The 279,227-nt window shown below is 44.7% G+C and overlaps 8 protein-coding genes and 1 pseudogene across 28 annotated transcripts; 4 read left to right on the top strand and 5 right to left on the bottom strand.

The window, feature by feature from the left end:
* Positions 1–8,639: 8,639 nt before the first annotated feature.
* LZTS3 (leucine zipper tumor suppressor family member 3) lies at positions 8,640–18,876 on the top strand. 6 transcript variants are annotated; one of them, XM_042980809.1, is made up of 5 exons: positions 8,640–8,716; positions 13,111–13,336; positions 13,853–14,329; positions 14,648–15,511; positions 15,852–18,876. In XM_042980809.1, exons 3-5 carry the CDS (start codon positions 13,871–13,873, stop codon positions 16,548–16,550), a joined length of 2,022 nt encoding a protein of 673 aa, XP_042836743.1. In that variant the 5' UTR covers positions 8,640–8,716; positions 13,111–13,336; positions 13,853–13,870; the 3' UTR covers positions 16,551–18,876. The 6 variants fall into 6 exon arrangements, with proteins under 6 accessions (XP_042836743.1, XP_042836741.1, XP_042836742.1 ...); XM_042980807.1 differs by having other exon boundaries at positions 8,659–8,716; positions 12,406–13,336; XM_042980808.1 differs by lacking the exon at positions 8,640–8,716 and adding an exon at positions 11,834–12,487.
* A 1,562-nt stretch (positions 18,877–20,438) lies between these two features.
* FASTKD5 (FAST kinase domains 5) lies at positions 20,439–30,545 on the top strand. Of its 5 annotated transcripts, none has more exons than XM_042980798.1 (2): positions 20,439–20,526; positions 27,791–30,545. In XM_042980798.1, the coding sequence occupies exon 2, from the start codon at positions 27,831–27,833 to the stop codon at positions 30,273–30,275; it is 2,445 nt and encodes an 814-aa protein (XP_042836732.1). In that variant the 5' UTR covers positions 20,439–20,526; positions 27,791–27,830; the 3' UTR covers positions 30,276–30,545. The 5 variants fall into 5 exon arrangements, with proteins under 5 accessions (XP_042836732.1, XP_042836734.1, XP_042836735.1 ...); XM_042980800.1 differs by lacking the exon at positions 20,439–20,526 and adding an exon at positions 20,540–20,922; XM_042980801.1 differs by lacking the exon at positions 20,439–20,526 and adding an exon at positions 20,934–21,100.
* Positions 20,450–57,667, top strand: UBOX5 (U-box domain containing 5). 6 transcript variants are annotated; one of them, XM_042980803.1, is made up of 7 exons: positions 22,702–22,790; positions 23,204–23,298; positions 35,179–35,248; positions 49,321–49,415; positions 51,064–52,264; positions 54,373–54,534; positions 56,930–57,667. In XM_042980803.1, exons 4-7 carry the CDS (start codon positions 49,362–49,364, stop codon positions 57,136–57,138), a joined length of 1,626 nt encoding a protein of 541 aa, XP_042836737.1. In that variant the 5' UTR covers positions 22,702–22,790; positions 23,204–23,298; positions 35,179–35,248; positions 49,321–49,361; the 3' UTR covers positions 57,139–57,667. The 6 variants fall into 6 exon arrangements, with proteins under 6 accessions (XP_042836740.1, XP_042836736.1, XP_042836739.1 ...); XM_042980804.1 differs by lacking the exon at positions 22,702–22,790 and having other exon boundaries at positions 22,797–23,298; XM_042980806.1 differs by lacking the exons at positions 22,702–22,790; positions 23,204–23,298; positions 35,179–35,248 and adding an exon at positions 20,450–20,526 and having other exon boundaries at positions 56,935–57,667.
* Positions 57,668–71,176: 13,509 nt separating this feature from the next.
* Positions 71,177–73,217, top strand: LOC122236987 (arginine vasopressin). Its single transcript, XM_042979733.1, has 3 exons — positions 71,177–71,420; positions 72,604–72,805; positions 73,039–73,217. Exons 1-3 carry the CDS (start codon positions 71,301–71,303, stop codon positions 73,215–73,217), a joined length of 501 nt encoding a protein of 166 aa, XP_042835667.1. The 5' UTR covers positions 71,177–71,300.
* A 10,222-nt stretch (positions 73,218–83,439) lies between these two features.
* OXT (oxytocin/neurophysin I prepropeptide) lies at positions 83,440–84,252 on the bottom strand. Its single transcript, XM_042979732.1, has 3 exons — positions 84,133–84,252; positions 83,773–83,974; positions 83,440–83,495 (listed from the first exon to the last, which is right to left on the bottom strand). Exons 1-3 carry the CDS (start codon positions 84,250–84,252, stop codon positions 83,440–83,442), a joined length of 378 nt encoding a protein of 125 aa, XP_042835666.1.
* Positions 84,253–105,951: 21,699 nt separating this feature from the next.
* On the bottom strand, positions 105,952–107,929 carry MRPS26 (mitochondrial ribosomal protein S26). The gene is made up of 4 exons (XM_042979729.1): positions 107,664–107,929; positions 107,419–107,565; positions 107,202–107,325; positions 105,952–106,470 (listed from the first exon to the last, which is right to left on the bottom strand). Exons 1-4 carry the CDS (start codon positions 107,873–107,875, stop codon positions 106,336–106,338), a joined length of 618 nt encoding a protein of 205 aa, XP_042835663.1. The 5' UTR covers positions 107,876–107,929; the 3' UTR covers positions 105,952–106,335.
* Positions 107,930–108,034: 105 nt separating this feature from the next.
* On the bottom strand, positions 108,035–110,231 carry LOC102950818 (progonadoliberin-2). The gene is given in 5 exon segments (XM_042979730.1): positions 108,035–108,273; positions 109,042–109,121; positions 109,124–109,177; positions 109,318–109,478; positions 110,178–110,231. Coding segments are annotated over 4 exon segments (327 nt in total). The 5' UTR covers positions 109,472–109,478; positions 110,178–110,231; the 3' UTR covers positions 108,035–108,234.
* A 4,741-nt stretch (positions 110,232–114,972) lies between these two features.
* Positions 114,973–273,878, bottom strand: PTPRA (protein tyrosine phosphatase receptor type A). 7 transcript variants are annotated; one of them, XM_042980793.1, is made up of 23 exons: positions 273,826–273,878; positions 229,204–229,287; positions 188,966–189,044; positions 188,058–188,399; positions 180,441–180,467; positions 165,247–165,331; positions 163,978–164,051; positions 163,615–163,751; positions 150,329–150,419; positions 149,336–149,412; positions 140,462–140,498; positions 136,635–136,732; positions 135,392–135,511; positions 134,468–134,634; positions 133,832–133,967; positions 133,020–133,169; positions 131,764–131,857; positions 131,388–131,464; positions 130,785–130,919; positions 122,184–122,309; positions 121,953–122,104; positions 116,005–116,140; positions 114,973–115,272 (listed from the first exon to the last, which is right to left on the bottom strand). In XM_042980793.1, exons 2-23 carry the CDS (start codon positions 229,228–229,230, stop codon positions 115,198–115,200), a joined length of 2,442 nt encoding a protein of 813 aa, XP_042836727.1. In that variant the 5' UTR covers positions 229,231–229,287; positions 273,826–273,878; the 3' UTR covers positions 114,973–115,197. The 7 variants fall into 7 exon arrangements, with proteins under 7 accessions (XP_042836727.1, XP_042836728.1, XP_042836730.1 ...); XM_042980794.1 differs by having other exon boundaries at positions 229,204–229,281; positions 273,826–273,872; XM_042980796.1 differs by lacking the exon at positions 229,204–229,287 and having other exon boundaries at positions 273,826–273,873.
* LOC122237249 lies at positions 140,805–142,990 on the bottom strand (annotated as a pseudogene).
* Positions 273,879–279,227: the final 5,349 nt, after the last annotated feature.

Below are 279,227 nucleotides of genomic sequence, written 5' to 3'. Positions count from 1 at the left end.
GGGCGTAAAAATAATTATTTCTTAAATAAGTGTTTATTTTATTTTTTTAATTTTTTTTTTAATGTTTATTTATTTTTGAGACAGAGAGAGACAGAGCATGAACAGGGGAAGGTCAGAGAGAGGGAGACACAGAATCTGAGACAGGCTCCAGGCTCTGAGCTGTCAGCACACAGCCTGACACGGGGCTCGAACTCAGGGACCGCGAGATCATGACCTGAGCCTAAGTCAGCAGTTTAACCGACTGAGCCACCCAGGCGCCCCAATAAATGTTTATTTTTGAGAGAGAGAGAGAGTGCGAGCTGGTGTGGGGCAGAGAGGGAGACAGATGATCTAAAGTAGGCTATGCACTGACAGCACAGCGCTCGATGTGGGTGGGACTCGAACTCACGAACCCCTGAAAAATCATGAAATCATGACCTGAGCCAAAGTTGAACCAACTGAGCCACCCAGGTGCCACTAAAAGTAAAATATTTTTTAAAATAACACAATGAGCCCTAGATGGCTTCATGATCCTTGGCTCAAGATAAACTTCAGAAAAGGGGCTAAAAAAGCTGGACCCTGTGAGGCTGCCAGTAGTCCCTCCATCGACCTGGCAATTGGCCCCCAGGCTACACAGTGGCACCAGTCAGTGCAGGATGCATGTTGGATCTCTGTAACACAAAAGTTATTTAACACATTCAAAGTGTGTGTCAAAAAACTAATAAACTATGGAGAGCCTACTGAGTATGAGGCAAGATGCTAAGCACCCCAGGGAACTGCATTGAGCAAAACCTGGCCCCATCCACAAGTGGCGGATGGGGCAGTGGTGCTAATCCACCAGGGAGACCAGTCGGCCAGCCAGCAGGTGCATGGCCAAATCCTGTGATATGCAAAAGGGACCAGTAGCTTACAAGCAAGGCCTTCTGGGCTGAGTGGAGGACAGGTGTGGGAATGTAATGAGCTGTCAGCACAGAACCTGATGCAGGGCTCGAACTCACAAGCCATGAGATCATGACCTGAGCCAAAGTCGGATGCCTAACTGACTGAGCCACCCAGACACTCCGAGTAACTCATTTCTTAGCCCTTCTTTGCAGTCATCTCATCCCACAAATCATCGTTACTCCTATCAACCCCTCCCTGTACCAACTCCACTCTTCACAAGTGCTTGCCCCAGACATCTCCAGTCCCAAGTCCCAGCCCCAAGATTGGAGATGACTATTCCACTGAGGCTGTGTTTCTCAAACTTATTTGACAGTATCTCTTAGTAAGAAATCCATTTTTCATTAAGTACATGTTCGTATGCACATGCATAGAGAGACCTGAAGCTAAGGTGTCCTAGCAGTGCTTTGCTTAGTGTGGTTGATGCATGTTGATATTTGCTTCTCTGTTCTGTACCACTGCTGATGCTGACTCCATTGATTTCTTAACCCACTAACTGATTTGAAAAATAGGGTTCTAAGGAGCCTGTTTCTTTTACATTGAGGACAGGGCAAAGGATCAATATCTAGGTGAAGAGTTGTGTAATATATATAACTTGATAATCACAGGGTTGTACCAAAAGCAATTTAGACTACAGTAGTGACATTGAAAAATAGTTTTACTTGGTTTATCCTGACACCATACATAATTTTTGGCTTATTATATACTACATTATTTTGTTACGCATTACAGCAAAAATGTGTAAGAGAATGTTATGAGAACCTATTAAATACCAATACTGTAACATTAACTTTGTTTAAATATAATCTTTTGCACATAACATGCTAGATTTATTGGCTGGTTGTAGTCATTTTAACTTTACTTTCTTGACTTCTATTTCTAACCTGTACAAAAACACATCCATCATCATCATCATCATAACGCAAAAACTAAAACTAGTAATGCTCCAACTGTATTGTAACTGAGTAACTGAGATTTAATACTTCTGTTACTTTATTTTCCTTTAACTATTTCTCATCAATGAGGTACTTCACGCCATTTTGTTGTTGAGCTAAACCCTACAGTTTATAGAACAATGCAGTTGGGTGGATACATGCTTGATGTCTACTCTGGCAGTTGTCTTTATGTATTTTTTTTTTTTTTTAGTTTGTGCATATTGCCTCATATCAAAATAGACAATAATAACAAATATGAATATATGAGAAATTATTGAACATATAATCCATCATTGCTGGGAAACTCATTTTTCCACGTCTCAGCTACTGTCCCTGCTGGATTGTAGTAACTCAAGAGAGGAAAAGTTGACAAATGGTAAGGGAAGAACACATGGGAAGTTTGGGCCCCAAAGACAGGTAGTATAAATTTTACCTAGCCATCTCATCTAGTCTGCAACCATATCTGCAAATGTAAAAAGTTTACAAAGAAGGCTTTCTGCCAGACACATGGACCCCAGCTTTTACAAAAATTCTATCTGGTAACATTTTTGGAGTCTGCATGTTTCCATAAAATTGATTAAAGTTTTGGTATAATTATAATTCCATGATGCAATAATCATTATTATTCTGCTTGGGGCTTTAAGAAGAACAACATTCTTCACAAACAGATGTGAATTCATAAAACTCTCAATGGTGGGTGGTGGGGGCAGTGGCTTATATTGGTTTATGCTTTGTTTCTAAATATCTTGCAATGAGGTTTACACTGTTTAGATACAGATAAGTCTCTTTGTTAGTACTATATAAACAAAGTATCAATTATGTAAAAACAAAAGAAAAATGTCAGGGACCCTTGTGAACATAAAAGCAAAAACCATCTTCTATTGGGAAAAATGGGCAATGAGTAAAGAATAGTGGTTTTAACGGTCTAATAAGTTTTTAATATTTTTCCCTTTAACTTTTATTTTTTAAGGGTCCAGTGTGTGTGTGTGTGTGTGTGTGTGTGTGTGTGTGTGTGTGTGTGTGTGTAAACATCAGCTTATAAAACCACATGTTAAAGACCCCAGCATATTTGGATCATAAACATTTCAGTTAGTTTTATATTGGTCTGGATAACCCCCAAGACCTTTACTAGTCATTCTCAGGAATTTTTGGCCCAATTCCAGAGGTTTTTATTTCCTCATAAAGCAAGCAATAGCTGTGAAAAACTTTAGTGCCAACATCCAAACTTAAACATGGATTTAAGTGCTTTGTCTGCCCTCCAGTTTGGCATTTGGAGGTCACTGCTCAGTCACCCCTAAGAAGCCCCAAGCCCCCTTCTGGATAACTTGGTGGGTAGGACCCCAAAGGGTCACAACAGTCTTTTGATTGGTAGGTTTTTATTTGCATCTCTTCAGTATCAGCAGGGCTGCAGATGTTTTCAGTTGCTTGTTGGCCATTTGTATTCTGTGAATGATCTATTTCTCTTTTATCCATTTATCTGTAGACCCAGGGTTTTTGCAGTTTCATTCACCATTCAACAAATGAATGTTAAGTATCCATTATGTGCTTGCACTCATTTTCTAGTACTGCTGTAACATCCACTCATTTAGTGACATAAAACAACACACACTTACTATCCTCTAGTTCTGTAGAAGTTCAACATGGATCTTACTGGGCTGACATCAACCTGGAGTTGTTTTCTTTCTGGAGGCTCTATTCTGTCTTCTCCTTGGCTGTGGTCCTTTTCCTCCATCTGTAAAGCCAGCTATGTTGCATCTCTAGCCTTTTTCCACAGTCATATGCCCCCCCGCCCCTACTTCTGCCTTCCTCGTCCACTTTTAAGGATCCTTATGATTACACTGGGCCCACCTGGATAATCCAGGATAATCTCCTTATTTTATAAAGATTTTTGAGTAATCACAACACTCACATGGGGCTCGAACTCACAACCCCGAGATCAAGTCACATGTTCTACCAACTGAGCCAGCCATGCACTCCTAATCTCCCTATTTTAAGGTTAGCTGATTAGAAACCTTAATTCTATCTACAACCTTAATTCTCCTTGGCCATGTAACCTGACATGTTTACAGATTCAGGGGATTAGGACTTGGATATCTTCTGGGGTCCATTAATTCTCCTTACCAGGGTATTAAGATGGGGATATGGAATTTTTTTAAAGTATCCTGTCAAAAAAAAAAAAAAAAAAAAAAAAAGTATCCTAACAGATGCTAAAAGTTAGTGGGGAAGACAGATGATTAATCAATCACAATTTTCTTCTTTTATGTTATTTGTCAGATTTTGGCATTAAGATTATTCTAACTTTATAAGATGAATTAGGGAGCTTTTCATCTTTTCCTAGGATTTAGAATGATCTCTTAATAGATTGGGTAGAACTCAGCTGTAAAACAGTCTAAGGCTAGTGCCATTTAAAAGGGTAAATCTTGAACAATGTTTAATTCCTTTTGTAGTTACTGATCTTCCTAAAACCATAATTAAAATCATGTTTAAGTAGCTTTTTCTTTTTGGAAGCTTTAGTTGGTGCATAAAAACACAAATACTGAAAAAGAGCTCAGTTTATTGTAGATAAAATGATCGCATCCTGGAAATCTCTAGATTTATGCTTGGCTTGCTCCCCTACCTCCAAATCTTTAACTTGTCACTTCCTGAGGGAGGCCTTCTACCCTATTCAGAATTGGGATTCCCCAGCAATCTCAACTTCTCCTTAGTATTTGCCACTTTCTAACCCACTGTATATTTTACTTATTGTCTCCTCCCTCTTCAAATGCAAAACCCCATGGAGGTAGGGGTTTTTGAGCAAATATTTAGTATATTAATAGCCTGCTGTTGCTACATTTTCAGAGCTTATTCACCTGTTTATTCTTCCAAGCAAACTGCGTTATTTTTTAAAATATTTTTTTTTACAAAAGTAATACATGCTTGTTGTTTTTCAAAAAATTCAAACATTACAGAAGTGCCTGGAATCTTCTCTCTGCCCTCCTCCCTGCAATCCCACCATCTCAAAGTAGCCACTGTTAATAGTTTGATGTGCATTTTTTTTTTTACTTTTCTGTGCATGTACATATATATTCTTACTAGAATAATACAAGAATCAGAATACGCATACGTAAGATTCTGCCCCATTTTCACTTAATGTAGTCATCTTTCTATGTCCATACATAGACACCCATTGCACTGGATGCACTCAGATTCATGTACTCAATCTTCTATTAATAGATTGATGTATTTAGGTTTAAATTTATTTTTTCTATTGCAGTCAGTGCATCAGTGACCACCTTTGAACATCTATCATATTACTTGTGATGGCATTTCTTTCCAGAATGGAATTACTAGGTCCAAGGATCTATATATTTCACATTTTTATAGATTACCCAATTGTCCTCCCAAAAGGTTGTACCAATTTATACTCCCCAAAACATCATGAGTTCCTGTTTCCTACAGCCACACCAACATGGGATATCATCAGTTTTTAATTTTTGTCAGTCTGATACATACATATTTTTTTATTTTCCCATCTTTATTGAGATAATACACTCTTGTTTTAACCGCCTTCGATTTGTCCCACTGGTGAGGGAGGGGTTCCCACCCTTGGGTTATGGGGATGGTCAAACACAGTACCTGACACTGGACAGGGGAGATTGACAGCAGTTTATTGGGCACCTATATCCTCACAGCTCAGCGAAGGAGGACACCACAGGTCACACAGGACCATCCAGGTGTCGCACTCAGAAATACAGTGTACAACCAGAAGCTGGGCAGGACAGGCTTTGTAGCAGCAAGAGGGTGAGGTGAGCCCATCATTCCTGCAGGGAACGTGATTGGCTTGTTTGAATGATTCCACAGGCTGACAGAGAACTGAAGCCTGCTACTCAGAGATAAGTCAAAATTGCACCTGGCCGATTTGATAAGGAGGCTTGTTTGGTGAGGGCAATGTTCACTTAGGCCATTTGAGGCACTCCTGATTTTACCACCTGTTGAAGCACAAAATATTGAATCTTAGTTTCAACTCTTCCTGGTTAATTATGAGGGTTCTTTTGGGGTACCGATTTTTGAATGACTTTTTGGCATATATGATAATGATTGTTTTCCCATTTAACAAACATGGATCAATATCCTATACAAGAATATTTAATTGTATTTCCTTGAGTTGTAGTTAAGAATTTTTTCCCCATGAATTGATAAGTATTGATTGGTTTGCAGTTTCCTTTTTATGCTATATTAGGAATTAAGGATAATTGTAGCTTTCATAAAATGAAATTGCTTTCTAACTTTTCTGGAGTGTAATGCAGATTTACTGGGTAAGGACTATCTATTTGCTGAAAGTTTGAGAGAATTCTTTCATTTAACCACCTGAGCCCAGAGCCTTTTTTGGACATGTTTCTTAGATAATGTTTTCAACATCTTTCTTATTTTTGTAATTTTATTTCTCAGAAAATGGTCCACTTTATCAAGGTTTTCATATGCATTACAGCAGAGTCAGCGATGGTATTCCCTTGTTTTCCTGTTGTTCTTCTTAAAATGCAAAACTACATTCTCTATGATTTGGAACAGAAACTAAAAAGAGATTAAGGCTGAGATCAAGACACAGGTAGGGTGGAAACTGGCTAAAATCAAAGGAAGATAAAACAAGCAGAATTAAATATCTTACTGGAGAAAAAGAGTTTTCTTTGACCTTGACTCTCAAGAAAATTAAATCTGTGATGTGGAGGAAACATGAGATACTCTCCCAGGACGCAGAGAAAAAGGACAAAGATTTCATTGACAGTGGTGATCCAGTGTGATAATTTTAGGGGAGAAGAAAAAAAACCAAAGCAACCCTGTTCAAGAAATGGACAGGAACATTAGAAGAAAGCTTTCTAAGCTGAAAAGACCACTTCTTTTCTGGAAAATTAATACTTATACTTGCAAAATATTTGACTTTTAAGGATGAAGAAAATCCCAACAAGCACCAGGCAAATTGCTCACCTAACGCAGATCAGACCAGCTTTCCTACCTTTTTTTTTTTTGGGGGGGGGGGGGGTGGGGGTGGGGAGGATATATAATTGACATATTAACGTTATATTAGTTTCAGGTGTACTTGCTACCATCTTGAGACCCAAAGACAATGGGATAAGAACAAGAGAGCCTTGAGGGGTACAGTTTGAGACTCAAGAATTCCATAAACAGTCAAGCCACAACATTACATTAGTGTGTGAAGACAGTAAGTAGAAAGGCATTCTCACCTAGGGCAAAGGCTTAGGAAAAAAACATTCAGTGGTCCTCCCTGAAATCACCTGTAAAATGAGAGATGAGTCTGAATGAGAAATAGAAAAATTAGAGCATAAAAAACTGGCAGGACATTGATAGCAATTAAACAAAGAGTTGGCAAAAGCCTCTTTTCCAAGAGGATTTTGTGGCTTGAAAAAAAAAAAAAAAAGACTGGGTCTATCATCCTGGATTAAATGGACAGATATAAGTAGGTGTGAGGGCAAGAGGCCTAGAGATGGAAAGGCACATTCAATTTTTCATTACAAAAAGAGGAATATAAAAATGAATGATTTGTCATTGATTTTAATATTTGTGAAATAAAAACTGTTTTTACTTGATGAACTCAAAGGCAACCACTAGGAGACTTTAAAACAGAATTTCTATCTTGCAGAACACTATAGAAGATAAAAGCAAATATGGAAAAATACAGAAAACAAGAAATAGCAAGTACTATATACTATAAAACAGGATGTCTAATGACTAATCAGCTCTAACAGCAAAGATATAACGGGTTACATTCAACTAGACTGGAGGCGTTGCAGTTTTTAGGACAGACCCTTTGTAGCTCCAGGCTTTTACTAATGCTGAACCCTAGGCCTGGCTTGCTTCCCCACCATATTCGCAGTATTCGAGGCTAAGACCTCCAGTACAAGCCGGCTTCCTCCCGGCAGTCCTCCAGGGCCAAATCCCGGCGCAGAACGCAGCACGCGCGTGCGAAGCTGATACTTCGAGTGAGGGACGAAGTCCTGACCTCACTCCCTCTCACCCCCTAATGCGGCGTGGGGTTCGGGCCGGACCTCGTGCCCAGTGCAGGACACCGAGTGAGAAAGCACTCGCACCCTGCACGATTGTAATGTAGATCTTTTTCCTCGTCGCCCTCCTTCCCCCCCCCCCGCCCCCCCGCGGGCAGTGCGCCTCTGCAAACAGCAAGTTTCAAACGGGCTCCGTTTGCTGCCGGACGTAGTCGCTGCCCCTCGAAGCCTCCCACACGCCGGCCTGCGGGCCGCTTGGATATACCCTCAGCGCCGTCGGATCCACCTGGGACAACTCGCCCTGCCCCCACCTTGCAGACTTGCAGTCTCAAGCCCTCCGCTGGGAGGCCGCGTCCGGAAGAGCAGGAGTGGGAGAGGAATGGGGCTGGGGTCGGCATCTGGGACCCCTTCCCCAAACCCGAGGGTCTCCTCCCAGTCGCCAAAGATGTGGTGGAGGGCGCGGTCCCACCGCATTTGTTACAGATCAGAGATCAGAGCCTGGGGGCCGAGCCCAAGGGGCTTGGGGGGTGGCAGGAGACGAGCAGAGGGGCTCGGGACCGACTTACGCAGCCTTGGAGAAGGCGAGATAGAGGGGTCCCAAGCGCAAACCTGGACGTAGCTACAAAGGGGTTAAGGCATTGCGCCCCGCCCCAGCCTGGGGATTGGCGGCCCCGGGGGGCGTGGCCGGAGGGCGGGCCCGCGTTTGCCGCAGCCGCGGGTGGGCGGGGCCCGGGCGGGGAGCGGGAGGGGCGCGGAGCGGAGCCGGGCCCGCGCCGCGCGCCCCGCCGGGCGGGCTTCGGGCTGCGCCAGCGAGCCGGGCCGGTGGCGCCCGCGCCGAGGACCCCGCGCTGGACCCCGAGGCAGCGAGTAAGTGAGGCCAGCCCACCCCGGCACCCCTCCCGGCTCCGACCTATCGCCGTGCCCGCTGCACCTAGATGCTCGTCCGGCCGGACCCGGAGCTGGGGAGGGGGCGCGTCCCGCTGCTGGGGTCCCAGGGCGGGGGAGGGGAGTGGAGATAAGGCCGATGATGTCATGGATGCTTCACCAGGCCTGGGGGGAGGTGGCGGCCGGAGGGGGTGCGGCCCGGATTATGTCACCTCTTCCCTCTGCGCCCCGCCCCCCGGGGCCACACGCGCTGGTAGGGAGCAAGGGGAGGTGCGAGAGGGATTTCCTGCACCACAGAGACCCTAAGGCACCTCTTCGGGACAGCCTGTGGCCGGGGTCTCCGAGCTGGCGCTGCGGGCCGTGGTCTGCTGGTGAATGGCGAACACCCCCACTTCCCTGCGCGGAAGCTCGTGTGTGCGCGCGTGTGTGTGCTGGGTGGGGGGGGGGGCGCCGTCAGCCCCCTCAGTCCTTAAACACCAGCTTCACCAGAGCCAGGATCTAGGAGATGGTTCCCTTCCCCCGTTTGTGCCAAGGGAAGGTGGGTCTCTCCTCACACATCCCAAAGAAGTTCTGAAGACCTCTGCACCCCAAAACCCTTACAGTGCCCCTAATCCCCTTTCTCCCTCAGTCCTTCTTCCCGGAAGCCCTTCCTGATTTTTCTGTTCGGATTCATTGCCTCTCTGCATTGCTCATAACATGCATTCCAACATGCACTCTCTCTGCATCTCCTCAGGGTCAGGGCCCGGAGACCCCCAAGATTCTGCCATCTGTGCCCCAGGGCACCCACAGGCCAGTCCCGGGGGTAAGCCTCAGAGTGAAATCTCCCTGGAGTAGCCTGAGCCAAGTGCCCCAAGGCCCCTGCTCCCCTGGGATGATCAGGGATGCTGTCCTGGGAGGCAGCATTTGGATTGGTCCTTGAAGGATGCAGGGTGGGCATAGAGATCTGGGAAGAGATTTTGTGTGGAGTGGAGAGGGGCTCGGGTTAGGGGGAATAGGATGGGCAGTAGGAGATGCCTTGGAGGCCCTGCCGCAAGCTCTGCTCTGGTTCTGGGGACTGAGAGAAATGCCAGGCCTTTTACCCATAATACATTTACTTCTTAAGATTCCTGTAAGGTAGGTGTGAAAACCCGAGGTGAAATAACCTGCATGCGTTCATCCCTAATCAGTTCAGCTGGGATTTACACTTGAGCTGATGCCTCCAGAACTCCTTCGACTGTTCTTGGTGCTGCTCTTGGAAGAATTTAGGCAGAGCGGGGACAAGATCAGTTTTGCCCTTTAGAAAGAGTCCTCTGGCAGCTGTGTGTAGGAGGGAGTGCAGGGGGAAAAGGCCAGTAAGGAGCCCCCAGCAAGGGTGCTGGCAAGAGGGGCTACTGAAAGCTTTAGGGGGTAAATGGGTTGGTATAGGAGCCTCTGAGACCACAAGAGAAGGGTGGAGTGTTCTTAGCTTTAGGAAGGACATAGGTAGGGAGGGGTTGAGTGGTCATGGGGTTGGAGGGATCTGCCCATGCAAACCCCAGATATAGTTCATTTGGCCCCTTTGCGACCATCAATACTGTGCATAATGCCCCAGGCACTGAAGGTTGATGGTACAGAGAGGCAGAATTGGGCAACCTGTCATCTCAGGTGCTCGAGCTGATGCCATGAGGCTGCCTATGCAGACCACACTCAGCTACCTGGGCCAGTTCAGGACCCGGACCCATACACGAAGCTCAAACCCTTCCTCTGGGCTCAGTTTCTGCCTGTCAGGGAAACATATGCCCCTCTTTGTCCTGCCAGCTCCCTGCTGGGGTTTTGAGAAAAGAAGCTGCAGCAGTCCAAACTTGGGAGAGGCAAGGGGCAAGGAACATTTGCATGGGGTTGATCATGACAGGTTAGAAATGGCAATTCACTCTTTGGGGAATGAGGCCCCAGGGAGAGCTGCTGTGAGTTGACAATCAAAGATTCCCCAGGTAGAGCAGGAGATGGTCCCAGGAGACAGTCCTGGGAACACCTCATTTCCAACTAGGTCTCTGGGCATTGAGCTTGTCTGGAGACCACACACATTCCAGGGAAATAGTGGGGCAGAGTGGCATACAATCAGCCCCAACCTATGGCAGGTTCTTCTTCCCTGAATCTCAGAGAAGGTAATACTGCATGTTTGTAACGCACTGTACAGCTCATAAAGCACCTTCGCAAACATTATCCTCTGTCACTGTCATGATCAATGTGATCACTTCTGAAGTTTGCTCCTGCCCACATCCAGGCATCTGGTGTAGCCCCCTTGCCTAGATCTCTAATCTCACTATTGGCACCTTCCTTCACCATATCAACATACTCAGGTTTCTACCATGCTTAATTTAAAATTAGAAAAGAGTCTTTGGATCCCAAACCACCTTAAACTACTGTCTTCTCTGGCCTTCTCTTTTAGCAGAGAACTCTCCCGTCTTTGCCTCCAGATCCGTCTACTCCTCTAGTCTGGCTTTGCTATTCACCACTTTTCTGAAGCCATTCTCTCACAGACACCAGTGAGGTTTCCACCTGCCAAATCCAGGATACACCTTCCAATCCCAATTTTACCTGGCCTCTTTTTACTACTGGGAGCTGCTCCCACATTCTTGAAGCCCCCCAGCTTGGTTTGCAGGGCCTGTCTTCTTCTGGCCTCCGTCTTGAGTCCACACTGCCTCCCAGACTTCCGGGGCTCTGCTCCCCCTAGCTCGATGCTGGGTTCCACCCACACCACCCTTGAATGCTGACCACCCCAGTCTCTCTTTCCATCCAGTAGGTGAGAGAGATCTTTCTCTGGTCCTTCCCAAAGTACCTGTTTCCCCAAACAGTCTCCCTCTGTTTTGTTAAGGGTGTCACATCCACCCTGATGCCCCAGCTGAGATTCCTCCCTTGCCCCCACCATTGAACCCCATCTCTATGAAGTTTTGCCTTTTCTTCCTCCCAACCCTGCCCAGGCCTTCCCACTGGTTTCGGGCTTCAAGCTACTCAGCCTTCATCCTTCTAGTCCCCAGCTGCTCCCTACACTGGACCCAAGGATGCTGAGAAGGGGGTCATGCTTAGGGTGGGAGGGGGATTTTTGAGTTGAAGGGTAGCTGGGCTGGAGTATGTGGGGAGTGGGGGCAGTGCAGGAACTAGAGTGAGGCATGAGAGGTAAGAAGGCACTCACTCTCAGGGTCCTGCATTTACTGATACTGCACTTAAATTACTCACTAGGTGCATCCCTGACCTCACCCTAGTCTCAGCCCTGCATGTGGGGACAGACTGGCTCTAGGCAGGGAGGTGGTACAGTACTCTTCTCCACCCCTGGGGGGCAGATGCTGAGAGAATGGAATTTTACAAAGGCAGTGGGGACTGGCTTGGTGGTGAACTTCCCAACCACTTAAAGCTGTAATTCCAGGTGTGGTAGCCAAAAGACTCCTGAAGGGCAAGATTTTTGTCAGTATCCCCTGGTCTGGGGCCTAATAGCAAGCGCACGGCATGAGAATAGGCATCTGGGTAGAAGACAGTCTGAGGGGCACTGAGGTGCCACCTGGACCCCTTCATCTTCGTAGAGAAGGAGGGCTCCTTGCCTGGTTTCTCATGGGAGTAGAGGGTAAAAGCCTGAAGGATGCCCCTGCCACCTCTGACAAACGTATTTGAGGGTCAACATCCACGGCTGGCACTGCCTGGTGCCTTTGCCTCGCTAGATTATGCGGATCTCTGGGGCAGGTGTTTCCAGGTGTGGATTTGAGACAAAAGAACCAGGAAGCGGGGCCTCCCAGAGCACAGGTAACCCGAGGCCCTGTCGCCCTGCTTGCGCTGCTCCCCCTGCTCTTGTGGGCTGGCCTTGGGGGGTGGGGGGCGCACGCTCACGGAAGGGCTCAGAGGACTTCGCGGTTCAAGGTCCGTAGAGAACGGGGGGAGGGAGTAATCCAGGAAGTCTTCCCGGTGGCAGTGAATTCTTAGTGGGGGATCGGCCGCGCAGAATCCCCTGCGGGCGCAGCTGGGTGCAGAAGCCCCGCCCCTCGCCCCGCCCACCTGTGGGAAACACTGGCCCGGAGGGAGGCAAGGCCCGCGCCCGCAGCTGGCTGCACCTCGTCCTCTGCCCCGGCCTCAGCCAGCGCCCGGGCTTCTGCAGAGGTACTGACCGTGGCAAAGGGGCCCCTCGTGCTGCCGAGTTGGGGAGACCTCGGGAAGATCCCTTCGCCAAGCGCGACTGCCGCGGTCCCCGGCCGTCTGCGGGGGGTGGGGCGTGCCTGAGGTGGCGCCCACAGGCGACCCACGGGCGCGCGGCAGCTGCAGCTCCCGCCTTCCCGCACCGAGACCTCGGTCCTCTCCAGCGCCCGCCGCCTCGGGGCGCCTGACACGCGGCAGCTCCACGAGGTAGGTCCTTCATTCCTCCCATTTCGCAGAGGAGAAAACTGCAGTCCGGGATGGCTCAGTCGGCCCGTCCAAAGTCGCACAGCTGGTTCGGGCCGAGCCCCGACTGCGAGAGTGAGGCACATGGCCCCTGCAGACCGGGCCTCGGAGGGTCCCAGGCTTGAGGACCCGTCGGCCCCCCACCCCCTTGGAAAGGCAAGGAGAGGAGCCTGCGCTGGTAGTGAGCCTCCACTTCTTCCCTTGACTGCAACACCCTAGGTTAGGGGCCTGGGAAGGATCTCCCCCCCCCCCCCACACACACACAATATTTGGATAGGGGTGGGTTCTCTCCCTCTCTTAATTTCTGAGGGTCCCTGTTGCATTTGGGTATTATTGTCCCCTTCTAGCCTCCTTTCCCCAGCCCATGCGGTTGGGTCGTAAGTGCCCAGACCCAAGGTCAAGAACACCTAAATTCTGAGGGCTGCAGTGAAGAACTAGGGCTCATGGAGGAGGTGGGGTTGAGGCAGGAGCTGAGTGGAATGCAAAGCTGGGAGGGTATGTGCATGGTGCCCTGGGGCCTGGGCTTCATCAGGTGGGCAACAGGCACCCCGTTACCAAGCTGTCCTCTTACCCCGGCCCCACTCCTTCACCCTGGATGTCTGGGAACCCTTGTGCCCATTAGAGGGAAGGGGACACCAGAGGGTGGGGGGCAGGTGGTGCTGGGGCTGATTTGGCTGGGGTGGTGGGAGTGGGGGTGGGACTGACCTATCTTTGCCTTCCCACCTGTGCCCACAGTGCCCCCTTGGCTTAGTCATGGCGAAGCTGGAGACACTGCCTGTGCGTGCTGACCCAGGGCGGGATCCTCTCCTGGCCTTTGCCCCTCGGCCCTCTGAGCTCGGACCCCCAGACCCTCGCCTGGCCATGGGCAGTGTGGGCAGTGGGGTGGCCCATGCCCAGGAGTTTGCCATGAAGAGTGTGGGCACCCGCACAGGGGGTGGGGGCAGCCAGGGCAGTTTCCCCGGCCCCCGCAGCAGTGGTGGTGGGGCGAGCAGGGAGAGGCCAGGCCGCTACCCCTCAGAAGACAAGGCTCTCGCCAACTCCCTCTACCTCAACGGCGAGCTGCGGGGCAGTGACCACACTGATGTCTGCGGCAATGTGGTGGGCAGCAGTGGTGGCAGTAGCAGCAGCGGTGGCAGTGACAAGGCCCCACCACAGTATCGTGAGCCCAGCCATCCGCCTAAGCTCCTGGCCACCTCTGGCAAGCTAGACCAGGTCAGTCCCCAGGGCCCTTTTCTGGGAGATGGGAGGCTGTCCAGAGAGGAGGATCAAGTGGGCCCTGGAGGTGGGGTTGCGGGGGCCAGAGGTTGGGCTAAGAAGCCATGGGGAGGGGTCTTGAGGGCCAAGTCTAGCTGGTGGTCCCAGGGCAGAGACTTGGTTTTCAGGTAGCGTGAGGTGGAGACCCAGCTTCAAGGGACTCCGAGGATGGAGATTAATTGGGGGCGGGGCTGAACGTGTCTCAGAGGGAAGAGGCTGGAGCCAGGGCTAAGGCCCCATTCTGATGCCCACTCCCCCTTGCTTGCTTTTACTCAGTGCTCAGAGCCGCTAGTTCGGCCTTCAGCCTTCAAGCCCGTTGTACCCAAGAACTTCCACTCCATGCAGAACTTGTGCCCCCCGCAAACCAATGGTACTCCTGAGGGGCGACAGGGTCCTGGTGGTCTCAAGGGCGGACTAGACAAGTCTCGGACCATGACCCCAGCGGGCGGGGGTGGGGGCGGCCTCTCAGACTCCGGCCGGAACTCACTCACAAGCCTGCCCACCTACAGCTCCAGCTATAGCCAGCACCTGGCGCCCCTCAGTGCCTCCACCAGCCACATCAACCGCATCGGCACTGCCAGCTACGGTGGTGGCAGCGGCGGCAGCAGCGGTGGTGGCTCGGGCTACCAGGACCTGGGAACCTCCGACAGTGGGCGGGCCTCCAGCAAGAGTGGGTCGTCCTCCTCCATGGGTCGGCCAGGCCACCTGGGGTCTGGGGAGGGTGGAGGTGGAGGCCTGCCCTTCGCGGCCTGCTCACCACCCTCGCCCAGTGCTCTGATCCAGGAGCTAGAGGAGCGGCTGTGGGAGAAGGAGCAGGAGGTGGCAGCCCTGCGGCGGAGCCTGGAACAGAGCGAGGCCGCGGTGGCCCAGGTGCTGGAGGAGCGGCAGAAGGCGTGGGAGCGCGAGCTGGCTGAGCTGCGGCAGGGCTGCAGTGGGAAGCTGCAGCAGGTGGCCCGCCGCGCCCAGCGCGCCCAGCAGGGCCTACAGCTGCAGGTGCTGCGACTGCAGCAGGACAAGAAGCAGCTGCAGGAGGAGGCAGCCCGGCTGATGCGGCAGCGGGAAGAGCTTGAGGACAAGGTGGCCGCCTGCCAGAAGGAGCAGGCTGACTTCCTGCCCCGGATGGAGGAAACTAAGTGGGAGGTGCGGGCAGGGGGCTTGGGCTTTCCCCCTCTGAGTCTCCTTCCTTCTGTCCCTCCAGAGAAACCCAGAGCTGTGGCCCACTGTCACAGGGGAGTGAAGGGGAGGGAGACAAAAACGATTAGGAATGTCTGTGGGCACCAGAGCGGGCCCAGGGCTGTGTGAGCTGAGCCAGGTGTGTCCTGAGTCCGAGGAGGGCCCGGTGTGTCCTTCCTGAATGTCCCATGAGCTGACGCTGTGTCTGGGCATGCTGTGTGCCTCTGGGGCTGGATGTGGTGGCTGTGGTGCCAGCCAACAGGGCTCTGCCTTGACCCTGGCCCTCCTCGCCTCTGCCCCTGCGCAGGTGTGCCAGAAGGCAGGGGAGATCTCCCTCCTGAAGCAGCAGCTGAAGGACTCGCAGGCCGACGTGTCCCAGAAGCTGAGCGAGATCGTGGGGCTGCGCTCGCAGCTGCGGGAGGGCCGGGCCTCGCTGCGGGAGAAGGAGGAGCAGCTGCTCAGCCTGAGGGACTCCTTCGGCAGCAAACAGGCCAGCCTGGAGCTGGGTGAGGCCGAGCTGCCCGCGGCCTGCCTCAAACCTGCGCTGACCCCCGTGGACCCGGCGGAGCCCCAGGATGCCCTGGCCACGTGCGAGAGCGACGAGGCCAAGATGCGCCGGCAGGCCGGGGTGGCCGCCGCCGCCTCGTTGGTTTCCTTGGACGGGGAGGCGGATGCTGGCGGGGAGAGCGGGACGCGGGCCCTGCGGCGGGAGGTGGGGAGGCTGCAGGCCGAGCTGGCGGCCGAGCGGCGAGCCCGGGAGCGCCAGGGAGCCAGCTTCGCGGAGGAGCGCCGCGTGTGGCTGGAGGAGAAGGAGAAGGTCATCGAGTACCAGAAGCAGCTGCAGCTGAGTTACGTGGAGATGTACCAGCGCAACCAGCAGCTGGAGCGGCGGCTGCGGGAGCGCGGGGCTGCGGGGGGTGCCAGCACACCCACCCCGCAACACGGCGAGGAGAAGAAAGCCTGGACGCCCTCCCGCCTCGAGCGCATTGAGTCCACAGAAATCTGACCCCCCCCCCCCCCCACCAACATGGGCATGTGGCCTTTTGACAAATGCCCTGTCAAAGGCCAGAGTCCACAGTGTCTCCTCCCCACCTTCTCTCTTCCCCATGTCCCCCATGTCCCCAGACCAAAGAGGTTCTCAAAGCAGCTGTGACCAGACCCCTCCCCTCCCCCCACTGGGGGCCCTCCGGGCCCTATGGCTGGGCAACCCACTCGGACCCTCCTCCCAAGGAAGGGATAGAGGGAGGCAGAATGAGTGGGGGTTGAGGGGCCCAGGCAGCAGGGGAGCCCATGCTCCCCTTATTAGTGCTGCTTTGTTAGAGATGGAGATAGCAGGCCTGAAGTGCCATGAGGTGCCCCCGTCCCTTGGTAGGTCTGGGCTCCTACTGTTGGCCACCCCGGTGTCCAGTGATGCTCTCTGTGGTCACCTCCTAGGCCATGTAGCCTGAGAGGGCCTGCATGGGATCTGCTGAAGCTGACAGACCTTGGGCTCCTGGCCTCTCTCCTTCCTGCTCTATTACCCCTCCCTGGGCAGATTGGCAGGACAAGTGGGAGCAGATGGCCTGTCTGTGGTTGAGAGGGCTACTTGGCCAGCCCCTCCCCCGCCAAGGTCTCTTGGGCTTAGGCCTCAGAGCCTGGCCTGGTCCTGAGTGTATGTCTGTATGTGCGTATCAGGCCGGAGGGGAGGCTGGGGTGGAGGTTCAGTGCCCGGGGAAGATCTGCCCTCCTGTACTTGGGAAGGTTCGCCTGGAGGTTTTTTAGCTCTACCCCACCCTTCTGGCCAGGATCCCACAGGGTGATAGCCCCATCTGCTTGGCTCACCCCACACCCAGGGCCACTGTCCTGCTCTAACTACAGCTAGTAAGTGCTACCTGCCTCTCAGGCACTCCCCTCACCCAGTTTCTGAGGTCATATGAGTGTCTGTGATGTCTTCCTGTGTCTTCTCCCACTCGATTCCCCCAGCCTCCCTCTGCTTTCACGCTCAGAACATCTTTGTCCTAGGCCGCCTCTTCCCCCAAACCTCACCTTTTCTTCCAGTAGAAAATTCTGCTTGATCTTTGGTGCACTGCCCACTTCCAAGCTCCAATGGGCCCAAGCCTGAGCCAGAGGCCTTTGTTTTGGGGGGCGAGGGGGATGGTTGTGATTGCCCTTGAAGGACAAAGCTGACCTGAGAGGAATACTGACCCCTGAGTTCCCAGGACCCTGGGTTTGCCCAGGGTAGGCCTGCATGGCCATCAGTGGGGGCTGGGACAGCAATGTCACTTCCCTCTCGGTATCCTCTCAGAGTCTGTCTCCGCAAGACAGGAAGGGAAAGGCAAATTTCTAATTCACCAGCAATAAAAATTAGAGGAGGCTTGGCCCTCAACCCTTGTATTTCTCTCTTTTCACTCTCTTCCTCCCACCCCCAAGACTGGGTTTGGAGGGCAGGGTGGAGAGAGCTGGCAACTACTGTGAGCAAGTTCCCCAACCCCTGACCAGCCTCCTCCCATGACTGGTGACTGTTTAATGAGCTGTGCGTCCCCCACAAAAACAAGAGTGCCCCTCTGTGTGGCCTCTGTCCCTCTGCACAGCCCCTTCCCGGTGACCCTCACCAGATCTCTGAACTGGTTGGGGGAGCCATCCTGGTAATCACTGCCCATTCCACTCACCCCTCACTACACCTGCCCCAGAACCTGGGCCTAGGCCAGAGGGGCAGGGGGAAGAGAAGGCATTAGTAGGAAAAAAATAGAAAAAAAAAAAAAAAATGAACAGACTCAGCTTTGGGACTTCCAACCACAAAAGAAATTATATATAAATATATATAAATATATATCTCTACCATATGTGATGGAAAGACTTCGTTTTCTTTTCCCAAAGAAATAAAATGGAGAAAGCCTCTTGAGTGGCATTCTTTGGCCTGCTTGTGTCTTTGCAGGTTTGGGAGGTGAAGCTGGGTTAGGGGGGTGTGGAGGGCAAAGCTGGGGTAAATGGATTTCCCAGAGGAGGCATAAGTCCGGAGGTGCTCACTGGGCCATGCCAGAAGGTTGGCCCAAAGCCCAAGCTCCTCCATGTTGCCCAGGAGGAGTCGTGGTTCCAAGTTTCTGCCCGTGGCTTTCTCTTCGGCTAGGATTGTCACCCTGAAGCGTTTCTAGGTGGGTCCAACTCAGCATCTGGACACCAGGCTGCTGCTTGGAAGGTAGGTGATGCAGGACAGCTAGATGTAGTATCCTGAGCCATGTTACAGCGACTGGCCAAAGTTTGAGGTCAGAATACAAAAACACGAAGGCTGAGAACGGACTTGTAATTAGTGGTGAGGCCCCAAAGACAGAATGGACCCAAGAGTGCTGCGAGCATGGAGCTGTCCTTTGCGGGTAAGTGCTGTCCTTTATAATTGCTTCTGTCATCTTTACGGAGCCCCCCCCCCCCCCCAGTCAAGAATGCATCCTGCTGCAAATAACAACTTGATTTACAAGAATTTAAAGGCTGGTTTATTTTTCCTTACCTGACAATTCTGGTCACAAGCATCCTGTCATAAGTATTGTTTCAAGGACATAAGACTTAATGTTCCTACTCTCCCATCCATAGTATGTAGTTCTCTCCATGCCACAAAGTGGCTGCCACAGCTCCACGAAGGGATTGAGGCCGTACTACTTTATCATGAAGATAAAAGTTTCCCAGAATCCTGCCGGTAAATTTCCCTTTAAATGTTGATGGGCAGAACTGAGCGGCATCCTCTTCTCACTTCAAGGGAGGCTGGGAAACTGAGTATTTGGCAAAGAAGAACAGGACCGCCATGGCTGCTTTGGAGCAATCTGGTTCATACCCTGGGGATGGGCCCTCTGCTCTCTCTGGGTTCTTCTGGCAAAGAGAGTCCTAATCAGCAAGAAGGAATATATGCTCTGGTCTGGCCCTAGTGAGAAAACCAGGCAAACAGTGCCCTCCGCAGAGCTCCAGAGTTGGGTTGCCAGGCTTGCCCCTCCTTGCAGTGAAGTGTCCTCGCTGCATTGGTTTTTGTCTCCCGGACAAGATGGTACCTTGGAGGGAAAGTCAGTTCTCAAGTCTCCTTCACAGCACTTAGGATAGGTGGACTAGCAACCAGGGCACTGACAAGGTATGACAAACCCAACCAGCAGTGCTCAAGTTTTCCCCAGAACGGCAGTGTTGGGTCAGGCCCTCTCGGAGGGTCTCTTCCTTGCTTAGGTGCTGATAGCAGCTCAGGTGTGAACCCCTCTACTTAGGGAGGTGAAGGATGACCCTGGCTTCATCTACTATATAGCACTGGCCTCCTCCAGCTCTGGCCCCTCATATCCATTTCTCCTAACAGGCTCGGCTTTTCATCACTAACTCTTCTCCTGAGAGCACTTCACAGATGCCTCTATTATTGATGATTACCCTCACCATACAGATGAGAAACTAGGCTTAGTCAGTTAATGTGATTTCTCTAAGGCTATAAAACCCTGGGTGGCGGGGCGCCCGGGTAGCTCCGATAGTTAAGCATCCCACTTCGGCTCAGGTCATGACCTCTAGATTTGTGCTCTGTGCTGACAGCTCAGAGCCTGGAGCCTGCTTCGGATTCTGTGTCTCCCCGTCTCTCGGCCCCTCCCCTGCTCATGCTCTGTCTCTCTCTGTCTCTCAAAAATAAATAAATGTTAAAAAAAAAATTTTTTTTTTTTAACCGTGAGTGGCGGTCTGGGATTCGAACCTGTATCTACGCTATTTAGCGACTTCCAGAGAGGTTCATCCACGGCGCTGTTTCGCCTCCGCGGGTCCTAGACTCCCCCGGCCTCTCGGCAACGTCCTACAATGGAAAACGTCCTTGGAAAACGCTGACAGAGCCTTTTGAGCCTCGGCCGCACCCGTCACCGGCGCAGCAGGCGGAAGTAGCGGGCAGTTGGCCGGAAGTGGAGCTGTGAGGTCCGGGTGTTGCTGGTGGAGTGGCGGTGGCGCGGAAGCTCGCGGGATCCAGGGTCTGGTGTTGCGGCGCCCGTGTTCACCAGGCTCAGGTGAGTGGCGGCGGCCGCGGATGAGGACTCGGCGGCCGCTCCCTGTCCACCTGGGCCTTGGCCGCCTCTCCCGTCCTGGGCGGCGCAGGGCCGGGCGCTTCCGGGCCCGGGCTGCGGACTCCTCTCGCAGGCCCGTTTAGGCAGAATGTCGGCGACCCCGCCACCCCAGAGTTCTGTGACCTTGGACAATCGGTTCGTCTGAATCTTGACTTTTCCTCTGTGAGACGGAGATGATCACTGCCTGCCTCACAGGGCTGTTGTGGGAATCCAGTGAGGTGTTTTGCGGCACTTCGTTACCACACTTAACACGTGCACGCGACCCACTCAGGGATCTGGAGATGGGGTCTGTAGGTCTGGGGTAAGGTTCGAGATTACGCATTCCTGACCAGCTTCCAGGTGAGGCTGATGCCGCTGGTCCGCAGGCCCCTACGGTATTTTGCTTAGTACCCGGGTCAACTTGAGCCTTCAGTAAATATCAATACAGTGTATATCCTGTCCCCGTTTTTAACAGACGGTTTCTAGTTGCACATACCTAAGGTCGTTATTGATGTCTTCCTCCCTTTTCTCTCCAGAGGTAAGAAAAATAATTGCCCTTTCTCTTTCCGTACAAATCATGACACAGCTCTTCTGTCCTGACTCAGGGAGCTTTGGGCCCTCTTTAAACCAGTTAAACTCTTCCACTTCCTCAGGTCATGCTTCATTGCCTACTCACTGTAAACCCTTGGACAGTGAGTGCTTCTTCCTATGGAGCTGGCAGCCAAGTGCTTTAGCACCAACGTGTCTGGTGTTCTGTGCTCTAGTCATTTGTTGCAGCTGGAATGTGAATTCCTATTTTCCGCACTTGGCTCACACTTGGTGAGTAGTAAGAAAGCCGCTTTTCCAGAACTAGATTGTACAACTCACTGCTCTGAATGGCCTCAGGCAAGCTCTGGCTTGATTTCACTACTGCCTGGGAGACCAAAATGAAATATGGAGACTCAGCGTTGCATAATGCAACAGAGAAGGTGAGGCCTTTGGGAGTTGTGCAGGTCTAGTTTATTTGACGGTATGGTTTTCTTCCCCATCTGTTGCTTTAGCAAACCTTTAGCAGTTCCATTCACATGGGCTGAGAGGACCTGAGTGTCTGCTCTCTGTTGCTATACCCAGAGATTTTCTTTTCTTTTTTCTTTTTTTCTTTCTACCCAGAGATTTTCTTTTCTCCTTCCTTCCTTCCTTCCTTCCTTCCTTCCTTCCTTCCTTCCTTCCCTCCTTCCTTCCCTCCCTCCCTCCCTCCCTCCCTCCCTCCGAGGGAGAGAGAGAGAATCTCAAGCAGGCTCCATGCCCAATGCAGAGTCCAACACATGGGGCTCAATCTCACCACTGTGAGATCATGACCTGAGCTGACACCAGGAGTCAAACATTTTACCAACTGAACCACCACCCAGGTGCCCCACGTACCCAGAGATTTTCTAAAAACAGAGTGTGTGGAATCCTTTAAGAGCAGCGGCTCTAACAGTCATCTGTGGGGCCTTGTCAGACTGTATCTACTCAGGCCCTTCTTGCCATTCTGATAGAGGAATAGCAGAGTCTTAGAAGGGGAGGAAGGGCTATATAAACTAAAAAAAAAGTTTCACAGATAATTGTGGTGTGCTGTTTTCTCTGATAAGAGTGGAAACCAGAATGAAGTGAAGGAGATGGGCTGTTAGAATTGAATTTGGTTTGGCTTAACTCTGGGTGATACTTACGTTGACCTAAACACCTTAGCACTGGTGTTTGACCTTTGTCGTGGCAGTAGTAGTAGATCCCTGTCTTGTAGGCTCTGCTCCAGTGTGGAAACTGAAGCACAGAAGAGTCTAGCCCAGTTAGCATTTGCATTAACAGCTAAGGGTCCTTAGGTCAGTCACTAAGCCCTCACCAGGAGCATTAAACTTGGTAGACTCTTAACACCTAGAGGAAGTTAGTTTTCTGTTTTTTTTTTTTAATTCTCCGGGTTGCTCAACAAATTATTTGCTAAGACAAGATTAGAGTTTGAAGTATTCATTTATTTGTGGCAATTTTACCAGGACATAGGAGGGTTAAACCTTTCTAGCAAAAGGACGGAAATCAGAATTAAGAGAGGAGATCTAGTAACTGGTGAATTAAATATGCTGAGAGTGTTATATACTTAATCTACAGTTAGCATGGCTGTCTTCCACCGTCTGGCTCCCTTTCTCTAACTTCTGGACTATAGTTTAAAATGAAGCTATTCGGCCTTGCTCAGACCTCTGTACCTGGAAGGTGGAAAGGTAAGATTCCTCACTCCTTGAAATTACATCATTTAGGGTGGTTGGACAGTGCCAGGGGTCTCTGAGGCTCCATTCTGGTTTGTTAGGAACCCTAAAGAGAGATGGGGAAGGGGATGTACATGTGGCACTTAAACTAGGAAAGGAGCTTTGTGCTGATGTCACATGTCTTTGAACCTCTAGAGAACGTGTCAGGCATTATTGATTGGGCATCTGTCTCATACCATTCCCTTTCCAGCTTTTTTCGGGATTCTCTGGGAGTCCTTAAGTAAGGAAGAGCTAACTCTCTCAGCTGTGCTTTCTCTATGTAGGCAACACATCCAGACAGCCTCTCCTTCGCAGTGCCTTTTCTCCTCACTGTTTTGCTTTATTGGTTCTGTATCTTCCATGTGTTTCTTTCCCTTTCTTCCCCACAGCACTCAAGACCAGACTTCCAAAGTCATTATATTTCAGGCATATATTTGTAGATATGGTGTCTATACAGTTACACTAAAACTTGCAAGGTGAAAAAGTAAGTAGCTACTGTTTGCCATTTGCAGTTGGCTCTTCATGTCTCTACGATCCTTTATTTTGTCATCATTTCTGTTACTGGGCATTCATAAAGAAATTCGAGGGGCGCCTGGGTGGCTCAGTCAGTTAAGCTACGGACTCTTGATTTCAGCTCAGGTCATGATCTCACGGTTCGTGGGTTCGAGCCCTGCATCAGGTGTTGCGCTGACCGTATGGAGCCTACTTGGAATTCTCTCTCTTTCTGACCCTCCCGGCTCGCTTGCTCTCTCTCAAAAATAAACAAACGCTTAAAAAGAAAACAGTAGTTCTATAGACAGTAGGAATTACTTGGGCTAGAAAAACTTTTCAATGTTTTCCTTGAAACTTCACATTACTTTCTTTGAATACTGATTGTCTTCTTGAAGAATACCTTAATTTCCTGTTAGTACATGCATTTTGCAGATTTAATTTTTGTCAAAGTTGTACATGATTTACACAGTCACATAGTTTGATGGACTTATAACACTAAATATTCCCTTTCTCCATTTTTTTTTTTATGGTGATCTGTGATCAGTGATTATGTCATGCTGAAAGCTCAGATGATGCTTAGCAATTTTTAGCAATAAAGTATTTTATAATTAAGATAGGTGTGTTTTTTAGATATAATGCTATTGCACATTTGACAGACTGCAGTATGGTGTAAACATAACTTCTCTGTGCACTGGAAAACCAGAAAATTCCTTTGACTCACTTTACTGTGACACTCACTTTATTTCAGTAGTCTAGAACTGAATAGCACTATCTCAAGGTAACACCTGTATTAGAGGTGAGAGGGGCTTTTGAGTTCACCCAGTTCAAACGCACCAGCTCCCTGGCATCTGGAAACCCTGTAGATGGGTCAGGATCCTCCCCACTTCTTTGTCTGGAATTTGACTCTTCTTGGCTAGAGTACACACCAGCAATGTGGGTTTGGAATCAGACGATCTTTGATGTCAAACCCCACTCCATCCCTTAGCTGTGTAACCGTCAGCAGGTTCCTTAACCTTGTGAAGTCTCCTTTTCCTCATCTACAACATGGAGACCACAAAACCTACGTTACAGAGAGGTTGTAAGGATTGGAACTATATGCAGGTAAAAACCTCATAGTAGGCTCGGCACAGAGGAGGCCCTAAGATAATTGTGGCTGTTGTTTTTTCCATCTTGGGACTTAACCTGTATTTTAGCATTTCAAAAAGAACCACATTAATTCAAAATGCAGACTCTCTATCACCGAAACAGAAACATTAATGTTCAAGGAAATGGTTCTTTTTTCATTTGAGGAGCATGCACAGTAATTTTATTCATTAAATACACTTAGGTAGTATTAATTGAAGTAGTTTAAATTATTTAATGTACTTTTATTTATTTATTTATTTTTAAAAGTTTATTTAGGGGCGCCTGGGTGGCTCAGTCGGTTGGGCGTCTGACTTCGGCTCAGGTCATGATCTCACAGTTCGTGGGCTCAAGCCCCGCATCAGGCTCTGTGCTGATAGCCTGGACTGCTTCAGATTCTGTGTCTCCTTCTCTCTCTGCCCCTCCCCTACTCACGCTTTGTCTCACTCTGTTTTTCAAAAGTAAATAAATGTAAAAAAAACAAAAAAACAACAAAAAAAAACACGTTTATTTATTTTTGAGAGAGAGTGCGTGTTTGCAGGGGGAGGCAGAGAGACAGGGAGACCAGAGAATCCCAAGCAGGCTCCATGCTGTCAGTGCAGAGCCGCATGTGGGGCTTGAACTCATGAACCATGACATCATGACCTGAGCCAAAATCGAGAGTCAAGGGGTGCCTGGGTGGGTCAGTCGGTTAAGCATCCGACTTCGGCTCAGGTCATGATCTCACAGTTCGTGGGTTTGAGCCTCGCGTCGGGCTCTGTGCTGACAGTTCAGAGCCTGGAGTCTGTTTCAGATTCTGTGTCTCCCTCTCTCTCTGCCCCTCCCCTGTTCACTCTGTCTCAAGAATAAACAAAAAAAAATTAAAAAAAAACAAACAAAATCGAGAGTCAGATGCTTACCCTACTGAACTACCAAGGTGTCCCTAATGTGTTTTAAAATTATATTGTTTGGGATGCCTGGGTCACTCAGTCGGGGAAGCATCCGACTTCAGCTCAGGTCATGATCTCACAGTTTGTGGGTTCAAACCCCATATCGGCTCTGTGCTGACAGCTCGAAGCCTAGAGCCTGCTTTGGATTCTGTGTCTCCCCCTCTGTCTGTCCCTCCCCCGCTCATGCTCTGTCTCCCTGTCTGTGTCTCTCTCTCTCTCTCTCTCTCTCTCAAAAATAAACATTAAAAAAACTTTTTTTTAATAAAAAATAATATTATATTATTTATCGGGATGCATGGGAGGCTCAGTCGGTTGACTCTTGATTTCAGCTCAGGTCATGATCCCAGGGTTGTGGGATGGGGCCCCATAACAGGCTCTGTGCTGAATTTGGAATTCTGCTTGGAATTCTCTTTCTCCTTCTGCACCTCCCCTCTCTCCCCCTTCTAGGGCGTGTGCGCACTCACTCTCTCAAATAAAAATGAAATAAAAAAAAATTATATTATTTATAAAGGTATTTGTTAAATTCATATACTCTTCTGTATTAACAGTTTCAATGCCAATAAAGAAGGAAAAGTTAATTTATATCAAAGATATAATGGAAAGTCTCCCCACAAAGAAGTTACATAGTTCCTTTCCTTTCATATAAGTGTATTTTAGGTGATGGCACTCATTTGTGTTCTGTTTGTTCCACTGAGTATTTGTATGTGTGGTTTCTCGTGTTGATGCTTGCCACACACTTATCCTGTAAGCCAGCCCCCTCCTTCTGGATGGACACTTATATTGTTTTCAGTTTTTTGCTTTTTTTTCTTAAACATTTTATTTTTAAGTAATCTACACGTAATGTGGGGCTTGAACTTACAACCCCAAGATTCAAATTGCACACTCTGCCGACTCAGCCAGCCAGGCACCCCGATTTTTTGCTTTAGAGTAGCACAGTTATTTTGTTAAAAAAAAAAAGTTTTGTTCCTTCCCCCCCCCCAGTTATTTCTTCCGAACTAGTTCCCAAGGTGTGATGAAGGTCTACAGATTTGAACAGTTGGTTGAGCATCCGACTTTTGATTTTGGCTCAGGTCATGATCCCAGGGTTGTGGGATTGAGCCCTGTATCAGGCTCTGCTTGGAGCGTAGCACCTCCTTGAGATTCTCTGTCTCTCTCTCTCCCTCTCCCCCTCTCCCTCTCTTAAAAAAACAAAAAACAAAAAACAGAGGGGTAGATTTGGGCTCCTGGACCATAGTTTGCTGACACCTGGTCTGTAACATCTGGACCCATAGATTGAAACTTGGTAGACGGAATGGTCCACAAGGTCATAGTAAAGATGTAAGCGTACAAAGATTTCATGTGAAAGAATTCTCCTCTGGTTCACAAAGAAAGTAGAGCGTACATTCCTACCATCCAGAGAAGCCTGTGTAGCTCACAAAGCCACTGGCCTGCCCTTTGGTCACCTGGTTCTCATGCTATGGGCTCTGGAAGGAAGAAGAGGTTGACAGGGGAGTTGGGCAGGTATTTCAGAAAGTCACCCTTGCGCCCTCAGAACCCGCAGGGGATTCTGTGCAGCAACAAGCCTGTCAAGTCCACATCTTGGCAGCTCAGGGCTCACTGGGTTTTGCTTGTCAGGCGTTGGCATTTATCAAGTGGGAGGAAAGCTAAAAGCCTTTAGAGAAAGCAAGAGTATAGCAGAGTCTGTTTCGTAGGCTCTCCTGGTTTCTACCATGGGGGAAAGTGGGACCTGCACTGCTAGAGGCAAGATTTCAGCACCTGACTCCCTGGCAGCATTGCTAATCAGCTGCCTCCAGAGGAAAGCTGTGCTGCTCCCCTTCCACGTCAGCGGGGCAGGCGTGTGAGTTGGTGTTTCCTGAACCGTGAGCCCAGCTTTGAGATGCTTTTTGCTTCCCACCCATGAATTGACAGCAGAGCTTCAGGCTGCTGCCTTCTGCCACCAAAATGAGTTTTTGAGTATACGTCCTAAATGCGTGCCTCTCTGCGATAGTGGTTCAAAGTCTGTGATAAGTCGCCTGGACAGGAGAATAGGCATCTTCTGGCAGGTGCAGGAGCAGCATCAGAAAACAGTTGAGTAAGGTGTGGGAAATGAGCATTAGAAAACAATTCTGTAGTCAGAAGTTTTATGCTTAGGAACAAGGAGGGTTATTGTGGGTATAATGAATTAAACTTTACATCAGGTCCCGCTTTTTACTTTTGCTGTTAGCGCAGCAGCTTTAACCAACTTTCTTATTCTCCCAAGTGGGCCCTTTATGCATTGATATCAAGGAGAAGCAGTTTGTAGCCTTGATGTATGCTGTCTTGTCATTTGGGCATTCACTAGCATTGAACTCACTTGAGTGGACAGCAATGTAGTTTAATCCATTTCTTATAATGTGTAAATTTTGGTATTGTGATAGGTGGAAGCCACTTATTCTTCATCTACCCTTTTTTCAGTATCTGGCACCACCAATTCTGGCCCAGTCATTTGTGACCCATGGCTCTTGCGATATGCCGAAGATTTCCAGGTAGTTTCTGTGGAACGCCTCCCTGTCCAGCTCTAATCAAGCACCATGTAAACAAGAAATTGCCTGGACAAACCTGTAAGGACTGTGTTCTGACTGCCAAAACGATCAGTACTGACACCAGAACAACAGCCACTCTCAAGTTGTTAAAACCTTTAGGATATCGAGCGTTTTGCAGTCCTTTTGCCTACAGCACAGCCCAAAGTGTGACATATTGGAATGTGGGAAGCTACACACAGCCGAGGGGACAGGAGCCTCCAGAACACAGCGGCTTCTGCCATCCTGCCAAAAAAGTTGAGAACATTCATAGCATTTCCTCCTCTCAGAGGATCCTGACGACCAGCAGTACCTTCCCAGGTTTGGAATTCAGCAGGACTTCTGCCTCTAAGGCCAGCACGTTGAAGCCAGGCTCACACAGGGCTGCGGGAGTTGAAGACAATATAGAAATTTTTGATTCCTTTGAAGACCCCCGAGGTTTCCTACAGCTAAGACCAGAGTACCAGCTTCACAGCTATAACAGATCTGAGACTTGCCAGCCCCTGTCTGTTTCGGAAGGTGAATTAATTTTGCACAAAGTCACAGTTCATCAAGATAATCTCCAGCCTCAAGTCATTGCTGATTATTTCTGTAAGCTGAGCTCTTTGCCTGCAGAGCAGCATCCTGTTTTGCTGTCCAGCACCAGCTTTGCTTTGCTCTGCCAGCTGAGTGTGAAAAACATACAGTTCTTTGATGTCCCGGAGTTGATCAGTATTTTGAAGGCCTTTGTCAGTTTGGGAATCCCTCACTCGCATTCAGTGCTAGGTGTGTATGAAATCAGATTTTGCAGTAAGGTGTGGGAGATGAGTCTGGATCAACTTCTCTTGGTGGCCGATCTCTGGCGAAACTTGGGTCGCAGAGTACCTCGGTTTTTAAAAATCTTTTTTAGTTATCTTAATCTGCACTGGAAAGACCTATCCTTGTCCCAGCTGATTCACTTAATTTATATTATAGGTGAAAGTCGTCACGCACCCCAAGACCTAATGCAAAAACTGGAATCATTGATTCTCAAGTACATAGATTTTATCAACTTAGAGGAGGTTGGTACAATCTGTTTGGGGTTCTTTAAATCAAGTAGTAATCTCTCTGAATACGTCATGCGGAGAATTGGAGACTTGGCTTGTGCTGACATGCAGCATCTGAGCAGTTATGCCTTAGTGAATATTCTTAAGATGTTCCGTTTCACTCACGTGGATCACGGAAATTTCATGAAGCAATTTGGCCAGATTGCTCCTCAGCGAATCCCTTTTCTAGGAGTTCAGGGTGTCATGCACCTGACTCTTGCTTGCTCAGCCTTACGCATCCTGGATGAAGGGATAATGAATGCTGTGGCTGCTTCTTTGCCTCCAAGGGTGGCATATTGCCGAAGTAAAGATGTTGCCAAGATTCTGTGGTCATTTGGAACTCTGAATTATAAGCCACCCAATACAGAAGAGTTTTATTCTAGCCTGATAAATGAGATTCACAGAAAGATGCCTGAGTTCAGTCGATATCCAGAACACCTGCTCACCTGCCTGCTGGGCCTGGCATTCTCTGAGTACTTTCCATTAGAGCTCATCAATTTTGCTTTGAGTCCAGGGTTCGTCAAGTTAGCTCAGGAGAGAAGTAAGTTTGAACTCACTAAGGAGCTATATACTCTTGATGGTACAGTTGGCATCGAGTGTCTAGATTACAGAGGCAATCGTCTTAGTGCTCACCTTCAGCAAGAGGGGTCGGAAATGCTGTGGAATTTAGCAAGGAAGGATATGTGCTCAAAGCCTGAATTCCTGGAAGCTCTCTTTTTACTAGAGAACATGTTGGGTGGGCCCCAGTACATCAAACACCATATGATTTTGCCTCATACCCGATCTTCTGACTTAGAGGTCCAGCTTGATGTTAACATGAAGCCATTACCCTTTAACAAAGAAGCCATACCAATTAAGGATGAAGCCAAATTAAGGCTTAAGCATGTGGGAGTCAGCATTACAGATGATTTGATGAATCAGCTACTAAAAGGGAAATCAAGAGAATGTTTCCAGGGAGAGATTGCATCAGAGACTGAACAGCGGAAAAGGGAGTTAGAGAACGCACCTATACCTTCGGGGACCTCCCTTTGCAATGTGGCAGACAGATTGGGGGCTATGGAGATGGCTGGCCCTTGTCCCCCAGCTTGCACGCAGGCCCCACAAGTGAAGCTGGCTATTCAGTTGACAAATAAAAACCAGTACTGCTATGGTTCCAGGGATCTGCTTGGACTGCACAATATGAAGAGGCGGCAGCTGAATCGGCTTGGGTACCGTGTAGTAGAGGTATCCCACTGGGAATGGCTCCCACTGTTGAAACGAACTCGCTTAGAAAAGCTGATGTTCCTCCATGAGAAAGTGTTCACCTCTGCTCTCTGAAGGGCTTTCAGGGACATTGTTACTCATAAAGGCTATCGAGGTATACTATGCAAGGTGCTGGGAAACAGTTACGAAAGCCAGCATGTAGGTTTGGTAATAAAATCATCTGTTGAAGAGACTTAGTTGTGCTCTTGTCAATGGCAGAGTGACGTTTGTGTGTTACATGAATTAATTGTAACCTGGCCCCATTGTACAAGTTGTTGCTAATTTGTGCAGGTAACTAATAAACATCGTAAATTCCCTATTTTCAAGTAAGTCCTGTCTTATTTTTCTTCCTCTGTTTACTGGCCTTATCTCATGATTATTTTGCATTTGTAAGATAAAAGGGTAGTCAGACATTGTCAAAGCTAATTTTTAAAAAATGGTTTTCATATACTTTATTTTAAAATAAGAATCTTTTGGGGTGCCTGGGTAGCTCAGTCGGTTAAACATTCGACTTCGGCTCAGGTCATGATCTCACAGTTGATGAGTTTAAAGCTCCATGTCGGGCTCTGCGCTGACAGCTCAGAGCTTGGAGCCTGTTTCAGATTCTGTGTCTCCTCTCTCTGCCCCTCCCTTGCTTGTGTTCTCTCTCAAAAGTAAAAAGTAAATAAATAAACATTTAAAAAAATAAGGATCTTTTACAGCTTAATTTACATTTCAAGATTCCCCCCCCCCCACACACACACAACCAACCATGTTCTCTTCACACCCTTTAAAATTAAAGTCTCATTCTCCTTTAGATTTGGTTGGTTGTCCTTAGTTGCTGGTTCTTCCTGTTTTAAACAGCCAGGATTAATGTCATTATCTTAGCTTAATTAATGTCATTCTCTTAGCCCCCCTTCTTCTGCATTTCTACTTCTCTTGAATAAGTTCTCCCTCTCCCCACCCTTCCTCTGGGATATTGTCTCTCTAAAATTGGACTTAGAAGAGTAGAATTAAATGACTGCCTGTTGGGCCATTGATTCCCAAATCTGATGACCGGGCAGAACGTTGTTCATGACAAGTAACTCAGACAAGAAGGAAATGCATTGCCTCCCATGAGGTGGGCTTCAGGTTTGGTTGCATTAGAGTTGCAAGCATAAAGAGATTGTATACATAGACTCTGTATATTTGTATGCAACTTAGTACAAGTAACCTTTGTAAACATTTGGGATCTGTGAGAATTTTAAAAAGGATCCCTGCCCCCATTATTTAGGCCTCCTCTCAAAGCCCGCTTCCCTGCCTGTGCTAAAACAGTACTCCCAGTGGCTTGTGTTTGTGCTCTGTCATCTTCAGTTTCATTTTCCTCACCGCACTCAGCATCAGAAATTACTCTTTATGTGTTTACTTATTACTTTCCCTGTTGGAAGGTGTCCCTTTGAGTTAACTTTGTCTAGTTAACTAGTTAATTTGTCTCCGGTGCCTTGAATGGGTCCTGGCACAGAGATGATAATGTTTAGTGAGTATGGTGTGGGAATTTAGAGTGGCTGGGCTTTGCTGGAGAGTTGGGGTGGAAAGAAGGCAGAGGGTGAGGCTAGAGAGGTAGAGCAGATCTGGGTCACAACTAACGGCATTGCTAAAGAGCCTAAGTCTGTAGGGACTGGTTTTTTTTTAAAGGAGTTTTAAGTCAGCATAACTGGGCAGATTCATGTTGTAGAACGGTTAGGTTAAAATAATAGAACTAGATTGGGGGTGGGGGTGCATGAGATACATCAGAATATTTCACAAATGTGTGCAACAGCTCAGGTGAGAGATAATGAGGGCCAGAACTATGGAATGGCAAGTCTGAGTTTCAGAGATGTTTGGAAGGGGAAAAAGGCAAGACTTGCTAATTGGGTGAATTAGGGGATGATGATTTTGGTGCCTACATTGATACGGAGTCCTCAACTAAAATTGGAACCAAAGCAGGAGAGGTGTTTGGTTAGAGGGTTAATCTGTGCTGGTCATGCTAAGATGAGCCTCCAGGCAGAAATCTCCAGGCTGGGGTCTCAAATGGGGATGAGGACAGGTGGCTGTCAGAGCCACAAGTGAGTGAAGTTGCCTGGGACAGGCGGGAAGGAGGTTATTGTGGGTTGGGGAGCAGGGGAGAGAAGATACCAAGAATAGAATACCAGCATTCTGGTATTCTGGTAGGGAGGACCAAGTAAAGGGGACCCAGTGGTAAAGATAACAAAAGAAGATATAATTAGACTTCAGGAAAAATGGTAGCATAGAAGTTTGTCAAGGGTCCCCAAACCACCCTCACTAGAAGGATTCACGGAACTCAGGAAAGCTGTTACATTTACAGTTACAGTTTAATTACAATGAAAGGCTACAGATTAAAATCAGCAAAGGAAAAAGACGCATAGTGTGGAGTCTGGGAGAGACCAGGCACAAGCTTCTGGTTGTCCACTTCCGGTGGAGTCATGTGGACAGCTCTTAATTTCATCCCAGCAATGATGCCAACATTTACCAGTACTGCCGACCAGGGAAAGCTCACCTGAGCCTGCGCAGGGTTTTTATTGAGGGGGGTCTGTCATGTAGGCATGGAGTACCCACGTGGCTGACCTCATTTGGTCCCCATCCCTCTCAGAGGGCCAACTGATAAAGCATGGCCCAAGGCCCCCACTATTGGTATAAACTGTCTGGTATAAACTGAGACCCAAGGTCTCAGGTGTATGCAGACAGTCTTAACATGAAGGATGTTCAAAGAGTTTAGAGATTATCCCTAAGGAGCTGGTGAAGGGCCAGTTTTTTTGGAATGTGCAGGATTTGAACAGACCAAACCTGCTGAGTTAAACTTTTGCTGCACAGAAGCCAATGGGAAAGGAGAATATTGCAAAAAGGAGACGATTTGCACCATGTCAGTTGCTGGGGAGAGAGCAGTTAAGGCAAGAACCAGAAATCTCCAGTAAATTTGGCAACTTGGACATCACTGATGGCATTAACAATAGCAGTTTGAGTTGGATTGTTAGGGCAAAAGCCAGACACTCCTGTTGAATAATGAGAGTTAAGGAATGGGTTGCAAATGCTGACACAATTCCTTGAGAACTTTTGAAGAGAAGGGGAACCTTGAGCAGGATGCACAGTGAGACTAGGATCGCCAGATGAAACACAGAATGTCTAGTTAAGTTTGAATTTCAGATAAGTAACGGATAATGTTTTGTGGTAAAATACAGATAAAATTGGCCATTTTGTAGAAAAGTGTGTCATTCAGTGACAGTGCATTGATGGTGTCGTGCAACCAATCACCACTATCTAGTTCAAGAACATTTTTTCACCCCAAAAGAAAACTCCATACCCATTAAGCAGTGATTCCACACACGCCCCCCCCACACCCACCGCACCCCCAGCCCCCACCCCAGACCCTGTCAATTACTAATCTGCTTTCTGTCTCTGTGGATATGCCTATTTTGGATATTTCCAAAAAGTGGAATTATATAATATGTAACCTCTTGTGTGTGACTTCCTTTACTTAGTGTAATATTACCAAGATTTATCCATGTTATGGTATGTACCAGTACTTCCTTACTTACAGCTGAATAACAGTGGGTTGTGTGGGCATACCCTGTCTTACCCATTTATCAGTTGATTGACACTGGGTTTTTCTACTTTTTGGCTATTGTGAATAGTGCCGCTGTAAACATTTATGTGCATGTTTTACTTGAACACCTGTTTTCAGTACTTTGGGTATATACCTAGGAGTGAAATTGCTGAGTTATATGTTAATTCTATATTTAACTTATTGAGGAACTACCAGACTTTTCCACAGTGGCTATACCATTTTACATTTCTAGCAGCAAGGTATTAGGGTTCCACTTTCTCCACATCTTTGCTAAACTTGTTATTTTCTGTGTTTTCTTTTTTTTTTTTTCTTTTATTTTTGAGAGACCGAGTATGAGTGGGGAGGGGCAGAGAGAAAGGGAGACACAATCAGAAGCAGGCTCTAGGCTCTGAGCTGTCAGCACAGAGCCCGATGCGGGCTCAAACCCATGAGCTGCAAGATCGTGACCTGAGCTGAAATCAGAGGCCCAACCGACTGAGCTATCCATGCACGCATGTGTTTTATTTTTTAATAGCCATCCTAGTGAGTGTGGAGTGGTATGTCATTGTGGCTTTGATTTGTATTTCCCTAGTGACTAATGGTGCTTATCATCTTTCCCTCCCTCCTTTCCTTCCTTCCTTCCTTCCTTCCTTCCTTCCTTCCTTCCTTCCTTCCTTCCCTCCTTCCTTCCTGTCTTTCTCCATGCCCAGTGTGGGGCTTGAATTCACGACCTTGTGGTCAAGAGTCACACACTCTACTGTCTGAGCCAGCCAGGTGCCCCTAGCATCTTTCAATGTTACCAATACCGAGTCTCTAGTCCATGAACAGAGATGGCTTTCTATTTATTTTGGTCTTCTTTAATTTCTTTCAGTAACATTTTACAGTTTTCAGTGTAGAAGTCTTGTACCTCCTTAGTTACATTTATTCCTAAGCATTTTATTCTTTTTAGTGCTATTGTAAATGGACTTTTTGTCTGTATATCTTTATGAATTACTTGTTGCTAGTGTTTAGAAATATGGATGATTTATCCTGCATTTTTGCCTAATTATTAGCTATAAGAGTTTTTGTGTGTGTGTTGATTCTTTAGGATTTTCTACGTACAGGATCATATAATCTTTGGATAGAGAGAGTTTTGCTTTTTTCTTTCTACTTTCCACCTTTTTATTTTTCTTGCCTACTAGTGAGAGCTTCTTGTATGAAATTGAATAGAATTGTTTCTGAGCTTATGGGGAATTCTTTAAGTCTTTCACCATGGAGTATATCAGCTGTGAGTTTTTCATGAATGCCCTTTATTATGTTAAGGAAGTTCCTTTCTGAGTTTGCTGAATGTGCAATAAAGAATTTTTTAGCGTAGGTCACAATAATACATAGGACATTCTTGTACTAAAAGAAAATAATCCATTGTTTATCTGTTTTCAGATTTAAGTGGATACTTTTTATCTTTATTTGCTAAATTGCAACACTGAGAAAAATACAGCACCACGGCAAGGTTTGTTTTGTTTTGTTTTAATGTTTATTTATTTTTGAGAGAGTGTGAGCCAAGGAGGGGCAGAAGATCCAAAGTGGGCTTTGCACTGAGAGCAGTGAGCCCAATGTGGGACTCGAACTCGCCATACATGAGATCATGACTTGAGCTGAAGTTGAACGCTCAACCTGCTGAGCCTCGGCAAGGTTTTTTGAGGGGACTGTTGAGGGCAGAAGAAACTTGAATGTTCCTTACCTGTTGAGGAAAGGTCCAGTAGTCAGAGATAAGCTGAGGATTCAGGAGAGAGGCAAGAACAGATGGAATAAGGTTCAAGGGTCAGGTTTGTAAATGAAGAGCATAGCTGCTTCAGCTGGGTTTCCATAGAATTTTGCTGACACTGCTATTAAGGTGATGAGTAAGTGGTATTAGAATCTTTGGTTCATGTCCTTGTTTTGAGACTGTGGGTCTCTTAAAATTAAGAGACCCATCTGTGCCTTGTTTTGAGCCTATGCGTTTCTTAAAAGTTGTATCTACCTGTGCCTAGCAGTATGCCTTGCACATATTAAGCCCTTGAAGGGTAAATGGGCTCCAAGCACCTAAGATTGCAAGCTGCAAACTTCTGGGTGCACACCTGTGTTCTGGTTGGTCTTCTGTGCACCTCTCATTGGTGGATGACTGTGTGGGATGTGCGGGGACAGCTGTCTTTCATTATAACCAGCTCTAAGAAAAATGCACACAAGTCACATTTTTTTTCATGGATGGACAAGTAACTCAATTTAGAAATTATAAGAAGTATTGTACTTCTGTAAAAGCTGAAGTGCCCAATTTGTAAAATTGCTCAGTGCATTGGTATTCCACCCACTCTATGAGGTTAAATGCTTTTCTCTTATTTGACAGGTAATCTTTTCTTCTTTTTTTCCCTCTGTAACCTGTTTGAGCCTAGTCTTTAAAATATGTCTATCTGCCAGAATTACTTTCCATTACGTTTTTGTGAGACTCAAAAATCCAGTTGTATAACTCAGCTATGGCACTTTTTAGGCCAAAGGAAAATGGATGCTAAGGTGTTCAGAAAGTGTCATGGTCACCTTATTCTCTTCTGAATCATGCCTCCACACTTGCCTACCCCCCTGTTCTGAGTCCTCAACCACAAAAAGGTTTACTTAGCTGCTTCAAGCTCCAAGGAAGCACAGATTGAAACCTTCCAGATAGGGTGACCAACTGGTTCCACTTTGGGACCTGGGACTTTTCTGGTGTTAGCACAGAAAGTTCTGCATTGGAAAAGCCCTTAATCCAAGATAGACTGCATGGTTGATCACCCTACCTTTGGATCCCTTCCCAGCCCTTCCCTTTCCCTTTCTCTTATTCAGCCTGCATCCGGGGAAGCAGAGGAGAAAGGTCTGTCTCCACCTGGTCATCCAGTTCTATAGGGACTCTAAGCTGCAAGAAATACCCTGAACATTGCATCTAGAGCCTCGGTCCTCTCGGATGTCTTCCTGTACCCCAGGAACCCAGTGCAATTGTTTAACTACTTACATGTACTTTGAACACACAAAAGGGAAAATAGAGTAGCCCACCACTCTAATCTGTTGCATATTTTAAATTTCTGCATGGCCACCATTACCTCCCAAATTATTTGTGTGTACATATTCCTAAATACAGATTTTTAACAAATGTGTGATCATAATACTTCTGTTTTGTGTCTCTAAAATTTTATATATAGTTTTGTAATTTTTCTTCATAGACAGTATTTATCATTTTAGTGGCAGGTACACCAAGAATAAACGTGTCACTCAAATATGTCTTATGGTGTGGGTAGTGGGATTCACTGGACTTTTCACTTGACCCTAGAAACCCATTTTTGGTCTTAGATCTGGGTAAAGAATTTTAAGACTTCCATGGTAATAGAGATTTGGATTTAGGGGCACCTAAATCCTGGCTGGCTCAGTAGGTAGAGCATGCAACTCTTGATCTTGGGATTGTAAATTCGAGCCCCACATTGGGTGTAGAGATTACTTGAAAGTAAAATTTTCAGGGGTGCCTGGGTGGCTCAGTCGGTTGCAAGCCTGACTTTGATTTCAGCTCGGGTCATGATCCCAGGCTGTGGGATCGAGCCCTGCGTCGGATTCTGCTCTGAGTGTGGAGCCTACTTAAGATTCTCTCTCTTTCCTCCTCTCTCCCTCTCCCCAGTTTGTATTCTCTCTAAAATAATAATAATAATAAGAAAATAAAATCTGTAAGATAAAAGGCTTCTTAGAGGAGTGTGCCAGGGATTCTTGTGACGGAACCTTTGTCTTGACTGTGGTGGTGATTACACAAATCCATACATGGCGATAATATTGCATAGAACTGAATACACAGGCAAACATGCATGAGTGCATGTAAACTGGGGAAATTGAATAAGATCACAGATTGTATCATTGCCAGCTTCCTGGTTGGGATGCTGTGCTGTAGCTATGCAAGATGTTACCATTAGGGAAAACTGGTTAAAGGGTACATGGAATCTCCGTATTGTTTCTTACAACTGCACTTGAATCTGCAATGATCTTAAAATAAAAAGTTTAATTAAAATCTCCGAAAAGAAAAGATTTCTTCGGGGTGCCTGACTGGCTCAGTGGGTGGAGAATGCAACTCTTAATCTCAGGGTCGTGAGTTTGAGCCCCATGTTTGGGAGTAGTTTACTTAAAGAAAAAAAAAAAGACTTCTTTGGAGGGTAGCTTTGAAATCCTTGTAAGATTGTAATATGTTATACATAGTTCAGTTTACTCCTTCCTCCTCTTTAAGAATACCCCTCCCTCAAAAAAAAAAAAAAAAAAATGGTAACAATAAAGGAAGAAAATGCCCAGGGAGGGAGAAACTAAGATTCCTAGTTTATTTCTAAGTAGTTTGTACTTTGATACTCATCTTTGATGCCTTCAGGAAGCCATTTGCAAAGATAGCCCCTGAGGTAGTACATAGAGGGAGCTGGAACCCCTTGAAGGGTGAATTGCCTCTAAGTGCTTCAGAACTGCTTTGTCATCTAGGAGGTTAATGGCAGGCTTTTCATTAGTGTCAGTTCTTTCCCAGGTTGTAAGCCTTCTATGACTTCCCTCTGGCCGGTAGCATTCAAACTTTTTTTTTACTGCAGAACTTAGTAAGAAATGTCTTTTACATCAAAACCCAGACTAATAGGGGTGACTGGCTGGCTCAGTCAGCAGAGCATGTGACTCTTGATTTTGGGGTCGTGAGCTCAGGCTCCACGTGGTGTATAGAGATTACTTAAGGAAGAAACTCAGATTGATAGAAATACAGTTTCAATTATATATGAAACAAGTTTCATAAAACACTGCCCGCCTTCATGTATGATACACTCTGACTCTATTCTACTGAATTTTTAAAAATTCTGGCTGTGTCTCAGTAATGTGAGTTCTTGATTCTTCATCTGCAATTTGGGGGAAAAACACTGCCTCAGACCACCAAGTGAAGTAGTCTAAAGCCCGTTAGCGTCACATTCAAAGCCCTGCCCATCTCAGTGCACCTGCCTCTCCAGCCCTGCCTCCTCTTCCCCTTCTAGCTGAGCGGCATATTCCACATTTTTTAAACCAGTCTCACAGTCCCATCTCTATACCTTTGCTGCTACAGGTCCCTCTCCCTAGTGTCCTTCCCCTGTTGTTCCAGTTCTTACCTCCTGGCTCCCATAGTCCAGCACATGTTGTCCAATGTACGATTAGTCTGTAGTATCTGTCCCATCTCAGAGTTGTCATGAGGTCAGGCATGTGTCTTAGCTGTCTCCAATTCAGACATTACTTCTGTGAATTCTTCCCTGAATTCTGGGTATACTTTTGGCCAGTATTCTTACTTTTTTTTTCATCAAAAGCCACAATAAGAAATTTTATATTGGATCTAGTATATAATTTGTTATATGTATTTGTATAAAACTGAAGCAAAGTTTTCACGAAGGTAGGGGTGCCAGGCTGGCCCAGTTGGTGGAGCGTGCAACTCTTGATCTTGGGGTTGTGAGTTCAAGCCCTACTTTGGGTATAGAGATTAAAAATCTTAAAGTTTCATGAGGGGCACCTGGGTGGCTTAGGTCACGATCCTGTGGTTTGTGGGTTTGAGCCCTGAGTTGGGATTCATTTGCTCGCTCTCTCTCTCTCTCTCTCTCTCTCTCCCCTTCTTCCCCCTCTGCTGCTACCTCTCTCTCTCTCTCTCTCTCAGAAATAAACATTAAAAAAAACGTTTCATGAAATAATTTCCATATTATGTGCACTTTGATATTTTATATTCTCTTTCAGTTAATATTTCTTTCCTTCAACCCATAACTTGATTTCAAAACCACAAACTGAAAAACATTCACTTAGACCATCCTCCCTACTCTGAATGTCATTTGCAGAGAGCTCTGTTAATAGACTCTTACATTCCATAATCACTGTTGGAAGGAGGTCCATCGTGCCTCAAGACTTGAGGACAGGACCATTTCGTTTATTTTTCCTTTTCCTTCTCTTCTTTCATTTCCTTTCACAAGACTTGTAGAGAATATTTATTGCAGCATTTTTTCATAGTGAAAAATTACAAACAACATAGGTAATAGAGCAATGGAGAAGCAAGCTGTTTTAGTCGTGCAGTTGAATGCTGTGAGTAAACTAGAAATCCACATTTGAGCATGGAAAACCTTGGATGAATCATGCTGAATGGAAAGCCAGTCGTGACATGGTGTGCCTGTTATAATACCCTTAAGGTACGGTGAAAATATACAAGACTACTGCATACCAATGCTGATTTGAATGAGAGACACTGAGCTTCAGATAGAGCTTATCTCTTGATAAAAAAAAAAAAAAAAGGAGAGGAAATAGGATTAGTGGTGGCTTTTGTTTGTATCTTTTTTTTTTTTTTTTTTAAGAGAGAGCTGTGGTAAGTGCAAGCTCCAGTGGGGTAGGGGCAGAGGGAGAGAAAGAATCTTTAAGCAGGTTCCATGATCAGTGCAGAGCCTGATGCAGACTTGGCCATGAGACCATGACCTGAGCCTAAATCAAGAGTTGGATGCTCAATAGGGGTGTCTGGGTGGCTCAGTCGGTTGAGCGTCCAACTTCAGCTCAGGTTATGATCTCACAGTTTGTGGGTTTGAGCCCCACGTTGGGCTCTGTGCTGACAGCTCAGAGCCTGGAGCCTGCTTCGGATTCTGTGTCTCCCTCTCTCTGCCCCTCCCCAGCTTGCACTCTGTCTCTTTCTCTCTCAAAAATAAACAAACATTTTAAAAAATTAAAAAAAAAAGAGTTGGACGCTCAACCAACTGAGCCACCCAGGCACCTCTGTATCTTTTCAATTTTGTTCTTAACACTGAAATGAGAATCAAATGTGGCAAAATGTTTACATTTACTAAATCTAGGTGGTGGGTATAAGAGTGTTTACTATATTCTTTACCTTTTTAATCTGAAATATTTTGTTTAAAAAAAAAATCACTGTAATGAAAATTGACTTGTATGGTTTTTTTTTTTACACATTTTATTTTATTTTTTAATTTTTAAAGTTTATTTATTTTGAGAGAACACAAGCAGGGTAGGGGCAGAGAGAGGAGAGGAGAGAAAATCCCAAGCCAGCTCCGCACTGTCAATGCACAGCCCCATGTGGGTCTTGAACCCATGAGCCACCAGATCATGACCTGAGCTGAAATCAAAGGTCGGATGCTTAACCAACTGAGCCACCCAGGCACCCCGTAAGATTTTATTTTTAAGTGATATTTATACCCAACATGGGGCTCAAACTCAGCCCTAAGATCAAGGGTCACATTCTCTACTGACTAAGCCAGCCAGGCATCCCATTTTAAAAGATAGATGTATGTATGTATGTATGTATGTATGTATGTATGTATGTATGTGAGCTCTACACCCAACATGGGGCTCGAACTCACAATCCAGAGGTTAGGAATCACATGCTCTACTGACTGAGCCAGCCATAGAATTTACATGTATGTTATCTGCTTATAAACCTGTATTATCTTGCTGTCTTATAAATACCTCTGTTGTCTGGCTCCAGGCTACTTCTCTGAACAGCAGGGCAGTTTAGCCATAATGCATGGCCCCTAGGTTATACTCAGACCCAGTCTCTCTTGTACTGAGATGCCAAATTTGGAAAAGGAGGCTCTCATTTTTAAGTATTTACTGGAGTAAATTTGTAAGTAAATAAATATTTGTGAGAGTTCATCATGTAACCTGTCATTTCCCAGGCAGGGCTGTGGAGAGCCTTCCTGGGTGAGGCTGTCTGCATTTCCAGTATGTTGAGCCATTCTTTTTTTTCCAGATTAAGCATTAAGGCTGGAGGCACTTGACCTTAAAAGATCAGGAGTGTGGGAACCAGAGAGGTGCTAAGATCACACAAGACCTTTATGGAAGCCAGAGCCCTATAGAATCCTACAGTATTTGGACATCACTATTTCCCAAAGAAACATACTATCATTTGTAAGATGTTTTAAAAAGGGTCTGCCACTCTTCTTACATGGCACAGTACCTTGTTTCAATTTGATCTCCATTTTTCATTTGTTTCAGTCACATTTCCCCCATTATTCTTATTAGTAGGCTTTATTTTTTTAGAGTGGTTTTAGGTGTACAGAAAAATCAAGCATATAATACAGAGAGTTCTCATATACTTCCTCTACCTTGCACCCAGTTTCTACTGTTAGTAACATCTTGCATTAGCATGGCACTTTTGTTACAATTGGTGAGCCTATATTGATACATTATTATTAACTGAAGTTCATAATTTACATTAAGGATCATTCAGTTGTATGGTTATGTGGATTTTGACAGATGTGTAATGTCACGTATCTACCATTACAATATCATACAGAATAGTTTCCCCACTTGACCATTTCATTGTCTAAGTTTTTCTTTAAATGTTCAGAGAGAGAGAGAGAGAGAGAGAGCGTGAGCATGCTCGGGAGCAGGGGAGGGGGCAGAAAGAGAGGGAGAGAGAGAATCCCAAGCAGGCTCCGTGCTGCCAGCGCAGAGCTTGACTCAGGCTTCATCTCACGAACTGTGGGATCATGCCCTGAGCCCAGACACTTAACCAGCTGAGCCACCCACGCATCCCCTGACCATTTAATTGTTATCTCATACTCCAGTGCCTAGTACCGGGCTTATAAGTGTATATGAATGGGCAGTAATATCTTGTCTAAAATTAAATATGAGCAATCAAATTCAGTAGAATTTGAAAAACATTTAAAGAACAATCTGCCACAACCACATAGAGCCTATCCTAGGAATAAAAAGATGGTTTAAAATTAGAAAAATGTGCCATCTCTCATTAGTCTGTCAGATAAGAAAAATAATAAAACTCAATATATAGAGAAATTCAGAATTCAAAGCCTATCCCTGATTTTCAAAAAACTCTGAAAATTAGCATGCTTTATTAGCATAAAATGAATATTTCAATCAGCATTATTTCAAAGATGATACACTGGAAGCATTTTCTAATGGGAACAAAAACAAGCATGGCAACTCTTATTATTTCATATAATTCTGGAAGTTCTAGCTAATGTCGTAAGATGAGAGACAAGTAAGAGTTACCATTTTGAGAAGGAGGCTCTCATTATTGAGATTGTAGACCCTCCCCGCAAAAAACCCCGACTGAAAATCTGTTAAAATCAATTGGTTTAATAAGCCAACTGAACACATAATGGATACCCAAATGAAAAAGTTTCCTATATATAGCAAAACTGGTTATAAAAACTTATGGGATAAAAGGATCCTGTTAATAAATAGCCACCTTCACAAGAAACATGCACGACCTCTTAAGAAAAAAGTCAGGGGTGCCTGGGTGGCTCAGTTGGTTGAGTATCTGACTTCGACTCAGGTCTGATCTCACTGTTCATGGGTTTGAGCCCCACGTTGGGCTCTGTGCTGATGGCTCAGAGCCTGGAGCCTCCTTCAGATTCTGTGTCTCCCTTTCTCTCTCAAAAAGAAACATAGAAAAAAAAAGTCAAAATTGTACTAAGACAAAAAATCGACTTAAGATTTTTATCTTAATATTCTAATAGTAAAAACTTGCCAGCAACCTAAATGTCCACCAAAAGGAGAATGGTTTGTTGGTAATTTTACTCTCTCTTGTTCCATAATGATTTTAAGGTAGCTTTCACAATATATTTACACTATGACATAAAAATAAGTGAAGAATTCAGGCAAAGAGAAATCTGGAGGGATGGGCCACAGGTTTATTCCGAGCTTTCTAGTGGCCAAAATAAAGGAAAGATCATAATCAATTATATGATTCATATTCACACCATATAATATTGAGTTGAAAAAAAAAAAAAAAAACTGTTCCTAGTACTGAAACCAAAAAGAGAATTTTCTCATGGGTCTTAAAGAGCGGTTACTATGCAGAGTAAAGAGTGATCATCTTAACAACCTAATAAAATGGCAGCCATAGAGGTATTTCATTTTTAAAAATTATTAATGTTTATTTATTTTGGGGGTGGGGTAGGAGCAGAGAGAAGGAGACAAGGATCCCAAGCAGGCTCCACACTGACAGCAGAGAGCCCAGTGTGGGGCTTGAACTCACGAACTGTGAGATCATGACCTGAGCCGAAGTCCGAGGCTTAACCGATGACAGAGCCTCCCAGGTGCCCCTAGAGGTGTTCCCTTCCCTGCTGATGGGCCACATGGAAGTAGTTGGTAAAGCTCTTTGTGGTGGGGTGAGGAGTGTGGTGAAGGTTGTGGCTGGGATTTGAACATGAGGATGATCCAGTACACTGCCCTGAAGAGCAGCTCAATGGGGAAGTACAGTATAGACAGTAAATTATGGCTCCCCGCTGATGTGTCATTGCCACCCTGGTATCCTGTGAATTTTGACAGATAGGCCACTACATTTTCATCAGTGTGTTACATTTATCTTTGCTACGGCTGAGGGTCCACACTCCTAAGCAGTCTGTCAGATGGTGATGTGGGACATGAATGCAGCAGCCACCAGGGGTGCCAGGCAGGAAGCAAGAGGTGCCACTTAAGCTGGCATGACAAGGAATTTAATGTGGATGGACTGAACAGTCTCCATAAATATTCTCTCAGATTAGATTCTGGTAAGTGCTGTGTCGAACAAACAGCCTGTGTCTGGTCAGATGCTTTAATGGTTGGCTAATGGAATTAACAACCTCTTGGAAAGGTTGAAAAGCCCCATGAGGTAATATGCTCGAATAGAGGGCTAGCTTATCTAGATTTTCCTCAGAAAACAATTTGAGGCTTGATCCAATACATGTTAGAAGGGACAGTCAAGGTTTCCAAATTTCTACATTTAGAGCATAGCCACTTAAAGTTTGGGAGAATTAATTAAAAAAATAAATAAATAAATGATACCAAAGCCTAACCTAAGTAAGAGGGGGAAAAAAAGTTGTAAGGTGTCCATGTAAGTTCCTGGTAAGTCCTTCAAGGTAAATGGTGTCCAAATAGATAGTAACCAGAGTTTGTTTGGAAGGTTTGGAATCTCAGTTCCAGCTTAACCTCTCTTTAAGCCACAGTTTCTTCATCTGCAAAAGAAAGATATTAGTAACCACTTTAGGGCTAACCAGTGGGTAAGATTAAAATGGAATGAAATTTCTGGTGGCCTTCTCTAAGCCATTTTATGTATGTGCCTTTCTAGCTGGAGTTGTTTTGCTGCTAGAGGGTCTTTGTGTCTTAACTCACTGGGAATCATTTGTGTTGGCTGAGAGTGCAGATAAAACCTTGTAAATTATCATATTGATTGGAGGGACAGTCCAGTTCTTCCCCTTTCAGGGGTCAGAGGTGGGATTTTTAAAGTTATGAGATGACTGGAGTTTGAAAGCCCTTGGACTCGTCCTCTCATCCTGGAGAGATGAGATCCTCTCATCCTGGACTCGTCCTCTCATCTCCAGTCCCTCCACAGGAGCAGGCATCTGGTGAGAGCTGAGCCGGGGTTAAAGGCAAAGTGCAGGCTGGTCCTGAGGGTGGTCACTTCTGGTCAATTTCATTTCACACTGCCATTTACAATTGAGTTGGGTCCTCAGATAATTTTGAAAACTTTTCTATTTGGCTTCATACTCACAGGTGAGCCCTTCATCATGGCTTGAGGAGGACCCCTACCCAACTTGTTCTGGTTCCGGCATTTAGGTTCTCAGATTAATTTCATGATATGTAGAATAAATCAAAGTTAGAAGACTGCAGTGTGAAATGTCCAAGAAGATAACAAGGAGATAGGCAGGTAAATGTTAGTGAAATCAGTGCCTCCCACTGGGAAATCAGCACTTCCAGGAGCTGATATTATTACTCTGCCAGTTTGTTTTTGTCCCTGAAAGTTGGAGGGAGAAAAGGCCTAAGGAGTGGACAGTGGAGTGGAGGTGATGGCACTCTAGGGGCCCTTTATCTCACTGTCAACCACCTCTCAGTATGCTCATGTTATAACACGGTATAACACAATTTCTGTCTCTTTGCTTTTTAAAAAATTTTTTTAAAATATTTATTTATTTTAGAGACAGGGCACAAGCAGGGGAGGGGCAGAGAGAGCCGAAGACAGAATCTGAAGCAGGCTGCAGGCTCTGAGCTGTCAGCACAGAGCCCGACGTGGGGCATGAACCCATGAACCATGAAATCATGACCCGAGCCAAAGTGGGACACCCAACCGACTGAGCCACCCAGACGCCCCTCTTTGCTTGTTCTTACCAAAGCCCTGTCCGACCCATCAGGACAAAATTGGGAGGAGAGGGCTGCCTGCAGCAGTGCAAGCAAAGCTTCTCGAACCCGGACCCGAGTGGCTGAGCTCGCCCTTTGCTCAGGGCCAGCCCAGTTCTGCACTTGGACACCTCTGTTGTGTCACCATCTGTGTCACTATCCTCTGTTTTCCTTTGGCATCATAGGCTTGCTTTTCCAGGAGAAATATTTTGTTTCCTAGGTTCGAGCTTTATATTCATGTTACTACTTCCATATTCAGTTAATCGCTTAATTGTGCATTTAAAACAAAACAAAAACTTAATAAGAAGCCACTTCCCTAGTTGGACAGGAGAATTGAGGGCATTGCTTCTCTGAATGTGCTCTGGTTTCCTGGCCAAGAAGAGGTACATACAAGGGCCCTGAGAATATTTGCAGATGCAATTCCTCATACATCCATTTTTGAGTTATTGTGGAGAACAAGAAAAATATCAGAAGCTGGAGACATTTTCCCTGGGGGAAAAAAGAGAATTCTGTAAACTAGTCCATGTTGATTCCAGACCAGATTCTAGAATATTCTGATAGAGGGATGGCATATATACTTCAAACAGTGAGAAGTACTAAGAATTTCAACACAGGTTCACAAAGAACAGGAGACTTTAGGCCAAGGGTCTCCACTCCATCAGGTTCATCTCATCTCATCAGGTTCATTGATCTTTGTTTTTCTTCCAGTTTTATAATTATCTTGTAATGTTCTTTCTATTGTCCTGAACTTACAGTCAAAAATAATACAGGGGCGTCTGGATGGCTCCCTCGGTTAAGCATCCGACTTCAGCTCAGGTCATGATCTCGCAGCTCTTGAGTTCGAGCCCTGCATCAGGCTCTGTGCTGACTGCTCAGCTTCAGATTCTGTGTCTCCCTCTCTCTCTGTCCCTCCCTGCTTGTTGTCTGTCTGTCTCTCTCTCAAAATAAACATTAAAAAAAAGTTAAGAAAAAAATAGAAACATATGCATTACTTTTTAAAAAACAACATGTGTGTGTGCATTTATGTGTGTACAGGTATGTACACATTCATATACATACAAATGCTATAACTGTAATATAAAGGAGGTTTTTAAGTGTGATAATAAAATTTGTTCTCATGTGTAAATATTTGGTTATGACCATATTGGAAGGCATAATGAAGTTATCAGAAGCTATTACTAATATGTAGAATCACCTAGAATGCGGACTGCTACAAGTGTAGACTGTCAGATGTGTTAGCATCACTCTTGGTGATGCGGTTGTCAGAAACGGTCAATATCTCTTTGGAAGAATCTGATCTGAACAAAACAAAGTACAATCTTCCTGTGATCTGCATAGAAGTTCCCTTTTTAGGAAATTAGCATGTATTAAAACCATGGTAAAAAAATATTTTGTGTCTATATGTAAAACTCTGAGTTGGGGCGAGGCTGACGTAATAAACATTTAAAGGTCCCATGGCAGACCTTCACTGTGCAGAAACAGCCTGCTAAAATGTTGCACGATGCCAAATGTGCCTGGCCTCCGTGTGGCACCTATTGATCATGATAACACAGACCCCACAGGGTGACCCTTTCCCTGTTGGGCTACCGAAAGAGTTTTTCATGGCCTTCTCTGCCAGATGGAAAAGCATAGACTGGCTGGCTGGCTGGCCTCACCCAAGAGGTTCAGAGCCATTGGCAAGGCCTGCTGGCAGGAGAGATATTTCTGGTGGCTTCCCTGCTTCTCTACAAAGACTACCAAAGGCTGTTGGACATTGATCTTTGCTTTTCTTCCAGTTTTATTGAGCTATTAATTGACATATCACATTGAATAAGTTTAAGATGTACCACATAATGATTCAGTATTTGTATATATTACATAATGCTTACTGTAGTAAGTTAACATCTACCACCTCACGTAGTTACAGCTTATTTTCTTGTGATGAGAACTTTTAAGGTCTACTCTCAGCAGCTCTCAAATATACACTGCAGTATTGTTAACTGTAGTCACCATGCTGTACATCACCTCCTCAGAACTTACAACTACAGGGGCACCTGGGTGGCTCAGTTGGTTAAGCGTCCGACTTCGGCTCGGGTCATGATATCACGGTTTGTCGGTTCAAACCCCGCATCGGGCTCTGACAGCTCGGAGCCTGGGGCCTCCTTTGGATTCTGTGTCTCCCTCTCTCTCTGCCCCTCTCACGCTCACGCTCTCTGTCTCTCTTAAAAAATAAACATTAAAAAAATTTGCTTGTAAGTTTTTTTTTTAATGTTTATTTATTTTTGAGACAGAAACAGAGCATGAATGGGGGAGGGTCAGAGAGAGAGGGAGACACAGAATCCGAAGCAGGCCCCAGACTCCAAGCTGTCAGCACAGAGCCTGACGCGGGGCTCGAACTCACAGACTATGAGATCATGACTGGATGAAGTCGGACGCTTAACTGACTGAGCCACCCAGTCACCCCTAAAAAAATTTTTTTTAAAGAACTTCTATAACTACATGTTGGTACATTTTGACCACCTTCACCCATTTCCCCCCAGCCTGGACGTTGGTCGTTAAAATGTTGTTTGGACTAGATGTCCTTTTAAGATGCTTTCCAAGTCTGGGGATTTCTGTTTCTCAATGATGATGTTTTGGACTCTTCCCATTGTTTTCATGTTAATAAGAAAATGCAATCACAGGGCGCCTGGGTGGCTCAGTCAGTTAAGCGTCCAACTCTCGATTTCAGCTCAGGTCATGATCTCATGGTTTGTGGGTTTGAGCCCCGTGTCAGTGTCTGCACTAACAGTGCGGAGCCTGCTTGGAGTTCTCTCTACCTCTCCCTGCCCCTCCCCTGCTCACATGTGTGCTCATGCTCGCTCTCTCTCTCTCTCTCTCTCTCTCTCTCTCTCTCATAAATAAATAAATAAATAAACTTTAAAAGAAAAAAATTGACAGGTGTTAAATGACAAAGATGCCTAGTACTATGATTTCTGCAACCTTTTCCGTTCTAAACCCTCTGGCTGAGTAGTTCTGTTCTTTCTCTGAGCTCTGCCACTTCTGACCCTCCTTTTCCTGTGGGGAGCGCCTTGCAGAGCTGTTGCCTCCACTGGGTCCAGCTGTCAGCCAGAGGACCCGCAGTCTTGGCCAACCTGCTCAGGCTGCAGGAGAAGGCTCCTCTGGGGGGGCACCCGGCTGTGTCAGTTGGAAGAGTGTGCATCTCTTGATCTCGGGGTGGTGAATTTGAGCCCCACGGTGGGTGTACAGATTACTTAAATACATAAAGAAAAAAAAAAGAAGCTCCTGTGCAATTTTTTGGTGACTCCTTTTCCCTGGCATCACAGGTACGATACAGTGAGACTGTATAGACCATGGCCGTGTGCGTGAGAGTCGTTGTTACCCTGTTTGATTCTCTTCCCGTAGGAATCAACTCCTAAAAGTTTAGAATTGAACTTTGACATGTCTAATATCAAGCTTTATTTTTTATTCAAGGCTATTTCTGATGCTTGGAAGCTACCCTTTCAACCACAAAGATGGTCATAAATCTTTGCCTCCCACAGTTCAGACCAAGAATTTACTGCAACAAGGTAAACAAAACAAGTATATGCACATAAATATGCAATGGCCATTTTTCATGCTTTTCCCCATGTCTTGCCTTGTGTATGTGGACTTAATTTAGGTGTAATGTGCTTTCACCTTCACTGTTTTAAATCCCACCAGGTGATATTTAGGTAAGCATTGGCCAGGATGTACCCCTAGAATCATGCAGCGCTGTTACAAGGGGAGCTGTGGCTCATTTTCTGGAGGGTCGTGTTCATTGTGCTCCTCCCTCTGATGATAAAATTTAATTCTACTCAAAGTCACAGCGAAGGTAGAAATACTGTCTCCCCCAGTATTCCTCTCGCTTACTTCTCATGCTAGAAATAATGACTTGTATTTGTTATTTGGATTCCTTCTTCTTTATTTGAACCAAGTTGCTTTGCCTTTTGTGCAAAGGAGCTTATCTTTCCACAGCCCGGAGCAAGGAGTAAGGAAACTGCAAAAAGAGAATTGAGCCGTCCTTTAATTTTGAGCTTCTGCACACAGCATGCTGTTTCAGGTTCCCAGATTGCTAGCCTGATGTCTTTGAACAGAGACACAGGCTTCCTCCGCCATCTGAAAAGAACATTCTTATGAAACCTTTCGCAGGCTGAAATGGCATAAAATGAATATCCACCGCCTTCCGGAAGTTCATTTACAAGAGATCTACATTAGTGTGATACCAAAACTTTTTTTCGTAAAAGTAAAAATTCTCTTTGGATTTCTTTTGGTTAGCAAATACAGGTGCTAATATAGGTCTTATGTAAAAGCAAAGTGGTGTGATAGGAACTTTCAGAAAGAGGGAGGCATACCTGTATCTTAAAATTTCCACTGGTTATAAACGAATATTAGGAATATTAAGAGGGGGAGAAGTTGCTCACAATCCCACCCCCTGGCATATTCACTGCTCTAGATTTCGTATAGTCTTTTGTGGTCCTTGTTGGTGAACACACTTTTTTTTTTTTTAATGTTTATTTATTTTGAGAAAGAGAGAAAGCATGAGCAGGGGACGGGCAGAGAGAGAAGAGAGAGAATCCCAAGCAGGCTCCATGCTCGGTGCAAAGCCTGATGTGGGGCTCGATTTCATGACAATGAGATCATGACTTAAACTGATATCAAGAGTCAGATACTTAACTGACTGAACCACCCAGGTGCCCCCACACTTTTGTTTTTGACCAAGTTCCCTCAGTCATAGATTCACAAGAAGATTGTCCACAAGAAGATTGCTATGGAAATTTAATAATTGATAGAGTCCAAATACAAAATTAAGAACTGTAATGAACATCTTTGTTTTCCCCTAAATTTCTGTGGTTTCATCCTCTACAATAAAAAAAAAAACTAGTATAGCTGTCCTTTTTTCTCACAGACATTATTTTGAAGGGATTTTTGTTTGGATTGAGCAGACTTTTGTTGCTTGTATTTTTCAAGGATGGGCAGTACTTGGGGACACGGTTGCCCTCAGCCCTTGACCTGATAACCTTGAGTGCCTCCCTGCAAAAAAGCCCTGGTGAATTCAGGATAATAGAGGAAAGTTTAAATGAGGAACTTAAGACTTTCTTTAAATAATTGTCTAAAAAGTAGCAAATTCTTGAAATCTAGTTGTCTTCATTTGGATCTCATCAAGTGAATGCGTGTCTTATTTGTCATTAACTCTAGATATCAGCTGATGGTTATGAAGTAGAAAATCTCATCTCTGAAGACCTGACAAAGAGAAGTCATGGTTTTAGGACAGAGTATTTCATTAAGCCACCGGTCTACGTGATAGTTTCCTTTCCCTTCAGTGTGGAAATCTGTAGGATTAACATAGACCTCACAGCTGGGGGAGGCCAGAATGTCACCGGCCTGGAAATGTACACATCTGCCTTATCCAGCAGAGCATCTTGGAATGCCCCCGAGTGTCGGACCCCGGGCCCCGCCGAGCCGTCCATCCCAGACAAGGAGGCGTTCACCTTAGTAGGCAAAGTCTTATTGAAAAACCAGAGCCAAGTGGTGTTTAGTCACAGGGGCTTCAAGGCCAGGCCACCTTTTGGCCCAATGGACGCCACACTCCCCTCTCCTGCTGTTGTGGCACAGGAGCTGTGGAATAAAGGGGCTTTTTCCCTTAGCCACGTGGTCCATCTCAAGATCTGTATCACCCACGTGACAGGCAGCGGTATCCCTTGCATCAAACGATTGGAAGTGTGGGGTCAGCCAGCTAAAACCTGCTCTCAGGAGGTGATAGACAGTGTCCTGCTGGTTGCCTCAGAGAGCCTCCCTCAGGACTTGACTCTGCAGGCCCCAGCCTTGCCCATGGAGAGTGACTGTGATCCCGGAAGCCTGTCTGAGGGCCAGCAGGCCCCCTCCAGCCTGCAGGAGCTAGCCGAGGTGATTCAGGATGTGCCTGAGGAGTTCCTGGATCCCATCACCCTGGAGATCATGCCTTGCCCCATGCTGCTGCCTTCAGGCAAGGTCATCGACCAGAGCACGCTGGAAAAGTGTAACCGCAGCGAAGCCGCCTGGGGCCGAGTGCCCAGTGACCCTTTCACGGGGGTAGCCTTTACTCCACACTCCCAGCCCCTGCCTCACCCCTCCCTGAAGGCCCGGATCGACCATTTCCTGCTCCAGCACTCCATTCCGGGCTGCCATCTGCTTGGGAGAGCACAGACTGCGTTGGCAGTGACACCTTCTTCCATTGCTCTGCCCTCTCGGAAAAGGAAGATGGAGCAGACTGAACATGCCCCGGACAGTAGCCTTGGGGTAAACGCTTCCTGTTTTTCTACCACAAGCCTTCTGGTCTCACCCACTACCTCAGAGCACACCGCTAAGAAAATGAAAGCTGCCAGTGAACTTGGGCTGACACATATGGACTGCTCAACAGGTAATCCACGCCCTGCTTCCATGTCCGCTGCCCTCCCTGTGCTTCCCAGGTGACGCGTGGCACTATTGCCCTGTGCTTTATGTTTTGCCGTCTTAAGTTATCCCAAAACTTACTGGCTTAAAGCACCACACATTCATTATCTCCTAGCTTCTCTGGTCAGGAAGCCAGGATAGTTCGGCTGGGTCACCTGCTGCGGGGTCTTCTCCAGCTGCTGTCAAAGTGTTGGCTGGGGCTGCAGCCGCTTCATGGCTTGACTGGGGAAGGATTCACTCATAAGCTCATTCCTGTGATTGTTACAGGATTCGGTTCCTGGCTGAAGTATTGTTCCGAGGGCCTCTCTTCCCTGTTGGCTGGTCTTGGCTGGTGGCCAGCAGACTCAGTCTGTCCTCAGTTCCTTGCCACATGGACCTCTCAAGGGCAGCACATAACACGGTAGCTGTGTAAGCACAAGATGGAAGTCATAGTCTTATATTACCTAATTGTGGAAGTGGCATCCCTTCATTTTTGCTTTATTCTGTTAGAAGCAAGTCACTAAGTCTGGCCCACACTCAAGGGGAAGGGGGTACCCTAGGGCATGAGTCTCTGGAGGTGGGTCTCATTGGGAGCCATTTCAGACACTCTCCCACACCTTTGATTCCTATTTTATTCAGTCATGTTTTTAAATGTTTTTAATTCAGTGTTTTTATCTAAGATTGGTGGTTGAATTTTTGTCTACTGCCTTTTCAATATCAGTGGAGATGGTACTATGATTTTTCATCCTTAGATCTTTTAGTGTGAAAAAATACATTAATAGGCTTCTTAATATTCAACCGTTATTACATTCCTGGAAAACTTCATTTGGTCATGCTTCTTTTAATGTTCTGCTTGGTTCTGTTTGCTAGCGTTTTATTTTGGGTAAATAATTTGAACTGTCGTGTACACATACCATCTCTGGTCATGTTTTGTTACCAAAGATTTGTGTGCTCCATAAGAAGAATTAAGACATTTTCCTGTACTCAACTTTAGAACAATGTAAGAGTATTGGAATAATTTCCTCTTTCCATATTTGGTAAAATTTGCCCATGATTGTTAGTGCCTGGTGCTTTTGGAGATAACTCTTTGACACTTTCTTTTTCCTTATGAAAATAAATCTGTTTAGATTTTATCATTCTTGTGATATCCTCTCTTACTGTAAAAGCCCTATGCAAATAGTGCACTTAAAGGTTACATCTGTGTCTTCTCTGGTTTTGAGTATAGATGTTAGTCAACATGACCCCTGGAAACTCCTGGAAGCATCTGAGGTGCAGTGGGGTGAGACAAAGAAAGGTCCTTAGACCCTGATGTCTGTAAGGTCAGGTTTGTTGGTGATATAGGACCATGCTGACCTGTGCTTCAAGGCCCCAAGCAAGTCCTGCACACTGTAGACAAAATGTTCTACTCCCTACTTTGGGGCAGTTTTGTGAACCCTGATACCAGGCAGGTCTCTGGGTTCTTTCGTGGACAGCTGTCTCACTCTCCCATTGCCTTCACCCTCAGCCTACTGCTTGGCTTTCTGTGAACCACACAGAGAAGGTCCCTTAGATAGTGGAGTGGGCAGAGTGAGGTCTTTGTCATTCTACTTGGTAATGACCACTTTGCTTTACTCAGCAGGAGAGAGAGGACGCAAATGCCCAGAGAGTGCAGGCCAGCAAACCCGCAGAGCGGTGAGGGTGGGGGCCCCAGAAGGGAGGAGATGAGGAAAAGCTGCTGGCGAGGGAATGGACAGGGAGCAGGGGCACAATGGTGGGCACCTCCTTGGCCTGCAAGGAGACCTTCTGAAAGTAGGGTGCAGTTCTGCAAGTGAGCCACAAGGTGGCCCAGGCCTGCCCAGAAATCTTTCCAGGAGGAGGAAAGCTAGAGCTGGCCCAGAAACCCTGAAAGTGGTGTGGGATGGGTAGGAACGTCCCCAAGGCTTTGACTGCTGGTACTCCATCATCACAATCCACTAGCAGACGTCAGGGAGGAGTTTCTTTACATCTGCGTCCATTTGAAGTTAGAAGTACTGTTCTTGTGGTCCTCCAAGGACTTATTGCTTGGTCTTTTTTGCTGAGCCTCTCTCTGGATATCGTGGTCTGTGCATCTCTTGTCAGGTCCCGTGTCCCACGAGCAGAAGCTGTCACAGAGCTTGGAAGTTGCCTTGACATCGACTCTTGGCTCCATGCCCTCCTTCACGGCTCGGCTGACCCGGGGACAGCTCCAACAGCTCGGCACAAGAGAGAGCAGCGCCTCCTGGAGGCCAGGCGCCGCCTCGGGTAACTGGGGCCCCATCCGTCTCGCCAGAGCCCGGGAGCAGAAGCCTGGGCCCTGCCTCTGGGGCTCCTGGGACCGCCATGCCCAGCCTCCTTTGTGCCAGCAGCCAGCACCCGGGCCTCAGGGAGAACTCTGTCTCTTTCCTTTTCCAGGGGGAGCTGAGGGGCTCCTGTGAAGTTTAACTCTTCACAAGGAGAGCTTTCTCTAGTTAACTCTTGGTAATTCTGTGGACTTAGGGCTTGGCAACTCTGCAGTGTTTTTGATAAGATCTAATATTAATTGTTCTGTCCTGAGGACTTTTGTTTCCCCTCCTTTGGTTAGTTTTCAGATCCAGTCTGTCTCCCATCTGACAGCTGGGCAGTTTATTTTAAGGAAGTGTGGAGAGAAGCTTGGGGGTTGTCTCCTTCGTCCCTTCCTGTTAACAGTTTCACTGGTGTTTAGAATAGAGCTGTAGCAGCTTTTGACTGAGGCAGTTTTTGCCCACAGTGAACCTGGGACCACATTAGATGATAGAATCAGTTAGGATACAAGGTGAGAGAACATGCCGGAATGCTAGGCAATTTTTACAAGATGAAGCCTGAAGGAGCCCGTGATAAGGTGTATGCTCGATTCTTGTTGCCCATCCAGAGCCAGGCCATTCTTACCTCTTCTTCTCATCCACACCTCCCTGTCTCTCTTGTTTCCATCCTGACCATCGCCAAGAACCTTCTCGTCCAGGCGACCGGTGGTTTCCACGGCTCCAGACGCAGTGGTTGCTCTCCCTTCCCCTCCCAGCAGTGTCTGATGCGGCTTGCCAGCCCCTCCTTCCTGAAACCCCTTCTCTCTTGGCCTTTCGGATCCTGCGCTCTTTTTCTCCCTCTTTTCACTGTCCCTTTGCAATTTCCACTTCTGACTCCTCTTCCAGACTCTGGTCCTGCAAACTCTTCTCTGCCCTGCCATCCCAGAGAGAACCCACTGGCCAGTGACTGCCCATGCTCCCCGCTGTGGCTCCTTCCTCTCCTTGGAACTCAGACCCTGGCCTCCCTGACAGCTGCCTGGCACCTCCATGTGGGAAACCCCTGGATAGATGTTGAGTGAAGTTCTAACTCAGAACTGCAGACACGCCCCATCACCCCATTGCTAGTAAAGAGCAGCATCTTCTCTTGGGTCAGGCCTGTAACGTGGAGATTGTCCTTGGTGTCCTTCAGCCTTCCTGACATCCATTCATCCTCAAGTCCTGTACGTACTCTTCCAAAGTGGATCTCCGAGCACTCTGCTGCCACCCTGTCCCCTGTGCCGTCCCCTTCCCAGCCCCTCCCTGTCTCTTTCAGCAGCCCTGCTGCTCCCGCACAGCCACTCTCACCTGTAATGTCCACCAGCGCATGGCACTTCACTTCTTAGACTCCTCCCAGGGCATCCCACTGATCCTGGAACAAATTCTAAGCCCCTGCCGCTGGTGAAGTCCTGCGCACCCCAGCCTGCCCCCTTTGTAGCCTCACCTGAAGCCAGTCTCCGCCATCACAGCTCTGTGTCCTGTCTTTCTTTAATGGACCAGCCATTCCTTTTTTTTTTTTTTTTTTGCTTTGGTTTGGTTTTGGACCAACCATTCTTTGTACTTGCTGTCCCTCTCTTTCTGCATGGCCGGCCTCTTTTTTTCCCCTAAGAGACCACCCTTGCCCTCTCCAGAGGGGTGTGGAGTGGGGACAAAGCAGCCTCCTTAGGCTAGGGCCACAAGAGAAGGAAGCGCAGCAGGTGCAGCTTGGGGAGGCAGTGGCAGGACGTGGCCACTGCGGCCCTCATTCAGGGAGGCCCTGCGGGAAGCAGGGAAAGAGGGAGCCTGCAGCACAGGAAGGGGATTGACAGGTCAGGAGGGGCTGCCAGGCTGAAGAGAAGAAGCAGGTGCCAGGCTCAGTGGGTAACTCAGACCTCAGGCCTGCCCACGTGGTGCCCTCCCTCCTCCTTGGACCTGCCCAACCCTGCTACACCTGCTTGCTGTCTGCTGTCTCCTTTCTTGGGTCGTCTCGCCTTTCTTGTAGTTTATGTTATCAGGATGAGCTTGTGCCTCACTCTGACTGTAGCAGCCTGTTCCAGGGGGAAGCAAATCCTGCTCAGAGACTGGGAGGGAGGGCTCAGTGCGGTCCGCTTGCCTTCAGAAGCCAGCTTTTCTTGGGCACTCACTGGAGCACCAAGATTTGATGATTGAGGGGAGGTCTCCCAGGTGTCCTGGCTCCCCAACACCCTCTCCTCCCAGAGCAGCCAGAAGTGGCCCCAGGAGGGATAAAGCCATGCCGCTGAAGGGGTGGAGGGTGGGGAAGCTTCTTGTCCCACTTCAGGCTCATGCCCTGCCATCAGGACGGAGCCTGGACCAGGGGACAGCTTTCGCCTCACCTTGGCCTATTTTCCTCCCTGATTTACCAGAGCAGCCTGGGAGCATCCCGGGGCCCGAATGTGCCTCCTGCAAAAGAGCGTTTTCTCCCTACTTCAAAAAGGAGCCTGTGTACCAGCTCCCCTGTGGCCACCTCCTATGCCGGCCCTGCCTGGGTGAGAAGCAGCGCTCCCTGCCCATGACGTGCACAGCCTGCCAGAGGCCATTTGCCAGCCAGGACGTGCTGCGTGTCCACTTCTGAGTGACCGGCTCCAACCTGAGAAGACCTGTCGATGGGAGGAGCTGAGGGAGTGTGTGTGTGGGGTTGGGGGGCACGATCCCCTGAAGTCAGGCCAAATCCCAAGCACAGAGGGGCCCTTTCTCCCCCAGGGGCTTTCCCTTTGCCTCCTTCCAGAGTGTAGCACCCGGGCCAGAGCACAGGGGAGGGGCGCTCCACTCCTGCTCAAGTGGCAATAGGGTAACAAAGCCATAGTTTGGGCTGGGAGGGATAGGGGATGTATCCCTGCCCTCCTGTGCCTCCCTGCCACCCCCCTGCCAGAGCCCAGGGCCTGTTAGAGCCAGTCCCACCCTGCCAAGGGCCCCCCGAGTTGTCTGCACACACACCCCAGCCCTGCAGGAGTGGAGCATGAGAGACCATGGCTTGAGAGCTCAAGGACAGCCTCCGCCCGTGGGGTCACCTAGAGTGTTCCGTGGCTGGAGTCTGCGGTGAGTGACTCAGCCCCCGACTGGCAGACGACTCTGAGCCTTAATAAAGCGATGGTTGACGTCTGTCCTCTGTGGACTTCCTCCTGACAGAGTGCCTGTCAGTGTCGTCATACTCCTGTCCCCACCGGCACCCACACAAAGTGGGACCATCATAGGGCAGCCTCAAGCAGTCAGTGCAACCCTGTCTGGCTGCAATTCAGGTCAATGGCCTGAAGGGACAAGAAGTCACGTTTTCGATGCTTGGCATGTGTGAGGGTTTGCACGTGGGTGTGCACGCAGGGTGGGTTGGGCACCCTCCCTTGGGCCGGTGTGGCACAGGCTTCCCTCATCTTGGCGGAGCCTGTGCACTGCCCTCTGAGAACAGAGCTTTTCTGCACGGGGCCCATTCTGGGAAAAGTGCTTGTTTATAGGCTGCATTGTTTTCATTCAAAATTCAGTTCTGTGGCGTCCCAGAGGGAACGTATGTATTCCTACAACTGTTTACTGTGTGGAAGAGGTTCTACTCCCTGGAAGGACGGCAGTGAGAAAATGCACCAGGCTGTTCCCCGTGCCCTGGAGGATGTCAGGAGGGAGTTCACCTTGAGTCCTCAGGGCCATAAGCTGCCCAGAAATCCCAGCCGCCTGCTCCCCTCCCCTCCCACAGGCCTGCAGCTCATGCTCCAGGGGGACCCCAGGGAGTGACCCCGGGAAGGAGGGAGCTGATTAAAAACTCAGATTCTTGAGTCCCGGGAATTTAGAGATCTGGGGGTGGGGTTAGAGATTCCGGGGGTATTTGTGCTCCTCAAAGGAAATTCCTTCCCTTGACACAGCCTCACCTGAGACTTCAGAGTCTGCACTGCTGGCCTTTCCTCTGAGCTGCTCTTTGGCTTCAAATGGCCTGGACTTACCCTCCTTGCTTGTGTTCTAAGAAAAGCCCCAGCATTCGGAGCAAAAGCACTGCTGGGGGTGGGGGGATGGCTGCCCTCAGCCTGTGGTGGCCTCAGAGGAGCAGCCAACCTGAAGCAGGTTCACTACTCAGGAGCCCTTCTCTCTGGGGGGCGTCCTGTGAGCCCCACCCCAGGGAGCCAGAGGAAGCCCCTTCCCGGGTGGGGTCTACATAAGGCACATCCAGATGGGGGCAGAGTTTTCTCCCTCTAGCGGAGGGGCCTGGTGATCTGCATTTGAAAAGACCTTCTGCGCCCCAGGAGGCTCTGGTAGGAAACCAGGCATGGGAGCTGCTGGGGTGGACAGTTCCTGTCCTGTGACCAGGTGGAGCCACACCCACATCCTTGGAGATGCATTCATTTTTATCTTACTTGTTTTTTTAAGCTCTACGCCCAACACGGAGCTTAAAGTCACGACCCCACGATCCAGAGTCACATGCTCTATCGGCTGAACCAGCCAGGTGCCCCTTTATCTTATTCTAAAGCGCCCCCCAAAAGGACATTTGTCTTTCACCAGCCTTGCCAGAAACGGCACTAGGCACGGCCAGCTGGGCAGTTCCTCGCCCCTAGAAAACGGGAATAACATCTCACCTGCCGCCAACCAGGCTCAGAGGGCAGTTTATTTCTCAGCAGAGCCAGGGGCCAGGCACAAAGCAGCTAACCAGTAAACACAAAGTTGACTCCGACTCTAGTAGACGCAGGACCGCAAAGCCTTGATGAGGCCCGCTGCCCCCTCGCAGACCGCAGGTTCTGTGGGGCGCCCGTCTTCCCCTTTCCTGTATCATTTACTCGACGCCAAGCCCATTTGTGGTGCGCAGCCCTGGGCCCCTGGGCCCCAAATATTCATCTCCAAGGGGCAGTGCGGCCTTGCCTCCTGGCTGTCCTCCCTGTGGGGCTGAGGCCCCAGCCCTTGGCCACTCTGTGCCTTTGAACAGGGACTGGACCAGCTAGCTCCTGCTGTGGCCCGCCAGCCCCAGGGGCAACGGGAGGGAGGGCCACTTAGAAGAAGTAGAAGAACCAGATAGCCAGGAAGAAGAGGAGCAGCTGCTCGGTGCTCACAGAGTATTCCATCTCCTGGAAGCCTGGCCGCAGGACCCTGCAGCACCTGGGCACCCGGGCAGAGCAGGCTGCCCTAGCCCCCGGCCGCGCTGCTGCTCCCCGCGCGTCTCCAGCTCGAGACCGCCTGGCTGCGCGGAGCTTTTCCATCCCCCAAGAAACCAGTCCTGTGCCACAGGGGTTGCTGTAAGTAGGTCTGCAGACAAAGCGACCTGTCCCTGGAGGAAGCCGCCCGCCCGGCTTCCAGGCCGTTGCTAGCCTCCTGCCGGCGGGCTTGTAATACTGGGCCAGCTGCCATTGTGAGGGCTGTGGGCGGGGCGGGGCGCCTCAGGGCTGTCCCCTCCCTTGGAGGTGGCCCCTCCGCCCTCTTCCAGTCCCCTCAAGTCCCTTTGCAGCCCGCTCCGGCAGGGTCTTTCCTTCCAGATCTAGGCTGGAAGGGACTGGCTGGGCTGGGGATCAGCCAAAGACGCTCTGTCCAGCCATAGGTGGCAGAGGCCATACCCCAGGCTCCACCCCGCAGTGATGCACTCCCTCTCTTATAAAGAAGTGCCATGGCCCAGAGGGGTGACAAGATCTCCAGAGTGGCACGGGAGGAAGTGAGGAAGAAGGGACAAGAGGCACCCTTCCCTCCCCCAAAGGTTTGTGCCGGCAGTGAGGCGATGCTGCATGTTATCACCATGTGACCACACAAACACTTTGGTTTGGTTTTTTTTTTTCTCTTACAATATCTTACAGGAGAGGAAGAAAGTATGTATATATGCTGTGTGGTTCTGTTGACTGCGGTTTCCCTTAACATTCTTTCCTGGACATTTGCCTTTGTCATTAGACACTGTTCTTATTACCAAAATCATTTGGAAAAACAAGCCAGAGGCGGGGGGGGGGGGGGGGGACAGGAAAATGCTGAAAATGAAGAATGGTTTGGGTTCGGTGGGGAGAGCTGACCCTTGTATACACAGACCAATGAAACAGAACTGAAAATCCAGAAGCAGGTCCAAGTGCCTGTGGAAACTCGGGGCACCATAATGGGGGCATCACCAACCAACAGGGAAAAATGGACCTTCACCAAGTGGAGCTGGAGCTCCTGGAAGAAGGAAACCATCAAAGAACTAGAAGAAAATGGAAAATGAGGGGATTACTGTGAACCCGGGAATGAGGAAAACCCTCCTCATTCAAAATCCAGATACAGCACGGGAGAAGAGTGATAAATTTGACTACGTTGAAATTAAAAACAAAAAAACTTGTACATCGGGGAAAAAGCCACCATTAACAAAGTAAAAATATAAATTACAAGCTGGGAAAATATATTGGGACTTGTATTATGCAAATGGTTAATATATAGTTTCTAAAAATAAAAACCTGATCGGGGCACCTGGGTGGCTCAGTCGGCTAAGCGTCCAACCTCAGGTCATCGTCTCATGGTTCGTGGGTTGGAGCCCCGGGTCGGGCTCTCTGCTGACAGCTTGCAGCCTAGAGCCTGCTTCGGATTCTGTGTCTCCCTCTCTCTGCCCCTCCCCTGCTTGTGCTTTATCTCTCAAAAATAAATAAACGTTAAAAAAAATTTTTTTAATAAAAATAAAATCCAGATTCATAAAGAAATGCAAATAGCCTTTTAAACATATCAAAAGATGCTCAACCTTGCTCATAATGTGATAAAAACAATCCTGAAACACCGTGTCTTGCTTAGCACATGGGTACCCATCTCACAGTCTGGCTACAACGTGCCGTGGGTGCTCTGGTCTCACAGGTCCTATCACGTGCTGCTGGTGGGAATGAGAGGCGTACAAACTGCCAAGGGCAAGGTGAGAGGGCTACATGTGTGTGGACCCTCTGACCCAGCCATCCCACTCCCAGGATTCTAGCCCCAAAGATCCTCTGGCAAAACTAGGAAGAGAACACTTGTCGCCCCACCAGAAGCAGCCAGCCAAGGCCCTTGCAGCACCTGAGAAGCCATATCGCCCCCCAGTGGAGGGGCCAGCTGCATCCAGAAGAAGTGCCCAGGAACAAGTGGTTTACACACACATGATCATACGTTTATTACCAAGGAGGTTGTGGAGACTCTGAAGGCCACCACCCGTGTGAGTTTCAAAAAAAAACCCAAAAAACTTGGCATCCAGAAGTTTTTGGGGGGGGGGCGCCTGGGTGGCTCACTCGGGTAAGCTGACAGCTGCTGACAGCTCGGAGCCTGGAGCTTGCTTCAGATTATGTGTCTCCCTCTCTCTGCATTGTGCTGGGTGCTTTATGTGTATTGCCTCATTTAATCCTTGCGGCTTTTTTTTTTTTTTAAGATTTATTTATTTTTTGAGAGCAAGCGAGCAAGCAGGGGCAGAGAGAGAGAGGGACAGATGGTTGGAAGTGGGCTTTGCACTGACAGCAGCAAGCCTGATGCGGGGCTTGAATCCACAAACCATGGGATCGTGACCTGAACCAAAGTCAGACCCTCACATACTGAGCTACCCAGGCGCTCTCCCCGCTTTTTTTTAAGTAAGTTCTCTGGCCAACATGGGGCTTGAACTCACAACCCTGAGATCTAGAGTCACATGATCTACGGACTGAGCTAGGCAGGCCCCCCAGTCTTTAACTCCTGAAGGAGGAAACTGAGGCTCGGGTCCCTGAAGAGCTCGGCTGACTTGAAGGCCACTCCTTACCCCTGAGACGCCCTACTGGTGGCAGAGGCTGCCAAAGAGCAGACTCAAGTTCCCTCCATAAGAGTGGCCTGGATGTCACAGGAGGGCCTCTAAGGATCCCTCTATTGAGCTGGGACCTCAGGCAGGGCAGAGGCACTGCCAGCACTGATCTGGTGCAACTCCTCTACCTGCTCGGGCCCAAGTCCACCATGCAAACCAGAACCAGAGGCATAAAAAATAGTCTAATTTTGGAATAACAACTCATGACCAAGCTATAGCACAGCTTTTGAAAATCAAAAAATATTACACCTCTAGGCACAAAAATAAAAGCTGTTCCCCCAACAAAGACTCAGCACAGTTAACTTCGTGTAAGTGGAGAAATCTAGCTGAAGTCTGAATGGAAAAGTACCCATCATGTGCAGCCACTGAAGGAGGAGGACATGGGAAGGAGCAGGTGCCAAGTGGCCCCGGAATGGCCTTTGGCAGTCTGCGGTCGTGCTCACGGTGGTGGGGACTGGCATCCCACCGAGCCGTGGTTGCCACACTACAGATGGCAACCCCAGTTGTGTGATATGTGTGGCTGGGGGAGAGATCCTGTTTGAAAGAGGAACGGGATGAGTGGGAAACAGTAACCAGATGAGCCCTGTGTGGTCCTGTGGGGTATGAAGGCATGAGGGATGGACAGACTAGGGGACCGTCCCAGGAAGGTGCCAGGGCTAGGGAAGCAGAGGCAGGAGTAGGGAGGAAGACAGGCAGCCTGATTCCCTCTAAGCCAGTAGAGAGAACTGGGTTTGAAAACAGAGGGGATAGGGGTGTCTGGCCGGCTTAGTTGGTGGAGCATTCGACTTGATCTCGAGATTGTGGGTTCGAGCCCCACGTTGGGTGTAGAGATTACTTAAAAATAAAATCTTAAAAGAAGGGGTAGAGAATCACGGTCGGGAAAGGCAGAGACACAGGCTGGCCGCCCCTCCCATGGTTCCTGATACCCTCCCCTTGGGTCCAAGGCCCAGACATCAACTGTGACTCAGCTGATGAAATGCAACCCCATGGCTCATTAATTAGGGAGCCTGCAATTAGCCTGTCTCAGGAACCAGGATCCTCCAGAGAGAACCCCTCTGTCCTGCCTTCCTCTCCCTCCCACCCAAAAGATGAGATCAGGCTTGGGGGGAATTTGGCCCCTGGGAACAAGGAGGGGCAGGGGAGCATGAACACCAGGGGAAATGAGATGCCAGGGCACGCGTTTATGCATGAGATGGCCTTGCAAATTGACCCTTGGTAATGAGACAACGGAAATGACAGTAGGCACCCCCACCCTGAAAGTTTCTGGGGGCAGGCTGGGTGCGGCTGGCTAGACCTGCCCCAACTTGGTCTGCATAATGCTTGCAAGTCTGACCACCACAGCTCAGTCTTAGAGCCATCCGGTTCGAAGCCAAAGAAACAGATTCAGCAACCTAAATGCCATTTCACACCGGGCCGTTACTCAGCAACACCTCCTAAAATCCTCCCGTCCCGGCCACCTCCTGGCCACCTCCCATCCACCCCTTGTCCCCGTCCCCTGGCCAACTTCCGGCCACCTCCCATCCTTCGTCCATCCCCTAACCACCTCCTGGCCACCTCCCGGCCACCTCCCGTCCCCTGGCTACCTCCCATCCACCACCACCCCGCCACCTCCCGTCCCCTGGCCATCCCCCCCGCCACCTCCCATCCACCTCCCATGCTACTCCTCTGCAGCCGTTCTGTCACCTCCCTTTCCAAGACTCCTTGGAAAAATGGATCTCAAGTCTTAGTCTTCGTCCTTTCCTCCTGACCTCATGCCCCTGTGACTATTCTGTTTTTATTTTTTAAGCTTATTTATTTTTAAGTAATCTCTACCCCCAACGTGGGGCTCAGACTCACAACTCCGAGATCAAGGGTCACACGCTCTTCCAACTGAACCAGCCAGACGTCCCTACTGTGACTATTTTAAATGACCAGTTGCCAGAGTGCCAAGTGCTCCTCCATCCAAAGGGGCACACTGTTCCTTCTCTCGACTCCGGACGGGCTTGTGGCTGCTTCGACCAATTGAGTGTAGCAGCCCTGACCCTGTGTGATTTCCGAGGCTGTCACAAAATGCCACAACACTCCTGCCTCATTTGCTGGAACACTTGCCAAGCCCTGGCTTGCTAGAACACTCCTGGAGCACTCTGGAAGCCGGAACACTTAAGAAGTCCAACTATCCCGAGGCCACCAAGCTGCAAAAAGCCCCACAGAGGGGCCACAGGTAGTACCACAGTACCACAGGTAATCCAGTCGGCAGTCCCAGCCCAGCCCAGCCTTTGGGTCACCCCAGCCCAGGTTCCCCGGGCACGTGAGCGAAGAAGTCGCCAGAGGACTCCAGCTCCTAGCCATGCACACATCCAGTCATTGTGGAGCAGAGAAAAGGTGTCCTTGCTGTGCCCTGCTGCAACAATGAAAAGATCCTAGATGGCTGTCCAGAGAGGGCTGGGGGGGGTTATGGCGAGGAGAAACCAGGAAGGCAAAGCCAGAGTCCTCCTCGGCAGAGAAAGGCGAAAGCCCAAAGACGTTCCTAGCCTAATACTCTGCATCCTGACACGTGTCTGTGCTCCCGGCACAGACAGAGGCACGTGACGCTCACTGGGGCTCGCCACTAAGTCAGTCATTTACCGAAGACCCTGTGTGGGATGCACTGGGTCCGGGGACCCACTGTAGAAAGGAACACTGTCTGGTGGCACAGAGGGACAGGGAAACACGTGAACCAAGCATTTTGGGGGTACCATGTCGACCCACAGGAGGAGGAGGAGGTCAGTTCTGCTAAGGTTAAGTTGGGGGGCAGGAAAGATGGGACTCTGGTTCTGATTTCAGAAAAATCGCTCCATGGATGTTTTTGGTGGGGGGAGGAATTCGCTCTGCAGCCTCCATTGCCCCTTCATAATACCGCCTTGGTTTTCCCTCAAGCCTCGGCTTCTTTCTCCATTGGATACAGTCTGAGAGAGCTTCATTCAGACACCTAGGGGATGGGCATAGGAGGCGAGCAAAGCCAGACTCCACTCCCCAGACCGTGAATCTGAGCAGAGGGACGAAGTCATCCCACGGCGGACGCCGGGCCCGTTCGTCCCCCAGATGCTGTGCACATTGCACATGGCTTACGGCTGACCTGTCTCTAAAGACCTGCCCTCGGCCAAGGGCAGCCACCTCACCAAGAAAATGCCTGGGAGATCCCCTCCTCCCGCCCCAGCCCCCAACAACTAATAGATATGTTAAAAAAAAAAAAAAATCAACTCAGGGGCACCTGGGTGGCTCAGTCAATTTCAGCTCAGGTCATGATCTCACGGTTCGTGGGATCAAGCCCTGTGCTCCCTGCGCTGACAGCGCGGAGCCTGCTTGGGATTCTCCCTCCTCTCTCTCTGCCCCTCCCCCAACTCGAGTTCTCCCTCTCCCTCTCTCTCTCTTCTTTCAAAATAAATAGGAAAAAAAAAAAAAAAATCAACCCCCTGTCCTCAAAGCAGGGCAACTCTGGAGCTGCCTGTGGGATCAGGCTGAGGCTAGACTCCAGCTGACCCACCTTTGCCTGGCTTCTTCCCCAGCCCAGTCCTGCTTCACTCACTCCCGAGAGCCCTCCCCCCTTCCTTCGGCAATCACGCGTGCAAGAGCCCCCATCTCAGGGGCTGCTGCCGGGGAGATCCGACACAGCCATTCCAGGAGTCCTTCCCAGGTTCCTGTTTCATGATCCTCCAGAAATAGTTTCTGAGCCCCGGGTCTCCAGCTTTCCCTTACATTATGAGCTCTCAGTAGCCTTTCAGTAAGTTCCTTTTGCTCAAATTTACCAAACCTTGTTAGAGAACACGGAACCAGGAGTAGAGGGCTGGCGCCAGACTCTCAAGAACATGAGGGGCATGTCGGAGTGTCCAGAAAGGGCCAGAAGGTAGTGAAACTGACATGCACATTCTGGTTTGGACCCCGCTGCCCTGTGGCAGGTGGGGGATGAAGCAGCTGGGTCGTTGGAGTCACGTGGCCTCCTGAGGGCGGGGTTCTGGCAGATTCCGGTCTGCTACCACAGGATTTCAGGGTTTTAGGGCTTCAAGGACCAGTAAGGCCTAAGACAGGGGCCTTGGCCCTGGCCTCATGCCTTAGAGGGTCTATTCTGACCCTCCTCTGGGTGAGACCAGGGGACATACCTGCCTTGAATGGGTACCCTGGGGGCTGTGCCCTGGAACACTCTGTTCCCATGATTGTTTCTGGAGGAGCTGGAGGAGTCCTTTCCTCTGGGTCTGTGCTCAGGGGGACCCACTTGAAGTGCGCAAACATGTCTGCGTCGTGGCAAGAGGAGGCGGTTTGTGAGCCGCAAGGGCAGAGCGCCCACCTGTGTGCATGTCCCTGGGGATGTGGGACAGAGCCAGGATGCAGGGAGAGGTCAGCTCCCCCGCCGCCCACTCTGCGGCCGGAGTCCCAAGAGCAGGAGACTCCAAATTTGAACCGGGGCTTCCAGATCATTATGAGCACATACGTGTCAAGGTAAGATGACAGAACATGCATTATTTAACATTTTGTCAGCCTGACCTACAACCTGGTTCAGTAACTCTGTTACTGCCTAGCTGTGCGACCCCGGAGGACAAGACACTGAGGTTCTTTGCGCCACAGGGTCCTGCCTCATGAAGTGGTCTATATGAGTCTACAAATCCCTCCCAGCCCGGGGCCTGCAGCAAACATGGTTACTGGCCAACAGCCACTCCCTCCTCTTCCTCACTAACAGAACCCCATTTTGGAAGGAGCCCGTGAACACACCCAGCCCTGGGGTGAACCTCTGCTGGCCTAACACACAGCCAGTTTCTTGCCCAGCCTGGAGGAGCTTGGGAGTGGGGACCCCGGGTCCCCTGAGGGTCCCTGAGAAGGGAAAAGCTCAGAGGAGGGAACCATTTTGTGGCGGCCCTCCTTGCCATGAGGAGAGACACCCAGATATGTGGAGGGTGCCAGAAGGGTATAAGAAAGCCCTGGGTGACCCCTGAGCCAGCCACAAGACCACCGACCTCCAACTTTGAATCCTAGTACATAGTAATGTCTTGGTGAGTCAGCCATAACTGGCCAATTATGAGACAGTGGAGTGGTGAAGGACACAGACCCTGGGGCCCAGTTCTGCTGTCTTGTTTTGTTTTGTTTTGTTTTGTTTTGTTTTAACTTGTGCCTCCTTGGGCAAGTCACTCAACCTCTCTGTCCCTGTCTCCTGTCAGCAACAGTCAATAAAAAAATACTTCCTCCTTTCTTAGGGTTTTATGGGGCTAATGAGTGTGAACAATTTGGCCCCATGATGGCATAGCTCACTGATGTGGAAGTCTGTGTTGTCCTCTGTGGGTCAACAGGTCCTATAGCCTGTGTGTCCTGTGCCGTGTCCTTACCACACCGAAGGACTGAGGCACCGAAAGAATATTCTAGAAGCCTTCCCGGCACCTTGGCCTCTGCTTCCCGCTCTCCCTGCGGTGCACCCCTTTCTCAGACAGGAGCGCGGGGCCTGGCCGGGTCCCCAGGGGCGCCCCCCACCCCGCTGGCCTGGCGGGGCCGCAGGAGCCTCGCTCATGCGGCTCTCAGCAGTCAGGGCACGGCTCTTGCCGCCGCTGGGTCCCCGAGGCCCTCGGGGCCTCTTCCTATCTTCCTTTCGGTCGCCCCGCAGGGCTCCTGGCCTTCCCCTGGGCTGCTGGGCGGCAGGAGGCGGGATAGAGCAGGGGACAGCCTCTGTGGGCCCAGGGGTGGCAGCCTTTGACCCCAGCAGGGACACACAGCCAGGCCACCGCGGGAGCTGAGCCCCCCAGAGGTGACTCCATCCATCCTGCCACCACAAGATTTTAACACTGGAGAGAGTGTCAAAAATACGTCTCCTAGTTTATTTTGCCTCTTATTTAGGTTGTTTTTTGCAAATTAGACTTTTTTTACGAGGGCTTTTCATGTCTGACTTCTTTAGGCTTAACGTAACCCCCTGTAGACATCTGATGAATATTCGCACTGAGCGCTCCCCATGAGTGTTTTCTCCTACTCGAGGCGTGGATGCATCTCAGCTCCACACCTGTCTGCCTGAAGCCCAGCATTTTCTCCCGTTGTCCTTGCTCAGTGTGTCGTCTGGGATTCAATTCAGTAAGCAGTTTGTGTTCACTGCTGTTCACCTCTTCACAGTTGACAGGGCATTTGTGCGTCTACACTGCTGAGGGTCCTTGAGTCACACTTGTGGAAAACAGGTGAGGAGGGGGAGGGACAGACTTACTTCCGACAGCAGAGTCCCTTAGAAGAGGAAGATGAAGCCAACCCCTTCCAACAGGTAGCGTGCATGTCACGTGGTACAGCCACCGGGTTGATCTTGAGAAGAGGAGAATAAGAAACGAAGAAACGAGCGGAGGGACCGGGGCAGTTAACTGTTACCTGTTCTCAGAAAAGAGGGTCTAATGGTGAGGAAGTCCTTTAAAGAATATTCTGAGATTCGAGGGGCGCCCGGGTGGCTCATCCGGTGAAGCGCCCGGCTTCGCTCAGGTCATGATCTCAACAGTTGGTGAGTTCAAGCCCCGCGTCAGGCTCTGTGAGGACAGCTTGGAGCCCTGGAGCCTGCTTCGGATTCTGTGTCTCCCTCTCTCTCTGCCCCTCCCCAGCTCATGCTCTGTCTCTCTCTCTCTCTCTCTCTCTCTCTCCCTCTCAAAAATTAAAAAAAAGAAAAGAAAAATAAATAAATAAAAATTACATGTGAATAAAGATCCATGAGCCCAGGTGTAGGAAATGTAAGGATAGAGAAAGTGTGAAAAAGCAGATTTGAAAAGGGAACATATAAGGGAAATGTAGGAACATGGAGTGTCCAGAAGGTCCATGTGACATGTGAGGTGATATATGTGAAATGCCAGTCAGCACAGTAACAAGACTTTTTCTAGCCCACGTGTGTTCCAAGAAGATGGATATAAGGAGAAGCAGGCCTTCCAGCTTCTCAAGGGAGATGGTGCTTGGGGTCTTTAAGGGGGCCCTGGTGTGAGAGGCAAGTCCTAGAGTGATCGTCTGGGTAGACATGACTGGTTGGGACATGAGTGTCCTGGCCTGTGTCAGGGCCTGACCCCTTCAGTTAGTGTAGTGCCATCCATTTTCAGATGACAACTCAGACCTGAAGTGCGGAGAGGGTAAGGTGCTGGGCCAAGACCACAGAGCTGGCCTCCACCAGGCCTGTGGCCTCCACAGCCCAGTGTCTCAGGAGGCAATAATTTAGACCCAGCTTCTCTCTGGGCCCCATGAATGGAATGAAAATGTTCCTGCTGGGTTAACCCAGAAAGCTACTCTCTCTGGAAAACTCTCTTCAGTTTTTAATAAGAATAAAGGCATTAATAATACAATACTATTGGGGCACCTCAGTGGCTCAGGCGGTTAAGCATCTGACTTTGCCTCAGGTCATGAGCTCATGGTTCATGAGTTTAAGTCCCATATTGGGTGAACCCTGTTTCTCTCTCTCTCTCTCCCCCTCTTGCTTTCTCTTTCTCTCTGCCCCTCGCTTACTTGTGCCTCTCTCTCTCTCAAAAAGAAAAAAAAAAAAAACAAACTACAATACTGTTATTAATTAGCTTTACGATGGTGCAGGACTTTTCTAAAGCTCTTATATAGTACATTATTTCAGTCCTCACAACTCCAGTATCTTCCTGACCTCACACTGGAAGAAAGTGAGGCACAGAGAGGTCGGGTAACCTGCCCAAGTCATGACGCTTTGAGAGGCCAGATTCTTGACAGGCCATTGGCTCCAGAGTCCTCACCGTCCCTCAGGGGATGTTCCTGAAAAGCCTGGCATCAGGTCCTGAGTGTGGTGGTTCCCTCCCTGGGACACTGGAGCCCCTCCAGCACTTGGTGGGGAGAAGGCAGTCAGAGCTTTCCCGCAGCACCCAAAGAGGAGGCGAAGAGTCTGGGGTTAGAAGAGCTGGGGGCTGAGTAAATCCTGAAAGGACTCATGCGGCTAGCCTGGGTCCAAGGATGGGACGGGCACTCCGGTGGCCCAGGAGAGGGAGGCTTTAGTCCCTTCATCCCACGAGCCTGAGGTCACCAACCCAAGTCTGCTTTCTCAGGCTGGGCTCATTTGGCTGTGGCTCCTCCCATCCCCCAACAAGAAAACTTCCGTGCCCCTACTTCCACCCAAAGCCTGAGATGGTACCTGCCCTGGTCCCCATATGCTCCTTATAGGGGTAGGGATTGGGGCAGGTAGCTCGCCCCTCACCTCTGAACCTTACTGGGTTTGGATTTCTCCTTTCCTCCACAGAAACTCCCTTACCTCCATATTCCCACCTGAGAGGGGAGTAATGGGAACGTGCCAAGAAGCTGTCCTCGAGGTCTCTAGCCTCTGAGTCCCTGAACCCTGCTCCGGGTGTGTGTTTGGGGTGTGTGTGTGTGGGAGTGTCCCCAGCTTCCCCTGGGAGCCTATCCACTCACCCTGTCAGTCCGGATTCCATGTTGGTCCCTCTGCCTGGTCCATGGCAGCCATTTCCTTTTCTGGTGCAAAGCCCTCTGTCTGCACCACCTTGGGTCTGTGCCGTCCTTGGTCATTTTTCCTCTCACAAGGCTAACCATCCTCAAGGTGTTCTACACACCTGACTGTCCCCTGTCCCAGCACTCCTGGGCTGGGGCCTGACCCTGCTCCTTACATACCAGCCACTCGGGCCTCCCTCACCACTTTCTCAGGGGGCCTTGTCTGGGCACAGGCTCACTGACCCCTAGCCTCTTCTGGGCTGCCGGAAAGATTGGGGACAGTCTCCTAGAGACCCCCTCACATCTGTCCCTCTTCCCAGGTCCAGAGAGCCACAATTACAGTCACTGCAGCTCCTGTCACATCGCAGCCACACGGCTGCCAATGACAGCACAGAGGCTGGCACCCCTCCCCCACAGGCCCCCACAGACAGGTCCACGTGCGTCCCCAGATGCCTGAATCACTGCTGACGGTTTGGGACCTGGAGGCCGTGGGCTCCTGGGGAGCCACTGGGGAGGGGGGTGGCGGCCACGTCGTCTCCCAGGAACACCTGCGGACATAAATAGGCAGCGAGCGAAGGCAGCCCAGCACAGTCCGCACAGCGGCCCCACACACTGTGCCCACCTGCTCCAGGATGCCGGACACCATGCTATCCGCCTGCTTCCTGGGCCTGCTGGCCTTCACCTCCGCCTGCTACTTCCAGAACTGCCCGAGGGGTGGCAAGAGGGCCATGTCTGACCTGGAGCTGAGACAGGTAGGACTGTGGCCCATCTCAGGGCTGCATGGAGGGGGCAGAGCCCTAGGGCTGGCATCTAGTGCAGGAGCTGGGAGGGAAGGAAGTCATGGGGGAGGCAAGGTTTTAGGGGACCGGTCCAGAAGAAGGGAGGCTTGACATGGCTGGGCAGAGGGGGCCAGGCTGCCGGGCAGGCTAGGATGGGCTACAGGACTTCCTAGACACTATCCCCAGCCAGGCAGGGTATGCAGGAAAGACAGCTGTTTCCCCGGTCCATGAGACCTGGGCTTGGGGCTGGTCCATGAGACCTGGACAGAGAGGCCTCCTCTGTGCCCATGGGGACCTTGCAGCCCCGACAGGCTCTGTCCCAGCCAGGATTGGAGGCTTTCCCATCCAGCCTTCAGCCTCTGCTGGCCACAGGCCCCCCTAAGCCTCACACAGAAGCTGGCCATTGCTCTGAGCTCATTCGAGTGAGGGCGCCACTTCCTTCGAGGAAGTTCTGCTGGGTACCTAGCCCAGTTCTGTGCTGCACGACCAGTAGATTCTCTTTTATCCATTCCCTTCCATTTCCATTGGAAGGAAATCCAGTCAGCATGCCCAGTTCTGCCCAGGCCACAGGTGGCTAAATTTTGAGCCACTGAACAAACTAGAGTGGATAGGGAGCAGCCCCCACAGACTACCCTTCTCTCTGCTTGGCACCTTTGGAAGCCTGAATCACCAAGGGGCCTCATGCTCTCTCTGGGTCTCCGGCTCCTTTCACCCACAGTCCACAGAGGTGAGCAGAGGTCAGGGCCCAGAGAGGCCCACCAGCTTGCTGCGATGGGACAGGAAAGGGGAGGAAGGGCCTGGAAGTGTTCTGGGCATGGCATGACGCTCTCTGCTAGGGGCGTGGGTGCTGAAGATCAAGTTTGAGTGAGGGCGCGGGAGAAGGGCTGAATTATGGGAAGGGCGGTGGGCAGCTGAGAAGGGTGCACACCACTGATGGCTCCAGAGCTGAGAGGGAGGGTGTCTTCCGTGTAGCCCGGGGGTGGGGGTGGGGTGGGACAGGGAGGGTGCTGAGGGCTGTCACTGAGTGCGGTATCCTCAGTCACCTGAAAACCAAGGGGGTTTAGTGGACGTGCGCCCCCGCCCGTGACCGCGGCCCCTGCACACCCCGGGCCTCTCAGGGCCCGCGCTCACCCCCCGCCCCCCGCCCTCCCGCCAGTGCCTCCCCTGCGGCCCCGAGGGCAAAGGGCGCTGCTTCGGGCCCAGCATCTGCTGCGGCGACGAGCTGGGCTGCTTCGTGGGCACGGCCGAGGCGCTGCGCTGCCAGGAGGAGAACTACCTGCCGTCGCCCTGCCAGTCGGGCCACAAGCCGTGCGGGAGCGGGGGCCGCTGCGCCGCCGCGGGCATCTGCTGCAACGACGGTGCGCTGCCGGGGCGGCCCGGGGGTGGCGGGGGCGGAGCCGGGATCCAGGTGGGGGCGGTGCGGAGGTTCCCGTGGGCGCGGCCCCGGGGGCGGGCGGGGTCGGGGCCGGGGTCCAGGCGGGGCAAGTCCAGAGGTCCCGGTGGGCGTGACCCCGGGGTGGGCGGGGTCCCGCGGGCCCAGGCTGGTCGATCTGGGTCGGTCAGCTGCGCGCTCTGCCCGTGCCCCCCGCAGAGAGCTGCGTGACCGAGCCCGAGTGCCGGGAGGGCGCTGGTTTTCACCGCCGCGCGCGCGCCAGCGACCGGAGCAACGGGACCCAGCTGGACGGGTCGACCGGCGCCCTGCTGCTGAGGCTGGTGCAGCTGGCGGGGGCGCCCGAGCCCGCGGAGCCCGCCGCACCCGGCGTCTACTGAACCGCCCGCTCCCCCCTCCCGCCCCCGCAGTCCGGAAAATAAACCTTTTAAAATGCACCCGCGAGTGTCTGTTTCCGTCTCCAGGGGTGAGGAGGGGGGCAGAAGAGACGGTGGGGCGCGGACCCCCCCACCTCACCCGCCGCAACTATTCCGGGATCTTTAAGGGAAGAGATCTTGGTTCTGCAGAGTTCTAGGGACCGGGCGACCTGGGTGGGGGGGGGGGGGGGGACAGAGCCAGAGCCGGGAGTAGGGCATCCTCTGGCAGAGGCGTAGAAGTAAAGGCAAGGAGGAGAGAGACATTGGTGGACAAGATAGTGAGAGAGGACAGAGGAAGCCGAGATGGAGAGAGAGGGGTTGAGAGCCTCAGAGGGAAGCGCGAGAAAGGCCAAAGGGGAGGAGCCAAGGAGGTTCCAATCCCCATTTACATCCCAGGAGACTGAGGCACAGCTTCAGGGACCCACCCAACACCCCAGATTTCCAGTCTACTATTTCATTCAGGGTTGTGCCGTGTGTGTGTGTGTGTGTGTGTGTGTGTGTGTGTCTGTGTTGGGGGGGGGGGTGGCAAATCACCCCAGATACACCAGAGAGAGGGCCAGGTACTCTCTGTCCAGGAAAAAGCTAAGCAGGTCCCGTGGGGGCCCTTCAGCCAGAGCGGGAGAGGGAGCCCACCGAGACCCTAACTACATGCCCCCCCATCCGTGCTGCCACACAGACCAACAAATAATCATGAGCCGCATTCCTTATGATCCTTGACCACAGTTAACAGATGTAGACCCTGAGATACTCATTCAAAACCACAAACACAACAGACTCAACCGTGGACAGGTGCACACACTTAGGACCTTCCACCCTTGGACACATGCAACTTCAGGGAAGACGTCCACTGGCATTTAGCCTGTGCTATTCTGTGTCCCTATGTCCTTCTTTGTCCCCTCTATTCCTTTATCCCCTTTGCGCCTCACTCCCCTCTCTTTCCCCATCCTCCAGCTCGTTGGCCCACTCTTGCTTCTCTCCTTGTCCCATTACATCCCTCCCTTGCCCCTTCTGCCCTCTCACTCCCTCCGTCACCTCCCAGACTTTCTCTCTGCCCCCTCTGTTCTCCACATCCTATCCTTGGGATTTCTTGCTCCAGAACTTGGGGTGAGAAGAGGCTGCATCTCCTCTGGAATCTTCCACTTAGAGGCCAGGAGGGAGCAAAGACAGAAGTCACTCTGTGCCCTGACCCCAACACCCTACCTTGGGGCAAAGCCTTATGACTCAGCCTCAGTCAGACCTGGCCAGGTTCCACGTGCCAAACCAAGGTCAAGTTCTTTTCTGGTCTTAGAGCCCATTTGCTGTCACCCCTGACCTGGCTCAGTGCCCATCATGATTAAATGTAGAGGGAGGGCAAGAGCTGTGTGGGCTTTTATCCCTGCCATGGTCTCCTGCCTCTGCCCTGATATGGCCCATCCAGGGTGGGTCCCAGGTCTTGGTAGGACTGTCTGTGGCAGGACCAGACCTAATAAGAATTTAGAAACCCTTCCTGACACAAGGAAGTGGAAAGAAGCAGCTGGTTTTTATTTTTTTTTAATTTTTTAATGTTATTTATTTTTGACAGAAACAGAGACAGAATGCAAGTGGGGTAGGGGCAGAGAGAGAGGGAGACACAGAATCTGAAGCAGGCTCCAGGCTCCCAGCCGTCAGCACAGAGCCCGATGTGAGGCTGGAACTCACAGAGCTGTGAGATCATGACCTGAGCTGAAGTCAGACGATCAACTGAGCCACCCAGGCGCCCCGCAGCTAGTTTAAAAATGGATCATATAGGGGCGCCTGGGTGGCTCGGTCGGTTGGGCGTCCGACTTCGGCTCAGGTCATGATCTCACGGTCCGTGGGTTCGATCCCCGCGTCAGGCTCTGTGCTGACCGCTCAGAGCCTGGAGCCTGTTTCAGATTCTGTGTCTCCCTCTCTCTCTGCCCCTCCCCTGTTCATGCTCTGTCTCTCTCTGTCTCAAAAATAAATAAACGTTAAAAAAAAAATAAAAAAAAAATGGATCATATACCTAGATGTAAAACCTAAACTATAAAACATCCTTTTCTAAAAAATTTTTAAATGTTTTGTATTTATTTTTGAGAGCGTGTGAGAGAGAACAAGTAGGGGAGGAGCAGAGAGAGAGGGGGACAGAGGATCCGAAGCGAGCTCTGAGCTGACAGCAACAAGTCTGATGTGGGGCTCGCACTCTCACAAACCAAGAGATCATGACCTGAGCCAAAGTTGGATGCTCAACCGATTGAGCCACCCAGGAGCCCCCAAACTGTGAAACATTTTGAAGAAACTATGGAAGAAATGGTTCATGACCTGGAGCAACAACTCAACTCAAATATTTATTCTTTTTTTTTTTTAACATTTATTTATTTTTGAGAGATAGAATAAGACAGAGCACGAGTGGGGGAGGGGCGGGGGGGGGCACAGAATCCAAAGCAGACTCCAGGCTCTGAGCTGTCAGCACAGAGCCCGATGTGGGGCTTGAACTCACGGACCACGAGATCATGACCTGAGCCAGAGTCAGACGCTTAGCCGCTGAGCCACCCAGGTGCTCCTCAACTCAAATTTTTAAATGGGCAAAAGATTTGGGGCCCCTGGCTGGCTCAGTCAGTAGAGCATGCAACTCTTGATCGCAGGGTTGTGAGTTCGAGCCCCACGTGGAGTGCAGAGATTACTTAAAATCTTAAAAAAAAATAAATAGGCAAAAGATTTAAACAGACGTATAGCCAAATAACATATATAGGTGGCAAATAAGCACATGTTAAGATGTTGAACAGCATTAGCTGGTGGGGAAATGCAAATTAAAACCACAATGAGACATTCATTACAATGACTTTAAAAAGTGCTAACAATACCAGGTACTGACAAGGATATGGAGCGACTGGGACTTTCGTATATTGTTGGTGAAGACGCAAAATCAGGCAACCACTCTGGAAAAATGTTCAATAGTTTCTCGTAAAGTTATGCTTTTGCTTACTGTTTAACCCAGCCAATCCCATCAGTCATCCCAGTGAAATGGAAATGTTTGGAATGGCTCTGTTGGTAATCAGCAAAACTGTGTAAGTTTGAAACAGGTGAGAATTTGAGTTAACCATCCTGAGTTAATTTTTGTATTGTCCAAGTTATGGGTTGCGGTTCGTTTTTGGCATCTGGGTAGTCATTTGTCCCTGCACTGCTTGTTCAAACGATGAGTCTTTCCCTTTTAGGTTGTCTTCGTAACTCCCACAAAATCATTTGACCATATCCATGTAGGTCTATTTCTCGACTCCTTTGTCAGTTCCATCGGTCTGTAGAGCTGTCCCTTCTCCACTACCAACTTGTCTCCAATATGATAGCTTTTTGTAAGTCTGGAAATCAGGCAGCATGACTCTTCCAACTTTGTTCTTTTCCAGAATTGGTTTGGGTAGGGGTGCTTGGGTGGCTCAGTCAGTTAAGTGTCCAACTCTTGGTTTCGGCTCAGGTCATGATCTCACAGCTTTGTGTGTTCGAGTCCCACATCGGGCTCTGTGCTGGCAGCGCGGAGCCTGCTTGGAATTCTCTCTCTCTCTGCCCCTCCCCTACTCATGCTGCGTCTGTCTCTCTCAAAATAAATAAATAAACTTAAAAAAAAATTTTTTTAGCCTTTTTTTTGTTTTTTTTAATTTTTTATTTTTTATCTTTTTTAATGTATGAAATTTATTGTCAAATTGGTTTCCATACAACACCCAGTGCTCATCCCAAAAGATGCCCTCTTCAATGCCCATCACCTCCCCTCCCCTCCCTCCCACCCCCTCTCAACGCTCAGTTTGTTCTCAGTTTTTAAAAAAAAATTTTTTTTTAATGTTTATTTATTTTTGAGACAGAGAGAGACAGAGCATGAACAGGGGAGGGGCAGAGAGAGAGGGAGACACAGAATCTGAAACGGGCTCCAGGCTCTGAGCGGTCAGCACAGAGCCCGACACGGGGCTCGAACTCACAGACCGTGAGATCATGACCTGAGCCGAAGTCGGACGCTTAACCGACTGAGCCACCCAGGCGCCCCTGTTCTCAATTTTTAAGAGTCTCTTATGCTTTGGCTCTCTCCCACTCTTAAAAATGTTAAAACAAAAAAAAGAATTGGTTTGAGTATTTTAGTTCCTTTGCTATTCCATATAAATTTTGCAAGCAGCTTAATGATTTCTACAAAAAAAAAAAAAAATCCCACACAAACAAAAACACACTTAAAAACACACTTCTGGGAGTTTGATTGGAATTACGTAGTAATAGATTTGTAACTATATTTTCCAGCTTCCTTTGCAGGGAGGTGTGTCCATATGACCATGTTCTTGTTAATAAAATGTGAGTAGGGGTGCCTGGGTGGCTCAGTAGGTTAAACGTCCGACTTTGGCTCAGGTCATGATCTCGCGGTCCGTGAGTTCGAGCCCCGCGTCGGGCTCTGTGCTGACAGCTCAGAGCCTGGAGCCCGTTTCAGATTCTGTGTCTCTCTCTCTCTGACCCTCCCCCATTCATGCTCTGTCTCTTTCTGTCTCAAAAATAAATAAACGTTAAAAAAAAATGAAAAAAAATGTGAGTAAAAGGGATAGTGAACTTGGGGTCTTATGACAGTGGGTGTGCCTCCACCCCACTCTTTCCTTTCCCACCCGTTGGAATCCACAGCATCCTAGACTCAAGCATCAGACAATGACAAGGACGAGGAGATGCCAGAATTGCATGGCAGAAGAAATCTGGGTCCCTAAGTGATGGAATGGGACAGAGCCAGGAATGCTCATCTTAGGCTGATAAGAAACAGAGGAATAAACATCTACCCTCTAGAAGCCTCTAAAGCCTCCTTACCATTTCAGTGTTTTTATTACAGCAGCCTAACCTTAACCTTAACCAACCATAACCCCTGAATTCTGCAACGATTGAAAAGTGAAACAAAAGAACGTGGCCTATGGAAGCCGCAATACAACCTTTATTATTGAGAGAGCTGATGTTAGAGAGTTTCTATCTGCTGGCAAGTGGGCTTTGTCAGGCCGATTAACAAGTTGGAGACAAGTTTACCGTCCCAGGCACAGGGAGCTGGACCTTCTTCCCAGGACTTTCCTGCTTCTTTGCTTTTCCATGCACTTATGATGACAGCGTGTGCTTCCCAGGCTGGCAGCCTGATCCCATGAGGCATCGGGAGATGAAGGGGTGGGCTTGTGCACGTGCACATTCCTTTCCCCTCAAATCATCCCATCAGCTACTCCCCCCTACCCTCCACCCCCCGCCCCAGCCGCCCCACCTCAAGGAGAATTACCTCAGGGATGCCTATAAGAAGGAAATATCAGGAATGGGGAAAAAATATCCCCGACCTCTGCCCCATAGACAATCGTCTTTTATGATGCTTGAAAAACTTTTGGTAGATTTTCACGCCATTCCAGATTTAAAAACTAAATTACACTAAACTTAGGTATGGAAGAGAAGCAAGCTTGCTTAACCTATGCGTACGGACCCTACAGAAAACAGAAATTGCGGCCCTTCAGCATCGCACCGCAGATCGTCGCTAATACAGCACGATGGGAAAATAAATCGGCCGTAAATGTTCAGGGATGAAGTTGATGTTTATAGTTTTCAGACTGGGGCCCCTGGCTGGCTCAACCAGTGGAGCCCGCGGCTTAACTTTGGGGTCATGAGTTTAAGCCGCATGTTGCATGTTGGGCTTTGAGTTTACATAAAAAAAACCAGGGGCGCCTGGGTGGCTGGTGAAGCGTCCGACTTCAGCTCAGGTCATGATCTCACAGTTGGCGAGATCGAGCCCCGAGTGGGGTTCTGTGCCGGTAGAGCCTGCTTGGGATTCTCTCTCTTCTCTCTTTCCCTCTCTCTCTCTCAAAATAAGTAAAATAAAATAGTGTAAATTAGGAATATGAATTATGTAAATAATAATACTAATTTGTAAAACAACAGCTGTGTGAGACTTTAGGACAAGAGTGTTCCAGTCTGAAAACCATGCTTTTTTTTTAAATTAGTTTTTTCTAATTTTTTAAAAGTTTATTTATTTATTTTGAGAGAGACAGAGACAGCGTGAGTAGGGGAGGGACAGAGAGAGAGGGAGAAAGAGAGAGAGAGAATCCCAAGCAGGCTCCACACCATCAGTGCACAGCCCATGTGGGGTTGAACTTTGAAAACCATGAGGTCATGACCTGAGCTGAAACTTACAAAACCACGAGGTCATTACAAAACCAGGAGGTCATGACCTGAAACTGAGAGTCTGAAGCTTGACTGACTGAGCCACCAAGGCGCACCCCTTTAATTTTTTTAAATGTTTATTTAATTTTGAGGGAGAGAGAGAGAGAGGAGAGCGAGAGTGAGCATGAGTGGGGGAGGGGCAGAGAGAGAGGGAGACACAGAATCTGAAGCAGGCTCCGGGTTCTGAGGTGTCAGCACAGAGCCTGACACGGGGCTCGAACTCAGGAACCATAAGATCCTGACCTGAGCGGAAGTCAGACGTTTAATCCACTGAGCCACCCAGGTGCCCCCTAAACAGACTCTTAACAATAGAGAACAAACTGATGGTTACCAGAGGGGAGGTTGGTGGGGAGATGGGGGCAATAGATGAAGGGGATTGAGTGCACTTGTCGATGAGCATTGGGTGATATATGGAACTGTTGAATCACTACACTGTACACCTGAAATTAATGTAACACTGTGTGTTAACTATACTGGAATTAAGGATAATGAATTTAAAAAAAAACATGACCACACACTGTTACCACGCATATGCAAACTCAACAATATATTAATATCATAAAACAGGCACTATTTAAATTTCCCCAAGTGTTCCATGACTACACTCTTTGAAATTAGTTGATATCTGAGCCTGTATTTTCCTTAAGGTACAAAAGAGAATTTTTTTATTTTTTTATTTTTATTTAAATTTTTTTAACATTTATTTATTTTTGAGACAGAGAGAGAGAGAGCATGAACAGGGGAGGGTCAGAGGAAGAGGGAGGCATAGAATCTGAAACAGGCTCCACGCTCTGAGCTGTCAGCACAGAGCCCGAGCGGGCTCGAACCCACAGACCGCGAGATCATGACCTGAGCCGAAGTCGGACGCTTAACTGAGCCACCCAGGCGCCCTGAGAATTTTTTTTTTAAAGTAAGCTCTACTCCCAAAGTGGGGCTCAAAGTCATGACCCCTAGATCAAGAGTCACCTGTTCTACTGACTGAGCCAGCCAGGCACCCCACAAAAGAGAATATTGATCCTGGTTGCCCTTCTACCTTTTTATTTTCATTTTCTTTTTTTAAATTTTTTTTTTAACGTTTTATTTATTTTTGAGACAGAGAGAGACAGAGCATTAACAGTGGAGGGTCAGCGAGAGGGAGACACAGAATCTGAAACAGGCTCCAGGCTCCGAGCTGTCAGCACAGAGCCCGACGCGGGGCTTGAACTCCCTGACCGTGAGATCATGACCTGAGCCGAAGTCGGCCGCTTAATCGACTGAGCCACCCAGGCGCCCCTATTTTCATTTTCTTACGTTTTTATTTTCCTGAACTTCTTGTAGAGAATGGGTCCCAATTTCTTTTTATTATATTTGTTATAAGTAGAAACTGGATTTTGTGTATGTCGCCTAGCGTAGCCTTGCCTGTTTGGTCACATATTAAAGTAATATTTTGTACTAAATTCCTTTTCTCTATATTACTGCTAAGACTATACGTTTTTTGAAATTATGTGTAGGTGGGTATATTCTCTAGGAATTTCACTTCCGGGTAGAAGAACAAAGAATAGTTACACAAAGTGGGAACCACTGCCCTGGACAAGCCCCCAAGCACTTTGGAGGTCTGAAGGGGTCATTCTGGCGAGGACCAAAGGCCGTGGGACTGAGCAGCCAAGAAGAATGGAGAATGACACCCAGCTTGCTTCTGTGCCGGTGGGGCCACTGGACCCAGCTTGACGCCACCTCTGGGACAAACTCAGGAAAAGAGGCGTCAGTCTGACCCTGTGTTTTGAGGCAATAAAATAGTATCGACCTTTGGATTCTTGGGAAGAGTGGGACAGCAAAGTGGGTGCCTGAGTGGGTGAGGGGACCTGAGCTCTCTCCCAGGGTGGGGACAGCTGGGCTGGCACCCCAGGACACTCAGGGGGAACGAGTGAGGTCCCAGGGGGAGATCCCAGACTTCCTGCTAAGGTGGCAGGGGGGACTCTCCAGCTCGGGAAAGCACAAATCCGTTCCCACACGTCTCTAGTTGAGGAGCTCGGTCACCTCTAGCCGCAGCCCTCCCTGGCTGTGTGGTTTCTGAGGGACACAGAACTCTGCGACTGTCCTCAAATACCCAGCTAGTGCACCGAGTCCTTCCTCATGGTTGGTTTAAATGGGACTCCGCTTTGAGTTATCTCGTGTCCCTTTTGATGTCTAATCCCCCCAGATGTGGGGTCAAAGGAGGGGCTAGTCTCATGGCCTCAGCAAGGACCGCAGTCTATACAGTGGAATATTACTCAGCCATGAAAAGGGTGAGATCTTGCCATTTGTGCCAACACGGATGGACCTAGAGGGTATTATGCTAACTGAAATAAGACAGAAAAAGACAAACACCGTATGGTTTCACTTATATGTGAAATCTAAAACAAAACAAATAATAAACTAAAAAAACAAACAAAAAGAACCACAGTCCAGGTTGCTGTAAGCCACTGGGATTTTCAAAAGCTTCATCTCTATTCTTCTTACACATCTTAGCAATAATGATCTTTTTTTCATTTTTAAAATGAATATTTATTCAAATGCGATATGCATATAAAATATAAAAATACATTCAAATATGATATACATATAAAAGTTAGCAAATCACATGCACATGTTAAGTTTTCGGAAAATGAACACACCTGTTTTACCAGCTCCCAGACCAGGAAAAGAGAGTATGACCAGAATTGCCCTTGGACCCTCTCCAGTCACCACCTCACCAAGATTTTGCCTGTTTTCGTAATTTATAGTTAAAAAAAGTCTTACGGTCCGCTTCAGGGTATTTTTTTCTCTCTCCACCCAGTGAGACCCACATACTGCTGTGTGTGTGGGGGGGTGCTATGCAGACCTCCAGTGTGGGAGAAAGCCCTAGAAACTACACTTTTTCTTTTTTTTTTTTATTTTATTTTTTTCAACTTTTTTTTTAAATTTATTTATTTATTTTTTTGGGACAGAGAGAGACACAGCATGAACGGGGGAGGGGCAGAGAGAGAGGGAGACACAGAATCGGAAACAGGCTCCAGGCTCCGAGCCGTGGAGGCTCCCAGCCATCAGCCCAGAGCCCGACGCGGGGCTCGAACTCACAGACCGCGAGATCGTGACCTGGCTGAAGTCGGACGCTTAACCGACTGCGCCACCCAGGCGCCCCTGAAACTACACTTTTTACAACAGCGATCTGTTGCTGTTTCACTTGCAGGGGGGAGTGTGGCTGTGGACCTTCTGAAACTGCTCGGGTAAGTGAGTGACCGCATGTTTTGGGAAAGAGGAATTAGGCCGTCTTGATTCCCAAAAGGGTTTTGGATCCAGGAATGGCCGAGAAATAGGTCGAAGATTCTGTTTGTTGGCGGCTTTTGTGTTTTGCGGTCATTCTGTGGCGGTGGGCTCCCAGGAGTCCCTGGCCCGCGGGGTCCCCAGCACTGCCAAGTTCCTCAGCCGCACAGGCAGAGGCAGGCCTGCTGGGTCCTCGGCAGCTCGGCCACCTCTTCTGCGCACGAGTGGCCTCCGGTGGCCTGGAGTCCAGCTCCTCGGAAACGTGAAAGCCCTTCAGCTGCGAGGCCCCAAACCCAGCCCTCGGGTCGCGGTTCAAGCCTCCCTCCAGAGGTAGGGAAGTCATTCCCCCGCCACTGGCCGCCTCCCCTTCCTCTGGTTCCCTGTCAGCACCCCCGTCGTTTGGTTTCTTTGAAATGTTCCTGGTAAGGCCACCTGCTACAGGCCCCCAGCTCTGTTTGGAGCGGGAAGCTGGGGTCTGTTTCCCTCTCTCTCGTTCGCCAGCCGGTGCAGGACTTCGGCTGCGGGAACGGCGCGCCCCGAACCCCGGCCCTCCCGATCGGAATTGCCCGGAGACGCAGGCCCCGCCAGGCGCGACCCTCGGGGTTCCCCCAGCGCCCTCCTTCCCGTTTCTGAAAACGAGACGCCAGACGAGTTGCAGGGGGAGAAAATTCTGCTTTATTTTATTTCATTATTTCTGGGGGTGGCTGCGGAGGGGCGAGGGGCGCGCTGCGCCTCTGTCCAGGCCGTCGGCTCAGCGCTGGGAGAAGGCGGCCTCGGCGTCGCAGGCGGGGTCGGCGCGGCAGCCGTCTGGAAGGACAGCGGGTCAGGGGTCGCCCTGCGCGGTTGCCTCTGGGTCCCGGGTCCTCGGCCTCTGCCCCCCCTCCGCGCCCCCGGCCTCGGCTCACCCGGGCTGCAGCAGACGCCGGCAGCAGCGCAGCGGCCCCGGGGGCCACGCCCACTGGGATTTCCGCACCAGCAGCACCTGGACTCCGCCCCCGGGGCCGTGCCCACCGGGACCTCCGCACCGCCCCCACCTGGACCCCGGCCCCTCCCCCGCCGCCCCCGGGCCGCCCCGGCAGCGCACCGTCGTTGCAGCAGATGCCCGCGGCGGCGCAGCGGCCCCCGCTCCCGCACGGCTTGTGTCCCGACTGGCAGGGCGACGGCAGGTAGTTCTCCTCCTGGCAGCGCAGCGCCTCGGCCGTGCCCACGAAGCAGCCCAGCTCGTCGCCGCAGCAGATGCTGGGCCCGAAGCAGCGCCCTTTGCCCCCGGGGCCGCAGGGGAGGCACTGGCGGGAAGGCGGAGGGTGAGCGCGGGCCCTGCGAGGCCGGGGGCCCGGGCTCGGGGTATGCAGGCCCCCCCTCCCCGGGCGGGGGCGCACGTCCACTAAACCCCCTGGGGCCCCGGCGGGGCGGGCAGGAGCGGTGGGTCGCGGCGAAGGCTCACCTGGCGCACGTCGAGGTCCAGCGCGGCCCTCTTGCCGCCCAGGGGGCAGTTCTGGATGTAGCAGGCGGAGGTCAGCGCCAGGAGGCCGAGCAGGCAGCAGGCGAGGCCGGAGCCGGCCATGGTGTGGACACACTGGGTCGGGGGCGGCGGCTGCGGCGGCGACTCTCCCACCGGCCTTTTTATGGCTGGGGCCGCAGCAGGCGGAGCCCTGTCTAAGAGGGCCGCCGTATGACTGGTCACAGCGGGTCACTGCGGGTCAGGCCCCGGGCGCCCGGCGCGCCCCCTCATTTGCAGGGGCCTGGCCCTGTCACGGTCACCGCCTTGGCTAATGGACTGGGGGCAGGGGAGGCAGACAGTGAGGCCGTGCGGGGGAGGGTGGCCTGTGCGGTGACCTAGGGTGGGACAGGGAGTATGGGGGTCTGCGGCCCAACCAAGGACTGTGTAGCTCGTCTCCCAATACCTGGTGGATGGGTTACAGGGCAGACCCTTGGACCCCGCCAGGCTCCCCATCTGCCCTCTGCCCAGGCTGCAACACATCCTGTTTCCTCTGTTCCCGAGGTCCCCGATTGCTGAGCCCAAATTTCCAGGAACCCACTTCCACCCTCCCACCAGCACCCGCTTCCCTGCACCTGGAACTTGTATAGGGAAAGGCCTTTATTTTCTCTAACTTCTAACCGAAATTTAGCCTTTGCTTCAACCATGAGGTGGGCAAAGAACAAGTGGGATTTGCAACGCATGTGGTTTTGTCACAAATCAAAATGACAGATATTCTCCTATCACATTACAGCTATTGCAAATGTCTCCAAACATTGTTTAGACTCATCATCACTTTGAAATTATGGCAGTTACTGGACGTTATCTAATGCTGCATTTATGTATTTATATTTTTAATATATATTTTAATTTTTTTATATCTAATGCTTTAAATAAGCATTGTGACTGTATCACAAATTTGTTTTAACGTTTTGATATCTGAATATAAATATACTTGGTTTCTTTTGTAATCCTATGTCTTTTGTTTTATGCATTTAAAAAGAGTGCTTTTTTTTTTTGCATTTTTAATATATCTTAAAATGAAAATAATTACAGATAAAGACAGACCGCCACAGTGGAAGGGATGTTGGTCAATGTCATGAACAAGGAGATGTTCAGAACCAATCCTTCTAGAAGGGACCTGCGGGGGGTGGGGACCTGGGTGGCTGAGTTGGTTAAGAAATGGACTCTTGATTTTGGCTCAGGTCATGATCTCACAGATCATGAGTTCAAGCCCTGCATCAGGTTCTACGCTGACAGTGGGAGCCTGCTTGGGAGTCTCTTTCCCTCTCTCTGCCCCTCCCCTGCTCATGCTCTCTCTCTCAAAATAAATAAATAAACTTAAAAATAAATAAATAAGAAAGAAAGGACCTGCTGGGGCACCTGGCTGGCTCAGGCTAATGAGCATGCAATTCTTGATATCAGGGTGGTGAGTTTGAGCCCCACGTTGGGTGTAGAGATTACATATATATATATATATATATATATATATATATATCTTAAAAAAAAAAAAAAAAGAAGGGAATTAGGGGCGCCTGAGTGGCTCAGTCGGTTGAACGTCTGACTTTTGATTTCCTGTCAGGTCATGATCTCTCGGTTTGTGAGTTTGAGCCCTATATGGGGCTCTAAGCCTGCTTGGGATTCTCTGTCTCTCTCTCTCTCTGCCCCCATCCCAATCACTCTCTATCTCTCTCTCTCAAGATAAATAAATAAACCTTAAAAAAAAAAGAAGAAGAAGAAGGGACTTGCCACCCAGCTGCTGGGAGTGTGGTCAGCAGACAGCCTTTGGTGGCCACCCATCCAGGGCCTGTCTCAGCTGCAGAGAGCTGCCTGGCCCAAGGTCACACCCTTCCCTGGTGGCCTATATCCAATAACTGGTCCATTTTGGCCGAATGCCGGGCAACTATGAAGGACTATTTCGGTTCCGTAACTCTCCATAAGGTCAACTGAGGCCTGCATACAAGTTCTCCCTCTACCTAATCCTGTTTTGACCCCTTCCCTCCCACAGGTGTGGGTCCCGAGGGCCCCTGGTAACGAACACCCAGCATGTTGGACGCCATCTCAGAGGGCTCCCTGGGAAGCCCAACTTGCCACTGCACAGAGGAAATGAGGCCAGTGTCAGAGCAGACTCAGTGGGCTCAGGCTCTACACGTAGGCTAGGATGGCCCCAGCCGCTCCGTCACTCTTGTGGACCCTCCTCAAAAAGGGTGCTGAGGCTGCTAGGGCTGCGCGAGTCACAGCACCCGGCTGGCCCCGAGACACTTGTGTCAGCTGCCTGGCATGAAGAGCTGGTCAGGCTGACCTCATTACAGTCAGCGGCCAATCCTGTTTCTCACCCAAATCAGCCCATCGGTATTGCCGGGCTAGAAGGCCAAGGGCTTGACCCTGGAGGCAGCCCCAGAAGGGCCTCCTGCCTGTCCTTTGGGCACCCTGACCTCACCCAAGTTAACACATGCACATAAACTGCCCTCGCATAAAGGCCCCCCAGGGCTGGCATTCCTTCAGCTCATCAAGGCCTCCTCCTCCGAAGATGCACACGGTCCCAGCGCGGATGCCTGAAACACTGGCGAACCAAACGGACAAAACTCCCCGCTCTCAGGGGCTTATATTCTAGCAGAGGAGGGGAGGCATTAAACAATAACCCTATTTCAGCAGGTTAGGAGGTAGCGAGTGCAGTAGAGAAAAAGGGGGGGGGGCATGTTGCAATTTTTCTCAGGGTGCTCAGTCCAGGCCTCTTTGTGAAGGTAACAGCTGACACTTGGGCATAAGGAAAGAAGGAAGCCGCGTGGCTATCTGAAAGGTGGCCCTGTTTTCTATGGTTACATAACAAATTACCACAGATTTGGCAGCTTAAAGCAGCACCCACTTATTTCCCACCCCCGCCCCCCATCCCCAGTTTCTGTGGGTCTGCGCATGGCTCAGCTGGGTTCTCTGCTCAGGGTCTCACAGGGGTCATGTCAAGATGGCAGCCAGGCTGCATTCCATCCCGGAGCCTGGGAGATTGTTGGCAGAATTCATTTGCTTGCAGCTGTAGAACTCATGGCTTGCTTCTCCAAGGCCAGAAACAGAGGGACAGAGATCTCTCTCTCTCTCTTTGGTGCTTCCAGTCTCTGAGCATAGGGAAACTTCTTTTAAAAGGATCACCTGATTAGGCCAGACCCACCAGGATCTACATTTTTGTTATTATTCTTTTTCTTTTAAATGTTTACTTATGTATTTAAAAAATTTAACATTTATGGGGCGCCTGGGTGGGTCAGTCTGTTAAGCGGCCGACTTCGGCTCAGGTCATGATATCACGGTTCATGAGTTCGAGCCCCGCATTGGGCTCTGTGCTGACAGCTCAGAGCCTGGAGCCTTCTTTAGATTCTGTGTCTCCATCTCTCTCCACCCCTCCCCCCTGCTCATGCTCTGTCTCTTTCTCAATAATAAATAAATGTTATAATGGCACAAGAACAGACACTCAGATCAGTGGAACAGAATAGAGAACCCAGAAATGGACCCACAAATGTCTGGCCAACTAATCTTTGACAAAGTAGGAAAGAATATCCAATGGAATAAAGACAGTCTCTTCAGCAAGTGGTGCTGGGAAAACTGGACAGCGACATGCAGAAGAATGAACCTGGACCACTTTCTTACACCCTACACAAAAACTCAAAATGGATGAAAGACCTAAATATAAGACAGGAAGCCATCAAAATCCTCCAGGAGAAAGCAGGCAAAAACCTCTTTGATCTTGGCCACAGCAACTTCTTACTCAACATGTCTCCGGAGGCAAGGGAAACAAAAGCAAAAATGAACTATTGGGACCTCATCAAAATAAAAAGCTTCTGCACAGCGAAGGAAACAGTCAGCAAAACTAAAAGGCAACCGACAGAATGGGAGAAGATATTTGCAAATGACATGTCAAATAAAGGGTTAGTATCCAAAATCTATAAAGAACTTATCAAACTCAACACCCAAAAAACAAAGAATCCAGTGAAGAAATGGGCAAAAGACATGAATAGACACTTCTCCAAAGAAGACATCCAGATGGCCAACCGACACATGAAAAAATGCTCAACATCACTCCTCATCAGGGAAATACAAATCAAAACAACAATGAGATACCAACTCGCACCTGTCAAAATGCTAACATTAACAACTCAGGCAACAACAGATGTTGGCGAGGATGCGGAGAAAGAGGATCTCTTTGGCACTGCTGGTGGGAATGCAAACTGGTGCAGCCCTTCTGGAAAACAGTATGGAGGTTCCTCAAAAAATTAAAAATAGAACTACCCTACGACCCTGCAATTGCACTGCTAGGCATATATCCACGGGATACAGGTGTGCTGTTTCGAAGGGACACATGCACCCCCATGTTTATAGCAGCACTATCGACAATAGCCAAAGTATGGAAAGAGCCCAAATGTCCATCGATGGATGAATGGATAAAGAAGATGTGGTATGTATATATACAATGGAGTATTGCTCGGCAATCAAAAAGAATGAAATCTTGCCATTTGCAGCTACGTGGATGGAACTAGAGGATATTATGCTAAGCAAAATTAATTAGTCATAGAAAGACAAATATATGACTTCACTCATATGAGGAATTTAAGATACAAAACAGATGAACATAAGGGAAGGGAAGCAAGAATCATATAAAAACAGGGCAAAACATAAGAGACTCTTAAATATGGAGAACAAACAGAGGGTTATGGGAGGGGTTGTGGGAGGGGGGATGGGCTACATGGGTAAAGGGCACTAAGGAATCTACTCCTGAAATCATTGTTGTACTATATGCTAATTTGGATGTAAATTTGAAAAAATAAAAAATAAAACAAGTTAAAAAACTAAAATAAATTAAAAAAAAATAAACGTTATAAATTTAAAAAAAGTATTTAAAAAATTTAACATTTATTCATTTTTGAGAGACAGAGTGTGAGTGGGGGAGGACACAGAGAGAGAGAGAGAAAGAGAGAGAGAGTGCAAGTGGGGAAGGGGCACAGAGAAAAGGAGAGAGAGAATCCCAAGAATCTGTCAGCACAGAGCCCAACATGGGGCTTGAACTCACGAACTGCGAGATCATAACCTGAGCTGAAGTCAGATGTTTAACCTATCAAGCCACCCACGCACCCCTCTTTCCCTTTTTTTTCCCCTTCTGTTATTGTTCTTTTTCTTTTTTTCTTAAAATATTTTTACTTGAAAGGTGCCTGGGTGGCTCAGTCAGTTAAGTGGCCGACTTCGGCTCAGGTCATGATCTCACAGTTTGTGGGTTTGAACCCCGCATTGGGCTCTGTGCTGACTGCTCAGAATCTGGGCCCTGTGTCTTCCTCTCTTTCTGTCCCTCCCCCGCTCGTGTTCTGTCTCCCTCTGCCTCTCAAAAATGAATAAACGCTAAAAAAATTTTTTTAGGGCGCCTGGGTGGCTCAGTGGGTTAAGCATCCGACTTCAGCTCAGGTCATGACCTCATGGTTCATGAGTTCAGGCCCCACATCGGGCTCTGTGCCAACAGCTCAGAGCGTGGAGCCTGCTTTGGATTCTGTGTCTCCCTGTCTCTCTACCCCTCCCCCACTTGTGCTCTGTCTCTGTCTCTCAAAAAGGAATAACCGTTAAAAAAATTTTTTTTTAACTTAAAAAATATTTTCGAGTATAGTTGATACACAACGTTACATTAATTTCAGGTGTACAACGTAGTGAAATCTCTATCATTCTTTTAACTCAAAGTCAAACTGGTTAATTTGGATAATTGGGACCTTGAATATATCTGCAAAATCCCTTCACCTTTACCATATAATGTAAAGGGAGTGATACCTCATCATTTTTACCATGATTTTTATTGGTTAGAAGAAAGTTACATCTCCTACTCATATGCAACAGGAGAGTACACAAATGTGTGGATATCAGGAGTGATTACAGACAGGGGCATCTTGGAATTCTGCCTGTCATGGAAGGGGAGTGTTCTAGGCAGCAGAAATAGTAAGTGCAAAGGTCCTGAGGTGCAAATGTGTCTGGCATGTTCAAGGAATAGCAAGGAGGCCAGAGGGGTCAGAGCAGACCTGGGGTCAGAATGTTAATGTGGGGCTAGGTCAGATTGGGCCAAATGCAATGGGGAACCAGGGAAGGCTCAGCAGAGAGAAGCGATGTGACTGGATTTATAAGTTATTAGGACAACTTTGGAGATTATGCTGTGAAGAAACTATAGGACAAAGGTGGAATCAGGGAAGCCGGTGAGGGAGCTACTGCAGAATCCCCACAGGGGATGACAGCGGGCTGGACCAAGATGATGGGTGTGTGGAGGGAGAAGTGATCTGATTCCAGGCATGTCTAGAAGGAAGTGTCAGTTGGGGGTTGTTGATGGGTTGGATATGGGCGAGAGAGAAAAAGAGGAATCCAAGATGACTCCAAGGTTTTAGAGCTGAGCAGTGGGCAGGACAGAGCTGCCATCAACTAGGATGAGGACCCCGAGTGTGGCACAGCTTTGGGTTGGGAAGGGCAGGAGCTCAGTGTGGGCATATGATGTTCGAGATGCCCATCCCACATCTGAAGGAGACTTTGAGCAGGCGTTTGGATACGAGGGTCGGGAGTTCAGGAGAGGGCTAGGCTGAAGACACGTTCATCTGGACATCATCAGTATCAATATTTAAAGGCATAGACCTGAGCGAGCTCACCCAGGAGGAGTAGAGATGGAGAAAGGGTTGAATTGTGCTCTTAGACAGACCATGGATGGAGCGCAGGTAAGAACAAGAATGTAGCGTGAAGACAGGCTTTCAAGGAGGAGGCAATGATCAGCTGTGCCAAATGCGGCTGTCATGAAAGTGGAATTTCACTATTTAAACAATTTCAATAAGGTATAACTTGTGTAGCATAAGCCCCACCCATTGTAATCACACAGTCTGACGATTTTAGTAAACGGTTGTGCAGCCATTACCCCAATCCAGTTTTAGAACACTTCCATTCCCTGAAAATGTCCCTCATGCCTGTTTGCCATTGCTCCCTGCTCTCATTGCCAGCCCCAGGAAACCACTGATGTCGTTTCACCCTTTCTAGAAAGTTCCTATTAACGGAAGTATATGGTGTGTAATTTTTTGTGTCTGGCTTCTTTCATTTGCCATAGTGGTTTTGAGGCTCATCCAAGTGATTGCATGTGTCAGTAGTTGGTTCTTCTCTATTGCTGAGTAGTTCACGGATGTACCTCGTTTTGCTTATCCATTCACCAGCTGATAAACATTTAGCTGTTTCCTGTTTTGACCATTATAATCTTGCATTTCTATACAAGTCTTTGCATGGACACGTTTTCATTTCTCTTGGGTAGTTATCTAGGAGTAAAATTGCGGGGTCATAAAATATATGTCCCGTTAACTTTCTAAGAGGAGAACAGTGTCGGGATGCAAGGGTGTTTCAGTGTTTGCAAATCAATCAATGTGATATATCGCATCAACAAGAGAAAGGATAAAAACCATATGATCATTTCAATAGATGTCAAAAAAGCATTTGACAAAGTGCAACATCAATTCATGATTAAAAAAAAAAAACACTCCACAAATAGGTTTAGAGGGAACATATCTCAACATAATAAAGGCCACATGTGAAAACCCCACAGATATCATTATACTCAATGGTGAAAAACTGAGAGCTTTCCCCCAAAGATCAGGAAAAAGACAAGGATGTCCACTCTCACCACTTTTATTCAACATAGTACTGGAAGTCCTAGCCACAGCAATCAGACAAGAAAATAAATAAGGCATCCAAATTGGTAAAGAAGTAAAACACTCACTCTTTGCAGATGACATGATACTATATACAGAAAACCCTAAAAACTCCACCCAAAACTACTGATTAGTGAATTCAGTAAGATTGCAGGATACAAAATCAATGTACAGAAATCCGCTGCATTTATAAACACTAATAACAAAGAAACAGAAAGAGACATTAAGAAAATAGTCCCATTTACAATTGCACCCAAAATAGGGGCACCTGGGTGGCTCAGTCAGTCGAGTGTCCAACTCTTGATTACAACTCAGGTCATGATCCCAGGGCTGTGGGATCAAGTCCTGTGTTGGGCTCTGCATTGAGTATAGAGCCTGCTTAGGATTCCCACCCCCTCTCTCTGTCTCTCTCTCTCCCCCTCTCCCCTGCTTGCGTGTTTGCCCTCTCGCTAAATTAAAAAAAAAAAGATATTAAAACAATTAAACAAGCAAGAACAATTGTACCAAAAATAGTAAAATAGCTAGGACTAAACTAAACCAAGAAGGTGAAAGACTTGTGCTATGAAAACTATAAAACACTGATGAAAGAAAGTGAAGACGGCATGAACAAATGAAAGGATATTCCATGCTCATGGCTTGGGAGAACAAATATGACGAGGATGTGGAGAAAAAGGAACCCTCTTGCACTGTTGGTGGGAATGCACACTGGTGCAGCCACTGTGGAGAACAGTATGGAGTTTCCTCAAAAAATTGAAAGTAGAGGGGCACCTTGGTGGCTCAGTCGGTTAAGTGTCTGACTTTGGCTCAGGTCATGATCTCTCGGTTCATCAGTTTGAGTCCCGCATCGGGCTCTCTACTGTCAGTGCAGAGCCTGCTTTGGATCCCCTGTCCCCCTCTCTCTTTGCCCCTCCTCCATGCACTCTCTCTCAAAAATAAATAAACATTATGGGGCGCCTGGGTGGCTCGGTCGGTTGAGCGTCCGACTTCGGCTCAGGTCATCATCTCATGGTCCGTGAGTTCGAGCCCCGCATCAGGCTCTGTGCTGACAGCTCAGAGCCTGGAGCCTGCTTCACATTCTGTGTCTCCCTCTCTCTCTGCCCCTCCCCTGTTCATGCTCTGTCTCTCTCTGTCTCAAAAATAAATAAACGTAAAAAAAAATTTTTTTAAATAAATAAATAAATAAACATTAAAAAAAATTGAAAGTAGCATTACCATATGGTCCAGTAAATTCCACTACTGGATATTTACCCAAAGAATATGAAAACACTAATTCAAGAAATATATGTACCCTTATGTTTTATTGCAGCATTATTTACAATAGTAAATTACAGAAGGAGTGTCCAAGTGTCCACCCACAGATGAATGGATAAAGAAGAGGTGATATATATATACACACACACATATGTACATATACACACATACATGTATACATATATGTATATACACATATACATATATGTATGTATATGTATATGCACACATACATACATATATGTATGTATATACACATATACATATATGTATGTATATGTATATACACATAGATATACATGTGTACATATATACACATACATACACACATACAATAGAATATTACTCAGCCATACAAAGCCATACAAAGGAATGAAATCTTGCCATTTGCAGCAACACGGATGGATCTAGAGAACATAATGCTAGCTGAAATAAGTCAGAGAAAGACAAATACCATACGATTTCACTCGTACGTGGGACTTAAGAAACAAACGAACACTAGCAACAAGAGACTAACCAAAAAAACAGACTCAACCATAGGGGGGAGGTGGGTGGGGGGATGGGTGAAATAGGGGAAGAGGATAAGAGCCCACTCATCATGACCGCACTGAGGAATGGAGACAACTGTTGAATCACTATATTGTACCCCCGAAGCTAATAGAACACCGTATCTTAACTGTACTGGAACAAAAATAAAGATAAAATAAAATAGAAACAATAGAGTGCTATAGAGCAGTAATCTTAAAAAAGAAGAAAGAAAGAAAGAAAGAAAGAAAGAAAGAAAGAAAGAAAGAAAGAAAGAAAGAAAGGTAGGTGAGCGGTGTCCCCTCCGCCTGATGGTCCTGGTGTGGAGCCAGTTGAAGCCCCAGGGGAGGACTCCCAGCGGTGGCTGGAGGGACAGTAGGGCTGACAGGGCTGACATGGCGTGTGCATGCGTCCCGCAGAATGGTCTACGATGCTGAAGCCACCTTCTCTATTCTTATGCCAGAGGGGCTGAGCAGTTCCCACGGAAATCGCACAGCCCCAAGGCCAGCAGCCCCGGGGAGTGGTTTCAACGAGGCTCTCAGGACTGTTCGGGAATGAGGTTTCTTTGTTGGGGCTAACGGTTCTCTCCCCACATCTTGGTTGCAGATCTCGAAAATAGCCCCCCCCACCCCCCCCCTGCTGTGGTCTCTGAGCCCTAAGTCTGCCCTCAGGAGGCTGTTTCTGGTGTTTTCCGAGGCCCATCTCTCGGATGGGTGCGCGGACAGACCAGAGAATCCATTGCCCTCTTTCTTTTCCCATAAAGGGAGTTCCTCCATCAGAGGCAATTTGGTGGGACATCCATCGTGCTGTATGAGGCGTCCGGTGGGTCCCTGCCGCTGTCGGGTCGGGCTCTCAGCAGTGACGGTAGCCAGGTCGGCGTTGGTGAGGGCAAGTCCGTGAGCTCGAGCACGCACTCGGCCGCAATCCCCACCACCGTGAACACGTCGTTCTTGAGTACAAGCAACAAGACGTGCGGTGGGAGGGGCTGAAGGGTGCCTGACATGTGCGGGCACGGAGTTACCTTACTCCCAGATTACTGACAGCCCACCTCTGCTGTAGGTCCTTTTGGTGAGTTTCCTAAAGAGACACAAATATTCCCCAACTTCAGGTCCGTTCTGAAGGTCCATCCACATACTCTCCCACAGGCCTCCGTGTTACCCCCCCGCCCCCATCACATTGCTGCTAAGCGCCAAGCCCCTTATCATGCAGCCAAGTCATCAGCTACTTGCCTGTCCCTAAGGGTGTCTGTAGTTCCAGGTAAAGCGGTTGTGATATTGCGTCTCCAGGGCTGCTAGCTGGGGAAAGCCATCTCCTTACTGTCCTTCAGGGCCACTCGTGAGCGAGACAGCAACACCACAGCCATCTGCCATCTGGATATGAGCTGTTTAAAAACAGGACTCCGTTTTCCTCCTCTTTGGTCAGTTGGCCACATAAGACTCCCCATGAGATCACAAATAGGACTTGAGGAAGGCGCATGCGTTCGGGGACAGTGCATCTGCCCCTGTCCCTGCTGCCATCTGCCCCACAGCGGGCCGCACATACATGAGGGAGCCCAACCGAGGGCAGACGAATCATCCAGACATAGACTCGTGGGCAGTAACAAGTATTTATTGTTTCAGACCATGAAGGTTTGGGGTGGTTTGTGATACAGAATAGGCTAACCGAAACCCACCTGGAGTGTCAGCATCAGGCAAACTCTGACAGGGCTGGGGGACTAGGGAAGATCTGTTTTTCCAAGGGAGCTAGGGACTTGTCAAAAAGGGTTATAGCTTTGTTCTGAAACCTGAGGGACTTGTGACGTGAGATCTCACTGGAGCTTGCCACAGGCTTCCCCAGAATTCTGGTCCACGGGGGCATCTTAAGCATGAGGGGACTCTCTGGGTCACAGGTCTAAAAGGCAGAACTGCCTGCCATGCAGCTGGATGGCCCGTGGTGTCCTCTTGCCTTAGAAGACTCTCCGAGCCGGCAGTCGTTCTGGTTCGGGCACATGGGTCAGAACAGCATATTCAAGGGTGGCCAATGTGGACCCCAAAATCGAGAGGGTCACCATGCACTGTGTCCCCTTTTCAGGGGTAAAAGGCCCAAGGTATAGCAATTTGCCCGTCATCTTTTGGGGGTAGAAAGACCATCTGTTTTGCTGTTAACTATAAAAGCAACATACATATTTAGGGGCGCCTGGGTGGCTCACTCGGTTGAGCGACCGACTTCGGCTCAGGTCATGATCTCCTGGTTCGTGACTTCCAGCCCCGCACTGGGCTTGCTGCTGTCAGTCTGCTCTGGATCCTCTGTCCCCCTCTCATATGCCCCCTTCCTGCTCATATGCTCTCTCTCTCTCTCTCATAATAAACAAACTTTAAAAAAATAACAAAACAAAAGCAACACACGTTTATACAAAGAGGATATTCATATGATGCCCTCTTTACCTTCGTGGCCAACAAATTTGTGCAGTCACTACGTCATCATGCCCTTGTGACGGAAAGTATTTTTCCTTTGCTTTTATTTACCAGAGTGAAATTTATATAAAGTGTACAAACCTGAGATGTATGGTTCAATGGATTTTTACCTATTGACACACTGTGAAAATAGCACAACGACCAGCACCCGCAGAGACCCTCGTGCACTCTCTTGTTCAGCAGCCCGAGAGCCTCTCCTCTAATGAGTGTCGTAATTGGTTAGTTTTGCCTGGTTCCCAATCCATCTGGGTGTAATCATAGAGTATGTCCTGTCTTATGTCTGGCTTTCTCTGCTCGACATAATCTCCCGGAGATTCACCCACTGCTGTTACATACAGTCGTGGCTCAACTCTGTGTTATTGCTGGGTAGGGTTCAGTTGTACGAATATACTAGAAGCTGTTTACCCATTACTCTGTTGGTGGACTTTAGGGTTATTTTCAGTTTTTAGCTATTATGAATAGAGCTTCTATGAACAACCCTCTGTGTGTCTTTTGGCAGACGTATCATTTCTCTTGGGTATATACCTGTGGGTGGAATTGCCAGATTCAGGAGTTTTTGTATGTTTAGTTTTCCCTATCAGCACAGTGTGAGACATCTCTCTTACTTTTGACGACATGTCCCAACTTGCCCCAGACATAGGAGTCCCAGAAATGTCATTGACGTGGCAAGTCATTGGGTTTCCATGGGGTTATCTCTCACCGCCCCCCCCCCCCCCAACACACATATATTTTATAAAGGCACGAAGCTATATCCTGTTTCCTAGGTCCTACTTACGTCCTGACTGCCACAAGCTTTGGTTCTGATCAGAGGGCCACAGTGGAACTCTGGGTCCCTGGGGATTAGTGTACCCAGAAATTCCAGGAAGGTCTGGGTATTTTTCCTCCCCTACTCCAGTTACACAGGTAACTGGACTCTTTGGCAAACACTAGGAGGAATATTTATAGTACAAACATGTAATGTTATTGTAGGGTTTTTCCTTTACCCAAGTGGCCCTGGTCTATGAATGAAGACAGGTCTGGTGACTGGGCAAGGGACTAGGATGCTATATTGCAGGGGTGCAGGTTGGGCCCCAATTCACCACAGACAGGGTATTTTGGCCATTTAGAGTGGGACCTTGGTGGGCTTCCTGATTATTTAAGACCTGGGAGACCCATGATAATTAGTACCTCCCAAAGATCCCCGTGAATCAAATCACTCGTATTAGCACAGCATACACACTCAACAAAGGGCTCATAGTCACAATCTGAAACTCCTACAAAATCAACTGAAAAAGACAAACGAGCCAAGAGAAAGCCACAAAAGGAGCTATACAATTATCCAGGGGCCCCTGGCTGGTTCAGTTGGAAAAGTGTGTGGCTTTTGATCTCAGGGTCAAGGGTTTGAGCCCACGTTGAGCATAGAGATTACTTAAATAACCTTAAAAATTTTAAGAGAAGCGAAACAGTTGTCCAGTAAAAATGAAAAGGTACTTATCCCACTGGTTATCGGGGGGAAATTAAAATTAAAATAATCAGGAGATACATGCTCACAAGAATAGCTAGAATTTGGGGTACCCGGATGGCTCAGTTGGTTTAGTATCAGACTCTTGGTTTTGGCTCAGGTCGCCATCTCACAATTTGTGAGTTCGAACCCCACATTAGGTTCTGTGCTGGCCGGGGCACAGCCTGCTTGGGATTCTTCTCTCTCTCTGCCCTCCCCTGCTCTCTCTCTCTCTCGCTCTCAAAAACAAAAAAATAAACTTAAAAAAAAAAAGAATAGCTAAAATTTAAAAGGCTAGCATTACCATGTGAATACAGAACAGCAGGAACCTTCATACACTGCTTGGTAGGGAACTACTTGGGAAATCTCCCTGCAGTGAGATTTCTAAAGCTGAACCTGTACCTACCACATGGCCCAGCAGTTCCACTCCAGAAACACACCTCTGAGCATCAAAAGACACATCCAAGGGTGCTTATCTTGGCGGCACTATTTGTAACAGCTCCAAACTGGAAACAGCCCGTGTCCATCAGCACCAAAGTGGACTAAATAAACTTACACAATAGCAATAAAGCAATGAAAAGAAACAAACTACTACTATGTGTGAAGACATCTCCCAGTCATGGTGTTACGTGGAAGGATGTATATGGATAGAAAGGTGTGATTTCATTTACATGAGGTTCAAACGGAGGCCCACTGAATTCCTTGTGCTGGGGAGGGGAAGGAGGGGAGAGGGGCTCCCATCAGGAGGTCTTGCTGGGGAAGGCACGAGAGATGCTTCTTGATCTGGTGTTGATTTTGCACTAGGCTTATTTTGTGAAAATTAGCAAAATATTTAAGATTTGTGCACTTTTAGGTATGTATATTTCAGTTAAAAAGTTTAAAGTAAGAAGTTTCTTGTTCTGAAGAAGAATAAACACGCATACTTCGCCCTGACTCTCTCACTGAACGCTAGCATGCTATAATTTTGGACAAAATGCGTGGAGTGGCTGGTTACTTGAGGACTCTGAAATGTGAACGGTAGCAGGCAGGTGGGGAGGGAGACTGGAATACGAAGTTCCAGGGCACCAGTGGGTGAGCCGACCATGTTTTCCCCTCTAGTACTGTCCGGCCACAACTCAACGTGCGCACCAGTGTGGACAGAAATGATTCCGAAAGTCCTGTCTGGTCTGGGGAGTCAGGATATCGTCTCCTAAAGTCAGAGAGAGTGGGGAAGCTCCCTTTTTTCAGTCCTCACCGCCTGATGCTATGGCAGCAGAAACGACAGCAAAGGTGGAAGCAAAGCAAAAGCAGCGGCGTCCAGACGGGCACTTAACCGTCTGCGGGAGGGGGATGCTTGTGACTGTCGCCCAGCATCGCGAGAGTACTGGATTGGGTATCGCTGGCCTGGGAAAAGAACAAAATTCAAAAGTCGACGTACGGTTTCTACTGAATGTATATTGCTTTTGTACCATTGTAAAGTCGAGCCATCCTGAGTCAAGTACTACAGCGGTCAAATTTTACATTTTTGAGGGTGCTGTCACTGTCTTGATAAGACTGTCCTCTGCTGGAGGTAAGGGGAGCTGCAGGGCAGATCTTGGCCTCTTCCAGAAATTCATTCCCAGTTTGACTGTATTTGGTATGTAATTCTTCTTGGCCCATGGTATGATTTGAGGTCGTTCTCTAGTTTAATTAAAAAAATAATACCACCCCCCCCAAATAATCACATTAAAAATGAGCAGAGGATGTGAATAGACATTTTTCCGAAGAAGATATACAGATGGCCAACAGACACATGAAAAGATGCTTAACATTACTCATCATCAGGGAAATGCAAATCAAACCATAGTGAGATATCACCTTACATCTGTCAGAATGGCTAGAATCAAAAAGACAAGAAATTACAAGTGTTGGCAAGGATGTGGGGGGAAAAAGTAACACTCATGCACTGTTGGCGGGTATATAAATCAGTGCAGCCACTGTGGAAAACAGCACGGAGATTCCTCAAAAAATTAAAAATAGAACTGCGTATGAGCCAGCAATTCTACCACTGGTATTTACCCCTAGAAAACAAAACCACTAATTCAAAAAGATGCATGCACCCCTATGTTTATTGCAGCATTATTTACAATAGCCAAGACACGGAAGCAGTCCCAGGATCCATCGATAGATGAATGACTAAAGATGTAAGACACACACACACACACACACACACACACACACACACCACTGGGATATTACTCAGCCATACAAAAGAACGAAATCTTGTCATTTGGGACAATATGAATGGACCTAGAGGGTATGATGCTAAGTAAAATAAATCAGAGACAGAAAGACAAATACCATATGATTTCACTTGTAAGTGGAATCTAAAAAAAAAGACAAAACCAGCACCTGGGTGGCTCAGTCAGTTAAGTATCTGACTCTTGATTTGGCTCAGGTCATGATCTCACAGTTCATGGAACTGAGCCCCACGTTGGGCTCTGCAATGACAGTGGGGCGCCTCCTGGGGATTCTCTCTCTGCCCCTCCTTCACTCTCTCTCTCTCTCTAAATAAACTAAAAAAAAACAAACAAACAAAAAAAAAAACAAAACAAACAAAAAAAAAACACTCTTAAATACAGAGAACAAATTGGTAGATGCCAGAGGGGAGGTGGGTAGGGGGACGGGGAAAATAGATGAAGGGGAGTGGGAGGTACAAGCTTCCAGTTATGGAATGGATACATCACGAGGATGAAGGGTACAGCATAGGGAATACAGTCAATGATACTGCAGTAGCCTTGTATGGGGACAGACGGCAGGTACAGTTGCGGTGAGCACAGCATGATGTACAGAGTTGTTGGATCACTGTATCGTCCACCTGAAACTAACGTGACTTTGCGTGTTAACTATACTCAAATTAAAGCAAAAATAGCATTCAACGTGTACTGAGCACTTACTGTGTTCCAGGCACTGAACTTAGCTTCACGTGAATGTCTCATTCAATTGCCACAACAATCTGATGGGTAGATACCAGTATTGTTCCTGTTTTACTTTTGAGGAAACAGACCCACAGAGACTAAGAGATGTTCCCAACGATACTTGAAGTATTAAGAGGGGGATCTGGGATTCAAGCTCAGGCAGATTGCACCAGGCCTGTAACCACTTGCAGCCTTGATTTATTCATATGGATTTCTGGATTGAAGCAGTGAGGGGGGCAATCAGGCAAACCATCTCCTATTTCTTGGGGAATTTTTTTTTTTTTTTTTTACCAGATCTGATTTTATTTTCATTATAAACTCACAGGAGGGTCCAGGAAGCTAAGAGGTGTGACTCAAATGAGCTCAAGTCACCCCCAGATCAGTTGCACCTTAACAGCAGTTAGTATACATGCAAAGATCATCCAAAATCAAACACAGATTTAAATTTCACCAGGTCAGGAACTGAAATACTGGAAATTTGTTACTAAAAATTTTCTCTTAGGCTTTGAATGTTACAGGGAGCAACAAAATATCCAGAGGGGAAAAAAAACACGTGTCTCACACAAGGAAGTGACAGTCCCGACAAATGATGGTAAAAGGGGTATAGACAGCTGCTTTCAAAAATACACATTTTAATGATGATTTTTGCCAAATGTTAATTTGGAGATATTTTACACAAAACCCCTCTTGACAAATACAGTTTATACATTATTAGAAGTTGGAACTGAGCTATATTTGTTTTGGACAAAAATTACAAGTGTCAGAATGTTTTCAGATTGGAAACCAAGTGAGTGGGGCACCTGAGTGGCTCAGTCGGGTTAGGGTCCAACTTGGGCTCAGGTCATGATCTTGCGGTTTGTGGGTTCGAATCCGACATCCGGCTCCGTGCTGGCAAAGCCTGCTTGGGATTCTCTTTCTCCCTCTTCTCTTTCCCTCCCTGACTTGTGCTTTCTCTCTCTCTCTCTTAAAATTAATAAACTTAAAACAAAACAAAACAAAACCAAAGAACAAGGGAGTGACATATGGGATACCTGAATAGCTTAGTTGGTTGAGCATCTGACTCTTAACTTCAGCTCAGGTCATGATTCCAGGGTTGTGGGATTGAGCTCCTTGTTGGGCTCCGTGCTGAGCATGGAGCCTGCTTAAGATTCTCTCTCTTTCCCTTTGCCCCCTGCTTGAGCTCAGTCTCTCAAATTAAAAAGAAAAAAAAAGAAAACAACCAAGCGATATAGTTATTAATAACTTTTACAGAATTTCAGAAAGTATAAATCCCTAATTGTCAAAATATATTACTGTCTCCAAGTTCATTTCACTTTTTTAAAATTTTATTTTTTTAAGTGATTCTTTTTTAAAAATAGTTATTTTACTTTCGAGAAGGACAAAGCATGAATGGGGGAGGGGCAGAGAGAGGGGAACAGAGGATCCCAAGCAGGGTACACGTCGACAGTGGTGGGCCAGATGAGGGGCTTGAACTCGTGCAACATGAAATCACGACCTGCAACATGAGGTCAGACACTCAACCAGCTGAGCCACCCAAGGTACCCCTTAAAGTTATTTTTAAAAATGTTTATATATTTATTTTAAGAGAAAGAGACAGAAAGGGGGGGGAGGGGCAGAGAGAAAGGGAGAGAGAGAAAACCAAGCAGGCTCCACACCCAGCACAGAGCCCCAACACGGGGCTTGATCTCATGACCAAGAAGAGATCATGACCCGAACCAAAATCAAGAGCTGGACGCTCAACTGACTGAGCCATGCAGGTGACCCCATTTCACCTTATTTTTAAAAAGTCCCTGCAGGGGCGCTTGGGTGGCTCAGTTGGTTGAGTGGCCCACTTCAGCTAAGGTCATGATCTCATGGTTTGTGGGTTCGAGCCCCGTGTCAGGCTCTCTGCTGTCAGCATACAGCCTGCTTTGGATCCTCTGTCCCCTCCGTCTCTCTGCTTCTCTCTCACTCATGCGCTCTCTCAAAGTAAATCTAAAAATCTTTTTAAAGATTGAAAGAAAAAGTCCCTGCAGTACAATTCTGCAGAGCTCGCTCCACATACTGTAAGTTGTGACAAACAGTGCCGCAAAGTTGTTCATCCATGATCCTCAGTTCCACAGGCGGCTGGAGGTCTGCACACCATATGCCCACACTTCCTTGCCAGCTGGCCTCCGTTAGGACAATAACCTAAAAGTCTCCGGCAAGGTTTGTTCTTGCGGCCAGAGGAAGGGTGAACCCACATTTTCCCTCAGCATCTGGGTCACCTCTTGCAGCCACAAGTGGCTCCTGCTTTCCTGCACGAGACTGCACTTCGACAGCAACAGCAGCAGGTCCGCCAGCACCAGCCCCTGTGGGCTTGGGGTCTGGCAGGATGGGCAAAGGTGCGGTAGCCATGACTGACATCCACATGTCAAATTTCGTTTGTGTCTCAAACTCACAAGACCTCGACCACCCACCCGTAGGACATCACAGTGGCTATGGAATCCGTAGGCACAAAATCCCACTCCTGGACCATCTCTTTCCCCCAGGGGCCAGCAATGAAAAGAAAAAATAAGAGTGTGAAAGAGAACACAACTTCCCAGAGACTTTCAATCCCTTACCTGTGTTTTTACCCTCAGCAACGGGAAATGCCAAAGCATTTGTGGGTGATTATTGGCTCTGTGACCCACAGTGCCACTGTGGAGTACTGGTGAGGGTGGGGCCTACGCAGCTCTGACCTTGTCACTTTACCGAGGCCTTGGAAGCAGAACTATGAATTGGACCCCATGTTTTGTTTCTTGACATGGATGTTCACTTTTATGGATTATACACTTACTTGCAGTGAGGAAATACTTATCAAAGCGACCAAGAGAAACGCTGGTCTCGGGATTTGGGGTTGTAAATATCGCTTCTGACTTCCTTCCTGGGAAGGCAAGGGAGTTGCAAGTTTGACTCTTCCTGCTGGAATCCAGAATTGCCTTATTTCAGCAGTCTGCAGGGCTTATTTCCCAGGGAGCCCTCTCACCTCTGCACTTGTCAGGAAAACCACCACAGGGTTAAGTTCCGGAGGGAACCTCCCAAAGATTTCAGGGAATATTGGATACCTGTAACTATATTCCACAAAGAAAATTTGGAGTATACTGGAAAAATCTGGGGAATGACCTTAAGCTTGCTCAGGTCTAGCGTGGTCTCCTTGATAGAAGAGATTAAGGCGGCACCCGGTGTCCATCCATGTGGCAAATGCACTCTTCTCTTTTCCTGCCCACTCGGACTACCACAAGCAATTTGCCTTTACCTGGCAGCAGTATACCACTGCCACCCAGCCCAAGATGTGAGTAACTCTGCAGTTTTGTGGGCTTTTTGTTTTTAAGATTTTCTTTTTAAGTAATCTCTACACCCACCGTGGAGCTTGAATTTACAACCCCAAGATCAAGAGATCAAGAGTTGCACATCCTACTGAGTCAGGCACCCCAGTAAGTCCGAAAATTTGCTCAGCCTAATCCTCAAGACCTTGACCACCCACCCCAGGACATCTTGATGGTCCACTTCACTGATGTCACGTTGCTGATCTCAGAGAACTGGAAGGGGCAGTAATCCAGGTGTAAAACATTGATGCTTGCTTGGGGAGATAAGTCCTAGGGAAAAACTGGCCACCCAGCAAAGTTCCCCGGGCGGGGGCTTGGCATACTTACTGCCACCCCCCACCCCCAGCCAAGTGAAACACAAATTGCACTTGCCCCTCAAACCACCCTCACTGCCCCACTGTGCACAGAGCATGGTAGGGAGGCAGGCCTCTTCAAATCTTGGCGAAAGCACTTACGTTTGGGTATTGTTACCCAAATGCATTTACTGGGTAGCCCTCAAATCTACTATGCTCAGGTGGGGCCTTGAGCAAGAGAAGATTCTCTAGGAGATCCTGGCTCACATTGTGTATAGCAGACCCAAGGCATATTTGGAACTTGAGGTAAAACTCAGAAGAGCCCCTGGTGTCTTTGAGGACATCAGGTTAACTATCAGGGTTCTATTAGAGATTAGGCATTCTTCCGAGGGACACCACATAACTGCAGTCTGGACCAGGCAGGATACGATAACTTCCCTATGCACCTAATGACACTCTATGATCCATTAGATATAGGTACAGATGGGATTGGGCTTGATTTAACCTGAAGGTACCAGTAAGCTGCCTATTGGTGCCTATACCAGGAAGATGGGTGAAAAATAAAAACACCGAAGCTTGGTTTACAGGTGCTTCTGCATGACATACTGGCATCAGCAGTGAATGTTAAGGAATTACAGCCCCATGCAGGACCCTAAAGGACAGCTGCAGCCCAAGGGAAATAAGCAGCCCAAAGACAGAGCTTCAAGTGTGATACACTCTTCTCTGGTGAAGACAGACTGCTTGTGTCTGGATCCTGGTGCAGAAGGGCAGGGACTTAGCAAGAAGGAAACCAGATTTCCTCACACAGGCCATGTCCCATGTGACAGCTCACCAAAGGCTTCCACTGCAGGGGACCAGATGGTCCACTTCTTACCACAACAAAGCCCAAGGCTATGGGCACAGTTGTCAACCCACGGCCCACAGTGTGCACCCATCAGCTCTCACTTCAGAAGTTACACTGAGCACCTGAAATCAAGAACTGCACGGTCCTGTGCCTGGGCTCATTGCCAGGGAAAACATTAATCAGCCTGAGAAGGGAGGCCATTGCTGTCAGGGGTGCAAGGCCCTGATGGGAGCTGGGTACAAGGCGATATAACCATTGGCCCTCTGCTTATACCTCTATACCTGCTTCCTCACCTAAATGTTGAGGGATGGCTCATATTCCCTAAAACGCTATCATGTCTTCGGTGTTTCCAGATCGTCTCAGCAACATGGGAGCTGGGGAAAGAAACTAGGATTCTATTCATTTTCCTCTGGCGGTAACTGGGCAAGTTCAGCTGAATGGTGACAAAGGGGTACCAGCTCTGGCTCTGAGAAACATGAGGACTTGTGTCGGAATAGGGGCCATAAATCTGTATGTTCACTTATTCCACCTTGTGAACTTCAATTACAAGTATTTCTGGTACCTGTAGGGTTTGGTCCAAGTGCTTGATAAGCCATACTGACCTTGTAAAGGTCAACCAGTACCAATCTGGGGCATGGTCCAAGGAAGCTGGCAGTGCCAGGGTGCATGTGAGCCACTGAGGCCATGGGTAGAAAGAGCCACCAGAAGAAATGGGGTCTCCTCCTTGTCTTGTGTCTTGGGCACACCAGACCCTAGCAGCAAATCTCAGGGTCAGGCAGAAGCAGGTCTTTGGCTAGTGGTTAGCTTGTTTCTCAGGTACTGGGTGATACTTGATAATCTGGTTGGAGTCCTAACGCTCTAGATCAGGAGCTGACAAATTTCTTCTGTAAAAACCCATGTATAAAATATTTTAGACTTTGCAAGTCAAATGTCGCTGTTGCAACTACCCATTTCTGCCACTGTAGTGTGAAAGTAGTCAGTGAACGAGTGTAGCCGTGATCCAATAAAATTTATTTACAAAAATAGGCAGCGGGCCAAGTTGGGCCCAAGGACTGTAATTTCCCAACCAGTCTTTGATGACACTTAGTAGACGACCTGGCTGCCTGAGGGGACTATGATCCATTCTGCTTCTGTGAGATGGAAACCTCTAAGGTCTGGTGCTTTGCAGAGTTGTACATGGGTGTAGAACAGGGCATTGTGTATGGGAGTTTCTGACCAAGTGGTGGGTGCAGAGGCCAGAATGTGAGGGCCACACCAGAATAGGCTGAGCTTCCTTCTTCGTAAGAAACATCAACTGGTTTATTCCAGATCAGGCCCAACCCTCCTACCCCATACACACATGGTCCCTGGGTGGGCACTGTCCTTACTGGGCCCTTAAGAGCCCTTGTGCTGTGGCCTGACCACCAGGCCCTCTCTGGTGATGGCCCAGTTGTAGCTCTTCGGGGAGTCCAATGCTTCTTCCACCCGTGCCTCCAGGTTCTCTCGGGTGATGAAATTTTTTGCCTCCTCCTATTGTGAGAGAGAAGGCCAGCTGAATGGAAGTCTCCAGCACATGCCTGCTGCCTGCTGGCCTTTTGCCCACTAAGGGAGAGGCTCCAGCTCTCTTTGGATGGATGCTTGGAGCCTAGGACCTCTGTAGAGGAGGATCCCACTACAGCTACGATCCTGCGGACCTTCTAGTGGAAAAATATCAGGCAGCCTTACCACGTTCGTCTTTCTCAGATAAGAAATCGCACCAGTTGTGACAACCTCTGGACCTGCTAGGTGGAATCAGTTCTTCAATGTTGCCTCAATGTCCTTCTTAATCTCTCTCAAACTTGTCCTTCTCCTTCTGTTACTTTAATTCAGACCCCGTCCTTTGTTGCTGGATCACTCCTAACTGGTCTGCTTTTAAGCCTCATACCTGATATCCTAGCCTAGAACATAACTTCAACGACTTTATCGCCCGTAAGGCAAAATACGAATTCCTTGTGGAACCGGGGGTCCCTCCCAGATGCAGGCTTACCATCACCCAGGTACTTGAACACTTTCCAATGTCAACTCTTACTTCTGCGCCTGCCAGGCACTCTCCTTGCACGCCATATTTCCCAAATCCTCACCTACTTGCTAACTCTCAAGACTCAAGGCTGTTCGCTCTCTTTGCACGCAGCCAGTGCCCCATTTCGCGGCGCCCAGGACTCCGAGCGCGGCCCAGGCGGAGCTCCCGCCCTCTAGCCCCAGCCCCTGGAGACACGGCCCACCTGCAGCTGCAACGCTTCCTGCTCCTTGAGCTGCGCCCAGGCTTGTGCCTCTCGGGCCCGCCGGGCCTTCTCCTCCGCCTGCCGCTGCTCCTGCTCCTGCGCTTCCTGCCGCAGCCTCGCTAACCTGGGGTGGAGGGCAACAGGCAGAGACTCAGTGCGGCTGGATCTTCCCCGCGCCAGCCAGCCAGCGGCCCGCCCCGCCTCCCGGCCCACTCACCGCAGCTCGTGCAGCCGCTGGTTCTCCGCCTGGTTCCAGGCCATCAGGTCGCGGTGCTCAGTGGCTTCCTGCAGAGCCTTGCGCTCTGCCAGGACCCCGGCCCGGGCCTCGTGCATCTTCTTCCGCACCTCGGACACGAACTCAAGCCTGGGCGGAGACGCGCCAAAGTCGGCACCCTCTACGCCCGCCCGCTCGGACACACCGCCCACGGCGCCGACGCCCGCCTCCCCTTAAGTCGTACACACCTGAGGGCGCGCACCGTCTGGCGGTACTGCCGGTAACGCTCCGTCAGCACGAAGAACTCTACAGGATCCACCGCAGGCGGGGTCGTCACGCGCCCGAGCTTGGACTTGGCCGGCGGGTCATGGCGGGTCTTGCGGCCGCGAACCGGCTGCAGCAGCGGGGCCCAAGGCCCGCACGGGGGTCTCGCGCCCAGGACCCTCAGCGCGCGCAGCATAGCCCAGGATGCCGCGCGTCCGGCGCGCCGCAGGGCATCACGGGGACCGGAAGCGGGCGCGGGGCACCACGGGACTCGTAGTCCGCGGGCTCCGCCTCCCACCTCCTGGAGCCGGGTCGAGGGGAGCGCACCTGCCAACGTCTGCATCTACCCCTCAACGTCTGCGTCCGCCCCCGGCCCGCTGGCTCTGGCTTCGCCCTTTCTGCGAGGCCTGCCATGACCCGTCCCGTGTCCCTCCCGCCGGCGGGCCCGGCCCGCGTCCCTCCAGCCCCCCACGCGGGGTAGGGTCTCAGCGCGGGTGGGCAAGGGAGGGGACGACTGAGAGATCTCGAGGCAGTAGCTTCAGGGAGTTCACATCGTTATCGGAGGGCTGCAGGGCGCGGCGCTCTAGGTTCGGTCTGCGCGGGGAGGAAGCGGGCATTTTAGCAGATGCCCTGGCAGCCCAGCTGCGACCTTGCCCGCCCCCTCTCCTCCCGACCTGTCCCCGCGGAGCTGGACGTGGCCTTCTGGCGGACGCGCCTTGGCTGCTAGAGGACCCAGCGTGGGCGCTCTGTAGCTCCTTGGGTGTTGCCCACCCTTAACCTGGTATGTAAAAGCCTGAGCTCACACCGACTTAAACTCGGTGATAAGTTTTTGCCTTATGGGAATTTACCACTTTCTCCTTCAGTTAGCGCCCTCCTGGTGCACTTTAAAATAAATTTGCAAAATAGTAGTAATCTATCTCTGCACTCGGTCTTCTGCAATCACTAAGTCATTGCTAGTGCAGTGACCACCTGGTTCTGGGGCCCCTTCTATTAGTGTGAGTTCACATTCCTCATCTCTTCCCTCTGGGAGACACACTGGGTTCTCCTGATGATGAGAAAGAAGCCTAGAGGATCCCGCTACAGCTATGGTCTTACTTATGGAGGTTTTAAGCACAATTGTCTCCTCCTACTCCACTAATGACTTCGAATCTTTTACTTTAACATAAGTATCTTATCATAAATTGTTCCGAGAATTCTGGGAAATAGGAAGAATAGCAGATGGCATCTGGCTGTGTGCCTGAGGGTGCTTTGGCAGGGGGCGTCTCTGTGTTTTCTCATTACCCCCTCTTCTGTCCACATAGCCCAAGTCCTTGGCCATAATGGCCCCTGGTGGCCAATGCCTGGGCCTCTCTCTGTACTTACCAGCAGTGTCTGCACCAGGCGCTGCTTCCTGTGGAGGGACCACCAGCCTGTGGTTCTGGCCTCCCAGGGCACACTGTTCTAAGGGGAGCCAGGGCATCGTTTGGGAGGTTATGGGCAGCCTTGTCTGGTCTGCTTGCTGCAGTGCCCAGGACCCTTCCTCAGAAGGGAGCGGAGGCTGTGGCCTGCCCACTACCCCATCCCAGGCTCACGGTAGGTGAAGGAGCCCCACCCAGCACCTTCTTCCTCCCACTCAGGCTGGGGAGACCCTTAACCTACCTGGGAGCCTTGGGACATGCTGTGGGTGCTGGGGTGAGCTGGAAGCCCGCTTTCCTCTGGGGTACCAGCCCTGGGACCAGTGCTGAGCCTTCGAGTGTCCAGGGTGGGCAGTCAGCAGCAGCAGTAGCAGAAGGCCTAGCCTGCAGCCGGCCATGACAGGGCTGCTCCCACGGATAGTGGACAGCACTCAAGAAGGCGGATACTTCCATCCACACCTCCTTCCTTTTCTTCCAGGGTCCCCTTGGACAGCTGGCGCTTCAGGGGCAGCTTTAGTGGTTCCTAATGCCCTTCCCTCTTCTGCCACTGCTCCTCATCCCAGGAGTCCAGGGATCTGGACCCCGGAGGCTCCAGGCAGCTAGCCTTCTCCAGACACCCCCCCCCCCCCCCCCCCGGGCATAGAGGATTCCAGCCTTGCCAGCTGAGGGCCCTTCCTGGTCAGTCAGGCCTACCCCTCCTCCCGTCAGGGATTCCAGAAGTAGAAGGTTGGAAAAAGTAACAGAGACTCGGGTCAGGGGAGCCCTCCAAGAGATAGGCAGCAGTGTAGGGGCACTGGGGGCACCTGGTGCACAGCACCCTGCCTTTTCTCTGTGGTTTGCCATCTCTCTTCCATGGCAGTTGGGGATGTGGAATGGATGTGTGGTGGTGACAGGGGCAAGTGTTTTTACCCCTCGTCCCTCCCACACTAGAGGCAGCAGGCATAGAAACAGTGTTGGGGAGAGAAAGGGAAAGGGCTCTTTTTGGGGCGTGATTCACGGGTGAGAGGGACTTGGGAGGGAGAAGAGGAACAGAGTGCCATACACCCAGGACAGACTGCCATCCAGGAGTCCCAGCCCTTGGGGGAAAGCAGCCTCTTCACTCACAGAGGGAAAGCTGTGGACGAGGCGGCTCCTTGAGGTGGCTCCTCCAGGTGACAGTGGGATCCCCAGGCAGCCAGCTCTGGGATTTACGGTGACTCCTCCCCCTGCTCCTGGTCCAGACTCCAGTGACGTCTCAATGAAGGGAGGGGGAGTAGCCTGCCACCCAACACTCTTCCCTTCCCAGTGCATGTTCCTAGCCACCGGCCCTGGGGTCACCAGACAGATTGCTCCCGCTCCCTGTCTTCCCAGGGATCTGAGGTGGTAGGACTGCTTCAGCCGGGCCACGCCCTGAAGAATCCTCCTCCCACTTCCCCGGGGCTGCATCCTCAGGCTCCTGCCCTTAGGCCTACAAAGCCCTCAGTCTTCCCTGACCTGAAAAGGAAATTGTGGCCTGGAGGCGGCAATGGCTGGGGACCTGTGTCCCACCCAGTTGGCAGCCTGAGTGGGGAGTCAGCAACCTGTGGAGAGGTCTGGGGGAGGCCATGGGGACCTAAGGGCTTGTTTGCTCAACTGTAAAAGGGGGTGGATGGAATGAACCTCATCCACACACCTGAGCACCAGGGCTGGGTCGCTCTAGATGGAGGTAGTTTTGGGTGGGGCTTCTCTCTCCTCCCTGCAGGCCCATGAGAGGGGGCTCAGCTCAGGGGGCAGTGCAGCATCTGTGGGCCTATGAGCAGGGGGTAGGAATAATCTTTCCTCTCAAGCTTCCAAGCCTTCCCCATCCTGTGCTCAACCCAAGACTATTCATGGTTTGGCACAGCTCACCTAGACACTTGAAACATGCCCCTGCCTCTCATTCTGTGTCAGCTCAACTTTCCACCACGGACCAGCTATTAGCTTTCCACCAGCTATTCGCCTGGAGCGGGGGCGGCGGGCAGAGGCCTGTTTACAGGGTTAATAGGCAATTTCCGCATTTGGGCTGAACAGCAAATGCAAGGGCCAGGGTCAGGCTTGGTGGCGTGGTGGCCAGTCATTAGGAGAGCAGGTGCGTCAAATCCGGAGGCAAAGATGGGGGAGGGGATGGCATAACAGGCACCAGTTATTCATGGGCGCCTGGACTTCAGCTTCCCATGCAGGAAGGCACACATCAATTTCCAAACAACGTGTGGATTGTATGTTCAGTGAAATTGTTTTGGAAAATACTTCGTTCCTATATGTGTTGGTTAACCAAGTAATTTTTAGGAAAAACATTTGTTTTATGGTTTAGTGAAAATGATTCCTTTGAGTTCAGTAAACTAGCTTAGTTCTGGTTTGGGTTTACAGAATGTTTTATTCAAAGTCCCTTGTGTTTATTTTAAAAGAGGAATGGGGAGCCTTTATTTTTTCTGTAGTTTGTGGTTTTTCCTAAAACATCCAAACCAGAACTAAGCTTCCCAAAGGATGCTCTTGTTCCTTTCTTTCTGGCCACATACATAGCTTTTCAGGAACGTTTGCTGTCATCTTCCAGACTGTAGACTCTGGAATTGATCCTCATATCCCTCTCAGCAGGACACAGAAAGCCATGTGTTCACCACTGAGCAACTAATGCTCAGTCCTGAGGATAGGACTTCATTCCAGTCTGGGAACTGCTTGTAGCCGGCTGGGAAAGCAGAGGCATAGAGCAGCGTGCTCGGGTGCTGCTGGAGCACAGAGGGGCACAAAGCCCTGAGCAGATGGTCTGGATGAAGGATGACAGAGTTAGCTGGAGTCCGCACACAGGGCAGCAGCGGTGCTCCAATATAAGGAACAAAATGGAGAAGAGTCAACACAGGAACTGCCGGCAGGTCTGGATCTGTGGGCTAGGGGTGGAGGGAGGGAGGCGCAGAGAATGCTGGAAGGCTGGAGGAAGGGACCGAAGACTCTGGAGAGACAGGGTGAACCCCTGGGCATTGGGAGTGTGAGACAGGTGCCTGTGGGTCACCGCGTGCAGTCACGTGGCAGGAAGCCGACCTGGAGCTCAGGGTTGGAGAAGAGCTAAGGGGGCATAACCTACAGACCACAGGAATGGCCAGTCTCTGAAGAAGGAGAAAGGAGGAGCAGTGGCTCCAGAGTGAGGATAAAGTCAGAAGGGAGGAACTAGTGGACAGAGAGTGGATCCTCGGGAATTGGAAAGAAAGGAATCTGTGGGGATGAACTATGGAAGAGGTGAGAGTGAGTCTATCATAAAGGCAGAAGACTTTAGGCCTGGGGGAAGTGGTGTTTGTTTTTTAAATTTTTTAAATGTTTATTTTTGAGAGAGGGAGAGAGAGTGCACAAGTCAGGGAGGGGCAGCGAGAGGGGAATAGAGGATCCAAATCAGGCTCTGCTGTCAGTATGGAGCCTGATGTAGGTGCTTGGGCCCACGAACCAGGAGATCATAACCTGAGCTGAAGTCAGACGCTTAACTGACTGAGCCACTCAGGCACACCCCCCTCTTTTTTTTAAATCAAAGACTTGTACATTTGGTGGTGGTCAGAGGGGTGTTGAAGGGAACTGAACGCCCAGGAGGGTGCTGACTTGATGAAGTGAGGTCTGAGCACGGTGGGCACTGGATGCCTCGCCCTCCCCCTTCTGAGAAATCTGCACTGGCTCACACTCCCTGGGGCATAGCTAACTAGCTGGGAGATGGGCAATGGATGAAGCAATCACCCTTGCCACACGACTGTGTGGTGTGAGCCCTGATACACTGCTCTTTAGCCTCGACTAGTTCCCGTTGGGTTTATGTCTCTTGCAACCGTGCAAGGCCTGCTTGAAGATGTCTGTTAAGCAACCAGTGGTATTTAAAATACTGGCCTAGCCACCAAGCAAATCAGCGTGGACTCCAGCAGAAAGCTGCCAGCCCACACTGGTGAGTTGGTAGAGGTACTCAGTCCTTCTGTAAAAACCCTTGTAAGCACTGGTGTGTAAGCTGCTCAATGCCAGCCCGAGCAACAGGAGGTAGGCAGCCTGGTGGGGGTAGCGAGGCAGCACAGGCATGAGAAGGGCTCTCCTATAAGTTGGCTATGTAGCTTGTTGACCCCAGCCTGCCCTTCTCCATCTGCCAGGAGGTAGCCTGCAAAAAATCAGGGTCTCCTTCCCAAACATGGCACCTCTCCTCAGAAATCCTTCAGATTCTGTCTTTGCTTAACTTACTTATGCTTCTTTGAAAACCACTGAGTTTTAATTTATTGCCCCTTGGAGTTCCTTAGTTCTTACAGAAGGACCGAGTACTTCTGACACATACCTCACAGAGACTTCCAGAGGTTGTCTGTCATGGTGCCCCTGCCTCCTGAGGATATCCTGAATATGTGGTGAACTTGGCTTCCATCTTGGAGCCAACCCATCTGTTCACCTGGGCTCTGAGGCCTTCTGTAATGTGGCTCTGTATGACTTTGCCTCCTTTTGCTCATCCAAATTCCCAGCATCCCTTGGGTAGCTCAAGTCCCATCTCCGCCAAAAAGCACACCAGCAATGACCTGAGTGTGCCTCCACGGCCCAGGATGGAGTGCCACTTCTCACTCCTGACAGCCTGAGTAGCCCAGGGCCTACCCCTGCTTCTTGAAAAAGGCCCCACAGGCCACAAGACTCTCTCAGCCTCGCACTGAGGCTGTCGCGGCTGTGGCAACCAGTTTACGTTCCCATCAGGAGCTGCTCATGAGGATGAGAGGCAATGAAGAGACCCACCCTCCCAGCTGTGCCAACCAAAGACTACGTTTCCTAGCAATTCTGTTGTCCTATGGTACAGCCTAGGACTAAGTTTTAGCCAATGGGGTATGAGTGCAAATGGAAAGAAGGCTGTAGGAAGCTTCATGTCCTTAGAAATGAGGTTGCTTGCTCTCCATCTTCTTTCTGCTTCTCCATGGGAAAAGACGGTGATCCAGCTTCAGCCACAAGGACAAGAATAACATCCTAAAGGGACACTGGGACCACAAGATGGGAGGACACTAGGTCTCTGGACTGGGCACACCGTTACATGAGAAATAAATGAAACATCCACCTTATTTAAGACACAAAAGTTAGACGCTTTTGTGTAATACGTCAGGCTTGATACCAAGTTGGGATCGAAGACTCCCATCACCCTGGTCTCTGGGTCTGAGGCACTTCTCATAAAAAAGTCCAAATATGAAATGAAGTGAAATTTTGTTAAATTAAATGAAAGCTATTTAACCCAGTAAGTGTGGATATAGAGGCTTATCCTGGACAAAGCAACACAATCCAGAGTTTTGTAGCACAATCCAGATTGGCCTTACTTAGCCAGCTACCTCCTCTCTCTTCCATGCCCCGCGCTAGGCAAACCGTGGGGACCCTGGCCATGTTCCTAGGGAGCGAGGCTGGCTGGGATCACCGCACCAAAGACGTGCTGAGAAATGAGACATGGGTCCTGGCAACTAGCCAAGAGCTGGAGAGGCTATGCGGGTCCGAAAGGAGTCGTTGAGAAGACTACGGCTTCTGAGACCAGCTGAGACAGCACACTGAGAGCAGGGCCAGGAGTGGCCTGGGAGAGCCCTGGCCCAGCTGCCCCACCCCAGACAAAGGGAGACGCTTCCTTAGGGAGTCAAAGCTTTTATTACCTGATAATCCCTAGTGTGGTGCCAGAGATACCGCTCTGGTCCCCTTACTCCCCACAGTGGGTTGTGAGTGGTGGGGGAGGGGGTAGAGAGGGGAGGGATTATTTACAGAACAGGGGGGGTGGGGGTAGGCACCAGGACAACCAATTTCCTCAAGAGCTCTGAAAACTTTGTGCTTATTTTCTTAGTTGACACTGAGCTACCTGGAATGAGTTTTGTGTTTCTTCTTCAGGAAAAGATGTCTAAACCAAAGAATAATACAGCCCAACTTCCAGGCAGAGGATTTCACGATATCAATCCAAACATCACACTATTTAATTCCCCAATAAAACATTGGAAAAAGGACTATCAGTGCTAACACATTTACATATAAAATCTCCACCTAATAGGTAATAGAAGCCTATGTACCAATTTCTAAAACAGTTATAAGATATATACACAATTTTGGGTATATTAACAAAACAGAATATTACAAAATATTAAAGGCAATTTTCCTGTCCACCGGGTCTCATCGCCTCTTACTTGAAGTTGGCATAGTCTGAAAATGCGTCAATATATTCCTGCACCACCTTGTAGCAGAACTCATACTGTTCCTGGAGAGCACAAGGAGGGAAAAGCCAGGGTTACTGACAAGAACAAGGTACCTGCAGTTCCTGACAAACCTATTTTACAAAAAATGGAAAAATTAGAGGAAATGAACGTTCTTGGACTTGCACCTGAGCCCTGACCTGCCTGTACTCTCCTTCTGGGTTGAGTACAGCTAATTTCCTCTGGATGGAGGTGAGCTGAGAGGAAGATGTCGTCCTAGGCCTACAGTGGTCAGACGTGAGTGTGCCGGGCTGGCAAACCACGCAAGCAGGGAGACGGCTCTGTGGGGCCCACACCTCACCATGGTTGCCAAGCTGCAGGCGCCCTGGCTCTCAAAGCCTTACCAACTCCCCGAACTCTTAAAATGTATTTTTCTTTCCCCTTCAGACATGTCTCTCGGAGGTTCAGGGACCCTTTTGGATGCTTATCCCCATACTCGGTGGTCACTGGTCACCGAGACGGTCAAGAGCCTGAACCAAAGAAAGGAAGCACTCCTGAGACTTCCCACGCCAGGACCCATGGAGCCCCGTGGGGCACCCAGGCACCCCCTCTAGCCTTCATAGAGCCTGCTTGGTTCTCTTACTGGTGGCAGGGCTGTGCCCCTCTGCTCTCAATGCCCGCAAGGCTCATTCTGTATGGGGCACCTTAGGGAAGGAGGGGCTGCTTGGAAAAGCCTCCCCTTGAGATGGCCCCGACAAAGAAGGGCTGTAGATGGGGCAGTGGTGTGGGCAGCATACCAGTGTCTGGACCATGTGTGGCCTCTGTAGCCGCAGGCTCTTGACGGTCTGGAAGACGTCCAAAATCCCCTCTGCTTTCACCCGTTCCAGGACTGTGCTTAGGGCACAGAAGGTCCCCGTCCGTCCTGCCCCTGCGCTGTAATAGAGCAGATGCACTTACCACATCTGTTACAGCCCACTGTGCTGATAAGGTGAAGACAGTGGCAACGAGCACATAAAGGCCGAGGGAAATGGTGACAGCTCCTGGGAAGGGCTGTCATCTAACGGAGCTGCTGGGGTGGGTTGGGGCAGGAGGCCCATTTGCTCCTCTCCAAGTAAGCCACATGCTCACTCTGCTCGGAGGAGGAAGTGGCACCCCAGCTGTCCTTCCTGCACGGCCCACTTTGCCTGCTGAGGGACTTGCCCACAGGACAGCGAAGAACCTCACACATACCCCCCTCCTACCCAGCACTGAGCCTTCACTGTCTACCTGCAAATGTGCCTGAGTTGCCCTGACCCGCTGCTCACTCATGTTGGGATTCTAGTCTTGTCTTTCCTCTCCTGAGAAACCCTGCCCCTCTGTGCTGGGGTGTGTGTGTTGATTCTTTTCTGTGTCTCTCATTTGCTTCCTAAGTCCCAGGAATCCAGGCTCTGACCATGATATTATCTGCCCTGTTCAATGTCATCAGTTGCTTCAGCAGACCTTTCCTGAGGGCCTGCTGTGTGGCAGGGGCTGTGGAGGGGAGCAGTATCCCCACACAATATGATATGCAGTGTGGGAAGGAAAAAGAGGAACAGGAGTTCTAGGCAGGGTGGTTGGGGAAGGTTCTCTAGTAGGAGGTCACATGAGCAGAGACCTGAAGAAGGCGAGGGCCAAGGCCCAGTAGCTGTCTGGGAGAGGAGTATCTTAGGCACAAGGCAGGATGTCCAGGTGTGGAAGCTGTGTAGCTGGATCTGATGGATGGACGGACGGACAGAAGGAAGAAGCGTGGTCGGGGTGAGGTGAGCGCCCTCAGATCATGTTGGGATTCTAAGTGATGTGGCCTGACTGAAGTTTTAAAAGGGTCTCTCAGGCTGCTGTGTTGAGAACAGGTAGGAAGGTGGGACAGGGAAATCAGCGAGGCCAGTATAAGTACCGGGAAGAAGGGGTGGTGGCTTAGAGAGGTGCTGGTGGAGGGAGTGAGAAATACTTGATTCTGAAACTGCCTTCCATGTAGAGCAAGGTCGAACATGAGATGTGCATGGGTGAGGAAATAAGGAGAACAGTATGGCTCCAAAGCTTCTCATAGGAGTTAGCTGGGGGATGAGATGCCACTTACTGACTTGGGGGAAGGCTGTGCAAATAGAAGGCTTAGAAAAAAAGACCAGAAGTTCTTATCTGAACCCTTTAAACTGAAGATGCCCAAGTGGAAATGTTGAGTAGGTAACTAGACATATAAATCTGGAGTTTAGGGGAGAGGGTGAACCAGTGATGACATGTGGGAGTTGGGATGAAAGCCAGGTGACAAGATGGGCTCACAAGAGGTCCAAGGACGAGGCCCTGGACCATGGATGAGGAGGAATCAGTCAATGAGGACACAAACCAGGAGAGAAGTTATGCTGAAAGCATTCCACAGAGAAGTGAGTGGTCAACTGTGTTTGATGCTGATGAAGGTCAAGGGTAATGAGACAGAATGATCTCTGGACTCAGCAACGTGGACGTCACAGGTAGCCCCCACTGGGGCAGCTGCAATGGAATGTGGAAGGAAAGGGGTTAACTGGAATGGGACAGAGAGAGAGAATGAGGAGAGAGGACCTGGGGCGTTAGTCTGGACAAATCTTTTGAGAAGCTTTACTATTAAGGAAAACAGAGAAACAGAGGGCTACCTGGAAGAAATTAGAGGTAAGAGTTTTGTTTCTTTAAAAAAATTTTTTTTAATGTTTATTTATTTCTGAGACAGAGAAAGAGCATGAGTGGGGGAGGGGCAGAGAGAGAGGGAGGCATAGAATCAGAAGCAGGCTCCAGGCTCTAGGCTGTCAGCACAAAGCCCGACGCGGGGCTCGAACTCACAAACCGTGAAATCATGACCTGAGCTGAAGTCGGTCGCTCAACCGAATGAGCCACCCAGGTGCCCTGAGGTAAGAGTTTTTAAAATATTAAGATGGGAGAAATTATAGCACATCTATATATGAAGATGATAGTTATCCAGTTATTCAGAGGAAAACCTGATGATGTAGGATACTGAAGTCAAGTCCTGAGGAGACAAAAGCGGATGGAACTGATATCCAAGTGGAGGGTGTGTGTGGCAGACAGGCCTCACCATGGCCCCCACGATCCCCCACGATATCTTCTGTTGTTCATGCCCTCGTGTGATCTCCTCCCCTTGGGTGTGGGCAGGACATGTGCTGTGCTTCTAACCAACAGATTTATAGCAAGCGTGATGGGATGTATATAACTACACGTATATGATGTTACACGGGATCATAATGCCTGTTTTGCAAGGAGACACTCTCTCTTTTGCTGGTTTAGAAGAAGCCAGCCGCCACACTGGGAAGGTCCATGTGGCATGGAATTTCAAACAAGAGAGGCCCTCAGTACAGCCGCCTGTAAGGAACTGAATGCTACTAACAACCAGGTGAGCTCAGAAATGGATCCTTCCCAATCGAGCATCAGATGGGACCGCAGCCCCAGCCAAAACCTTGCCTGCAGTCTTGTGAGACCCTGAAGCGCAGGACTCGCCTAAGATGTGCTCAGACTCCTGACCACAGAGACTGTAAGCTAAACGTGTGTTGTTTTAAGGTGCGGAGATTAGCAATAGATGGTTAATGTAATGGGCTACAGAGAGAGCTCAGACAACTCATCCACTGGACAGGAGGGATGCAGGGTCCACAGCACCACGGCAGGTGGATTGGCAGCTGTGGTGGTGGGAGCCTGTGGGAGTTCGGATTGCTTCTCTTTTCTTTGTCAAACAGAAATCACCGTCCTCTCTTAAGCGTGAGGACAGAAGAGGCAGTGGTGGTTTTAGGTTTGAGAGGAGGTGTGAAATAGTCATACAGGACAAAGTCTGGCAAGCTTTTCTATCAAGGGCCAGATAGAATACATCATAGGTTTTGCTGAGAAAAGACAAAATCAAGATGTAACAGCGCAACTCTGACTTCTTATGTGCTGAGCAGCAGTGTGAGGTGAGGAGAGCACCACGTATGGTCTCAACTCTTTTGCTGGAGCACCAGAGCAGCCAGTACAGAAACAAATGGGCACAGCTGTGTTCCAATAAAACCTTATATGGGGGCACTGAAATCTGAATTTCAAGCAATCTTCAGGTCATAAAATAGTCTTCTTTTGAGTAAAAAAAAAATCTTTAAAAAATTTATTCATTTGTTTTTGAGAGAGACAGAGCACGAATGAACGAGGGGCAGAGAGAGAGGGGGAAGGACTGTAGAGCCCCAAGTGGGACTCGAGCTCAGCTGAAGTTGGGGCTTGAACTCAGGGACTGTGAGATAGATCATGACCTGAGTCGAAGTCGAATGCTTAACTGACTGAGCCACCCAGGCGCCTCTAGTCTTCTTTTGATTTAAAAACAAAAAAACCAAAAAACCAAAAAAACAACATTTAAAAATGTAAAAACAGTTCTTAGCTTGCAGACCCATATAAAACTAGGTGGCAGGCCAGATATGGCAGTGGGTCCTAGTACGTCCAGCCCTGGTCTAGAAGCGTGGAAGGTGAGGAAGGACAGCAAGGCAGCGCTCAGGGCCCACCATGAGACCAGTGGTCAGGAACATAAAATGAGGCCTGTAACCCAGTGCTTTTCTTCAGCCACACTCAGCTGCACGGTGCAGACGCAGGGTAGCTAGAGAATTTGGAGTTTGCCAAGAGAGGGTGACCAAGGGAGAGAAAAAAGTGTAGGGAAAGAAGTGTTCATCTGGGCAGGCCAAGAAATCCTTTTTCCTTAAAATTTTTATTTATTATTTTCTAATTTAATTTTTAAAGTAATCTCGAAACCCAACATGGGGCTCAAACGCACAACCCTGAGGATCAAGAGCTGCATGTTCCGCCAACCGAGCCAGCCAGGCGCCCCACCAAGGAATCCTTTTAATTTTGCCAAAATCCAGTGGATAAAAAGCCATGCTGCACTATTTTCATCCTCATTTCTCAGAATATTACTAGTAAAGTTTAGCATCTTTTCATGTTTACTATCTGTCTGTAGTAGCTGGTGCACTTGGCCACTTCTTCCTTAAGATTTCTTTCTTTTCTTCACTTTTTTCTTTTCCTTTCTTCTCTTTTCTTCTCCCTTTCCTTTACCTCTTTCTTTCTTTCCTTTCTTCCCTTTCTCCTTCCTTCCTTCCTCCCTCCCTCCCTCCCCTCCTTCCTTATTTTGAGAGAGAGAGAGCAAGTGGGAGAGGGGCAAAGAGAGAGGGAGGACAGAATCCCAACCAGGCTCCATAGTGTTAGTGCAGAGCCTGATGTGGGGCTCAAACTCACGATGCATGAGATCATGACCTGAGACAAACTTAATAGTTGGATCCTTAACCAACTCAGCCACCCAGGCGCCCCTTTATTTTTACTTTTTTTTTAAAGTTTATTTTGAGAGAGAGTGTGCACATGAAAATGCAAGGGCAGGAGGGGCAAAGAGAGAGAGAGAATGTGAACGGGGGAGGGGCAGAGGGACAGAGAGAATCCCAAGGGACTCAGGGCTCGTTTTCATGATCTCGAGATCATGACCTGAGCTATGCTTATCTGCCTGAGCTGCCTAGGTGTCCCCTTCCTTAAGATATTTTTAAGTGATCTCTACACCCACGTAGTGCTCGAACTCAGGACCCTGAGGTCAAGAGTCTCATGCTCTACCCACGGAATCAGCCAGGTGCCCCCCAACAGAAACCTACGTTCTTTCCCTATCTCTCATTTGCCTTGCTCACAAAACAGTAAGTCTAGAGGATTAACCCATACCCAGTATATAAGCAGACTCATTAATCTTTGCAGCTCTGTAGCATGAGATGCATCAGAGCTTATGGAATCAGTCCCCTATTAATGTTTAGATAATTTACAACCTTCCTGAAGCACATTCACTGGATACATTCCTAGGAGTTCCTTTGCTCATTTTTCTATCTTTAAAACTAATTGGCAGGGATTTATACTCTAGTTTTCCTTCTAAGAGTTTTTTTTTTCTTCCTAACTATAAAAGCAATACAAACTCATGGTAGATTTTTTTTTTTAATAAAATGCAATCAAACATGCCCCAAACAATTCACCTTCACCACCCCCGTCTCAAATGAGTCCCCTTACCATCTTCTGTCAGTGACACCAACTACTATCAGTAACCCCGTTTCACACTTGGGATGTATCCTACACCCTGGACTCCTCTTCTCTTTCACAACTATGTTTTTAGTTTTGTTCATTTTTCTTCAAACTGTTTGAAAATAGTTGCCCTTTTCTCTTTTCCTGTGTTTCCTTTTTTTTTATTAAAAACATTTTTTAAATGTTTTTATTTATTTTTGAGACAGAGAGAGACAGAGCATGAGCAGGGGAGGGGAAGAGAGAGAGGGAGACACAGAACCTGAAGCAGGCTCCAGGCTCTGAGTTGTCAGCACAGAGCCTGACATGGGGCTCGAACTTACAGAGCATGAGATCATGACCCGAGCTGAAGTCAGATGCTTAACTGACTGAGCCACCCAGGTGCCCCTCTTTTCCTGTGTTTCTTAAGGAGGCCAGACCCTCACCCCCACATTGTCCAACTGGTCTCTCCACTGTCAGTCTCCCCTGTTGCTCTCCTGTATCCCATCACGCTCTCAAATGCTCCCCCTGCCCAATATCTTAATGTCACCGATTCGCTAGCACTTAACGCGAAGTTCAAACACCAAGACGCTCTTATCATCTGGCCCTGTGCTGGTCGTCAAACTTGACTGCCACATGCTCACCGGGATGCTCACGGTCGCCTCCCCTGCCTGCCTCTTGTCACTTTCTCTGCCCCTCAGAGGGCTGGGGAGAGTGGTACCTGCAGTGCACAGTGATGGGGTGGTTCCCTGACTGCTGCTGCTGCTTCTGCACGGCTGCGATGATGCTGATCATGCCCTTTCCGTCGCTGGGGATGCCCACTTCGGGCCAGCCATGGAAGTGGAACTGCCGGATCTGTCGGCTCTTGTTCTCCTTTGGAAGAAGGGGGATCAGAGATGCAGGGCACCGTGGCTCTCCCCATGGGAGGAGGCGCACCCACCGGCCACCTTACCCTGGTGTTGGTAACTAGGAGGTCTCGGACGGTGTAGCTCTCACATTCCTCCTCCTTCTTCAGCTCTACTGTGATGTCTCCATAGGACACTACTCCATCCGAGGGCCAGTACTGGGCACATTTCTCCTGGAGAGACAAATGGGAGAGGTGAGGCCCTTGGGATATGATGTGTGGCAGAGGCAGGGCTGCTTTCTGAGCTGCCTGGTCCCTTCTTAGCCAGCTCTTACTGGACACACTTCATCTCCAAGGTACCAAAACCTCAGTGCCATTACATTACTTAATATCACTCCAATTAACTTCTGATCCTCACTAGGACATCTATAGCTGACCCTTGAACAACACGGGTTTGAGCTGCATGGGCCCATTCATATACAGATTCTTCTGGATAAATACAGTACAGTGCAAATGTATTTTCTCTTCCTTACAATTTCCTTAATGCCATTTTCTTTTCTCTCTAGTTTATTATGAGAATACAGTATAGAATATGTAAAACATACAAAATATGTGCTAATGGTTTATATTACCGATAAGTCTTCAGGTCAGCAGTAGGCTATTCATTACATTTTTTTGTTTTGTTTTTTTACTTTTTTTTTGAGGGCAAAGGGAGAGGCAGAGGGAATTTTTTTAATGTTTTTATTTTATTTTTGAGACAGAGAGAGAGAGCATGAGCAGGGGAGGGGCAGAGGGAGAGGGAGACACAGAATCCGAAGCAGGCTCCAGGCTCTGAGCTGTCAGCACAAAGCCTGACGCGGGACTCGAACTCACGGACTGTGAGATCATAACCTGAGCTGAAGTTGGGACACTTAACCGACTGAGTCACCAGGAGCCCCTATTCATTACATTTTTGATGAGTCAAACGTTATAGACAGATTTTTTTTTCTCAAAAAAATTTTAAGTTTATTTATTTTGAGAGACAGAGCAGAGGAGGGGCAGAGAGAGAGGGAGAAAGAGAATCCCAGGCAGGTTCTGTGCTGTCAGTGCAGAGTCTGATGTGGGGCCCAAACTCATGAACTGTGAGATCGTGACCCGAGCCAAAGCCAAGAGTCAGACGCTTAATCGACTGAACCACCCAGACGCCCTGGCAGATTTTTCTTTTTTTAATTGAAGTACAGTTGACACACAGTGTTAATTTCAGGTATATAACACAGTAATTTAGCACATCTATACATTATACTGTGCTCACCCAAGCATAGCTACCATGGTAGCTATTACGATACCACTGACTATATTCCATATGCTATAGCTTCCATCCCTGGGATATACACAGATTTTTTATTTTAAATGTTTATTTTTGAGAGAGAGCAAGCGAGCAGAGGAGGGGCAGAGAGAGAGGGAGACACAGAATCCGAAGCAGGCTCCAGGCTCTGAGCTGTCAGCACAGAGCCCAATGCGGGGCTCGAACCCACAGACCGTGAGATCATGACCTGAGCGGAAGTCAGATGCTTAACTGACTGAGCCACCCAGGTGCCCCTACAGATTTCTGACTGCACCAAGTGGGAACAGGGTGCTAGGGGTTGAACAACAACAACCCCCATGTTGTTCACGAGTCAAATGTAAATTTAAAAACTTAATTCCCTTACTGGACATAATCCCTTAACGTTTCGGTGTTACTTACAGTCTAATTTGCAATATATTACAGTATCTCTGAAGAGCTCTGACCATCACCTCAGCTGCATCCAACACTCAATGGCAGGGTGGAGAGAAATGTCTTTGCTCCAATGCCTCCCCATCCCTTGTTCCCTTGGGGTGTTTCCACATCTTACAGATGTTTACATATGTCAGACTGCTAAGCCAGAGAAACTGACCCCAGTGACATTCCCACCCAGCCATGGTGCTTCACACAGCACAGGCCACAGCACCCTTCATCCCCTTCCTCTTTTTTTTTTTTTAATGTGTATTTATTTTAAAGAGAGAGAGACAGAGAGCGAGCAGGGGAAGATAGAGAGAGAGAGGGAGACACAGAATCGGAAGCAGGCTCCAGGCTCTGAGCTGTCAGCACAGAGCCCAACGCGGGCTCATTCATGAGATCATGACCTGAGTGGAAGTCAGATACTCAACCGAGCCACACTGGCACCCCATCATCCCTTCCCTCTTTATCTTGTTTTTGTTCTTTTTTGAGAGAAAGAGACAGACTGGGGGAGAGAGAGGGAGAATCGTAAGCAGGCTCCATGCTCAGCACGAAGCCTGACACGGGGCTTGATCCTACAACCCTTGGACCATGACCTCAACCAGTCGGCTCAACTGACTGAGGCACCCAGGAGCCCCTCTTCTTTATCTTTTGATCCTGCAATGGCACCCGCACTGCTGTCCTTGCTAGTGAGCAGGAGATGGTTTATGGCCTGTCTTGCTGGCATCTGGCTCAATTTCCTCCACAGTTCCTTGTGGGCAGCGACTGCCACTTTTCATCTTTGTCTCCCCGGCACCTTGCACACTGCCTGCATGTGGTAGGCTCTCAGTATCTGGTAAATGAATTTGTTCAATGCTTGCAGAATGAGTCAGGCTATAAATACATAAATAAAACAATATAGTTATACTCTCCATTTCTTCAGAGCATTTCGGTGAAGATCTCGGATACTTCACTACTGGCAATTTTAAAATCCTCAACCACAAATGTATTTTACATTCACTGGGAAAATTATGAGAAGTAGAAAAATAAAAATCACCAATAGTCTCAGTCCAAATAAACTAATCATTCAAGTCCATTTTAGTGACTCTTCTTGCTTTTCGTATGTGTAATCATTCATTACCCACTTTATAAATGATGTTGAGCTCATTCTAAAACACAGAATTATTAAAGTGGTGGATCACAGCAAAGTCATAGACTAGTGCTTTTCCACAATGTGCCCACTGGGGGCCCTGGGGATGCCTTGGGGGTTGGGGCCCTGGGACCTCTTCTCAAGAAGAACAGCTTAAAAACATTCTAATTAAGGCTCTTAAACAAGAGATTACGTTGGTTTTTAGGGCATTAGTGAGTGGAATGAGTTTTGCTGCCATAGTTCCCTCCCAACACTGCCTTTACACAGCTTACCAGCTACGAGTAAAGACTGGAACTTTAAAACCATTACCAGTGCTAAGATCCAAATGGGCTTGAGAGAAATGAAGTGTATGAGCTAGAATCACAGTATGACTAGAAAAAGAAATAGTACGGACCCACAGTTGATGGCTTTCAGGTATTTGAGACCTTAGTGGTGAGGCACCACGGAGAAGAAAAGGAGCAAACTGGAAGGAGGCCTCCAGGGATACAGAGTTAGGGAACTAAGTTTTGAGGGAGAAGGCTCTGGAGTACACAAGAACAGCTCCAGTTTAGAAATCTCCTGGGGTGACTTTTCTCTGGGCCAAAGGAGAGGAACCCCCTTCTTTAAGCAGGCAGAATGGGGACCTGAGGAATCCAGAACAGGGGCCAGCAGCCGTACCTACGGATGCCCAGGGCTACAAAGGCCTTGGGATCCTGCTGAGGAGGGAGATGTGAGCTGGAGACCAGGCCTGTGCAGAACACAAAGCAAGGGCAAAGGTGGGACCCCCCCTCGCAGGGATTGGCTGTGACCCATCTCAGAAGCCATGCTCCACTCAGCAGCTAGAGGGCAGAAGGGAACGAGGGAAAATGGAAACTGTATTTAAAATGAGCAAGGGAAACTGTGAGGAAGAACAATGTAATTCAAGTCTTGGGACTGGATATCAGTATGAAAGGTTCCTAAATTTTGTATGCATAGGTAAATTTCCCCTCAAGATCTCAGGAAGCCCCAAATGGACTTTAAGCAGTGGCCACAGTTAGGTTTATGTTTTCAAAATGATCTCCGGCTGCCATGTGAGGTGACTAAAAGTGGGTGGAATGGAAGCAGGTAGACGGGCTGCCAGGCTACTTCAGTGGTGCAGGTGAGGGGACGGTGGTTTCTAGGACGGGTCAGTAGTTACACTAGAGAGAAGCGGATATGGTCAGCACAGGTCAGACCTCACCGGTGTGAGGAGTGAGGAAAGGGGAGCGATGAAGGGAACTCCTAGACTTCTCCCTGAACAACCGGGTGGAAGGCGGCACCACCTACTGAGATGGCAAGACTGGGGTGGACTAGTATGGAGGAAGGAGGAAATCAAGTTTCATCTGGGCCAGGTGGAGTTCGAGATCCTCAAAGGAGAGCCATGTGAAGATATCGGGCGGGTACGTGGATACACAAGTGGGAAGAGGGGGCTGGGTTAGAGACACAGATTTGGGGAACTCTGGCGTATAGACAGCATCTCAAGCCACAGGACTAGATGAAGTCCTCAAAAGATAGTGTGTTAAGACAAACTACAGAGGGTGAAGGCCTGAGTCGAGGACACCTCAATGATTAAAAGGTCATGCAGAGGAGGAGGTGGTCACAAAGAAAATGAAAGGAACTGCCAGGCCAGTGAGAAGGTGATATTATAGAATTCAAAGGAAGAAAGTGTTTTGAGGAGGCGGGAGGCGTTGAGTGTTCAGATGCTGCAATAAAAGGACCAGAGAGACAAGAGAGAAGAAAGGCCTTTGGAAGGGCAAGAAGGCAGTCACCAGTGATCCTGACCGAGAAGGAACAGGATGAGGACAGAAGTAGAAGGGAGGAAGCCAACTCCTCAAAGGAGTTGTGCTGGGAAGGAAGGGGTACAGAGAGACGGGGGGCAGAGGGAAGGAACTGTGGGACAGGAGAGAGATTTTCATCTTGTAAAGACAGGAAGTGCAACAGCGCGAAGGCTGGTTGGCGTAATTGGGTCGGAGAGCGCTGCAGCAACACACTTGAGAAGGCGGGGGGGGGGGGGTGCCCGGCACAGTGGACAGGTGGACAGAGAGGGGCAGGGACCCTCTCCCGCTGCAACAGGAGAGAAGGAGAGAGAATGCCTACAGATCTGAGGAGGCTGGGTGCTTGCAGGAGGGAAGATGAACCTGCTCTTGTCTGATTTCTTAGAGAAAAATGAGCCAGGCTGAGAGATAAGGTGCCATGAAAGTAAGAGACTGGGGGGAATAACAGATGTTAGCAAGGGAAGGATTATAATAATGACAAATCACAAAAACTCTAGAGAGAGTAGGGAGGAAGGTGAGAACATGAGTGGGGAGTCCCAGGCTGAAAAGTGGAGTCGTCGGTGGCTCTGGAAGAGGATTTTAACCACTTCCATTTTGACCTCAGTCTGTACTTTCTGATTAATTTTCTTTCCAGCTTCTCTCTTAACGCAGGCAAAAGATCCGGCAAGCAAAGCATCCAGGGATGGGAACTGAAATTATCCCTGAGGCAATAATGACTGCCATGACTTCAGCAAGACCCCGCATGTCTGACCATGATCAACCTGACCTTTTTGCCCATCTGCACGTACCCACTGAACTTTGTCCCACAGCTTCCTTACATGAACCTAGAAATATTTTCAGCACTTGGAGATAGTCTTTGAGACGTTAGTCTGCTATCGTCCCAGTGTCGGCCTCACTGAAATAAATTCCTTTCTTGTTTCACCTCCACTCGTGTCTCTCGGTCTGTGGATTTTGTCAGTGGTGAGTGGTGAAACTGTCTGTGTCAGAGACGTGGAGCCAGGTGCTCTTATGCCCCCGGGCCCTGGTCACAGCTCTAGAGATTTGGTGGAGAGAAAAACTTAACTGGAGTAAGAGGAGGGAAGTAGTGAGGTTGGCGATCAGCAGATGGTAAGCAGGGCGGGACCCAGGGTTGAGATCTCAAAGGCAGCGCAGATATTGGCAGGGACAACGCTGTGATTTGACAGGGTGGCTGAGAGAGCCGAGAGGTGGAAAGACCAAGAATAAGTGGCTTGCCCACGTGGATACTTACGCCTTCAAGAGCAGAGGCAGGCATCAGGCATAGGGGCCACTAACGGGCAATAAGGCAGGTGTTAAAATCATCAGTAGCAGAGGATGGGAGATTGGAAATAGATGTGCTCAAGTCCAGCAGCAGAATACTTGGGAACAGGGCTTTAATCTCAGATTTATGTTTTCGGGTTATGGATTCTGGAAAAGATAGCCTAGAGAAGCTACAGCAGAAGCTTCTGTGTCTTTTCTCCTGCTGTCTTTTAACTTCCTCCCCCTGGACAGCAACTAGTCTCTAGCATGGTCTGAGGCTGACAACGGTTATGGGGACACACACTTTATGGCAGGTGCCTAATGCAATCTCATTCTGCCGACACTGGATAAGGGGCACACAACCTTGGGTTGGGCTGTCCTCATGCAGAAACTGCTGGAACTGCTCTGCCCACTCGGACGAACGGTCCAACTTACAGCTGTTGAGGGCACCCAGGCCTCACAAGCATCTTGGTGGACCCCTCCGGTTAGGATAGAAAGAAAAAGAAAACAGGGAGAAGAGGACTCTGGATTTTAAGTTCTAATTCTTTTGAGATTTTAATGTATATAAAATTTACATTTTGGAATTAAGACTTTTTCCTTGGGAATTTAAAGCCAGGCGTGGGCAGTGGTGGTGTCATGTTGTATAAATGTATCAGTTAGGCTTACTGTGTTTGCCTCCCTGGAGGCTACACTTGACAAGACAAACGGGAGATGGAACAGGAAGCGGAATTAGGTCTTAGGGGGGGCAGTGAGGCCTTGTAAAGAATGTTATTAATATCCTGTTCTGATTCATTTCAGAAGCTTCTGAGGGCAAGAGCTGCTACCTGTCTCCCTGGCCCTGCAAAGACAGAGGCATAAGGCCGAGTGGTAGGTAAAGGGGAACGGGCCTCAATCAACTGACTAAATCCCTATGTATTTAGTGAGGTATTCACTGGGCCACATTTCCTTCCAGGGCAGTGGATGGAGACAGGATATTGTGCTTGCCATCCCGGCTCTTCTGCCTGCAGTGTGGGCCTGTCCATCATAGATCTGGAGGCAGGGGGCGTGGGGATAACCTCGTGCAGGTCTGTGGTTTACGTGCACCTTCCATCCTAGCTTGTCACAGAGGGCCAGGAGACACACTCCTAGTTCCTGATAACACAGCAGCTCACTGCACAACTGCAGAGCCAGGAACTGTGCCCCAAAACTCTACTTCATCAGTATTGTCATTAATGATAGATGAAGACCCATGAAGTATGTCTGTTGATTAGAGACGTGATGGAAACCTGGAAAGAATAGCCAATGTGCTAAATGATTAAGCCTGAAAAAATTCTTGGCGCACAGAACAGCTGGGTGTGCAAATATGTATAAAACTGTATCAAGATTAAAATAAACAAACTGTACAAGTACAGAATGGGGAAGATGTAGCTGGTAACAACTAATGTAGGATGTATTTAGTAATTTTTATTTTCAATTGGTTGCAAATTCAGTGAGTCGTAAGTGGGTGTCATCCTTAATTCTTCACCCTGCCCAGTCCATGCATCTCTTCACTATCTTTTGGGACAGACCCCTTGTCACCATCCCTGAGTCTAGGCCACCAGCAGTACTGCCACGACTTCCTCTCTGCCTTTGGTGTGCTCGTTTCTGATCTGTCCTCACTCAGCCAGAAGGACTTCAAAAAACCCCCACAAATCTGACATTGTCAAGGGCTCTTAAACTGCCCTATAAAGTCTAAACTCTTCACTGTGGCTCAGAAAGATCTTTATCACCAGGCCCTTGCTGGCTTCTCTCAATTCTGATGCCTGTTAAGTCACGCGTCAGGCATAACGAAGCAACCATTTACTGCACTCTAACCACAGCAGAGAGAGTTTTTAAGATCAGAAACACTGTGTGAACACACACTGGGCCACCCAGCAGAGGTGGGGTGGGGGTGCGCAGAGAAAGAGCGATCTCTGAGATTCAAAGTGCTCAGTAGAGGCTGCACGGTGACTCAGGAACAGTGTTAAGAGAGCTCCTACAATGAATGGAGCTGACCTAAGGGGGCTTCTATGGTCCCTTATATTCAGAGTTCCCAAGCAATTCTACCTTTTAAATGACTAGAGGACATTTTTCTTTAAAAGATTTCCTTGCTGGGGCACCTGGGTGGCTCAGTTGGTTAAGCGACCGACTTCAGCTCAGGTCATGATCTCACGGTTCTTGAGTTTGAGCCCCGCATCGGGCTCTGTGCTGACAGCTCAGAGCCTGGAGCCTGCTTCAGATTCTGTGTCTCCCCCTCTCTCTACCCCTCCCCTGCTCACGCTCTGTATCTGTCTCTCAATAATAAATAAATGTTAAAGAAAAAAAAATTTAAAAGATTTCCTTGTTAACTGAACGTTAACTTATAAATATCCTTCTGTTGTTGCTGTTATTTCTCAAGTTCCACTGTTTCCTTTACTGTGAGGCAACTCATCTTCCCACAGTCCTTTGGTTCATTTTTTTCTGGCCTGGAAGGCACCCTCTTCTTAGGGACACTCAGAAACTCCAAATCAGAGCCTCGGTCTGGCTCTGCATCCCTCATTTCACCAGCTCTGTCCCTGCCTGGTGGTGGGAGGAGGAGGTGTGCACAACGCTAGGCTCGGGGCAAACTGTATTCAGGACAGAAGTAAAAGGGTGGGAACTGTCTGGGGACTCAGATCACACTGCCCTTCCAGTCCTGAGAGAAGCTCCAGACTGCCCACATATCAGCTGCTTGGATATGGCTCTTTGGGCAGTTTATGCCAAACATATCTTCTTAGCTCCCCTCCACCCCTTTTCCTGTGGTCTCTTTCTCCCACAGCCCAGGACCTCTTTGAGCTCACCTGGCCTCTCTCCTCCAGTTCTGTTAGCATCACGATAGAGCAGGATTTCCACTCCCAGATCATCCGCCAGAAGTCCTCAATGGTGTGGAGAAGAGGGCCCTGGCTGGCGATGTAGGAGTCCTTCTGTCGGTAGCCCTATGCAGGCCAGGTCAATGGTAGGAGTAAGGTGGTTTAATCAGGGAGGGGAGAGCAAAGAAGACAGGCCACTAGGATGGGATGGGGCTGCTTGGAGGCAAACTCATCCCAGGCAGAGCTCCCCTTTGGCCAAACCCTGTGTGACACGCTAGTCTCTTTTTAGGAGGGTGAGGGATGGGGGTTTGGAGCTGGGATGAAGAGAACAGATATGGGAAGGACCAGAGGCTTTTAGCCTTTGGTGTGTGCTATGAGCTTTCCCTCTAGCTATCACTCTGGTGTGTGCCCTCTGTTTCCTCCCCACCTTCTGCTCTCTGGGGCCTGGAAGACCTAGTGTACAGGTTGGTATGAGTTCTGTATTTGTTGACTGACTCAAAGACAACCCTCCCAAGCACTGGGAGGGTGGCACTGCGAGGCCCAGCTGAGTCTCCATGGAGGGTGGGGAGCTCTGGGGACACAGCCACCACTTACATCAATGAAGGATGCATTCACGTAGTCGGTGTTCTCCTCACCCCTCTTAACTGGAATGATCACTCTGTTGAATTCATCTGCAGGAAGGACAGCAGCTGTGGCTCCCCAACATCACCTCCAGGCTCTCTTTCAATCTCTCCTTCCCACCCATCCCAGCTGGGCAATAACATGCCTGTTCCCAGCGCAGGAGGGAGAAACCCTTTGGCCTTCATGCTTTTTCATTTCCAGAAGCCACTGAAGAACTGAGAGCGACAAGAGGCAGTGCCCTAATTCTTGTCTCCAAGGTGATCATTAATTAGTACCTGAGAAGTGGAAGGGGTGAAGGGGAAGGAGGGAATGGGACACTAAGGCTTTGGGATGGGGAGAGGGCTCTTACATGGAATGATCTGTAAAACCCGGTTCTTCTTCATGTTGGCTGGAAGGTTTCCAGTCCGCATCTTGTCATTCTGGATTTTGATTGATGTTAATTTCTGAATTGGGAAGGAGAGGGGAAACATTACTGCGCCCCATAACTTGGCAAGATGATGCCTTCACTGGACCTGCATCTCTAGGCTACTCTGGCGTCTACTGCTCCTCACTAGAGCCCTGACATCCATTTCCACATTTTCTTGCTGGAACCCAGTTCCTTCTGTCATAAGCTCAGTGAAGAAGCCAAGAACAAGTGTTTGGGAAACACTGCCTTGAGGGCTCCTGTGGACCCTTCTGGGATTCCCTGGGGCTGGAACTTTATGATCCTGGAGCAAGGATCCTAGCTTCATAGGAAGGAGTGTGCCTGCCTTTCCTCTCTCCCCGCTGCTCTGCCAGAGGAAGACTGGACTCTTTAGAAAACTTTATTCAAATGCAAATGTTCCCTTCTCCTGATTCTGAGGCTCCTTCTAGATCCATACTACTCAAAGTGTAGCCCAGAAACCAGCATCAGTCTCACTGTGTTAGAAATGAAAAATCTTAGGCCCTAACTCTATTTCCCCCTGCTGAATCAGAACCTGCACCTTAACAGGATCCCGTGGTAATCTGTGTGTGCCATTATAGTTTGAGAACTGCTTTAAGGGATGTGGTCTTTCCCACTGCAACCCAGAAATCTCTTCTTCTGGGAACACTTGTATTGACAAGGGTGTGACATATTCCTTAGGTGTGCTAAGAACCATTGTCCAATGGCACACAGCAGAGGTCAGCAATCTATGCTCCATGGGCCAAGTTTGATCTGCTGCCTATAAATAAACTTTTATGGAAACACAGCCATGCTCATTTGTTTACATAGCATCTATATGTAGCTTCTTTTATGTTACAGCAACGGTTTTAAGTAGTTGCAACAGAGACCACATGGCTTGCAATGCCTAAAAGATCTACTCTCTGGTCCTTACAGGAAAGGTTTGCTGTTCTTATGCATTATAATCACCTGTGTGTGGGGGTGGGGGGGCAGACTTGGGGACTTAAAAAAAATATTGCCTGTTTTTTCTTTCCTCCTAATACCACCAAGTGATTTTAACATACAGGATGGGTTGAAAGTGACTAGGGTATGAGTAAAGGACCAGAAACCCACATAACCCCTTAACCACCCACATACCTCACAAGGGGATTCCCCAGAGCACGTGAATCCTCCAGTCTGAATGAAGGAGTTCAGCTCCAACTCACCTTAAACTCCTCCTCTAATCCATTGTTGCTGGTCCCTGGGATTTTGTTGTAAATTTTCTGCAGATGTGTTTCTAGAGAGGTCACCTCTAGTTCTGTATCTCCGTACAGATAATGCTCCAGAAGGGCTTGGTATATGAAGACATACTGCATCTGAAATGCCACGATGCCCGAGTTCTCAGTTATACACAACATAGATCACACCCTCCCACCTCCAGTTCACTCCAGTCCACTTCTCCTTTGACCCTAGCAGGAATAAAATCATTCACTCTCGTCCCGGGGCAGGACCTGAAATGCATGAGTCCCTCTGGGGGTGCTTCACTTAGGAGGGAGGGTCCTACTCTGGCAGCCTCCTAGACTGGAAGCCTGGAGAGAAGGACAGATCCAATTCCTGCTCATTCTGACAACACACATTTAATAGTCTGAAGGGGTTGTCAAAATCTGGTGACACACAAAACCTCTGCCAGGCCGTCTTCCAGTGCTGTGCGCTTTGAACCCCATGCCCCAACTACAGAGCGGATTGCTGCTCTGTGGACATGGCCACTGCTGCTCCTGGACATGGCCAAGCTGTGTCACAACTCTGTGGGCACTGGTTCTCTCAGCTGCCTGCATGCTTCTCTTAGGACCTGTTCCTTATCCTTAGGAGTCTAGTGCAAATGACACCTGTGTTCCCAATTCCCGTAGGCACAACTTCCTCTATGCTCCGTGTCTCTGATCATTTACAATAACCTAGGAGCTGAGTAATCCATGAGGCTAGCAGATGTTTGGTCTTGGAATGTGCCCCCCCCCCCCCACCTTACCCACAAATCACTCACATCTGTTTGCACCATCTGGCAGCGCTGTGCCCGGATCCGGCTCACGAAGCCATACACGTCCACTTTCCGCTCTGTATGCATCATGTCCAGCATGGCATCAATGACAACAAAGGTACCTGTACGCCCTACACCCGCACTGTAGCCAGAGAGCAGGGGTGTTACTGGGACGGACAGCATGCCTTGTGGGAACATACAGGGAGGGGGCAGCATAGGCCAGGGCTCTTTCTTCAGGCCACTAAATTCTAATTCTGAATGATGACTAGCTGGAACTCTCATGGAGCCAACAATCCCACTGCACCCCGGACTCTGTACCTTTACTTATTAGGACCAGGGAACCTCGACACTTAGAAAGGTCAGAAGGCTCCAAGTACACAAAGCAGCACTCAATCTAGCTTTCTGGCTTCATAGCAGTGGTCTGCCCATCCCCAATCTTGGAGGACTACCCTTCCCTCTTTCCTCAAACGCTCTATACCCAGCACCAAAACTTGAGGAGTCTCTCTGGCTGCTGTCCCAGGACCCTAACAGCTGATCTGCTCTGTGCGAGCCCCCTCTCCTCAGCCAGGGCCCCCGTGCTTTCCCCTGCTCTAACCGTGGGAGAATATGGTATATGGGGAGCCAAGGGTCAGCCACACTGACCTGCAGTGGACCACGATGGCCCCTGCATACTGAGGGTTACAGGCTTTCACCTTCTTGAGGAACTTGAGCATGCCGATCGGGGTGAAAGGCACCCCAAAGTCTGGCCAGCTGGTAAAGTGGAACTGAGTGATGAGGCGCTGTGGCTTCCTGTTGGTCATGTCGCCCACCTGTGGAGTGAGGAGATCTTGTGTGTTGGCCCTGATAACCTGGGGTAGGGGAGTGCCAGGGGAGGGGAGGTGAGGCTTGGGGGCCAGGGCAGCTGTGGTGGTCAACGACAATGGGAAGATGAGAGTGAACCCACGGAAGTGTGAACTACGGAGACAGGATCTCTTCCCAGGAACCCCATGGAGGTAGGCAGGGCTGTTACTGTTATTCCCAGCGGACAGGTGTGAAACGTGAAACTCCGTGAAGCTGAGTGACCCCGTCAAGGTCTCAGAACTAGTTAATGGCAAGATCAGAACTAAAATGCAGGTCTCCCAACTCTTGTTAAGTCCCCTTTTCATAGCACCACACCACCCCGCAGCTCTGAAGGCAACTTTTGCTCAAGCCTCCAGGGTCACTCTGGAGGACCAAGAGGAGGGCCCACCATATCCTTGATGTCAGGAGACTTTGGAGTAAGAAAGGAGAAGGTGGGTCAAGTCCCCAGAAGATTATACCACCTCCTGATGCACATACATCATCTCGATGATGATCAAACTCCATCTCAATAATACTTTTTTTTCTCCCAGTCATGAAAATGCTCCTCCCTTAGCTTTGACAAAGTTCCTTGGGAGCCCAGATCTCTAATCTCAGAGTCCAAACATACCTCACACTCAGTGATTCCTGACCACCCTGGATAAGAGGGGAGATGACCCAGTTTGTTCCACTCTCTTAGTGGTCAGCAGATCCTAAATACGAGAGGAGAAAGGAGGAAGGAGGCCGTACCTGCTGAATGCAGAACTTTCGCACTGTGTAGTCCACCAGGACGGTCACATCCTCTACTGACACTCGGATATTCCCATAGGTCCAGCAGCCTTGGTCTGGCCAGTACTGGGCACACTTACACTGGAAAGAAACAGACACACATCACCGGATGACCTCAGACCTCCTGCCCCCAGCAGATGTGAAGGACCTGAAGGAAAGGAGCACAAAAGCCCAGACAGAAGTTCCCAGAGAAGGCCTCTTCTCTCACCTCTGTCAGCTGCAGACTTACTTAACTTCTTTTTTCAAGTCCCTCAGCTTCCATCCTGTTTAGCACTATCTCTTAAATTATACATAGCCCCAGCCCTATACTTCTTGCTCTTTCCCACCCCTGTTCCCTCAGTTCAGGGCAAATCAAAAGCTACTTCACCTACAAAATGTGCCCTTCCACTATGCCAGGTCATGGTCTAGGGACAGGCCTGCCTGATTCCCTGGAGCCAGCAACCTGCTAAGGGGGTAACCAAGGCAGAGTGATGCCTTCTCTGGTGCCTGGACCTTGAACAGCTTCTGAGAGTCAGAGGTCAGGTTGGAGGAAACAAACCTACAGCCCAGCCCTAGTACCAACCCTCCTAAGCACTGTGCAACTGCTGATTCACACACTCAACACCTCAGAGTGGGGATCAAGGTAATTTAAGGGCCATTCTAGGAAAAGACTGTCATGAATGGGGGTTATTCTCTGGGGCTTGATCTAGAACTCAGGACTGGTTTTAGCCATGGCGCAGTGAAGGGCCTAGCCAGGCATGGACTTGGCAGCCACAGACACAAAAGGAAAAGGATCAGTCAGAAAGTTGAGTGCATGATCAGACCAGGGCCTCTGATTCCCTTGCACCCCACAGGGTCTCAGTTCATACAGTTTCCTCTGTTGACTCAGAGAAGGTGCAGGAAACCAGGGGAACGAGGGATTGGAGAAGCCACGGGGGAAAAAAGCTCCTCTGTAGCTTTTCTTGGCAAATGGCCCAACCTTTCCTTCAGGTTGTTTTGAAACCAGGGTGAGTTGTCTGACTATCAGACATAGGCAACATGCCCTAGGCACACCCCTGAAGTTCATCTGAGACTTCCAGGCCATAGGAAAGTCTGGTAAGCACAGTGGCCTGGGCTTTGTCTGATCGATGACTGGCACAAGAATCACAAAGGGTAGACAGCCCAGGCTCAAACACAGAGGAGTTCCTCTGCTAGTCATGCTGGTCTACCTAATGTCTCCACTCACCTCCTTTCTCTCCTTCAGGTTGGTCACCATGACAATGGTGGCTGTGTTTTGTTCCCAGATCATCCTCCAGAAATCATTCACTGTTTCTTCTTTTGGTCCTAAAGTAGCCAATAGCAAAGATGAGGAGAACACACACCAAGGGGAAGAAATCTGCTGGGAAATTGGGAACATTCATTCCTGACTTTTGGAAGCCTGTGCCCATGTGTCCCCAGCTAAATATCCAATCCATCAATCCATCCACCCACCTACTAACTGAACATTTCCCATCCACTCTGTATGTGCCAGGTACCTCACTAGGGAGTGAAGTGGGGGGTGGGATGTTGTCGAAATGTAAAGGGAACATAAATAATGTCTCCCAAGGGTATTATAAATGAGGATTAGAAATCATGACTGCTTGCTAAATATCTGTGTTACTGGCCAGACAGTGAGCTAAGTGCTTTGCATCTCATTTACTCCTTCCTATCATGTTCTAAGGTGGGTGTCGTTAGCCACAGAGAGGACAGGTTGATTTGCTCAGGCTAGAATTTAAAATTTACCGCAGTCCAGCCTTTCTGGGAAAGCCCCTGAAAGATTTCTTCACAAAAATGAGGGCGCAAACAAAGAGAAGGAAATGGGAGCTAACATAGGATAGAGGCTAATGGAATTCCCTGGGTATTGGTGAAGAGAAGGCTCAAGATGGGAGCTCTGAGGCTAGAGGGCAACTGAAAAAAGTTCTAGGAGGATCCCAAGATTAAAATATTAAATTTAAAAAGAATTAAACCTCATGTATCTGAAGGTACTGAGAGAAAATACATACTTCTAGTGGAGAGTCTGGGGGGAACATCATTGAATACTATGTACTTTAGCTGTAAATAATACTAGCACAGTAATAATGATGTAAATAATAAATATTGTCTGAACCCCAAATTGTGATTTAACTCTATTGGGAGGATGGGGAAAAAGGATTTGTGTATGCATGTCTGTCTGAGTGTGAGGTAATCTGTAAGAGGATTAAATAAATTATCTATCCTAAGAAGTCACCAACAGATAAAAATGGCTGAATTAGAGTGAAAGGAAGAGGAAAGGGGGGGGGACATTTTGTTTTTATATGCCTTGCAATACCTTTTTGACTTTCTTAAACTTTATATTCCCTTTGGTTAAAAAAAAAATAGTAACAAGAAGAAAAACAAATAATGGCAGAAGTGGACACATGCCAAAAAGATGCACAGAGGCCTTGCCACTGCCTGGCAAGGTCAGGAAAAATCTCCTGGAGGTGGTGACATCTGAGCCATATGTTAGGCTCAGGTGGATCAGGTGGATTGGAGTTTAGAAAGGGGACATAGGGAGAAGAGGTGCTCCAGGCAGAAGCGCAGGGGATAGCAGCAAGAAAGAGCATGAAATGTCCAGGAATTATAAGGAGTTCAATAAGGTGATTGTGGAGGGTACACGGAGTGGCAGAAGATACAGCCTGAAAGACAGGTAAGGTATCAGAATCTAAAGGGGTAGAGGTCAGACTAAGGCAGGCTTGTTCTATAGATAATGGAAAATCGTTAAAGGATTTTCAGGAGTTCTAACAAAAGTTTTGCATCAAGAAAGGCCATTTTCGTGGAAGGAACCCAAGAAGCAAGGCTGGGCCTGGAGGGCCAATCAGTAGGCTATGACAACACAGCTAGAAGAGATGACAGGAGTAAGACAGTGTGACAGAGAAGACAGATTTTGGAGAAAGAAATAAGAGGACCACTCATATTCAGAGAAAGGAACGGGTAGGAGATTTGGATGATCCCAAATCTGGCTTGGTTGATTAGATGGGCTGCATTCCAGTCATGGTGACAGCCAGAGAATACAGGAGAAAAAGTAGTTTGGGGGCTGAAGGAGAGGTATATTTTAGTGAGTTTCTTTTTTTTTTTTTTTTTTAGATTTTAAGTAATCTCTACACCCAATGTGGGGCTCAAACCTGCAACTCCAAGATCAAGAGTCACATGTCCCACCAACTGAACCGGCCAGGCGCCCCAAGGCATATTTTAGTTTTTGATGTGGATGGGTATGTGGAGGTATCCAGGTGAAGGGGTAGAAAATTAGTTTGAAAATGTGGCTCAGAAGCTCAAGAGAGGCAGTAGCCAGTCAAACAGGTAGGTATGAGATGAGGTCTCTCAAAGAGAATACAGAAGAGAAGAAAAGAAGGGGTCAAACAGAGAAACCTGGGGATCTGAAGCATTATGCAAGGTCAGATAGAAAAACTTGGGAGGAAGACTAAGGAAGAGCGGACGGAGAGGCAGACCTGAGAGAAATGGTGCCATGAAAGATAAGAATGGAGCTGCAAGAAAGTAGTCATCCACAGATTTGGGGAGAAACTATATCTAAGAGGCAGAATGAAGAAAAGCCAGAGAAGGGATATTTAGAAAAGTGAGAAAAATCAAGAACTGAATGTCAGGGAATAACAGGGGAGAATTTCAAGGAGTGTGAAGTATTGGGGAGGGGTTCAAGAGGATGGGAGTCTGAGAAAAGGTGCATCAGAAAATCATAGGTGACCTTAATTCAATAAATATATTGAATACTGTTCAACAATAGCATCAACAAGGCCCCGTGGCAAATAGAGAGAGGAAGAGACTGCACATAGCTGTTCGTGCTAAAATGATCACTGAGTAGGGGGCAGTTGAGTTGGGCTTCAGAGGGTAGACCTGACCTGATGGGTGGCTACAGAGGGTGAGAGAAAGCAGGGCCTGGTTAGGCAATGGCCAGGTCCTAGTGGGAGACTGCAAGGGCAAGAAGGATATAAGGTTTTTCCTAACCACCTTATTTTACCTCTCTATCTGTTTTATCTCTACCATGGTACTCATCCAATAGAATTTTCTGCAATGATGAAATGTTTCATATCTGTACTAGTATGTTAGTCTCTAGCCACATGTAGCTATTAGGCCTTAAAATGTGACTAGTATGTATAAGAAACTGAGTTTTAAATTTTATTCAATTTCAGTTAATTAAAATTTTAATTTTAAATAGCCACATGTGGCTAGTCGCTTTTGCATCAGTATAGCTACTTATCGGAACTTGTTAATTTTGGTGTAAACTGTCCTCTACCAACTAAGGGCCCCAAAAAGGCATGAACCATATCCTGTTTTATCCCTTTACATATCCCCATCACCTAGGGCAGTGCCTGACACATAACAGAGAGTCAAAAAACATTTGCTGAATGACTAAAACAATGGACTTTAATGGACCACCAATAACATCCATTATTTTTTAGTGCTGCAAACATCGAGATATTTTTGCTAGGATCCCAAAGGTGGAAGACATGTGTTAAAACTCTGGACTATGGAAACGTGTGCAGAGCACGTACAAGGCAATGGCACTGGGTCCCTGCTCTGAGGGTTCCTAGACCGCTTTTCTGTGAATAATAGATGAGCTCAGGCTGAACAACTGGGGGAGGAGATGAGCCAGCCTGGACCCTGTGAGGTGTCCAATCCTCTCCGGACACCGAATTCAAATTCAAACTCTTAGCTGCCTGGCCTGAACCTAAGGTTCCCATAGGGCCCCCAAACAGAGGACCTCATCAGACTGTGGTGTGTGTGTGTGTGTGTGTGTGTGTGTGTGTGTGTGTAGCCTTTTCCAGTCCTTTTTATGCACATACAAAAAAGGACTACTTTTACAGGACCCCTGGATACTCAGTCATCAAGATGAAGGCCCTTAATTATAAATGTGCAAGGCAGACTGCATTTCTTTCAGGTGACAGTAATTACAGAAAAGTTACAGCATTCTGATTAATCTATTTAGCATTTGGAAGAAAAAGTCCAAGCCCACTAATGAGCTCATGGTTAAGCCTGAAAGTAAAAAATTGTCATTTACTTTACCTTGTGCAGCAATGAATTTGTTCTTTTCTTGGTAGCCCTGAGGGTGGGGTAAGAGAGGAGGGAGGGAGAAAAAGAAAGTGAGAATCAAGAATGGATAGGAATGAAATTCTCCAGACTCCCAACCAGTTAACAAAGCCTCTCTTGTGAAAAGGTCCAGGCCACTAACAAGATTTCCATTCTAGAAATTTCCAAAGGATTAGCTTTGGGTATCAGGAATCAAAGATTACAAAGATCACATGGTCTAGGTAGTCTTCTCAAAGGGAATTATTAATGAACACTGATGTAAGAACATCCAAATACCAACTCGTAGGCTAGACTTTTTTTTTTTTTTTGGATGAATAAGTGTATTATTGTCTTTATCTGAAAAATCTTCATAGAAAACTGTGGTTTGGTTTATTAGCTCTCAGCAGCCCACTCCTCAGCTTCTAAGGAAGCTTGCCTTCTTCTGAGCTACCCCATCTTTCTGCTGGGCAACAGACATTTGGGGATGGTTCCACCTCTTCTTTTTAACTTCTTTCTTAGCCCTGCATCCAAACAGCAGGTGAAGGCACCGGGTTGACCTCAATGCTTTCCACATTGTATTCATCTCCAGTCACTTCTACTTGGCCTTTATAGATCTTATCCATGCCAAACCTATGGAGAAGCCTGCAGGCCAGCAGCAGGCCAGTACAATATGCTGCAGCATAACTTGTCAGGCCAACCTTCACACCACACTTGGGGAGTTCATGAGCATAAGCTGTATAAACTATCATGTCTCCTTCTATATGGGCATAAACAATCTGACAAATGAGATCTCTGTTGGTTACATGAACTATTATTCTGTATTTAGGTGTGTTGTACTTATTTTTATCCTGAATTACCAAGCGTTTCCGGGCATAGTAATCAGTTTTACCCTCTCGTTTTCTTCTAAATTTCACCTGGTTATCTCTTGAAGTAAGCCTTATTCTTGACAACTTTAACAAACCCCATCCCGTGGAACAGAGACCCGCGTCCGCGGTTCACCACAGACCAGCAGCTAGACTGTTTCTGATGCTTTCTCAGCAGCTGACAATCTAGGTCTTAGTGTTAATGTTAATGGACAGGACCTCTCTAAGGCAGAAGCATGTGCGGTGGTTCCAGGGATGAAGCTGGACCCTCATGAGGAAGGAAAAGGGGTTCTTCTCTTTTAAGGGGTTATTTCTTTGATAATGCTTTACCCAGGTATAAAAACTTTTGGGGAATAGCCTGTGGGTATGTGGAATAGTTCCCAGTGTTAGACAATGGGGTTCTCCATGACAGGCAGTAGGAGACAAGAAGCAAAGGGGCCTGGGAATGCCATGTAACAGAAAAGGAGCCTCTGAAAAACTAACAGCTGGCAGTAACTTTCTTTTTCAGTCTTTGTTTTAGTTATGTATCTTTTCAACCTCTTGTTTAATGTAGTGTTCACTTGCCAAGTCCTAGGTAAGTGAAAATCATCTGATTTAAGGATTGTAAATCACCCTCTGCTGCTCAAAGACAGACATAAAGTGGGCAGTGAGGAAGGAGGCAGCTTCAAAGATGGGACACCATTTCACACCAAGAAAACGGTGTGGAATACAAGTGTGCAAGGCAGTAGCAGAAAAAAGGAGGGGGCCTGAGTCTGAGAAGCCACGTCCTATTCTAGTTCAAACCAGAGCAGGGCAGAGTTCCTTCCTAGCACAGTAGAAAGCTTTAGGCCCAGAACTAGACGTGTTTAGAGTCAGTAATGAGCTTGGTAAAGTTTTTATTGAGAAGGGGAATTCACGTTTCTGCAAATGTTTTTAATCATTGGAAGATGAAAACTGAGAAAGCCTTAACTGGCTGAGAAGCTCTTAGAGTATGTTAAGCCATGTCATATCCCTGCTCCACAAGAAGGTACTGCTAAATTCTCACAGGAGCATGTGGGCCATGAATAGTTAAAAAGCACTGTTGGAGGGCCCAGCCACAAAGTGCTTCCTGTCCCAACCAAGAGTATGCCATATGTCCCCTACGAAAGCATGCTGATATTGTGATATGGCAGCACTGCTTAACCAATAAGGTGTAACTTAGAATGAGGCAAAACTACTGCTTTTCCTTGTGTTATGATCAAGGGAAAGATAAAATGTGACTGCCTGGTTTCTGAGACATCTTAGAATTCTGAAATTCAAAACCTAGCTTGCTCCAGTAGCTACATTCCTATGAGTTAAAAATAAACACTTCTAAAGACCCTATATACTCTTAGACATCTAAGGTAAGACTCCAGGTTGAAAACCACTTGTCAACTGTGTCACTGTCGGTTTCATCACCTCCTGTGACCAATGTCAGGTTTGCTTTCAGACCTTTGTGCTTTCTGAACCTTAGGTCTCACTCCCCCCTGCTTGCTGCCACCACTCTATGGTTCTGGGAACCATGTCTCTTCAAGACCCACATTTCATAGCTCTCTGTGAAAAGGGCTTGTTAAAGGGTTGCCAGGGGTGGAAATGGGGGTTAACTGTAAATAAACAATAAAGTTCTTTTTTCTTTTTTTTAAGCAGGCTTCACGCCCAGTGCACAGCCCAACATGGGGCCTGAACTCATGACCTTGAGATCAAGACCTGAGCTGAGGTCAAGAGTCGGATGCTTAACTGAGCGACCCAGGTGCTCCAAACAATAAAGCTCTTATTGAGGCAAAATGTTCTATAAGAGGCAATAGCCAGGGGGTGAAAGTTTCTTTGAGGTTATGAAAACATTCTGAAGTTGGATAGTGATGATTACACACATCTGTGAATATACTAAAAACCACTAAATTGTACACTTTAATGGGTGAAAATTATGGTATGTGAATTACATCTCAATAAAATTGTTAAAAATGTTTTTAGGGGCGCCTGGGTGGCTCAGCTGGTTCAGCGCCTGACTCTTGATTTCTGCTCAGGTAATGATCTTGCGGTTCATGAGTTCAAGCCCTGCACCGGGCTCCATGCTGGCAGTGCAGAGCCTACTTGGGATTCTCTCTCTCTCTCCCTCTCTCATTGCCCCTCCCCTGCTCATGCTCTCTCTCTCAAAATAAACAGGCTTAAAAAAATGGGCTTTTTTTAATGTTTATTTTTGAGAGAGAGAGAGAGAGAGAGAGAGAGAGAGAGAGAGAGAGAATGAGTGGGGGAGGGGCAGAGAGAGAGGGAGACACAGAATCCAAAGCAGGCTCCACACTCTGAGCTCTGAGCACACAGCCCAACGCGGGGCTGGAACTCACAGACTGCGAGATCATGACCTGAGCCAAAGTCGGATGCTCAACCGACTGAGCCACCCAGTCCCCCCACCCCCCAAATATTTTTATAATGCTGATGACAGCAGAACTGTTATCACTGCAATTCTGAATTCTACACTTTAAATATTTACATTTTTGTTGTATAAACTATTCTTCAATAGAGGGAAAAAGTTTGGTTAAGTGTGAATAACTGACAGCCCACAATAAATGTCCTCTATTTGTTTCAGCAAAGGACACTGTTTGCCCCTATACTCCAAGTCCAAAGCATATCTGCTCTTTATTTCCCAGTGATTTCTAACCCTGCTGACAACCTGATGCTTCCTCAATGCTTTCTTTATCCTTTTCCTTCTGAGATACTCTTCTCTCCTGGTCTCCCTCTGTGTCACTCAAGAGCCCCTCTTGCTCAGTGTGCCTGGCAGAGGCTGGGGGGGCCCAGGCCCCACTTTTCTTTCACTAATGACTTCCAAGGCCATGGCTTTGGAATATCTCCTCTGAACTCCAGATCAATATGACCAACTGTCTGGTGGATACACCCATGTGGACTACCCTATACTCCATATACGCCCTACGGAGTATCACCCTATAGTCTCTCACATATACAATTAATCACCAAGTGCTAGATTCTACCTTTAAAGTTTTTACTTTGTTGCTTCCTCTCCAACCCTTCCATAGGCCCTCATTATCTGTACCCTGCTACTATCCAATTGGTCCCTCCTAAATCCATGTTGCACATGGTAAACCTAAATGATCAATAAACAAATGTGGCCATGTCACTCCTTGTCTTTGACGCCTTTAAACCTCACTGCCTAGAGAATTAATCAAAACCTTTAGCTGTACTGAAAATTTGCAGATACTGCAAGATGGCTCACTCAGCACCCAGTCCCACCTCCTTGTAGCTGGACTTTCTTACTATAGAGGCTGAGAAATGAAAAGCTATATTCCCCAGACTCCCTTGCAGCTCAGTTCTGTGTAAGATCTAGTTTGTTACTAGCAGATGCTCCCATACCAAATCTGGGGCAGAAGTAAATAAGCAATGTGAGAAGGTGACTGTGCTAGAGGGTCTTTGGCCAAGTATGGCAGCAGAAGCATCCAGTTCTGTAGCACCTGTGCAGAGGTTTTCAAGTCACATGGGATAGCTGGGCTCATCTACAGCTGCTCTGTTCCTTGCTGACAGCACCTTAGCTTGATTCACTGGCTCTCCCACAGATTTTGTGAGCTACCCAGTCAGTATCTTATAATAAACCCTTTCTTGACTATGAGGGTAGATAAAAAGTGGACTCTGTTATCTGCAACTAAGAACCCCAGTGGACACATCTAATATTCAGTGCCTTCTAAGACGCAGTCCCTACCAATTCCCCCATGATTTCCTATCTTTTTTTTTTCTTTTTTTAAATTTCCCATCTTATACCTTATAATCTAAGATTGCAGTTTCCAGTCTCTGACTTTGCTCATGCTTCTCCTCTTGCTTTGAAGTTTCTGCCCATCTTTCTTCTCTTGATCTCAGAGTTACCCTTCAATATTTAGCTCTACTGGATCACCAAGTTGTCTGAATGGTTCTCTACTAAGCCCCACAGAACTTGGCAATACTAGCTTCATACACATTGCTCACTAAAGGAAATGGTCTGTGTGTCATAACAGGGACCAAATGTTATCTCTGTAACCTTTAAGCCTACCCACACGGTGCTCCGCACAAAGCAGGTGCTCAAAAAAACCCGTGGACCTAAATCTTCTTTAATCCCTGACCCTTACTCATAGTTAACCTTAAGCTTTTTCCTGCCTTTCTACTTTCACTGAGATCATAAGGGTCCGAAATTTAACTCTCTTCATCTAAACTTTCATCTCACCTGTTAATAACTCTTCAGTAACCAACAAAGCATTATAGGATGCCCCAACGTGAGCTCCAACTAAGCATAGTCAAAGGAATGGTCTTGTTTCCTCCTAGACCCTTACTCACCACCACCATGAATAAACCCATCTTACTGTTTACCATCTTTAACATCCAACTTTTTTTTTTTTTTTGAGCAGCAGGCAAAAGTTTATTAGAGTATAAGACCAGAAAGGAAGAAAAGTAGAAAGCTCTCAGAAAGGGGACATTCGAAAGTGAATGTCCTTAACATCCAACTAATTTTTGACTGTCTTCACCCTCAAGGCAGGGAGGAGGCAAATTGATTACGGTGATACACAATGCTGGTTACCAACTAAAAAAGCCACTCTTCCCTTTCTTCCTTGCCATCAGAACCATGATTTTGTTTGGATATTTACTTTCCACTGGCTTGTAAGGTGACCACTCCCAGCTTCAGAAGGGTAAATCATGGTAATTCTCAATGCCCTATCTAGTGACTAGAGACAGGTATAAGCATGTGATCCAACCCTGGCCTGCTGACCCTCAAGAGCATGGTGCTGCAGAAGCTTCCGGAAAAGGTCACATTCCCTAAAAAGGGTAAAGCATATGCAGAAATGTTCCCCATCTATGCTGTTTGTTGTATTTATAAGGAATGCTTGGAGCTGCTGCAGCCATCTTGTGACCACAAAGATAATGTGGACAGGAAGAAGGTAAGCAAGTAGAAAGATGGAAGCATCTGGGTGCTTCTTAAGAAAGTCACGGACTCAGCCAACGCTAGAACTGGCCTACAACTGTCTTCAGATTATATGAGATAAATACATGTTTCCATCTAGACCACTTTTAGTTGAGTATTCTTTTATCTACACATGGGTACATTCTATAGCAATATATTGCTATATTCTTCTGTGTAACAGTCAAGCTGTTCCTCCCATCCCCTTCATCACAATCCTTGAAAGAAGCCTGGGAATCCCAGCTGATCACTAGCCTTTCTTTATTTTCCTTATCTAGCGGCATCCATCATGTCTCTTCTAGGCTGCCCTTCCTTCCAACTATAAACACATGACCATCGTGTTAAAAACATACGAGAATGTCAGCAAATCTACTCCAGTGAACATGTCTGGACTGCTCCATTTCTGAAGTTCACCCAATAGCCTATTTGTTGGGTAATCTCTTGTTCCTCCATCTTTCTCCTTGTCTTATCCCAAGATTGTTCTTTCACCTTCTCAAGACCTAGAGTTCCTTGACCCCACCACCTTTCCCTAGTGCAGTTCATTCCAAATGTTACTCCGTTTCTCTACTGAACCTCTAGCACATGGCTGACTACTTGAAGCAGCCCCTTTGTCTGAATACCACAACTTCTCTGCATATTACCAATCCTAGGGTACAGCTAGAGAAAAATCACACAACTGAGGCCGTACACATCAATGGTTTCCATCTTGGCCCCTCAGTGCAGCTACACATGCCCTTTTTTTTTTCTTTTCAGTATTCTTTCTTACTGATCTCAGAAGCTACTCTAAAACTTTCATTACTCTAATGTCACAGTCCAATCCCCCTTTTTCCACCAGATAACCAGCACTTGACTTCTTAGAAAACAGATGTGGGGCACCTAGTGGCTCAGTCGGTTAAGCATCTGACTCCTGATTTTGGCTGAGTCATGATCTCATGGTTCATGACTTTGAGCCCCACATTGGGCTCTGTGCTGACAATGCAGAGCCTGCTTGGGACTCTCTCTCTCCCTCTCTCTCTGCCTCAACCCTGCTCGCATGCTCTCTCTCTCTCAAAATAAATAAGTAAACTTAAATACCCACATCTACAAACCATCTCTATCTATTCAATATTCTCCTTTACCATCAATCTCAGGGGAACAAATGCCGTTTCTCATGTTCAATGCTAATCTCTCCATCAGTATTCTTTAAAAAAATTTTTTTATATTTATTTTTGAGCGAGAGAGACAGAGATAGAACATGGGCAGGGGAGGGGCAAAGAAAGAGGGAGACACAGAATCAGAAGCAGACTCCAGGTTCTGAGCTGTCAGCACAGAGCCTAATGCAGGGCTCGAACTCATGAGCCGTGAGATCATGACCTGAGCCGAAGTCGGCTTAACCAAATGAGCCACCCGGACGCCCCCCATTTTAGCCATTTTTAAGTGTATGGTTCTGTGGTATTAAGTTTATTTTCACTGCTGGGCAACTATTACCACCATCCACCTCCAGAACTTTTTCATCTTCCTCAACTGAAACTCTCTACTCATTAAACAATTCCCCATTCCCCTCTCACCTCAGCCAGTGGCAACCACCACTCTACATTCTGTCTCTATGAATTTGACTACTGCAGGTACCTTGTGTAAGTGGAATCAGAAAATATTTGTCCTTTTGTGGCCAGCTTCTTTCACTCAGTATAATGTCTTCAGAATTGTAATGTGTCAGAATTTCCTCCTTTTTTTGAGACTGAATAATACTCCACTGTATGTATATACATTGTACTTATCTATTCATCCACTGATGGACACTTGGGTTGCTCCCACCTTTTGGGTACTGTGATTAATGCTGCTGTGAACTGTGGTGTGCAAATTCTATCACTGTTCTCTTCACACATCCTGCTTCGGTAGTCAGGTTTGCTCTTGCTAGCTTGCGGTCACTTTCCCTCTCTCTTTCTCAAACTTTCTTTACTGGTTCCTCACAGCCCACAAAATGTACTCAAGTCTCTTAAACCATTTCTGTAAACATTCTCTAAATCACCACTAAAAAATCCCCTCCCAGTTTCAGCTCTTCCCTCACAGCTAACGAGACTTACCTGGTGTCAGATATTCCTGCCCTGTTCTCCCATACTTTTACTAAAGATAACAAGACCTGCTTTTGTTCTTAGTCATCTGAATAAGTTCAATAAAGGATTCACCGACTCTTATAGAAAAGTACACATTTAGATTCAGATTTCTGCATGGGAAATCTCTGGGAATGATGACAGGGTAAACATAAGAATACACATGAAACTACCTGGTCTTTAAAAAGAATTTTTCGTGGGAATGCAAGCTGGTGCAGCCACTCTGGAAAACAGTATGGAGGTTCCTCAAAAAACTAAAAATAGAACTACCCTACGAGCCAGCAATTGCACTACTAGGTATTTATCCAAGGGATACAGGAGTGCTGTTTTGAAGGGACACATGCACCCCTGTGTTTATAGCAGCACTATCGACATAGCCAAAGTATGGAACGAGCCCAAATGTCCATGGATGGATGAATGGATAAAGAAGATGTGGTATGTATATATACAATGGAGTATTACTCGGCAATCAAAAGAATGAAATCTTGCCATTTGCAACTACGTGCATGGAACTGGAGGGTATTATGCTAAGTGAAATTAGAGAAAGACAAAAACCATATGACTTCACTCATATGAGGACTTTAAGGGAAGGGAAACAAAAATAATATAAAAACAGGGAGGGGGACAAAACAGAAGAGACTCATAAATCTGGAGAACAAACAGGGTTACTGGAGGAGTTGTGGGAGGAGGGATGGGCTAAATGGGTAAGGGGCACTAAGGAATCTACTCCTGAAATCATTGTTGCACTATACGCTAACTAATTTGGATGTAAATTTAAATAAATAAATAAACAAACAAACAAAAAAATAAATAAATAAAACAAGTTAAATTAAAAAAAAAAAAAGAATTTTTCAGTTTCTTAAAAAAATTAGACTCCTTAGGGAAAACTTGCAATCACAAATACTCCTTCTAATGTGCAGCTGGGAAGGAGCCAGTAGATGGTAGCCAATGGTCATTCAAGGTAATAATGAGAAAAGCTCAAGTTCCTTACATTGATGAATGAAGCATTGATGTAATCAGAATCTGGAACTCCTTCAACTGGTGTCAGATGGACTCTAGAATGATCATCTAGAAAAAAAATTTAACGTTTCAGTTAACGATACAACCACGCCGGTTGAGATATCTGTGCCTATGTGCACAGAGACACACATGTATTAAGATGTCAACGCAGCACTGTTTATAACAGCAAAAATTTGGACACATCTCAGCTATAATTCAGGGACTAGTTAAATAAATTAAGATATATTCACAACATGCAACAGTAAGCAGCTGATAAAAAGGAAAGTGAATGCTTCTGTTTCTTGACAGATGAACTGCCAATATACACCATTAAAAGAAGAAAGTCAGAACAATGTAACCAGGATACCAATTACATTTAAAAAAATTATGTAATATGCATATATTCATATATTAATAAGAAAACTTCAGTATCTATAAAGGCCTAGTATAGTGATCTCTATTATAGTATGTACCCAAAAATACACCAGAAATGTTTTTAAAGGATATTTTTTGAAAAGGCAATTATAAAAACAAAGCACAGTTCAACATTTTGCTCTCCCATCCCACTGGATTATACACACCCCATTTTGGAGACCACTGGCCTAGACAAATGTCTGTTAGGTTATAAATCAACTGACTAGCAATGACTAACTCTGGGAAGGGGTTAATGAAGAGAACTCTGTATTAGGATTTCATTGCGATAAGCACTACAAAAACCTGTAACAACCACATACTTCCTATCTGGTCCTGGTGAAATTGCTCCTCTTGACCCAGAAACTTGAGGCCTATGGGCAAGCTCCCCATTGAACTTGATGAGCACCTGGGGTCACTCTGGGGTCCACAAAGGCTCTCCCAGCCCAAAGGTTTGACCCTACTCTTATTACCAGCTCTCCTATGATCAACCACGAGATTCTTTCCATCCTCAAAAAATCTGGCTAGAGATGCAGTTTCAGATTACACGCCAGGAAACTCTACGAACACTCACAAGGCAAGATGTTGACGTATCGATTTTTTTCCTTGTTTTCCTCCTTGGAGGCAGCTTCACAGGTGGCTTGGATAGGACAAGCAGGGAGAGCCTGAAAGGTTAAGAGAAATTACAGGAAGTTACTAACAGGGATAAATACCAAACATGCCAAATGCTGCACTATCCCCCAACCTGACAGCAAGTTGTACCCTTACTTGGGGGAAAAAGATGGGCCCAGGGAATACTTGCAGCCTAACACAGAGAGTGCACCTCTCCTCTAAATATAGCCTGCAAGCTCCTTAGAGTTTAACACCAAGAATCCCCAGGGGGCAGGATACCCTTTCTGTTACTAAAAGTGCAGCATGCTCTTTATATGATTACTGAGTGGTTAGGGATCTGTTACAATGCTGGGTCAAAATGGGCCACCCCTGTAAACAGGAATGGGGACAGAACTGAAGGGATGGGCCATTTATCCCCATGTTAACCAACATGCAAAGATGAGAAGCATCTCAGAGTGAACCACACAGGAGGGGTCTGGATGGTCAGCTGAGTTAAGCCCTCTCTAGGGACCTGAAGGGTATGGCAGCCCCGTCTCCCGTACCACGTGGCAAGAAAGCAAGGACAAGCAGATGGGTGGGAGAGCATTCACATGGACACAGCAGTTAGGAAGCAGAGGATTTGGGTTAAGTGACACTGAATCTGCACCATTTTAGCACTGGGAAGTGTGTGGGTAGAAATAAATGGTTTGACATGAGATAGTCTGGATTGTATGAACTTGAGAAAATCTGTTAAACTTTCTAGGACATTTCCTCATCTGTACAACTGGGCTAATGATATCTGCCACATGAGGAGTAAATACCATAATCTCATGTCTGGCACAGAATAAGCATTCAATAAATTAGTTTTACAGGAGTGGGAAGCTAAGTTTTATTAATTGAATTGCTTTCTTCTTACATGCTCCATATATTCAAAATTCAGAAAGCAAAAAAAGAAAGTTTCAAATTCCAACCTAGATAACCTTTCTGACAAATGATTTGGAAATATGTTTTATGAGCCTTAAAAGTATCCATACTCTTGACGTAGCAACTCTACTTCTGAGAATCTAGCCTGAGGAAATAAAAATCTTTGCTCAAATTATTTACTTTATCATTGTTTGGAACGACCCAAAACTGAAAACAACCTCAGTTTTCAACAGTAGGGGAACAGTTAAGTAAATCATGGTTCATGTACTACTTTTCATTTATTTTTGTTGACAGATATACGTTATGTACCTATTAGGTGCTGGGATAAATACAGAGCCAACAGTGGTGAATCAGTCATATACACAGTCCTTGTTCTCAAGGACAGTACAAACTTGTGAAAGACATTAAACAAATAAAACAAATAAATATAAATTACATACCATGATAAGTACAATGAAAGAACAGAATGTTACTACAGAAAGTATCAGAAAGCCTAAGAAATACCCAAATTTAGATTAAGGGTAGGTCTCGATGAGGAAGGAGAAGTGTGGAAAGTAGTATTCTAGGCACAGAGACCAGCATCTGTGATGACCCAGAGGCAGGAGAAGGCCTGGCTGTGTGAGGCGAATGAAAGGTTAGTGAGGGTATTCGGTAGACAACGTGGAATGTGGTTGGTGAGGATGGCAAGAGGAAGTGGAGGGGAGAAGTTTGGCAAGGATAGTATGTACAATTCCATGTAGGTCCTTGAACAGAGGGTTTGAATTTTATTTTCAGTGTATGAGAAAACCATGTAAGGCTTTTCAACTGTACTCCAACTTACATGCTAAAGAATCGCTCTGGCTGCTATGTGGAAAAGGGACCAGTGGGAAGGCAAGAATGGGAGCATGAAGGATGATGGTACAAGGAAAGATGCATCTGACACATATTCTGGAGTTAGAATTAGAGATGGGAAGGTGGGTTGGGAAGAGAGAGACAGGAATAAAGGATGGCTCTCAGGTTTCTAGCTTTGAATATCAAAGAAGTGTATCATTAAATAAAAGAAATGCCAGCCTAAACGCAACAAATTTTTCCAGACAGATGCAAAAGCTTTAAGAAGAGAACAAATACACTTCCCAGGAACAAGCAAGATCATGGTAGGAGAAACTAAAGTGGGAGACCCTAACAGGAGTCAGGGTCTCATAGTCCACCTGCCTTTACTCGCTCATGAGAATTTCCTTTCAGAGTTAAAGCCCTGCAGGTTCTGCATGTCATTTTATGGAGAGAGGCATTTCCTTAGACCCTGCGCTGCCAATACCTAAAGGGGAAAAGGGAGTTTCCTGGGCTGGACTCTTGCACATGGAACAGAGACCTGACTGAAGACTGGAATTTCCCAGTTCACCCCCGGTTTGCCTTCTCTTCTTCCAGACAGGCTAGATGTCCATAGGTTTCCACCCTGCTACAGGGCAGGATGAGATACAAGTCCTCATGACAAGCCAGAGACATTATTTTTCCGTACACCCCTTGTCTAAAATGATGTAGAGCACAAGTAGTGACAGCAAGACTCTTGAAAATAGGCCTCAGGGGTCAGTTAGGACAATGACCACACCTTATAGTCCAATCAGCATTCCCAGCTTCCCATAGTGACGATGCAGGAAAACTAGGTCTCCAGCAAGGCTGAGACCCCTAAAAGGAAAGTTAGGGAGAAACAGGCACCATTGTTTGGCAAGAGAAAAGAAAGGGCCTGACCCAGAGAACTTGGTGCTACATGCAAAGAGTCACGCTGAAGAATCCAGGGCAGGGGTGAAAACAAGGTGGGGGGCGGGCGGGGAACTCTATACTTTCAGTTTCTACTCTGAAAAACCTAGTTCACAGAGGCACAAGCATCTGAACCAGAAGGCTACCAGATGTTAAAATCTCTAGAAACACTAGGTGGCATCAAAGACCATGTCATCCCTTGCTTAAGCTCTTTCTGGAAGCCAGGCTATGAATGAAATCATTTTTTTAAAATGTCAAGTTAAAAAAAAAAAAAAAATGTTTTCAACTTTTATATTTATAAAAAAGGATATCCATTGCACAATTTAAGTCTATTTATTTATTTCCGAGAGAGAGAAAGAGAGCAAGCAGGGGAGGAGCAGAGAGAGAATCCCAAGAAGGCTCCTCACTATCAGCCCACAGCCTGATGTTGGGCTTGAACTCACAAACCCTGAGATCATGACCTGAGTCGAAACCAAGAGTCAGATGCTTAACCGACTGAGCCACCCAGGCGCCCCTCCATCACACAATTTAACTTAGAAGTTCTCTTTGGGCCCTTCCTCTTCATATCCTTTTCCTTTTCCTCCCACAAGTAAACGCAGAATTTTGTGTTTACCATCACCTTACTTTATTTGTATCCCACACATTCTGTATCTCTGAACATTTTATATTTTTTTGTTCAGTCTTTTTTTTTTTTTTTTTAATAAAAATGGAATCATAATCAAGGGGTGACCTTTTCTCTTGCCCAACATTATATTCTGAAGATTCACTCAGGTTGCTCCAGGTAGCCAAAGTTCATTCACTTCAACTACTTTGTAGCACTCCATTTTGAGACCACACCATTTATTTATCCATTCTACTACTGATGAATATTTGGGTTGTTTACAGTTAACAATCCTGCTCTGAGCACTAATTTGTATGTGTTTCCTCGTGCACATGTGCAAGAGTTTCAGGTATGAGCATCTTTAATCTTACCAGATAAGGCCAAACTGTTTTTCGAGATAGTTGTACCAATTTACACTCCCAAAAGCAACGTGAAGTGTTTTAGTTTTTCTGTATCTTCACCAGCATTTGCTGTCAGACTTTAAATATAGCAAATGTAGGTTTAATTTACATTTCCGTGATTATTAATGAGGTTCACCATCTTTCCATAGTTTCCTGGTCAACAGGATTCCCTCCAAGTGTTTCCCCTACTTTTCGACTGGATTGCTTACTTATTTTCTTATTTATTTGTGGGAGTTCTTTATATATTCTAGATACGCATCCTTTGTCAGTACAAGTGTTACAAACATATTTTACAAAGTTGTGGCCTGCGCTTTCGTTTTCTTTGTCGTATCTATTTATGGACAGAAGTTCTGCATTTTAATGTAGTCAAGTTTATCAATGTTTCCCTTTATCAACATTTTAAATCTTAAATCCTTTTTCACTGTGAGTTCATAAGTATACTTCCCTCCATTACTATCTCTATGTTTCATTGTTTTTGTCTTTTAAATTACAGTGTCTACACCTTGGTATGAAACAAGAATTCAACTTCATTTATTCCAAAGGGTTACTCAATTGTCCCAGCACTACTCATTGTAAAGACCATCCTTTAAACTGCCATGGTATTTCTGCCGTAAATAAGTTTCCACTCATACATGAATCTGCTTTGGGGCTCTCTATTTTGTTCCAGTGGTCAATCCGTCTATCCCAGTGCCAATACAAAACTGTCTTAATTAATTTTGTAATAACTCTTTATATCTGGTAAGGCAGGTCTCCTCACCTTGTTCTTCTTCTTCAGGAATGTCTTGGCTATTCTTGAATCTTTTCTCCTCCATATAAATTTTAGAATCAGCTTGTCAAGTTCCACAAAAAACCTGTTGGGATTTTTATGGGAATTGCATTGAATCTATATATCAGTCTGGGGAGAATTGACATCTTTACAATATTGAGCCTTCTAATTCACTGATCTTAACTCTTCACTGTTTAGGCTTTTTCTTTAATGCCTTCAAACATTTTTATAATTTTCTCCAAAGATTCTGTAAAATTTTGTTAAATTTATTCCTTTTGGATGCTACTGTAAATGACATATTTTAAAAATTATTTGATTTTCTGATTGTGGCTTATGTGTAGAAATTCATTAATTTTTTATGCTGTTTTTGTATCTATCAACCTTGCTAAAATAACTTATTAATTCTAATAATTTAGCTGATGGGTATTTGGATTTCTCCAAGGACAATTATTCTCTTCTGCAAAAACGCATATTTTGTTTCTTCTTCTCTAATCCTTAATGCCTTTCATTTTTTTTCTTGCCTCACTGTGCTGCCTAAGATCTCCAGATGGTTGCTGGGTCTCATTCTCTTCTAAATCTGGATCCCCTTGCAAACACTCTCACCCAAGCAAGAGTCATCAGTGCCTAAGGACTCTGACACGATAGGGTATCTACTTCCTTTTAAGGCAGTTCATCTCATTGCAACAGTTCTGGTTAGGAGGACCCAACACCCAGACACACATTTCTTTTGTATTTACCTTGCACTGACTAGTGGAAAACTCAGAGGTCAGCTGGAGCCTTCTCTGTCCCTCGGACACCCCAAACCCCCAATTCCCTGGCCTCTGAATTCCAAAGCCCCTGACACATTTCCTGTCTATGCCTATAGGTTTCTGACTCTGATTCATTTATTTAGAGACAACTTGGTCAATGTACAGGCTATTCTGCCTTCCTCTTACTCAGATGCCACACAGTTCTGTTGCCAGATCACACACACATGCTTCTCCACTTGGAAGTCCAAGAGTTAAGCTGTCTCTATAAGGATGTAGAGTTCTGAGTTGGAGCAGGGAGGGTGTCACATCCTGCTTGCAATGTGACATGGCAGATCCAGACCATCTCACTGTCTCCACTCTTCTCTCTCTTCTCTGTCACTTTTCTTCTCAGAAGCTAACTAAATTTTGTCTTTTTCTTTTAAGCCTTGAACATGCTTTAGGGACCTAAATAAGTGGCTTTTCAGAGTGTTTCTTTTAGATAAATTCAATGCTTCTAAGACAAATGTTGGTCAATTTAAAACGTCCAGCTTATACCTCTAGGACGAAGGCCATCGCCTAGAACTTTCAACCATTGTTGGGTTTCATAGAAATGCTACACACTCTCCTTTTAGCCTCAAATATCTGAAAACAGCTGTCATGTCCTATGCTTATTATCCCTTCAGCTGTTCACCTCCATGGTCCAATTTTTCTCCACAACAACTTCCCATTTGGTGATATTCCTTTCCAAAGAGACTGGATCATAAGACTCCTGGGCACAGTTCAAGCTGGGACATCAACTTTTATTCCACATGTTATATATCCATTAAAGTACAGTGGATATTATGCTAAAGCTAAGCTCCATTAGTTTCATTTACCATGTTAAAAAACTCTACTTTTTAAAATGTTATGAAAAGAATATGCTTATAAAAAAAGTCAAATAATTCAGTAAAAAGTGAAAGTTCCCTATCATGTCTCTCCTATATTCTACCCTCCTTGTAGTTAACCATTGCTCATAGCTCACAGTATTTTTCCAGACTTTAAAAAGTATTTTTGGGGGCAAATGGCTGTCTCAGTCAGTAGAACATGTAACTCTTGATCTTGGGGTCATGAGTGTAGAGATCTTGGGTGTAGAGATTATTTTAAAAAATAAAATCTTTAGGGGATGCCTTGGTGGCTCAGTCGGTAAGGCATCGGACTCTTGATCTCAGCTCAAGTCTTGATCTCAGGATCATGAGTTCAAGCCCACATTGGGCTCCATGCTGGGTGTGAAGCCTACTTAAAAAAAAAGATAAAACCTTTAAAAAGTAAGAAGTATTTTTTAAAAATGGGATTATACCATGTATAGTCCTCTGCAATGTGTTTTCTCCCATAACAATGACTTAGAAATCTAGGTCAAGACATTTTTTATTATTTTTAATTTTATTTATTTTTTAAAAAGTTTATTTCTTTTGGGTCGGTGGGGAGTATGCATGCACTCGTGTGAGCAGGGGAGGAGCTGAGAGAGGAGAGATAGAGAATCCCAAGCAGGCTCAATGCTGTCCGTGTGGAACCCGATGCAGGGCTTGAACTCATGACCCTGAGATCGTGACCTGAGCTGAGAAGAGTCGGACACTCAACTGACTGAGTCACCCAGGTGCCCCTCTTTTTTAAATCTTTATTTTAAGTAAGCTCCACACCCAATATGGGGCCTAAACTCATGACACTGAGATCAAGAGTCGCATGCCCTACTAAGTGAGCCAGCCAGACACTCCTAGAATTTCATAATAGATGCAAGAAATAATTTAGCCATTCTGCTATTTGACAGATATTTGCCTTTCATTTTATTTTCTTTGCTATTATAAATAATGCTGTAATGAACAACCTCGTACAAATACATATTTGGTTTTCTGTTAGAGTCCCAGAAGTTAGGTCAGATAGTATAAACATTTAAAATTTGATTGACATTGCCAAATCATCCTCCACTGCTATCCCAATTTAAACTCGCTCTACCCGTGCATAAGCGTATCTGTATCCCAATACCTTTGCCCATACTTCATCAATCTTCTTAAATTTTCAAATCTAACAGGCCCAAAATAATGGTTAGTTTTAATCTGGATTTCCTTGACTACTATATGTAGTTGAGCTTTTCATATGTTTATAGACCATTTGGTTTCTTTCTATGAACTATTAACTTTTCTACTGCACTGTTTACTTTTTTCTCACAGGTTTATAGAAGCTCTTTACGTATTATGAAAAATTCTCTACCTGCAGCAAACCGTTTCTAACAGTTGGCCATTTTATGACATCATTTTTCATAGGAACATTTAATATTTTAATATATTTACTATCCTTCAATCTATTCCACTGTGGATTCTGAATCTTGTGTTTTGCTTAAAAAGGCCTTCCTCATCCCATGATCCTATTATTCTGACAGTAGACACAAGCTGGTATGTTTGCCCTATGTGTTACTCCTTGTCTTTCCAGCCAGGGCTGACTGATGTGGGCACAGTCACACCTGAGCTGCACTGTGCCAGACCAGATTCTCAGGACTGTGATACCAAGAAAGGAGCAGAGGCTTCTCTAGAGAGCCCCAGAGCCACCAGGATAGGGCTTGTTCTGCCCCAGGGCTAGTAGTCCACATCAGCTTTTGATTCTGCCAGCTTCCCTAGCTTGATGCTTCCCAATTAATGTTTTGGGTTTTTGTTGTTGTTGCTTAATTTGGTTGAGTTGACTTCTGTTTTTAAACAAAAAACCTTAACTGACTTAGCAGTTTAGTATTAGACAGGGCTGTGGTGGAGAGACCGAGGGGGGAAATGAGGGCGATGTACCCCTGATCACTGGGTTCAGATGAAGGGAAAGGAAATGTCAACCAAGTTACAGGATGAGAAAGAGCAAGTCACCCATAGTTCCCGACTTCAGTTACTGCTTGCAATCGCCTGGGATATTTTCTCACTGGTGGTAAAGATGCGGAAGAATCCCAATTAAAAGGAAATGAGAAACATTAAACCAAGGTGTGGGGTAACTTCCGACACTATTAGATAATAAGAAAAAGCCCAGCTCCAACATCAAATGTTTATGTCCAAAGACAGCACAAAACTTAGGGCCTTTCTATGACTGTGCCATGCATTTTGGTGAGCCAAATGTTAAGATTTCAGTGTTTTGCTGACTGCTGAATGTTAATGCTAATGGAATTTACATCTTTCCTGGGTGGCTCATGTGAAAGACAGGGCCTTAAGTGAGACAGTGAAAATGATGCCGAAACAGAGGAGTTGGGAGAAAGCCAACTTCTAAAAATCTTTATTATGCTCTCCACTGCACCCTACTTTTATGAGGAAGAAAACTGCCCCATAACTCAGCTCTCATCGCTCACGGATAGCCAGGATATAAGCACAACACAATTTGGAGGTTAAAATACATAAATAAAAAGAAAAGAGCTAATACTTAGAGGAAACTGCAGGAATTCATGGAGTTGGATCATCAAAAATCACATAGGAATAGTTGTTGATACAGATTTTAGAGATTTCAGACCAAGGAGGGAAGAGCATCATTCTTGGATAAGGCCAAATTTCTAATTTCAAATTATAATATGGTTAAGTGAACTTCTGCAGGTAGTGTAACAGCTCAGGAGACTGGCCACAAAATGGCAGGCTAGGTTGGCCAGTGGAAACCTGGACTGAATGCTAAATCCAGCTAAATAACAATGAAAAGCCAGAAAGCCTTTGGCACAAAGTGTGGGATATCAGTGCTACAGGGGCTCCCAGAGGCTCAACCTTCTGAGTGACACCTTCACTGTGTCCCTGATAGGATAACATTTGCCTTCCCAGAGAGTGCACGTGTGTATGGAAAGCACTGGAATCTTTCAGAAGTGCTTTCCAGTCTTTACCAGAGTCAGATGCTGGTGGAAGGGACTGGCTTCAAAATGAGATTCGTGATGTTAGTGGGATGGAAGGAGCCTCAGAGGCCATAGTCACCAGGGCTCTGACATCTCTAGTTGTGGATAAATCATTGTGAGGCTCCTAATAATAAAAATGGGAGGCAGCTAGCCTAGGTCAGTGAAGGGGGACTGCCTAGACCACTAAGGTACAGAAAGGGCTCCTTTGCATCCAACTCCTGGCCTGGGTCAGTTCACGATCCAGAACCCTTCAGTGTTAGGCATATGTAAGGAAGAACTCTGCCCCCTAACATCAACACTCATATACCATGAACTTCCTCTTCATCTTCCCTTAAGAATCTACAGCCACCTACCATGGTAGCTCCCCGGGGTAAAGAGAAATACACTGTTTGGGATCTATTAGGTTCTGGCCTTGAGCTAACTAATTCCTGGGAACCCAGAATGTCACTATTTTATGCTAGTTAGAATGGACCCTTTGCAGGCCAGGAGATGGAAAGAGTTTTGGCCCAAACTGCACTTACATTAGGAACTACCTATTTTTCCCAATGTATGGTTGGAACAGCTATCTAGAGAAAGTGATAGAATACCCACACTGGTCTCTTAATCCAATGGATAAGGAGGACCATTAAAATAGCAAGAGCAAATGCAAGCTTTGCCAAAAGGCTAAGTCTCTAGGTGAGTTACAGAGGTCTGAACTGCTACAGAAGATTATAAGTTGCAGGAAAATGAGATACTACATCTCCATGTGTGAGTTTAGTGATGGCATGAAGCGAGTGCTCAGTTAACTACTAGTATTAGCTATTCTGATGATTCCTATTACCACGTCCCCACATGCAAACTACAAAATAAACTAGCATAAAAGACTGGCAGTGTTTTAAGGATGTCAGATTATAATATACGAATCGTGCAGAGGTGCCGATTTACAGGTGCTTTTCCAGATGCACTCTCCTTTCTACAAATTAGCATAACTGCTGGAATATAGCTATTGACTAATAGCTGTTTTTTCCTCTACCGTGCACAAAGACTACATGAAGCAGTTCCCGTTCTCATGGCAGGAGCAGCCTCAGGGATTAATCATCTTGACCTCTCTCTGATGTGATCTGGTTCATGAGGATTTTGTCTGTTTCACAGGGCATCACCCTGACAACTATGCTGATGACATCAAGCTCACAGGACTTGAAGGAATTATGTACCTTAGCTGTTCAGGCTGGACATCAAAAATATGGCCTGCCACTTCTGCCAAATTTTCTGAAAGTCAAAGACCTGTGGCATGTCAGGATATCCCCTCCAACATGAAGGACAAGTTGCTGCTCCTTGCCCATCCCCCTCCCTCCTTAGGAAGGACTGATGCATGCTGAGCCATTTTAGATTTTGAAGACAGCCTATACCACATGCATGCTGGTGTCCTGTTCTGATTCATTTACTGAGTGATCTGAAAAGAGAGAAGGCTCTCTAGCTAACCCAGGCCACAAAGAAATTGGTTCTGGTTGATCCTGTGGGGCCCTAACTGTCTGTGCTTAAGGCTGAGCAGAAAAATCATAATGAAAAAGTTTAGGATTTGGGGACAAAACCATGATCCTGTCAGCAAGTTTAGCTGGGTTTCTAGCTTAGCATCGGGCTCTGGTAGAGACGATAAGCCTGACCATGGGTAACTAGATATTCAAGTGACTTCAGCTGCCCATTATCAGCTAAGTAGTATATGACTTAATAAGCCACAAATTTAAACATGTCCAACAAAATTCTACCACCAGATGGAAGTGATGTGCACAGAACACCTGCCACCTAGCCACTCTAGACACACCTAACTTCCCAATGATATCAACAGTTAACAGAAGAAAAAAGTCCAGCCTAGTGCACAAATGGCTCTGTGAGACATACTGGCCCATTCTGGAAGTGGACTAATACGGGATAATCTACTTAAGGGATGTCCTGAATGAGTACAGAAGAGAAATCCTTCCAGGAAACAGAACTTCAAGCAAGGTATCACACTACCTCACTGGAGGTCAGGATCTAAGCCGATCCCTGGGTGGTGGACAACTGGAACAAGAAAGACAGGAAATATTTATGCTTCACCTGTATGCTCACCAGATAGCATTCACCGTTAAAAACCCAAGAGATGTTGCTCGGCCCTTTCCTCCACTACCTTCGGTGCTAGCCCAATGAAGCCATGAACACAGAGGCCATGGTAGCATGGCAATTGGCTCTCACCACAATATCTGTTTAGATCTGCCTACCACGCCTCTAGGAATACCACCTCCATCCAGGGATTTACTGGAATGTTTTATCTCAGGCAATATGCTTCCAAACAAAAAACTCATTTCACAGAAAAAGACATTTGGCCATGAGGTCACAAACCCTATTACCTAGAAGCAGTGGGCACTATAGATTATGAAATAGTAGAGTGCCTATTTGGGACCTAGCTATGGTATTCAGGCTGGGTGCTATCTTCGGGGATGAGGTAAATGTTCCCAATCAATAATGAGCACTACACAATGCCATTTTTCCAATAGCCAAAAAAGAGTCCAAGTTACTCCATTAACTCTTGCCCGGTAAATGGTCTCCTGCTTTAACTCTTGCCTCTTTCCTATCTATTCTCCACATCATTGCTAATGATTTTGTCAGAGTGCAAAGCTGCTCACATCACTCTCCACTCCTCTAAGCCCTTTAGTGATAAAACAGATATGAGTGGTGACTCACCCACCCAATAACCATTCTTCCCTTCCCCCTTGCTACTATGGCTTCCATTCTGTGGGCTTGTCTGCCTAACCCCGACACGACACAGGAAAAATCTGGACTGATCTCAGTCAGTTGCAGTAAGCCTAATTCTCCCTTGCTTGTGACTGATTTAAGAAAGAGCATGTGACAAGGGAAGTCTTCAGAAGCTCTTGGGAAAGTTTTCCTCACTGATAAAAGGAGACACACAGGAAGAAACAGTCATCCTTTTCCCACTGGACCTTGTTATACCTCCTTGTGGCACTTAGAACTGAGGAAGATGTTTTGGCAACATGAGGGGAGTCAGCCTAAAAGACAAAGCTGACACATGGCTGAGTGGGAAGATGTGAAGGAGACTGAGAGTTTAACAATGCCCCAGTTGATGAATTAGCCAACTCTGGAACTGTTCCTCTCTGTCCATCCCCCTCTCTCTAATCATTACCATCTTTCGTCAACCTATCAGCACCTCGGCTCTTAACAACTGCTGCAGCCCCTAACTGTACTCCCTGCATCCATTCTGGTCTCCCTATGGGCTCTTCTCTATTTAGCTTCCAGAATGATTTTTCTCAAAATATAAATCTGGTTGGTCCATGGCTTTCTCTTCTCTCATCACAATCCACAACATCTACAGCCTGGCCCAGTTGTCTTACACAGTTTCGTATCTTACCACTTCCCCAAGTCTCTGCCCTTTAGTCACACACAGCCCTTCTTTATTTTTTGGATGTGCTCTTCCCTTACCCACCCTTACTAGTGATAGCTTGGCTCCTGCTATTTCCAGTGCCTGCAATATTTCCCACACCACTTTTACCAATGCCCTCGCCTATGATTAGGTCTCAATTAAAACATTTCTTCAAGGAAGTTCTGAACTGGAATCAGAACTGGTGGCTGGAAATATCAACTGGTAGATCCACAAACATGTTCAGCTTCCTTAAGGGAGTTACAAAAAAAAAGTACAAATCTAAATACCCCAAATGAGGCCTGTGCTCAGCAGTCTTTCATGGTCTTCATTTCTATACTGACTTATTCCTATTGTCTATTGCTTAAGACACTCTGCGACCCCTGTTCCAGACTCTAAAAGGCCACCTCTTAATATAGGCTCCTACAACTATGCACCAGTCCTTTATGTCTTATATTACTGTCTGAATTTATATATTTTTGTTCTTATTTATGGGGGTTTTCCTACTGGACAGTGAGTTCCCTGAGTGCAGGGACTGGATCTGTTTTTGCTCCCCAGCAAATCCTTGGTGCCTCACACATATTAGATGCTTGGTAAGTATTTATTAAACAAACAAAGTAACAGATGCGATGATGGATGGATGGATGGATGGATGGATGGGTAGATGAGAGAGGTGAGGCAAACCCTATTTCATTTCCTGTCTATGATCACATAGGAAAGGAGTCAGATGAACCTGGTAGAAAATTTCTCACCTCTTAACCCGTTAGAAACCTGTTTTCTACCCCGTGACTCAAAAGGCCCGACCTTCGGTCTGCCTTCCTCCCTGCTGACACACCAGCCTCGGCAAAGAACTCACATTGAATTCCTCTCTGAAGAGCTTATTGTCATCAGCCATTCTCCGGTTAATCTCCTCTTCCAGCTTGTCCACGGGTAGGGGTGGATACTTCCTATTGGTGCTTGGAGACCTGGCCAGAAGTGGCACACTCTGGGGTTCTGCAGTATACAAGGGGGAGGAAGGTTGGTCATGGTCAGGTGCTCTGGAGACCCAGCCCTTCTCTGGAGACTAAACTGGGTGTTCTATCTCATGCACCAGGCCTCCAAAAACCAGGACTGCTTTCTTCAAGTCTTCCCCCTCCCTGCCCTTTTAGGATGGGAAACCCCTAATTTCTTGATTTTCTTCTCCATGAAGGTTCCCCATGTCATTAAGGGGGGGCCTTACCCACATCCTCAGTGCGGCCATTGGATAAGCGGAAAGAATTGGAATGGCTCCCAGCTTGCTTGTATTTCTTAAACCTAATGAGAAAATGTTCATAGTGAAAAAGCAAGCATAGAGTCAGGAGAGACCAATCACTAGCTTTATGTTTCCATGTATCAATTCAGCATCCTAAATCTCCTTTACCAAATAAACATGTTCTTTTAGAGACAGGTCCTGCACATGCTGAGGCAGCTCCATTACAGGGTGATCGAGTGCCTCAGGATGTTCCTGCTCATCCTCAGCACACTAGAATTCAACCCAGGTGCCATAACAGTATATTCTGGCTTGTATGGCTCCTCTGTGTGGCTCCAGTTCCAGGACTGACTGGAGATGACAGCCACACCAGGTGGAGAAGGGGTAAGTGAGTAGAATACAGTGGAGGGGAGATAAGAATATCCCTATTAAGCTAAAATGCTGGTATTTCCCCGGTGCAATCAGGGAGAAGCCCGGAGCTTCAGACTGGGTGGGCACAGGTCTGGCTACAAGTCTCCTGCAGAATGGTGGAGACACATGACAAATTGTAGGGGTGTGTAAGGTTCCCTTCTCTTTATCCCTGCAAAAGAACAGAGGGAGCACAGAGCAGCTTAAGCCAAAGATAAGGGCAGAGTTAATCCCAATTAGCCAGGGCAGTAACTTTAGCAGGAAGAGGACAAATGCATCTCTCTCTTCTCTCCCCTGGCTTCCCCTTGCTTGCTTTTCCTTCCTGTTTGATGAACAATATCTAGAGGACCCTGAAGAAAGTCAGAAGGGGGAACTCTGTAATTCACACGGTTCAGTTCAGCACACCAGGGTCAGGGATCCTAGATCTTAGGTGTGCCCCCAAACCCCCAACTAGAAATATAGGTCTCTAGTCAGCGCACCTTCTCCATTCAGGTACTTTTAGGGGTTGCTACAGTAGGGTTAGATCTGAGGATCTTAACCCACCTAACAGCAATGACACAGATTATATCTTTTCCCTCAACCTCAAACCACCATCCTGGGCTTTAGGTTAAACTGGAGCTGGGGACTGGATTTGGGCAGATGGAAGCAAAGCGGAGGGGCTGGGTCTTGAGGAAGACCATGTAGAGCTTTTAAACCATTACTATGTAGAATTTTAATTTTAGTATCACAAGGCGGTCCCCTCTATCCTATTCACTGTTCTTATCTCACTATCTTCTGGACTGTGTGGGCATACTGAGACCCTGGGGTATTGAAACAGAGTCCAAGAGAACGTAGAAGCTTTAGCATGCTCACCTTAACATGTACAGAACTATGATAATAAACACGATCACGAGCAGAGAGGACAGGGCTACCATCACTGCAATAATTGGCGTCTCATCTGAAATGGAGAGAATACGTCATTACCATCGTATGCAATGGAGAGCTCACTCAATGCTTCTGTAGATGGCAGGCCATGGATAGTGAGTGAGAGACAGAACATGTTCCACTGCCACCCCAGGGCCAGTGTGGGTGGAAGGCGAGGCAAAAGGTAGGGTGAGGACCCAGAGTGACACGCCCATCCCATCTCTGATTTGGACATTTGTTTACTGGCTCCCTGCATTAGAATAAAAGCCCTATAAGGCAGAGACTCTGTTTCTTTCATTGCTATAGAGCCTAAAACAGTGCGTAGCGCATGCGTGCGTGCGCACACACATACACACACACACACACACACACAAACACACACACACAAGAAACAAAAACCAAAAAACCCTCAAATATTTGAAAGCATGAACATATCAATCCTGATGGCAAGCTAGGTGTGTAGGGCCATCAGTGCACTCTGTCCTAGTCTCAATGGGCTCCATCTAGAGGATAGGAGAGGAAGGTAAAAGGGCAGTTTTCCTATTGTAAACTCAAATGGTTTCCTGGCATAGAGAATAATGTTCCTGATTAAAGCAAGGGACATTAGATCCTTAAGCACTACATATCTAAAAATGCCGGGTACTCTTTTGTACCTCTTTGCATGGCTACCTTTTACCAGGAGCTCAACTACAGCAACATCTGGCTCAGAGACAGAACAACTCCTCCCTTCATTCCAAAGGGCCTGGCTTCCTATCCACCCAATACTTAGCCTCCTTTCTCATGGCAGCTAACCAGGTGCCGACTCATCCTCCTCCAGTCCCACACCCCCACCACGAACCATACAACTAGTCTGTGTTTGTAACTAACTTCACCATTTCCGTTTCGCTAAAAGGGAGGGCGTGTCCCTCCCATGCAAAGGTCAATCCTGTCACATATGGTCTGGATTACATCCATCATTGTCACCTCAAAGACTTGTCTTTTTTTTTTTTAATTTTTTTAACTTTTATTTTTTATTGAGACAGACAGACAGACAGAGACAGAGCATGAGTGGGGGAGGGGCAGAGAGAGAGGGAGACACAAAATCTGAAGCAGGCTCCAGGCTGAGCTGTCAGCACAGAGCCCGACTCGGGGCTTGAATTCGCAAACTGCAAGATCATGACCTGAGCTGAAGTTGGAGCTGAAGTTGGACTGAGCCACCCAGGTGACCCAAAGACTTGTCTTCTTGATCAGTAACTGTAGCGAGGCACTGTTCCAGACTCTGAGAACAGAGAAGTCATCAAGCAGACAAGTGACTGAGAGCCTACAATCTGGGGGAAGTAGGGGCATATTATTCACAAACAAGTAAACATACAATTTCAGACAAGGGCAAGTGTTATCAAGAAGAGTAAAGGGAGAGACTGATGGGCTAGAGGGGGTTATTTTAGAGTAGTTTGGGAAGGTCTATAGTGCTTACACTGAGCAGAGGTCTAAATAATGTGAAGAAGTAAACCATCAAAGATCTGCACAAGGAGCTTTCTAGGTACAGAGAACAGCAAGCATAATCTCCCTTAGCAACTTGGCAGGTTCAAGAAATAGCACAAAGGCCAGTTTTAGTACAGGATGTGACTGCAGAGGTGGGCAGGAGCCAGAAGACTTGGGGCTTTGTAGGCCATGGTAAGCAGCGTGGATTTAATTTTGAATGTGATGAGAAGCGCTATGTGATTGGAGGGCTCTGAAAAGGGAAGAAATATAACTGGATTTACATTCTTTTAAAAGATCAGCTAGCTAAACTGACTCATAAGCAGCAGTCATGAGATGGGAAGTAATCTGGCAGAATATGGCATCATAAAAGCCAAGAAAAGAGTGTTTCAAGGAGGGAGTAATCAACTCAATCAGATACTGTCAATAGATTTTAAGTAGGTGAGTTTCACAGAGAAGTGAAACAAGATATGACAAGACAGCAGCTATTGGTGACTTTTTTTTTTTAACGTTTATTTATTATTGAGAGATAGAGAGACAAAGAGCGTGAGCAGGGGAGGGGTAGAGAGGGGGAGACACAGAATCCGAAGCAGGCTCCAGGCTCCGAGCTGTCAGCACAGAGCCCGACGCGGGGCTTGAACTCACAAACTGTGAGATCATGACCTGAGCCGAAGTCGGTCGCTCAACCAACTGAGCCACCCAGGCACCCCTATTGGTGACCTTTCAAAGAGTGGTCTCAGTTGAGCAGTCGGTGAGAAAGCCAAAAGGGAGTGAAATAAAGATGGAAAGAGAAGAGAGTGAGATACTACCTCGTCTCTGAGGTGAGGACTTTGACCATAAAGAGGTGCAGAGAGAAGGAACAGCAGCTGGAGGGAGATGTGGGATGGAAAGGTTTTTTAAAAGAGATGGGAGGTATACCATGCTTCTTTGTTGATGGCAATTTTCTTTTTTTTTTTTTAATTTTTTTTAATGTTTTATTTATTTTTGAGACACGGAGAGACAGAGCATGAACAGGGGAGGGTCAGAGAGAGAGAGAGGGAGACACAGAATCCGAAACAGGCTCCAGGCTCTGAGCTGTCAGCACAGAGCCTGACGCGGGGCTCGAACTCACGGACCGAGAGATCATGACCTGAGCCGAAGTCGGCCGCTTAACCGATGGAGCCACCCAGGCGCCCCATGTTGATGGCAATTTTCAAACACACCCTGGTATGTGGCTCTCATATGAAATGAGCATTCAAACCGGCTACGTACTCCCTCCTTTTTGAAGAACTTTCAACTCTTGGTTCCCAAAACAAAGCACTCCTCTGATTTTCTACCTCTTGGCTGCTCCACCTCGTTTTAACCTTACTAGCTGTTCCTCTTCCAACAACAGGTCTCAAAGTGTCTGACTTCCTCAGGGCTCCGTCCCTGGCCTCTTTTCTTTTTCTTTGTTTAAATTCTTTTAATTTTTTAAATGTTTATTTATTTTTGAGAGAGGGAGAGTGTGAACAGGGGAGGGGCAGAGACAGAGGGAGACAGAGGATCCCAAGCAGGCTCTGTGCTGACAGCACAGAGTCCGATGTGGGGCTCGAACTTACAAACGATGAGATGATGACCTGAGCGGAAGTCAGAGGCATAACTGACTGAGCCACCCAGGCACACGCTGGCACTCTTTCCTGACCTCTATCTAGCCAATCTGATCAGACAGATGGCTGTAAGCACAAATGATATGCTAGCAGTGCCCACATTTGCACTGGTTGGTCAGACCTCTCTTCTGGGCCTATATGCCACCTCCACTTAAATTTCACAGGCAGTGAAACCTTCCGTGTCTAAAACCTTTCCCTCACCATTCAGTAGTCAGCACTACCACGCACCCTGCTGCTCAAGAAACGTGGATATCCCCTTGATTTCTTCCTCTTGCTTATTATCTATATCCAACCCAGCTACAAGTAATATGTTTTAGGGCTAAAATCAATGCCTCAAATTTGTCTGCCTATTTCCATCCTGTTGCCATCACTGTAGTTTCAATCCCCAACCTCTCTCCTCTGGACCACAGTAAGCCTCTGTCCACTGCCAATCCATTCTCCCCAAAGCAGGCAGAGTGGTCTCTAAGAAAGCGAGTCAGACCATCTTCTCTTATAAAACCTTTGGATAGTTTCCCAAGCCTTTAGAAGGAAATCTAACTCCCTTACCCTGGCGTAGAACAACCTCCCCCGCTGGCCCCTGCCCACCCTATCCCCTGCTACACTTTGCTTGCTCACTCCACTTCTGCCTCTAACACCCTTCATGCTGAGTTCATTCCCTCCTTAGGCCTTCAAATATGTTATTCTTTCCTGCTTTACATAGCCTCTCTCCGTTCTTTGCTTGGCTACCTCCTAGTCATTCAGTTCTCATTTTAAGTGTTACTTTTCCCAGAGAGGTCTCTCTTGACTTCCTAAAACTAAATTAGGATCTGAAGTCTTAGTTTCCTTATCTCTAAAATAAGTTATCTGCAGATTAAATGAGATCATCCATGTAAAGTTCTTGGCGCAGTAACCAGGTACGCACGGTATGTATTCAGTCAGTACTGGCTGCTATCTTCCTTGTTATTCTCACAAAGCATTCTGTTACTGCTCTTGATAATACTTCCCACACTTTGTAGTTATATACTTATTTGAGCGTAGTTGATTAATGAGTGTCCGTCCTTTACACCATAAATTCCACAAGGGCAAGAATTATGTACCTGCTTTGTTTCTCACCACATACTTAAAACCCAGACAGAATTTCACATACATTTGGCACTAAACAAATACTAGATTAATGACTTATCGCTAAATATGGCTGTGTTAAATGTCAATCACAAAGGGCTGTCCACCATGCATAAAAAGAAGGTAATTAGAGACATCTGGCTCAAGAGAGTGAACTGAATCCATAATCTTACTTCTTTCTCTTCCCAAAATTACATTGAAATGATAGAAGAAATATAAAAATACTAATGAATCAAAAGCAAATCTGGAAGGCAACAAAGAGTGGCATTAGTAGACCCGAAACAGGGATCTGCAGAAGACAACGCAGAAGGACTGGACTACTGGAGAGATCAATCAGAGCCGAAGAGCCTCCAGTTGAAAGGTTAAGTACTAGCTCAACAAGTCTGGGCCTGGAAACACCCCAAGCTTAGAGTCAACCAGGCCCACCCGTGGATGAATGTAGGCCTTGGGGTAGCAGGATGGTATTTAACCAAAGGTTTGTCAATGCAGGGCCCGTACACCCACAGGCTGGGTAACAAGCTGTGTGCCCCATTCAGACTGAGCTGGGAAAACAGCACTCTATATAGAGTAGAAGTTCTGTCAGAGAGTGCTGATGGCTTTTTTTTTTTTTTTAAATATAAGTTGCACATATATTTTTAAACTTCGTATTATGGAAAACTTTCAAACTTACATAAAGAGAACACTACAGCAAATTCCTGTGTACATATCACTTCACTTCCAACGTTATCACTGTATGTCAGTTTTTTAAATCTCTACCAGGGCTTCTCAACCTCACACTACTGACATTTTGGGCCAGATAATTCTCTGTTGTGGGGGGACTGTCATATGCACTGTAAAATGTTTAACAACATCCCTAGGTTCTACCTACTAGATGCCAGCAGAAAACCTCAATTGTGATGACCAAAGTCACCTGCAGACATTGCCAAATGTCCTCTGGGAGAAATCCACCCTGAGTTGAGAACCACTGGTCTATACCCACTCCTCTGGATTATTTTATTCTTTTTTTCTTTTTTGAGAGAGACAGAGCGAGAGAGCACGTGCACACGTAGGGGAGGGGCAGAGAGAAAGGGAGAATCTTAAGCAGCCCCACACTCAGCATGGAACCTGACTCGGGACTTGATCTCACAACCATGAGATCGTGACCTGAGCTGAAATCAAGACTCAAAGGACTGAGTTGCCCAGGCGCCACCCCTCCCCCACTGGATTATTTTAAAGCAAAGCTGAACCTATCATTTCAGCTGTAATTATCTCAATATGTAACACTAAGAGATAAGGATTCTTAACGTATCCAAAATACCATTAACCTATTTATAAAGCAACATTAATTCCTTAATCTAATCTAATATTCACTTACTGTTTAAATATCCCCGATTGCCTCATAAACGCTTTTTTCTGGTTTGGTTAGAACTGGCACCCAGAAAGGGTTTTTACATTGCACATGACTGCTAGGTACACTGGGCCCATAGAGAGTTTCCTGGGTCAGCCCTGATGACAGAGAAAGGGCAAGGATTGGGCCTGAGGTAATTCTAGGTGGCCACAAGACATGAAGAAGGGGAAAAAAGAAAGGAAGGCAGCTCCACCTACAGGAGAACTGCGTCCAACTTCCTAAACCATGACTGAACCCCTAGTTTAGGATACGTCCCTGTTTGTCCTCCTGAAGCGATACCTACTGTGAGCACATTCTAATCCACTCAATGCTCCAGGGTAAAGCTCAACCAGAGCTCTGTAAGTGACCTTCACAGATACCAAGGACAGTGATGGTAGTCCTGGGAAACAGACACAATACAAGAAATAGAATATTTCTTTAAATAGAATAATCTTTAAAAATATACTGCGGGGCACCTGGGTGGTACAGTCAGTTAAGCGTTCGACTCTGGCTCAGGTCATGATCTCATGGTTCGTGAGTTTGAGCCTTGCGTCAGGCTCTGTGCTGACGGCTCAGGGCCTGGAGCCTGCTTCAGATTCTGTGTCTCCCCCTCTCTCTCTGCCCCTCCCCCACTCATGCTCTCTTTCTCTCTCTCAAAAATAAATAAACATTAAAAATATACATATTAAAAAAATAAAAATATATTGCAACAGCACACTGCATCAATTTTTTTAAAAGGCCACTATAAAACAAGGAGCAATCTCACACCTATCAGGGACTGCTGCTATCAAACAAACAAACAAACAACTCCAGAAAATAACAAGTGTTGGCCAGAATGTGGAGAAACTGGAGCCCTGTGCACTGCTGGTAGGAATGTAAAATGGTACGGCTACTGTTGAAAACAGTATGGTGGTTCCACAAAACATTAAAAATAGAATTACTATATTATCCAGCAATTCTACTTCTGGGTATATGCCCCCCCCCCCCAAATTGGAAGCGGGATCTTGAAAAGATATTTGTATTCTCATGTTTGTAGCAGCATTAGTCACAACAGCTAACATGCAGAAGCAACCACATGGCCACTGGTGAGTGAACAGACAAGCAAAATGGTGTATACACACACAATGGAATATTTTCAGCCTTAAAAAAGGAAGGAAATTCTGACATATGCTACAACATGGATGAACCTTGAAGACCTCATGCAAAGTGAATAAGCCAGTCACACAAAGACAAATACTGTATGATTCCACTTGTACCTAGCGTAGTGAAATTCAGAGTCAGAAAGTAGAATGGGGGGGTGCCAGGGGCTGGAGGGAGGGGGGAATGGAGAGCTACAGTTTAGTGGGTATGGAGTTTCAATTTTACAAGATGAAAAGAATTATGGAGGTGGATGGTGGAGATGATTGCGCAACAGTGTCAGTGAACTCAATGCCAGTGAATTGTACACTTAGTAATGGTTAAGATAGTAAATTTTGCTATGTGTGTTTTACTACAACAAAAGAAATGGGAGGGAAAGGAGCAATTTGAAAATTAAGAAAGTTCTTAGAAACTAAAACACGACTGGGGGAGAAACAATCTCAACAGAAAGGCTGAACAGGAGAACACATGAAACTGAAAAACCAATTAGTAATGTGAAAAACCACATCATGGAAGTTCCCAAGACACAAAGCAGTAAGAGTGAGATAGAAACTGTGACAGTAAAGAGACAAACTGGACAGATCTAGGAGTTCCCAAAGAAGAGAACAGTAAGGTAGGAAGGAAAGAAAGTATACAAGAAAGTCTGCTCAGTTATCAGGCCAAAAGGGATCATCAAGTTTGAGTGGCAATACTGAAAAAGGAGATTTACCTAGATACATCCTGACCAAGCTTTTAAAACTTTGGATTGAAATCAACCAATTAACCAGAAGCCACCCTTAAAAACTTCCAACGGAAGAAAAAAGTTTCCCTGTAATAGAGAAACAAGAATCAGATTTATGTATGACTTCACATCTATAATACCATCGCCAAAGCCAATGGTGCCCTGTCTACCAAGTTCTTAGGAAGCACTTTGAACCTGGAGTTATTATCTAGCCAAATTTTCATTTCAGCAGGAGGTCAAAAGAAAGCCATTTCCAGAGCATGGGGCTTTAGGGTCAGACAAACCTGAGAGTTCAAATACCTATTATCCTACTTAGTAGTAGTGTGACAACCTCTTGAAACTTTGTGGAATGCCTTATGAAATACAAACGTATTATCACTCTCCACCTCTTCCAGTTAATGGATGGTTTAAAAGAAGAAGCATTTGCAAAGTGCCTGATGTCAAGGGAAGACACTTGGCCTTGGCATCCAAAAGTTCACATATTAGCAGAGAACCTCAGTCCAGATTTTGGGCTCAGGCAAGTCTCTGTCTAAAACAGGAAAACTACAGCCCAAATGTAGCCCACTGCCAGCTTGTATAAATAAAATTTGATTGCAGCACATCCGTATTCATTTACACACTATCTATGACTGCTTTTGCACTACTAAGGCAGGGTTGAATAGATATGACCAAGATAGTATGATTGCAAAACTGAAATTATATATTATCTGGTCCTTGATACAAAAAGTCTGCCAAACCCTGATCTAGAATGTTATTACCACCTCTCCACTTATACAATTCCAGATCAAATATCACCTTTTGTGAGTAACGGCTCATTTCCTGGACTTCCATAACACTATGTACCTACTCTGCTACAACACTAATCACACTGAATCAAAGTCATTGACTATATGTCCATTAAATTACAAATTTCTTGAAGGCATGGATTCAAGATCACACTGAGATATCCCTGCACTCAGTATTTATTCTTTCATTCAATAAATATTTGAGTGACTTATTGTGTCAGGCAGGTCTTGAGGGTACAGTAATGAATAAAATCAAAATTTCTTACCCTCATGAAGCTCACAGTCTAGTAGGGAAGAAAGAACAGGTAAGTAAAGAAATATATAATACATGTAGTTATGAGTGCTGTGAAGAAAAATAAGGCAGGGTAAAAGAGGAAATGGAGGAAGCATTCTGTGATGTAAAGTGGGGTGGTCAGAACAAGTCCTGAATGAATGGATGGATGGAACAAGTCCCAGGAAGCAGTGCAGTATTGTTTATGACCAATGCAACAACTGCAAGCAATGTGACAAGAGACTCAGCTGGCCTGATAACTTAGGAATTAATAAAAAATTATTACAGTGAGTATTTTTGCACTTCTATAGCAGGCACAGAGCAAAGCACCATGCACATATTATATCACTCAATTAACCTAAGAACCCTTAGATACCATTATTAGCCCTGTTTGAATGGGTGAGGAGACTAAGCACAGACATTAACTTGTCCATAAAAAGCTGCCACTCTAAAGCAAAACCACGAAGTGACACTATTCTCCAGGCTCTTCATAAACTACAGGACAGCACCACTTTAACTATTCCATGCTTTTAGGCCAGAACAGTCCTCTGTCACAGAAGCAAGATTTTACCTTTTGACATACGAATTATATCCATGGTTTTTGGGTTTTTTTGAGAGTTGGACACACATGGACATGAGCGGGGGATAGGCAGAGGAAGGGAGAATCTTAAGCAGGCTCCATGCCCACAGAGGAGCCAACACAGGGCTCAATCTCATGATCATAAGATCATGACCTAAGCCGAAATCAAGAGTTGGGACACTTAACCCACTAAACCACCCAAGTGCCCCTACACCCATGTTTTTGATATGGTTAAAAACAATACAGATAGGAAAGACATCTCCACACTGCTGTGAGGGAAGGAGACTCAGATCTATTAACAAAAGAGGAGAGAACTTATAGCTCCCTGTATCAAATCTCAGACTTGGACACAGACTCAGGATCAAGGCACTCTCCTAGAGTTCCTCCATAACTGGATAGACTTGTCATATCATGCTAAGGCATGTCCTGGTCTAGGTCTTCCAGAGAGGTGGCCTTGCATGATACAGGCTGGCGTAGTAGGCAAGGCAAGCACATTGGTCTACTCCTTGCGCTCCCCCACCTCCTATCCACTATCCATTCTAGCAAAATTTCACTTTTTAGACTCCGACTATGGGACAGAATTTCTAATTTTTTTTTTTTAACATTTATTTATTTTTGAGACAGAGAGAGACAGAGCATGAATGGGGGAGGGTCAGAGAGAGGGAGACACAGAATCTGAAACAGGCTCCAGGTTCTGAGCTTTCAGCACAGAGCCTGACGCGGGGCTCGAACCCACAGACCGTGAGATCATGACCTGAGCCGAAGTCGGCCGCTTAACCGACTGAGCCACCCAGGCGCCCCTATGGGACAGAATTTCAAAAATACTAAAATGATATTCTGGGACAATAGACGTCTATTTGCTATCTCCCTTTTCCAAGAAAACAAAGGGTCATGTTATTCTAAGGGTTCACATGTAGACAGGTGAGTCACTTAAAGACTCAGACACACCTTGGCCAACTACAAAAATAACCACTGAAGTAAAAGTCATACTCCTCTAGCTCAATTCCTGAGGTCCATTTTGTGTCATCTCTACACTTTTTGACAGAAGTATTTATCAGTTCTCAAAGGCAGAGTTAAAATGTTAAGTCCTTCCTATTGGCTCTAAAAACAGCAAAAATCATCAGGTTGCCTCAAGAGCCCAAACCACTGGGCTGAGCCCAATCTTGTCTAGGGCCAAATTATTACTGAGAAACTAATTTCCATTGCCTACCTATCTTCCCTAAGGCCTCTGGCGTTATCTTTCTAAAACAAAAATCTGACTATGTCATCATTTCCTTCCTTCCCATCACCAAGAGACACCCTGACCCTTGGGCCCACTGTACCACCGGGTCCATTGTGCCGAGGCTAGATCTGGCCACTCCCCAACTCATGCACATCAACGGTGCACAGTTCCTCATACACCTGACTTACTCTTTCACCCTACCTGGTGCATCTTCATTTTCCTCAGTCACCATATTAATTTAAACTGCCTAAAGCTCATCCTCATGCCTCCTTCCCACTCTCCAGGCACAAATGTTTTCAAGCTCCCTGGCAGCACTTTGCATGGTATATCCAAATACACTTTGCATGGTATATCCAAATAGTGTGTAGCCAAGTGGGCTCTGATGCTTGGTGTTCATGAGTTTCTTCCATGAGACAGGGAATGTATATTTTTTTCTTTCTGGAATCCTCACATCTAACAGGTACTGAATGAATATATGATTACTTAGGGAAAGCCATTAAAAATGGAGTTCACAATAATGTCACTTACTATGATGATCAAAAAAAAAATACTTCTTTAAACAAGAATGTGAACCTCTTTCTAGATTCCAACTTTAGCAAAGTATGAAAGCCAGGGGGAGCAGGTGATCTGATGAGAGCTGAGAAACTTGAAGGAGCCTCTGTGGTTCAGTAGAATGCTTACTGTGTCTGGTTCTAGAACTCTGTAGTTCAAGGGCTCCTTCTTCACAAATGTTTAGAGGATACTATTTCTGGATATAAAAAAAAAAAAACCCAGTTATATAAACTATTACACCTAAAATAATCTAAAGTATGATTACAATAGCTTTACCTTGTGTTCTTGCTATTTAACAATTATCAGTGATAAGGTCCTTATGTAAAAATCCTATTATTAAAAAAAACTATTAAAATAAAAGGTAGGAGGAGATGCGTTTATGCAGAACCTTGTTTAAAAGGTACAGGGCAGGGGCGCCTGGGTGGCTCAGTCGGTTGAGCGGCCGACTTCGGCTCAGGTCACGATCTCATGGTCCGTGAGTTCAAGCCCCGCATCGGGCTCTGGGCTGATGGCTCAGAGCCTGGAGCCTGCTTCCGATTCTGTGTCTCCCTCTCTCTCTGACCCTCCCCCCTTCATGCTCTGTCTCTCTTTGTCTCAAAAATAAATAAATGTTAAAAAAAAATTTTTAAATAAAATAAAATAAAATAAAAGGTACAGGGCAGAGGAACAGCTAAATGTCTACCGTTATAGTGGTACCGTTGCAAGATGATCCTGCCTTGGGATCTGTGCACACACCAGCCTCCAGGAGGCCTACGATTGCCCCTGTTTCTGTGAGTCCTGATTGACCAACTGAGATTCCTGACCTCCTTAATCTCCCATCAACTGTAACAATAACAGAATAGTAGGAGTAGCAATGTGATAGCCAGCACTTGCTGAGCAACTGCTATGTGCTGACCCAGCACTAGGTCAAGTACATTATATGTGTTACTTCATTCTCCAAAACAACCCTATGAAAGACACTGTGTTCCTATCTGATTTTGCAAATGGCAGAAAGAGTCACAGGAAAGTGTGACAACTATCCCCCCCTGCTAGTAAGTGGTTAAGAGTCAACACACAAACCCAGATGGTCTAGCTCCAGAGCCCAGGCTTTTAACCAGCATACACTGCTTCTCTGAACATTCCACTATGCCACTCACTCCCTAGCCTTTATATATCAAGATCATTCAATAGCATTTTCTCACACAAGAAAATCTCTAAATAGATGAATGAGAATATGCATCACCACCTGCTCAAACTTCCTGAGAACAGGAGATGTTATAGATTCCCCTTCAAGACCAAAGAACCCATTCTCCTAGCTGCTAGGAGGGTTAGTGGCTAACAATTCTTAGTCAAGGGCTTTCACAGGAACTGCCCTTGGCCTACAAGAGTAGCCTGGCCCTGGGGTGCCTGGGTGGCTCAGTCAGTTAAGCTTCTGACTTCAGCTCAAGGCATGATCTCACGGTTCGTTGAGTTCAAGCCCTGCATTGGGCTCTGTGCTGACACCTCACAGCCTGGAGCCTGCTTTGGATTCTGTGTCTCCCTCTCTCTCTGCCCCTCCCCCGCTCACGCTCTTGTCTCTCTCTCTCTCTCTCTCTCTCAAAAATAAACATTAAAAAAGAGAGAGAGAGAGAGAGTAGCCTGGCCCAGGGAAAAGCTCTTACAACCCCATTCCAGCTCCCAAGCTCCCTGCAGGATTTGAGGCCTTTCCTACCTTTGCTCTCATGTCCTGTCTCTACTCAATACTACTTACTGCCTTTACTGCTTCACAGGTGCCAGAGAGAGAAAGTACTCTCCAGTAAACTTGCTGCATGCAAATCTGTCTCAGAGTTGGTTTTCTCTAGAACAAAACTAATAAAATTGTTATGTAAAATTAGTGAAGACTAAATAACAGCTGGAGAGTGTACTAGTGGCCAGGGACCGCATGGTGAAGATGTACTTAAAAGATAACACCTGAACTGCACTTAATGCATTACTATATATTACACAAACCACCCAAATTAACACCAGTACGAATGTTTTAAAAGAAAAGCTGGTTACAAAAGGAAAAATATTGCTATGATTCCACTTAAATTAGGTATCTACAATAGACAAATTTATAGAGACAGAAAATATAGTAGTGGTTACCAGGGGCTGGGGGAAGGGAGAAACGGGGAGTTAGCGGTTTTTGTTTAAAAAAATTTTTTTCTACATTTATTTATTTTTGAGAAACAGAGTGAGACAAAGGTGAGCGGGGGAGGGGCAGAGAGAGAAGGAAACAGAATCTGAAGCAGGCTCCAGGCTCTGAGCAAGCAGTCAGCACAGAGCCTGATGCGGGGCTTGAACCCACGAACTGTGAGATCATGACCTGAGCCGAAGTTGGACGCTCAACTGACTGAGCCACCCAGGTGCCCCGAGGAGTTAGTGTTTAATTTGGGATGTTTCAGTTTGGGATGATTAAAAACTTCTGGAGATGGATGGTGGTGATGGTTGCACGACAATGTCTTAATTCCACTGAACACAGTAAGAATGGCAAATTTGATAGGAAGTATATTTTACCATAATCAGAAAAAAAGCTAGTACTACTAAATAATGAGGGATACATTAAAAAAAAAAACACACACATGAGAAAACAACCAGTTTCTTAGACTTCAAAAGAAAGGAAGCAAAGCTGCCTGCCTCCCTTCCTCTCTTTTTATTCCTTTCTGTTTTGACAATTAAAACACCAGCCACTGCTGTTCAAAAGCACCCCATCCCAGAGACCAGTGCAGAAAAGCTGGTAATTTAATTCATCTGCATATGACATACTTCGCTTAGCAAACCCATTATGATGCAAATATTTTTAAAAAATTTGCCTCATTTCTCAGAAAGCACTTGGCTTTAAAATTAGAATGTGATATCAAAATTTATAGAAATACTTCTAAAGATCTGCTCTGGTAAAAGTGTCATTACATTTGGGGCTTTAGATATTGCTGAGAATATGTATATGTCTTCATTTTCCTGTTTGGTCAAAAGCAATTATATAAAATTATTTTTTTCACTTAAAAAGGATATGGGCTAGTACATATAAATAATGTCACAATTAGCAATAATCTAGATAATCAAGGTAATTTTATTTCTTTTTAATCATAATATTAAAACTACTCAAATCTTTATTTGTTACCTAGGTAAAACAGGGATAATACCGGGGGGCAAGGAAAGACTAAATATTAAGAAAATACACACTATGTAGAGGAAGAAATCAGAGAGCTATATGTTTAGTCATCAAGCTTACACCACTTGGACTTTTCGGATTGGTTAAAAGAGTTTTAAGGAGCAAATATAATTATCTATTGCAACATAAATCTGTTAAGTTCTACATCTGATAGTGAAAATCTAGTAAGCAAATGTGAATAGCAAAGACACTACTTAATAGAATCCAGTTCCTGAGTTTAAGAAAGTGAGAGCTGGATAATCAAAAGACATGTGTGCACAGTATAACACCTCACTAATCCTCACCAAATACATTGGCAGATGGACAACACATAAAGGGTTATATATCTAGTTTTCTGATTCAGATGCTTTCTACTTAGTGGGAATTCATAAGCCTTCAAATGTTCCATTACTTAATTATGCAGGAAAAATTGTGCATGGTTAAATAACAGAGTAAGAAAACAAAAAGCCTCAAGAAGTCTCATTTAATAAAGTAGGTGACATATGAGAAAAACTGGTTCACAGATTAATATTTCGAAACTCAAATGTGATGATCATTCCTTAGATTTTGGATGATCTCTTTCTCTTACACCCTCTGATGACAGTCTTACTACTCTCCTAAGCAAAATGTGTCACTGCACACAAGTGCTCCCCTATCTGTTCTCTGGTGACCAGGGATCCGGCAGTCCTGCTTAGACCACTGACACAGCATCTCCAGTCACAGGGATGTCACGCTAGAGGGTGAAAACCCATAAAATCCATACAAAATGACAAAGGGTCGATGCTTTATAGACTAGGGAAAACAACACAAAAAACTAGGATGTTTATAGGCAATTATGGACTAGACATTAGGAATTAGCTCTGGTGTAGAAATAATGGCTTAATATCACCAAAAGGTGATATTAGCAAGGTGATATGATAAAATAAGATACAGCTGTTTTATTACTTGTTAAAAGATCTAAAAGATATCATAACTGTTAGAATCCATAATCTGTACTTGAAAACATAATGAATACTTGTTTCCGTTACTCTTGTGAACGAGGTTAATATGGAAACAATTTAAGGGAAAGTAAACACACAACCGTACAGATGCACAAGGTTACCAAGACTGAGCAGAGGAAACATGATGAATACCGTACACTGTAAAAGGGACAACAGACATAAGGTGACTGGCTCACCTCTTCTGTCCTTCGAGTCAGAATTACCTGTGTAGTAAGTGAAAAATAGAAACATTCACTCAAATTAAAGAAAAACATTACTATTCAACCTAAGTTAAGACAAAATCAGCTCTTTCTTTATGTATGTTGGAGCTAGAATGAGGTACCCTCCAACAAATGGGAAACAAGATTGCCCAGACCCACTAAACTTTAACCAGTGGTTTGTCCTCTCAGAGCACAAAGGCAACGCAGCACCTATAAGAAGGCAAAGAGAAATACAAACATAACTGTATTACAGGCCTTTATGTCTTTTAGGTCATTCATGAAATACAACAGGGCAAAATTAAGTTAAAAATATAAAGGACTTAAAATGGCAACAGGTAATAAAATCTAACCAGTGTAGACCAAATTCTATATACTAACAGAGAAAACTTTTTCAAAGTTTTGTCTACTTAAGTCACTGAATTTTGGTCTGTCTTTATCAGAATATTTAGAATGCACCATAACTAATATAACTACCCACAGGAACACTTATGGGATATGGCTGAAGCTGTGCTTACAAAAATTCATAGTATTAAATATATTAATTAACTGGGAAGACTGTAAACAAGTCAAGCATTCAACTCAGGAAGAAAGAAAGAGCACAAAATAAATCTAAGAAAAGCAAAAAGAAAGAGTAAGAATTGAAAAGAAATTAATGAAATAAAAACTGAAAAATAAAAACTGAAAAAAAACCCCCACTCTTTGGAAGGAAAAAAGCAACAAACTGTGAAACAGATAAATGGTTAGCCAACTTAAGCATGAAAATGGACACAAGTATGTAAGATAACAAATATTAACACTATGTAGGAAATTAATCTTAAGAGATGACTTTTCTTCAAACCCATTCAAGTAATTTTGAAAACATGAATGAGATGCACAATTTTCTAGGTTAAGTTCAATGATTTCTGTGAAGCAAAACAAAACACTGACAACTAAAAGTTATCGAAAATAGCACACATACAATTAAAATTAAAAAACAGCACACATATAAAGGAAAGATATAAACCAATTTAATTTAGAAATAACTTACAAATTATCAATGGAAAAATCCCAAATAAAGTAATATCAAACAAATTGCTACAGTTCATTCAAGAAAAATACAACATGACCTAGTATGATTTTTTTTGCAGAAATGTGAATAAAGTTAGGAAATCTATTAAAATGATTCACCATAGCGTATTATAAAAAGAGGGAAAAAATCAGAAAGATCTTGCTCATTGATGCTGAACAGGCAACTGGCAAAATTTGACATATATGCTCTTCAAAACAGGAATAAATTAATAAATCCTAAACATGATAAATATGTTTATATCTCAACCCAAGAGTCAGCGCCGTATTAATGGAAAACCACTAAAAGCATCCTTGAGAGTCAGGTACAAGACAAGGCTGACTTTTACCATTGTTTTCTAACCTTGTTCTGAAGATACTCATCAAATCATTTAAAGACAAAAAGAAAGACTAATTTGAAGGCATGATAATTGAAGAAAATTATGTCAAACACTGAGGAAATTTATTTTTTTAAGTTTACTTATTCACTTTGAGAAAGAGTGAGAGAAAGAGACAGAGGAAGGGAGGGAGAGACAGAGAGAGAGGAAGAATCCCAAACAGGCTCCACACTGTCAGTGCAGAGTCCAATGTGGGGCTCAAACTCACAAACCGTGAGATCATGACCTGAGCCGAAATCAAGAGTTGGGCGCTTAACCAACAGCCATCCAGGCACTCCAAACATTGAGGAAATTTATTAAGATGATCAGGATAAAATATACCTACAAAACCCAACAGCTTTATGTAGTATACTCAAAACTAAAATAATGATGTATGTCAAAAATGACAGTAAAAATAATGACAGTAGCAGAAGCCTTCACAGCCCCGACAGCAGCCAGTTAGAGGACACAGTGGAAGAAAATACTCCATTTATACTAACAACAAACAAAGCAAAACACCAAAGTAACAAAGAATCTCTCTGAAATATCTAGAAATGAGCTGAACAAAACATGTGCAACATCAGTGGCAAAAACTTTAACACTGCCAAGAAATACGAAGTAAGAATTCAGCAAATGGAATACACTGCATTCTTAGATAGACTTGAAGACGTCAATTGTCCCTGTTAATCTATAAATGTGACATGATCAATAGAAACTTTTCTCCTGCTATATAAGTTGATTCTAATGTTCATAAAGAAAAATAATCAAGAATTGCTAGCAAAATTCTGAAAAATAAGATTAACAAGGGATGACTCACTTTATCAAATACTGATTATTTTAGTTACAATTATTAAAACGGTGGGGTTCTGTACAGAGAACAGAACGGTGGGGTTTCTGGACAGAGAAAACGATTAATAGAAAATAAAAATGCCAAGAAATCGAACTCATATAACAAATGAGAACCTAAATACACATCAGATATCAGAATTCAATATATGATAAGGTGGCATTTTGAATCAGTGAGGAAAAAAACATTATTCATTAAAGGGTACTGACATAAAAAAACACCAAACTAAGAAACAAAAAGAGGCGGGCGGGGTGGGGGGGGTGGGGAGGGGGGGCGTGCCTGGGTGGCTTAATCGGTTAAGCGTCCGACTTTGGCTTAGGTCATGATCTCATGGTTCGTGGGTTTGAGCCCCGTGTGATGCTCTGTGCTGACAGCTCAGAGCCTGGAGCCTGCTTTGGATTCTAGGTCTCCCTCTATCTCTGTGCCCCTCTCCTGCTCACGCTCAGTCTCTGTCTCTCTCAAAAATAAATAAACATAAAAAAAAAAGCTAAAAAAAAAAAAGGTATTGGGACAGGGGCGTCTGGGTGGCTCAGTCAGTTAAGCTTCTGACTCCTGAGTTCAGCTCAGGTCACGATATCACAGTTTGTGATGAACACCTAGTACAGCTCTGAGCTGACAGCACAGAGGCTGCCTGGGAGTCTCTTCCTCTCTCTCTCTCTCTCTCTGTGCCCCTCCCTCTCATGTTCTCTACGTCTCTCTCTCTCTCTAAATAAATAAATAAATAAATATTTAGAAAAAAAGGTATTGGGACAAGTCATTAACCATTTGGGGAAAAAACAGATCCATAGTTCACACTTCACATCAGAATACATTTTAGATCGATCAAAGATTTATGCACACACCTGCATGCACACAAATGTACATATACAGAAGAAAGAAACCATAACTCTAGGAGAAAACATAAGGAGAACTATTTTGTAATACTGGAGTAAGGAAAGCCTTCCTATATATGATCTAATACCTAGAAAATATTTAGTTAAAATAAACTGACAAATTTTTTAATTAAAAAAATTTGAAATTGCTTATGATAGCTTCTGCAATGCAGAAAAACTAGATGAGCAACTGGGGGAAAATATTTGCAACTTTATCACAGGTACACAAAGTTTCCCTAACATTTAATACAATTTTTTAAATGGTTGTTTATTTTTGAGAGAGAGAGAGCGTGTACACGCGCAAGCAGGGGAGGGACAGAGAGAGAGGGAGACATAGAATCCAAAGCAGGCTCCAGGCTCCAAGCTGTCAGCAGAGAGCCCGAAGCAGGGCTCGAACCCACGAACCGCGAGATAATGACCTGAGTGGAAGTCTGACTGTTAACTGACTGAGCCAGGTGCCCCAGGGTTTCCCTAACATTAAAGAGCTTCTATAAGTGAGTCAGAAAAGCCTAACATTCTAATAAGAAAAACGGGCAAAGGATACCAACAGAGTTCTTAGAAAAAGAAATACAAGTGATCTTTCCAAATATGGAAAGATGCTCAACCTCACTCAATGAAATGCAAATTAAAGCTACACTTGAGATGCTAATTTTCACCTGTTAGACTGGCACAGATCCAAAAGTTTGATAATTTACGGCACTAAAGACAGCAAAGGAAAACAGGCACTCTTACACACTATTTATAGGAATAAATTTCCCAACAGAGGAAAATCTGGCAATATCCACCAATTTACAAATGGACACTTAAAATAATTTATCCTACCAATATTCTCGTGTATGCTTGAAATGACAAATTGTACTGTTTCTAAGAGTACTCTGAAAACAACCTTAACGAACACTGATAGGGAAGACAGATAAATATGTTAAGGTATATCCATACAATGAAGCAGTTCTTTACTGTAATATAGAACAAGCATGACAGGTTAATGGAAAAAAGCAATGTGCAGAAATGTACACAATCCATATGTGTATAATTTGTGTTATAAACACAAGAAAAAGGAATATATACATACTTGCTTATTTTAAAAAGGAAAAGAACAGAGATTCAAAGCAAAGGTCAATGGGAGAGAAAAATGTAAAAGATTAAAGAATTAATCTAGGATATGTCTAATATCTAAATAATAGGAATTTTAGAAGAAGAAAACAGAGAAAATGGACAATGGAAGAAAATTTCCAAATATAAGAAAAATCTCCCGAACTGAAGAACCAAAAATTTCCAGAATCAAGAACCAAGGCTCCAAAAACCCTATCAAGCACCCAACATAATGAATGAAAAAGATACACATCAAGACACATTTCTGTAAAATTTCAGGACATGAATGATAAAGGAATGATCTTCCCAAAACACACAAAGTGTGATTAAGAATCAGGATAGCAGTAGACTCCTCCATGCCTGGAAATGAGGAGTCAGGGCAATGTTTTAGACATTCTGGGGAAAACAAATACATCCTCAAATTCTATACGCAGCCCTATAGCCATTTTTAGACACGTAAGGTCGCATGCAATGTACCTCCCTTGGACCTCTCTCTCAGGAGGCTACTGGAGGATATGTTCTACCCTATGATGGAGTAATCCAACAAAGATGTCAATATAGAAGCCAGGAAACAAAGGAATTCACAAAATAAAAGAGAAGGGAAATCCCAGACCAACACCTAGGCAGCAGCCCTGACGATCAAGCCCAGATTTGAGTAAGACAATGGAGGACTCAGGAGGAAAATCTGTAGGAAAAAACAAAAAACAAAAAACAGATTACCTGACAGATCTGACTTTGTTGAAACTATATCGAGAGTCTATGGAAAGTATGAGAAGAACTGGCTGGCGATAGGCAAAAAGAAAACTAAAACAGAAACATAAGGCAATTATAAAATCCAGGAAAAAAAGTGTACAAGAAAAGAAAAATGATCACATTACACCTATAGCTCAGCAGGGAATAACATCACAGTTATAGTAAGATAAAGCCTTAAATACTGATTTAACCAAAAATTATTAAGTAACGATTATGGGAGGACTGGTAAAAGGGTAGTGATGAGAAGGATGAGGGGTTCAGACTGTGACATCCTGATGTACCATAAAGGTTTCCTTGAGTTTTACTCATCTTGAAAAAGTCACCAGTGAAATGTAGCCTCAGTCTCTCCTGAGACATGAAATGTGTTAACTGTATAATAACTGGTTTCTTAGGTGTGGCATAATTTGGACCTAAGGCAGATTATGGAAAATTCGTTTCCTTAACAGCAGAGTGGAAAGACCACAAGAGTGAGAAATAGGCCTAACTTGCTACCTGCTGGCTCTGAGATCTAAGACAAATCACTTAACCTCTATAGTCTTACATTAAAGCATCTATGAAAAGGAGAGAATTATCCAGTCATCTCACAGAACAGTTAAATGAAGACAGAAGCGAGGAACACAGGCTGCAGAGTCAGCCAGGCATGGGTTACTGGCTCACCTTTCCCACTCATTCAGTTCATACGAGTTATTTCATACGTTATTTCGTCTTCCCTCCTTAAGCAACAGCCATAACTCACAGCAAGAAATATCTTTTACAATGTTACTCAGTATGTGCTTCTGTATAACTGAAATTAAAGTTTCACAAAATAATACACATTACATAAAAAGAACAGAAAATGGAACAGGACCATCCACTTAAAAAACAAAGAAACAAATCACTCAGGATGGCCCACTGAAAATGATGTCATGAATTGGTCACGACCTTTACTTTGAAAAACACTCCTGGAGTTAGTTTCATCATTGTAAAACTCCTTCACCTGCAAAACAGAAAACAGAACCCACCTCATGGGATTCATAGGATACCTCCGTAAAACTCTTAGTACAATGCCTACCACTTAAAAATAGTGCCTCCCGTGTGCAGGTGTGCACTGTAAATGCTTTCCCTGTATCAACTCATTTAATCCTACTAGTTCCTGAGCAAGGGAAGTATTATTACTATCACTTGTTCTCATTTTACAGTTGAAGGAACTAAGGTACAGAGGTGAAATAAACCTGCCTACGGTCACACAGCCAGTGTACAGCAGAGATGGGATCCAAACTCAGGTAGCGTGGCTCACCAGACTGCTCGTAACTGCAAGTGCTGCATAGCCTTTCCAGTGGAAAACAAGGGATTAAAGCAGGCAAGTGCAGGGTCTGGGTTACACGGTCTAGCTAAAAAATGTCATGTGTAGTAACCGAATGAGATTCAATTCAGCAAATACTTTCTGAATGCTCTCCATGAGCCAGACGTGATTCTAATCTAGGGGCCCTCACCATCTAACAGGGAAGAAATATGAACCAAAGGGGTGAGACCACAGAAAAGGGAACAACGGGGCGCCTGAGTGGCTCAGTTGGATAAGAGTCTGACTCTTGATTTCATTTCAAGCTACATGTTGGGCTGCACATTGGACATGAAGCCTACTTAAAAAAAAAAAAAAAAAAAAAAAAAAGGCACCTGGATGGCTCAGTCGGTTAAGCATCTGACCCTTGATTTTGGCTCAGACCATGATCTCATGGTTTGTGAGTTGGAGCCCCACAGTGGGCTCTACACACACAGTGCAGAGACTGCTTGGGATTCTCTGTCTCCTTCTCTCCCTGTCCCTCCCCAGCTCTGTCTCTTTTCTCTCTCTCTCTCTCTCAAAAATAAACATTCAAACAAAACAAAACAGAGGGAACAGTGATTTTTGCTAGGAAAGGAATGACAGTTACACAGCTGTCGGGGGACAATTTCCTTTACTCTTCACAGAAGCCATCTGAGGGACCCCTTCTCTCTTATAGACCAGGACCCTGACTGAGGCTCAAAGGGGTCAGAAACTTGCCCTACCCGACCTGGTTTCTGACTCAAGGCTGATTCTATTTCTGGTGCCACTTGCAAATCAGCTAGTGATGAACTGAAGGAAAGAAGTGGGCAGGGCTGACGCCCTGAGCAAACTGGCACTGCAACTTAACTGTTTCCTGAGCTCCTCTAACTCCACCCCTAGCCTGTGGATTCCTATCCCATATCTGTTATGCACGTCCAGACCCATTCGCCTTCCCATGATCTCCAAGGGTCCCTTCTGTTCAAGGCTAATCGTGTCACGCAGCTTCTGCACCCTTTCATCTTTAGCTTCTCGAATTATCAGTTAGCTCCCCTTTCTCTTGTATTTTCAAACTTTTTCCTCCACCTTTCACACTTAAGCCTCCCTGGTCTAACCGGAATGTCAGGCAAAGCAGGATAGCCTCCGGAATATCTCTTCTTTCCTCTTAACTCTATGTTAGCCAGATATTCCTAAGAATTCTCTATATCTGCTAACATTAGTTTGCAATGTTTATTATTTCAAGAAATCTTATAGCTAGAAAACACAAAACAATAAAATGGTGAGGAACTTCAAAGAGAAAAAGAAAAAACAAATAGAAACCATCTCTAGTACCTGAAGGAGGGAAAGTTTCTGGGGTGGTTGCCGCGGTGCTGGAGTTCCCCTCCCAAGGTTCTGTGCTGGCATCTGTGAGCTGGTTATCTGGAAGCCACGTTCCATTAGGTGAAATTGTAGTGACTACAGAATCCGTGCTTGCTGTTCTTGTGGTCCCATTGTCAGAGTCTGAAGAATTGACAGTGGTTACATAGGTGGGTCCCAGTGTTAGATTTGGGCTGAATGTTGGTGCCACAGACAGAGAAGTTACTGAAGAAGCAGGACTTGAAGTTTTGGTCTCTTCTTTAACTGATGCTGTTGTTGATGTTTTCATAGATCTTGTAACGCTTACTGAAGGTGAAACTATAAACACACACACACACACACACACACACACACACACACACACACAAGAAAGAAAACAACCCATGAAGAATGTGATAGCTTGAAGTTGTAAGGCACAAAGCAGCAAGCCTTAATAAACTCTTAAACACCAGGAGGCCAAAGAAAGACCTCTCCCTCTCTCTCTCTCCCCAACCCCCACCCCCCACCCCACACACACTTTTATCTAATGGTGGGCCCTTTCTAGCACTTCCAAAGGACTACTGTTTAAGGGAAGAAGAAAACTGGATTCATTACTTATTTCCTCAGAATCAGTATACAGGAATCTTAAGTAGCAACATTTTTAAAAAAATTTTTCAGGAATGAACATATAATCTACTTCTTTAAAGTAGTATATTGTATATAGAGCAATGTTGAGCATTCACTACAACTCAGATTTCCAAAGATATTTACTTTATACCATCACTTTAAAGTAAAACTTTAGTATTTTTTCTTTCTTTAATATCACCTAGGTCTCCAATTTTAGGTCATTAAATGTGACAGCAAAATTCCATTTTGAATGCCAGCTTTATTAAATGACAACTTACCTGTGGTTGCATTGTTGGCACCTACACGTATCAGACTACTGCCAAGCAGAACAAGAATGAACCAGGAATCCATGCTGGCCTAGAAAACAGACAGCCATGTTAGATAAGGCCCTATATTATTGTTAACCATGTCCAAAATACTCACCAAAGGAGTATGTGGAGTAAAGTCTTCCCAGCAATAAAATGTGCACATAGGACCAATGATCTTTTGGGAGTCTGATATGCACATTTCCCCCCAAATCCAACCACTTAATTGAATCATTATATCAATACAAATAATACTTAATAAGAACCTACTTTTTAAAGCGTGATTCTCAACCTTGACTGCACTTTAGAATCACCCAAAGAACTTTAAAAAATTCCCATAGCAGACTGCATCTCCGGGGGTAAGAGCCAGGCAGCAGTCCCGTGAAAAGCTCCTCTCATGCTTGCCATGTGCAGCTTTAGCATGTTCAGCATGAGAAGTTTGGAGAAGGTAGGGTGACTGTATGAATGTGATGCCCTTTGAAACAGACCTTATACAGCTGTTCCCAACCTTTATTTCATCACAAACCGCATCAGAGGGCTGTGGCACATTCTTACTGGTAATAGTGGCTCATTGGTCCATTCGGATTTTTGTGCCCTTCAGTGAACTAGGTACTAGGGAAAGAACCAGGGAGCAATACACTCATACATTCCATCTTCAGGAGCCTCACAGCCTGGTGGTAACTAAATATGGTCGTGATGCTCAAGGGAAGCAAGGGGTACTTTCCAAGGGGTACATGAGAACCTCTGAGGAAGAGTGGGGAGATGGAGGTGGTTTGTACACATCTCAGGAGTTTGACTCTGGTACCAGCAACATGCCTAGTAGGGAAATGGGGTTAGTAATGCCTCCCCCAAGGTGCAGCCATACGAGATTTGATCACTTCTCCACTATTCCTACCTGACCATAATCTAAAATTGGGAAAGCATACAATTTCCTACAAAAGGGTTAGAAAACAAACTGGAAGGCTGATTACTATATATGTGTACATGTCTATTCTTGATAGGAAATGGTTTGGGGGAAAAATAACTATGTATTTAGGGGGAGAAGGTTAGACTGTCACCTCATTCCAAATACCAAAAATAAAATCCAGATGGGTAGAAGAATTAAATGCTTAAAAACACATTTTTTTTTTTTAATTTTTGAGAGAGAGAGAGGGCACAAGTGAGCAAGAGGCAGAGAGAGGGAGAGAGAGAATCCCACGAGAGGCAAAGAAAGAAGGGGAGGGAGAGAGAGAAGTGGGACTCACTAGCGGTAGGGCTTGAGCTTGCCCAATGCGGGACTTGAACTCATGAACCATGAGATATGACCTGAGCGGAAGTCAGATACTCAGATACAACTGAGCCACTCAGGTGCCCTAAAAACACATTTTAAAAGGAAAGAAATGAATATTTATGTGAGCTCAGAATGAGGAAAGATTTTCTAACGTAAGAAACCACAAAGGTAAAATGGCATATCTGATGATAGAAAAAATAAAAGCTACTAAATGTAAAAGAAATCAATCATAAATATGTTCATGAACAGGGAGACTCGATATTGTTAAGATGTCAGTTCTTTCCAACTTGGTCTACAGACTCAATGCAATCTCAATGAAAATCCTAGCAAGTTATTTCGTGGATTTTGACAAACTAATTCTAAAGATTATACAGAGAGGCAGAAGACTGAGAAGAGCTAACTCAATACTGAAGAGGAGCAAACTTGGAGGGCTAACACTACCAGACTCAAGACTTAGCATAAAGCAACAGTATTCAAGTCAGTGTGTTGGGAATGCAAGCTGGTGCAGCCACTCTGGAAAACAGTATGGAGGTTCCTCAAAAAATTAAAAATAGAACCACCCTACAACCCAGCAAATTGCACTACTAGGTATCTATCCAAGGGATACAGGTGTGCTATTTTGAAGGGACATATGCACCCCAATGTTTACAGCAGCACTATTAACAATAGCCAAAGTATGGAAAGAGCCCAAATGTCCATTGATGGATGAATGGATAAAGAAGATGTGGTATATATATACAATGGAGTATTACTCGACAATCAAACAGAATGAAATCTTGCCATTTGCAGCTACGTGGATGGAACTACAGGGTATTAGGCTAAGCTAAATTAGTCAGAGAAAGACAAAAATCATATGACTTCACTCATATGAGCACTTTAAGACATAAAACAGATGAACATAAGGGAAGGGAAACAAAAATAATACAAAAACAGGGAGGGGGACAAAACAGAAGAGACTCATAAATATGGAGAACAAACTGAGGGTTACTGGAGGGAGTGTGGGAGGAGGGAGGGGCTAAATGGGTAAGGGGCACTAAGGAACCTACTCCTGAAATCACTGTTGCACTATATGCTAATTCGGATGTAAATTTAAAAAATTAAATTTAAAAAAAAGTGTGGGATTGGTGAAAGAATAGAAAAATAGAGCAATATAACAGAAGAGAGAGCCCAAATACAGACCCACGTAAATATAGTCAACTGACCTCTGACAAAGGAGCAATGGCAATACAATGGAACGAAGATAGTCTTTTCAATAAATTGTGCTAGAACAACTGGGCATACATACACAAGAAAAAAATGTGGACACAGACCTTATACTTTCACAAAAACTTATTCTCACAGACCTAAATGTAAACACAAATTATAAAACTCTTAGAAGATAACATATGAGAAAGTCAAATGACCTTGGGTATGGTGATGACTCTTTATTTTTTTTTTTTTTAATTTTTTTAACGTTTATTTATTTTTGAGACAGAGAGAGACAGAGCATGAACGGGGGAGGGTCAGAGAGAGGGAGACACAGAATCGGAAACAGGCTCCAGGCTCTGAGCTGTCAGTACAGAGCCCGACGCGGGGCTCAAACTCACGGACCGTGAGATCATGACCTGAGCCGAAGTCGGCCGCTCAACCGACTGAGCCACCCAGGCGCCCCTTTTTTTAATTTTTTTTTTTTAAGTTTATTTATTTTTGAGACAGAGAGAGACAGAGCATGAACGGGGGAGGGTCAGAGAGAGCAGGAGACACATCAGCCCAGAGCCCGACGCGGGGCTCGAACTCACGGACCGCGAGATCGTGACCTGAGCCGAAGCCGGACGCTTAACCGACTGAGCCAGCCAGGCGCCCCTGGTGATGACTCTTTAGATATAACACTAAAGGCACGATCTATGAAAGAAATAATAACCTGGACTTCATTCAAATTAAAAGCTTCTGCTCTGTGAAAGACAATCTCAAGAGAAAAAGAAGACAAGCCACAGGCTGGGAGAAAATATTTGCAAAAGGCACAACTGATAAGGGACTGTTACCCAAAATTTATAGGAACTCTTAAAAATGAACAACTAAGAACATAAACCAATTAAAACATGGGCCAAAGGCCTTATTAGACACCTCAATGAAGAAGATAGATTGCAAATAAACATATGAAAAGATATTCAATAACATGTGTCATTAAGGAATTGCAAGTTAAAACAATGAGACACCACATCTATCAGAATGGCCAAAATCCACAGTACTGACAACAGCAAATACTGGTGAGCCTGTGGAGCAACAGGAAGTGTCATACATTGTTGGCAGAAATGCTAAGTGGTACAGCCACTCTGGAAGACAGTTTAGTGGTTTCTTACAAAACTAAACCTTCTCCATAGGATCCAGCAATTGCGCTCCTTGTTATTTACCCAAGCAAGTTTAAAACTATGTCCACACAAAAATCTGCACACAGATGTTTACAACAGCTTTATTCTTTAAAAAAAAATTTTTTTTAATGTTTATTTTTGAGAGAGAGAGAGAGAGACAGAGTATGAGTGGGGGAGGGGCGGAGAGCGAGGAAGACAGAATCTGAAGCAGGCTCCAGGCTCTGAGCTGTAAGCACAGAGACCGACATGGGGCTTGAACTCACAAACTGTGAGATCATGACCTGAGCTGAAGTTGGACACTCAACCGACTGAGCCACCAAAGTGCCCCATAAAGCCCCAGCTTTATTCTTAATTGCCAAAACTGGAAGCAACCAAGATGCCCTTCAGTAGGTGAATGGATAAGTAAACTGGACTCCATCCAGACAACGGAATATTATGCAGCACTAGAAGGTTATGAGCTATCAAAGCACAAAGAGACATGAAGGAACTTTAAATGCATATTAGTAGGTGAAAGAAAGCAATTTGGAAAAGCTACATACTGTATGATTCCAACTATAGGACATAATTCTTAAAAAGGCAAGGCCCTGGAGACAGTAAAAAGATTAGTGGCTGTGGAGCTAGGAAGGAGGGAGGGAATGAAAAGGCAGAGCACAGAGGATTTCAAGTAAAACTATTCTGTATAATAATACAATGGTAAATACATGTCATTATATATTTGTCCAAACCTACAGAATGCACAACACCAAGTAAATCCTAATGGAAACAAGATGATAACGATGTGTCAATGCAGATTCATTTGCTGTAATAAACGTACCATGTGGTGCAGGATGACGAGCGTGGGAGGTTGTCCATGTATGGGGGCAGGGAGTATTGGGAAACTCTAATTTCTGCTCAATTTTACCATGAACCCAAAACTACTCTAAAAAATAAAGTCTATTTTTTTAAGGGAAATAAACTAGGAAAATTGCCACCAATAAGACAAAGCGTTAAAATAAGAAGTCATATCAATATGGAAAACACGAAGACCTCAATTTTGAAAACCCTAAAAATCCTAAACAGGTAATTTACAGAAGAGAAAAACAGCTAAGAAAATACATGAAAAAGTGCTAACCATCCCCATTAATCAAAGGAATATAATAACGAGATAATATTTCTACCTTCCAAATCAGAAATGATCAATTATATGAAGTATTCAATGCTAGCAAGAGTCTCATGAAAAGGAATCAGACACTGGTCGGAATGGCCAATAGCCTGTAACAACAAATGCCTTCCCAGAAAGATTATACAAGGATCTTAAATGTGTCCATATTGTTTTGTGACCCACTTCCAAGGCTCTATTCTAAGTAAAAGTAAATTATCTGAAACTCAGGTGAAAATGATACAGAGATATTCATTAAATGGAAAAGTAGAAACAATCCAAATATCCAACAGCAGGGAAAATAGGAAAAAGCTGAAATAAGTACTATGTTGCTGCTATTCAAGATGATATACTGTTACAATTCAAAGAATTTAAGAAAATAGAACAAGACCTTCATTTTTTAAGCTTAAAAAAACAGATCAAAACTGAATATACCATATGACCTTAACTAGATTCATGTATGTGTATGAAAGTATATGCATGAAAATAAAACTGGAAGGGAAAATCTATAAACATTTAGCATGGCACTTTATGATTTTTATTTTCTTCTTTGTATTGTACTTACCGTTCACTATCAGCATAGATATCCTGTAGCCCCTCTCTCTGCCCCTCCACTTGCATGCAAGTGCACGCATGCTCTAACATAAATAAAAATTAAAAAAATAACCAATCAAATTAACTTAAAAAGAAATCGGATTTCACTACAGAGCATGAATATATGAATCAAAAAGAAGGAAACTGCAGAAGAAAGACAGTACTTCATGTGAAAGGCTGCAAGGGGAAAGAAGTGCACAGTGAATGGCAAGTTGGAGAGGATCTGTGCGTGTAAACGAGGCTGTGAGAGGTATGTTAATGTAAAAAGATCCATGTCGGTAACAAGGTGTAGCTATAGACCACAACCAGGAAAACCACAGTCAAGGCCTCATTCTTCTCAGAGAGAGACTTTATAATATATTATAAATTTATATTATAAAGTCTCTCTGGCAAATTCCTGTGACTTCCTGCCTCCCAGACTAAACTGCATGCATACCTGTGCTTGCTTCCTTCCTTCCTCTTCCAGTCTCCAAATCTATTCCAAGTATCCCAGAGCTACATGTCACCAAGGAGAGTTGAGGTTTCCTCACTCAAGGATCTCATATGCAAACCATTCTTCCTAGAACCTGTTCTAATGGTCCCCATTCTTGAGGGCTTTTTTGCCTAATAATTTGCTAGCACTCCCTTATCACTGAAGAGACTGCAATGTGGCTCACAATTTTCTTCCCATCCCCCAGTCCTGATATTCTCCTGGAAGATGGTTCAACATCCTCACAGATGACAGCCACAACAATTCACATCTGGGCCAGCCTATGAATTACTGGACTTCCTCAACTCCAAGAACCTTACATCTCTACTCCACTTGGGCCAGCCTTGACAATGGTTCTGTCATCACCAGGAAAAACTCAGACTGAGGCTTACCTTCCCACTCTCCACCACACTCTCTATTCCTTACAGTTCCCTCTCTTTTATGTCTACACCTGTTCTCTGACCTCACCTAGGCTTCTGGTCCCTTGAACCTCTCTCTAATTTTCTATCTAGTATTTCTGTCCTATTTCCTCCTCTACCCAAGAAAGCTTGGTGTCAATTCCATCACTACCTTGCTAACATCCTAAATTCTTTTGCTACCCCTGTTCTATTCTACTTACATGGGGAAAAACAAAAACAGTCCAATCCTAAACTAATCCAACCAACAGCCCCACATTTGGGACTGCCAAATGCTGCTTAAGAAAACCAAACAAGCCATAAGGCTGATACTACTTCTGCTTCGATGGAACTCCAAACAATTTCTGCAATGTTTCTATATTTCCCTCCTCAGCTCTCTCCAATTCTCCATAGCAGTGATTTCAAAGAACCTCCTCTCCTCTCCAACCACCTCCTCCCACACTCTTGGCTGTTGGCTTTGCCTTCACTTGAGAAAATAGAAGCCACTGGACTGCATGACACCCTTAACTCCCAGTCAACATATTTACACATTTCCTCCTCATCTACAGTTCCTAAAAATCTCAATTCATTAGGAATCCTGTCCTGTAGATCCCCTACCACCACCTCCACGCTTTAACTTACAACAGCATTTAGACATAAGAATTTAAAGGAAAGGGAGAACTCTTTTGACTCTACATCAATCCTTCAGCTAGCATTCTCTCTACTCTACTTTGCAGCCAAATTTCTAGGAAGAGTTGTCTCCATGGCAATCTGGCTTCTTTTTCCACCATTCCACTAAAACAACTACTTCTATATTTTTAAAGAATGAGCTCTTCAAAAATATTTCCAACTCATTCACAAAGGTCTTATTTCCCTAATGTATAAAGGATTCCTACATATTAATAAAAGGGAACCACCAATCCAAAAGAAAAATGGGCAAAGATATGAAACTGACAATTCACAGAAAAGGAAACCGTTCTCTTATATATATAAAAAAATGCTTAAACTCAACTCATGATTAGAGAAAGCCAAATTAAGGCTACACCATGATATCAGTGTTTGCTTATCAGATAGGCAAATATAAAAAACTTAACAACAATGTACTGGGGTAAAGATTTGAGAAAAAAGGTACTCTCATATGATTGTAAATATTTAGCAGAATTGCAAAAGCACAATCCCTTTGACATAATTCCAATTGAGAATTTTAGATATATATACTCATACCTTAAAAATGCCCTATGTACAAGGATATTCAATGCAGCACTGTTTGCAATAGAAAAATATTGGAAATAACCTAAATGTTTATCAACAGGAGAGAGAAATATGATTAAATAAATGATGGCCTATTCATAAAATGGAATACTATGAAGCCTGTTAAACAGAATGAGGCGGCTCTCTGGAGATCATTTTATTTCAATATACAAGACACCTTTTGGTTTTGAACAGAATGAGGAGGCTCTCTGGAGATCATTTTATTTCAGTATACAGGACATCTTTTGGCTATCTTAAAAATAAACTTTGCAAAAATTAAATTAAAATTCATGGGGGAGGGGAACCATTGGTATTTCTCTCTCCCTCCCCTGCCCCTCTCATTCTCTCTCACATACACACACAACCTCTTTGTTGTTAAATCCCTCAACCTCCTTCTATCATATCTGATTTATTGACACCCCATACATTCTCAAATTTATCTCTTCCCCACACCTCTCTCTCCGAATTGATTTTAAAAGCTGGTTCTATGATGAAGGTCTAGCCTTTGATGAATACAGATACAGGTGAATGGTTACGAATACAGATGAATGGTTAAGTAGTTTGAATCCAAAGGAAATATGTACTATGAAATGTCAGGCGGAAACCAGAACTGCCAGCTGTAGTCTGCACAATGCCAGGAACCCAGTGCACACATTCTAATAGTAGGAATGGTTTTCCCTGTCACAGAATGGTTTCTAGGATGGGCTACTATTTGTGAAATTTTTATTTTATTTTTAAATGTTTATTTTGAGAGAGAGCAAGTACACACACACACACATACAGGCATGCACAAGTGGAGGAGGGGCAGAGAGAGAGGTAGAGAGAGAATCCTAAGCAGGCTCCATGCTGTCGTCGCAGAGTCCAACACAGGACTTTATCTCACAAATTGTGAGATCATGACCTGAGCCGGACGGACACTTAACCGACAGAGCCACCCAGGTGCCCTGTATTTTCATTTTATTTTAAAAATCAGTTTGTATGACAGCTTCAGGTACCCCTGCAGGTACCAGCTTCTTATAAAACCAAATATATACCTACTTCGTGATCCAGTAATTCCATTCCTATACATTTACCCAAGAGAAATATAAACATATGAGCACAAAAAGACTAGTACAAGAATATTCATAATAACAGAAAACTGAAAACAATCCAGGTAACCATCAATAAGAAATTATATAAACAGTGGTATGTTCTCACAATGGAATATTACTCAGCAATGAAAGGAAAGAATTACTGATATGACAACATGAATGAATCTAAAATACATCATGCTGAGTGAAAAAAGCCTTACATAAAAGAGCATATAACATATGATTCCATACATGTGAAGTTCTAGAACAAGCAAAACTAATCTATAGTGGAGGGGCGCCTGGCTGGCTCAGTCAGTAAAGCATGTGACTCTTGATCTTGGGGTCGTGAGTTTGAGCCCCACAATTAGGCAGAGAGATGACTAAAAAAATAAATAATTGAAATTAAAAGAAAATTCAAAATAAAAGATTAAAAAACTAACCTATGGTGGGAAAAAAATCAGAACAATGTTTGCCTATGAAAGAGATGAAAGGTTTACTGGAAAAAAATATAAGTGTATCTTCCTGGACAAGAGAAAAACTGTTTTCTTTTTAAAATTTAAATCCAAGTTAGTTATCTTACCGTACAATAATGGTTTCAGGGGTAGGATTTAGTGATTCAACCACTTACATAGAACACCCAGTGCTCATCCCAACAAGTGTCCTCTTTAATACCCATCACCCATTTAGCCCATCCCCCCACCCAATACCCCTCCAGCAACCCTCAGTTTGTTCTCTGTATTTAAGAGTCTCTAATGGTTTGCCTCCATTTCTGTTTTTATCTTATTTTTCCTTTTCTCTCCCTATGTTTATCTGGTGAGTTTCTTAAATTCCACACGTAAGTAAAATCATACGACTTCTCTTTCTCTGATGGACTTATTTTGCTTAGCATGATACTCTGTATTTTGATAGGGAAATACATTTGTACATTTGCACATAAATTTCACCTCTGAAGACAATTCCACCCATAAACAAATAGAAACGATATGCATGCTTAAGTATTTGGGAAGAAGTATCCTGATATAAGCAATTTACTTTGAAATACATTAAAAACAATATGAATGATGAATGAATATGAATGAACAGAGGAATGGCAGATAGATGGACAAATAATTTGATAAAACAAGTATAATAAAATGTTCATTGTTGGGTCTATGTGGTGGGGGTGGGTAAAAAATGGTCTCAATTTTTCTCTATATTTGAACATTTTTATAATAAAAGACTGATAAAATAACCAGATCAGAGAGAAATGGCATTTTATGGTACTGAATTTTATAATCCTGGGACACAGTATTCTCCCCACTTATTATTTTTTTTAATGTTTACGTATTTTGAGAGGGGGGAAAGACAGAGAGGGTGTGTGGGGCAGGAGCAGAGACAGAGAGAGGGAGAGAGACAATCTCAAGCAGGCTCTATGCTCAGCACGGAGCCTGACACGACCATGAGATAATGACCTTAGCTGAAATCAAGTCGGACACTCAACCAACTAAGCCACCCTGGTGCCCCTCCATTTACTTTTTCAGAAAATGTTCCTTAAGGTGTTACTGTATTTACTCATTTTTTTGGTCCTATTCATGTTTTCTTGCATTAATTCCTGATTATATTACGCTGCCACTGTGAAAGGAATCTTTTAATTTTGGCTTTATTGAGGTATAATTGATATATAAAATTATGAGATATTTAAAGTATATATTATGGGAATGGCATTCAAATCAGCCAGGAGGAGGTCAAACTTTCACTCTTCACAGATGACATGATATTCTATATGGAAAACCCAAAAGATTCCACCAAAAAACTGCTAGAACTGATTCATGAATTCAGCAAAGTTGCAGGATATAAAATCAATGCACAGAAATCGGTTGCATTCCTATACACCAACAATGAAGCAATAGAAAGAGAAATCAAGGAATCGATCCCATTTACAATCACACCAAAAACCACAAAATACTTAGGAATAAATCTAACCAAAGAGGTAAGAAATCTATACACTGAAAACTATAGAAAGCTTATGAAACAAATTGAAGAAGACACAAAAAAATGGAAAAAGATTCCATGCTCCTGGATAGGAAGAACAAATATTGTTAAAATGTCGATACTACCCAAAGCAATCTACATATTCAATGCAATCCCTATCAAAGTAACATCAGCATTCTTCACAGAGCTAGAACAAATAATACTAAAATTTGTATGGAACCAGAAAAGACCCCGAATAGCCAAAGCGATCTTGAAAAAGAAAACCAAAGCAGGAGGCATCACAATCCCAGACTTCAAGCTACACTACAAAGCTATAATCATCAAGACAGTATGGTACTGGCACAAAAACAGACACTCAGATCAATGGAACAGAATAGAGAACCCAGAAATGGACCTACAAATGTATGGCCAACTAATCTTTGACAAAGCAGGAAAGAATATCCAATGGAATAAAGACAGTCTCTTCAGCAAGTGGTGCTGGGAAAACTGGACAGCGACATGCAGAAGAATGAACCTGGACCATTTTTTTATACCCTACACAAAAATAAACTCAAAATGGATGAAAGACCTAAATGAAAGACAGGAAACCATCAAAATCCTCCAGGAGAAAGCAGGCAAAAACCTCTCTGATCTTGGCCGCAGCAACTTCTTAGTCAACATGTCTCCGGAGGCAAGGGAAACAAAAGCAAAAATGAACTATTGGGACCTCATCAGATAAAAAGCTTCTGCACGGTGAAGGAGACAATCAACAAAACTAAAAGGCAATCGATGGAATGGGAGAAGATATTTGCAAATGACATATCAGATAAAGGGTTCATTTCTAAAATCTACAAAGAACTTACCTAACTCAACACCCGAAAAACAAATAATCCAGTGAAGAAATGGACAGAAGACATGAATAGACACTTCTCCAAAGAAGACATCCAGATGGCCAACCAACACATGAAAAGATGCTCAACATCACTCATCATCAGGGAAATAACAAATCAAAACCACAATGAGATACCACCTTACACCTGTCAGAATGGCTAACATTAACAACTCAGGCAACAACAGATGTTGGCGAGGATGCGGAGAAAGAGGACCTCTTTTGCACTGCTGGTGGGAATGCAAACTGGTGCAGCCACTCTGGAAAACAGTATGGAGATTCCTCAAAAAATTAAAAATAGATCTACCCTACGACCTAGCAATTGCACTACTAGGCATTTATCCAAGGGATACATGCCTTGTTAAGGAAGAGTTAGCTGTATATGATTTCTTCCGCTATCCCACATATCATTTTTGATTAGACAAGACTAGCTGAGTAAAGACAGAATTACGTATTTCAGGAAAGGCAAAATAAGGAAGAAACTCAAATCTATACTTTGGTCATTTTTCAAAAAGCACTTGTGAACCATAATCCTTTGGTTAACTGTGAGTTACAGAATAACTGAGCAGGGAGGCTTTGGGAGATGAGTCATGAACTCTGGGCAGTTCCCTAATTTATTAGACACAATGGCACACACATTCTGTTTTCTCTCCTACTCTACCACACCCAGAAAAAGGGCGAATATACAGTCCTTATTTCATTACAAAAGCATTTCTTAGTTAAAAAAAAAAAAAATCAGTTCCATTGCACATACATTAGAGTGCTGGAAAGTTTAACATTCAAATAACAGAGGAAAACCAAGATGCCACTGGCAATACTTAAAAGCCCTAGGATATATGACAAAGAAGTTCTGAAAAATTGTAACTATCGTTTTCCTGATATCTGAGGGTCTAACAACATTTTCTAAATGTTATTAAAATCTGAATTCAGTGTAGATCTGAGACATTCTCTAGGGATACATGTGGAGGCTGTATACTCAGTGGTGGGGACAGTGGGCAGTGTCCACTAACTGTTAAATCACTCACACTTGCCGTCCTGTCTCAAAGCCCCATCTGCACTGAGCACTTTGTATGCCTCCTCTCACTTAATCCTCCCCAACCCTATGACGCTGATAAAGGCGTTACTGCAACTTACTGTGTTGTGCACCTTTGGAAGCAGGGGTATTTCCCTTGAACTACAGAAATCTTGGATTTTAACTTTATAAGCAAGCGATTATAGATGCTTACATGCATTTCAGGGGTAAATTATTTGAAATATACAACCTGTATCATTACAGTCATACTGAGTATCTGCTAGAGAACGATTCCTTTGGCTTCAGGCCAAAAAGAAATAGTTCTTGATCAAACATACACTCCCTGTCAGTGGACCCTGAGAGGTCCTGAGAGACATGCCATCTTCATTTAAGAGGAAGAAGGGCGAAAACTGGTGGTAATAGTAAGGAGAACACGCCCCCTTCCTGAGCTAGTTGTGGACAAGTGATTCAATTCTAGCCAAGAAATTATAAGCTACAGTGTATGATGAGGTTTCTAGGAAGGTGGTTTTAAAAGGAAGTTTTTTTCTCCTGTCCTCTCTCCTATAATGTGGAATTTAGATGTGATGATTAGAGCCCCAGCAGCCATTATGGACCCTGAAGTGACATAAAATAGCAGAATAGAGAGTTAGAAAGAAACAGTTCTCCGATGACACTGACCAACGGGTCATACCAGTCCTGCTTACTTTCAGATTTCATATATATGAGAAAGAAAGAAACCTATTTTATTTTCTGATATATACAACCAACCCCAATCCTGATACATACAGCTAGTTATAAGGAATAAGAAGACCAACTCTTAAATGTTATGACTTGTGATCACCTAGGATGGGAATGATAAAGTGCTCTGGAATGTATTTTTCTCAGCCCCTTTGCCAGCAAGTACAATGCTGCCTTCACTTGCTAGAGAAAAAATGTTTCAGGAATCAATATTGTGAAGCCCCCACTAGCAAAGGAGAGTTTGACGAATCTACCCAGAGTGTAGACTTTGGTTGTGATAGCTTCTATTAAGAGTACACCTATTCAAAGTTATGCATTCAATATTCAATACATTAGTACTGATAAAATATGATGAAGCATCAGGTACAAATTATCTCAATATGAGGCATTTTATCTCAGTTAAATCTCACAGCAACTCTACCAGTTACATACTCTTCTTAACTCTCATTTTGCAGATAAAGAAATTGAGAGACGATCACATAGCTGGTAAATTGTGGAAGCAGAATTCAAGTCCAGGACTATCTGACTTCTCTTTACAAATCTTATCACCATTTGACCCTTTAAAAATGTAAAGACTAATGGAGAAACAGATAAATCTTTCTAATACCAACGAAAACTAATTGATGATTATTTCCATTTTATAGATTTCTAAGTAATGGGGCAGTGACTGACTTAAATGTGTTCACATTAATCAATCACTGATTTTCAGATATTCAATATAGATGACCATTTAAGTACTAGCCTTGATTTTAAGTAAACTCACCTTTTTCACAGAGATGAAGCTCTCTGTGAGAAAAGTAAGTATTCAACTCTCAGCCCTGCTGAGGAGGTCTCCCAGGTGTGGGAGAAACAAAGAAGTGGCAGCTAAGAATGTCAAACTCTGCCTGGGCCTTCTCCTAGAGCTGTTCAGGTTCTTGATTTGGGCTGGGCTGGGGGGGGGGGGGGGAGCCCCTTTCTCTCTGCCCCTCCCCAACTCAGGCTGTGTCTCTGTCTCTCTCAAAATCAAATAAACGTTAAATTTTTTTTTTTTTTTTAAAGGGGTGCCTGGGTGAATCAGTTGGTTAAGCGTCTGACTTCAGCTCAGGTCAGGATCTCCCAGTTTGTGGGTTCGAGCCTCGCATTGGGCTCTGGGCTGACAGCTCAGAGCTTGGAGCCTGCTTCAGATTCTGGGTCTCCCTTTCTCTCCACCCCTCCCCAACTCATGCTGTGTGTGTCTCTCTCTCTTTCTCTCTCAAAAATAAATAAACGTTAAGAAAAAAAAATTTTTGGGGGGGAAAAAAAAAGCACCTAGAAGGAGGTTTCAATTCCTTCAGCTAACAGTTCATTCAATCAACATTATATCATTTATTATTAAGAACAAAAACTACTTTTACAACTACAATCCACGGTTGCCTGATAGGTGCTTAGCACTAGTACTAGGCATTCTATATACTTTAATCAATGTAATCCTCAAAATGAGTTAGATACTGTTCTTCCACTCCAGAGATGAAGAATCTAAAGATCACAGGTTAAGGAATTTCTTCAAGGCCACATACCTAATGAGTGGCTATTAGGATTCAAACTCAGGGCATTTAAAACTCCAAAGCTCACGTCCTTGCCTTCACACTTTACCTAACATTGGGAATACCAGAAAGATTAGATAAAACATTGTCGTCCATATAGTTCCCTAGCCAGCTGTGAGGCACAAAGAAACTATTTCTTCAAACCCTGAATCATCACCTGCCATAAATAATGCTAGCTGATTAACATTAAGGTGAGGTGGTGAAACTGCAGAACCAGAAGGAATTTTCAGAGGAGGTAATTCTTGAACTGAACTTAGGAGGATAAAGAGTAAGTAGTGAGCCAAGAGAATGGCAGAAACAGTCTTTCGAGCGAGAGGACTCAGAGGCCTGAACAAGCCTATCTGGTTCCAGGAATGGCAAAGAGCTGGGTGAGGGCATCCAGCAGGACCTCAATAAACATGCATTAAATGAGTATGAAAATGACAGACACGAAAGACTGGGGTCTGTGAGGATGTGTGGAGGTAACGCAGGTGGTGAGGTAACAGGAAGCAGTGATCAGATCAGACAGGGGCTTCCAGGCCACAATAAGAAGTTCTGATCTTGCATGGAACACACTCAAGACCCACCAAAGGCTTTAAGCACAGGGAGACTGACTGGAACAATTTGATTTTAGAAACCACGACAGCAGGAATGAGGATCAACTGGGGTGGTTTGAGGTTAGAAAGCGGCTCTGACCAAAGGTTTCAGAAGTCACCTAGCCAACAAACCAGGAGGACCTCAGGGCAGGGCAGGAATATCTAGAGGAATCTGATAAGAGAATTGACAGGGCGTGACACTGTGATTTATAAGAAATATATACAAATGTACAGACTTGTTGAATCTCAATGTTGTACACTTGAAACTAATGTAACATTGTGTTATATATTTGATCTTTATTCACAGCTCCTGGCTCACAGCTCCCAAAACCCTTAAAATGTCCTGACAGACAGACAGGGACAAGGGGAGCATCTTTTGTTATATTTGGTCTCTTGCCCTCAGTTCCCAAAAATGTTCAGAGCCATAAAGATGAAATGTGTGTTTCACTATTTATAATAAACCTATTCACCACAACTGGGTTTATATTAATGAAGGTGACTTTTGCAAAGCACCTAAGAATGGACACTGGTTATCATGGGAACCAACCATGAACAGAAGATTTGAACTTTCAGTCCCACCTGGATTTCCTGGGAAGAGGGGCTACAGGTTGAATTAATCACCAATGACCGAGTTAATCAATTGTGCCCATGTAATGAAGTCTCTATAAAAAACAAAAAAGAAGGGGGTTCAGAAAGCTTCCAAACTGGGAAACTAGAACACTTCCATTTGCCACTGTGCCAAGCCCCAAGTTCCACAAAGACAGAAGCCCCTTGTTAAGACCTCGCCTACGTATCTCTTCATCTGGCTGTTGATTTGTATCCTTTAATATCTTTTGTAATAACAAAATAAAAAATCTAGTGAGTAAACAGGTTTTCCTAAGTTCTGTGAGCTCTTACAGCAGATTAATCGAACCCAAGGAGATAGTCCTGGGAACCTTTGATTTATAGCCAGTTGGTCAGAAGTACAGGTAAGGACCTGGACTTGCAGCTGGCCTCCTGAGTTGGAGGGGGTTACTGGAATCACCAATTTGTAGACAGCCAGTCATCTGAAGTAGAGGGAGGTCTTGGGGGATTGAGCCCCTTACCTGTGGAATCTGATTCTATCTCCAAGTAGACAGTGTCAGAATGCATTTGAGTTCTTGAACACACTGGTGTCCAAGAATTGCTTGTTGGTGTGGCAAAGCCTACACACACACACACACACACACACACACACACACACACACACACGTTGGAACTGGGTCCAGGAAGCCTTTCATGGGGGTAGAACTGAAGACTTAACAATAAGATGCCAAAGGTAAGGAAGGCCCAGCTATCTCACTTAGGTGAGTCATAATGCTATAAACAGGAGGATGACCACTTTGGGGACACGGCATACCACGGGGAAGGTGATAAAGCTTAGTTGTGAACACGGAGAATGTACATCACACACCTACGTGGGGCAGGGGTGCAGGGTATGAGGGTAGGAGAAGGGGCAGAATGGCAGACAAGCAATGACAGAGCAGCTGCCACGGAAGTCAGGCAGTAGCCAAAGAAAGGAAGAAGACAGCTGTAAGAGTGACAATAGCAGCAATGGGAGAGCCAGGCCAAGAGACATCTGACAGGAGCAGGAGGCAGGAGTAGGTGGGTGTGGGTGAGTAGAAAACTGATACATGCCATTAAGAGAGGGTGGGGTGGGAACAGCACACTGAATACTTGCCATGGAGCTAAAACAGCTTGAAAAACGGCCAAGGGCTTGTGAAGCAGTCCTAGAACACCAGAAATCAACTTGCGTTACTATAGGTCTTCTCTCGAGAAAGGCAATGTGGTAGAGAGGTCCAAAATAAAAGGAAGAGGAGCCCCCTGCCCCCACTAAAACTAGTAAAAGTCTGAGGCCCTGAAGAGATGCTCACTTCCATACATGAAATGCAGGACCACCAAAGCTATAAAACAGATGGTTAAATTCTACTGCCTTTAAGTTATACCTAAGGCAAGGTTCAGTTTGGGGCCTGGAGAGAAATAAGCCTGGAGGCAAGGAGGTCAATCAGATTACTTCCACAAACAAACAAACAGTTTGGTATACATTTATATTGCAGTTAAGACAAAGAACAATATGGGAAAATATCTGCTGTTTAAATACACTGGAATAAATTACTGGATATATGAAACCAAAGTATAGTATAGGTTACATGTGTAAAATAAAAAATAAAAACAAACCAGGGGCAACTTTGAAAAAGAATAAAATGGGAGAAATCCATTTACCCAGTGTTAAGGCTCAGTATACAGCTACCATAACTAAGACAGTGTGAGATTAGCAAAGGGATAAATGTATAGACCTGTGAAATAAAACAGAACTAGAAACAAATCCACACAAATATACTCAAATAATTTTTTGACAAGGGTGCAAAAGTGGAAGGAGGACAACCTTTTCAACAAATGGTTCTAGGAAAACTGGATACTGTCTCCACATGCAAAAGAGTGAAGTTGGCTCCCTACCTTACACCATATACAAAAATTAACTGAAAATGGATCAAAGACCTAAACATAAAGGTTAACACCGTAAAACTCTTAGAAGAAAACATACGGGGAAACGCTTCAAGGCACTGGATTTGGCAATGATTTTTTAAATATGATGCTAGAATCTGTACAGTTCAACAAAATGAAAAAATAGGTAAGTTGGACTTCATCAAAATTAAAAATGTCTGTGTATCAACGGTCACTACTAACAGAATAAAAAGGAAACCAACAGATGGGAGAAAATGTGTGGAAATCACCTGATAAGGGATTGAAATCAGAATATATAAAGAATTCCTACAACTCAAAAACCGAAAAAGTCAACCTGATTTAAAAATGGGCAGGGGTTCCTGGGTGGCTCAGTAGGTTGAGCGTCCAACTCCTGATCTTGGCCCAGGTCATCATCTCGCTGTGTGATCAAACCCCCACGTTAGGCTCTGCGCTGACAGCACCGCCTGCTTGGGATTCTCCCTCTCTTTCTCTCTCTGCCCCTACTCTACCCTGCTGGGGTGTGTGTGTGTGTGTGTGCGCGCGCGTGCGCGCACGCGCGCGCTCTCAAAATAAATAAATAAATGTAAAAAAAAAAACTTCAAAAAAAATGAGCAAAGGACTTGAACAGACACTTCTCCAGGGAAGACAGACAAATGGCCAATAAGCATATGAAAAGATGCTCAAATCACTAATCATTAAGGAAATGCAAATCAAAACTGAGACACCACTTAATACCCATTAGAATGGCTATTAAAAGAAAATTAGAGGGAGGAAGGGAGAGAGAGAGGAAGGAAGGAAGGAAGGAAGGAAGGAAGGAAGGAAGGAAGGAAGGAAGGAAGATAGGAAGGAAGGAAGGAAGGAAGGAAGGAAGGAAGGAAGGAAGATAGGAAGGAAGGGGAAAATGACAAGGATGTGGAGAAATTCAGACCCTGTGCACTGTCAGTGGGAATGTAAAATTGTGCAGTCACTGCAGAAAACAGTAAGGTGATTACTCAAAAAATTAACCATAGAATTACCATATGACAGACCAATTCCACTTCTGAGTATACAGCCAAAAGAACTGAAAGCAGGGACTCACACAGGTATTTGTACACCAATGTTTACGGCAGCATTGTTCACAATAGCCAAAAGGTAGAAGCAACCTAACCACCAAGGGAAGAACGGATAAACAAGATGTGGTATATACATACACTGGAGTATTATTCAGCTTTAAAAAGTAAGTTCTAATACATGCTACCACATGGATGACCCTTGAAGACATCATACTAAATGAAACAAACCAGTTGCAAAAGGACAAATATTGTATGATTTCATTTACATTAAGAACACAGAGTAGTCAAATTCATAGAGACAGAAGGTAGAATAGTGGTGACCAGGGGTTGTGGGGTGGTGGGGGGAGGATGTGAAGAGTTGTTCAACAGGTATAGAGTTTCAGTTTTGCAGGATGAAAAGTTTTAGGGATGGACAGTGATCATAGCTATCCAATAATGAAGAAACTTAATGCCATACTGCAGACTTAAAAATGGTTAAAATGGTAAATTTTTTTTATATAGACAGCAGTCAGAAAACAAGGATCCCAAAAAAATAACGGGAAAAAAATCTGAACATTTTCACCAAAGAAGATATATGTGAGGCAAACAAGCACATGAAAGATGCTACAAATCATTAATCATTATGGAAATGCAGAGTAAAACACAAAATGCCACACTCAAGTGGCTAAAATTAAAAGATTTTTAACACCCAGTATGGTCAAGGATATGGAGAAGTCACAACTTTCACATGTTGCTCACGGGAATGTAAAATAATATAACCCCTTTGACAAAATCATTTGTCAGTTTCTTAAAAAAGTTAAACATAAACCTACCATACAATCCAGCCATTCCACTCTTGGGTATTTATCCAAGAGGAATGTATGTCCATACAAAAGCTTGTTGTACATTAATGTTCACAGAAGCTTTATTTGTAATAGCTGACTGGAAACAACCCAAAATTCCATCAGTGGATCAAGGGATAAATAAATTTTGTTATACCCATATAATAGAATACTCAGCAATAAAAACGAATGTTTTTATTCATTCACAACACGAATGAATCTCAAAATAATTACGCTAAGAAACAAGACAAAAGAGAGCATTACTTGTTTTAAAACATAGGTTTTATTATTATTCAGTTATGAGACCAAAAAATCAGATGACTGCCACTGAAAAGACAGCTTGCTATTCACAATTCCCAAGAGGAGGTGGCATGCCATGCCACACAGGGGCCACATGGGGAAGCACTAGGTTGGTTAGAAGGCAGGGGGAGTGAGGGGCAAATACCAGTAAGAAAACTTTATATTGTGGTTTCAGCAGGAAAACACGGGCAGAGGCAAGGCAAACAGGTTTGGGATTAGCTAATCTGAATAATAACAGTGGGTTTAAAGGCTATCCCTAATTGCCTAGCTCCTGGTTGGGGGTGAAATCAGGCAGACAGTGACCCAGAGTGTGAAAGCCCTAAAAAGGAGGTGGTTGGGGTGTGGGCTCTGGATTGGTTGGTTTGCATATGAAAGGCACACCAGCAGGTGAGTTGTTTATCATCTCTAGAAATTGCTTAACCCTGAGAGGGGCAGTCTTTCCAGGGTGAGTAAGGCCCCAGGGGTCAAAGCATCAGAAACACATAGTACAATAATGCATGATTTCACTTATATAAAACCCTAGCAAATACAAAGTAATTTATAGCAACAGAAAATAGATCAGTACTTGCTTGGGGACAAAGGTATAGGCACCAGCACGAGGGAAGGATTATAAAGGTACACAAGAAAAATTGGGGGAATGACAGATATGTTCATATTCTCTTGACTGTCGTGATAGTTTCACCACATACACATGTCAAAACTTAATAAACTTTATACTTTAAATGTGTATACAGTTTTATTTTATATCAATTATAAAGTTGTTTAAAATTACAGGGACCATCTGGGGTGCCTGGGTGGCTCAGTTGGTTGGGTGACCAACTTCGGCTCAGGTCATGATCTCGCAGTTTGTGAGCTCGAGCCCCGCGTCGGGCTCTGTGCTGATTGCTCAGAGCCTGGAGCCTGCTTCGGATTCTACCTCTCTCTACCCCTCCCCTGCTCACGCTCTGTGTCTCTCTGCCTCTCAATAATAAATAAACGTTAAAAAAATTTTTTTAATATTAGGGACAATCAATGACAAATGTAATAACACAAAATATATACAATAAAAATTAAACAAGGCTCAAGGATAGTTCCTTGACAAATCAACAAAAGATAAAAAGAGAAGGCACAAATATAAGTAGAAATAACTACAAATATAGCAGATGAAAACTGAGACTATTATCAACAACTATTACCAACAACAACAAATAATTTTGAAAACGTAAAACAGACAAATCTCTAGAAAGAAAGAACTTAAAAATCAACTCAGAAAGAAATTTAAAAAATGGAATATTCTTATATTAAAGAATTTGAACCAAAAGTTAAAAATTTTCTCACAAAGAAAACACTAGGCCAAGATGATAGATGAGAAAAAAATAGGGAATAATCCCCAACTCATTCCAAGAGGTGAGTGAAAATTGGCACTAAAATTAAACAAAAACATTACAAGAAAAGAAATCATAGTCCCTCTTCCACTCAATAATCAATACAGGTCAAAAATCTTAAACAAGGTATTAATGAAGTCATTCTGGTATTTAAAAAAGATAAACCACAATCAATCTGTGTTTATCAAAGGTATACAAATATGTTTTGATATAAAATCTATACATATAATTCACCCATATTAAAGAAGAAAGATCATAAAATCATTTCCATTTACACAGAAAAAATACTGGATAAAAACACATGAATTCATGATTTTAAAAAATCCTTCCGAATTAGGAATAGAGGGCTCCCTTAACCTGATAAAACAGTTCCTATTTTAAAACAGTAACACTATCTAGTTACTCTTTTCAATAGGGAAACACTGAAAGCATTCCCTTAAAAAATTTTTTTAATGTTACTTATTTTTGAGAGACAGAGAACGAGCAGGGGAGGGGAAGAGAGAAGGAGACTCAGAATCTGAAACAGGCTACAGGCTCTGAGCTGTCAGCACAGAGCCCGACGTGGGGCTCACACCCGTGCACCGTGAGATCATGACCTGAGCTGAAGTCGGATGCTCAACCAACTAAGCCACCCAGGTGCCCCTAAAATCAGGAATAAGACAAGATGACCCATTATCACTTCTTCTATTCAATAATTTATAAGAGGTCCTAGCCTTGGCAATAAGAAAAAGAAATCAGAATAAAAATTAGATAGGATAGGATTATTTGCAGGAAATGCAATCACTTACATAAAAAATCCACAACAACCTACAGGCAAATCATAAGAAATAATGGCGGGATAGGGTATCAAGGTAACTAGATAGAGGATTTTTATATCCAAGCAAAAATGGCCACTGATTTGCACTCAAGAAAGGGTTTGTTTGTTAGGTTAAGAGAAAACTAATCAAATGCATATGCTGATGAGGACTCGGAAGACAAAAGAGAAAGAACAGGAAAAGTGAAGGAGCTTCAGTTTGACATCTTTGAGATTTCTTGTGATGTAGAAAAGTCAAAGGCTAAAAAAGAGGGGGAGACAGTGGAATAAACTTTCAAGAAGTGATAAGACTACTGGGGTGCCTGGGTAGCTCAGTCGGTTAAACATCTGACTTGGTTTCGGCTCAGGTCGTGATCTCACAGTTCATGAGTTTGAGCCCCTCACTGGGCTCCACACTCCTTGGGATTCTCTCTGCCTCTCTCTGTCCCTCCCCGACTCACTCTGTCTCTCTCTCAGAATAAATACAAAAGAGAAAGAGAAAGAGAAAGAGAAAGAGAAAGAGAAAGAGAAAGAGAAAGAGAGAAAGAGAAAGAGAGAAAGAAAAAAGAGCAAAGACTAATAGTGCTGCTACAGAAAATGGCAAGAAATCAAAGAAAAGGACCCAGCTGACATGAGACTTATTTTTCAAGACTTCTTTTCTGGGGACACCTGGGTGGCTCAGTCGGTGAAGTGCCCAACTCTTGATTGTGGCTCAACCATGATCTCACAGTTTCATGAGTTCGAGCCCCGCGTGGGCTAAGTGCTGACAGCATGGAGCCTGCTTGAGATTCTCTCTCTTTCTCTGCCCCTCCCCCACTCACATTCTCTCTGTCTCGCTCCAAATAAATAAATTTTAAAAAAAAAGAATCCTTTTCCGGAAAACTTCTCTAAGCAGTGATGGTTTGGAAAACACGGAATTAAGGTTTGCTGGCTGAATGTAACAGAACTAGAAGGAACAGGGTTGAGTAATGGCAAGAGAATAGCTGAACTGCTGAACCAGAGTCTACCTTTGATAGGAAACGATGGTAGACATTAAAGATGATTCGAAAAAATAAAGGACTTAAGTGACTAAAATCAAAAGATGTCAGACTATCTTATAGTGGCAACAACAGAGCAGGCACCTGGAAGGCCCCAAGAGACTAATTTCACCAGAATCATTTGGAATCTATTATAACAGATAGGCCTTTGTCCTTGAAAAATCAATAAACATCATTAACTCTCTACAGTTATAGTTGCCTTGAGATACGGATCTTAACACCAGTACCATGCAAACCCTTTACTACCTTCAGATTATGCCACAAGCAGCTTGCTAAATGCCCCTCCATAATTGTGTATTTACTTTCTTCTTCTATTCCTGCGGACAAAACTTACACTTGCAGCGCTGCTTCTCTTCTTTCAAAAAAATGATGGGTATGTAGGTTATTTGAAGCATTCATCAGCCTCCTATCCAACTGCTTAGACGGAAATTATCTAGAGGCACATTTTATTTAAAAATCATTTTAATACAGACATTTAAATTTTGGCCTACGAATTTGGCAAAAATTAGGCTGCCAAGTCAGTATATTAGTTCCTGGCAGACGCTGACTTCCATGCTATGGCACTAGCCAATACTGAAATCTCTTATCTGGAAGGAGGACTGTTCATATACTCGGTGTCTGCAAGAGTCCCTACTGAGCTGCACACAGGGCAGTGTGTACTCTACGAAAGAGTCCATGAGGCAGGCATTGGGGGGGGGGGAGGGTAGTTTAATTCTTTCACAAAGCCTGTGGAGAGTCTGGGAGTGATGAAAGCCTAGAAAACTAATGAAAGGCCCTTTTATAACCGGGGTGAATGTGGTGCACAAAAGCAAAGTCAGATGACCTACTTAAAGCTTTGCATTTACTGATGAGAATTAATTCTCATTCCACATTAGTCTCTTTCTAGAAAAAGAAAACCTTACATAATGGTTGGAAAGTTAAGATACAGGGAGTATAGGTCTACTAAGTTCCAATCTTTCCCTCTCAAATATCAGCTCAAGACCCAGAGTCTGTGGCCAGAAATAAAATATACTTCATAAGGCTCTGAGAGGTACGCTTTTGTTTACCTCAGTGTAACAACGTGTTCTCTGACTGCTGGGCTTTGAGGAAATTTAAGTTCTATAATCCACTGATCAGATCAGAAGTTTGGGCTAATAATATTATGAAAGGAAATAGTTTCTTAATCTCTTCTTGGACCTCATACAAAGCAAATGGATGGTAAACCTGTCTTGGGAGGTAAGAACAGCCTACGTTCCTTCAAAGCAGAGAACCAATCATTGACTCATTTGTTCAACTAAGTTCTTGTCTTGTGCCAGGCAAGGATGCAGAGAGAGAACCTCCTGCCCTTGAGGAGCTCACATCTCAAGTGTTTTCTTACCTACCTTTCTTGTGTTACCCAAAACATTTCAGGTTAGTCGGTAGAACTCCTATCGTACATGAGGGTAGATAAATACGGTCTTTCTTCATCTAGACTCATTTGCTCTCTTTTCCTTAAATGGAGGAATAAGGGATACCTGGGTAGCTCAGTCGGTTAAGTATCCGACTTCAGCTCAGGTTATGATCTTGAGGTCTGTGAGTTCGAGCCCCGTGTTGGGCTCTGTGCTGACAGCTCAGAGCCTGAAGTCTGCTTTGGATTCTGTGTCTCCCTCTCTTTCTCTGCCCCTCCCCCCACTCATGCTCTGTCTCTCAAAAATGAATAAATGTTTAAATAAATAAATAAATAAATAAATAAATAAAGGCATAAGATGGAAAATTTTTATCTCGTTTTTCTATGATTTCCCATTAAAAAAAAATTTCTCATCTGTTCTAATTTTGTTAAATCAACAGGCATTTACAGAAAGCTTACTATATGTGCCAAACTGTGTAAACACTTATGAGGAATATGAAGAAACCTAGTACGGTCTCTCTCCTCATGTACTTCTTTCATTACTTCCCATCCCACTACCATGTGAAGTCCTCACCTTCCTCCCACAAGCCCCCCCTTTTGCTTTGAATGAAGAATCAGGTAACTAGTATAGGACCACACAGCTAGATCTAGAGGCTAGACTGATCAATTCTTAATTCACTAATCTTCTGAAGGAAACTAGGAGAAGAATGGTGAGGGATGAGGGACAACTCTAAATCTCAATTCCCCCTCCACCACTCCCCCTGCCATTACCCCCAATTCTTTCTGGTGTCATTCAGTCTTTATATTGACAAATGCTTCTGCCTGGAAGCTTCTGGTTCCAGTTCTCTCAACATCAGCCAGGTCTCAGCTTAAATGAAACATGCTGAAATTAAGTTATGGTAGGACCATTCTCTATACCCTCCCCACTCTAAATATTCACTACCATAGCAACCTTTTCGTTGTTTTCACAGAACTTGACTGTATATACATCCATCTGTCATTTAATCAAGATTCTGTGCTCAAATGTAGATCAAAGACCATGTGTGCTCTGCTCACAGAACCTACCCAACACTTGGCAAAGTGTCCCACACGTAAAAGGTATCTCAGGCAGTGGACTAAAGTAGGACTAAAGTCCTATTTAAAAGAATCTCAACCCCTGAAACTGTATTAAAATGATTTAAGAACTTTAGGCAAGGTGAGAAACAAATCTAAATCCTGTCTAGAAAAGGATATCATCCTAAGTCTCAAAATACTTTTACAATTTAAAAAATACAGTGTCTGGTCCATGAGGAAATAACACGATAATCAGTAGAAAACAGATGAGAACAGTACCACAGCATTAAGGATTTCAGCTAAGAATCAACGCTATTAAAAAAAAAAAAAAAGGTCAAATAGAAATTCTCAAACTGAGAAAATACAATAGCTGACATAAAGTCTCAACAGATGGATTTAAGAACTGCTGAAGAGAACTGGTGAAATGGAAGGAAGTATCTATGATAAAGGAGAGGGAGGCAAGGGGATAAAAAATACAAAAGGGAAGGTAAGAAAATACAATGAGATGATCTAATCTACAAGTAATTTGAGTCCCAGATAAAAGGAAGAAGAGAAATAAGACAGAAGAAATACTTGAAGGGACAAAGGCTGAAAATTCTCCAAAACTTACAAAAGACATCAAGTCTCAGATTCAAGAAATCCTAAGAACCCCAAGCCAATAAAAGAAATGGAAATCTGTGTCTTTACACACCACAGGATTATTTCTGAAAACGAAGAATTAAAAAAAATTTTTTTAAGCAGTCAGAAAAAAAGACAATGTGGTAGACTGTGAAGATGGCTACAAAAATTCCTACTGATTCTGCACACACATCTTTTATAATGAGAATCTGGCACTCCTATCAAAAGGTGGAGCTTATTTCCCCATCCCTTGAATTTGAGCTGGCCTTGTGACTTGTTTGAACCACCAAAATGCAGCAGAAGTGATGGTATAACTTTCAAGCTGACACCTCAAGAGACCCTGCGCTTCCATTTTGCTCTCTGGAAACACTGCTGCCGGAACATGAAGCAGCCCTGGCTGACCTTTTTACATAGAGCGGGCCAGCAGACAGCCAACACTAACTGCCAAACATGTGCCTGAGACAATCTCAGCCCCCAGACTAACCAGGAGCTGGCTACAGCTGCACAAATGACTCTAGTCAAGACCACACAGGAACCAAAGAGCTAACCCAGCACAGTTTGCTGATTCAAAGAAGAGTAAGCTAATTAGATGGATGCTGTTTTCAGCTACTAAGTTTTAAGGTCTTCTGCAATAGAAAATAGGCAACAATAGAAAATAGATACAGAAATATTTTATTCAGGGAATAATATCAGATTAAATAGCTGATCATAGTACTCCAGCATTGTTAACTTTACATCACAGTATTTAGGCTACAGGTTATCAAGAAGAAAAGTAAACATCATCCAAGGGCCTTACATCTTCTCCTGGGGAAAAGGTTAGTGAGTTTTTGGTTATAGGAAGGATAGTTATCTCATGTTAGGTGGAAGCAAGACCTTGTTACTGTCTTTATTCAGAGATTAAATATGGTTTCAGGAGATACATATGTGTGACAAGTTGACATGGGATAGACCTGTGATGATTAATTTTATGTGTCAACTTGGCTAGGCCACATGTTACTCAAATATTAGTGTGATGTTTCTGTGAAGGTATATTTATGAGATATACATTTAAACCAATGGACCTTGCTCTTTCCACCATCTTGGAACCTGTGGAGGCCTCCGGGGAACAGGACTCCCTAAAACAACAAATACGTCCAAGGCCAACTTTGCTGGGTATAAGCAGGGTTTTCAGAACCAGAGGGAGCACACAGCTCTTCTTAAAATTGAAGGTGATTGTGCTCGAGATGAAACTGAATTGTATTTAGGCACGAGATGTTGGGGTTGGCACCCTGCTTCTCTTAGCACTCTAGGGAGGTCAGGGAGCCGTGCAGGCACCCAACCCTGGCAGCTAAGAAGCAGTGACCGGGATGCAAGTTTCGGTGACTTGTGGGATGGTCTTGACCCTGTTTTCATGTGTTTGTGTGTACAAAGCAAAGAACAACACAGTGACTCCTGGTGGCAAACCAAACAACACCAGAGTAATGTGGGGGAAAAGTAACTCAAGCTCATGGAAACAGTGGCATGATTTGGGCCAAATTCCGAAGCAACCTTCCTGCTAAAGCTATGGGCCACAGAATCTGTGTGATGCTATAACCCTGAAGGATTTAAACTTACTGAAAAGTAAATAAATATAGGTGTAGATTTGTTCTCTTGTATTTTGTTAAAAAAACTAAACTAAACTAGTGGACTCTGAGTAATGCAGACTGGCCTTCATAATATGGGCAGGCTATATCTAATCAGTTGAAGGCGTGAACAGGAGACTGTTCCTCCTCCAAGCCAGAGAAAATTCTCTAACAGACTGGTCTTTGAACTGCAACTTTTTCGAGGCTCCGGCCTGCTGGTGCTTTACTTCAGAAATTTAACCATGATCTATTATTAAGAAACATTGGGGCACATGGGTGGTTCAGTCAGTTAAGAGTCCAACCCTTGCTTTGAGGTGAGGTCGTGATCTCACAGTTAATGAGATGAAGCCCCATGTCGGACACTGCACTGATGGTGCGGAACCTGCTTGGGATTCTCTCTCTCCCTCTCTTTCTACCCCTCCTCTGTTCCCTTTCTCTCTCTCTCAAAAGTAAACATTTTAAAAAAGAGAAACATGTGTTAATAAAAATCCTCATTAAAATAATGCAAAATATGGGGCGCCTGGGTGGCGCAGTCGGTTAAGCGTCCGACTTCAGCCAGGTCACGATCTCGCGGTCCGTGAGTTCGAGCCCCGCGTCAGGCTCTGGGCTGATGGCTCGGAGCCTGGAGCCTGTTTCCGATTCTGTGTCTCCCTCTCTCTCTGCCCCTCCCCCGTTCATGCTCTGTCTCTCTCTGTCCCAAAAATAAATAAAAAACGTTGAAAAAAAAAATTTAAAAATAAATAAATAAATAAATAAAATAATGCAAAATACTAAAAAGGCACATGATTACCCTGACCGATGCTAAAACAGCTGCTGGTAAAACTCCTGATTTAAAAAAAAGAAAAAACGCATTTGTTAGGAAAAAAATTTATTGATGGGGTGCCTGGGTGGCTCAGTCAGTTGAGCACCCAACTCTTGATTTCAGCTCAGGTTATGATCTCACGATTATGAGACTAAGCTCCCGCACTGGGCTCTGTGCTAGGCATGGAGCCTGCTTGAGATTCTCTTTCTCCCGCTCTCCCTCTGCCCCTCCCCCACTCATTCTCCCTCTCTCTCTCAAAAAAAAAAAAAACAAAACAAAAACAAAAACAAAAAACCCAAAAAACCAAAAAAAATTTATTGAGCATTTACTATGTGTCAGGCCCTGTTCCTGGCACTAGCAATGACACATTAACAAGCAAAACCTAACTAAATCCCTACCTTCATGAAACTTACAGTCTAAGAACAAAAAAATGACATTCAACAAATCACCTCATGGACAAATGTGACTAGTATTAGGAGAAGAATTATAGGACTCCAAGAGCCTATAAAAAGAAAACCTGACCTAGTAAGAAAGCTCAGTCAAGGCCTCCCTGATGCACTGATTCCTTGAACTGGAATGTGAAGAATGAACAGGAGTTAAACAGGAAAGGAGGACAGGAGACTCAATTCTAGCTAGTAGTCTCAGCAATGGTGGGAGCAGGGCCTGAAAGAGGCCACTGTATCTGGAGCATGAAGAGCATGGTACCAGAGAAGGTTGGGAGATGTATGTGGAGCAGGACCATGTAAGGATGATTTTTCTTTTTTTTTCTTTTTTTTTTTTTTTAATTTTTTTTTTTTAACATTTATTTATTTTTGAGACAGAGAGAGAGCATGAACGGGGGAGGGGCAGAGAGAGAGGGAGACACAGAATCGGAAGCAGGCTCCAGGCTCTGGGCCATCAGCCCAGAGCCTGACGCGGGGCTCGAACTCACGGACCGCAAGATCGTGACCTGAGCTGAAGTCGGACGCTCAACCGACTGAGCCACCCAGGCGCCCCCTTTTTTTTTTTTTTAATTTTTTTTTTTTTAACATTTATTTATTTTTGAGACAGAGAGAGACAGAAGGGATGATTTTTCTTTGTCCTGCAAGCATTCAGAAGCCTCTGGAGAGTACAAGCACTAGAGAATGAACACTCTGGCTAGGGACAGAGGACAGAGGACAGGATCTAAGTAGCCCAGTTAGAAGGTTAGGCTATCGGCAGAGATGTAAAAGCATTCCAAGTAGGCACTATAGGACTTGACAGTGGTGGATCTGCTCTTGAGGTGAGGGAGAGAGAGCTGTCGAGTGCTACTCCTCTTAGGTTTCTACTTTACCTAGCAGGTGGCACTCAAAGAGTCAGGGAAGAGAGGAAAAGAACCATATTTGTGAGGGGAAGTTCTCAGGAATCTCAAAATCAGAAACAAAATAACCTTTCATCTGGAAAGATTATCTTAGCCTAATGGTCAATAACATACTGAAAAGCAGGATGCGCTGAAATAAGAAAATACGAAAAGCATGTTGGCTATCACCACTTTGATTTCCTGATCTTCCAAGGGCTGGCATATGGTCTCTGTAGCAACTACTCAACTCTGTTGCTGTCCCATGAAAGCAGCCATGGACAATATGGAATATGACTGTGTTCCAGTAAAACTTTATATATGATACTGAAATCTGAATGTAATATAACTTGTATTTGATATAGTTTGCATATATTATTCTTCTTTTGAGGTTTTTCCCAACCATTCAAAAATGTAAAACCATTTTGAGCTCGTATGTCATACACAAAAAAGACAGTAGGCTGAATATGGGAGGCAGGCCCTAGTTTGACTTTTGTTCTAGAAGTTCTAGCTAAGGGGATGAGAAAACAAAATGAGATGTAATCTTTAGGGAAAATCCTCCCAAAATTTAATTGTAGGTGAAAGACTATGTACTTAGAAAAAAAAAAAAAAAAGATAAAAGATTGTGTTCTTAGAAAAAAACTAATGTTCCTTAACTAAAGCTCGTATTTTAAAACTGAAATGGGGTTTTCTAGGTCTTCTAGAGTATGCGTATTCTACCCTATTTCAACATAAACATACCCTAATTACAACAACAACAAAACAAAACAGACAAAATTCAAGAAAGAACGGACAGAAGATCCTGAAAAGTGGAAAAAAGAAGGTGGATTGGCTAGGTCCCATGGACCAAGGGACTGACCGACCAAGCAGAAAGTTTCCTAGTTTTTGTTTGATTTGGTTTGGTTTGACTTCTGCTATGTCCTAGTTTGAGCTCTGGAGAGGCCTACAACCTGCAAACAGTAATGAGCACAATCAAAAAAGTGCCAAGACTGCTTTCTCTAGACAAAGGATCAGGAAAAGGGCAGCTCAGGCAAGATAAAAACATTCTGACCATATATGTCCCACTCCAGGCAAACAACAACCAAAAAAGTGGCACCCCTCCCTCCCCTCACCTCACTGTGGCCCAGAAACTGTGAGCAGAGTTCTGTCTTCCAATCCTGCATTAATGAGGCAGCACTTTTTCTCCCTCCCCATGGTGCAGCTGTGGAGAATATGGGTAGAGCCAGGTAGTCTATCTCCACCCTGGCATAATGAAACGGAGTTCCAACTCCAGCCCAACTAGAGAGTAGGGGGGAGGATCATGGTGAAGAGGGAGTTAGGGAAACAAATTTTCTAAATATGTGTACAAAATACTAGACATACCTCTGAGTGACCCATGTGTAAAAATGACCAGAAACAACACAGCAAAAAGTTTCAGAACTAAACACTGGTCTAAAACAATACCCAGAGGCACCTGGGTGGCTCAGTTAAGCATCCAACTTCAGCTCAGGTCATGGTCTCGAGGCTGGTGAGTTCAAGACCCGCATAGGACTCTGTGCTGACAGCTCAGAGCCTGGAGCCTGCTTCGGATTCTGTGTCTCCCTCTCTTTCTGCCCCTCCTCCACTCACATTCTGTCTCTCAAAAATAAACATACACTAAAAAACATTTTTTTAAAAAAACAAACCTCTCTGGTAATGATACAGGAACAGATTAACAAGTAACAGATTCCATATATGATAAAGCATTTCAAATCAGAAAAAGATAAATATTTATTTAATAAACAGTACTAGGAAAACTACTAAACTGGTGTACCTGGGTGGCTCAGTCGGTTGAGCATCCGACTTCAGCTAAGGTCATGATCTTGCAGTTTGCGAGTTCGAACCTCACATCAGGCTCACTGCTGTCAGAATGGAGCCCTCTTTGGATCCTCTGTCCCTCTTTCTCTCTGCCCCTCCCCCACTTGTGCTCACTCGCTCTCTCAAAAATAAACATAAAAAAAACCCACTACTAAACTGATTGAGCAAAAAGTAAATTAGCTCATTTCACGCAATATTCCAAAAAAACATATTCCAAAATGGTTTAAAGTTCTAAGTATAAATAGGGCACTGGGTGGCTCAGTGGGTTAAGCATCCAACTTCTATTCAGATCATGATCTCACAGTTCATGAGTTTGAGCCCCGTGTCGGACTCTGTGCTGACAGCTCAGAGCCTGGATCCTGCTTCAGATTCTGTCTCCCTCTCTCTCTGCCCCTCCCCCATTCACACTCTGTGTGTGTGTGTGTGTGTGTGTGTGTGTGTGTGTGTGTGTCTCAAAAATAAACATTTAAAAAGTTTTAATTTTAAGTATAAAGTACAATACTATGTATGTAGTTTATACTAAACATCTTGAAGAAGGCATTTGTAAATATTTGTCTGTTCTTGAGGTGTAGTAACACTTTCCAAAACACAAAAAAAACAAAAATTGAGTAACTTCAAATACATAACATGTTTAAGCTCCTATACATCAACAAAACATCACAAACAAAATTTAAATCAAAATACTATGAAAAGCATTTTCAAAATGTTACAGGCTGGGGCACCTGGGTGGCTCAGTCAGTTAAGCATCCGACTTCAGCTCATGTCATGATCTCCTGGTTCATGAGTTCGAGCCAGGCATCGGGCTCTGTGCTGACACCTCAGAGCCTGGAGCCTGCTTCAGATTCTGGGTCTCCCTCTCTCTCTGCCCCTCCCCCACTCGTGCTCTGTCTCTGTCTCCCTCTCTCTCTCCTCCAAAATAAACATTAAAAAAAAAAATGTTATAGGCAAAGGGCTAAATAACCTTTTTAAAGTGTATACAAATCAGTAAGTACAAACACATCCATGGAAGGGTGAACAAAAAGCATGAACAGGCAATTCATACACAAGTGAAAAAAATTCATCTTTAAATGGGGAAAAAAGAGCACTGGGTGTTGTATGGAAATTTGACAATAAATTTTATATATTGAAAAAAAATAAAAAAATAAATGGGGAAAAAAGGCAAATTAAAGTGGGTTTTTTTTTCACCTCTCAAACTGGCACATACTCATAAAAGTGAGAACATTTAAGTATCTATTCTACTCATCCAGCATTTAGTCTATAATGCTATGTGCTATATGATAATTTAGCTTTATACATATACATATACATATATATATATATATATATATATATATATATGTATATGTATATATATATATACATACATACATTTATATGGATATAAAATCTCTCTCCTCCAGGCAGGAATTTTCCTACTTTGTTGTTTTCCCAACACCTAAAATAAAAACCAACACATAACAGGCATCCAAACTGTTGGTTAATGATATTAATGAAAATTATAAAAGCCTCTGAATCATTGAGGAGAAGAGTGAATAAAAGTACATTTCTGTTACAGACTGAATGTGTTCCCCTCCCAAATTCTCACGTTGAAGCTCTTAATCCCCAATTCGATTTTGGAGATAGGGCCTTCAGGAGGTAACTGGGGTTAGATTAGATCATGGGGTGAGGCTCTTGTGAAAGGATTAGTGGCTTTATAAGAAGAGGAAGAACGATCTCTCTCTCTCTCTCTCTCTCTCTCTCTCCTCTCACCCCTCCCCTGCCCCCCACACACCAAAGAAAGGCCATGGGAGGTCACAGCAAGAAGTCAGGTGTCTGCAAACCAAGGAGAGTATTCTCACCAGACACCAATCCTGTTAACACCTTGGTCTTGGACTGCCAGTTCTCCAAAAACTGTGAGAAATAAATTTTAGTTGTTTAAGCCATCCAGTCTATGGTCTTTTGTTATGGCAGCCTAAATGGAGTAAGACAATCTCCATCCCATAATACTTTAATCTACAAAAAAGTGCCATCTTGATTTATGGATTATCCACACCATGTGGTTTCACCATTCCTATCTCAGGCTGCCAACCACAGCTCAAAAGTATCACACTCAGGGTCTCAGTGCAATGCAGAAAACATCCTTTGTCAGTTTCTAGCACAGTAGCTCAAAGCTCCCTCTGGACAGATGGCTTTAGTGACAAGAGGACATCACCCTCCCTTCTCTACAGAGCCTCTATTCTCTGTTTGGACTAGAAGAAGAGATTCCCTCATCCTTTCAAAGACTATTAATCTCTGTGTCCCTGATTCCATTTCAGATCTTTCACCTTACATTATTATGCCTTTCCTTCTGGTACCTTCAAACCTTCCTCTCCAGCTCTCACTTTCCTCTGTTTTACAAATAGGCACAGATGTTCCAAACAGATTTTTTAAAATGCAAACACAGGAGTGCGTGGGTGGCTCAGTCAGTTAAGTGTCTAACTGGTGATTTTGGCTCAGGGCATGATCTCACCGTTTGTGGAATGAAGCCCCATGTTGGACTCAACGTGAGGAGCCTGCTTGGGTCTGTCTGTCTGTCTCTCTCTCTCTCTCTCTCTCTCTCTCTCTGCCCCTCCCCACTCATGCACTCCCGAGCACATGTGCCTTCTCTCTCTCAAAATAAACTTTAAAAAAAGAAAAGAAACAAAATGCAAACACAATAACTTACCCCATTTAACCCTGCAGCCTCCTGTTTTCCCTTCTTTCCTCATACCACCAACTTGGGTAAGATGTACTTTGCTTTTCTTTCCTCATTTTCCACCTCTCCTTAATGCCCTCATTGTGTTCTTCAAGCCTTCACTCTCAAGTCTACAAATAAATTCTTCAAAACCAATTTTTTCCCCAGAGTTTTCATCCTCTTTAACTTGCACTTGACATGTGATAGTACTTATCTCCTTTCTCAAAAGTTTCTCAGGTTCTTGGTTCTCTGGACACAATGACAACTAAATTTTAGCTCCCACAGCTTTTGTTCCTCTACTACTCACACACAGGTATTTTATTTGAGTCCCAATTACAGGCAAGGCGTTGCATTAAATATTAGGGATACAGAAAGAAAAAGCCAAAGTTCTTATCCTTCATTTTCCAGTTCAGCCACTCACTTAGCAAACTTTCGTTGAAAAGCCAGTAGGTGATGGGTTTAGAAAGCCAATTATTTTAAACTTACATTAGAATTTTGAAGGTTTTGGGGTAAGTTTAAAGTTGAACTACCTGTCCCTGTCTTCAGGGGAAAAAAAAAAAAAAAAAAGACTTGTCCTTGCCTTCAATGAGCTCCTGGCTCATAGGCAAATATCTTCTTTTGTGTCCCCATCATACACTATATACTCCTTGAGAGCAGAATCCAAGTCTACTTCACTAAGACTCCAAAAGTGGTCATACTCATCAAATGCCCAATATATGCAAGGAACAAAGAACTAACAGTGCTCAGGTTAGTGATATACAATATTTTTGATCATACATGAGAAATTAAGAAAGCAATTATTTCCTTAGAGAAGCAACAGGGTAGAGTGACACAAACTTAGCTCTGTGTCCCTACTACAGCCTGGTATTTAACTTTTGAGTTTTCATTTCATCTTTAAAACAGGACTCTCTCCCACCAATATCAGAGGATTGCTGTGAGGACTATAAACTAATATACGTAATATACACGTAAATATATCTATATGTAACAACGTATAACCTCTATCACTGAGTCTAGTATACAGCAGGCACTATCCAAGTTTCCCTCTTCATGTGCTCCTTACTTATCTTTGTATTCACTAACCCTTTACCAGGACCAAAATGATGATTGGTATTCAATTACACATTTCTTATGTAATTGATTTCTAGGACTCAGATCAAGCCATCACCTTAATGTACACCTTCAAGATGAGGAATTCAAGTTCCATATAAATAAGTATCACAAACCCATATTCTAATACTTTACACTTAAACATTTTCCCTAAGAAATATTCTATATGTTCCTTGAGCCTCAAACTTTGCACCTGTAATGACAAGGATGAACTGGTAACACACCTATATCGGTAGTAACAGCTCACTCAGTCCCTCTTTTCCACAGCCACTATGGAATGTAAGAAGGAGCTGAGGGCTCACTCTGGGGCTCCTTCTGCCATAAACTAGAAACCTTCTATTATTAGTGACATTGAGCTTCTTTTCATGTGACTGTTGGGCCATCTGTGTGTCTTGGAAAATGTCTCTTCAGGTCCTCTACCCATTTTTTTTTTTTTTTTAATAGACTCCCTACCCTACATGGGGCTCGAACTCATGACCCTGAGATTGAGAGTCATATGCTCTACTGACTGAGCCAGCCAGGTGCCCCTCCTCTGCCCATTTTTAAATCAGGTTGTTTTTTTGAGGTTGAGTTGTATAAGTTCTTTATGTATCTTGGGTATTAACGCCTTACTGAATATATCGCTTGCAAATATCTTCTCCCATTCAGTTAATTGTTGATGGTTTCCTTTGCTGTGCAGCTTTTTACTTTGGTGTAGTCCCATTTAATCTTTCATTCTTAAAAAAGAAAGAACAGGCAAGTATCACCTGACCAAGATAAACAAACAGGAAAAGAAAATGACTGGAGGAAATAGGGATAATTAAAAACAAAAACAAAAATTCTAAAAACTATCTTCAGAGATAAAACAAAAACTGAATGCAATTATTTTTTTTTAATTTGAGAGAGAGAGAGAGAGAGAGAGTGAGCAAGCAGGCAGGAGAGAGGGGCAAAGGGAGAGAGAGAGATAATCCCAAGCAGGCTCCACACTCAGAGTGGAGCTGGACACAGAGCTCAATCCCATGACCCTGGGATCATGACCTGAGCTGAAATCAAGTCAGATGCTCACCTGACTTAGCCACCCAGGTGCTCCTGAATGCATTTTTAAATATCAGGACAAGAATCAGTTCTAAAAAAAATTTTTTAATACACTGAAAAAAAAAAATCAATAGAAAGACTGAGAGATAAAATCATGACAGTCTCCCAGAAAAGAGAAGCTAAGGCACAGAAAACAAGAGTGAATAGATAAGAACATTACAGAACAATCTGAGAGGCCCGATATTAGAAAGTTTCTGACAAAAAGAAAAAAATGGAGGGGAGAACATTATCTAAAAAGATAACTTCATTAAATGTGAAAATACTGGTTTTCAGATTAAGGGGGCCCACCAAGTATATCACTATGAAAGTATAAAATACATGGAATATAAAAGATAAGCTTCCAGAGATGGGAGAAAATTAATTTCCTACAGGAAACAAAAATGAGGCTAAATTTCTACATCTCATAAGCAACAATGAATGTCAGAAAAAAACAGAGCAATGACTTCAAAACTCTGAGGGAAAAGAATCTGCAATCCAGAATTCTATACCCAATCAAATCATCACTCAAACATGAGGGAAGAGCTGACATCAGAAAGTATCAAAGTTTATCTGCCATGCACCCCTTCTCTCAAGAAGTAGCTTGAGAATGAACTATAGCAAAATTTAAAAAAGGGGGGGAGGCGGGAAGATGGAAACCAAAGATCAGTGGAGTGGGTCCAACTCAAAAATGTGGTAAGGAAAATTTCAAGAATGCAGTTGTGCAGATGGTTTAAAAAAAAAAAAAAAAAAAAACAATGAGTATAAATGAAAAGGGTCTTCACAGACTAGAATGTGTATGACTAAGATAGGGAAAAGTAAAATAAAAATTCAGACAAGAAAAAAAGGAAATTAGAATCACCAAGAAAAAAACTGTATAAGAAAGTCTAAATATGAAATAAAAATATGACTGGAAATAACTGATAGTTTCAAAAACAGAATTAACTTTTTATTCATTTTCTCCTTTCAATTGCCCAGGGTCCACAACATAAACCTACAGGGAAAAACATTATAAACCCAGAAAACAATGCTTGGCCTGACACTGAATAATATTACTTCCCTATAGTAATGTAAATGCTACACGCACGCGCGCACACACACAGAGGAATATTATTCAGCCATAAAAAAGAATGAAGTTTTCCATTTACAATGACATGGGATGGAGCTACAGAGTATAATGCTAAGTGAAATAAGTCAGAGAAAGACAAATACCTTATGATTTCACTTATATGTGGAAGTTTTAAAACAAAACAAACAAGCAAAGGAAAAAGAGACAAACCAAGAAACACTCTTAACTATAGAGAACAAACTGATGGTTATCAGAGCAGCAGGGGGTGTGGGAAATAGGTGGCAAGGAGGAAGGAGTATACTTGTCATGATGAGCACTGGGAGATGTATGGAATTGTTGAATCACTGTATCATACACCTCAAACTAATACAACACTGCATGTTAACTATACTGGAAGTAAATAAATATGAGAGAAAGAAAGAAAGAAAGAAAGAAAGAAAGAAAGAAAGAAAGAAAGAAAGAAAGAAAGAAAGAAAGAAAGAAAGAAAGAAAGAAAGAAGTGCTAGTGAGGATATTGAAAAATCAGAACCCTTGGGCACTGCTGATGGGATTGTAAAATGGTGCAGCCACTGTGTAAAACAGTAGGGTGGTTCCTCAAAAAAAAAAAACAAAAAAAAAAAAAACACAAAAAACAAAAAACAAAACAAAACAAAAACTGAACATTAAATTACCATCTGATCTAGCAATTCCACTTCTAAGTACCTACCCCCAAAGAACTGAAAGCAAGGACTTGAACAGATATTTGTATACCAATATATATTGCAGCACTATTCACAGCAGCCAAAAGGTGAAGACAACTCAAATGTCCACTGAAGGATGAATGAATGAATGAATGAAATGTTATATATGCATACAATAGAATATTATTCAGCTTTAAAAAGGAAGTAGGGGCCCCTGGGTAACTCAGTTGGTTGGACATCCAACTCTTGGTTTCGGCTCAGGTCATGATCTCACAATTCTCGAGTTCAAGCCCCATGCCAGGCTCTGCACCAACAGTGCAGAACCTCTTGAGATATTCTCTCTCCCTCTCTCTCCCTGCTGTGTGCTTTCTCTCTCAAAAAGAATAAACTTAAAAAAAAAAAAAAATTTTTTTTTTTCTTTAAAAAAATAGTAAAATTCTGATACGTGCTGCAACATGGGATGAACCTTGAAGACAGTATACTAATTAGTGGTTAATTAATGGTCAGTTAAGCGTCAGACTTTGGCTCAGGTCATGATCTCGTGGTCCGTGAGTTCGAGACCCGCAGTGGGCTCTGTGCTGACAGCTCAGAGCCTGGAGCCTGCTTCAGATTCTGTGTCTCCCTCTCTCTCTGTTCCTCCCTTGCTTGTGCTCTGTCTCTCTCTCTCTCTCAAAAATAAAGATTTAAAAAAAAAAAAACCAGACACCAAAAAGATAAATATTGTATACTTCCACTTACATGAGGTACCTAAAGTAATCAAATTCATAGAGATAGAGAGTAGAAAGAATGGTGATTGCCAGAGGTTAGGGGAAGGGAGAAATGGGATTTAGTGTGTCATGGGTTAGAGTTTCAGTTGGGGGAAGATGAAAAAGTTCTGGAGGTGGATGGTGGTGATGGGTGCACAACGATGTGAATGTACTTAATGCCAATGAATTGTACACTTAAAAATGATGAAAATGGTAAATTTTATGTTATGTATATTTTACCAAAAACAGGGGAAAAAAGAAAAAGAAATAAGTATACAAACACAATAACATAAACCTTTTCAGTGCTGCCGAGGCTCTCTCGTACCCTCCTCTAGTCATAACCTCCCACTTCCTGCTAAAGGAACTAGTCTGACTTCCATCATATCTCATCTTCCGGTAACTAAACATCTACTTTGTGTCTGGCTTCTTTCACTAAACATTCTATCTCTGAGATTCATCCATGTTGGTATGTGTATTGGTAGTTTGTTCCTTTCTATTGCTGAAAAAAATTCCATTGTATGAATATATCACTACTTATATTTATCTATTCACCTATTTTTGGACATTTGATCACTTCCATTTTTTAGCTATTACAAACAAAGCTTTCATATCTCAAAGGCAAATATGTAGGAATGGGACTCCTGCATCACTGGATAGATGTCTGTTTAGCTTTGCAGAAAATGCCCAACAGTTTTCCAAAGCTGTAGTGCTGATTTACACTCCCACTTAAAACTTGGAGCAACGGGAATGTTGAATAATAAAAATCCATTTTTCCCTTATTAATACACGTTACTCAATGCTACACATAAGACAGAGTATTGCACTCTTTGCCTCAATGCATCGGTTCTTCAACAAGGATGCCATGTGGATTACTTGTACTCTACCCACAGAAACTTTAATTCAATAAGGGCAAGATGGCAGGGCAAAGACTTCGGTCATTTTTAAAAAAACCATCTCTTTAAGTGATTCAAATTCATGACCAGTTTGAGAGCCACCCTCTCAAAGGATGGTAATTATAATGCTTTTAATCACACAAAAATAAGCTAGTCATACAGCTTAGAAATAAAATGGAGTGGGAGAGAACCGGATTTTAGCTTTATTTTGTGAGGGCACTAACTCGGGTGACAAAGCTCCTCACCACTCTGGTTTTATTTCTCTTACCTTAGTTACTTGAACTGCATCATCCATCACCACTCATTGGAATTCCATAAATACCTTTTTGTTTTTTTGGTGTGCCACCTGCAACTAGCAAAGAAAAAAAAACACCTTTAGAAAGACAAAACAGTCCTATTTAAACCCCTGCATTGTTCCCAGGGAGAGGAATACACTCTAACAAGGTGTCTCGTAGAGCTGCGTTGAACCCTGCAGGAGCCACAGGACAAAGCTCCATCTTAAACAGTTCAGATTACTGAAGAGTTCATGAGAACTGAATTCAATGAGAAATCAGGTCCTTCCAGGGAAGGCAGGAGCATTTCTCCCTTATCCCCAAACTATGACTTTTCTACTGCACTGTCCTTCTAGGGAACATCTGGCAATGACTGAAAATACTTTTTGATTGTTCTGTTTGGGTTTTTTTTGTTTGTTTGTCTGTCTGTTTTTAAGTACCCCAGGTAATTCCAATGTGCAGCCAGGGCTGAGAACCACTTCTCCATCCACTTTTCTGGATCTCATCCTTTTTTCTCCATCTATCTCCAGCCTCAGTTCTTTTCAGAACCCTAGATCTATGTATACCCTTGTTAGTCAATGTACACAGACAGTGAGACTTTCTAATCACTGTCTGACTGAATAAAATCAATTGGAAGAGCCAATTCCTTGATATAGCAGAACTTCCTACTCCAAAGACGGAAAACAAAACCTTGTGGCAAATTAAAGGGACACTGCCATGATTTCATTTCCTACTGTTAATAGAGTCACTGCCAGGAAGTCTCATGCTTACTATAGCAACCAATGGTCTTGCTATTCACCAAGTTTCAGCCTTTTTGCTTCCTCAGGAAGTAGATGGCAAAATCAGGCTCCTGATCTCTTTTTTAAAGAGGAGCTGCCATTTAAAAATAGAAATTAATAAATGAATATGTAAAAAGTAGTTTTAGGTTTGGCTGACACCCAATATTTCTGTATATTAAACTCAATCTTTAAAGCACAGAGTCATCTATTTTATTTCACAATACAGCAATCTAGAAAATGTACTAAAACTCTCCAGTTATTATAGTAACTGGATAAATGCTAACATATTTTGAGAAGCTTAGCTTCTCAAAAGAAGCTAAGTAAACAAAACTGCCAGTGGCATGAAACAAAGTATGAACCAAAAGCTAGAGTTGTGGGGCACCTGGCTGGCTCAGTTGGTTAAGTGTTCAATTCTTGGTTTGGCTCAGGTCATGATCTCATGGTTCGTGAGTTCAAGCCCCATGTCAGGCTCTGCAGTGGCAGTGAAGAGCCTGCCTAGGAATCTCAATCTCTCTCTCTCTCTCTCTCTCTCTCTCTCTCTCTGCCCCTCCCCCACTAATGCTCACTCTCTCTCAAAATATATAAACTTAAAGAACAAATCTAGGGGCTCCTGGGTGGCTCAGTCGGTTAAATGTCTGACTTCGGCTCAGGTCATGATCTCACAGTTGAGTTCGTGACTTTGAGCCCCGCATCAGGCTCTGTCTGTGCTGACAGCTTGGAGCCTGGAGCCTGCTTCAGATTCTGTGTCTCCCTCTCTCTCTGCCCCTCCCTCACTCACACTCTCTCTCAAAAATAAATGAACATTAAAAAAATTAAAAAATAATAACGTAAAAGCACCAAAACCATAACAAAAGCATAAACACTCTAAAAAGAACATACGAAAACAGAACAACTAAATGGCACTTACAGAATAAAATAGCCATTGAAATCTAAAATTTTATAGACAAGTAAACCACTAGAGAAGACACAGCTGAAGAGAAAATTAATAAACCTGAAAATATATCTGAAGAATTTATGCAAAATGCTGCAGAGAGAAATAAACATACCCTGACCTAGAAAAATAACTGCAGAGCTAAAAGTTGTAAAGCTGATTATAAAATTTATATAGAAATGCAAAGAATGAGAATAGCCAAAACAATGTTGATAAAAAGAAAGTTGGGAGAAATATCTGAGTTCAAAAAGCAAGACCACTTTATGCTTTCTCCCTATAATCCAAATCATCCCAACAAACTTCTTTTAGAAAACTGGGAATTATAAGAAAGCTTTGTCAACCTGATAGAAACTGTCTCTGGAAAACTTAAAGCTAATGCCACATTTAATGGTGAAATATTGAATGCTTCCTCCCTAAGCTCAGAAACAAGGCAAGAATACCTACTTTTATCACTTTTATTCAACATTATATTGGAGGGTCCTAGCCAATGCAACAAAGTAAGAAAAATAAATAAAAAGGTATCTATACTGGAAAAGAAGTAATAAAACTGTATTTATAGAGAACATGATCTTATAGATAGAAAACCTTAAGGAGTCTACAAGAGTTAGTAGAAACAGTAAGTTTATCAAGGTAGCGGAATATAAAGTCAACATAAAATAAACAGATGCAGGGGTGCCTGGGTGGCTCAGTAGGTTGAACGTCTGACTTCGGCTCAGGTCATGATCTCACGGTTTGTGGGTTTGAACACCACGTTGCGCTTTGTGCTGACAGCTTAGACAAATAAGCTGTCAAATTCTGTGTCTCCCTCTGTCTCTCTCTCTGTCTCTCTCTGCCCCTCCCCTGCTCCTCTCTGTCTCCCTCTCAAATATGGCTAATAAAACCTTAAAAAAATTTTTTTATAAAAACCATATACATAATAATCAATTGATGAGGGAGCATGGAACAAGCTGAGGGCAAAATACAGGCTGGCACACACCCCCCACTCACCAGGTGGAATATGTGTGATGCTCCTCAGACACTCTTGGCTACCCAAGAACAAAGGAAAGGGGTTTAAGTGCTTGCCATGGTAATGTGGGAAACTAAGGCAAATTAAATTCCCTTACTGCCTACAGCCCATTGACAAGTCCTTGAAACCGGCAAAGTGACCTCCCTCTAGGAGCTCAGTTGTCTGGATGAGGACACTTTGCTAGGGGCAAAAGAGAACTTAAGCTTAACATTATCCCAACCTCGAGGATCCTGTAAGTCTACTTCCTTTATCTCAACTGCCCCAAGATATATGCTGGCAATCATACTCCAAGCTTATGCCCCAACATACATCTGAAGGGTCTCATGACTGAGGTTTTATTAAATGGTAATAAATGGCATTTCCCTAGCAACAGCTAGCCCCTCAAGGTCCTGGAAACCTTGCTTCCAAAATTCCTTAGAGACTTACTCTATCCCTGACCCCCTCCCAACCTGAGGGTATATAATGAGTTACCTGCCACAACCTCAGTGCAGCTCTTCCTGCCCATGGGTCCTGTCCCCATGCTTTAATAAAATCACCTTTTTGCACCAAAGACGTCTTCAAGAATTCTTTCTTGGGTGTCGGCTCTAGACTCCACAAACCTCCCCCCTCATCTGAGATACAAAACTTCATCCTCAATTGTATCTTTATATATCAGCAGGAGCTGAAAATTTAAACTTCTTAAAGTACCATTTACAATAGGATTTTTAAAACACAAATTATTTAGGGGTAAATATTAACAAAAGATGTGCAAGACCTATACTCTGAAAACTACAAAACACTGCTGAACTTACAGAAGACTTAAATAAGTGGAGAGATATAATCTGTTCGTGGACCAAAAGACTTGATGCTGTTAAAATGTCAATTCATCCCAAACGAAACTACAGATTCAATGGAATCCCAATCAAATTCTCAGGTTTCTTCATAGAAACTGACAAGCTGATTCTAAAATTTACATGAAAATCTAAAGATCTTAAAATAGACAAACCAATTTTGACAAAGAAAAAAAAGGTCAGGAGACTACCTGGCAGGGAATAAGACACTATGCTATGGGTATGCAAACAGACCTAGAAATCAAGAGAATAGGCTAGAGAGTTCAGAAATAGAATAACAAATATATGACCAGCTGATTTTCTACAAAGATGACAAGATAATTCAATGGGGCAGAACAATCTTTTCCACAAATAGGGCCAGAATAATTGGATACACAGACAGGGAAAAATGAACTTTTGCACTCTATTCTCATGCCATACACAAACATTAACTTGAAAGGATATTAGATCCAGACCTAAATGTTAACAGCTAAAGCATAAGAACACGTAAGAGAAAACTTCACAATCTTGAGACAGTGTATTAATTTTATATTACTAAGTAACAAATTACCACAAAATTAGAGGTCAGAAGTCCAACTACAGCATGGCTGGAACTTCTGCTAAGGATCTCACAAAGATAAACTCAAGGTATCTACCAGGCTGTTCTCATCTAATGCTCCTCTTTGAAGTTCACACAGTCGTGGCAGAATTCAGCTCCATGCAGTTGTAGGACTAAGATCCTTCTTTCTTTGCTACTTCTCACCCAGGAGCCATTCTCAGCTGCTAGAGGCCATCTGCAATCTTTGCCATAGAGACCTCTCTCCATCTTAAAAGCCAGCAGTGAAAAATCTCCCTCTTATTGAATTCTCATGTTTCAAGTCTTTTGACTTCTTTCTAGACCCAGATTTTAAAGGTTCATGTGATTGGACAGGCCTATCTGTATAACCTCCCTTTAGCTGACTCAAAGTCAACTGATTAATACTTTAATTACATCTTTAATACCCCTTTTGCCACGTAATGTAACATAATCACTGGAGTAAAATCCCATCATATTCACTGATCTTGCCCACACCCACAGGAAGGAAATAATACAAGAGTGCAGGTTGCTAAGGTCCCTAAGGTCTTCTTAGAATTCTGCCTACTACAGATAGACTTCTTAGACTGGATACAAAAAAAACACGAATCTAAAAAAAAAAAAAAAGCAATAATTTGCACTTCATCAAAATTACAAATTTCTAACACTTTGGTAAACACCATTAAAAAACAAAAAACCAGGGGTGTCTGGCAGGCTCAGTAGGGGCAGCATCCAACTCTTGACCTTGGGGTCATGAGTTCAAGCCCCACACTGGGTGTAGAGATTACTTAAATAATAAAATTATTTTTGTTTTTTTTAACATTTATTCATTTTTGAGAGACAGAATGTGAGTGGGGGCGGGGGAGAGAGGGAGACACAGAATCTGAAGCAGGCTCCAGACTCTGAGCTGTCAGCACAGAGCCTGACCAGGGCTCGAACTCAGACTGCAAGATCATGACCTGAGCTGAAGTTGGATGCTTAACCGACTGGGCCATCTAGGCGCCCCATATAATAAAATTATTTTGTAAATAATAAAATTCTTTAAAAAGTATTAAAAAAAAAAAAAAAAACCAAGCCACAGGCTAAGAGAGAACATCTGTAATACGTATATATAATTAGTGGCTATATACAGAATATATAAAGAACCCTTACAACTCAAGCATAAGATATTACTTACTACCAAATAATCCAACAAACAATGGGCAAAGGATTTAAAATGACACTTCATAAAAGCAAATACACAATTGGACAGTAAGGACATAAACAGACACCCATCACAGGGAAACACCATTAGTCACTAGGAAAATGCAAATAGAACCATAATGAGACACCACCACAAACCCATAATGGCTAAAAAGTAAAAGGTTGACAATGCCAAATATTGGTGAGGAGGTGGAAGAAATGAAACTCCAACACAGTACTGATGAGAATATAAAGTGTAAAACTATACGGGACGCCTGGGAGGCTCAGTCGGTTAAGCCTCTGACTTCAGCTCAGGTCATGATCTCACAGTTCGTGGTTCGAGCTCCGCATCAGGCTCTGTGCTGACAGCTCAGAGCCTGGAGCCTGCTTTGGATTCTTTGTCTCCCTCTCTCTCTGCTCCTCTCCCGCTCATGTTGTCTGTCTCTCAAGAATGAATAAACATGAAAAATAAAATAAAGATTTTAACACATGTTTCCAGTAGCTTTTTTTAAAAGTTTGTTTTGAGAGCTAGCACACGAGTGAGGGAGGGGCAGAGGGAGAGGGTGAGAGAGAAAGAGAATCCCAAGCAGACTCTACACTGTCAGCTCAGAACTCGATGTGGGGCTCAAATTCACAAACCATGAGATCATGACCTAAGCCAAAGTCAAATGCTTAAATGCCTGAGCTACCCAGGCGCACCCCTAGTAGCTTTATTCATGAGGCAATCAAACTAAAAAAACCTAAGTGCTTATTAACATATGGAAAATACAGTATATTCACATAATGGAATACCACTCAGAAAAAAGAAAAAAGGGAAATGACTACTAATATACCTAACAACATGAATGAATGTCAGAAACATTATGCTCACTCTTCCCCTAAGCAGCCTGAGGTGATTTCTGAAAATGGTTTGCTATTCCCTTGACCCAGAATACCCTGCAAAATGATGTAAATCAAGAGGTTCAAATCTTCACGTTCACTTTAAGAACACACATGATGGCTCAGGCCATCAAGGGTTACGCATCTGTGAAAAGCCAACAAGTATCTGAAGGATGTCACTTTGCAGAAGCAGTGTATCATTCCATTGCTACAATGGCAGAGTTGGTAGGTGTGCCCGGGCCAAACAGTGGGGCTGGATACAGGGTCGGTGGCAAAAAAAGAGTGCTGAATTTTTACTACACATGTTAAAAATGGTGACAGTAATGCTGAACTTAAGGGTTTCGATGTAGATTTTCTGGTCACAGAGTACATCCAGGTGAACAAAGTCCCCAAGATGTGGCATAGAATCACAGGGCTCATGGTTGGATTAACCCATACGTGATTGCTCCCTGCCACAGTAAGATGATCCTTACTGGAAAAGAGCAGGTTGTTCCTAAACCAGGAGAGGAGGTAACAAAGAAGAAAAAGATATCCCAGAAGAAACTAAAGAAACAAAAACTTCTGGCCCAGAAGTAAATTATGCATAAAATAAATGATTCTAGTTTTACAACACTCTAGAAAAGAAATCTAATCTATAGTGAGAGAACAGATCCCTAATTGCCTCGGGCCCAAGAAGGGTATGGAGAGGAATAACTGTGATGGGCACAAGGAAAATTGTGGATGTTAAAGAAATGTTAGGTATCTTCACCATGGTGACAGTCACTTAGGTAGATAAGTTTGGCAAAAACTCATTCAACTGTATAAGAAAAAAGGTATGTTTTATTGTAAGAAGATTGATTATACCTCAATAAAGTTGATTTAAAAAAAAAAAACTTTAGAGATCATTGAATAGAAACCAAAACCTTCTCTTTTTTAAAAAATTTTTATTTATTTTGAGAGATGGCATGAGTGGGGGGAGGAAGCAGACAGAGAGGGAGAGAGAGAATCTCAAGCAGGCTCTGCATTGCCAGCACAGAGCCCCATACAGGGCTCAAACTCACAAACTGAGAGATCATGACCTGAGCTGAAACCAAGAGTCAGATGCTCAACCGACTAAATCATCCAGGTGTCCCTCAACAAAGTTGATTTTATTTTTTAATGTTTATTCATTTTTGAAAGAGACAGAGAGAGAGCAGGGGAGGGGCAGCGGGAGAGGGAAACACAGAATCCAAAGCAGGCTCCAGGCTCTGAGCTGTCAGCACAGAGCCTGACACGGTGCTCGAACCCATGAACTGTGAAATCATGATCTGAGCTGAAGTCAGATGCTTAACCAACTGAGCCACCCAGTTGCCCCAATTTTAAAAGATAATCTCATTAATGTTTGATATACTGAAGACATGCCTGCAATACAATCTTGCCAAACAGTCATTCATAATAAACCCAACATACAATGCAAAAGATGAGATAAAACAGAAGCTAACCACTATTTAAAACTCTACGTATTGGTGTTATATACCAATCTTAATAAAGAAGCAAAACACATCATCTCAAAGCAGGAAAAGCATTTAACAAAATCAGACACCTCCTCATCACAAAAACACTTACGATGCTCATAGTAGACAACAACACTGTGCACTATGCAATTTTTATGTTTGTGATCTCACAAATCCACAAATTTACCTACTTTTCCATAGATTCACCAACCACTACAGGTGTTTACCTTAGTACTTTCTAGAGTGACCTCATGTACAGATCGGCAAATATTCTCTTCTTTTTCCTGGATATATCTTTTGTTGTTGTCGTCGTTTTTTAAGTAGGCTCCACACCCAGCGCAGAGCCCAGTGCAGGGCTGGAAATCACAACCCTGAGATCAAGACCTGAGCTGAGACGCTCAGCTGAGTCAGACACTCAACTGACTGAGCCACCCAAGTGCTCCTCACTGTTGATTCAGTAATACTAAAGTCCTAGCCAGCAGCACTATAATATATGATTGAACAAAGCTTGTCTAATGTGCGTGTGTATGCACACACACACACACACACACACACACACACACACACACACAAAGATGGATGCATGTGTAAAGACACACATATGTTTGTGTATGTATATACACGCATATATTACCCAGTTCTGTCCACTGACAGGGCCTAGGGGCAGCAATTCCCCAGTAGAACAACCATACACCTACCATCCAGGCCTGGTTTCTAAATACATTCTCCAATAAAAGGAACCAGGACTCCTTGGTGAAATGACTGGGCTGGGGCAGGAAAAGTACAGGAAGAGACTGGAACATCTTGTGCCAGAAAGTCAGGAAGGGAAGTAATCAAAGAATGATAGAATATGTCAAAAGGATACAAGAGCCAGGTTGAAACCAGGGGCATCCACTAGCCAAATATGAGACAAATTCAGCATCAAAGTAACATATTAATAGATAATAATTCACTGAATAAAACAGAAATGCATAAATACATATTAATATAAATTAATAAACAAACAGGGAGAAAAGGATTTTCCTTATGTCACTGGATGAATGTTACGGAAATGATAAAAGTAGAAAAATCATCATTTGGCAACTGCTGTAGCAATAATCCAGCCAAGAAATATCAATGAAGCTCAAACTAGTAGGGTAAAGTTTGAGAAGGGAGATAGGAAATGAGATATTTACATGGTCTCAAAGTGCTTCCTCCTCATAAAGTACTTACTGACTACAAAGGAAAGAATAGGTAAATTTACAGCAGAGAAAACCAGCAGACCCTATTTTAATCAAGTGATCATGATTAACATCATAAGAAACAAGGCACATGGAAATTGTGTACCTCTGACAGAACAGAGTAAAAATACAGCACCATTTATGTGGTATTCCTGGCAAAATGCATATTCTGAATCTAACCATGATAAAACATCATGCCCAAACTGAGAAATACTCAAAATAATTAGCCTACACTCCTCAAAAATATCATGATAATCAAGTCAAAGGCAAGATAACAAAATGTAATATGTGTTTCTGAACTGGATCCTTTTGCTCTACAGGTTCTTATTGGGACAACTGGTAAAACTTGAATGGGATCTGGGGATTAGCTGGTACTACTGTATCACTGTTAAGCTCTGGATTTTAATGGGTGTATTGTGGTTATATGGGAGAATGTCCCCATTTGTAGGAAACACACACTAAAGTATTCAAGGCTGATGGAGCATCAAGTGAGCAACTTACTCTCAAATAGCTCAGAGAGGGAAAAGGCTCTTTGTACTATTTCTGCAACTTATCTGTAAACTTAACATTATTTCAAAATAAAAAACAAAATGCACATATTAACAACAAAGAAGCACACACCAATGTCTCAGGATTATAAAAACATAGTTCTTCAGTAAAATTTCTAGATAGAAAAGTACACTATTATCCTAACTTTTTATAAGCTTTTCTAATAATATATCTCATTTTCACAGCACTTCCAAATAGAAATTTCTGTGATGGAAATGTTCTACATACACGCTGCCCAATACAATAGCACATATGGCTGATGACTATCATATTGGAAATGCAGGTCTAGAGAATAGCAATAAAAGCCATAAAAGGTTAAAGGGCTTTTTCATTAAAAAATTAGTTTTAATATTAATTAAATTTTAAGACAACTTACTTTACTTTTTCTAAACTTGCTGACAGACTGCCTGTATTTTTCAAAATTCCCTATCTTCTAATGTCTTTTTTTGTTTGTTTACTTATTTGTGTGTGTGTGTGTGAGAGAGAGAGAGAGAGAGAGAGAGAGAGAAAGAGAAAGAGAAAGAGAAAGAGAAAGAGAAAGAGAAAGAGAAAGAGAAAGAGAGGGGGGCCAGGAGGGAAGGGAGGGGCAGAGAGGGAGATGGAAGGTCCGAAGCAGGCTCTGCACTGACAGTAGAGAGCTGATGCGGCTCGAATTCACAAATGATGAGATCATGACCTGAGCTGAAGGTGGATGCTTAACGGACTGAGCCACCCAGGCGGCCCGTCTTCTAATTTCTTAATCAAGTCTGAATATCTATCAGAAGTAATCACCTACCTATCTTTGGTTTAAGGGCAGTTTTTTTTGTTTGTCTTTAAACTGCCCTTCCTTTTAGTATACAACTCCTACTGATTCATACTCCTATCTTGTCAACTTTTTGAAGTATATCTTTCTAAAATCTAGGGACATGTACATGTCCACCCAGTATTCCCAATTTTGGCTCTCACAAAGTTAGATCACAAAGTCACTTTCTCCCAAACTTGTAATTTACACTTTACTTTTACTTTCTCTCATACTCATCTTTCGCTATGTATAGCTGGTACACTGTATGTTAACTGCTATTACAAGTTCATTTCCTGCCATGCTCAGGGTAAGGTTCCTCCTGATCAGCTTATTTCAATTCCACATGAAATATAATCATCACTTAGCCAATCATTCTAGTATTTTAAACCAAGATCTAAAAGCCAAAATCTAGGGGCACATGGGTGGCTCAGTCAGTTGAGTGGTTGACCCTTGGTTTTGGCTCAGGTCATGATCTCACGGTTTGTGGGTTTGAGCTCCATATCGGGTTCTGTGCTGGCAGCATGGAGCCTGCTTGGGGTTCTCCCTCTCTCTGTGCCTCTCCCCCAGCAGCTCTCTCTCTCAAATAAATATATGCTTTTTAAATAATAAAAGCCAAAATCTAGTTTAATGACATCATCTACATAGACCACAGGAAAAGAAAACTGCATGCTTTAAGCGCATCAAATTCCACAACTCTTGATTTGAAAAGAAAATGCAAAGTAAAATTCTTCTCCTTGTGATTCACCTTGGTAACAGAATGCCTTGAGGGAATGCAATAGCAGTCACCCACCTATAAGGAGGTTCCGTTATTGTTCTTGACTGACTTAATTCAGAACTTGGAAGAAGAAAAAAAACTGGCTTGTTTACAATAGGCCCATGAAGTTAATACCTATGCCAAACATCTTTAGAAACATTTAACAAATCTAGGAAAATCAAGAATTCTACCAAAGACAGGATTTTAAGAGTTGATTTAGAAGAATCCCTCCATCCCTCTTACTTCTATTAGTAACTATTTAGGGGCCCCTGGGTGGCTCAGTCCGTTAAGTGTCCGACCCTCGGTTTCAGTTCAGGTCATGATATCACAGATAAGTTCAAGCCCCAAGTCGGGCTCTGTGCTGATAGGGCAGAGCTTGCTTGGGATTCTCTCCCTCTTTCTGGGCCACTTCCCTGCTCTTACTCTGTCTCTTTCAAAATAAATAAACAAACATAAAAAAAAAAACAACTATTTAAAACAAAAATAAAATTAAAAAGCAATTCAAAATCCCTAATATCAATATTATTTAGAAGATGCATAATAGAACAAATTTCCATCTTCATTTGAAAAAGCAAACCCTAGATTTCCAAGTCAACATGGCATCAATGCAAGCAGTGCCCATTATGTTGGCCCAGTAACACACTCAAGAACGTATAAAAGCTGGACTGGGGTGGGGAAATCTGATGGGGCCTAAGCTCCACATGCTGTCTTCTAAACCAGAGCAACACATATAGCAGAGCAGAGGCAGGAAAGAGAAAGAACACACCCTTTTTTTTTTTTTAAATCTCCATGCAGGAAAACAAAATTTAGGGACCAAAAAACCAAGCAACAGTTGAAAAATTTTATGAGAAAACTTTTGGGCTATTTACAAAAATACTGATAAATGTAGTATCTGATTGCTGTAAAAATCTCAAACAATGGGGCACCTGGATGTCTCAGTTGGTAGAGTTCGGGGTCATGAGTTCAAGCCCCACATTGGGCATATAGCTTACTTACAAAAATAAAAATAAAAGGAAAATTTTTAAAAGAGCGGCTTAAAAAAAAATTTCAAACAATACTAAAGTGTATGAAGTGCAAAGTGAAAGTCTCCCATGTTTTCTTTTGCCCTTCCCAGTTCAGTACCAGATCAACAGTTGATATAATCACTGACATAGATTTTATTTGGTGAACTTTTTACACTCTTTGCCTATTTTTCTAATAGTGTTTTGGTCTGTTTCTTATCTGCAGGGACTCCTTAATACTAGGTGACATCAATCTTTTCCTGACATACGGTTACAAATATGCTTCCGCTGGGGTGCCTGGGTGGCTCAGTCGGTTAAGCATCTGACTCTTGGTTTCTGCTCAGGTCATGATCTCAGGGTTTGTGAGTTCAACCCCGTGCTGGGCTCTGTGCTGCCAACAACATGAAGCCTGCTTGGGATTCATTCTCTCTCCCTCTCTCTGCCTCTCCCTCGTTCATGCTTGCTCACTCTCTCTCTCTCTCTCTCTCAAAATAAATAAATAAACTTAAAAAAAAAATACATTTCCCCAATCTGTAGTTTATCTTTTAGTTTTGTTTATATTATCTTTTTATGCAATCAAATTTTAGTCAATTTTTTCCTTCTTGATTTTGGCCTTGGTGTAATGCTGTATGTAGAATGGAGTAGAACAAACCATCTGTTTTAGTGAGGCTTGCAAGCTAAGAATGATTTTATACTTAAAAAAAAATTTTTTTTTAATGTTTATTTATTTTTGAGAGACACAGAGAGACAGAGTGTGAATAGGGAAGGGCAGAGAGAGAGGGAGACACAGAATCCGAAGCAGGCTCCAGGCTCTGAGCTGTCAGCACACAGCCTGGCACAGGGCTCAAACCCACGCAGGGTGAGATCATGACCTGAGCCGGAGTCAGACGCCCAACCGACCGAGCCACCTAGGCGCCCCACTTTTTAATGGTTGAAAAAAATCAAAATAGTATTTCATGATGTGAAAATTATATTGAAATTCAAACTCTAGTATCCATAAACAACATCAAACATAACTGCATTCACTCATTGACATGTTGCCTATGGATGCCTTCAACACTACAGTGGCAAAATTGAATGGCTACCTGTGTATGTGGTGCTCACAGAGCTGTGCACTGCTGCTCAGTGCACCACAGAGTGGAAATCACACTGAGGAAATCAGCGAAGAAGCTATATAACTCAGCAGCATCTTGACTGCCACATGCGCATACTGACATACTGCACTGTGATAGCTTATTTCTTTGTGTTACCAGTGCATAGTCATCGTATCAAAACAAGAAGAGAAAGTAGATAATGTCATGCTTTTTTTTTTTTTTTTTGGATAATGTCATGCTTTTTTTGTTTTGATAATGTCATGCTTTTAAGCAAAGTGGATGGAGAGTGTGGATTACCTTGCTATTAAGTCACACGAGGAAGCACTGTGTTTATTATGCAATGACACTGCAGCTGTGCTAAAAAAAATTCAATATACACCAACATTAGCACACTAAGTAGTCACCCAATATTTCTAATTCACAGGAAAAGCCATGATCTGAAAAATCCAAGGCTGATCTATTAGCCAAGAAAAGGAAGTAATTTATTAGTCAATGGTGAGTTGCTTAAGCCATGCTCAGTTCCAGGTGCTGAAGAAGTATATTCAGAGAAAATAAACTTAAGACTACTAGCTTTTCAAAAAGACCAGTTACTCCAAAAGTTGAGGATAAAGGGAGTTAAGATTAATCATTTTAAGAAGGCAAATGTGGGCCGCCTGGGTGGCTCAGCGGGGTAAGCGTCGGACTCTTGGTTTTCAGCTCAGGTCACGATCTCACAGTTTGTGAGTTCAAGCTCCACATCGGGCTCCACGCTGACAGTGTGGAGCTTGCTTGGGATTCTCTTTCCCTCTCTCTCTGCCCCTCTCTTGCTTGTGTGCTCTCTCTCTTTCTCTCTTAAAACAAATAAATAAACTAAATTAACTACCCAACTAACTAAATAAATAAATAAATAAAGCAAATGAGGGGGACCTAAGTGGCTCAGTCTGTTAAGCATCCAACTCTTGATCTCAGCTCAAGTCATGATCTCACGCTTCACGAGATTGAGCCCTGTGTCAGGTTCCACACTGACAGTGTAGGGCCTGCTTGGGATTCTCTCTCTCCCTCTCTCTCTCTGCCCCTCCCCTGCTCGTGCACATGCTCTCTCTCTCTCAAAATAAATAAACTTAAAAAAAAAAAAGAAAAGGCAAATGAGTTCATGTAAAGTCCCTGTTTCTCAATGAGTGGACAGATGTTACCAATACTGCTCAGTTGTTTATTCAAGGAGTCAATGCCAAGTTTAAGCTGGATGAAGTTTAAGCTGGCTGGCTCAGTCTGTGGAGCATGAGTCTTGATCTCAGGGTTCTGAATTCAAGACCCACTTTGGGTATAGAGATTATTACTAAAAAAAGAAATCTTAAAAAAAATTAAGTGAATGAAAAATTGGCTTCCATGAATAGTCTGTTAAACAACTACAGGCCAGAAATTGAGAAAATACTAATTCAGTACAATTTGAATTGCAATCTGCTAAAATGTGTTACAACTGATAATAGTAATGTGGAGTAGAAAAAAGCTTAGTTGGATAATTTGCAAAGTTTGTTAAGATGCAAGGCAGTTATTCAATATATTTTTCATCAGCAGGTACTCTGAAAAATATTTAAATTTATCATGTTTTATTGAGCCAACAGTGCTGATGGTGAACTTCACTCACTGTCATGGTCTTAATTATTGACAGAAATAAAAGCTGAATAATCTGACTTGCCTGACCACAGAGCAGTTCAGGGACTTTGCTGTTGTAAAATTTGGTGATTTTTAATCTTTTTTTTTTAAGTTTATATTTATTTATTTTGAGAGAGAGAGCAAACAGGGGAGGGGCAGAGAGAGAGGGAGACAGAATCCCAAGCAGGCTCAGACCCGTCAGCACAGAGTCTGATGCAGGGCTTGAACTCACCAGCTCAAGATCATGACCTGAACTGAAGTCAAGAGTCAGATGCTTAACTGACTGAGCCACCAAGGCGCCCCTGTGAATTTTAATCTTTTAAGCTCCAGGTTGAGAATGAAAATTTTCAGAACAATAGACCTCTTTCAGATTATCAAATAATGAATGGCTCTGAAACTTTGCTTTTGCTGCAGATTTACAATATTTAATAAAGTAACCCTGGGGGTGCCTGGGAGGCTCAGTCAGTTGGGTGTCTGACACTTGATTTCTGCTCAGGTCATGATCTCACAGTTTCTGGGGCTCTGCACTAACAGTGTGGAGCCTACTTGGGATTCTGTTTCCCTCTCTCCCTGCCTCCCCTATTCACGCCTTCTCTGTCACTCTCAAAATAAATAAACTTAAAAAAAAAGAATTAAATAAATAAATTCAATCTAACATTACCAGGGCAGAACAACACTTATATGTGAAAGTCAAACTACAATCAAGTCATTGAGATAAAAATTAATATCTGAATCATAAGTAATGTCAAGTTGCTTTATACACTTCTCATGCTGTTAAATTTAAAATAAGAAGTGAGATCTACATTCCAAAACAATTTTTTTTAAGTTTTTTTTTTTTTTTTCTTTTTTTCTTGAGAAGGGAAGGGAGGGTCAGAGACTGGGAGAGAAAGAGAATCCTAAGCAGGCTCTGTACTGCCAGCACAGAGCCCGACTCAGGGTCCAAAGCAACGAACTGTGAGATCAGGACCTCACAGTTGGATGCTTAATGAACTGAGTCACCCAGGCACCCCCCAAACAAATTTTCAGAGGACAGATTTTCTTAGCTCAAAACTACAGTTCCAAACAAAACAAAACAAAACAAAACAAAACAAAACAAAACAAAACAAAACAAAACAACTACAGCTCCAGAAGCAGTTTTAGGACTTCAATGAAAGTGCAAAGAAATTTCCATATTTCAAAGTCTACTTAACAGTGAAATTATGGAGCTTCCATCTAACCCTTAATTGGAAGTAATTAATCTGCTATTTAACGATATGCTAAAAGGCAAATATTAAAAGAATAATATAATTTTATAAATGCTTCTCAAGTGATTAATATGCTCAATTAAAATCATATGCTTGTGGGCTGATACCGATATTTGGCTACACATCTATGTAAAGACATTTTCAAAGATGAAATATGTAAAATCTTATTACAGATCATCATTAACATTTGAAATTAAGAAACCGTAACTCTGAACTCCAATTAAGTGAATGTATCACCTTAAAAAAGAATTCCCTTTTTCTCATTAATATACCTATTGTTACAAAAAGTTGTACTCAATAATTATTATATTTTAATTTCATCAGTAAGAAATTTGTGGAAATGTGTTTTTTAAAGTACCTTGAATAGCCTTGATTTTGCTTATTGGACCACAAAGCCTAAAATATTTACTCTTCGGCTCTTTACAGAAAATATCTGATGACCCCTGCTTTTGAGAAAGGTTTTCTTTAGCCTAAGCATATAAAAGCATCTCCTCTGTTTCCTGCAGGGACAGGTAAAAACTTTTACCCAACACAAATAGGGATTGGGGCTGGTTGGTTACACAAAAAAAAGCAGTAGATCAGGTAACAAAAAAAATATATACATATGTAACTTAAATATTTGATTTTTACTTAAAACAAATATACATACATTCATTCATCTGCCAATACCCTGGTAGAAAGCCAAGGCCTCTGTGAGTATGGATAATTTATGTTTCACGTGTTCTTTCTTACATGTATCATATCGATAATATATACCCATGATTTTAAATTTCAATTTCTTTAAAATGGAACAAGGCGGGGCACCTGGGTGGCTCAGTTGGTTAAGCATCCAACTTCAGCTCAGGTCATGACCTCGCAGTTTGTGAGTTCGAGCCCTGCATCAGGCTCTGTGCTGATGGCTCAGAGCCTGGAGCCTCTTCAGATTCTGTGTCTCCCTCTCTCTCTGCCCCTCCCCCGCTCAAGCTCTGTCTCTCTCAAAAAAATAAATAAACATTAAAAAAAATAATAAAATGGAACAAGAGGCACCTGGGTAGCTCACTCAGTTAAGCATCCAACTCTTGGTTTCAGCTCATGCCGTGATACCACAGTTCATGTGTTTGAACCCTACATCGGACTCCTCACCAACAGTGTGGAGCCTGCTTGGGATTCTCTCTCTCTCCCTCTCTCTTTGCCCCTCCCCTGCTCACAAGTACTCTCTCTCTCTCAAAATAAATACACTTTAAAATACAAAAATAAAATAAAATAAAATAAAATAAAATAAAATAAAATAAAATAAAATAAAATAAAATAAAATAAAATAAAATGGAACAAGTATTCAAACAACTGTGAGACAACTGAGCATAGAATCTTTAACAAGATTTTTATGATTTTTTTTTCTAATCTTCTAAAATGTGCCCACAACCAATAAGATAGTAATTTGGGCAGGGTGGGGAGGGGGCTGGCTCAGTCAGAAGAGCATACAACTCTTTTTTTTTATTTGAGAGAGAGAGAGAGAGAGAGAGAGAGAGAGAGAGAATGCACGAGAGCAAGCATGAAAGGGTGAGGGGTCAGAGGGACAGAAGGAGGGGGTGGGGGGAGAAGGAGACAGAGAGAGAGAGAGAATCCCAAGCAGGATCCAAGCTCGGCGCATGTGGCGCTCGGTCCCACAACCCTGGGATTGTGACCTAAGCTGAAATCAAGAGTCAGACACTCAACTGACTTAACCTCCCAGGCGCCCTGGGCATGCAACTCTTGATCTTGGGGTCATGAGTTCAAGCCTCACGTTGGGTGTAGAGATTACTAAAGAGCAAATAAATAAACTTAAAAAGAAGATAGTAATTCGGGGGGAAAGGGACTTATCTAATCCTTTCAAGACCTTCAACTTAACTTTCTTAAAAACAACTACCTTTATACTCATATTTCATTATACTCACATTTATATAATATTTAATTAGGTTATAAAATTACAGTAAGTAAAACTGGCATAAGCAGGTTTGGAACATATTGACCCTTGAAAGTATAAAATTCAATTTGTGATTGTAAAAGGCAAGGTATACCAGAGTAGTTTATTACCAACCATGAGTGTTCAGTTTAAGAATCATTCCGTACAGGGGCACCTGGCCGACTTCAGCTCAGGTCATGATGTCACGGTTTGTGAGGTCAAGCCCTGCACTGGGCTCTGTGCTGACAGCTTAGAGCCTGGAGCCTGCTTCAGATTCTGCCTCATTCTCTCTCTGCCCCTCCCCCACTTGTGCTCTGTCTCTGTCTCTCAAAAATAAATGTAAAAAAAAATTTTTTTTAAAGAATCATTCAGTACATTCCAGAGAAAAGATGAAGAATGTGGTTAGTTCAGTAATTCACCTAAGTATCCTCTATAATCTGGTGATTATTTGAGCACAGTCTAATTTAGTGGTCTTTACATATTTTTGTTCCCAAACAGCCCACTTTTGCAGGACCATTTATAGAATAGTCCATTCTTTTCTCTTTTTTTTTTTTTTTTTTTTAGTTTACATCCAAATTAGTTGGCATATAGTGCAACAATGATTTCAGGAGTAGATTCCTTAGTGCCCCTTATCCATTTAGCCCATCCCCTCTCCCACAACCCCTCCATTAACCCTGTTTGTTCTCCAGATTTATGAGTCTCTTCTGTTTCGTCCCCCTCCTTGTTTTTATATTATTTTTGTTTCCTTTTCCTTATGTTCATCTGTTTTGTCTCTTAAAGTTCTCATATGAGTGAAGCCATATGACTTGTGTCTTTCTCTAATTTCACTTAGCATAACACCCTCCAGTTCCATCCATGTAGTTGCAAATGGCAAGATTTCATTCTTTTTGATTGCCGAGTAATACTCCATTGTATATATATATATACCACATCTTCTTTATCCATTCATCCATCGATGGACATTTGGGCCTTTTCTCCCTGATTTTTAAATGCTACTTTTATTATATTCTAAATTCCCACACATATCCTTGTCTGTTTCTGAAATTACTACTCTGCTCTACATGCTTGTCTATTCTAACACAAATGTCAAACTGTCTTAAATATCTTTTTTTTAAAGATTTTATTAAAAAAATTTTTAATGCTTATTTATTTCCAAGTTTATTTATTTTGAGAGAGAGGAAGAGAGAGAGAATCCTAAGCAGGCTCTGCATTGTCACTGGAGAGCCCAATGTGGGGCTCAAACTTGAGAACTGTGAGATCAGGACCTGAGCCGAAACCAAGAGTCAGACGCCTAACTGACTAAGCCACCCCTGGGGTCCCTATGTATTTATTTTTGAGAGAGAGAGAGAGAGAGAGAGAGAGAGAGAGAGAGAGAGAGAGAGAGAGAGAGAGACAAGCGGGGAAGGGGAAGAGAGAGAGAGAGAGAGAGAGAGAATGAATCCCAAGCAGGTTCTGCACTGTCAGTGCAGAATCCGACATGGGCTCCACCTCATGAACCATGAGATGACAACATGTGCCCAAATTAAGAGTTGCATGCTTAACTGCCCGAGCCACCCAGGCGCCCCAAGATTTTATTTTTTAAGTAATCTCTACACCCAACATGGGGCTCAAACTTACAACCCCAAGATCAAGAGTTGCATGCTCTACTGACTGAGCCAGCCAAGTACTCCCTGTCTTAAATACCTTTAACTCTGTGATATATTCTACTATCCACAGAGTCAAGTGTCACATACCTTCCCCATTTCTACAGCTCTCCGATCATTGTTCTTTTCAAAAATTTTCAAAATTTTCTCAACTACTGAATTTATTCTTCCAAATGAACCATACCATACAATCTGTCAAGCTTTCAAAAGGTTTACCCCAGGGGCACCTAGATGGCTCAGTCAGTTGAGCATCTGACTCTTGATTTTGGCTTAGGTCATGATCTCACAGTTCGTGGGTTCAAGCCCTTCATTGGGCTCTGCGCTGACAGCACAGAGCCTGCTTGGGATTCTATCTCTCCCCCACCTCTCTCTCTCTCTGCCCCTCCCCTGATTGTGCACACTATTTCTTTCCCAAAATAATACATAAACTTTAAAAAAAATTTAAAAAAAAAAAGGTTTATCCCACTGGGCTTACAAAACAATATGCATTAAATCTGCTGAATAATTTGGAGAGCACTGACATCTATACGGTATCTATAATATTTAAGTCTTTCACATTCAGGAACATAGCATAAATATTGAATTTGTATCTTTAAAAATCCTTCAGTAAGGCTTTACGGTTTCCTCATATTAGTCTTCATATTTCTTAAATTATTTTGTGCTCTCTCCTATCCCCATATCATTTTTTAAAATTTAAAATTCTATTAGTGTAGGACTTAACACAATGTATAAAGAATTAAGTTTTGTAATAGGTCATCTTCACTTCTTCACCCTTCTCCAACTACACCCCTCCAAAACAGGAAGCTCTCTAAGGAAGAGGATGTGTCTCATTCACCTTTGAAATTCCAGCACCTACGTATCATGTAGCAATCAAGCAATGTTTGTCAAATCCACAAATATCTTGCTAAATTGTGTAAACCCAATACTAAATCTTTTAAAAGGGATCTGAAAACAGATGGTTTATCCATTTGCAGTAGGGATGAGATTCCTAAATCCTCCACCACCCTTGTTACCTAAAAAATAATACATATGTCAAAAATGCCTTCCTTCTTTTAAGTCTTTCACAAATGAATTCAGTACAAACCTTCTCTGAATTTATTATTCAGCCTTATTCCTTGTGTATAAATGGAATAGTCAAATCTGTTGAGTGCTCCCTATGAGTTAGGCATGTGACATAACTTAGCTCATTTTCTCCTTATGACAACACAACCCTATGAAGTGTAGGTTATTATCCCCCATTTCATGGATAAGAAAACTAACGTACAGAGAGGTTAAGTAAATTGTCCTGTGTTACATAGCTAATAAATAGCAGAGATGGGATTTGAACCACAGCAGTCAGCTTTAGAATCCAAAAAATATTTTAAAGAGCCATTATTTCCTTTTGCATTTCATCAGATTTTATTTTTCCAGTAAAACAGATGAAAACCTTCATTGTGTTAAATAAAGTATAGCTATACAACTCTTAGTATTTTGAATTCATAAGGTTAAAAACAAAAAATAAAATCCTGAAATTAGGAATGTTTTAAAATATCCTAAAAAAGGACTATTAAAAAACATTAATAATTCTGTAATTTTAATCCTTCCAGTTAAACTAGACATAAAAATCTTCAGGTAAATCACTGCAGTTTTGTTTAAAAACCTGTTAATATTTAACTGAATCGCTTTAAGCTATTCAACAAAATTCCCAACCCCTTTGAGATGACCTGGAATCATTTGGCATCAACCTTCTCAAAATGTACTACTAAAGAATCTCATGCTTTTAAAAGAAAAGATCAGACCAGTGCTAGTAGCTGCCAAGAATGAGTTTACTGCCTGGTTTCCATGACTGCGTCAATCTGAGACAAGCATAAGAGAGGAGATGTATCCTTGGAAACCAGCTCTTTGCTTCCCTCAATTAAGAAAGGGAGTAGGAAAAAGAGAAAAAGCTTCAGAATAATTTAACTTGTGTTTAATGTGCCCATTGCACATGACAGTCATGGGCAAAAGTCCTGTCCCAATCAAACCTGTGAGAAAGTTATGTGATGCGTACTGGAAAACTCCAAAATGATTTTACTTGTGACTATCTTATGATGGTCATATGAAACTATCTTATGATCCATATACAATATTTGACTTCAGTCTCTGAAAGAAAAATCTCAGTATTTGATTTCAATCTCTGAAAGAAAAATCACAGAAGCTGTACCAATAAGAACTTCATGAATAATATCTGGATGGGACAATATTTAGTACCCCTTCAATCTCCTTACTATACCACTGTACGCTACCACCTGAATTCTCTGCACACATCATGTAGTGCCCTTTGTTTTAGGCATTGCGAATTGTGAAATTTCAAAATGGACGATTTTTCCAAATTCGGGAGCAGACTGCATATACTTATGAAAATACCTATACTTCTAAGTCCATTCACTTCAACTACATTTCCAAGGCAAGAACTTCCTATGAAGTGTGAATGAACTCTAATGAAATATAAATAAATGAAGTACAGCCTCCCAGGTTTTCTTAAACCAGGGCCCTCCTTCCTTGAAGCTATAAATATACTTCCTGTCATCAATAGCAATGGCTGGAGCAACCCCTGTTCAAAAGAACTAAAAATACATTATTGTACATATCCTCTTTTCTGCTACCCACCCACTATTCCAAGAGGAACTGACAGAGGGAAATGCAGAGCTGTGTAAAGTTCAGCTGAGAGCAGTACAGAGATGGTAATTTTCCAAAAAAAGAAAGAACAAAAAAGTTACCTTCAACTGAATGATGTCTAGGGAAGTATTAATCTACTACAGGGTCTGAGTAAATTTTAAAATTTTTGGAGAAGCTATTCCAGCTACTCATTATTTGGGGACTAGTCTTGTTTAATTAAACCATGTTAGGGGGACCTGGCTGGCTTAGTTGGTGGAGCCTGTGACTCTTGACCTCAAGGTTGTAGGTTCAAGCCCCATGTTGGGTGTAGAGCTTACTTAAAAAAAAAAAAATTAAAAATCATGTTAACAGAACTTCATGCATGAGAACAGTACGAAGTGAGAACTGTCTGTATATAAAAATGGCTCATGGAACTAGATGGGGTGCTCAGCCAGCACTTTCAGTGAGGCTGGAGCCAATGAGATGGTCCTCATAGTCAGGAGATTATTACCTGAGGAGGATGGAGCAAAAAGGACAGAGAGCCAGATTCTCAATGACAGAAAAAGAGGAATAAATTCAAAAAGGGGAAAGACTAGGGAAAAAATGCTGTGGTGTTAGAACGAAATCAGTGAGGGTATAACAGTGAAATCATGGCTTTCAACATTCTTGGGCAGATATGGATGCTCATATATGTTTATATGCATATGTATGTATATGTAAAAAATATTACAAACCCTCCAACAACAATTACAACATCTGTGTTTCACTTCCTGCCTAACAAGGAACATTCCAACAGCTTCCCACACTATAGCAATAGAGGCTCTCACCCATGCTTTCTTCTTGCTCCTTCTGCCTCCTGCTTCCCCCATGTGGCCCTGCATAGCAAGGTGTACTGCCTCCTGCTTCTGGAGAACTATGAGTAAACTTCCTTCAACGGCACTGACCTCTTCATGGCATCATTCAGTCATACTTATGAATTAAATCCTGGGTACATTTAAAAACAATGTCCTACCTCTGACCTCTAATAGAGCCTAAGCAGTGACACCCCAGTAACAAGGAACACATCTGGTGTCTGGATCTTGTTTTATAAATACATCCTCTAACAAAAGAAACCAGACTTCCTTCATGACATGGGTGCTCCTAGCATTGGGACAGTGAAAGTACAAGATGAGCATAAAAACCTTGTGCCAAAAAGTAAGAGATCAAAGGATGATGAGGACATGAGAAAAAGGCATAGGAGCCAGCTTGAAAGGGTTCCCGCTGACCAAATCAGAGAAAATTCAAGCATCAAAATAAATGCAAAATATATCAAACAGGAATTTAGGAGTCCATGCTGATATGTTTAAATGATTTTTTAAAAACAGGGAGAGAGCTTTTCTTTACAGGGAAATGCCAAATTATGAATGCAGAAGGGATGATGAAATTTTAAAAATTCACCATCTGGCAACCACTTAGTAATAACTGATTCAGGCACAAATCATCAATGGATGCAAAAACCAGTAGGTGAAAATTTGATGAGAAATGGTCTATTTATATAGCCTCAAAGCATCATGCCACAAAATGTGTATTGTTTACTTATCAGCAAGTGCAAAATACTTTTCAACTAACTTACAGTATAGAAACCTGTCAGATAACATCTTAGCCAAGTGATAAAATTTTACGTAACCAGTAATGGGACAAGTTGGCCAGTGCCTCCTGATATGATGTAGTGAAAAGAACACGACATCATGTCTGTGGTGTTCCTGCCAAAAATGCACAACCTAAATCTATTTATGAGGAAACATCAGACTAACCCAAACTGAGGAACATTTTACAAAGTAACTGGCCTATTCTTCAAAACTGTCAAGATAATTGAAAACAAATGAAGACTGAGGAACTATGCCAAATTGAGGGAGACTGAAGAGACATCATGGTTGTGAATGATCTCTGAATCAGAATTACAAGGAGAATGGGAAAAGGTTTTTCTGCTTTTGTTTCTGGAGGGAGGAGCTGATTTTTTATTGTTCTTTTGGGTTTTGTTTGTTTGTTGGTTGGTTCTGCTGTAAAGAATGTAATTGGGGGGCGCCTGGGTGGCTCAGTCGGTTAAGCATCCGACTTCAGCTCAGGTCACGATCTCGCGGTCCATGAGTTCGAGCCGCACGTCGGGCTCTGGGCTGATGGCTCAGAGCCTGGAGCCTGCTTCTGATTCTGTGTCTCCCTCTCTCTCTGCTGCTCCCCCGTTCATGCTCTCTCTCTGTCTCAAAAAAATAAATAAAGCGTTAAAAAAAAAAAATTAAAAAAAAAATGTAATTGGGAGATCAGAGAAAATTTGAGTGGTGTCTGTGAATTATATAGCAGTACTATATCAATATTTATTTCCTGATTTTAATGGGTGTGCTATGGTTATATAGTAGAGAATCTTTTTTTTAGGAAACACACACTGACTGGGGTGCCTGGGTGGCTAAGTCAGTTAAACATCTGACTTTGTCTCAGATAATGGTCTCGTGGTTCATGAGTTCAAGCCCCATCGCATCAGCTCTGTGCAGAACCTGCTTGGGATTTTCTGTCTCCCTCTCTGCCCTTCCCCTGCTTGCACACATTCTCTCTCAAAAATAAATAAACATTAAAAACAAAAACAAAAACAAAAACAAGGAGGGGCGTGTGGGTGGCTCAGTTGGTTAAGCATCTGACTTCAGCTCAGGTCATGATCTCATGGTTTTTTGAGTTTGAGCCCCGAGTCAGGCTCTGTGCTGACAGCTCGAAACCTGGAACCTCCTTCAGATTCTGTGCCTCCCTCTCTCTCTGCCATTCCCCTGCTCGCGCTCTTTCTCTCTCAAATATAAACATTTAAAAAAAATTTTTTTTAAAAAGATATTACACACTGATTTAGAGGTGATAGAGCATTATGTCTACAACTCGTTTCTCAAAATGATTCAGAAAACCTGTATAAATAGAAGGATAAAGTGACAAAGATAAGGAAATTATGGTAAAATATTAACAATTTAACATTAACAATGTGGAATCTGGGTGAAGGATATACTAGGCCAAATAGCAAATAAATATTAACAATTTCCAAAGGACTGAAATCATATAAGCCACATCTTTAACCACAATGCAATTAACCTATAAAGCCATGACAAAAAAATGACTAGAAAAACCTCATGTTTGAAAATTAAAAGGCATACTTATAAATAACCCACGGATCAAAGATGAAAACCACAATTTGGGGCACCTGGCTGGCTCAATCGGTTAAGCATCCGACTTCGGCTCAGGTCATGATCTCGCAGTCTGTGAGTTCAAGCCCCATGTCAGGCTCTGTGCTAACAGTTCAGAGCCTGAAGCCTGCTTCCGATTCTGTGTCTCCCTCTCTGCACCACCCCCACCCTGCTCGCATTCTGTCTCTCTCTCTCTCTCTCTTAAAAAATAAACATTAAAAAAAATTTTTTTTTAAAGATGAAAACCACAATGGAAGTTAGAAAATAGTCTGAGCTAGGGGCGCCTGGGTGGCTCAGTTGGTTGGGTGGCCAACTACAGCTCAGGTCATGATCTCACAGTCTGTGAGTTTGAGCCCCACGGCGGGCTCTGTCCTGAGCGCTCAGAGCCTGGAGCCTGCTTCCGATTCTGTGTCTCCCTCTCTCTCTGCCCCCTCCCTGCTTGCTCTCAGTCTCTCTCTCTCTCTCAAAAATAATAAACAATAAAAAAATTAAAAAAAAAAACAGTCTGAGCTGTATTAAAAAAGTTCTAACCAAAATATTAGTAACCTAATGCCATCAACATATAAGATTTAAAAAGGTAATACAGTACATCTGAGACCCAATTGTGTTTAATGTTAAGAATTAATGAAAGGTAGGGGCACCTGAATGACTCAGTTGGCTAAGCGTCTGACTCTTGATTTCAGCTCAGGTCATGATCTCACAGTTCATGAGTTCAAGCCTGGAGTCGAGCTCTTCTGCTGACAGCATGGAGCCTGCTTGGGATTCTCTCTCTTCCTCTCTCTCTGCCCCTCCCCTGCTCATGTTTTCTCTCTCCCCCAAAATAAATTTTAAAAAATACTTCCTGGGGCACCTGTGTAGCTCAGTCGGTTAAGCGGCCGACTTCGGCTCAGGTCATGATCTCACGGTCTGTGAGTTCGAGCCCCGCGTCGGGCTCTGTGCTGACGGCTCAGAGCCTGGAGCCCGTTTCAGATTCTGTGTCTCCCTCTCTCTCTGCCCCTCCCCTGTTCATGCTCTGTCTCTCTCTGTCTCAAAAATAAATAAATATTTAAAAAAAAAAAAAAAACTTCCTTATCTTTCAATAAAGGAAATACAGTATTTATTAAAAAAAAAAAAAAAAAAGAAAACAAAAAAAGAATGAGAGGAGCCTGGGTGGCTGTCGGTTTAACATCTGACTTCGGCTCGGGCCTTGATCTTGCAGTTCGTGAGTTTGAGCCTTGTGTTGGGCTCTCCGCAGACAGCTTGGAGCCTGGAGCCTGCTTCAGATTCTGTGTCTTCCTCTCTCTCTGTCCTCCCCTGCCCCCACACTCTGTCTCTCTCTCAAAAAATAAACAAACATTTATAAAAATTAAAAAAGAAGAATTAATGAAAGGTAGTTGCTAGGGAATAGGGAAGGGAGAAATGGGAAGTTACTGTTTAAAGGGTAGAGAGTTTTGGGGTTGGGGATGATGAAAACATTCTGGATATAGACGGTAGTGATAGTAGCACGATAATCAGTGTGAATGTACACTGATATATGCACTTAAAAATAGCTAAAAGGGGGATCGCCTGCGTGGCTCAGGTGGAAAAGCATCCAACTCTTGATCTAAGGGTCGTGAGTTCAAGCCCTATGTTGCATGTGGAGCCTATAAATAAATAAACAAATAAATAAAAGGGGCACCTGGGTGGTTCAGTTGGTTAAGTGTCTGACACCGGAATTCAGCTCAGGTCATGATCTCTTGAGATCATGAGATCAAACCCCACCCCAAGTCAGGATTCTCTCTCCCTCTCTCTCTGCCCCTCCCCTTGCTCATGTGTGCATCCACTCTTTTCAAAATAAATAAAATAAAATATAAATAAATAAATAAATAAATGACTGCACAGCATCTAATAGACTCAGTCTCTGTACTAACATCCCCAGGATGCTCTCCCTTACCATGAGACCTTTATCTTCCCTTTACTCTGACTTTTTTTTTTTTTTTTTACGTATATGTGTATAAATTTAAATTTGTCCTTATTGAGTAGATAATCAGGCACACGTTATAAAATTCAAAATATATAAAAGAAAATACACTGACTAGAAGGCATCCTTTCCAGTGGCCATCCACTACCCTAGCCCCCAGAGGTAATTATTATTATTATTACCAATTTCTTTGGTGTCTTTCTAGAGAACTTCGAAACACACACACAAGCCATCATACATTTCAGGAAATTACTTCAAATTCTCCTCGGAAAGAGCTTGACCGTAAGTACTTCCTTCACTGGCCATAATATTTTAGAAATTACAGTGTTTTCAAATTAAGTAATTTTAGGGATAGAAGGATCTTAAACCATCAAGTTCCTTATCACTTTACAGATGAAGAAATTATGACCCAGAGAGACTTGTGTAGTCAGATGGCTAATTAGTATCACCAGAAATAGAGCTGAAGTCTGCTAATTCCAAATCCCTTTTCGTCCAAGGGTACTAAAGTTCCTCATTTTACTAATGATATTTTCCATAATCATCAGGTGTTTAATCTCTCTTAACCATATGAAAGTGGAAGCAAGAAGTTTCCCCAGCAATGCATCTTTTCTCAGGGGGACAAAACATTGTTTATTTGTGATTAAGTTGTTTAGTCACCATCTGTACACAGATTTGTCCACATCAAATCCAACAACACAGACATCATCACTAACATTCTCGGTAACTTAATTCTCAGTAATAATAAGCAAAGCTGAAATTTAGTGTAGACACACAGTGCTCCAAATCACTAAAAGAAAAAAGTGTTATTATATTCTTGACCTCCACATTTTGTTGTTTTTTTTTTTAATTTTTTAAATGTTTTATTTATTTTTGAGAGAGACAGAGTATGAGCAGAGGAGGCGCAGAGAGGGAGACACAGAATCCGAAGCAGACCCTAGGCTCTGAACTGTCAGCACAGAGCCTGATGCGAGGCTCAGATCCACAAGCCGTGAGATCATGACCCGAGGTGAAGTTGGACACTTAACCAACTGAGCCACCCAGCCACCCCTCCACATTTTGGTTTTAATCAGTACCTGTTGCCTAGTACTTCATTCAATGCTCAACGCAAATGTATTAAACTCTTAATAGAAGACATGCTCATCAATAAATAATTTTCCTCAATAAACTACCAGGAAATTAGACATGAAAATAAGTAATTAAAATACACTGTGATCAACAGTACAGTTGTTATGCCAATCCTAAAAGAAAGGAAAGGTAATCTCTGGGTGAAATCAGGAAGCTTCACTAAGTAGGTGATACATCAGTGGAGTCTAGAAGAATAAGTAATAGTATGGTTAGTTTTGTTTTATGAATTCAATTTCAAAGAGAAAGATAAACTGGATCATATACGTATAGCCTTTGGCAGTTAGAGTGACCGTCACAAACTAGTAGCACAGTGTGTTAAAAAAAATCGAATGAGGGGCACCTGGGTGGCTCAGTCGGTTAGGCGGCCAACTTCGGCTCAGGTCATGATCTTGCGGTCCGTGAGTTCTAGCCCCGCGTCGGGCTCTGTGCTGACAGCTCAGAGCCTGGAGCCTGCTTCATATTCTGTGTCTCCCTCTCTCTGACCCTCCCCTGTTCATGCTCTGTCTCTCCCTGTCTCAAAAATAAATAAACGTTAAAAAAAAATTTTTTAAAAAAATCGAATGAGGGGCACCTGGGTGGCTCAGTCGATTAAGCGGCCGACTTCGGCTCAGGTCATGATCTCGCAGTCTGTGAGTTTGAGCCCCGCGTCAGGCTCTGTGCTGACGGCTCAGAGCCTGGAGCTTGTTTCAGATTCTGTGTCTCCCTCTCTCTGACCCTCTTCTGTTCATGCTCTGTCTCTCCCTGTCTCAAAAATAAATAAAATGTAATACATGTTTGAGTTTGCATCCCCTAACTTCATGCCAAAGATAAGGAGGATGGGAGAAGAAAAGAAGAAAAAGGCATCTCAAAAACCTTCTGAGTTTTGAGGGCATAATAGGGGCTTAAAGTTTCTTGTTTTAAAACTATGTTCCAGTTTTTGGGGCACCTGGGTGGCTCAGTCAGTTAAGTGTCTGACTTCAGTTCAGGTCATGATCTTGCGGTTCGTGAGTTCGAGCCCTGCGCTGGGCTGTCTGCTGTCAGCACAGAGCCCACTTCGGATCCTCTGTCCCCCTCCCCCCCTCCCCTGCTTGCACGCTCTCTCTCTCTCTCTCAAAAATAAATAAAACACATTAAAAAAAAAAAAAAAACTTTTCCAGTATTGGAATCAGAAAATAAAACTTACAAAACTAAAAAATGAATAGGAAAAAGCAGGAAATAATAAAAAGACAGCTTTAGATCCTGAAGTGAGGTTAGGCTCACTGAAGAGCTAAGTGAACCCACTTGCTGCCAAACTCAAGGAGCAGGTAACATGAATTTGTGCCTCAGCAAAACTACATATTACTACCATTTTGAACCACCAATACCATTCTAAGAACACTAATCTGCACGTGCTAATGTCTGGATTATTATACAACATAACTGTATGGATTACCACACAATATGGTAAGTGACAGGATATAAGAAATAAGCGCAGGATTTATACCTAGATCAGACTTGAGGCAGTCAGTAAGGCAATGTTGACTCTAGGAGGTAATCCTCATATAAGAAATTATAATGCCAGGCAAAGAGGGAGATGGGCAGTCTAGCCAAAGGCAGACAATCTGAAGAAGTATAGCACAATGGGCACGGGGGGGGGGGGGGGATGGTAAGGCTAAAAAGGCTAAGAGGAGTTGGAATGCAAAAACTTGGTATGATAAGAAGTATGAATTTTATTGAGGATTTTGTTTTATTTTGAGGGGGGAGGGGCAGAGAAATAAGGAGAGAGAGAATTGCAAGCAGGCTCCACACTGGCTCGAACCCATGAACCGTGAGATCATGACCTGAGCCGAAATCAAGAGTCAGATGCTCAACTGACCGAGACACCCAGGTGCCCATCCAGAGGATTTTAAACTGGAGAGTGCTGGGGAGCCTGGGTGGCTCAGTTGGTTAAGTGTCCGACTTCAGCTCAGGTCATGGTCTCGCGGTCCGTGAGTTCGAGCCCCACATTGGGCTCTGTGCTGACAGCTCAGAGCCTGGAGCCTGTTTCTGATTCTGTGTCTCCCTCTCTCTCTGACCCTCCCCCGTTCATGCTCTGTCTCTGTCTCAAAAATAAATAAACACTTAAAGAAAAAAATTTAAAAAAAACAAACTGGAGAGTGCTGTGATTAGACAAGAAAGTCAAAACAAGTACTCTTAATAGCAATGTGACAAATGACCTGGCACAAGGAAATAATGAGTAGACATCTAAGAAACCTGTAGCAGTCATCTACGTGAGTAAAAACCTGAGCTAAGAGACAAATGGGATAGAGGAAATTAGGCAAATTTGAGAAATGTTAAAGGTAAAACAGACAGGAACACATCATTAACCACATGAACATTATCATCCAAGTTTCTGGTCTGGGTTACTAGGTTGTGCCATTCATCAAAATAGAAAATATAAAAATAACACATTTAAAGGGAAGATGAGGGCAGTTCTGAGCCTGTTGGTGTCTGGGAAACAGCCCAAGAGAGACGACCAGTAGGTTGTTGGCTATCATCCAGTCTGTGCTGAGGACAAATTTTCTCCTAATTAGCAAGAAGCCGGAAGCTGAAGCCATGGGCCTAGGCATGTGCTTCCAGAAAGAATGTGTAGGATGAAACACAAGAGGGCTGAGGATGGAAATATTTGAGAAGTTCAAGAGTGATTAGAGAAGAGGGGCCTAAGGGAACTGAGGAGTGGCCATAGAGGTAGAGAAAAAAACAGGAGTGTGTCACAGAACTCCTGGAAAGATAGAGGAGTAAATGTACAGTTTATAACATTTACTCCTTTCTTTTCCCTCTCTCATCCTTTCTACATTTTCCCATTTCTTCCTTAATTGGGTAAATGACATTACAACTCTGGAAGAAAAAGACATGAACAAGATAAGGTATATCATACCCACAGTACTAAGTTTTGGTTAGGTTAGGATATGTGGTTTTTAAATGTTGGTAATTCAGATTCAGCTAATGAAAAGCACTGGAAGTCTTAAGAGAGTCTGCTTTACTAAATTTGTAAGTTTAATTTCTCAGTATTGCTCAAGTGCTTAAGGAGATTCTGCTTATTAAGGTGGTAACCCTGACCTATCAAAGACTGGCTGTACTTGACAGATTGAATGTATAAATGTATTTTAAACATCTAAGGAAATTTAATCCCCTAATAAAGGAATATGAAGGAATTTCATGTTAAGTTTGAATTACATTAATTAAAGAGCAAGTAAAAGTTATTGCTCTTATTTCTGTACAAAAATTACAATGCTTACGAGTACAATAACAAGACCAAAGGAAAACCAAGTTTTTCATTTGCCACTTAAATCAAATGAATATTAATTTAAACCCAAGTAATTTTAAGTAGTCCTTTCTGTGCACAAAAGCCCCACTCAGACGTTAAAAAAAACACACAGATAAGTGAGCTGCTCTGTTAACCACTACCTGCTCTCCAATAGCCTTTAAAGTAGAACCTTTGAAAACTAAATGCAACTGAGTAAGTATGAACTGTGTAAGCAATCTCTCCCACTAACACTGGAGAAACTACTGAACTCCACCTAACCCCCCAGCCAAAGGTAAGAACAGCACACCTCAATTTGCCTTAACACTCACCCCCTTGAGTAAACATAAAACGCCCACAGCCTCCTTCAATGTTAGCTGAAATGTCAAACTTAAGAAACACACTGTATGAGCATGTACTATTTATGGAAGGTTTTACAAGTTTCATAGTACCTGGGGATGCTTCTGAAGAGGGGAACTTGGAAGATGGGTGAGAATTACCTTTTATTGTGTATTTTTAATACTATGGGAATATTTTAACATGCACATGTACTAATTATTGAAATGCATACAAGATTTTAAATGAAGCAGAATTTAAAAATACACTGACTAAAAAACATACCATGTTTTTTTCATTTTTTTAATGTTTATTCTTATTTTTGAGAGAGAGAGAGAGAGCAGGGGAGGGGCAGAGAGAGAGGGAGACACAGAATCCGAAGCAGGCTCCAGGCTTCAAGCTTCCAGCACAGAGCCCGATGCCGGGCTCAAACTCACAAACTGCGAGATCATGACCTGAGCCGAAGTCGGACACTTAACCGACTGAGCCACCCAGGTGCCCCATGTATTTTTCTTGTTTTTTAAAAAACTGGAGCGCCTGGGTGGCTCAGTCGGTTAAGCGTCTGATGCTGATTTTGCCTCAGATCATGATCTCACAGTTTGTGGGATCGAGCCCCAAGTCAGGCTCCTCGTTAACACCACAGAGCCTGCTTGGAATTCTCTCTCTCCTCTCTCTCTGGCCCCCACCCCACTTGCTTGCGCACACTCTCTCTCTCTCTCTCTGCCAAAATAAATAAACATTTAACAACAACAACAACACTTTCTCAAACTTGCCTCCCCTCCACCATAGACAGCCACTATCAAGAATCACTGCCTGAGAGGTTCACAACTGCTGCCAACAGCACTACTGCTAACTGGGTATGAACTACAAGAAGAAAAAGAAATCTTTTATGACTTCTACCAACGAGTAGCAAAATGCTGGGCCAGGCTAGCACCCCAGACTGGGTAAAGAGAGAAACACCAGCTGGAAGTCGCTGTGAATTTAGCCCGTTAACAAAGTAAGCGGGTTCAGTCGGGCAGTAAGGAGCACCAAAGAGCAGTGGTCTCACAGAGAAAGCAGGCAGAGGTACTGAATCGGGGACTGGCCTCACTCCCTGAGAGGTGAGTAAAGCATTCACATCACTGGAGACATGGAAAGGACCACCAGAAGAACAGAAGCATCCCTGTATAAGCTCTGCCACCCCTCCCCCAGTTCCTTTCAGAAGAACAGTCGAAAGTCCTGGAACTATTCCACATTGCTCTGGTAACAGTACTGCTGATACATCAATGGAAGACATTCTCTTTATTAACGGGTAGTATTAATGTATTTACGGCATTGTATTAAGCCACCGGCCAACCAACGTTTGAAAGCTAATTGCTGGTTAAGCTACTTACTTGTCAATCAATATTTGAGAACCACTTGCACAATTCATAGCAATGAGGTTTCAAATTCTTCCCACACACAGAAGCTCAGTTCACGGACAATCATCTCTTCTAAAAAGCCAGGGTTCTGGAACCCTACTAACATTTCTATTGCTTAAATCATACTTACCAGACATTTCCCATCCCCATCTCTATCCCCACTCGCCCTACCCCAAACCATTCCTGAATGCCATCACTCCTGGCTCTAACAACCATCAAATTAGTCTCTATACTCTGTCCAGTTCATTCTCCACAGTAATGACAAACCTTTCAACTATACACCAGCCTATCAACCAATATATACATCCCCAAAAAACGCTCACCTATAAATATGACAACAGTACTAATAAATGTGAATGCTACAAAACACTGATTTTCAAATGTAACAAAGTAATGATCACAATAATGGTTTCTATATGGGTAAGTACAAAAACTATTGCTATCATTAAAATATTAAGTTAATTTTAAAAATATTAGTGTGATCCATATAATCAAATATTTCTCCCTCTGCTTGAAAAACCTCATTCTAATACTTTATGACAGAGCAATCTAAAAGTTGGTCTCAAATCAATGCTTGGCTTTAATGGCTATCATAGCCAGAAAGAAATATGGGTCCAAAAGGAAGGAGTACTATGGCAGTGCTTACTAAATCATGGCCATTTATTTTTCCAACCCCAACCATTATACAAACATTTTCCTTTAAATCTCGCTGGCAAATGTCCATCTTCCCTGATGCAATTACTCTTGAAAACTAATCAGAAGATGTTACATTTTTTATTCCTAACAAATGGATTTGCAATCCCACTAAAACTATTCACTTAAGGTATTTTCTTTTTTAACTTTTTACTATAGAAATGTTGAAACACACAAAAGAAGTGCAAACTCTAACTCTTTTATACATATATCCAGCTTCGATAACTATTAATATATGGTAAATCATCTATAAATGACCAAACACAATGAATTATTATTTTTTAAGTTTATTTATCGAGAGAGAGAGAGAGAGAGAGAGAGAGAGAGAGAGAGAACGCACATGCATACAAGCAGGGGAGGGGCAGGGAGAGAGAGGGAGAGACAGAATCCCAAACAGGTTCCACCCTGTCAGTGCAGAGCCCTATGCAGGGCTCGATCCCACAAACTGTGAGATCATGACCTGAGCCAGACGCTCAACTGACTGAACCACCCAGGTTGCCCCACAATGAATTATTATTTTTTTAACTTTTAAAAAATGTTTTTATTTATTTTTGAGAGAGACAGAGTGTGAGTGGGGGAGGAGCAGAGAGAGAAAGAGACACAGAATCCGAAGCAGGCTCCAGGCTCTGAGCTGTCAGTATAGAGCCCAAGGCGGGGCTCGAACTCACAGAACTATGAGATCATGACCTGAGCCAAAGTGGGACACTGAACCGACTGGGCCATCCAGATGCCCCCACAATGAATTATTTTAAAACAAATTTGAGACATCGCATTATTTCATCCATAAATACTACAGTACTTATCTCTAAAAGAAAACAGTTGGGTTGGTTTTTTTTTGTTGTTTTTTTTTTTTTGAGGTAGGGAGGGGGTAGAGAGAGAGAGGGAGGGAGAATCCCAAGCAGGCTCCACATCGTGGCTCGATCCCATGACTGAGATTATGACCTAAGCCTAAACCAAGAGTTGGATGCTTATCTGACTCAGCCACCCAGGCACCCCAGGAGTCTTGCCTTTTAATGTAACTCCAATACTATTATAATACTTTAAAATAATTAAAATAATTTTTCAAAAATCATCGAATATACAGATGATATTCAAATTATTGCCAATGGTTTCATAAATATCTTTTTACAGCTGGTTTATATGAAACAGGATCTAAACAAGGTATACATATTACACTGAGTTAATGTCTCAAGTCTTTTCTAATCTGTAATAATTCTCCATTTTTTTTTTTTTTGCATTATTTGAAGTAACTGGGTTCGTCTGTAGAATTTCTCACATTATGATTTTCTAATTACATTCTATAAACTTGTGTTAAATCTAGAAATTTAATAAGTCAGATTTGATCTTATTTTGTTTGGGGGAGAATATTTCATGAATGGTGTTATATTTTTCCTACTGTACAACACTGGAGGAACATAAGGTTTAGTTGTATCCATTTTGGAGATAACATAATTAATCATAAGACTGTCAGTCTGATCTATTATAAACTTTCCTAATGGTTTTAACAACCACTGATGATCAATGTCTAGGTCCTTTATTTAACTAGATCATCTGGACATTTTTTAGAAATACATTTGGAGATTTTTATCAGGTAACAAATTATGTTTCCAAGTTTTTCATGTGTAGAGTTATGAGAGTTTTTATAGGTGCAACAAAATAACAATGACATCATGAATCATCAGAGAAATGCAAATAAAAACCACAATGAGATACTACTTCACACCCACTGAGATAGCTTAATCAAGAACGCAGAGGGGGCACTTGGCTTGCTCAGTCAGTGAGCCCCCAACTCTTGATCTCGGGGTTGTGAATTCCAGCCCCGCATTGGGTGTGGAGCCTACAAAAAAAAAAAAAAAAATACAGAACAACAAGTGTTGTTGAGGATATGGAGAAACCAGAACCCTGGTACACTGCTGCGAGAACTGCAAAATGGCACATCTGCTTTAGAAAACGGTTTTGGCAGCTCCTCTAAAAGTTAAAGAGTTATTACCATTTAACCCAGCAATTCCACTCCCGGGGCATATACTCAAGAGAAATTAAAACATATGTCTACGTAGAAACATATTCACGACAGCATTATTCATAATAGGCAAAAAGTGGAAACAATCCAAGTGTTCACTAACTGATTAAGGGATACACAAAATGTGGTGTATTAATATAATGGAACATTGTATCACTCAGTTACAAAAAGCAATGAAGTACAATACATGCCCAACATGGAGGAACCCCAAGAACATTAACTAGGTAAAAGCCACACATTGTATGATTCCATTTATATGATATGTCCAGAACAGGCATATCCATAGACTCAGAAAGGTAACCTGACTGCCGGAGGCTGGGGGATGGGCTGAACGGGGAATGACACTAATGGGTGCATAATTTCTTCTTGGGATGATGAAAATGTTCTGAAATTAGATGGCGGTGATGACTGTACAACTCCAAGAATATACTGAAAACCTCTGAACTGTACATTTTAAAAGGGTGAATTTATGATATGTAAATTATATTTCAATAAAGCTTTTTTTTTTTAATTACGAGGAAAAGACTACTCCAGAGCACATTTCTTTTAAGAGAAAAAGTGGTTACTTTTCATTCATTGTTAAGATAACACCTTTACTTGAAGAGACAGACTGAGGATATTAATTTTTCAAATAATATTTGCCAGGTAGCACACACAGAAAAAGTCAACAATTTTTTTTTGTAAGAGAAAAATGCATAACATCAACTCTACAAGATAGCCAACAAATGATAACCTGCCTCAATAGTCCATGAAGAGGCAGTGAATGAATTTCATCCTTTTATTCAGTCAAAGCAACTTTGTCAGTAGTTTACATTTAGACAATTATTCCACACAGCAGTGTCATTAAAGCAATCATTTACTATTATGTCTTCTCCAGTATAATCTTCCTCCAGTAGCTCACAAAAGATGTAATGGGGGGGGGGGTATTATTAAAAGAAAACCTAGCAAATACTAAGACATGATAGAAGCTTCTATACTTTTATAATTACATATAGCAAACCTCCCATACTGCAGAATTTGTCCTAATACTGTTCAAATCTTCAGCAACATTTTCCGTTCATCATACAAGAGTATTTGCTGAAAAAGGAATGCATTTTGGTTTCTTGACATATTGTTTTCCATACTTTTTTTTTAAAGCAAGCCTTTTGGTGGGTAGGGCACAACAGGAAGAACCTGTCAATGGTATGTGTCTTTTTGTCTTCCGTAAGAACGAGAAACCTCAAAATATATACTTTAGTCACTAGGTTAATAAAGTTGTGTAAAGCATCTCACTGAATAGCCTATAACTTGAAACATCACTGGAAAAAGAAAAATGTAGAGTTTCTCTGTATGCTGTTTTCAGATGTCTTGGTACTAATGACAGGCTTATATTTCATTATTTCATATCTCAAGGTTCTACATACTCTTAAGACAAGATTCCCATCAATGACAGAGGATGTAAATCCATGTTTTAAATAGGCTTCTCTATACTTTCCAATATATTAAGGGCTGACTTATTTAACCTGATTTAGTAGCTCACCAAGAGTTTGTAATAGCTGAACAAGGGTCAGCTATTTGTGCTTGCATTATTCATATTTTCTTCAGTCCCTGGTTTCTTTGCAGAAATTGCTTTAAGTCACTTGTCCATTTTGTGAGGGTTAGTTTAATAAAAACTAACATAAACTGTTATCAATGATGCAATATACTTAAAGCAAATGTATGGTTATGGATCTGCTTGCTCACAGCAGAACTCCCTTGAGGACACTCAAAGTTCTGCAGTTAACACATTAACACTGACTTACAGACCCAAAAAGATGCCAGTGACCTAAACGTAATGCTTTATCATAAAAATGATAAAAAGCTCTAATTTTCTTCCAGCATCACAGTGAATCATCCTACCTACCCCACTTTGAAAACTACCGCTCCAGATTGCAGCTACAGTGAACTTTTTACAACTGCAAATCTGATTAGTTCACTCTCCTCCTTATAATCCTATAATGGCTTAGCTCTGCCTTCAGGATAAAGTCCAACACCCTTGCATGTCATATAGGGCCCTTCAACTCTGGCTCCTGCCTCTCTCTAGCCCAGGAGTTCTCAGCCCTGGCTGCATACTGGAATCACTTGGGGAGTTAAATAAATATACATTCTCAGGTCTCACCCTAGACCAACTAAATCAAAATACCTGGGGGTGGGGTATTTGCATCCCTGATTTTTTAAGTTCCTTGGGTGAATCTAAAGTGCAGCCAGTGTGAACTACCCCTCTTACTCACAAAGGCCTCAATTAGGCCTTGCTACTCTAAATGTGATCAAGCCACCCACAGCAGTATCTGCCTCACCAGGGAGCTGGTTAGTAATGCAGAATCCCAAGTCCCACCCTAGACCTACTGAATTAGGACTTGGCATTTTAACAAGGTCCCCCGATGGTTCATGTGAACATCCAAGTTAGAGAAGCAATGCCCTAAGTTACTAAACCCCTTCTCAGCTCAGGGCCTTTGTAAATTTTTAAGTACTGTCTAACATTGAATTTCTCTGGCATTAGCTCACAAATGTGAAAGGTCATACATCACATCCATGTTACTCTAGGATATCCCCAGTTCCTGACACAATGTCTAGTATTCTCAGTTAAACAGCATCTAGTCTTATGTTTCATACCTAAATTTCCACAGTATTTCTGACCTATTAACCATGTATTTCCTTAAAAACAAGTTGCCTTTAGGGGTGCCTGGGTGGCTCAGTCGGTTGAGCGTCTAACTTCAACTCAGGTCATGATATCACGATTCGTGGGTTTAGGCCCCACATCAGGCTCGCCGCTGTCAGCACGGAGCCCCCTTCAGATCCTCTGTCCCCGTTTCTCTCTGCCCCTCCTCTGCTCATGTTCTCTCTCTCAAAAATAAACAAACACTGGGTGAAAAAAAAAGTTCTTTAAATACATAACTCTTGGATAGGATACATAACATAGCACTGTACTTATTTCCAAATCTAAATGAGCTACTGGTCTCTTTCCAGAGAAATGTAAATTAAACCTAATTCAAAGTGCCATTACGTTTTGGTTAAATTAATAAAATCAAATATTAGGTTTTGTTTGTAATACCATTGACTGGATTGTCAGGAAAAAGGGCCACATAAATTGTTGATAATGTTATAATGTAGTTCAACCTTTCCAGATAGCAATTTGGCACTGGAACCATAACCTGACTCAGTGAACCCATCTTAGGAGCAAGAGTCCAAGAAAATAATCCAAAAGAAGTATTTGAAGAAAGGTGCTGAAAAGTACCCTTTATGGGGCACCTGGCTGGCCTAATCAGCAGAGGATACGAGTCTTGATCTTGGGACTGTGAGTTTGAGCCCCATGATGGGTACAGAGATCACTTAAAAATAAAATCTTGGGGCGCCTGGGTGGCGCAGTCGGTTAAGCGCCCGACTTCAGCCAGGTCACAATCTCGCGGTCCGTGAGTTCGAGCCCCGCGTCAGGCTCTGGGCTGATGGCTCGGAGCCTGGAGCCTGTTTCCGATTCTGTGTCTCCCTCTCTCTCTGCCCCTCCCCCGTTCATGCTCGGTCTCTCTCTGTCCCAAAAATAAATAAAAAAACGTTGAAAAAAAAAATTAAAAAAAAAAAAATAAATAAAAATAAAAAAAAATAAAATCTTAACCAAAAAAAAAATCTTAACCAAAATCATTTATAATAGCAAAAAGAATTAAATTACTGTTATCAATGCATAGAATACCATTCTGTGATTTAAATCAGATACATAAATGAGGGGCGCCTGGGTAGCTCAGTCAGTTGAGCAACTGACGATTTCGGCTCAGGTCATGATCTCACAGTTAGGGAGACAGAGCCCCGTGTCAGGCTCTGAGCTGAGCGTGGAGCCTGCTTAAGATTCTCTTTCTCGGGGCACCTGGGCGGCTCAGTCGGTTGGGCGTCCGATTTCGGCTCAGGTCATGATCTCGCATTCCATGAGTTCGAGCCCCGCATCGGGCTCTGTGCTGACAGCTCAGAGCCTGGAGCCTGTTTCAGGTTCTGGGTCTCCCTCTCTCTCTGACCCTCCCCCGTTCATGCTCTGTCTCTCTCTGTCTCAAAAATAAATAAACGTAAAAAAAAAAATTTTTTTTTAAATAAAAAAAAAAGATTCTTTCTCTCTTCCTCTCCCTGCTTGTGCTCTCTCTCTCTAAAATTAAAAAAAAAAATTAATTAAAATTTAAAAATATTTATATATAAATTAGATACATAAATGAGTATAAAATATTTGATGCTCTTCAAAAATACAAAAATCATATTCCATGTATACAAACTATTAAAAAAAGCTATGCCTGTATACTGACACAAATAGATGTGAATTTAAATGTACAAGAGCCTGCCTGGCTTAGTCGGTAGAGCATGCAACTCTCATCTCAAGGGCTGAGTTTAAGCCTCACATTGGGTGTGGAGCCTACTTAAAAATAAACAAAGAAATAAATAAAGTAAATATAGTTTGGGTGGGGGGATGGGTTAAACAGGCGACGAGGATTAAGGAGTGCACTTGTGATCAGCACCAAGTGATGTATGGAGTTGGTGAATCAATATATTGTACACGTCCCATGATCTCATGGTTCTTGGGTTCGAGCCCTATGTTGGGCTCTGTGCTGACAGCTCAGAGCCTGGAGTCTGCTTCAGATCCCTGTCTCTCTGTTCCTCCCCTGCTCACACTCAGTCTCTCTCTCTCTCTCTCTCTCTCTCTCTCAAAAATAAATAAAAGATTAAAAAGAATTATAAATGTATGTATATTTTGCACACCTGCAACTAATATAACACTGTATGTTAACTGGAATTAAGGTAAAAATTTAAAAAAATAAAACAAGTACAATTTTACATTTAAAATTTTACAATTTAATAAATTCTCTTTTCTATAGAGAGTATATATCCATAATTTTGGTAAACTCTATACCCAACATAGGGCTTGAACATCTCGGGCTTGAACCCTGAGAACAAGCGTCACATGCTCTAATGACTGAGGCAGCCATCCTTACAGAGAATATATTAAAACAAATTTTAATGTTGGATTATTTACGGGTTTGCTGTTCAAGTTTATTAAGTTTGTGTTATATAGTGCTATTTTTGTTGTACTCAGTCTCCCTAAAAACATATTTCTTCAGCTTTGGTATTTGGGAACATTTATTAGTTATTGCACTGGAAGTAAAAAGACAAGATTCTGTATTTGGCCAGCTTCCTGCTTATAACTCAAACTCAAACTTCACCTGCATCCCATTTTTTCCACATGAAGGTGGAGAAAAATAATGCAACAATGTTTACAAATCAATTCTGAGTGCCTCCAGTGAAAGGTGCTGGACCAATACAAATATCGGAACTGCTTAAAAAACAACCACCACCCATGCTGACAAATCACACAAGGCACTTATCCTTCTGAGCCTCAATGTCTCCCTCCGTAAACCAAAAGAAATCAGTTAGAATCACATGGGGGGGGGGGGGGAGTAGGCGAAGGAAAAGTAGGCTTAGGATATCTGAAAAAGCATCGCATACACACGCTGATCAAGATCCACTGAGTCCCATTCACATTTTGGGAGGAGAATGACTGAGTTAGTACAACCCCCTTGAAGAGGTGGTGATTTGGCTATATGTCTGAAAATTTTAAATGCACATATATTCTTTGACCCAGTAATTCCACTTCTAGAAATACATGGTTCAGATCATTTTACACATAAGTTCCTAACAACGTACTATCTACAAAAACATTCACTGTAACACTGTAATAGAAAAACCTGGAAACTTAAATGTTGCTTAACACAAAGACTAGTTACAAACTATGCTGCAGCCATACAATGAAAAAACTTTAAAATGTCAACAGAAAGAATGAACAGCTTTATATCTACAAATATGGAATGATTTTCTAAATGTGCTAAGGAAAAAGGAAAAAGGAAAAAGGTGTGACTGGTATGTACCACGGGCGGAGGAACATGGACAGGTAGACATGTGTTTCTAAAGCAACAGTGTCTATGTAAGGCCACAGAAACTGGGAACTTCAGCCATCTCTGGAGGAAGCAGGGTAGGAGAGAGACTTATTTTCTTCTCTCTCCCTTTTTATACTGCTGGAGTTTTTTTCTCAGATGTATCGATCTTTTCCCAAACCTGAGGATTCTCTGTAGGCCTCCCTCTGAGTCTAAGAGGCTATCATTCTGCCCCAGTAGGGCTTGGTCATTGCCTCCTAAATTGCAGGGGCATCGGCATCTGGCCTCACACTGCCCCGAAGTGATCTTTTAGAGCCCAGTCAGCCCAGGTCCCTGACGGTCTTTAAAATCCCCAGTGGCTCTCCACTGCCCAAACTCGAAAACAGCACAAACAGCCCTGCAAGCTCACCCTAATCTCATCTCCCACCCTTCTCCCCTCTACCCAACCCAGTTGTTTAACCTCTCCCTGCTCCCCAAGGATAGTGGATTCCTTCCACCTCCAAGCCCTCCTGCGCTGCTCCTTCTTTCCTACATCCTGTCTACAACACACAAACTCATATGCACCCTTCATGACCCAAACACCCCTCCCAGGAAAGCTTTCTTGGACCTCTCAGGGAAGGAATGCTGTCTATGCAGCGTGGCAGATGCTCTGGAACTAGACTGCCAAGATTCAAATCCTGACTCTTCCTCCATCTGCCCACTATATGGCCTCAGTTTGCACCCTTGTCAAACAGGAATAAGCCCCTACTTGGCTGTTGAAAGATTAAGTCATTCATAGGATGAATTTATTACAAAGTGTCTCACAAGGCAAATAAAATAACTATTATTATTATTATCACATTCTCATAGCACTTACGATGTATTTGTATTCACCTTACCTGTACTATGAGCCCCTAAAAGGTAAAGATTTTACTCCCTTGCTTTTATTTTGCATCCCAAGCACTTCACGTGGCAAACAGAAGGCACATGAATGCCTTTACTTAAATCAGAAGATTGGCTTTTCTGGTTCTGAATTTCATCCAGATGGTAAATAACTCGCTAAAAGGTACCCAGTGAACAGCCTCCTGGATCCCACACGCCCTAGAACGCACATCTGAGCCAGAACACTTGAGGCTCAGAGACCAGGGGGCTTTGAGGCTTTCAGAGACAGGCAGATTGGAGACCAGGAAGATGTGAGACCTGCCGGTTCCTGCTTACTGACTACTTACGGGGACTGGATGAAACGGACACGGGGAGACAGGCAACCAGGATCCTGAAAGTCCCGGGCGTGCCAGGGACTCCACGCAGGCAGGCCTTCAGGAAACACCCAGGAGAAGATGCTCTCAGGCAGTGGGGGTCTGGAGTACACAGAGACAAGACACCCAAGGGGGAAGAGACGGGATGGGACCCACAGGACAACGGAGAGGAAGAATCCTCCCAGCACGGCAGATGGAAAAAGGTACACAAGACACAGCTCCTGGCCTCAGGAAGCTTCCCGAAGGAGAAGACCTTTAAAGAAAGAGGTAGAGCTTGGCAGGGAAAGGCGGGGCGGAAAGAGGCTGGCACGAGCAAGGGCGTCCAAAGGCGTGAAGAGGCAGTCCAGCAGGGGTGAGGGCTGAATGGCTAGGGGTGAGGGAAGCTCGGAGTAAATATGAATGGCCAGCCTGTCCAGAGGCTTGTATGACCTGATGGGACATTCTGGGCTTCATTCATCCCGTGGGAAAAGGAGAGCGAGGAGTTTTTAAGTAAACAAGTGACAGCATCAGATCTGTGTTTTCTGAAGGAGTGGCCAGGCAGGAGGATGTTCGCCCATCTTCCACCCTCGCTCGGTTCTCTCCTCGCCCACCATCTTCTGGTTCTGGGGCTCTGCCGTCACAGCAAGCAGGCGGCAGGCGAAGACGCCTCCTGGGAGAGGGGACTGGTCCTGGAGCACGAATCCCAACCCCGGGAACAGGTTTCTGAAGGCATTTACTCTGCCTACGGAGGCTCTGAGCATTCCTCCTCTCGGTCCTACAAACATCACCACTGATCGAAAACACAAGCAGACAAACAACCCTCAGCTCTGCCATTGTCATTTTTATCTTCAGGACATACAATTAGGAACCAATTCTCCAAAAACCAAGGTTGGTTCTATTTACCAAAAGTAAAAAGGAAGGAGATCTGCGTTCCCAATTGGCTCATTGTGAATTCTGGGCAGCTCTGAGCCCCTATTTCCCTTCTTTAAGCAGCCTCAACAGTTGGGAGTGGGCGGAAAAGAGGGGGGCCTGGGACAGGGGCCAGGGGGGTTTAAGGGAAAGAAAAGTTGGTCTCCGCAAGAGCAAATTTTCTCATGCCAGGAGCTCTCCTCTGTCTCCCCATTAAATGGCCCTGAGCAGATTCTGGTCTCACCGTTCCAAGTTGCTTCGTTCAGAATGAACTATGGCAGCGCCCTGGCCTGGCCCCAGGAGGACGCACGCGAAGTTCCCGGGCACTCGAGAGGGGTCGGCGCCCTGTCCGGCACGTTTCCGGGGACCCCCCCCCCTCCCCGCGGACAGCGCAAGGACGCGGGGGTCCCACTAGAGCCGCCTGATGGCTGCCACCGGGAAAAGAGGGGCTGGGGCTCCGGCCCGCGACCCCTCCCACCCGCGCCTGGGAGCCGCCCCCCCTTGCGGAGCCCACCGGGGCGGCGGCGGCCGCGAGCACTCACCGAGTCCGGCGCTGGGCGGGACCGCTGGGGACGAGGACGGCGGCTCCGCCTCGGCTCCGCGGCGGCGTCTCGGCCCGCCACACGCCCTCAGGGCCGCCGCCCGGCCCGCGGCTCGGAGCTCCGCGGCGGCGGCGGCGGCCTCGCCTCCATGGCGAGGGGAAGCGGCTGAGGGGGCGACTGGGCGGGCGGCGGTGATGGCGGCCGCGGCCCGGGGTCCGAGCTGGCTAGCGCGCGCGCGTCTCTGTCAGCGCCGCACTCGCCGCAGCCTCGCTCCCGACCCGGCCTTGGCTGTAAGGCGCTTCTTCATTGGCGGTTCAGAGACGGGCGCTGATTGGCCCATACCGAAAGGGCGTCTCCGGCCCGCGCGGGCCCCGCCCCTGCGCGCCTCCGAGCGCTCGCTCGCTAGCTCCGGTAGGGCGCTGAGCCTGGGCTCACGGTCTCGCCCGCTCCTACGCCGCCGGGGAGGCTTGAGTGCGCCCCACCGCCGCTCAGACGTCGGGGAAGCCGGAGCCCGGGGGTACTGATGCCGGTGCACCAACGCCTTCCGCTTCTACAGTCCCAGCCCCCTGGACGTGGGCCTTCTTCCCAGCTTACAGATGCGGAAACTGAGGCCAAATGCAAGTTATACCAGTGTTTAGCAACCAGGACGGCCTGGAACTCAAAAGCTGCCTTTCCACCCCGCTCTCCAAATGTGTTCCATTCTGACTTTTTACCCTCCCCCCAGTTGCCGCAAGGTACTCAAAAGGACGTAGGCTCTCTCGGGGAGAGGAACCTGCGAAGCCCCTAGAACGGACCTGGCACCATAAGTGTCCTCTTACGCACCCTGTCACCTCACGCCATCCCCACCCAAACCCTAAGGAAATCTCTCCCGCTTTCTAGATGCGCGTACCGGGGCCTGGCTTGCCACCGAGTCGAGTAGAAAAAATACGACACACGGTGCTCTGCGGAGGGGATGCCGTTTGCGATACGCCACGGGGGAGGGGAGGCTCAAACCGCACAGAGGACCGGGATATGCGTTCCGCCCCTGGGGCTGGGGTCAGGGTTGCAGGCGTGGCCCTCCTCCCCAGGGCTCCCTGCCCCACGTGTGGTGTCCCAAAGCTACGCGTACGTCTGTCCGGCCGCAGTGGGTTCCCAGGCTACCGGACTTGGGCGTCCGCAGCTGAAGCCCCTTTACACGGGGCTGGTGTGTGGCGGGTGAGACGTTCTCCTGGTTGTGGCCCCCACACGAGGTCCCTCGAACGCTCCGATCCCCGATCAGGGCGAGTGGTTGGGCGTCTGCAGGCTGGAGACCTATTGCAGAGAGGTGTGCAAACGGAGATTGCTGGGGGGCCCTTAATCCCAGAGCTGGAGTCCGCGCCTGCGGTGGGTGGCGCCCGAGGGGAAGTCTGGCCAGCGGCAACTCTCCGTGACAAGGGGTGCCTGGGGGTACATTTTGGCGCAAGAGTCCACGTCAGCTGCTATTTCCTCGGGGTTGGTGCCCCTATTACCTCCAGTCTCCACCACCGCCTGTTGTTGGGGCGCCAATTTAGGACTGTATATGCACGCTCCCTCCTCCACATTTGTGGAATAAGTGAGTGTATGCTGACCAGAGCCAAGGCCTGGGAATACGGGGTGCGGTGGGCCTCCTTCAGGCCGTCCCTTCCCAGGCAGGGAAGTTCCTTCTCTATGGAGAGTGGTGTCTCTTGCTCCCTCTCAGCAGGGCCTGCCCAGAGGGGTCACCAAACTGCCAAACCCTCTGCGCCTCTGCCCAGTGGACACTCTAGCCACATGCCCAGTTTCTGTTAGACCCCAGGGGCAGCCAATGGGGGCAAGTTCTTCCAAACATTTCCCAGAAAGTCCCAAGTCAGTCTGCCTGCACAGGGGAAAAGCCTGAACTGAAAGCATTTAGAAACCCTGGGGAAAAAAAAAAAAAAAAAAAAAAGACTGTATGTGCAGGAGGCATGTGGGTGGCTAGGGTAGCAACAGTTCCTTAAGACCAGACCTCACCAGCTTAGTTTTGCCTTGTCTATATCTGACCTACCCTATTATCTCTTAGTATGCTTCTTTTGGCTGATTTGTTTCTTTACAATTTTACTTACATTACCATAAAATGTTTGACATGCTACTTACACTTTCTAACATATGTTAAAATAACTATTAAAATAAAAAGTGTCGGGGCACCTGGCTGGCTTAGTAGAGCATATAGCACTTGATCTTGGGGTTGGGAGTTTGAGCCCCACGTTGGGGGTAGAGTTTACTTAAGTAAAATTTAGAAAAAAAGTGTTTATCCTCAAGATCATCTGAAGGATACCCCCCTACACACACACACACACACACACACACACAATGTGGTCACACTTGGGAAAATGCTGCTGGTTGGGTGTGAGAGTCACAGAGCCCTGGGGTTCAAGCCCTGGCATTGACTGAGTGACCTAAGTCTCCCTCTGCTACTCTTCCTGGAACGTCCCAGGCCTGGACTGAGAATTATAAGCATGTACAGCTTGGCAAGTGACCCATTCTCAGGAAATGCAGTTCCTTCTCTCCACGAGACAGTGGCCCTGTGGTCAGCGCATTTGTGGTGTGCATGTAGGGATGAGAGAACCTCAGACCAAGGAGAGGCAGGGTCTTGGACATCCCATCCTGAAGACCCTGGTTTGGTTCGGCTCGGTAATCACACAGACCCTGTTTCCAGTGGAGAGGACAGAGTTCCATCCTCATCTGCCCACCTATGGAGACCTGCCCAGCCTGCCCTTCCCATCTGAGGCCCAGGGGTTCCACACTTTTGCCCCATCACCACAGGACAAAGGGATGTCTTCCAAGAGGAGAGAATAAGACAGCAGGCCCGAGAGAGGAAGGCAGGCAGGTTTCCTGTACTCAGGCCCACCCACGTGGGAGGCCAAAGCCCTGCTCCCAGTCCTACTTTAGGCCCTGCCCGCCGGGGCCTATGCCTACACATGTAGGTGCATACACATATAGGTAGGCACTCGTCGTCCACCCCACAGGTGCCCCAAGGAGTCACAGGGTTCACGAGAAAAGGGCTGAAGAGCTGGAGAATTGGGGTAAAGGACTCCTATTTCATTAGGTAGATCACCTCCCCTCTCCGGGCCTTCTTTCTCCATCTAGCAAATGGAACAATGAATCATTCACTCGACAAATACTGAGGGCAAACCATGTGCTGGACACAGCAGGGAATAAAACAGAAAAGGTCTCTGCTCTCAGGAATTTAGATTGTGGATGGGGAGACAGACAATAAACAAACAAGTGAAAAAGAAAATTTCCTAAATGCTGTAATGAAAATAAAGCAAGGCAAAATGATAGAAAGTTGGAGTAAACGAGAGCCAAGTGCCTTTCCAGGCCACTGTTCTACCTCCAAGGGTCATTTGCTTGAGCTTTGTACCTAAAAAAGATTGCAGCCCCCTTATCTTGAGAAGGCCTCCACCCTCACTCCAGGGCTGTCATTGATATCCCAAACCAGAAGAAAGGTTTCCAAATTTTTTGCCCCCAGACCCAAAATCCTGGTCCTAGGCGCAATCCTAGCCTCATTCATTGGCCAAGACATGGCCCCATTTATGACTGTAGACCCAGGGCAGCGGTGCAAATCTTTCAGAGTAGAAGGCTTTTTACATAAATTTTAATTGAGCAATCTAAGATTTTGGGGGGAAAATACCGTTTTAAAAATATCACTGTAAGTGTACGCATTTGTCAAAACTCTGCAAATGTACACTTAAGATCTGAGCATTATATATAAATTGTATCTAAAAAGAAAAAAATTGCAGATAATGAACTGTAGTTAATGAAATTCTGAAGTATTTAGACAGAAGTGTACCAAGGACTGCAACTTAGTTTGAAGTGCATCTTAAGATGGACAGAGGGATGGATAGACGGAGAAATGTATGATACAGTAAGTATAGTAAAATGCTAACGGCAGAATCCAGGTGGTGGGTACATAGATGTTCAATGCAAATTCTTTCAACTTAACTAGATGTCTGCAAGTTTTCATGATAAAATATTGGGGGAGGGAGGGAATCCGTGTTTAACGTTACAAAAAAGTACACAAAGCTGCCTTTAATTTTCCGACAGCTCTCCCCTGGGACAATTCTGGTGCTTCTCCACATGCATACACCCTGTTATGTAGTCGCCTCGTTTGTATGTCATCATTATTTCTCACCTATTTCTAAACTTCCTATGTATAGTGCTTAATGTTTGCACATCACAGGAGTTCATATGGGGCATGTTACTTTGGGGGTGCAGGCTTTTTACTGTGTACATTCTCAATGCAGTGCCCAGGGCCCCCTTTCCAGAGAGGGCACACTGGGTTGCAAAATACCAACCCTTTTTCACTGAGAACAGTTAGAGGAACTGGAGGAAACATTTTAAAAAGGCATCGAAGAACTGCCAGGGCAGTGAGCAATTGTGAGGCCAAGGCTGGGGAGGAAGAATTCCAAATGATGAGCCTAATATTGGGATCTCTTTTCCTCTCCCTGGACCTGTCTGCTGATTCTGATAGAAGGCTGATGGGCTGTGCCTAACTGGGGTTCCCAAAACTGGCCACATTGCCGGCTCCGCACACTCTTCCAGAGCCTTGCCTCTCCCCTAGCAAGAAGAGTCTATATGCCCTTGAAACGGGGTGGGAATGTCCCCCCACCTGACAGAATGTGGCAGGTACTCATGGGCCCTGTGTGACTTCCAAAGCTGGTTTGGGAAGGCTGCACAGCTCTGTCTGGCTCCCTTGGGAGGCCGTCCTTGGAACCCGGCTGCCATGTTGTGAACTCTCCTGGGTCACAGGTGTTCTGGCCCACGACCCCAGCCAAGGTTCCCGTCAACAACCAGCTTCAACCCCCAGACTTGTGAGTTAGCAAGCCTTCAGATGATTTCAGCCCCCCAATGTCAGGTCACCCCAGCCTTTGAGTCTTCCAACTCATGTCCCAGATATCATGAAGCAGAAACAAATGACTGTTCTATCCTGTCCAAATTCTTGCCCCAAGTGGTGAGCATAACAAATGGCCGCTTTGCAGTGTGATTTATATCCCCTTGGAAGATATTCAAACTTACATTTTTTACAAATCATATGGAGGGAAAAGAAGAAAAAGAAACACCTTACCAGGCTCTGAGTCACTCCTTTCAAGCACTCAATTCAAGTCAGCTCTAGGGGTGTTAAGGAGGGAAAGCCAGAAGCTCCAGTGAGACCTGCCCTCCCTCTGGGCTTTGGTCTCCTTCTTTGTCCTTCTCCTAGACTAAGGGCGCAACAAGAGGAAAAGGAAATGCCCTCAGTGTTGGGTGGGGGCACAAGGGCATGAAGCCAAGGTAACTGGAGTGCAAACTGGAGGCCAGAGATGGGGTCTGGAGGGCCAAGAAGGGCTCCTACTGATGGGGATGAAGCTTCTATTTTGGGTAGGGGAGAGTCAGGGGACTCCAGTTTGTGG

Source organism: Panthera tigris, chromosome A3 (genome assembly GCF_018350195.1).
Source record: "Panthera tigris isolate Pti1 chromosome A3, P.tigris_Pti1_mat1.1, whole genome shotgun sequence".
Lineage (NCBI taxonomy): Eukaryota > Metazoa > Chordata > Mammalia > Carnivora > Felidae > Panthera > Panthera tigris.
Note: the sequence above shows the minus strand (reverse complement) of the source record. Positions and strands in the feature narration are given on the sequence as shown.

Bases quoted from the DNA above. Each gene is read 5' to 3' on its own strand.
- UBOX5 (XM_042980802.1), top strand. From the start codon at position 49,362: ATGGTCATAAATCTTTGCCTCCCACAGTTCAGACCAAGAATTTACTGC. The intron at 52,265-54,372 runs GTAATCCACGCC...ATCTCTTGTCAG, and splicing joins ACATATGGACTGCTCAACAG to GTCCCGTGTCCCACGAGCAG. The intron at 54,535-56,929 runs GTAACTGGGGCC...CTGATTTACCAG, and splicing joins GAGGCCAGGCGCCGCCTCGG to AGCAGCCTGGGAGCATCCCG.
- OXT (XM_042979732.1), bottom strand. From the start codon at position 84,252: ATGGCCGGCTCCGGCCTCGCCTGCTGCCTGCTCGGCCTCCTGGCGCTG. The intron at 83,975-84,132 runs GTGAGCCTTCGC...CCTTCCCGCCAG, and splicing joins TGGACCTCGACGTGCGCCAG to TGCCTCCCCTGCGGCCCCGG. The intron at 83,496-83,772 runs GTGCGCTGCCGG...CTGTCCTTCCAG, and splicing joins GGGCATCTGCTGCAACGACG to ACGGCTGCCGCGCCGACCCC.
- LZTS3 (XM_042980809.1), top strand. From the start codon at position 13,871: ATGGCGAAGCTGGAGACACTGCCTGTGCGTGCTGACCCAGGGCGGGAT. The intron at 14,330-14,647 runs GTCAGTCCCCAG...GCTTTTACTCAG, and splicing joins CCTCTGGCAAGCTAGACCAG to TGCTCAGAGCCGCTAGTTCG. The intron at 15,512-15,851 runs GTGCGGGCAGGG...GCCCCTGCGCAG, and splicing joins TGGAGGAAACTAAGTGGGAG to GTGTGCCAGAAGGCAGGGGA.
- FASTKD5 (XM_042980798.1), top strand. From the start codon at position 27,831: ATGGCTCTTGCGATATGCCGAAGATTTCCAGGTAGTTTCTGTGGAACG.
- PTPRA (XM_042980793.1), bottom strand. From the start codon at position 229,230: ATGGATGATGCAGTTCAAGTAACTAAG. The intron at 133,170-133,831 runs GTGAGTGATTTG...GTGGCATTTCAG, and splicing joins GCCAGATGGTGCAAACAGAT to ATGCAGTATGTCTTCATATA. The intron at 122,105-122,183 runs GTAAGGTGGCCG...CTTCTTCCAAAG, and splicing joins TCCTAGTTACCAACACCAGG to GAGAACAAGAGCCGACAGAT.
- MRPS26 (XM_042979729.1), bottom strand. From the start codon at position 107,875: ATGCTGCGCGCGCTGAGGGTCCTGGGCGCGAGACCCCCGTGCGGGCCT. The intron at 107,326-107,418 runs GTGAGTGGGCCG...CCTCCACCCCAG, and splicing joins CAGCGGCTGCACGAGCTGCG to GTTAGCGAGGCTGCGGCAGG. The intron at 106,471-107,201 runs GTGGGCCGTGTC...CTCTCACAATAG, and splicing joins AGGAAGCGTTGCAGCTGCAG to GAGGAGGCAAAAAATTTCAT.
- LOC122236987 (XM_042979733.1), top strand. From the start codon at position 71,301: ATGCCGGACACCATGCTATCCGCCTGCTTCCTGGGCCTGCTGGCCTTC. The intron at 71,421-72,603 runs GTAGGACTGTGG...CCCTCCCGCCAG, and splicing joins CTGACCTGGAGCTGAGACAG to TGCCTCCCCTGCGGCCCCGA. The intron at 72,806-73,038 runs GTGCGCTGCCGG...TGCCCCCCGCAG, and splicing joins GGGCATCTGCTGCAACGACG to AGAGCTGCGTGACCGAGCCC.